The sequence below is a fragment of the Lycium barbarum genome, chromosome 12 (genome assembly GCF_019175385.1).
Source record: "Lycium barbarum isolate Lr01 chromosome 12, ASM1917538v2, whole genome shotgun sequence".
NCBI classification, from domain to species: Eukaryota; Viridiplantae; Streptophyta; class Magnoliopsida; order Solanales; family Solanaceae; genus Lycium; species Lycium barbarum.
Genome location: NC_083348.1, coordinates 68,885,521 through 69,162,105, shown reverse-complemented (window position 1 = coordinate 69,162,105; position 276,585 = coordinate 68,885,521). Strand labels below are relative to the sequence as shown.

The 276,585-nt window shown below is 35.8% G+C and overlaps 19 protein-coding genes, 3 long non-coding RNA genes and 3 other non-coding genes across 45 annotated transcripts; 12 read left to right on the top strand and 13 right to left on the bottom strand.

The window, feature by feature from the left end:
* Positions 1–6,228: 6,228 nt before the first annotated feature.
* LOC132622948 (peroxidase 7) lies at positions 6,229–9,040 on the bottom strand. The gene is made up of 3 exons (XM_060337642.1): positions 8,615–9,040; positions 7,541–7,886; positions 6,229–6,888 (listed from the first exon to the last, which is right to left on the bottom strand). The coding sequence occupies exons 1-3, from the start codon at positions 8,843–8,845 to the stop codon at positions 6,479–6,481; spliced, it is 987 nt and encodes a 328-aa protein (XP_060193625.1). The 5' UTR covers positions 8,846–9,040; the 3' UTR covers positions 6,229–6,478.
* Positions 9,041–26,383: 17,343 nt separating this feature from the next.
* On the top strand, positions 26,384–32,617 carry LOC132622313 (uncharacterized). Its single transcript, XM_060336898.1, has 7 exons — positions 26,384–28,082; positions 28,170–28,285; positions 29,356–30,387; positions 30,870–31,326; positions 31,420–31,573; positions 31,940–32,033; positions 32,132–32,617. Exons 1-7 carry the CDS (start codon positions 26,865–26,867, stop codon positions 32,247–32,249), a joined length of 3,189 nt encoding a protein of 1,062 aa, XP_060192881.1. The 5' UTR covers positions 26,384–26,864; the 3' UTR covers positions 32,250–32,617.
* Positions 32,618–34,088: 1,471 nt separating this feature from the next.
* Positions 34,089–43,192, bottom strand: LOC132621144 (zinc finger CCCH domain-containing protein 1). 12 transcript variants are annotated; one of them, XM_060335298.1, is made up of 8 exons: positions 42,441–42,536; positions 39,631–39,665; positions 39,306–39,398; positions 38,983–39,229; positions 38,245–38,326; positions 36,624–37,462; positions 36,053–36,214; positions 34,089–34,397 (listed from the first exon to the last, which is right to left on the bottom strand). In XM_060335298.1, exons 5-7 carry the CDS (start codon positions 38,324–38,326, stop codon positions 36,110–36,112), a joined length of 1,026 nt encoding a protein of 341 aa, XP_060191281.1. In that variant the 5' UTR covers positions 38,983–39,229; positions 39,306–39,398; positions 39,631–39,665; positions 42,441–42,536; the 3' UTR covers positions 34,089–34,397; positions 36,053–36,109. The 12 variants fall into 12 exon arrangements, with proteins under 12 accessions (XP_060191281.1, XP_060191280.1, XP_060191275.1 ...); XM_060335297.1 differs by lacking the exons at positions 39,631–39,665; positions 42,441–42,536 and adding an exon at positions 43,042–43,192; XM_060335292.1 differs by lacking the exon at positions 39,631–39,665 and having other exon boundaries at positions 42,441–42,598.
* Positions 43,193–59,235: 16,043 nt separating this feature from the next.
* Positions 59,236–61,223, bottom strand: LOC132624391 (uncharacterized). Its single transcript, XM_060339177.1, has 3 exons — positions 60,714–61,223; positions 59,952–60,616; positions 59,236–59,629 (listed from the first exon to the last, which is right to left on the bottom strand). Exons 1-3 carry the CDS (start codon positions 61,221–61,223, stop codon positions 59,236–59,238), a joined length of 1,569 nt encoding a protein of 522 aa, XP_060195160.1.
* Positions 61,224–88,295: 27,072 nt separating this feature from the next.
* LOC132625300 (U6 spliceosomal RNA) lies at positions 88,296–88,398 on the bottom strand. Its single transcript, XR_009576735.1, has one exon. It is a non-coding gene; the product is annotated as a U6 spliceosomal RNA (small nuclear RNA).
* A 3,442-nt stretch (positions 88,399–91,840) lies between these two features.
* Positions 91,841–94,813, top strand: LOC132623227 (uncharacterized). Its single transcript, XM_060337960.1, has 5 exons — positions 91,841–92,586; positions 92,711–92,768; positions 92,940–93,023; positions 93,115–93,250; positions 93,706–94,813. Exons 1-5 carry the CDS (start codon positions 91,935–91,937, stop codon positions 93,985–93,987), a joined length of 1,212 nt encoding a protein of 403 aa, XP_060193943.1. The 5' UTR covers positions 91,841–91,934; the 3' UTR covers positions 93,988–94,813.
* A 1,724-nt stretch (positions 94,814–96,537) lies between these two features.
* Positions 96,538–99,403, bottom strand: LOC132621184 (uncharacterized). Its single transcript, XM_060335352.1, has one exon. It carries the CDS (start codon positions 99,395–99,397, stop codon positions 99,005–99,007), a length of 393 nt encoding a protein of 130 aa, XP_060191335.1. The 5' UTR covers positions 99,398–99,403; the 3' UTR covers positions 96,538–99,004.
* A 329-nt stretch (positions 99,404–99,732) lies between these two features.
* On the bottom strand, positions 99,733–100,979 carry LOC132621183 (ribosomal RNA-processing protein 14-C-like). Its single transcript, XM_060335351.1, has one exon. The coding sequence runs from the start codon at positions 100,890–100,892 to the stop codon at positions 99,867–99,869; it is 1,026 nt and encodes a 341-aa protein (XP_060191334.1). The 5' UTR covers positions 100,893–100,979; the 3' UTR covers positions 99,733–99,866.
* Positions 100,980–110,774: 9,795 nt separating this feature from the next.
* LOC132622907 (galactan beta-1,4-galactosyltransferase GALS3-like) lies at positions 110,775–113,886 on the top strand. The gene is made up of 2 exons (XM_060337588.1): positions 110,775–112,232; positions 113,278–113,886. Exons 1-2 carry the CDS (start codon positions 111,091–111,093, stop codon positions 113,621–113,623), a joined length of 1,488 nt encoding a protein of 495 aa, XP_060193571.1. The 5' UTR covers positions 110,775–111,090; the 3' UTR covers positions 113,624–113,886.
* Positions 113,887–121,033: 7,147 nt separating this feature from the next.
* LOC132622922 (uncharacterized) lies at positions 121,034–123,107 on the bottom strand. The gene has a single exon (XM_060337607.1). The coding sequence runs from the start codon at positions 122,430–122,432 to the stop codon at positions 121,335–121,337; it is 1,098 nt and encodes a 365-aa protein (XP_060193590.1). The 5' UTR covers positions 122,433–123,107; the 3' UTR covers positions 121,034–121,334.
* A 111-nt stretch (positions 123,108–123,218) lies between these two features.
* On the bottom strand, positions 123,219–129,802 carry LOC132623723 (pentatricopeptide repeat-containing protein At1g11290, chloroplastic-like). Of its 7 annotated transcripts, none has more exons than XR_009576358.1 (3): positions 128,763–129,802; positions 124,131–128,438; positions 123,219–123,827 (listed from the first exon to the last, which is right to left on the bottom strand). XR_009576358.1 is itself a non-coding variant. In XM_060338526.1 (2 exons), exons 1-2 carry the CDS (start codon positions 129,763–129,765, stop codon positions 127,333–127,335), a joined length of 2,109 nt encoding a protein of 702 aa, XP_060194509.1. In that variant the 5' UTR covers positions 129,766–129,802; the 3' UTR covers positions 123,834–127,332. The 7 variants fall into 7 exon arrangements, 2 of the variants coding, with proteins under 2 accessions (XP_060194509.1, XP_060194510.1); XR_009576356.1 differs by lacking the exon at positions 123,219–123,827 and having other exon boundaries at positions 123,834–124,450; positions 125,436–128,438; XR_009576357.1 differs by lacking the exon at positions 123,219–123,827 and having other exon boundaries at positions 123,834–125,641; positions 127,156–128,438.
* An 18,045-nt stretch (positions 129,803–147,847) lies between these two features.
* LOC132625316 (small nucleolar RNA R71) lies at positions 147,848–147,954 on the top strand. Its single transcript, XR_009576752.1, has one exon. It is a non-coding gene; the product is annotated as a small nucleolar RNA R71 (small nucleolar RNA).
* A 13,850-nt stretch (positions 147,955–161,804) lies between these two features.
* On the bottom strand, positions 161,805–163,553 carry LOC132624253 (probable purine permease 4). Its single transcript, XM_060339058.1, has one exon. It carries the CDS (start codon positions 163,286–163,288, stop codon positions 162,038–162,040), a length of 1,251 nt encoding a protein of 416 aa, XP_060195041.1. The 5' UTR covers positions 163,289–163,553; the 3' UTR covers positions 161,805–162,037.
* A 10,033-nt stretch (positions 163,554–173,586) lies between these two features.
* LOC132622605 (DNA replication licensing factor MCM6) lies at positions 173,587–179,586 on the top strand. The gene is made up of 18 exons (XM_060337231.1): positions 173,587–173,745; positions 173,844–173,996; positions 174,455–174,580; positions 174,664–174,826; positions 175,159–175,352; positions 175,438–175,633; positions 175,819–175,896; positions 176,181–176,410; positions 176,494–176,608; positions 177,086–177,160; positions 177,255–177,395; positions 177,489–177,692; positions 177,782–177,943; positions 178,024–178,079; positions 178,213–178,352; positions 178,450–178,575; positions 178,872–179,002; positions 179,096–179,586. Exons 1-18 carry the CDS (start codon positions 173,663–173,665, stop codon positions 179,222–179,224), a joined length of 2,502 nt encoding a protein of 833 aa, XP_060193214.1. The 5' UTR covers positions 173,587–173,662; the 3' UTR covers positions 179,225–179,586.
* A 2,098-nt stretch (positions 179,587–181,684) lies between these two features.
* On the top strand, positions 181,685–183,831 carry LOC132622732 (uncharacterized). Its single transcript, XR_009575981.1, has 3 exons — positions 181,685–181,915; positions 182,737–182,793; positions 183,542–183,831. It is a non-coding gene; the product is annotated as an uncharacterized LOC132622732 (long non-coding RNA).
* Positions 183,832–188,300: 4,469 nt separating this feature from the next.
* LOC132623967 (uncharacterized) lies at positions 188,301–189,427 on the bottom strand. Its single transcript, XM_060338781.1, has 2 exons — positions 188,690–189,427; positions 188,301–188,585 (listed from the first exon to the last, which is right to left on the bottom strand). Exon 1 carries the CDS (start codon positions 189,420–189,422, stop codon positions 188,733–188,735), a length of 690 nt encoding a protein of 229 aa, XP_060194764.1. The 5' UTR covers positions 189,423–189,427; the 3' UTR covers positions 188,301–188,585; positions 188,690–188,732.
* Positions 189,428–198,844: 9,417 nt separating this feature from the next.
* LOC132625185 (uncharacterized) lies at positions 198,845–205,183 on the top strand. 3 transcript variants are annotated; one of them, XM_060340003.1, is made up of 22 exons: positions 198,845–198,998; positions 199,102–199,231; positions 200,149–200,228; positions 200,650–200,736; positions 200,859–200,909; positions 200,981–201,098; positions 201,180–201,236; positions 201,355–201,419; positions 201,507–201,590; positions 201,679–201,729; positions 201,829–201,891; positions 201,981–202,027; positions 202,165–202,234; positions 202,328–202,390; positions 202,676–202,765; positions 202,840–202,878; positions 202,994–203,221; positions 203,332–203,417; positions 203,532–203,580; positions 203,724–203,804; positions 203,889–203,982; positions 204,662–205,183. In XM_060340003.1, the coding sequence occupies exons 2-22, from the start codon at positions 199,114–199,116 to the stop codon at positions 204,838–204,840; spliced, it is 1,800 nt and encodes a 599-aa protein (XP_060195986.1). In that variant the 5' UTR covers positions 198,845–198,998; positions 199,102–199,113; the 3' UTR covers positions 204,841–205,183. The 3 variants fall into 3 exon arrangements, 2 of the variants coding, with proteins under 2 accessions (XP_060195986.1, XP_060195985.1); XM_060340002.1 differs by having other exon boundaries at positions 198,846–199,002; XR_009576693.1 differs by lacking the exon at positions 204,662–205,183 and having other exon boundaries at positions 198,846–199,002; positions 203,532–203,646; positions 203,889–203,955.
* Positions 205,184–206,264: 1,081 nt separating this feature from the next.
* LOC132622528 (uncharacterized) lies at positions 206,265–211,612 on the top strand. Its single transcript, XM_060337133.1, has 3 exons — positions 206,265–206,605; positions 207,658–207,927; positions 211,393–211,612. Exons 1-3 carry the CDS (start codon positions 206,416–206,418, stop codon positions 211,446–211,448), a joined length of 516 nt encoding a protein of 171 aa, XP_060193116.1. The 5' UTR covers positions 206,265–206,415; the 3' UTR covers positions 211,449–211,612.
* A 1,213-nt stretch (positions 211,613–212,825) lies between these two features.
* TRNAQ-UUG (transfer RNA glutamine (anticodon UUG)) lies at positions 212,826–212,897 on the top strand. The gene has a single exon. It is a non-coding gene; the product is annotated as a tRNA-Gln (tRNA).
* A 946-nt stretch (positions 212,898–213,843) lies between these two features.
* Positions 213,844–218,688, bottom strand: LOC132622612 (uncharacterized). The gene is made up of 7 exons (XM_060337242.1): positions 218,218–218,688; positions 217,502–217,664; positions 216,873–217,073; positions 216,529–216,774; positions 214,788–214,935; positions 214,415–214,643; positions 213,844–214,324 (listed from the first exon to the last, which is right to left on the bottom strand). Exons 1-7 carry the CDS (start codon positions 218,534–218,536, stop codon positions 213,987–213,989), a joined length of 1,644 nt encoding a protein of 547 aa, XP_060193225.1. The 5' UTR covers positions 218,537–218,688; the 3' UTR covers positions 213,844–213,986.
* A 1,580-nt stretch (positions 218,689–220,268) lies between these two features.
* LOC132623154 (exocyst complex component EXO70C1-like) lies at positions 220,269–223,036 on the top strand. The gene has a single exon (XM_060337861.1). The coding sequence runs from the start codon at positions 220,517–220,519 to the stop codon at positions 222,617–222,619; it is 2,103 nt and encodes a 700-aa protein (XP_060193844.1). The 5' UTR covers positions 220,269–220,516; the 3' UTR covers positions 222,620–223,036.
* Positions 223,037–225,570: 2,534 nt separating this feature from the next.
* LOC132622276 (membrane-anchored ubiquitin-fold protein 3-like) lies at positions 225,571–235,812 on the top strand. Of its 2 annotated transcripts, XM_060336857.1 has the most exons (4): positions 225,571–225,701; positions 225,818–225,970; positions 229,796–229,966; positions 235,500–235,812. In XM_060336857.1, exons 2-4 carry the CDS (start codon positions 225,841–225,843, stop codon positions 235,553–235,555), a joined length of 357 nt encoding a protein of 118 aa, XP_060192840.1. In that variant the 5' UTR covers positions 225,571–225,701; positions 225,818–225,840; the 3' UTR covers positions 235,556–235,812. The 2 variants fall into 2 exon arrangements, with proteins under 2 accessions (XP_060192840.1, XP_060192839.1); XM_060336856.1 differs by having other exon boundaries at positions 225,597–225,970.
* Positions 235,813–238,385: 2,573 nt separating this feature from the next.
* On the bottom strand, positions 238,386–239,923 carry LOC132624390 (UDP-glycosyltransferase 87A2-like). Its single transcript, XM_060339176.1, has 2 exons — positions 239,848–239,923; positions 238,386–239,275 (listed from the first exon to the last, which is right to left on the bottom strand). Exons 1-2 carry the CDS (start codon positions 239,921–239,923, stop codon positions 238,386–238,388), a joined length of 966 nt encoding a protein of 321 aa, XP_060195159.1.
* A 22,897-nt stretch (positions 239,924–262,820) lies between these two features.
* LOC132623417 (uncharacterized) lies at positions 262,821–264,514 on the top strand. The gene is made up of 3 exons (XR_009576232.1): positions 262,821–263,050; positions 263,397–263,443; positions 264,203–264,514. It is a non-coding gene; the product is annotated as an uncharacterized LOC132623417 (long non-coding RNA).
* A 2,121-nt stretch (positions 264,515–266,635) lies between these two features.
* Positions 266,636–268,353, bottom strand: LOC132623607 (uncharacterized). Its single transcript, XR_009576311.1, has 3 exons — positions 268,306–268,353; positions 267,595–267,666; positions 266,636–266,689 (listed from the first exon to the last, which is right to left on the bottom strand). It is a non-coding gene; the product is annotated as an uncharacterized LOC132623607 (long non-coding RNA).
* Positions 268,354–276,585: the final 8,232 nt, after the last annotated feature.

Sequence of the window (276,585 nt, the reverse complement as noted above, 5' to 3'; positions counted from 1 at the left end):
TCTTTTTAATTGAGTTTGTATCTATTAGATTAAAAATTAAAAAAAAAACATAGACAAATATTGTCTATCAAAAGTTAAATTTTTTGATAGGTGTGAATTTTGTGTTAGTAAGCTCGAAGTTTTGTGACTTTTATATTAGATAAATAGTTAAGTGATTTTGATTAAAAAAAAAAAAATGAGAGTTATGTATGATCTATGAAATTTACTCCTAAATCTATCAAGTGCAGTCAAAGAGAAACTTTTTGCAATCAAAGGCATGATGTTGTCCGCTACCTTGGGTTTGAGTTTAATCTACTTTTGTTCCAACTTTTTTTGTTGGAAAATATCAACAAAGACTTACATAGATGACCTGAGAAAACATTAAGCAGTAGATGAGACAACGTTGAAATTGTAAAAAGATGAATGGACTGATTGTCTTCTTTAACCCAAAGTAAAGAACAGGGTCGCTCAACTTTGGTAAAAGTAATTAGTACAGTATATGCATATGCAAGTAACGTTAACAAATATCATCTTCTCTTTCATTTTAACTTCTTATGTTCTTATCTTTTGGTGGGCCGGGGGTTTTGTGCAGATATTGTAACGTTACATGAGATAAGCTACTATATCGGGCAGTGGCGGATTTAAAATTTTCACTTATGGAATTCGAAAAAAACACAAAATCTAAATATAAAATACTATGTTGTCCTTGGAGATCGAACCTAGGATGCTAGAGACAATTTTGAACACCTTGAACCGCTTAAGCTAACATTTTACATTTGTTCAGGGTGTTTAAAAATTAATACTTATATGTACATAAACACAAAAAATTTACCCTATATACACTGTAATTTTACCTAGGGTGTTCACCTCCACGTACATCCACCCCTAATACCGAGTATAAGAATAAGACTAGTGATCTCTTTAGAGTTTAGACATGAATATTTTGGTAGAAGTCTTGAGATTTGATGAAACATCATCGCCCTTTATTGTAAAAGTGATAAATTGATTTTATAGCCTTTTACATTGACAGTGCATATAATTTAAGCTTATGTAGAAATACAATAGTTCTCATTGGTCACCTTTCGGTGATGTCTTAGTCGCTTTTTTGTCATAAAATTTTAAATTTCACAAGTGAAACTTCAGGATGGTGACGATTTTTTAATTAAAGGGGCTGAAAAGTGTTATTTGTGAATTTTAGCTGGTACACATACTCTAGAGAAAATAAATCAGTAGAGCCCTTTAAATTTGTCATATCAGCATTTTGTGTCTAATAGGTACATTGTGAATAACTTAAGTGGTCAATAGGAACATGTTCGAGTTAAGGTGTTTAAGTGAATTCTGTGTACAAATTTAAAGAGTTATCTATGACTTAAGCCATAAGTTTAGTTATACAAAGTCTGCGTTAGGATTTCTTACATATACCATCAGCTCAGGTCACTTTTTGTTGTAGCAAGTTATCTATCTTATTTTTAAACTTACAAATTCTACGATATTTTAAGAAGACTTACATGTTACTATGTTAGTAATAGTCTTCGAATGCACTTGATTGCGTAAAAAAGAAAAATTTACTGTAACAATACGTGTAAGTTAAACTCTTTCAACATAAATTTACTACATGTAAGTTAAACTCTTTCAACATTTATATAACCGCGTCTAGTTCTATCGGCGAAACTATAACCATCAGAGGCGACCTAAATGAAAGGGCATGCACTTCCACCCTTCAGAAAAAATTATGTATATATACCTTGAGAAGTTAGTATATATTTAATTGTGCATTCTAACAAATGAAAGTGTCTTTGGGGCATGTTAGTTGCAACTACTGCTTCCCTTATATGTCACATCGGATCGAACCCGAATGTCACTTTTAATTATTTTTTTGAGCCTATTTTTAGGAAAATAATAAGCGTTAAATGAGCTCGCCTAGATTCGAACCTGCACTATCACCACATGTTGCACAGCCTTAGCCACTGAGTTATCTCTTTCATTTGATTCACTGTGTTAAATTTTATTTATTACACATATTTGACCTACATACTTGAATTTTCGCTACTGCTACGCTATTAGTGACCGGTCCGATATGGTATTATCTCTCAGTCGTCATTAAATTTTTGTTGGCGTTTATGTTAAGATAATAGTACCCCGCCGTCTTAAAATCCTGGGTCTGCCTCTGATAAGCATGCATATGAACCAAGATAAAGGTGCTAATATAAATTTGAAGCTTAAAAAAAACTAGAAAAGGGAATATAATGTCATGTCGTTTGCAATAAAAACAAGCTGGACATGCAAGCCCTTCCATCCAGAAGAAAACAAGAAGATTATACAGGAAGGAGTGAAGATGGTGGCTTTCATGGCGATTAATCAGCTTTGGTAAGAAAGATCCAAGAAGAGCAAGCACATGCATAGCTAGCTGTTTCTCAGAAGGAAACTGAAAACTAAGTCTCATAAAAATCAGCTCAAAAAGGGACCCTTCTTCCCTACGTACTGCTCTCTTGTTATCCCCCAACACCACCCAAAAAGAAAAAAGAAAAAGGCAAACTCCAGCTTTGGATACTATATGGTGAGCGAATAGATTGACAAAATTGTTTTTTGTATAACTAATGGTATTTGGAACTTACTGTCCAACTATTCTAGATTTGCACTACCTAAGATCTTTTTTATTTTTGTTGGTGAATAAACAAATTTATTACTAAAGTGAGCTTTTAAGAACACACTACATAGAATTTATAAAGGAGAAAGAGCTTACTATCAAGAGTTTAATTAATTTCTACGTTCAATTAATTTCTACATTCCTAGGATTATAAACCAAGATTTCTAGTTGAGGGTGGATGACTGTCTTCCATGATCCCACCACATCAATGGCGTGGTAGATATACAAAATTGTGGATTTTATATATACAAAATTAAAGTACTCTAGGCACAAAACAATATTATTCCTCCTCTAGTTTCAATTTATGTGTCCTGATTCAAATTAGGAAGGTTTAATCAACTAATTTTCAGTATGAATGAGGACATAAAATCTTCAATTTTCTTAAAAAATAAAACTTTCACCCTAAAAGGCTACATTAAAAGAATCATAAATCACAATAGTTATAATTCAATATATTTTAAAAGTATTTGAAAAGGTCACGGTAAAAAATGTATCCCTTGACTCTTCAAATAGTAACTAAGACAATAAGAATTGCTTGATTAAATTATCCTTTCATTTCTCCTCAAGATGACTAATATCTGTTGATAGATTTCTCAAATAAAAATCATATAAGTCATTTATTGGAGCAGGAATAGATCTAATAAAAATAATTACTAATACTTTCTTGGTTTCCGACAATGATATTCATTTTGGATAAAATTTAACATTAACATCTAAAATAGACGTAATGTAGTATATTATATGGTCATCCTTCCTTGACTTGTCATAATTACACGCAGTCTCAACTTAACACATACATACAAGACCAATCCCTACTTCCCCTTAATCATTGTGTTCCTCAGAGTACTTGCACTTTTTAGCTCATTTGGAATTATAGCCTTGTCCACCCCTCTTGTTGGTATCCATTTTTAGTTTTCTTATTTGTATAAAGAAATTTAAAAGGCGAACCATGCATCACTTTGAACAGAATATATATAGTTTAACAATATTAGCATGAACCTTCACAGGTACTCTTTCGGTAACCCATGCAAATTAAATATCAGGGACTTTTCTTTTATAGAAAAAGAATATTTTACTTTTTGTAAATGCTCCGAGTTTATTTATCAGCTAAACGTCACTATCATTTTCCACTATAATTACATATATTTGTCTTATCGTGAATATTTTAGGCATAATTGGAATTTTTGTTTCAAGTTTGGTGAACAATCCGTAGTGATCTAGTAGGCACTAACATCATATACTAACACTAATTAAACACGGTTTATTGAATAATATGTGCAGAGAAAGTAATATTTGTCTTATCTTTTTGGGCATGGTGGTGGAAACAGCATACATTTTCAGCTTTATCAAAGTGAAAATTAAAGTGAAAAAAAAAATACTGAGGGACCCTGACATTAAAATGATGAGTCCATGGATGCATGTCTTGAAAAGATAGAAATGATCAAATGTACTACTACTATTACTTACAAACATGAATTTCCTGATCTTTGCATTCTCATTACCAAATGATTAAATACAATCATAACAAAAGTTGTGAAATTCCCATCAATATTACAAGCATTTTACCAAAACCATAATACAAGACAAATATTTAGGCTATGAGAAGTGTATACATATCTTTAGAAACCATAAATTGAAAGGCACGGAGATAGAGAATATTCAAGAAGATAATAAACCTTTTTTCTCTTGATAATTACCTATTTGAAATGGGATTTGGACCACTAGGAACTTCATGGGCACTAGCATCCAATGATTTATCTCTCCATAAATAAGATTTTTGTGATCGATGATGAACTTTAGGGTACTCATGGTGCTTTCCTTTTCTTCCCATTATTTTTGTACTAGAAATTTGATCTTCTTTGCAGTTTCTTCTCTCCATCAAAGGTTTGAAAATGTTCTTCTTGATAGCATGATCTCCCGATAAATTATACTTAACTTGTAAAGAATTCGGTTGTACTTGTACTTGTCTGCCCTCGACCATAAGAGTGACAAGAAGGAAGAAGAGAGTAAGTAGTGAGGCAATGTTGTAGAGAGAAATGAAAGGAGGAGTCATTTTACAAGTGAGAAGCTAGAAAGCCATTCCTAGCCATAAACAAATAAAATATACGTACAGGAAGATGAATTATTCAAAACTAGATATATGTGGGCGAGAATAAGAGGGGCAGTTTACCATGTGAAAACCCTAAAAAGAAAAAAAAACTGAGGTAGCTAGCTGATTTAAACTAGTTTGAACATTAGGGATGTAACTTTAGGAGATGTAGGTCAAAGATAAGATGTAGAGAGAAAGAAAGAGATAAAATAAAAGAGAGAATCTTGAAAGAGATAAAGTGGGAAAGGAGATACATGAATTACTTTATTAATGTCTTGTGACCTTAAAAGATTACCCAAAGAGAGAGACAGAGGAAGACATAGAGTGAAGGATAACTTTTTTGTTTAATTATTGTATCCGAAATTCATAAGCTCGACTAATTTAGACAAATATCGCGTATAGGATTCATTTAAGGGGTTAATTTCATAGACTGATCCAGATTTTTTAATTTATGAGTTTTTGACCATATATAATATCTTTATGCTTACTGAGTTCTGGACAATATTAAATAAAAAAAACACAAATATAGAGTTTAAGTTAAAATTGCTAGGTTCTATTGAATCCATAAATATGATGGCAGCTCGCCCCTAATTAAATTTAAGTTCTACCACAAATTTTTTATTTTTAAAATTTGAACCTAAAAACCCTGATTAAGGATGACAAGATTCCATTCTATCTGACTGTATTCTTAGGTGGCGGGGGTATTTCGTCTAGTAGTAGAAAGACAAAAGGTGTAGGTGGGTGAGATGAGCAAGAGAGACATGAGAAGAGACATGCAAATACTGACAAGTGCGTCCTTTGGAATTTTGGATGATTGGCGCAATTTGTTACGGACTTTGGACACTATGAAAATGGACAAATTCCATAAAGGGGAACAAAAAATCCGGGGGGTCACATAAGCCAGAAAATAAAATGGTCACAGATTTGAAGGCAACAGTTTCTGAGTAGAGATGATACTCCCATCCCATAATTAACTGCCAAAGGGGAAAAAGAAAAAATATATCAAAGGGTTATTACAGTGCATTAATAGCGATGAAATTAATTAATTAGCTTATGAGTGTGAATGTATATTCTCAAAATTAATAAACATCCGCCCGATGATGAGCCATCATTCTTCATCTTATGTTTGGTAAATGGTTTGACAAGACAAAAACGGAAACTCGAAATGTTTGTTTAATTTGATCATTGTGAAAACTTTACTTAAAATGACAACGTTTTAGAGAATACATTTCCCTTTCCTAATTATTTTAATGTGTAAATTGGTGGTCTAATTTACTATTGGAAGTCCTTTTTACATACTCCTACTTTTGCCTTTAATTTAATTATTAAATTACCGTACATAAGATGAGAATTACTTACTATTCAACCCACCTTTTATTTTTCTTTTAGTTAATAAATTAAAGATTACGTAAGGGAGGAATTTATGAGCATTGAATTAAATGTATACCACTTTACAAAGATATCATGCTCGATTAATTATCAGTAAATCATACAGATACAATATCCCGGACAACTCATCTTAATTTCAACCTTTAAAGAAGATGGAATACATATAAATTAATCTTATCAAGTACTACCAATTAAATAGTACTAGCACAATTTTACAATATCCTTTGCAGTTTAATTTGCAACTTTCGAAACTTCAAAGTACAAATTACATTAGCATAGTAAAAACCCGAAAAAGGAACAAACTCATACTGATAGCGTAAAAGAATCTTCACACTACTGGTATATATAACTTAACTTTAAAAAAAGTCAAGATTTTAATAAGCAGGACTATTGACGCGCGCACAATTGAGTCGGACTTCACCATCAATGCTTAGATAATCTTGAATATTGCCCATCTTGACCATAGAAGCTGCAAAAAGATTTTCAAAAGTGTCTGGCTGAGTAGCCAAAGCTGTGACAATTGGTGCAGTTCTTGGATCTGTGTAGAGCAATTGGTCTGTCAACAATAGTCCCATTCCCCTTTGCAGATTCTTGTAATATTGGACATCAAATTTCTTGGGAGTAACAGCATCAAGATCAACATATTCAGATGCCCATCTGCATTTTCTATCTAAGTAATTTAAGTAGTGATTATCGAGTCTTGAATCTGATTTCTTAGTTCCGTTGTAGTGGTATAGCCTGTATTGTAGAGATTCACATGTGGTTCTTCCAATTGTGTGAGCTCCTACATATATAAAACACAAATTAGATCAACGTTGATATTCAATAATTGCAATTCTTATAACAAACGGAAAAAGGGCCCAAATTTATCCATGTGCAATTCGAAATTCCTTAATTTTGAGATTTGTTACACTTTTGGTCTATTCGTATCTCTGCAGTTAGCAAATAGTCTTGTATTTGCTTTTATCATTAACCGAGCTTCAACTTAAAATGTGTGGACTCGTGCCCAATATTTTCCCAAAAAAAAAAAAAACAATTTTACTCGTCAACCATTTACCACATGCATCATTTAAAATTATTCTCTTGTTGGAGCCCCAGTAGGGGTCAATGGCAAAAAAAGAGACGTTTCCTAATGTCGGGAGTAATTTTAGACCGGTGGTTTAACGGTAGACAAAGTTGCATCAATTGAAATAAGGGATAATTGTACTTTTGATCCCTCAATTATTGGTAAATGTTGATTTGGTCCTTATAATATTGGGCTATAACCTTCAATTAACTAATTTGGTCCTTTTAAAGAAATTAAATTTTATCGATATTTGAGGGACTAAAACTGTTAATTTCCCTTGAAATAACATAACGGTGACAATTTCTTCAACCAAAAATAGCTACTAAGATGAGTAATTAATTAATGTTAGCTAGTTAGTTGGAGTACTCACCAGAGAGGACAACCAAGTCGAGAACATTCAAGCCTTTAGACTGGAAAAATTCAAGCAAATCAGTAACTAATTCATGACCCACAGGAATTAATTGATCAGCTTCCTTAGCCATTGAAACTGTACCATCTTTCCTACCATATGGCACCATCCAAAATGGACCACCTACAGCAAGTGTTGCGTCTCTTGCAGCTGCTGTTAGAATATCAGCACACGACACTGTCTTGGGGCAGGCTTTCTCTAATTCAGTTTTGATATCATCAATTACTTCAAATCCCCTTAATGTCTTGCTTGCTTTGGCACTTCTCTCACTTTCATCGTGGTCTAATAATATTGAAGCATCACATCCCTAGGTACCATCCATAACAATACAAACTTAATTAGAGAACACGTATTGTTTTTTTCTTTTCTTTTGGCATCTACTAGCTTGGTACAATGTAATTGTAACTTTGTGTCAAAAATCTTGAAAGAAATATCAAATAAAAATTCCAAAAAGAGAGATATAACTTTACATTAGACTTTTTTTTTGTTGTTAAATTAGCCATAGTTTAACTTACTATTGTTCAACTAAAATTTGCACAGGAATAGAAGTTATATCGAAATGTATATTTATGGTTTACCACCAAATGAATGTGGTAGCTAGGATACAGGGGCGAAGCAAAACTTTTCGTTACATGGTTAGCCGAGCCAATACCTTTTGATCAAAATCCTGCATTTGTCTTAAAAATTCATATGCAAATTGTTAATTTAAAATCTAGTAATTTAAAAAGACTAAAATCTCAAATACATAAATTTTAAATGTTGGTTCCGCTTCTAATGGAATGGATGAGATCCCTCAATCAACCAGAACCCAAATTGAAGCCCCATAAATGGAAGAACTCCTTGTTGGGAGCACTTCCTTTAAATGGGTCATATGCATGTGGCCCGATTCTAAATAGTCAGGGCATGAGTCTCAGATACCGAATGATTAATAAAAATAAAAATAAAAATAAAAGTGTGTTGTTTAACTTTATTAAATAAACATTAACTAAGTAGTGAAAATAAATAAAAGTATATATATGTTTAATATTTACGTACCCTAACGAAGCAGTCATGGAAATGCAACCTCATGAGGGCAGGAGCAAGAGAATAGTCTTTTTTAACCCATTCCTCCATTTTCTTGTGCACTATACTCTCAAGATTTGGACAGCTAAGGCTATAGTAGTCAAATGGAAGGTCGACGTCGTCAAATAATGAAGCAGACACGGCAGCCACAAGAAACAAGGCCGCGAGGGAAACAAAAGTGATTCTACTCGAAAAACTCTTCATTCTGAGAAATTTGAAATGGAAGAAGCTTCAAATGGAAAGTAAATGATGAAGAGGAATGGCTTGATTTGTTAATGTACACTTATTACTTATCTATATATAGTTTTTTGAAGTTGCGATGTGATCGAGCATATATCTACGTGAGAAGCACATCATTTGGTTTCACAAACTCGAGACGTGCGAACATGTAGAAATGTTGAGCTGACAATATAGCTATAAAAAGAATATATGTATATGTTTGGATTTGAGATTCGGGATTCGGTTGGGAGGCAGAAAATATTATAGAAAACAATTAAGCAGATTATTATATTATTAAAAAAAATGTATGAGTTGACTATTAATAGAAAAATATAAAAGGAAGTGCAATGGATTTAGCTAGTACGTATTGTTTGGCTAGAAATATCGTACAGTAGTAATATTAATTTTGGAAAAAATCCTTTTAACATACAATACAAAGTTACAAACAATTAAACATTAATTACTTCTGCCTGAAACACCACCAGAAGGCTCAACCTTCACTTCCCGCTCGACAAGTGTGCGACCAACCAATACTAAAAAGATATAGTAAACAACAATTTTCTTATAATAAAACATTTACCAATTGGCTAAGTTTAAAGTTAGTTACACTTCAAATTAAAGTATTTTTAGGGTCAAAAGGACAAGTATGAGAGGGTTTATTAACAAAAATAGGTATGAATTAGCCCAAAATATAACAAATTACAGTAAAATTAAGATATTTCGCATTTTCACCTCTTTCCCATCGTGGAACCATCAATGAAGACTATATAATTAAACATCTGCCTTTAGTATATTAATTGCCGTGCTCAAGTTTTGAGATAAGTTCTAGATTTTCGCCTATCATTTAAAGCTCATATAAAATGTCGGCGAAAGACGTGACATTAAGTACTTCATATGCAGCTGAAAGTGTCAATAAGAAGCATGATGAGAAGTGTAAACGTATAGAGCTGGCTCTCCTTTAAAAAGGAGGCCACCCTTCAGAAATAAGGGCTAATTGTTAGAACCAAACAAGGATATGGTTGATTTTTCATCTAAAGGCCATGATACATGGCACGGCACAATTTGAGGTTTTCTTTTCTTCTTCATAAGCTGAGGGGAGTCTTGACGTAACTGGTACAATTTTTGCCACGTAATCAGGAGGTCATGGATTCGAGCCGTAGAAATAGCTTATTGCAGAAATGTAGGATGGGATTGCGTAAAATAGACCCTTGTGATTAGGGCTTTAATTTCCCCTAACCCTACTTATAGCGGAAGCTTAGTGCATCGGGAAGGTTTTTTTTTTTTTTTTTTTTTTTTTAAGTTAGCAACTGCATCATTGGGACAAGTGAAATATACAAGCCTGACCTTGTTGAGGTATTGGTCGCTCATGGTCTCCGGCCCTCATCTCATTGGCGGCCCAAATTAGCAGAAAACTGAAACAGAAATGGAATGGAATTACAGAGAAAATGAAATGCCGGCATATAAAGGGCAGCTATACAAGAGGGGCTGAAATTCATTTTCTCCACCAACTTTGCTAAAAATCAAACGCCTGCCACAATTTTGATCTTCAAAGAAAATTGGAGGGGAAAATTATTTTCACCTGATAAGAGGTCATCGAAGTACAACTATGCCACCAAAAAGAAAAGAAAATTACTCCATTATTAATTATACTTCATATTTCATAATGACACATCAGCACTTAAAAGCTAGTTTGGATTAGTTGATTGTCAATAGCTGATAAGTTTTAAGTGTTACAATTGACTTTATAAATAAGCAATTACGTATTTTGATAGGAGTGTTGAAACTAATAATAAGTCATTGACGTGTATGGTGAAAAAATGCCCATAAGCTATTTTTTGTTAGAAGGACAATGATAACCTTGAAATCTTTATAAAATGTTACTCTACTACAAAAAAATTATTTTTAACTGAAAAGGAGAAATGAGGAATATAGAATGAACAAGAAGTTAGGGGTTTTATTTTGGGAAAATATTTTGAGAACTAAAAAAAAATATTAAGGATAAAATAGTTAAAGTTTGGTCAACTAAAGATGTTGAAAAGCCATAAATTAAGGGTAATCAACTTATGACTTTTGATTGATTTTGGGATATAAGCACTTGACTTATAAGCACTTTAATCAATTAGGTCTTTACCAAATGCATAGATAAGCCAAAAAATGTTTATCGTCATAAATAGCCTAACACTCTTTTAAGTGTGGTATTTTGATGCTATATATTCATGCATATGATATATATGCACCAAATTTAACAGGCAATATCTCGAAAGGGAAGAAGTTATAATAACCAGTATTTCACTTTCAATATTTAAAAAGGAAAAGGGTCAATATTTACACGTACTCATGTTTCATGCTATAATATCATGTACTATCGAAAATAATTTAAATATACCCTTGTTATATTTTCGATCTAAATATACCCTTGCCCAAAAAACAATAGGAATTGAGCCAGATGATAATTAACAGGGATTAACAGTGAATATAAAAATGAAATCCACCATGAAAGAACAAGGTTGGAAGCTTTGGATATTGAAAAGAGATGAAGAAAAAGATGAAAAGAAAAAAAATGGGTTGGGTTAAACGGATGATTTCTAAAAGAATCGGGTATTTAAAATTGGGGATGGTCATTTGATTCTAAGCTTGGCACATGTTCCTCCGTCAAAATTAAGGACAAATTTGTGCCAAAGTATAAGAGCGGTTTATATAGACCGAAAGTATAACGGTAGGGTATATCTGGACCGAAGTATAATGAGGAATACATTAAAACTACTAAAATTTACTTGGCATAGCTTACGTTATTACATATTTATGGAACATAACTAAACTTTACAATAATTATATTTAGTAGCTAAAATATAACATATTTACTTCCTATAGCTACCACTTTTTTACCACTCATCTGATAACTTCCCACGCCCCTAAATTTAAGCAAAAAAAAAAAAAAAAACGTCTCTTTCTCATATCCCCCTAAACACACGCCATTATGCCCAATATCCCTTAATTTCCTCCAATTTCAAATCAGATTTACAATAGTTCATCTTCCTTGTTTATCTCTAATTAACTACTCATTAATTTCACTCATAATTCAAATCTAATTCCCAAAAAAGGTAAGATTGTATATTGATTTTTACGTTTCACCATGTATTTAACCTATATATTTATGTTGTATTTTTAGTATATTTAGTTCGTTTGTATTTTTTAGTTTAGTTATTACAGATCTGTGACTTAACCAGATATATTTTATGTGCATTTTAAGTATATTTTGTATTGTTTATTTTTTTCACATGTTTCTTCAGCTAATTCGTGTTTATTGTTCTTCACCATAACTGTAATTTTTTGTAGTATATTTAACCATTTAAATACAGTCGAAATATACAACAAATATAACTTAGATATATTCCATAAATCCACTTTTAATGTACAGTGTGTTACAGAAGTTAAAATTTCATCAGAATACACTCCCAATATATGTAAAATATATATGAAATATAGTTAACAGTAAACCAGAATAAGTAGTATCTAACAGATCAGTCAAAATGCAACTAAATATAGCCAAAATATATACGAAATACAACTATTAAAACATAAATCCAAAACAAAAGGTCAAATCAGTTTATATAGAGTAGACTTTTCAAATCTTATTAAACCACCAATATAACATAACATCTTGTTAGCTGTTTGAATGAGATATGAGATCAGATATGGAATGGGACGATATTTGCGTGAATCAGGGAACATTAAAAACTGATTTTAATTTAAATTGGAATAGATTTTGTTTCCATAAATATAGTACTTTCAGTTTTCTCAGCGTGTGTATGTCCGTTATATTTATCATATATTTAAGTCGACGCGTCTACTAGCTAAATATAGGGTCCTCCAGCTACGAATTGTAAATGTAGAACATGTAGTTATAGGTTGTTAGAATGAGCTAAAAGGTAGTTGTTTGTAAAAATTTTACTTAAAACTATTCTCAATAGTACAGGGGTATATTTGACCCTTTTCCGTATCTAAAAAAAGAGAAAAACAAACAGCAAACTCATAAGAATTTGAACTCCTTTCTAATGTTAGATTACTAAAATACTAACGGGTGAATATTACATGTTAGCTTTCTTTATTTTAAAAAAATTTCTCATCTAAAAAGTCCTTGTCCATCAAGCACAATCTTAAAATGGCTCATCTCCTATAAGACCATACGCTAAAGTAATTTTCATCACAAAGTGCTTATATATGTACTCCTTTACTTTCCATGGGCTCTCACTGTAACATGTACTAAGTGAAGGATGCAAGGAGTCCGGAACCAAAATGCCTCCAAAAAAATCATTTTGAACTAAAATACCCTAACAAAAAAAAAGTTACCAAAATACTTTTAGCGCAGTAAAATACTGCGCTATAGCACTTCACGGAGACGGAGCCGTTAAGTGCTATAGCGCAGTATTTTACTGCGCTATACAAAAGTTTCTCTCACCTATATCGCAGTAAAATACTGCGCTATAGGACTTTTTCTCTCACCTATAGCGCAGTAAAATACTGCGCTATATCACCCCACTAAAACCCCATCGGGTTCCACCACTGGTCCCTTCAGTGGCAAAAAAAAAATTGAAAACGCCATTGGAGGCGAGCCAAGGTGGTCCCCACATCCAAAAAACGTCGTTTCTATTAAATTTCATCCGGAAAGTTTAGATTCTCGGTATATTCAAGACAAGGAGCAAGATTCTAAGTTTGAATTTTGAGAAAAAGTGGCATACAACTCGACTAAAATAACTCTACAAAAAATCTTCGATTAAGGTTTTCTACTATGAACTTTTGTTATTATTTTGTTATATACATTATATTGCATGCATGTTTAACATTTAATCGTCGTTAATTTTCAAAAAAAAAAATCAAATTTCGTTTTTTTTTGTTTGATCGGGCTGGGCAGTGGCTTTTGCCACTGTTCCGTTTTTTTTTTGTTTGTTTAATTAATTATTTGTTAAATGTTTATGAATTGTTAATTTGTTAAATGTTTATGAATTGTTAATTTGTTATATGTTTATGAGTTATTAATTTGTTAATTATTTATGAATTGTTAATGAATTATTATTTTGTTAATTGAGTATTTGTTAAATATTCTTTATGAATTGAAAGAAGTTGATTGGTAATGAATTATTATCTTGTTAACACTTTGTTTGGGTGATTGTTATGTATTGTTTTGACATTTATCGTATTGTGTTGTATTGTATAGGACCAAATCGGTGGTTACATAAAATAGAACCTTTCGTCGTTACATAACAATAAAATTAAAGTAGCAATCAAAGCAAACATTTTATTTAAACTAACAACATAATATAATACAATAGGTAACAACCATCCAAACAAGTTGTAAACGATTATGAAATGTTAATCTATATAATTTTAAAAGCGTGAATATATATGTTAAATAAAAAAAGATTATCTTAAAAAGAATAGTTAAAGTTCTTCTTTTCATAAATACATAATCTAATGAAAAAATGTAAAGTTTGTAGGAAAATATGTGGTCGACGAATATACTCTTTTAGTTTAATTTTATCGTAGTTGTGTTGGCTATTTGGTCAACTAAAAATATATCACATATTCAAAATAGAGTTTCAAACAAATATTACTGTTGAATTTCGATTCCCAAACTAATTAACTTAACAAGTCTTTGCCATCACATAATTCAAAAGTAATTAACTTAAAAATCTTTGCCATCACATATGTGTCCTTACTATCACATATTAAATTTACTGCATATCCCATGTTAATTATCCACAAGATATAATACTACATAATTCACATATTCCCTATAAATTATTAATTAGTTAATATAATTTATCTTTCATTTCAAGAATAATGACTAATTTAGTTTGTACAGACCGGACTCTTTCATGGATCCGAATGTTTCCCCTGGGCCCGATGTTCCCCCGACGCCCAATGCTCACCCGAGGCCCAATGATCACCCGGGGCCTGCTGCTCACCTGGGGCCCGCTGATAGATCAGTATTGTCTTTGCAAGACAATCATAGGTCAGAGTTATTATGGGCTGGTACTATAGATATCTACTAGGCTCCGTCCCCGTAGGCTGCAGAGAGCGTGGACTCTTTTACGCGAGCACCCCCCACACCCTCGCGTGTTGGAGATATTGTTTCGGGGCGGCATCTACCGACTACCGTTACGTGTCCGTTGGTCGGGTACAACATGATTGGGCGCTCATCACGGCCATGGTTGAGCGGTGGAGGCCAGAGACACATACCTTTCATCTTCGTACTGGTGAGGCCACGATTACACTTCAGGATGTGGAGGTCCTCTTTGGATTGCGGGTAGATCGAGAGACACTATACAGTCAGTACGAGCCTCCTCCTAGTCAGACGTGGGTGACAGAGTTGACTAGGCTCACCCACTTCGTGCTTGATGTCGCGGCCCAGATATCGGGACAGAGTCGGGTTCAGATTAGTGCACTCTGCACTTATCTGGAGGGTCTGGATCCGGTTGTGGACGGCACCCCGCAGGACGATGTTGATCGTCATGCCCGTTTGTACCTGCTTATTATATTCGGGGGCATCTTGTTCCTGAATTCATCGGGTGCCTTTGTTAGTTTACGTTACTTGGTTTTCTTGGAGCATCTGGACCGCTTGGGAGACTACAGCTGGGGCGGTGCTGTTTTGGCGTATCTTTACAGATGCCTGTGCCGAGCGTCTATTGGTGCTGTCAGAGATGTGTGTGGATTTTTTGCTCTTCTCCAGGCAATATTTTAAGTGTACGTTCCTTTAATGTCAACAAACCTCTTGAAAGGACGACTAAAAAAATCGTATTTTCTAATATCGCTTACAGTTATAGGCGTGGGAGAGGATGCTGCCTTTTCAGCCCGTACCTAGGCATCACCTCGAGATTGACATGCCTTATGGGAGGAGGTGGACAACGATTTTTGACAGGGATGTGGATACGCACCACAGTATTCTTCCATTCCGGGACCAACTTGATCACATGATGATTTTTTGGCTTTCATGGATGTCCAGCTCCACCGTTGGGAGAACAGGTTGGGCACTTTAGCGGTGGTCGGCCATTTGACTCCCATTGAGCATTACATGCACTGGTATCATCAGATCACACGCCGATTAATTGGCAACCCAGCTTTGCGTCCCCCTAGGGATGTAGGATACTCAGCACTCGCGGAGCAGTACGAGGCACTGGTAATTTTATCGTATTTAGATTTATTTAATTACATTAATTGTTACGTTTTAAAAATAAACTTTTTTGTTTCTGTTAAACACAAATGCAGCTGGTGGCCGTACAACGTTTACGCATCTTAGGTTTAGAGCATATGCCTTACCCTGGGCTTGCGGGGCTTGCCGCGGAGATGGTTAGGATATCCGAGGATGGTATCCGACAGGCAGGCGAGATTAGGCGCATGGCGGAGCCTGTTCTGGAGGCTGAGTATCAGGCAGCACCGGGAGCTCCCAGAGGAGGAGGCCGTGCTGGCAGAGGACGCCGTGCTGCCGAAGGCCGCCGTGCGCGTAGAGGACGCGACCTGCTACTAGAGGACCTGGTGGTGGAGGACACCATCTGGTAGATGAGGCGGATGAGGCCGATCCCATTCCAGAGGGCGTTCACGGTCTAGTCCATCCGCAGCCATTCCAGGCCGGTGGCAGCTCACCTGGGGACTCACCTACGTTTACGCCGGCACTCCTACTTGCTGAGATACCCGGGTCTTCATCACAGCCGAGCCAGAATGCATACATGGAGGAGCGTGATAACGTTGATTGGGCGGCGTTACGTGCTTCATTCGCTGATGAGCGGCCTGTGAGGAATTTAGAGGGTGCCCGGATTCTTGACTTCGATGAGTTTTTGATCCCGATTAGTATTTAAAATACTTATTTGTTCATTTAAATTATTTATTTTAAATATATATATGTTACTCATTATTTAGTACTATTTTATATTTTAGGATTCGGCGCCAGTGGGTCCACTAGAGCCACCCACTCAGGCATTTTCTCATGGGCCTGCCGATTCAGCGATGTCTTCCCATGTGACTGTCGAGCCACATGTAAGCTTTTAATTAAAATTAGTTTTATTCAATATAAGGTCAATATTTAATATACATATTTTGATCATTTAAAGTACTTATTTTAAATATGTATGTTACTTATTATTTCATTTTTTTTCATATTTTAGGATTCGGCGTCAGTGGGTCCACAGGAGCTGCCCATTCCGGAGCATTCTCATCAGCCTGCCGAGGCAGAGGTGTCTTCTCATGAGACTACCGAGGCGCTTGTAAGCTTTTTACTTAAAACTAATTTTATTCAATATAAGGTAAATATTTATTTAATTTTTATAACCTATACTTGGACTTCGAACAACATCTCGTCCAGGAGACTTCCTCATATTCACCACCACACCCATCTCAAGATCCTACAGACCCATCTCAGGAGCCTACTCAGGCGCCCGTTAACACATAGGTTTGATTAAATAAATAACGTTAATGTATTCAATATAAATAAGAAATGGTACTAATATTTATATACTTTTCAGGTTCATCCTTCGGCGCCTGCGGTGGCAACTCCCAACGAGGAAGAGGTCGAGTTTCCAGACCCAGCTCAGCCTGAGGTTCTGAGCGTGCCAGCGGAACTAGATCCCAAGAAGAAGCACGTTCTAGTTAAGGGTGCAAGGGCTAGGGGAAACGGAGATAATCATGACTTGGAGCGCCCGGTTATTAAGAGGAAAAAGGGCGATGGAGACGATAGTGAGGGCGGTGGGGATGGTATGAGCCTTAGGCCTAGGGATAGTCTCCGGCATACTACATGTGGGACTCATCCTCGATAGTGTATACACATTAGTGTTGTACAATTTATCGTAAATATTATCTATTTTTTGCATATTTATAAATATTATCTTAGTCTTTATTATTGTTTATAGTTTCACATCCTAAATTGATAATAAAAAAAAAGTGACACATTCGAAATAAAGTTAAGCATTAATTTAAAACTAAGACGAAACCCTAAAAGATAAATAACTTAAAGCTAATGACTACAAGTCTTCAAATAAAAAAGGACTTCGAGCACTTTTCAACCACTAAAACGGCAATCCAAAGTATTGCGTATTCTTGATGTGTTGAGCCTATTTTATTAATTGTACAAATATAACTAGAGTTCTATATAAAATATTGAAGTTCCGGAATCTCAAAACATGATTAATATACGGCTAAACTACGTAAAAAAGATAAACTACGTAAAGAGGAGTGAAAATGTGATGTTATTGAAAATGACGAACTCCTATAGCGCAGTTTTTTACTGCGTTATAGGTGAGAGAAACTTTTGTATAGCGCAGTATTTTACTGCGCTAAAGGTACTTTGGTAACTTTTTTTTTTGTTGGGGTATTTTGGTTCAAAATAGTTTTTTTGGGACATTTTGGTTCCGGACTCATGATGAAAGCAAGATATTAAGGGGCCCTTAATTAACTTCTGCAGCTTGATGCTTTTGCCTTCCGATTGCAGTTAAGAATGGATAAGTGCAGTCTTTAGCATCCAATAAGCAAAGATTGGAGCAAGCGCATAACTTTAATAATAGTTAATTCATTGCGTTAGCCTTTATAAATTTATCTTTAGTTGTATGTCTTTTTTATAAGAAAATTTTAGTTCTACATATAAGAAAAAAACACAAAAAAAATCTTTGCAGTCTTTTTTTTCTACTCAAAATGTAAAGGCCTATGTTTACCATCTCCCCGTGACACTTAAGGTGACTTGATTTGAATTTGGTGATCCGTTTTATCAATTTCTGACTGCCACTACTTTTCCAAAATTATATGAATATGAAGTAATAGCAAACAGTTACAAATGTATGAATATGAAATAATAGCAAAAATCTACAAATGTAGGATATGACTACTACCCAAAGGCGAATTTATGTACAAAAGTTGTGTCACGTGAACCTATGGTCATTCGACTAAATTCGATATATTATGTGTATAAATTTGAAAATATATCTAATATTAATTGAAGGAACACATAGTCAAATCAGGCCGAATGGAGCACTGATTAGGGGCTGAGTTTAATTCCTGAAGTAGGGGGATTGAATCCGACTTGTTGCATATTTTTTTTCTTCTAAAGTAGCCTTTAACTTTCCCTTTTTAAATTATTGCTAAACCCTTTTACTTCTTTAGATCTAATAGCCAAAAGCACAAACGTTTTCCTTTTTTATATTACATCTAATTGCCTTTTTTTTTCTTCTAATTATCCAAGTCCTATGCAAATAACTATATGCATCTCTTTAATGCCGTTGTGATTATAAAACAACTTATTTCATAAAAATAATGTAATTAATTATCTTTTGCTCGTCAAGTTGATGTCACTATAAAATTTTATATTTTATCTTAAAGCCAATGGTGAACCCATCCTCCGAAATCATTGATTCGCCTCTGCTACTACCAATTTTTATTTTTATTTTTGTTTGAAAGCTATATGTTTGGATAAATCTGGAAAAGATTTTTGGAAGAAGATTTTGTTTTTTCTCCTCGTGTGAGATTTACATATTATAGCAAAAACTGCCTTCTGGTAGCTTTTGTAAAACGTGGAACTTTAACGTTTAAAATTTAATATACCTTTTTTCTGGTACAAACCTTATTATTCTCCAAAAAATTGGATATTCTATGTGTATGCATGGATGTTACAGAATAATTAACTCGTTAACACTTGGTAGCCAAATGTCCAAAGGAGTATCATAGAAAACCTCTATAAATAACTCTATTCTTTGTCCTCCACTTTATCGTCAAATAGCCCCGTGAATTTGAATGGTTAAATCTAAAATCTTGCAATTAAATGATAAGGATGTTGATAATTTGCTTATTCACTTTCCATGTGATTTCATAACTACATCATCACAAATATAAGAAAAAGATTATCTGATTAAATTGAAAAACATACGAAATGAAACAAAGATTTTAATTTCCTCTATCTCAGTTCATGTAGCACTCTTTTCATATTAATTTGTTCTAGAAAGAAATATATCATATATACTATATTACGAAACAATTTTACTTTAAACTTCTTTTCGTTGTACTCTTAGTTAGGCGTGATTTGGTTGTGTAATTGAGAAATTAATCCCAACACAAAATCCAGCATTAAATAATACAGTTGATTGACTGCATGAGAAAAATATAATCACCGCATAATTAGTGTAGCGCTTGGTTGGCGGTATTAAATAATATATGTACTTCCTCGTCTTAAATACTTGTTGTCCTTACTAAAAACATATGTCTCAAAATACTTGTCATTTTATTTAATCAAAGATAAAATGAAGTAGTTTATTTTCATTTTATCCTTGTATTAATTACATTAATGAGCTGATGTTATATGAGTTCACATACAAAAGAAAATTAGTTGTCCTGTGTTTTTTAACCATTTACTAACACTTGGAAATAACAAGTTCAATAATTGCTTCTATATCGTGTTTGGGTAAAGTTAAAAAAGTATTTTTAAGTACTTGTTTTTAAGCTAAAATAACACAAATAGCCAAAAGTCAAAAGGTAGAATTTCTAACTTATGACTTATGCTTAAAAGTCAGTTAAAATAAGCCCATCCAGACCGACTCCTAATCTTTATTCTATTGCATTTTTAATAAAGAGGGTAATATAGTCAAGCATTTTTTTTATTAATGTTATCTTAAAGGGCAAACAAACAAAAAACATGATAAGTATTTTAAGTCCACGGGATTATTAAGTTTTTTTTTTTTTTAATTTTTATTAAAATAAATAAATAGATACAAAGGCAGATAAAACAAAGCAACAAAGACAAAAAGGGAAATGCTAAAAGACACTTTCCTAATCAATACTTCAAATGCATCTACCGACAGTTGCCTTAAATTTTCTCCCCTGCGAAGCTGGAGAGCATAAAGGTTGCGTCGGAGCTCCTCTTCATCGCATTTCAGAAGCAAACCATCTTCAAAGGTAAAAACTTCAGCATCTTTAGACTGATTTCACTTTATTTCACTGATTTCACGGGATTATTAAGTTATGCGAAAATCTTTGTATTTTTTATACGGAATAGAATGTAGACTAAGAACACTTGTACTAATTAACAATGCAACTATTAAATGATTTAAAGATAAAAATATTCTTTTACCACATGGCAATTCCTTCATTACTAATCATGATAATTTTTAATTATTAATCACCACATAAATGGTACCTATATTATAATTAATTTGCGCATAGCTAGTAAGCGAAACCAAATGACCCCCTTAATGACGAGCTTTAATAATAAAAGATATGCATATTTAATATTATAAACTCCAAAAGTCTTTTTTCTTAAATTTAATTTGTGTCTAGTCAGCAAGAATCCCGAACCAAAATGTCCCCCAAAAAAACATTTTGAACCAAAATACCCCAATAAAAAAAAAATTACCAAAGTACCTTTAGCGCAGTATAGCACTTGACGGAGACGGAGCCGTTAAGTGCTATAACGCAGTAAAATACTGCGCTATACAAAAGTTTCTCTCACCTATAACGCAGTAAAATACTGCGCTATACAAAAGTTTCTCTCACCTATAACGCAGTAAAATACTGCGTTATAGGAGGTTGTCTCTCTCCTATAGCGCAGTAAAATACTGCGTATATCACTCCACTAAAACTCGATCGGGTTCCACCACTGGTCCCTCCAGTGGCAAAAAAAAAAAATGAAAACGCCATTGGAGGCGAGCCAAGGTGGTCCCCACATCTAAAAACGTCGTTTTCTATTAAATTTCGTCTGGAAAGTTTAGATTCTCGGTATATTCAAGTCAAGGAGCAAGATTCTAAGTTCGAATTTTGAGAAAAAGCGGCGTACAACTCGATTAAAATAACTCTACAAAAAATCTTCAATTAAAGTTTTCTACTATGAACTTTTGTTATTATTTTGTTATATACATTATATTGCATGCATGTTTAACATTTAATCGTCGTTAATTTCCAAAAAAAAAAAATCGTTTTTTTTTTTTTGTTTGATCGGGCTGGGCAGTGGCTTATGCCACTGTTTTTTTTGTTTTTGTTTTTGTTTAATTCATTATTTGTTAAATGTTTATGAATTGTTAATTTGTTAAATGTTTATGAATTGTTAATTTGTTATATGTTTATGAGTTGTTAATTTGGTTAATTATTTATGAATTGTTAATGAATTATTATTTTGTTAATTGAGTATTTGTTAAATATTCTTTATGAATTGAAAGAAGTTGATTGGTAATGAATTATTACGTTGTTAACACTTTGTTTGGGTGATTGTTATGTATTGTTTTGACATTTATCGTATTGTGTTGTATTGTATAGGACCAAATCAATGGTTACATAAAATAGAACCTTTCGTCGTTACATAACAATAAAATTAAAGTAGCAATCAAAGCAAACATTTTATTTAAACTAACAACATAATATAATACAATAGGTAACAACCATCCAAACAAGTTGTAAACGATTATGAAATGTTAATCTATATAATTTTAAAAGCGTGAATATATATGTTAAATAAAAAAAGATTATCTTAAAAAGAATAGTTAAAGTTCTTCTTTTCATAAATACATAAGCTAACGAAAAAAATGTAAAGTTTATAGGAAAATATGTGGTCGACGAATATACTCTTTTAGTTTAATTTTATCGTAGTTATGTTGGCTATTTGGTCAACTAAAAATATATCACATATTCAAAATAGAGTTCCAAACAAATATCACTGCTGAATTTCCATTAGTTAATATAATTTATCTTTCATTTCAAGAATAATGACTAATTTAGTTTGTACAGACCGGACTCTTTCATGGATCCGAAAGCTCCTCCTGGGCCCGATGATCACCCGGGGCCCGCTGTTCACCCGGGGTCCGCTGATAGATCAGTATTGTCTTTGCAAGACAATCATATTTAGCTCCGACACTACCAGCGGGACGATCGGGCTGCCGTTGATGATGATTTTTTTGGCATTCATTGATGTCCAGCTTCACCGTTGGGAGAACAGGTTGGGCACTTTAGCGGTGGTCGGCCATTTGACACCCATTGAGCATTACATGCGTTGGTATCATCAGATCACACGCCGATTGATCGGCAACCCAGTTTTGCGTCCCCCAAGGGATGTAGGATACTCATCACTCGCGGGGCAGTATGAGGCATTGGTAAGTTTATCGTATTTAGATTTATCTAATTTCATTAATTGTTACGTTTTAAAAATAAACTTTTTTTGTTTCTGTTAAACACAAATGTAGCTGGTGGCCGTACAGCGTTTACGCATCTTGGGGTTAGAACATATGCCTTACCCTGGGCTTGCCGCGGAGATGGTTAGGATTTCCGAGGTTGGTATCCGGCAGGCAAGCGAGATTAGGCGCATGGCGGAGCCTGTTACGGAGGCTGAGTATCAGGCAGCACCGGGTGCTCCCAGGGGAGGAGGCCGTGCTGGCAGAGGACGCCGTGCTGCCGGAGGACGCCGTGCGCGTAGAGGACGCGGCGCTGCTGCTAGAGGACCTGGTGGTGGAGGACACCATCTGATAGATGAGGCGGATGAGGCCGATCCCATTCCATAGGGCATTCACGGTCTAGTCCATCCGCAGCCCTTCCAGGCCGGTGGCAGCTCACCTGGAGACTCACCTATGTTTACGCCGACGCTCTTACTTGCTGAGATACCCGGGTCTTCATCACAGCCGAGCCAGAATGCATACATGGATGAGTGTGATAACGTTGATTGGGCGGCGTTACGCGTTTCATTAGCTGATGAGCGGCCTTTGAGGAATTTAGAGGGAGCCCGGATTCTTGACTTCGATGAGTTTTTTTATCCCGGATAGTATTTAAAATACTTATTTGTTCATTTAAATTATTTATTTTAAATATATATATGTTACTCATTATTTAGTACTATTTTATATTTTAGGATTCGGCGCCAGCGGGTCCACCAGAGCCACTCACTCAGGCATTTTCTCATGGGCCTGCCGAGCCAGCGATGTCTTCCCATGTGACTGTTGAGCCACATGTAAGCTTTTAATTAAAATTAGTTTTATTCAATATAAGGTCAATATTTAATATACATATTTGATTAGTTAAAGTACTTATTATTTCATTTTTATCATATTTTAGGATTCGGCGCCAGTGGGTCCACAGGAGCTGCCCATTCCGGAGCATTCTCATCAGCCTGCCAAGGCAGAGGTGTCTTCTCATGAGACTACCGAGGCGCATGTAAGTTTTTTACTTAAAAATAATTTTATTCAATATAAGGTAAATATTTCTTTAATTTTTATAACCTTTACTTGGACTTCGAACAGCATGTTGTCCAGGAGACTACCTCATATTCACCACCACACCCATCTCAGGAGCCTACTCAGGCGCCCGTTGACACACAGGTTTGATTAAATAAATAACGTTAATTGTATTCAATATAAATAAGAAATGGTACTAATATTTATATACTTTTCAGGTTCATCCTTCGGCGCCTGCGGTGGCGACTCCCGACGAGGAAGAGGTCGAGTTTCCAGACCCAGCTCAGTCTGAGGTTCTGAGCGTGCCAGCGGAACTAGATCCCAAGAAGAAGCACGTTCTAGTTAAGGGCGCAAGGGCTAGGGGAAGAGGAGATGATCATGACTTGGAGCGCCCGGTTATTAAGAGGAAAAAGGGCGATGGAGACGATGGCGAAGGCGGTGGGGATGGTATGAGCCTTAGGCCTAGGGATAGTCTCCAGCATACTACATGTGGAACCCATCCTCGATAGTGTATATACATTAGTGTTGTACAATTTATCGTAAATATTATATATTTTTTGCATATTTATAAATATTATATTAGTCTTTATTATTGTTTATAGTTTCACATCATAAATTGATAATAAAAAAAACGTGACAAATTCGAAATAAAGTTAAGCATTAATTTAAAACTAAGACGAAACCCTAAAAGATAAATAACTTAAAGCTAATGACTACAAGTTTTCAAATAAAAAAGGACTTCGAGCACTTTTCAACCACTAAAATGACAATCCAAAGTATTGCGTATTCTTGATGTGTTGAGCCTGTTTTATTAATTGTACAAATATAACTAGAGTTCTATATAAAATATTGAAGTTCCGGAATCTCAAAGCATGATTAATATACGGCTAAACTACGTAAAAAAAATAAACTACGTAAAGAGGAGTGAAAATGTGATGATATTGAAACTGGCGGACTCCTATAGCGCAATATTTTACTGCGTTATAGGTGAGAGAAACTTTTGTATAGCGCAATATTTTACTGCGTTATAGCACTTAATGACTCCGTTTCCGTCAAGTGCTATAGCGCAGTAAAATATTGCGCTAAAGGTACTTTGGTAACTTTTTTTTTGTTGAGGTATTTTGGTTCAAAATGTTTTTTTTGAGGGCATTTTGGTTCCGGACTCAGTCAGCAACTACAATCATAGTATTAATTTGGAAAATGAGGAAATAACCTTTTTTTTCTTTTTTTTTTTCTCTTTTTTATTTTTTTTTATTTTTAACATTTACTTATAGGAGTATTCATCTATTAATTTGAAGGGACACTCCCAACTCCCAGCGGTGTGTTATGCTTGAAACATTGAATTCTGCCATTGTACCTCTAACCATAGTGAACATTATTGCTCACCATCCTCAACGCTCGTGACATTTAATCCTCTTTATGGCAACTTTTATGTTCCAACTCCTAAAAACTTGGCTTTACCAATCCATGACCTATAACATGCGTACACATTTGGAGGATGGTTTAATTAATCAATTTCCTTTAAGAAATAGAAATGAAAATAAAAGTGTAGAAATGGGTAAAATAGAAATGACTCAATGCACCTAAGGTTGTGGCCCAACGATTACAAATCATATCAATTTATCATAGTTAAGTTAAGTAATTTAATAATGTGAAAATATATATAGATTAATCATATTTAAAGGAGATGAGTTTATGAACAAAAAAACGCCATGCATCTATTGATTTAGTGAAAACATCTGATACGGATAAATGTTTACCGCAATTTAATGATTAATGAAGTGACTGAAAACCTTGAAGATCGGGATTCAAATTCTAATCGAGACACAAAAATACCAGGTGATTTATTTCTATTTGTCTAGATTTTGGTTGATAGAGTTACGCGAAGTGGAGGAGCCATTATTCGAATTATAGATTCGGTTGAATGCAATAATTTTAACTGAAACTATGTATTTGTATTTAAAATTCAATTAATATATATAAAAATAATATATCCGTACTTCACTAAATAAAAATAATTATGATCCAGTATTAATTAATTTTCTTGGCTCCACTTCTAATTACTACGTAGATACTTTTCTTGGTGGAGGATAATAAATACGTATTGTACTTGGTAAAATAGTTGAAGTGAAAAAGAATAGTGTGTAAGAAAAAGGATGACGCTCTCATGAGAAAGATACGAGGCATGTGAGTAAGGAATTGTTTGGCTTTACCGCAAAGTAGGAAAAAGTAACTTAAGAAACGGAGTGATTTTTATAATCCAATCACGACCCCACATTTCTCCCAACGGCTCAAATCCAACGTCTCTCTATTCTCCCTTTTTTGCAAGCTCCCTCATTTTCCTACACCAAACTTTGATACTACACATATGCACTTACAACTGTTCTATTCATGAAACACAACAACCTTAGCAAAAAAAAAATAAAAAAACACAACAACAATAACAACAAGAGCACCGCACCACATGTCCACACCTTTCGTCTTGTTTACGATATTTGTTACACGAAGTTCCCATCTTTGTTTGTTTGCTCCTCACTTCACATCTACTGTCCTCTTCATTCTTGGCCACATAACCCCAATTTTTTCTTTCTCCTTTATTCCTTTTTCCATGTGGAAAATTCTGAGTCTCTGTTTGGAACAATTTTGATAAACTTACAAAATGAATGACGCGAAATAATCGGCGAGACGTGCGTTCTCTGCTTATTGACCTGTTTTGACGTTTTAATTACCCGAAAAAATAACTTCCTCCTTTGTCTTGCATTCAATTTATTGAAAGACAGAGAGAGAGAGAGAGAATGGATTGTTATTGTTGGTGTTATTCTTGAATGTATCTTTGTTTATTTTTCATTGTGTTTCTCCTAATATCTTCTTCTTTTTTGATAGACGAGTCATTTTCAATTAATGGGTTGTTTCCAATTTTCAATCTTTTACTTTGGGGTACGTTGAAATGTTCAAACTTGTCTCATTTTTGTCAACAAAGAATAATACACATAGCATTCTTGATTGAACAAGGGTCTGAAGAAATGGCATCTTCTCAGGTAGAAATTGCTTCTTCTTCTTCTCCCTTTGGTCATGTCCTTAGAGATCGTAATAGACGTGATCGATGTACCCCTAGAGATACCAATACTTTCCAAAAAAATCTCAAAGATTTGGTCCATACACATATACATTCTTCTTGCATTTCATCAAGTCAACCCACCCCTGTTAATTCTTCTGATAGAAATGAAAATTCACATCGTAGACATGGTCATAATAATAGTCATGTTGACTATGCTGATTTATGGGTTCACAAACCACAATGGGACAACAATGAGAATAGTCCAACAGCCACTAATAACAAGTGGGATAAAGCTAGAGAAATGGTTCTTTCTTCTAAGCCAAATAATAAACAGAGAGATATTTCTTCTTCTTGTTCGCCTGAAACTGTTGAAGTTCCTAATTCAGGTGGTGTTTCTACACTTGTTCGTCGATGGAGAGATTTTGAAACGGTGTCAAAAAGCGTCAATTTGGGTAACAATTCAAATTCAAATTCAAATCCAAGCAGTGCTAAAAGCAATTGTGAAAATGCTTCATTTGCTGATACGTGTGATGAAAGTTCGGTTGATGGAAGATTTGAAACTCCGGTTATGAGCGTGAATGGCGAATCGTCTGGTGATTGGGAACAGGCGTATAAAATGGCTATGAATGATCAGGTTAGAAATTCGGATAATAATAAAGAAAGTGAGAAGATCAGAGTTGCTGATATTATTAGGAAATTGGCAAGTGGTGAAGAGAATAATCATGAGAATGAGCCTAATTGTAATAATGTTGCTGTTCTTGCTAGTGGCGAATCATTGCCTCGAATTAAAACATCATTTGATCATTCAGAACAACAACTGCAACAAAGGAATTTTTTCCCGGTTTTGCATTCGCCTCGAATCATTAGAGGTCGACAGGCATTGAGCGATTTGCTCTTGCAAATGGAGCGTGACAGATACCGGGAACTTGAAACTTTTAGGGAGCGTAAAGCTGTTTCTAAGTTCCAACAAAGAGGTCGTATTCAGGTTTGCATTTTGCTCTCTAATCTTTAATTTTACTGATGAATATTGGAACGATCATTTACCATTAGCTGATTATTCACAATCCAACAGGCTTTGCTTAAAGTTAGATTCCTGCGTCGTGTCGCAGACGCCAGAGGTGATCGATCAACCAATGGAACATCGTCCGAATCAAATAGAGTGTCTAATTCTGCAATCATGCATATAAGGTAAAGGTCCTTGTTTAAATCATTTCCATCCATGCCTCTATAGATTCCAAATGTCCATTGCAAAAGAGTAATCTGCATTTACCTTATGGAGAATGTTATTGATCATAAACATGTTTTTCAACTGCTTAAAGTATGAAAATTTTAGAGCAAGGATGCTACCATCTTGCTCAATTGGAAGTACGTTTTGAGTAACATGACGAGAGAATGAAACTTTTAACAGTTCCTATTTGTTTGAAATGTTAAGGCAAAGAAGACTATAGTGGGTTGATGCAGTCGAGTGAAAAACTATGTTACTCGGACTCTTCACTTTCGGTGCCGCACCCGTGTCGACACGACATGGGTGTAGGTGTGGGATCCGTACCCGATCTAGTCAACCAATTTTGGATACTTTGACCAAAATTGACGGAGAAATTGGGGACAGATTCAATGATTTCTTTAATCAAAACAAAAGTTAAAGGTGAAATTGAAGAAAATGGATACCTTGTATCTAGAAATTTCTATGTCACTCCTTTTCCTTTTATCTCCTTCCTAGATTCTCCCCTTGATCAATATTTTTTCCTCAAGTTTTCCATATAATATCTCATAATTTAGGTTTTATAACTCGATTTTTAGATATTTGAATTTGTTTTAGCCGAATCTTCGCACCCATATCCATAACTGGATTCTTATCCCTGAATCTTAAATTTTAGATCATGAAGGATCCGACCTCTGGATCCTCTCCCGTATCGAACACCTGCACCCGAGTCCGAGCAACTTAGGGGAAAAACCAATCAATTGGAATTTTAGCTTCCATTTGTTCAATTTTTGCGTTCTCTGAATATATAGAATGATGGTCAGCGTAGAATACCTTTTGTGGAATGTATAAGAAACTACCAGTTGAAGCTGAAAACCTGTTAATGCGAGTAGTAGGTCCTGGTCCGTAAGAAATTATCGCAAGCCTTGACTTTCCCTTTAAATCAGCTTTTCTTACGAGTTTGTGTGGTTCAAAATTAATCTATTATCCATTTGGTTCTACCTTATGGAATCAAAGTAATGGAATACATCAAAACTTAGACATTAATTCATTTCAGGGAAAGGTTCAATACAGGAAGCCAAAATGGTGTAGCTGACTCAAGAAGCCTTTCAAGAGAAGCGGCAGATAACACCCAGGAAAGCCGGAATTCCACACCTAATCAGCAAAAAGCACAGAACTGTGATAGGGAGAACAAAGGCTGGTTAAGTTTCCATAAACTGGCTGAGAATCATGCTGTAAAAGTTGGAAACGAATTACCATCCCATAAGCAGAGAGAAGGGAATCAGCAACGGGAGATTATCAAGGGGAGCACTAACAGTCCTAAATCAGAATTTCCTTCCACATCTACACGAGAGAATAGTCCTCTAGAGCCTAGTGAACCCGTGACTCTCTGCATAAAGTTGATAGATAACAATTCGCAAGTTGGAAAAGTTTTTGCATCCAATCAATTGCGAGAAGAGAATCACCACGGGGAAGTAAATGAGAAATTAAGTCCCCGAAGGATGAAAACAAATGTAAAAGTTACTAGCTCATCAAATCCCCAGAAAGAAATGCCATTTCATATCCGACATACTGACAATTCTTGTAGTCCGAACCATAATGAGGTAGACCGTAGTCATCAAGCGGTTAGCCCCAGTTCAGATATTTCCCATGACCAAGCTAGCTGGGAAAATACATGCTGTCAAGATAACCATGACAAGCCACTCGAATTTGTAGAGACCCCAAAATATCCCAAGGATAGTGAACAAACTGTCCATAGAGAAGAACAAGATGCAAATAACCTGCAGCATGCAGGAACTAGTAATGAGTGGTCTAGTGGGAGCACCAAACCTCAAAGTGACTGGGAAGAGGAAGCTACCAACCAGAATCTAGTGGACAGTGATTGTGGCTGGGTAAGTGATTATTCTCACACACCAAGTGGATGGGATGAACTACAGTCAAACTACCAGCAGCAATCAGAATCCAACCAAGACTGGGTAACCGATATTTCTCGTCCACGTGAAGAGTGGGAAGGTCTTAGGCAAGCAAGATACCAAGAGATGCTTGATCCTTTTGTAGAGAAGCATGATATTCGCCAACTTCTAAACAGGTAATTACAATTCCTTGCATCTGATCTGATATTAATCATATATATTTATTCTAGTCATTGTTGCACCACTTGGATTTAGGTTTATTTTGGTATTTATGTATGATCCGTACGATCCAAAGACACTTTGCCTGCCCACATTAATGAAGCATAAAACAATCAAGGGGGAATATATAGCAAACCATTAGAATATGATTTTCACCAAGAGTATCAGATAGAATTGAACCATTGTTACAACACGAAGGCTGTCATAGACAGAGCTCACAGAAATGAAAGTGATACTCGAATGAAAGAAGGTCATAGTTTTTTTTTTTTTTTTGATGAAGAAGAAGGTCATCGTTTAGATGTTATAGTACCCCTTATTGCCAATGGAAAGTGATACTCAAATGAAAATATCTCAAGTAGCTGCCTATTAATTACTAAGCCTCTGTAGTATAAGCATAGTCTGTGATTTGCACTTACTTTTGCTCTTTATAAATGTGCAGAAAAAGTGTTTCAATATTTCTTAACAGTGGTTTGAGAGAGAAAATAGATCGACTAATGGCATCTCGCTCACAACAACTACCTAATGCAACGAGCGGCCAGCTTGAGGAAGAAGTACGGGCACATTTGACTAAAGAAGCGAGCAAGGAGGAGGAAGTGATATCACATAACGAAAAACGAGGGGCCGAGGGTGAAAATGATGAGGAAGAAGCAGACTCGGGTTATGAGGATGACTTTGAAGATGACAATACTCCAATTAGACAACAATACCTCGAACCTGTAGAATTAATTGATCAGAACAAAGCTTCACATAATTTACATTCGTGGAGCAATAATCAAGACCGGGGTGTCAGTGATGACTCCCATCACCTTCCATCTAATTCTTTACCACAATCTCAATCATCCAATATTTACTCCCATCACAATCAACAATGCTCCTCCAGTTGTCACCCTTCAATTGTAAGTTATTTTGTTTTCCCTTTTTCTTATTCTTGCAATGGCTTGCGTGATATCCTGAGTTTGAGACTAGTCATAACAACATGGCATTAACAGGAAATGGAACTGATATATGAATTGCGAGGACATATGGAGCAACTCCACCAAGAGATTTTTGAAATACGAAGATCAATAAACAGCTGCATGAACATGCAAATGAAATTACAAAGTTCCATTAAGCAGGAGGTTGCAGCTGCAATAACTCAGTCAGGTGAGTTGGTTGACTGAAATGTGAAAATATAAGATACTTACTATGCTCCATCATCGATCATAAAACTATTTGATAGTTTTTGTGTTTTCTAACTTCATAAAACCCTTCGTAACCTATAAGAAAAAGTTGGTAGCGGAAATAACCAAATCGTGAAGTCGTTTCACTTCTAATGTTCTTTGCCTTATTGAACTTTTTTTTTTTCCCGGGAGATAAGCTTACCTTAATGAACACTTTTGAATAACTACCAAGTAACTTCCAAGATCGGGCTTCACATACGAGCTTCATATCCATGTGATCTTTTTCTTTTCTTTTCTTTTTTCCCTCTATTTTACAGAGAGAGTGGAGAGTAACATTTTTGTAATGCAGGTCCAATGATTGGGAGTAATTCAGATAAGAAGGGAACAAGCAGAGCAAATTGCTGCATTTGCTATGAGCAGCAAGTTGATTCGCTCCTTTACAGGTACTTGGGCGTTAATTGCAGCAGAATTTTTCACTTAGGCAACTTAAAGTATACACTAGAAACAAGTAATATTAATAACATCTGTCCATTCTTTTCAGGTGTGGGCATATGTGCACCTGTTTCAGGTGTGCCCATGAATTGCTTTGGGGCACCGGAAAATGCCCGATATGTGAAACCCCCATAATAGATGTTGTCCGTGCATATATACACTCATGACGTACAGGTTAACCGGATTTTGTTTTGCTGATGCCTAACTTTTTGTCCTATGAGAGATGAGCAAAAGGATGAACTTTTTGTTTCCTTTCTTTTTTTTTTCTTTTTTTTTTTTAAATGAATCTTGTAAGCCATGGAACCGTTTTATGGCTAATTTATTTGTCTATAACAGGTTTAGAGTTAGTGGATGAATGCTCACCCTCCGCTGGTTTACACTAACCATCCTTTGTATACAATAGGAGAAAAGAAAGCAAAGTTCTTTCTACGACATTATATAGTGCCTTTTCAAATTCTTTGTAACAACAATTCAAATGAAAATTGGAGAGTTCCTTACATGCAATGAAGCTACAAGCATCTCAGAATTATCTTCTCATTGGTTTCTTCTTATTATAATCCGAATGAAAGTAGCAAAACTTTTTTGAAAGCAGGGGGATGAGGAAGAAGAGGTTCACTCCTATCAAGCTGGTATCGATGAAAAATAGTACAGAATCAATCTCTATAGCTTGGGGAATGTTATAACTCAATTGGTTGGCTACTTGGCATTCCACCTTCTCGGTGAGGGTGATTCCCACCTTATAATCCCCTCGCAACCTCCCCAGGGTCTCCTTCTCCTACCCTATGTATGAAATCTTTTTTGAACATGTCTCTGTAGCTTATAACTCTTTTGGAGCATTAGATTCAGCGTAAATTTGTTCAGCTAGAGTTTATGATGGTGCTGAATAGAGTCATCAGCACTTAGCGATGAAATTCCAGCATTGAGATTTGGAATAAAGAAGCTCTTGCCTTGGCCCCGGGGCTTTAGTCTATTGTTAAAAGCACGGTGCCTCATGTGCACGTCATGAGTTTGAACCATATACCGAAAATTTCTCGGTTATCAAATAAAATTATAAAGGAGCCTTTGCTTTTCAGGCTTATCTATGTTCAACGTAAAGCATATTGTCAGATAAGGCATGTGTTAAGAGTTGCCCATATTAATGGAAGAAGTTCCTACACTGATACACTGCCTGCTTTCTGTCTAATATATAAGCAGCAAGAGTAGCATGTAAAACTCTCACCGGTGCATTTGTTGTTGCATGGGTTAAATCACCATTGCAGTTTTTGAGTGACCTTCATTACCTTGAACTTCAAGTATATTTTCTTGGGAAGTGCAATGATAGCCATACAGCAGTACTATTCTATTAGCTTGTAGCACTTATTCTACTAGTTTCGCCGCTGCATAATTATTAGCCAACGACTGCAGACTCAACACACACAGAAAATTACATCTTAAGGACAGAAGAAGACATTTTAGTCAAGAAATTCAGATCGAACTTAGCTAAGTTAGACCTATGATCACTACTAGAATAAAAAAGTTTTTTTCCCATTGACATTCAGTGAGAAATTTGTGCTATAAAATATGATTTTACCACCTCATTCCCGCCGAATAATCTCTTTCAGTGGGAAAACGCATGGTGGGAAACAAGTTTCCAATAAAATGCTGGGAAACTTCACAATTTTTCCGTGTGAAAACTCTACATCTAAGATTTTCCCACCAACATTCAATGGGAAATCAATGAGAAAATAGTGATTTTTTGTAGTGGATTTTCGATACCGTGAGATCTTTAATTTCCCAAAGAAGGAGGATTGAGCCTTTGATTTGGTCGTGGTGCAGGTTACCTCAACTAAACCATCAGATCTGAAAAGTTTAATGTCATTTCCATTGAGGCTTTACTCTAGACCATACATAGATAAAGACTTTAACACAAGTTTAAAGGTTAGATTTAATCACCAAGTCTACAATTTCAGTCACCTTATAATAATTCGGCCCAGCCAAAAGGATATGATATCTAGCTGAGATGGATAGACCAGCAACTGAAGTGAACCATTCACTAAATCCATCATGCGGGCTTACAATTCCAAGATGCATGACAAAGGTAACAAAAAAGGAAAAATACATGCTTTATTCAATACGAGTTGTAATCAGCTTAATCAGCTAGAAACTTATATCAAAACATATCTATCTACTCTTCACATTAAAGGAGAGTGGGTGGGGATACTGGGCGTTCAAGTCAATGTGCTATTCATCATCTTCTAGCTTCAGTGCTGTTTCAAACTTCATGATCATACATCAGTCATAATCTGCTTTGAACTTGGAACAATCAAAAGTGCATCCTGCCAAAAAAACAGAAACTAATTCAGGTACTATTGACTGTATCTGCAGTTATACGATTTCAGTTTTTTTCTTTGGGAAGTGGAGCACACGTCACGTATTACATCACCATATTCACAAAAAAAATAGGTAAACAACTGAGCATTGCCACCACTTCCATTTCTGTAAGTTCATCTACACAACAACGCCTTAACACCCATCGAGCAAGTCATAACCGAGAAATCAGAGTCTATTATCTTCAATTAAACACTAAGAGTAGCACCATGCAAAGACAATTAACCATCATGGGATAGCATAGTCAACCTTACAACTTGCAGAGAAGTCAGAGCAGAATCAACTAAATCCTACTTAATATGCTGCAACAGAAAATCATAATTCTCTTTATACTGGAAAAACAGGAAAGTACAAAGACAGGAATCTTGAAGTTGGTTAAGGACAGGATTAGTAAATTCTAGCCTACAGTTAACTTGGGTCCCTTACATATTTCTTAATTAAAGTTGGACTTGACTAGTACACTTGGTTTTCTCTTAGCTCAATTACATCATTCTACATGAGTAATTATATAACTGCGTTTACAGTTCCACCAAACCCCAGAATTACTCAAAGAAAATGATATAATCTTATTTTTCATTCTTCATCAAAACCTGGCATATTACCATTCCTGCTGGTGTTTGAAGCAGAATTCCACGTTTGAGATTTAAAGAAATCATAATCGTTGGTAAGTGGTAACCATGTCATTAGCAGAATTAAAAACCAAAAGTGGTGTACAAGGTAGAAAAACTTGTGAAGTGCATAAGTTAAAAGGCTCAGAATTTCCAACAACCCATCATCATAAGGAGCTGGATCTCCTTGCTTATAAACAGTCACCAAACTTTAATAAAACCTCGGAAAGCTTGATAAAGCAATGAACAAAGGGAACTTTGTGAAACTCAAGACAAACAAGTTCACTGAAAGGAAAGATTAGAAAAGATTCTTTGGCACGCTGCAGATGGCTCTGGGAAGCAGCAAGGAGCCTTGGAGTTGGAAGAGGGCAGCGGCAGAGAAACTGGGGCTAAGGACTACGGATTTCTTTACTCTGTTGATCATGAATGAAATTGAAAGTGAGAGAAAAACCTAACTTAGTACGTACTAATTTTGTATAATATAAAATGTGTAATAGTATGCAGAAATTAAAATAATCATATTAGTTAGGTAATCGGATTACTTAGAAAGTACTAATTTTGTATAATAAAATGTATATTAGTATTTTAAAATTAAAACAATACTAGTTAAGTATTCGGTTTAAACCAGATATTTTAAGAAAATCAAGTGCTGAACCAGGTACACTGATAATTTAAAAGGAAGAACTGAATGACGAACCGATTTTCCAGTTTTTGTTGCTCTCATTTTGGGAAGTTGGTTTAGGTTTGGTTTTGAACAACCCTAATTCCAACCTATAAGAAAGTGTGCTTCTAATACACTTTATTTTTTATACATTAGGCATATGTTTAAACATGTACGTACTTATCAAAACCAAATGCTCTAAGTATGTACGTGGAGTATAGCAGGTCGAGAATTGGTTATGCAAGAGCTCTAGCAAGAAAACAGAGAGGGCTATACTTTACACGTTAGGAAATGCGCACTTTAAATCTAAGGCATCCAATTTGTAGGCACTTACAGTAAAGCAAGATCCACTTCTATGTCATCTTGAAGGAGAGAACTGGCAGAAGATCCATCATTTTCCTTGAGCTGCCATTCTCTTGCGTATTTCGAATGCTGTATTGAATATCCCAAGGGTTGGCTGGTTGCACACATAGCACTTCTTATTCTTTGCATGGTGCTGTTAACCACAACCACCAAAAGGAAAAAAAGATTAACTTGCAATCCGCACATAAGATACAAATAGAAGTGAAACATAGCTGTGTGCACTAGGTGACAGTAGCTCAAACTGATTTCAATAGTCTCTATTGCTTGCCAAAAGTCCAAACCAATACAAGAGGCAGATTTTACTTAAATAAAAAAGGTAAATTAAAATACTTGCTGCAGCAGTAACTCGTGCCTATTTCAATTGGTACTTCCATTATATACTAGTGTCCATAGAAAAAGGCACCAAGAAGTCTTTTACAGCCATCTCAATCTTTCACTCTGTTGCAATTCCTTATTTTAGGTGGCTTTGGGGAAATGGAAAGGTACATAAAAGGGGTTCTTGTTCAGAGACCCCATGAAGAGTAAAAGGTAATTGAAATTACCTTTAATGCGCAATGCTCACAGAAATAATGCTTGCATTTGGTCACAACAGGATCAACAAAAGGCTCTCTGCAGATAAAACAAGCAAATGGTAATGCGTCATCGTCATCGTCATCTTCATCACTCTTCTCTGCATCCTCGTCATCCTCCTCGAGCATCCCCATGGCCAATTTTCTTTTCCTCTCTTTCTCAGCTTCCTCCCACTCCTTTTCCATCTGCCAACCAGACTTATAATCTCCACGGTCATGCATAAATTTGCAGGAGTCCCCGTATCCACAATATCCTGTCTCTTTGTAGTCCTTACAGATATCTGGTTGATAGTCAAACCTTGCTGAAACTCTGATGTGAGCAGAAGCCCTCAGAGGTCCATGCGCTCCACCAGCTTTCTCACTAGAAATCGTATGTTCTCTTCTCAAACCAGCTCTATAATCAGTATATTGATTCATACCCTTGTAAAATTTCTCATCACCGCCTGTCTTGCTTTTTCCCTTTAAAGCCTCCTCTGCCTGCTTCAGAGCCTTTTCCCGAATGGCCCGGGCATCTCTAGAGAAATGAGTCTCGGTTTCTAAAGTTGCTGTTGCTCTACTATCATTTTGAACTTGAATCTCCTTTGAGGACTCAAAATGAAAACGAGAGGATTTTGAATCCACATTGGATTCGGTATCCTTGTTCGACTTTGAAGGTCCGGTTGAAAAGTGTAGCTTATTATTAGCAACCGCTGGCTTCTTCTTGGTATAAATGACTGAACTATCACCTCCTGCATCTTCATTCTCCTCCTCTTCAACCGTAGGACGCTTTCTGATATTTTTACCCTTGGATGGTTTTTTGAAAAAATTGCATACTGCAAATAGAAGAAAGGATACAAAAACATATTGAGCAAAAGTAAAACGCGACAGTAAATTGACAAGAGATGGCAGAAGCCAGCTAGAAGAGAAAAGGAACTTAGGATTAATATTTGCTAGCGTAGAATACATATATATACATGTATCTATACATATACATACACACACACATCATGCGAACACAGGGATACTAACAAAAACGGTACTGATTGGAACATTAGTTACAGTCATCTCCAGTGCAAAACTCGAGAGAATCACTTGTGACAACAAACATATGGACTTGAAAAAAATCGTATCATTGCAACCAGAGAAACAAGTTGGATGAATTATGTTTCCATACTAATTTGCCTGTAGAGCCTTTTATAAATCTAATATTTTGTGCTTGACAACACGTAAAGGTTAAAAGCTTAATCTAAATATTAGAACTTGTATAGCTCAATTTAGTTCTAAACTACCAATCTCGCTATAATATTATACAAAATTATATTTTTTGAAATGGACAAAATTATATTCTGATTTCATTGCACAGGGACAACCACTTATTGTTTCTGGCCTTCAGCTCAGGTCAGAACTTGGTAGATATTTTGTACTTTGTTCAAAAAGTTACTGTTATGACAAAAATTAATAAAACAAAAGTTTAACATTGTCCAAGCAGCTAAAATTCTACTGTTTTTCAATTAACTAACAGTAGAGTGAAAAATCTATGACCAGATGCCAGTAACCACAAATAAATTGGGTGGGATTGTTTCCAATTGAGAAAGAGGAGGTGAGATCCTCTTACCGGGAATGGAAGAAGATGGAGCTGTTACCGCTTCAGCTTCAACAGCATTTGAATCACATGCTGGAGTATCTGAATTCTCCATCTGATAATACAAAGCATTGGAAAAAGGGACAAAGAAAGGGCTTCGGTTAGCAGCAGTGTTTTGGACAGCGCGCGGCGACAAGGGCCTGCCTCGCTTTAAGGCGCGGCGCGCGGCGAGGCGCTCGCCTTTTTGAAGTGCGGCGCCAATAAATACCAAAAAATTAAAATATTTAATTGCATATGTAAATAATCAAAATCTCACTAGCAATAACATATTAGCAAATATTTCAATTCAAAAATTAAAAGTAGATAGTAGATACTAAAAGTCTAGAACTTGAATGAGTCAATGACTCAATAATTCATAAGTGACAAGACAAGCAATACTAAAATTCAAGCAATAGTGCAATACTAAAAGTCCATTCAAATTCAAGATCTTCAAGATTTCCAAATTCTTGATATCCAAGATCCTCACTGGCGCAGTTGAGGAAAAAAAAAACAGAGGAGAAAAAAACAGAGAAAAAAACAGAGGAGAAAAAAAAACAGAGGAGAAAAAACAGAAAAAGAAGAGAATAGAAGAAGGAAAAAAAAATGCAGAGGTGGCCGGAAATAGAGCAGTTGTCGCCGGAAAAAAAGAAGAAGAACAGAAGAAGAAGCAGAGGTCAAAAATACAGGAGGAAGAAAGAAGAACTGAAGAAAAAGGAGGAGAAAGAGACGTACCTGAAAACCTTGAAGGAGAAGAGAGGAGGAGGCAAAAAAAAACCCTAGCTGCTATTTTTCTTTTGTAAATAAGTTTCATTTAAGTCCTCCACTTCTTTTAATTGCTTCTTTTTTTTTTCAAAAGGCATCTCGCCTTGGCGCCATTAGCGCCTTTGGCGCGCTTTTTGAAGGTCTGCTCGCCACAGCCATAAAAGGCGCTACAGCTTCGCCTCGCCACGCCTCTCGCCTTTGGCGAGATGGCGCTCACCTTTCACAACACTGGTTAGCAGAATTTGAGGGGAGGGAAGGGTGATGGAATGAAAATGAGGAAGAAGGGAACTTACAGCTCTGATTTTGCTCTGCAAAAGAGACGGTCGAGTAGTTTACCACAGTCTAACCAAGAGCGGATTCACGATTTGGAGATTCCGGGTACCACACTGCTTTGAACATAAACATGTTATCAATTACATGGTCAAAATAGAGAATACATTTGGTTAATAATCACTTATGTTGGGCTCTGGTTCCGGTTATTCATCTTTTCGGTTTATATAGACAAATCGATTGAGCCAAATAAATTAATAACAGCAAAAACCTAAAACAAATAAACTTCAGTAATATTTCTAATATCACAACTATATATCATCCATTTATGATTTGAGAAAAAATCACCTTAATAAAGTTAGAACCAGTATGATTAGTGAACCCTGCAAATACAATAGATGCATTCACATCAAGACATTGACTAGTTCTCATTTTTCTCATTTTTAGAGGAATAGATGTAAACAGAAGATTATCAAGGACAAACAAATAATATTCTTTCAATCATATTTTAAACTTCTGTTTTTTCTCTTCTATTCCAACTCTTAAAAGCACCTTACATATTTCTTTGTCCAGTTTTGAACAAAAGGTGCAGATGAGCTTCTGCTCAATCATTCTCAGCTTTCAAGCTAATATGTGTTGTCTCCTTCCTCATCCTCTTTTCAGAAGCATTTAAATTAATGAAGTTTAGATGTAGCTTTCTGTTCAAGGAAAATTGTTGTGTCATGTAGTACAACAACAACACACACAGTGTAATCCCACAAATGGGGTCTGGGGAGGGTGGAGTGTACGCAGACCTTACCACTACCGAAAAGCCGTAAAAACATGGAGAAACTACTGCATATACAGATTGCAGAATAAAAAGAAACAAATAAATAGAAGAAGAGAAACTAAAGCAGTTCAAAGGAAAGAGCAACTAAATCACTCTGAAAACGGCAAACTAGCACAAAACCTTGGAAAAAGTGATGCGTGAAAAATTTGATAGACCCTGCCATATAGAGACAAGTTCTGAATTTAGTTCTAGGTGCTTATTCTCTAGCTTTCAAATGCTGCAGGGAAGTGATAGGAAAGATAAATTTTTCTATGATGCTGATGACCAACACTACATACCTCGAGCTTTACTGATGGATCTAGAGCCTAGAGTCATTAATGGTATCCAAAATGGCGAATATAGAATCTTTATAACCATGAGAATATATTCATCGCAGATTGCAGAGGTGGTGCTGGAAATAATGGGCAAGCGGATATCATCAGGTACTTCTTTTAGTATTTAGATAGTTCTCGTTTTGTACACGCACTACGACTATAACTTTATAAAAAAGATATCCACGTAAGCGATAGCTCTTATTTGGTTTGGTGATAAACGGAGTACCTTCCAGATCTAAGACATGGCATGTACAGAAAGAAAAAGAGTTACTTTGGGCAGGAACAAGAATCCAATGTCACTGCATAGTATTCAAAAAATGTTCTTGAGGTGCTTTTTGACTCTTAAAATCTTGTTAACCTGAAAATTGCAATAGAAGTTTCTACTTTGTCTATTGCTATGTGGGTATGAATAGTCAAAATATGCATCTATTGGGAGGTACATAGATTAATGCAATAAATTGGCTCATGCAACTTTAGTCTTTGGATGCAGTACCAAACCTGCAGTAACTTTAGTCTTTGGATAGAGTACCAAACTTGCAGTAACTTTCTGTTACCCTACATCTGAGAGATTTGGATTCTACAGCTACATTTCAAACTTAAATTAGTTAGTTCTGAGATACTTGGGCGAGTTGTTCGCTAAGTATTTCGATAAAATCGTTGTTTAATCAGGGTAAGCAATATGAGGAGGACCTGATGGACATGATTGACCGGGAAGCAGATGGAAGTGGCAGTCTCAAGGAACAGGCTCAGGTTGATTCCTTTTGTAGGGTTGGTGCAGATTGTGATAATGTCAGGAAAATGAGTGGTTGATGGGACCAACTATAAGAGTTTTTGTGAATATCTAATTTTTTCTGTCTAATGACCGTCTTTAGTGCACGTATGTGCTCGTATCTTTTGGAGGCTCTGAACAATCGCTACAGGAAAAAGCTTGTTCAAACCTACAGTGTATTTCCTAACCAAAATGAGACAAGTGATGTGGTTGTGCAGCCTTACAATTCCCTTTTAACACTCAAGCGAATGACACTGAATGCAGATTGTGTAGTTGTCCTTGATAATACTGCACTCAACAGAATTGCTGTAGAAGGTCTGCATGTTACGACTCCCTCCTTTGCTCAAACAAATTCATTAGTTTCCACGGTAATGTCAGCTAGTACAACTACCCTATGTTATCCTAGATACATGAACAATGACTTGGTTGGGTTCCTTGCGTCCTTAATACCAACACCAAGATGCCATTTTCTAGCGACAGGATATACACCGCTCACTGTGGAGCGCCAAGTAAGCTTTCTGTTTCTTGAACTAGTGACCTTTCGTTAGTGTTACATTGAAATCATAACTTGTTGGCGATTATCATACTGTATAAACAATGACTCTGTTAATAACTGAATTTGGTTTATTCTCTAAGGGATCATTTGGTATGCGGGACAAGCATAAATAGTCTGGGATAAAAATTTATTACTGCCTTATTACTTGTTTGGTTACTAATTCTGGGATAAGTTATAACAGGATTAGAAATGAAATAGTACCAGGATAAGTTATCCCTACTAGATGGTGGAATAATAGTACCAAGATTATTTATCCCCGGATAAAACGATGAAAATGACAAATATACCCCTCAAATCCTTTTTCTACAAAGCAAGGTGGAAGGTATTTTTGTAAACAAACAACTTCTTCTTAGAAATTGTCCAATGCATATTATTTGTAATACAACAAATCAAACGGTCAATAAGAAATAATACCAGGATAACTAGTCTTCAAGCCAAACGACCCCTAAAAGAAAAAACAATCAATATAGACTTAAGTAACCAACCGTCAACTGATTATTCGATGCTTTTATTGTCTAAAACTAAGAAATTGAATCTTAGATCCTATAGCTGAGAAGTAGTAAATGCAGTCCATTAAGCTGTTAAACATATTGTAAAACCCCATCTATTACTCTATTGGTTTGCTTTTCTTTTCTAAAGTAGAACATAACACGGAGAAACCGAATTAGAAGAAAGAGTGAGATAGCATACCAATAAAAAGGGCAGGCAGGAAGGAAATTTCAAGGCGACAAGGGATGGGGATTTGCCGGAGGGGTTTTTTTCTTTTCAGGGCAGAGATAATGGGTTTGGGAAAGAAAATAAATTAGGACTATATATTATACACTACTCTGACAGAGAAAAAGAAAGAATATACGGCCTCAATACAATACACTGCACTCAGATAATTAAATTTTAGTTTACGGAAAAGGGTCAAAATTACCCCCTAAACTTTTAGAAATTATTTATTCATATCCTTCGCTATATCATTAGGTCAATTATATCGTTACCGTTATACTATAGTTCAAATTTACTCCTAATCTAAACGGACTGTCACGTGTCCTAATCCTACACGCCCAACCCATTACCCCAAAATAATTTTTTACCCCACCCAAATAAACCCAACCCAACCCCGAGGAAATTATTTCATCCAACCCGTTAACAATGAATATGCCTCATATTTTAAAGTTTTTGCACACTTTATAGAATTGACTTTGATAAATTCCTATACACAATCAGATATGGTTGCAGCAAGTATTCGTGATGCGAATAAGTTCTATCAAGGAACTTTTATGTACTTGTGATCTCAAATTACCTGGAGCTTGTGCCTTGGCTTCAAAATTTTCAGCATCTGACGGAACTAGAAAAACATCAAAACAGAAAAACAGAAACCAAAAGCAGGGATTAATCTTGAAAAGGCATGGATATAACGGGTTGGATGAAATAATTTCATCCGGGTCCAGTTGGATTTATTTGGGTGGGGTAAAAAATTATTAGGGGGAAATGGGTTGGGGGGTCATACGTGCCAGTGCATTTAGATTAAGGGTAAATCTGGCCCATGGTATAACGGTAGGGTATAATTGGCACAATAGTATAACGGTAAAGGCATAATTGGTCCAATAGTATAACGAAGGGTTTGAATAAATTATTTCTCAAAGTTTAGGGGTAATTTTGGTCCTTTTCCGTAATTAAATTTTAGTTTATATACACACATAGCTAACTTTTTTCACACATGATTCATACATACGATATACAATACGAATGGATAGATGTTTTTTAAAGCCACATGGTTTTTTGTAATTAAAAAATAAGGTAAATGATTTAAAAAAAAACGGCCGCGAAAAGGGTGTATTTGCACCGTATGTGTAATTGTTGGGTATATTTGTACTATTTTGTAACAGCAGGGGTATATGTACACTACTTTTTTAACGAGGGGCATATCTGTCTAAATCGTAAAGTTGGGGGGTATATTTGCACTCTGTCCTATAATAATACACACTTACCGTAAATAAGATATCAATATTATATAAAAGTGTATAATAGGGTATAACAGATGTTTATACACATTTTTACACTATTATATAATATTATATTAATGTATAGTACAAAATTGAGTTTTATCTCCTACGAACGTCAACCCATGAAACTTCATCTGAAATGGGTCAAAAACAATATCAAATAGCTCAAACTTTCATTGAGTAACTTTAAATTTTAACCACAACTTCGAAATGACATCCTCAACGAATCTCAGCTATCAATTTATCAAAAAGTAGTAAATTGGTCTGCGCTTTGTGTTGTTATTAAAATCTTATTAAATTATGAAATGATTTTTTTTTTTAATATCTAAAGACAAAGAGAAATACAATAAATAAATCAAAAATTTTGTCAACTGCTTTCTCTTCATATTGTCCGCGCTTCGTTCGATCATAAATTCATCAATAATTTACTAAATATAATACAAATAAAAGATATATATATATATATATATATATATATATATATGCACACACATACTTCAAGCAATATTACATGTTAGAAGTTGTCCGTAAAAGTGTACAAACAACCCGACTTTTATAAATGGACTGTATTTGTGAAGTTTGTATATATTTCTTAATTAATTATCTCTTTGGTCTGTTGAAAGGTAGAAGCATGAAGAAAATTTGTCTTTTTTGTGTAATAAATATTGCGTATCTATGTTAGGGTTTTTAAATATTTTGGGAGTCTCTCTTTACATAAAAATTGTGAAATAAGAAAGTACAAAACAAAAAATGCGGTGCATATTTCTTGGTGATCCAAAACTTAAACAAAGAACGTCAATGAAGGACGTATTTCAATGTTTAAAGTTTATTTCTTTTAAGCAAGTTATTATAAATTCTGAAAATTGGTTAGTAGTTAACAAATTTCCATCAAAGTCATAAGTTACTAACTTAAGGCAAAAAACTTACAAACTTATGACAATCAGAAATTCATTGAAAAATCAAACAAAAGAATAGACTTCGACAAAAATATATAAAACATTTTCAATTCCGTACTTCAAACATTATACGTATTACAAGTTATTCATGAAAGGATAGACTTCTATAAATGGACTAATCGATATATGTAAAGTAGATGGATCCATTTCTTAATAAGTTATCTCCTTGATATTTTAAAAAGACGGAGTGAATCATTTTTGTTCTTTTTATAGAATTAATAAATGTCTTTTTTCTTATATAATTTAATATATGCATATTAAGTTTGATTTTTTAAATATTGTTTGGAAGTTTACATAGAAAATAATATAAAATTAAAATATAAACAAAAAAAAATGCACCCACTTGAACGTTTCTATCTTGAAAAAACGCAAACATTTCATAGAAGAAAAATTCAGACGATTAGGGTTCACTTGTGATAATCTTCTTTACGAGTGAGGAGCTTAAATGGTTTTGCATAACACAAGAAACATCGAAAGAAGGGAGTATCTCAATGTTTAAAATATATTCCTCTTAAGTAAGCAATCAGTTTTAAAATTGCAACCTTTCGTTAGTATTTAGAAGATCTTTGACAAAGTTACAAATAACTAATTTGAGCCCGAATGAAAATACAAACTTGCGATTGACAATAAAAAATTCATGAATTCCAAACTAAAGAGGCACATAGAATGAACACCCGAAAAAAGTGAACAGAAAAGAAAAAAAACACATCACACACATCCTCCTTAGGACCTTAATCATAAGAAAATAGATGGGGGGGGGGGGGGGGGAATACAAAATCAGTGCATAATTACTAAGCTCTCGTTGATACCGTCTTCCGCAAACTGTTCAACATTCAAGAGTTTTCTTCATCGAATCAAACTAAAGCATGACTGTAATATACTAAAATAATAATGTAAGAACATCATAACTTCAAATATGAAATTAAAAGATAATCTTGGGAGGGTTCTCATGAAACAAAAAGATATTGATTTATATAGATAAAAATGGAGGAATTTCAAAAGGTATACTATTAAAATTCTAGTTTTAATATTTGGGGGTTATGCAAATGGTATTTAAGAGTTATACTACATCAGTACGTGGGTCTGTTTTAAGAAACCAATATTTACTTTAGCAGCCTTTATTGGCTACTTGAGCTTTATCAGGGAACAGATCAGGTTTTTTCTTTTTTGGCTTTTTTATTACTCCATTATGTTAAATACATTGAAGTAGAAAATGGGGGGGAAAACGCTAAAAAGGGAGATAAAATATAAATAAGATTTTTGTCCATATAGAGGTGCCATGCATATTATCTTGTCTATGCCTAGCTCATATATATACTGGTGATCTTATCCGTGCTTCACGCGGCATTAAAGAAAATTAAAATGTAAACATAATACTTATTTTAATAATTTTAATTAAAAAATTAATTTATTCATTGACCAATTTTATCTTTTCTCCTCTTTTCAACATAGATCCAAGAAGTATAGAATCTCAGAATGGAATTTCATTTAGGGTGCTCCACGCAGTACAAAAAATCATAATTAAATTTATAAAAGACCAGATAAGTAATAATATATTTAAATAATACCCCCCTTTTCTATGAGAACGAAAACACTTTTAATAAATCACTTCAGAGTTAATTCATAAATTTGATTTATTTACCGTAGATACTTATATATTTCGATGTATCATATAGTTAATTATATATTACTAATAGAGCTTATTTAAACTTTCATCTAACTAAGAAAAATTCAAGGAATATTTAAAAGTAGAAAAATTAAAAAGTAAAAAATACTAAAGGATAACAGGTGCATAAAGCATTCCAAGTAACAAAAAATATTATTGATATTTGAATTTGCGTAACAATTCTTCGGCGATTACCCATAAGTCACATAAGCAAATTAATAGTTTTAACCAAAAGGAAACATAAGTATAGCGGAAAAATGTAAAAGAATTACAAGAGAAAAAAAATTCACCTCGACAGCTTCAAACATAACATCCATATGCTACACTTCAAAGCTAGCCAAAACCTCATCAAACTATATAAATAATGTCATCAAAAATAATAAATAAATAAAATTAGTTACCACTCGTAAATTCGAATATAATCTCCTGAAGAAAAAAAAAGATTTATGTCGTTGACTAAGAACAAACTATTAGCCATATGAATCTACATCTTTCACTTCATCATTCGCATCATTACTATTCATCTGAATCCATAACTTTTGATACATGGTATAAATATATATATATATATATGTAAAAACCTACTATGAGAAATCAAAAAGTAATATCTTAGCTATAATTTTACAATACAACAGATACAATGTTAAAAATCTTAAAAGTTGAACCCATTAAATATGAAACTTGGATCAAACTCTGATATTAAAGGACTCCTGAAAACATTCTACTTTGGTTGGTGAAATGTTCATGGTGCTACTTCCGCTGTGATGAACGACACATTTGGTAGAATAGGTACTTATATCCAATTTGCTTGGTGAATAGTAGCTAGCTATGAATTCTTTATTCTCCATTAAATGGAATGTAAAAACTGAAAGGGTGTGTCCGTTCCATACACAGAGAATGTGAAAAGGTTATAACGGTCGGTAAGAGGCATTAATCTTGGCACCGTTTTTTTTTTTTTTTAATGTACTCATGCTATTATACAAAATTATTATTGATCAGGAAATTGAGCAAAATGCCAAAAACTTGACAAAAAAGATAAATAGCAATGCTGGACATAGAGAGGTGTTACATCACCTTGTCTATGCCTAGCTTTATATATATATATATATAATGATAATGTGAAAATCTTTATATAAATTTGAGAGAGCACAAAGTAAATTTAATTCCTCGAAGGAATTGTTAACCAAAAACCCACTTAAATGATCATTATGATATAAGGAAATACCACATTCATTATATAGTAAATTCATAAGAAATGGAGTGGGAGTAAAGAATAAGAGTAATTAATACATTAAGGGGTCGTTTGGTTCAAAAACAAATTACGTTGGGATAAGTTATGCTGAGATTAATTACGTTGGGATAAGTTATGCTGGGATTAGTTATTCTGGAGTTATTTTTTTTTTCATTTTTTTATGTTGGACTAAAAGTATTATACATTGGATAGTTTCTAAAAAGAAGAGGTTTCTTCCTTATCCCGGGATAACTTATTTCACCCTATGGCAAATATAAGTTATCCCAACAGTATTTTTACTCTTGAAATAATTTATCCCATGATTACTAACCAAACAAGGGATAAGAAATTGCTAAATCCTTATCCTAGGACTATTTATGTTTATCCTTCGTACCAAACGACCCCTAAGAAAGTTACAGCCGGTTGGAATATTAGCATGATCAATTAGAGAGTTAAAAAAGTAATTGTTAAATGTCTTTCTAGTTGTCCATTATTGAGCACATTAATTAAGATACAATTTTTTTATTTTATAATTAGAGAAAAAGCCAAAAAAAAATGAGAAAAAAGATAAATGGGAATGGAGGCCATAAAGAGGTGTCACATCACCTTATCTATGTCTAGCTTTATATTATATATAGATTACAACAAATCACAAAATAAGATAACCGCCAAGTTTGATGAAATTCTTAAGTAATAAAAACTAATAATAATGTATAATTAAGTGTTTATTGGAGAGAGCAATATAATGTATAATTTCAATGATCTATCTCCAGGTTTCGTTTCGTAACTAAGCGCCTTTGTAGTTTATATATTGCTTACTTCGCTTGTTTTGCATTCTTAATAATAATTTTAAACTATTTATTAATAATGTAAAAAGATTATATTGGAATTGGGTTGAACTTTGGGTGGTAAAAATGGGTTGAGTCAATAAAAGAGCGGATTATTAATCCTTTCAAAGGTTATTTGAACTGAAATGGGTTGGTGCTCAAAGTGGCCTAAACAATGGGTCATATATCAAGTGCACAACTCTTAGCAAGTTTTAATTTTTTGTTTGTTTCTTATAATTTGTTTAATCACCTAATAAAATATTTTATTCAGATATTATATAACCTATCAAACAAAAAAATTTTAAAAGTATTTTGACAAGATTTCTCGTGGGTTAATTTGAATTATATCTTTGCCCCAACATGTAAATGTGTTGAATTGAGCTAACAGTAATTGGTGAGTTAATAAATAAGTGAATCATTAACTTGCGCAAACTTAGATGAATTTGGCAGGCCATGTCAATTGTCATAATCTAATTTCACCACCCCTATAAGCAAGCAAAATATCAATATTTTTGTCCAAAATGATGGCCAAGCCAATGAATCCGAAGATGTCATTGGGAAACCAAGTAGTCAGTAGGCTTCCGAGGATTGCAAGTACCGATTCACAAACTTGGACATGCTTGCGGCCCCAAGAATGGGTCAATCTATATGACACCCATATTGATAGAAGGGTCGGGAAGGAGATGTTGTTCACAAAGAGAAGAAGCAAGAAATGGATAAAAGCACAAAAATTGTATGTGGTGGTTTTTACTTCTCTTTTGTGTGATGTTCTTTGGAAAACTGTAGGACAAATATTCCTACGATAATATTGTCACCTGAACCACAATAACATAAAAAAAAAAAAAAAAACTTAGATTTTGGATGTTCATTGTCATTGTTAGTTGAAGACATTAATTAGGGAGTCAAGCAATGACGCCACAAAAAAACGATTACAATCTTTCCACAGTTAGATATATTTGACAAATTAGATTAGTTTGACAAAGAAAAAAAGTAAGATTGATAAAGAAAACAGGAAAACTAACAAAGAAAAGAATGTATAAAGAAAAAGTAAAAAGATGCACGTGAATAGCACGCCACGTGTATCTAGTAATGGCCACATCTAGTAATCTCCCTAAGTAGGCCTTGGGCATCTCCTATATTGGTCTCATGGCATATCATAGGAATTGTCTGCACAAATATGAATTAAGTTGGTACATTGTATTAAAATACTTTAGGACATGAAAATGATTAAATACGTAGGAAGACCAAAAAGGACCAACCTGGTAGAGGAATCCCGCGCCACATCCAGTAATGGTCAAGCTGATGAATCCGAAGATATCATTAGGAAACCAGATAGTCAGTAGGCTTTCGAGAATTGCAAGTACCGATCCACAAACTAGGACATGGCACCAAGAATGGGTCAATCTATATGACACCCATATAGATAGAAGGGCCGGGAAAGGGATGCTGTTCATGAAGAGAAGAAGCAAGAAATGGAGACAAGCACAAAAATTGTATGTGGTGGGTTTTACTTCTCCTTGGTGATGTTCTTTGGGAAACCATAAGACAAACATCCCTACGATAATAATGCCACCTAAACCACAATAACATTAAAAATGTTTAGATTTTAGATGTTCATTGTCATTGTTAGTTGGAGACATTAATCATGGAATCAAGGAATGACGCCACAAAAGAATGATTACAATTTTTTCACAGTTCGATATATTTGACAAATTAGAATAGTTTGACAAAGAAAAAAGGAAAACTGATAAAGAAAACAGAAAAACTAACAAAGAAAAGAATGAATAAAAAAAAGTAAATAGATGCACGTGAATAACACACCACATGCATCTAGTAATCTCCTTACGCAAGCCTCGGGCATCTCCTATATTGGTCTCATTGCATATCATAGGAATTACCTGCATATATGAATTGAGTTGGTACATTATATAAAAATACTTTAGGACACGAAAATGATTAATACGCAGGAAGACCAAAGAAGGACCAAGCTGATAGAGGAATCCCACACCACATCCAGTAATGGCTAAGCCTATGAATCTGAAGATATCATTAGGAAACCAAGCAGTCAGTAGGCTTCCGAGAATTGTAAGTACCGATCTACAGACTAGGACATGCTTGCGGCCCTAAGAATGGGTCAATCTATACGACACCCATATAGATAGAAGAGCCGGGAAAGGGTTGTCGTTTACGAAGAGAAGAAGCAAGAAATGGATATAAGCACAAAAATTGTATGTGGTGGCTTTTACTTCTCTTTTGTGATGTTCTTTGGAGAATTGTAGGACAAATCTCCCTACGATAATAATACCACTTGAACCACAATAACATTAAAAAATGAATAGAATTTAAATGTTCACTGTCATTGTTAGTTGGAGACATTAATCAGGGAATCAAGCAATGATGCCACAAAAGAATGATCACAATTTTTCCATAGTTAGATATATTTGACAGAGAAACAAGGAAAAGAAAATAGGAAAACTAACAAAGAAAAGAATGAATAAAGAAAAAAGTAAAAAGATGCACGTGAATAGCACGTGATATCCCGTTTTGTAAAAAATATTCAAGTCCAATTCACTCAAAAGAGATAATATTGAATTCACTATCATACAGTGATACCCGAACTCATTTGTATACCTTGTGGACAGTAAGTATATTTTTAAAATTAATTCTTTTATTAATTGAAAAAAATTATTTTACCGCAGAAGTTTGAAAAATAAAATACTTGAAATAGGTGGATGACTATAAAAAAAAAAGGATGCTACCACACTCAATGTCCAGGAATTATTCAATTAAGTCGCATAATGCCTATAGATTATGCTTTTCCAAGGTTTAGTTACCTCCCAACCCCCCGGTTTACATTTTTTATTTCCATTGTTTCGTTAATTGTTTTTTCCTGAATTTTTGGAGATTGGATGATATTTCTCAAAATCTTTATTGCATTAACTTGTTTGTCGTGATGCGTAAAATCATGTGCTTTGTCTTAGGGGTGTTAGACTACGTTGTGATAATATAGTGTCATATTCATGCCGGTCGGATCTTCATATTAATTTAATCCAATATTGACGATGTTCACGAACTTAGTACATGGAAATCGTCCTACCAAGAAAAAGATAGTCGTGATAAATTATAACCTTGACTCATTATATATCACACACTGAGTTGGTTGGGTTGAGTTTTCTGTTCAGAGCTTATGTCATTTTTCTGCAGAAAAAAAAGGAGAGTGACTTTTACACCCAGAATTTTTCTCAAAGGAATTTCTTAATAAAGATATTTATAAAAGTAATTAATCCATATCAAATAGTATAATATTGAAAAGGGTAAATTAGGCACATTGTAACTTTTTGCATACTAATAAATTGATTGCATATACTGTTACAAAGAATTCAAAATAAGGAAGATAATCACAATATTATAAGGGAGACTAATGTTACTGTTTGAGTCAAAATTCGTATTTTACCAAATAGTTGAATTTGTTCTAAGGTTAACCACAGTTGGTAGTAATTTGATACAAATGTCAGATTTAACACACGCAAGTTATTAATAATTGATAAAGAATAAGTAAATAAAAGGAAAAACTAGAGTTATGTCAATTGTGATGAACAACAATAATTGATTTTCACGTTCCCAAGAATGAGTAAGAACTTGATAATAAAAGAATAATGTTAATGATAATAAGCAGAGAATAATAATCAATAATCGTATATTTTTTCAGTCAGTATTGGATGCCCAGATATACAACTAAAAGTCCTATTTATAGGTATATGATCCTATTTGGTGCCTTTCCCATTATGTGTATGTAACGGCAATCATTAATTACTGAATTAATGATTGTCATTTAATTCCTTGATTCTGGCCGTTAGGAACGGTTTTTCTGTTGCTGCATTAACTCCATTTAATGCGTAATCAAGAGGGTCTTGTGTGTTGTTTCCATTGATGTTCTCTTTGTTGACCACATCATAGATACTAGCTACCTTTCCGCAAATGTTTTGCTCGACATTACCATCTGATTTCTCTACGTCACTGTATATTGACAAGTGTCGACTACATGTTGGTCCACGTGTTAGGTGCGATTTTTCACCCACACAGATAGTCCATCAATTTTTCGGGTTCATCACAAAGATGTTCCCGAGAAATTGTCTTGCCGATTTTCATCAATCTTCCCTTGATTAGTCATTTGAATCTTCTTATCGTGGAATAGGAAACATTGTAACCGACGTTAGATCGTGGCCCACTGACGTGATGGGTACGTGGCATAACCGCAGAAGTTGAAAAGACTCGTATTAATGACGAAGACGTGGCGCACGTGGCCGTTACCGTTCCCTTCATTTTCTCGTTGTTTCCCAAGGTAATGATTGCGGTTTTACCTTCTTTATAAAAGTTTAAATTTTACTTTTTCATTATTTCATCTCAAATTTTCCGCTTCAAAACTCTCAACTTCAAATTCTTTTTCTTCTTTTCCTTTTTCTTCAACTTCCTCGATTTCTTCAATTTTAATCATGTCTTCTCCTTCATCTTCTCAAAATATTTTATCAGAAAAAATCATTATTGTTGATGCTTTTCCTCCCCATGTGGGCGCTGAAAAATCTAGGAGCACATTGCCTCCTAAGAAATTTATGGGTAACGCTATTGCTGCCGCTGCTGTTCCCGGGCCTTTATCTTTATCAACTTCTGATGTTAGTGATGAGGAAAATGATATGGTTAATGTGAATCTGCCTTCTATTGATAATGTGATTCCGAAGAATCCTTCACATACTACAGATCTAAAGATTGCTCTTCCAAAGGGCGATAACCGTGATATTTCAGAGCTAGACGGGGAAAGAATGGTTTTAGCTTCCTCTATTACTTCTCAGGTTACTGAGGAGTCTCTTGATTCTGTCCGAGAAAGGTGTCATTGGAAAAATCTAAATCTCAATCTCAATATCGTAGTTCCAGGAAAGGATATGCCCGCAACTGCTTATCTTTCCGGGTATTCAGCGGTGTACATCTATGTTATAGCCCGTACTTTGTACGTTTGGATAGTTCAAGGTCGTCGCGAGACCATTTTCAAAACTTATTTTTGGTATACAAGCCGGTTATGAATATTATTTATAAATATTATTGGACAGAAGTATTGAGAAATGTTAAGGGCAAAAAGGAGAAATTGCAAAATGGTAAATGGTAATATTGAGGAAAGTCGGGGGGCTTAAGTGTATATACATAGGTAAATGGTGGACAAAATAAAAAGAAGACATACGGATAAAGCTTATGAGATAAGCTAAGTGGTCATCTTTCATTTAAGAAAATTTCAAGAAAATGGAGGAAAACTCTAGACAAAGAAAGAAAGGGAGGCATGTGGTTATTTCATATTAAGTGGGGACTAAAGTGTAAAAAAAAAAAAGGAAGACACTTGGTCTTCTTTGACCAAGTAAGAGAATTCAAGAAAGAAAGAGAAAAATCAAGGAAAAAGAAGAAAATTCTAGAGAGGGACCTAAGTGCAAATATATAAAGGTGGTGGAGGATGTATATATATATGAAGTCATCTTTAATTCAACAAATTTGGAAGAAGAAAGAACAAAAAAAAAAAAAAAAACGAAGAGAAGAGGAGAGTGGGTTTCGGCCATGGCTTCAAAATTTAGCCATGGAAAATTGATGAAGAAAAACTATTTTCTCCTAGTTTTCCTACCTAATGGAAGGTCCTCTACAACATGGAAGGGTTGTTGGAACAAGAACATCATTCATTTGCACAAATTCATAACTTTAGCCAAGTGAAGAATCAAAGGAGAAAGGTAAGGTTTCATCTTCTTTGTGTATGTTATGGATGGTTTATGAGTATTATAATGTGTGAAAATGGATGAAATTCATGAAATGTATGCATGTTGGTTGTAGCCGTGTGGGTGGTTGACTCATGTAGAAGTGATGAATTAATTTTACTTAGTACTATGATTGTTGTGGTTATAAATGGTTCATGCATATTGTGGTATGTTGAAGTGAATGAAACTCATGAAAATATATAGTGTGTATGTGTGGCCGTGTGGTGCTTAGGTGGAATGGAAGAGAGTGAGTTAATTTTATGTAGTGTGTTGCTTGTTGTTGTAATGTATAGAAAACAAAAATGGAAAATTCATGGAAATATGTATGTAGTGTTGTGGCCGTGAAGTTGTATATGGTATATATGGCCGTGTATATTGATGAATTATGAAGGAATGGTGAGCAAGTTTTATTTAATAGTTTGGTTGTTGTGTTATGGATTTTATGTTGCAAATAGAAGCTTAATGGGTTTAGTGAAGTTGTAGTAGTTGGAGGCTTGTTGTGGAAGTTTATGTAAATGGAATGTGATGTTCTTGCATGAATAGAATATAATGTTGTTAGTATGATTGTTGGCATTGATGTTGATAGTTTGGCCGGGTTGAATTCCCGGGATTATTGTTGATTGAAATTGGCCAAGTTGAACTTGGTGGGATGGAGTATTTACAGGGGAAACGCTGCCGAAATTTCGGTAGACAAGTGTTATCTTAAGATTCAACTTCTAAATGTTCTAACTAAGGTTTGGTAAATGCGACCACTTTGTAGATTTTGGCGGATTTGCAACGTGAAATTAGAGTAGCATAAGGAGCGGAAAAAGGTATGCAAGGCTTCACCCTTCTTTCTATGGCATGTCTTGGACGTAATAAGTGGGATACGAGCCTCGGGGACAACCCTATTCTCCGGGATCCGCACCTAAAGTTTCCCCGTTTTCATTCAGTAGAATTGAATTAAAAATTGTGTAAAATGTTGGAAGAACTTCCTAAACCTCTATAACTCGCATAAATAGGATCCGACTACCCTAAAACCCTCACAAGTAACGCCATGACATGTAACTTACGTAAATTGTGTACGCCGCCTCATTAGACCCGAGGTGGGCCCATTGTCCTCGGATTTCTCTCTATTGTTCCGTCTATCAAACGACAAGTTTTGTAACTATTCTAATGAGAGTAACTCTATGATGACAATGATGAGAATATGTCTATGATGACTATGACAAGAATGGTTCCATGTCTAAAAGTCGTAAGTTAATGATCGAATATGAATATAAGGATAACGAGCTAGTTCATGATTTCAGTTCTATTCCTTATTATGATTCCATGTTCTAAGAGACTCTAAAGCATATGAAGTAATGTTTTAAGAGGCTTATGATCTTATTCTATGTCTTCTCTTAATGCTATCTTCCGTTGATAGTCTCGCCTTATAATTATCGTTCCTTCAAGGTGAGACAAAGTGACCATGATTATTCCATAATGTAATCGGAGGATTTCGACCTTACGTCACTCCGATAGAGTTATAGCTTTTGATTGGGCTCTCTTGCATGCTTAAGATGTGACAGTTACACCGTGCCTAGATGGTCGGGCATGTCACCGCTACGGCGGCAGCTATTGGATTATCACACCGTGCCTAGATGGTCGGGCATGTCACCGCTACGGCGGCAGCTATTGGATGATCACACCGCGCCTAGATGGCCGGGCATGTCACCGCTACGGCGGGCTGCTATGTTTACACCGCGCCTAGAGGGCCGGGCACGACCACCACTAGTGGGCGGCACGAGATGATTACCCCGGACGCGGGCTAATGATGTTATGTGATGCAGACAGATTATGTATGAATATATAAAGGTAAAAGTAAGCATGCATGATTCCACCTTAAGGGGCACTCCCATGTACAGGTCACCGCTTATCATGATACACTTCACATGCATAAGTTACAGCCCTATACATGACATGTTCCATGTGTACGGGATACCCTCTTTTACATGATTTGCTATACTTACCATATTATGTTACTATTTATGCCTTACATACTCAGTACATTGCTCGTACTGACCCCTCTTCTTCGGGGGCTGCGTTCAGGTCGCGCAGGTACACCCAGACGTATTTGAGCCGTTATAGAAGATGTTCCAGCGAAGTTGGCGGACTCCATTTGGCCCTGGAGTGTAGCCGAGTCAGCGTGCTATACCATGATGTCTTGTTCGAAGTTAGAGGCTTTGCAGACAGAGTCGTGGGTATAGAACGTCAGCTTTGTAGACGACTTCGCCAGTCGATATTATTATTTGTCATGTCACAGGTCCCACATGATGATAGTCTTTACTTATGAAAAGAAAAAAAAAATTGGAGAGCTTACTATGTATTTTAATCCTAATTGATTTAAGAGCTTATATGTAATAAGAGTCAGTGGGTTCGCTCGGCTCCAGAGATGGGGTCGGGTGCCCATCACACCCTAGTTAGGTCGGGGTGTTCCCGAGAAGATGGGAGGTATGCCTAGTGAGTTTAGGCTGATTGATGAGAGTACTTATTCTGAGGAAGATCCTCCTTTAGTTTTACATCGTAACAGGCGGGTTGAGTTTCCAACCTTTTCTGATATTGTTGTCATTTCAGATGAATCACCAGTGAAGGAGATAGAGAAATTAACAACTATTACCGAGTGCCACAAGGAAGATGACACCGCGGTTCCTGAGGCAGATACCACTGATAATATTGTTGCCGATAAGACTGAGACCTTTATTCCTAGTACTGTTGATGAAGTTGAAGTTGAAGTTCCTTTTCGCGAAAATACTGTAGCTGATGTTGAGGATTTGGTTGATACTGAAAACATTGATGCTAGTGCTGCTGATATCCCTGTTGGTACTTCTACTTCTCCTTTTCAACGACGAGGAACAAGTACCCCTACTATTCCTTATAATACCGCTCAACCCGATTCCCGCTTTAACGTAGCCGATGAAGGGAAAAACGTTCAGAAAAAAGGCAATACTTTACATTGGGTTGATCCTCGAGCACAACTTCTTCAGGCAGATGATCCTGCCACTATGTGGATGAAGACTTTTGTTCCTCTCACCGTCAATCGTAATTGTTGGTTTGAACTGTCAGATGAGGACAATCTTTTGGCCAATTCTCATGTGATAAGCCCGTTTTGCCCATAACTATATTGACATAAAAAAGAATATGATCTTGAAAGATAAGCCCACTCATCAAATGGACATGGTTGCTCTCGGGCTTATGATTCAGGCTCAAACATATGTATGTGGGAGTCTTGAACGTTCTAAAGGTGAGGCTAAACTTATTCAAAAGCTTCGTGAGGAGAATGTTGTACTTGCTCACGAAGTGGAAATTTTCAAGGCGGAACGCAACTCTTCCGTTGTGGAGTTAGACAGGGCCAAAGACGAGATTGTGGCGCATCGGGCTGAAGAAAGGAATTTTCGAAAACAAATTGATGATCTCGAAAAAGAAAAAGCTAAGGCTTTTCACATAGCGAAGCAGGAAGAGTTGGTTATTGGTGGTCTGAAGCAAAAATTAGTGGAATCGAATCAGTTTCAAATTGATCTCCAAAACAAATTGTGGGATCAAAGTGCCAAATTTAGCAAATTTGAATCTAACGTCCATGCTTTGGAATTGAAGAATGTCAAAGACTCCGGAGAGCTTGCACAAGCTTTGATTACTCTAGATCAAAGTAAACACGATATTCAAGCTCTCCGAAAAGAGTTGACGGATAAAGATCGAGATCTCAGTAAGAAAAGTGTTATGTTCGCAGAAAACCATAAAAGATTCTCGGAGTTTATGGATCGTTCTAAAAAATTGCGTGATTACTCAAAGGAACTCCTGGATCGGAAAGATATGTACAAACAAAAAATTGAAGATATGGAGAAGGATTTTGAGGATGAAAAACAAAAGATTCTTAGTTGGGCTATTATCAAAACTCGTCATGAGTTTTTGAAGACTTTCAACCCTTTTTCTTTTGATCATGCTCAGGCTCCTGCCGTTGTTGAGCGGAACATGAAAGAAGCCAGTGAACTCCTCGAATATGATACAGAGGATGAATCTATAGCTGAAGAAGAAATGACTGAAGAGGAAGATGATATTGGTACCTCAGATGAAGCGGATATGTTACCCGAAGATGCAACTATTCTTGCTTCTGAGGATACCGTAATTGGGGGGGGGGGGGGGGAATCCAAACATTGATTCATTCAAATGTCGGAGATGTTCCTGAGGGTACTCCTACGCAAATTGCCAAAGATGCCATCCTTCCCTCTTCTTCAACATTTTTTTCTTCTCATGTTTGAATGTTTTGTACTTTATGTCAAATTCCATCGTTTTTGGGAAGCTTTTTTTTATTATTTTTTATATATATGTGAATAAAATTTCTTTTATTCATGTTTTGCCTTTATTATAAAAAATCTCTTGGAAGTTTTCTTTAATTAAACCCTTTCGCGGGTGATCAATCCAGTTAAGAATTTTAATATCAGAATCCTTGTAAGTAGACTTGTAATGTTGATTTTTTGGGAAGTTTACTAATGACTTATCGTATTATAAAAAAGTCATATGTCAAATTCCATTATTATTAACTAATGGAATCGGAAATTTCCGGCATTATGAATGCGTTACTATTGTGTATGGATGATCGGAATCATGAATATATATACCATTTGTACAATGTGTGTATGATCAGAATCATGAATACATTATTTGTACAATCAATTGAAAACAGTAATATGTGTGTATGGTCGGAACCATGAATACACCATACAAACTTACAAAGATCATGTAATAATCAACTTTATTACTAACATGATTATAAGTTTCTGTGTCGAGCCCGGAGGCCTTTTCCGTACATTTTTGGAGCGATGGCCTCTATTGTCCTTCCTTGGTGATAGTCCCCCATTGTTTTGTTGTGAAATATCAGGAACTAAGCCCGTAGTCCATTTTCTATCCATTCTATTTATTGCTTCGTTAAAAACCTCCCTGGTACAACCCAGACGAGATAAAACCCGGGTAAGGGAAAAAAGAGTACAGTTTGTCAAATGCAACTAGATGTTAGGAATGGAAGAGCTTTAAATTGCTTATGTTGTAGTTGTTGGAGACAATCTTCCCGTCCAAAGTTTCTAATTGAAATGCTCCTTTCCCTGCATAAGCTATAACCCTATAGGGTCCTTCCCAATTTGCTCCTAGTTTTCCTTCATTCGGTATCTTAGTGGATGGAGTTACCATTCGCATGACCAAATCTCCAAGTTTAATTTGGCGCAATTTGGTCTTATTATTGTATATCTTTCCACCTGCTGTTTCTGCGCAATTAACTTGATCAGCCAATTCTCGGTGTTCTTCTAATAGATCAAGTTCATCCGTCATTGCTTCCATGTTCTCTGTATCTGTAGCATGCGAATATCTTATGCTTGGCTCCATCACTTCAATTGGTACCAGTGCCTCCGCCCTATAGACTAGTGAAAAAGGTGTTTCTCGTGTACTAATTTTATGCGTAACCCGATAAGACCAAAGAACTTCGGGGAGGACATCATGTCAACTTCCTTTTGCTTTGCCAATTTGTCTTTTCAATACTTTGAGTATCGTTTTGTTTGTTGATTCTGACTGTCCATGGTCGGATGGATGATATGGTGAGATGTTATCCGTTTAATCCCTAGATTTTGGAGAAAATTTGTTATCTCTGCCCCAATAAATTGTTTTCCGTTATCACAACTTATTTCCTTTGGAATACCGAATCGACATATGATATCTTTCCGAAGGAAATTAATAACCTGCTCTTGTCAATTTTTGCGTGTGCCCCTGCTTCAACCCACTTAGAAAAATAGTCAGTTGCAACATGTAAGAATTTAACTTTACCTTTGGCTTCTGGGAATGGTCCAATAATGTCAAGTCCCCATTTCATGAACGGCCATGAGGTAATCACCGAATGAAGAGGCTCTGCAGGTTGATGTATTGCAGACGCATATGTTTGACATTCTATGCATCGTCGTACAAAGTTTTGTGAATCTTTTTCCATTGTGTTCCAACAATAACCTGCACGCAGCAAACATCGGGCTAATGATCTCTCACCGGAGTGATTTTCACAATATCCACTATGCACTTGTTTCATAGCGGGTTCTGTGTCCGTTGGTCCTAAACACTTGGTGAGTGGCCCTCCAAAGGTTCTCCGATATAGCTCTCCGTAAACCAAGCAATATCTAGCGGCTTTTACTCGTAATTTTCGTACTTCCTTCTTATCCACGGGTAGAGTTCCTTGTTGTAAATAATTAAATATCTCATTTCTCCAATCATGTGTTGATCCCGTTGCACACACTTCAATTTCGCAACCAATTTGATACAATAAATGGATTACAATTCTGCTTCTTGGTTCTGCGGGATCAGCAGCTAATGCCAATTCTACTAAGTCGTCGGCCTCCGCATTGTTTTCCCGTGAAACCTGCTCTAACCCCCAGTCTTTGAATTTTGCAAAGAGGTCAGATACCTGTGTGATACTTCTGCATTTGCGTTTCTTTTATACTGAAAGTTCCATTCACCTGGTTGACCACCAATTGCAAATCACAATGTACCTTGATGCTTTCTGCTCCATATTCCAAAGCAAGTTTTAAACCTGCAACAACAGCCTCATACTCGGCTTCATTGTTAGTAATTTTTGGGCATTTAATGGCCTGGTAGACAATTTCTCCGCTGAGTACTTTAAGCACTAAGCCTAATCCCGACCCACTTTCATTAGATTCCCCATCCGTGTATAGGGTCCATATCCCGGAGAATGACCTTGAAGTTGCGATGGTTTCTTTTTCTACCTCCAAAGTTAATTTTGAACTAAAGTCTGCTACAAAATCGGCAAGAATTTGCGATTTTATAGCATTTCTAGGTTGATAAGTAATATCAAATTCACTAAGTTCAATCGCCCATTTAGCCAATCTGTCTAATAATTTCGGCCTATGGAGAATACTCCGTAGGGGGAATGTCGTTACCACGGCGATTGGATGGCTTTGAAAATAATGTCGTAATTTTCTAGCACCATGTATTAAAGCTAATGCCATTATTTCTAAGTGTGGATATCTTGTTTCGGCATCTAAAAGTGTTTTACTAACATAATAAATCGGATACTGTTTACCTTCTTCTTTCCAGACTAGAACTGCGCTTACCAATACCTCTGAAACGGCGAGATATCGAAATAGCTTCTTGTCGAGGTTAGGTTTTGACAGCAACGACGGACTTGAAAGATACCTTTGAGCTCTCGCAATGCTTGTTTACATTCTGGTGTCCACTCAAAATCTTGCTGCTTTTTTAGTACAGTGAAGAATTTGTGGCACCTCTCCGATGATCTTGAAATAAATTGAGATAGTGCCGCTACTCGACCAGTCAACCTTTGAAACTCCTTTTTGCTATTGAGATCATCGGGAATATTTTCTATCGCCTTTATCTAGTTTGGATTTATCTCTATTCCTCGCTTTGAAACCATGAATCCCAAAAACTTTCCGGTAGACACACCAAATGCGTATTTTTCGGGGTTTAGCTTCATGTTGAATTGCCTTAATATTGCAAAGGCTTCTTTTAAATGAATCAAGTGGTCTTCAGTTCTTTCCGACTTTACAACCATATCGTCAATGTACACCTCTATCGTTTTTCCCAGTTGATCTTTGAACATTGTTGTCACTAACCGTTGATATGTTGCACCAGTGTTCTTGAGTCCAAACGGCATCACATTATAACAATGTAAACCCCTCGGTGTTATAAATGTTATTTTTGTTTGATCCACAGGATTCATCTTGATTTGATTGTATCCTGAATATGCATCAAGAAAACTCAACAACTCATGATCAACTGTTGCGTCTATCGTTTGATCTATCTGAGGGAGTGGAAACGGATCCTTTGGGCATGCTTTGTTTAGATATATGAAATCGACACACATTCGCATCTTTCCGTTCTTCTTTGGCACCACTACTACATTCGACACCCACTCCGTATGCTCTACCGACCTTATGGATCTGGCGTCTAACAATCTTTGTACTTCTTCCTCTATGAAATTACTTCTATCATCGGGGAATGTTCTTTGGGGTGGTTTTACGGGTCTGTGATAAAGATCAATGTGCAGTTTGTGCGTTGCTACCTCTGGTGCTATACCTGTCATGTCAGCATGGCAAAATACAAAAATATCTATATTGTCACATAAAAATGAAATATACTTACTCGGTTGGTGTAGTTTGCATACAATGAATGTACGTTTTTTCGGAGATGCATCATCAAACGACATTGGGTTGAGATCCTCAACTACTGTCGTTGATTGCTCCTCCATTAAAGGATCTTGTATAGTTTCTCTTTCGGCATTGTTGACGCTTGATTCCATTTGTTGCAGTATTTGGTAGACTTGTTTATCCTTTTTACCTTCGGTTTCCGGTTCGAAATGTTCTACCTTTGGCATGCCTTTCTTTATCGCCACGGCGTAACAATATCTGGAAATTCTTTGCTCTGCACGAACTTCGCCTAATCCCCACGGCGTTGGAAGTTTGACCACTTTGTGATATGTTGATGGTACTGCTTTCATGGCATGAATCCAGGGACGTCCAACTATCATGCTGTATGTAACACCCCGCATTTTAGGACTGAGTTTAAGCTCATATCATTAGAGTTCTAGTGGAAACATGGAAGGTTTGAACGTTTTGCGAAAATGGTTGATAGGCCTATTTCGGGCAGCGATAACTCCTTGATCGGTTTGGAATTTTGGAAGGTACTATCAATGAAGTTGTAGTATGTAGAAATACCTTTCTAACGATATAAGGATCAAGCCAATCAGAGATCGGAGCAAGGAGATATGATCGTCTCAATATGGCTAATAGTAAGGCACTTGAAATCCTATAGAATCGGCTAAGTTTTTGATACGTCTGACTTCCAGTCAAATTTCATGAAACTCCGTTGGGAATTTGAGAAAACTTCCTTGATGAACGTTGTATCCCTTTGAAATATCTTTCCAACGGTATCTTACGGGGGTCAAACGGACATCTGTGCAAAGAGTTATGCCCATTTTACTGAAGCCTGTTCGCTGGAAATTCTGCCAGCGTAACGGCGACGTTACGGGCCGTATTTCGTGTTACGGTCCGTAACAGTGGACCGTAACGTCCCGAAAATTTCCATAAACTCACTGGAAATTTTCACCAAGATACGGTACCAAGTTACGGTCCGTATCTCGTGTTACGGGACCGTAACAGTGACCGTATCTTGGTCCGTATATACGTTTCGGGTCACCTGACTTCGGGAGGCCATAACCCTATCATAACTTGGGAATTTGGGAAAACTCAAAGAACGAAAGTTGTAGATAATTGAAAAACCTTTCCAACCATAGGTTGTGGGTTCACAGGAGACGTCGGGATAAGGAGATATGGATGTTTTAAGACAGCAAGGTCCCAACCCGTTTTCAAGTTGGGTCAACCCATTTTCCCCTTGGTATATAAAGAAAATATTACCCTAACAGCCCATTTTTCCTCCAAAACTCAGATTTTAGAGAGAGGAAGTGAGAGAGAAGGGAAATTAGAGAGAGAAAGTAGAAAATCAACCAAGTTTAAGGCCCCGAATCCCAAAGCTCGTGAAGGAAAAAGTGTAGTACAAGTCGTTGTCGTCATTTTAAGCCCAAGATCGGACTTGGGGGTGTTGATTTCGTGGTGACTACCCAAAAGGTAATATTTCTACTCCCCAATCATTTATAGTTATGAATTGATGAATTCTTGGGTTTGTTGAAGATGATTATATGAACTATGTTAGAATTGTTGGATTGATGACTTGGGATTGTTGTATTCATATGGATTATGAAGAATGATGTTAATTGCATCTAATTGAGACTGTAGAAATTGTTAGAAGTAAAAGAATGGGGATTTGGTGAAGAAAACACCATTAATGGGGGTTATAGAGCTTCATGCCCACTAAGTGTTTGATAAAATGCTTAGATGAACAAAACATGGATATTGTTGCTAATATAGAATCACTATGACTTGTATGCTATAGATTGAAGTTGAAGGGGGTGAAGGACATTGTGATACACCCAAAAGCGGAAGGTTAAGGTATGTAGAACTTCCATCCACATGTGGGAACTTCTATGTTCTTCCCCATGATCCGTTTAGTAAATTCTATGAAGTTCAACTCCTAGGGCATTAAACCCAATGTATTAGTAGCCCGTAATTATGTATGTATGTATGTACATGAATTCCGTATATATGTTCGTTATTGTGTTCCTAAACCTCCATTTCGGACATTAGGAATCCTAGCTTAATCTATGAATCATGAATTCTTCCTCATGTGTTCTCATGATGTTTATATGAAATTGTAAAATGTTATTTTACAAATTACAAGCATGTTTTCAAGTCAGCTACAAACGTATGATTATGCATTATGGTATTTCTCATGATCAAGTTTACAAGTTATTTCATGAAAATATGTTTACAAGTCCTTTCATGAAATCATGATTTCAAGACAAGTACAAGTTAATTCACGAAAGTCATGGGCTTCTTGGCCAACTATATTATTTTCATGTTCGGGAGTTGTAATAATACCGAGAAGGCTCAGATAGCCTGAAACTACGTATGCCAACGTAGGATAGGAATCGCTCCGCCCAGTAGGACGATTCCTTTATATGTTCCCCATTGAGGGATTTGGATCCATTCATGTTATGTTCATGTCTCGTGCCCCGGCAAGGTACGAGATGGCTTAGCTGATCGGGCAGAGATCAGACTCCACGCTCCTCCCCGTGGTGGTTTATGTCGGTATTACAGATTATTACAGATTATTACAGATTACTACAGACTATCTCATGCTTCCAGTACTCAGTTTCAGTTTTAAATTTCATGATTTTGTACTCATGCTCATGCTCATGTTCATGTCCAAGTTTTCAGTTTCAGGTCTTACTATGTTATTCCATGTTCCATGTTGTTTCTTCCGGTTGCTTTACATACCAGTACATTCAATGTGCTGACGTCTCCTTTTTATTGCCCGGGGGCCTGCATTTCACGATGCAGGTACTGATATACAGGACGACACATCTGCTCAGTAGGACAGCATTCGTATCAGCTTATTTGTGAGCCCCATCTCATTCGGGGTTTAGTCAACTTTTATCTTATGATTAGTTATGCATCTAAAGGTATGCTGGGGGCCTTGTCCCAGTAAGTATGTTTTTCAGTCAGACTCATGATAGAGGTTTCATAGACTAGAACAAACAGTTATGTCATGTCAGATAATCGAAGTCGCATAGCCATTTTGGCTCACTCATGTTTAAACAAGTACTTTATTAAGTATTATGACTTATTATGTTTTATAAAGGCTCATCATGCATTCACGTTATATTCCGCTTATGTTATGCATCATGATGATTCAGGAAGTCATGTGGTTCGCTCGGTCACATGTAGTCAGGCACCGAGTGCCGTGTTACGTCCAGGCCATGGTTCGGGGCGTGACACTGTAAGCCATTGCAGAGGACATGATTGAAAAGGTAGTTTGTAGTTCCACTCCACCTGCTACTACTGCTAAAATGATTTCACCCAGAGTTCTTTCTGTTGAATTATTGAACCCAGTGAGCATGATGGATATGTGGATTATTTTGCTCGTCAATTTCATCTCCTCTATGACCCTAATGTTTATGATGTTGGCAGCACTTCCCTGATCAACAAAAACACACTTACTATCAGTATCTAAGATACGCAAAGTAATTACTAACCCATCATTATGCGAAAATTGCATATTATCGGCGTCGGCTTGATAGAAGGTGATACAATCTTCGACGAGAGCCAGCCTATCCCTTTTTTCATTTCTGGTTGTTATTCTTTTGAACTTCACTCCTGAAGTGTAAGTGACTTTGTTGACGTCTAACCCTCCTGTAATGTTGATATTTGCACCACATGTAATAAAATTAACTACTCGTTTTGGCTCGAAAAGTGGTGGCGGCGGTCTTTGCTCCTTGTTCCGATAATATGCTTGCTTGCCTTTCTCCGTAAATAACTTCGTCAAATTCCCTTGTTCTAAGAGATCGACAACTTCCAATCGCAATGCATGGCAATCTTCAGTCTTGTGACCATGTCCTTTGTTAAATTTGCAGAAATGTATTGTGTTTCTTTTACTCGGATCTGGTTTTATTTTCCGAGGCCATTTGACCCTATTGCCCAATTTGAACAATTCTACAACTATTTCGAATGTCGAAACACATCAATTAAAGTCTGTGCGTTTTGGAGCTCTGGTGTTGTAATTTCCTCGAGAAGTCCCTGCTGCTGATGGTGATCTATGCCGATATTGATTATTTCTTCATGTAATGTCGCGGCTTCCTCGTGAATAATATCGGTCATAACGTTCTCTTCTATGCGTTCAATCTCCATTGTTTTTTCTGGAATTGCTTCTACTTGATGTTTCCCTGGTTGATGGTGATGATTTCCTCATGATCGGATTGATGATATCCTGCTCTATTCGAATTTTTGAACAGTATTGAATATACATATCATCCCATGTCTTCGCTGGATACTCAATTAAGTGTTTGGCGAGATCCTTTGTTGTCGATGTTCCATCAGGATGTAATGCATGTCGGAATGCAATCCCAACCCATTTGTCTTCACTTTGCGGCAAGGTGTTGCGGTGTTTCTGGAAGCGATGAACAAATTCTTATAGAGTTTCATCTCTCCTTTGTTTGATGTTGAATATATTTTCCATTCTTTTTTCTGCTTTCCTTGCTCCAGTATATGCCTTCTTGAATTCATCTACCAAATCCGCAAAGGATTCAAGCGAATTTAGGGGCAAACCTGCATACCAATCTAGCGCTCTTCCTGTCAATACTTGACCAAACCGTTTAATTATAATAGACCAAGTCATCTTTGGCCCAAGATCATAGGACCAAATAGCGGATGTATAGGCAGTGATATGATCTTGAGGGTCGGTAGTTCCGTCATATTTTTTGATTTTTGGTAATTTGAAACTTTCTGGAACGTGTTCCAAATCTGCAGAATCTTTCCATGGATGATATGTGTAATTACTATCATCCTTTTTTTTTTATAGCGGGTGGTGCCCCAGGTATTCTACTGATTCTTTCCTCGTGCTCTTTGAATTTTTCATATGCTCCTCGAACCGCTGCAATATTGGAACAGGTATGATTGGATTGATATCAGCATCGCCATGACCTGTTGCCTCTGTTGTTACGTCGAGATCATCGGCATTGGTTGACTCTCCGTTTAAGTTTCTTTGTTCAAGGGGTATTGCCCGACTTGAGCCAGTAATCCCATTCAGTGTATGTGGTCGTGAGGGATTTTGTCGTATTTCGACCATCATTTGTTTCATCACCTCCGCCATCTCCCCTTTCAGGAACTCCCGCAAATCTCCTATTGGGATTGAAGCTTGATTTGGGTCTACCATTGATGTGTTTCCTGTTGTCCCGTTAGTTGGGTCAACCAGTCCCTCTTCATTGACGTTTCTGTTTCCGTCAATGGGTGGTGTAGGTGTGGCTTCTGTCATACCTGAATGCAAAAACAGAAGAAAATACCAAAGTAATAACCCTTGCGTAAACTGAGATTAAACTACAAAGCCAACTGTAGAATTCCCATAGACGGCGTCAAACTGTTTGAGTCAAAATTCGTATTTTACCCAAATAGTTGAATTTGTTCTAACGTTAACCACAATTGGTAGTAATTTGATACAGATGTTAGATTTAACACAAGCAAGTTATTAATAATTGATAAAGAATAAGTAAATAAAAGGAAAAAGTAGACTTAGGCCAATTGTGATGAACAACAGTAATGGATTTCCACGATCCCAAGAATGAGTAAGAACTTGATGATAAAAGAATAATGATAATGATAATAAGCAGAGAATAATAATCAATAATAGTGTATTTTTTTTCCAGTCAGTATTGGATGCCCATATATACAAGTAAAAGTCCTATTTATAGGTATATGATCCTATTTGGTGTCTTTCCCGTTGTGTGTATGTAACGGAAATCATTAATTACTGAATTAATGATTGTCATTTAATTCCTTGATTCTGGCCGTTAGGAACCGTTTTGCCTTTACTGCATTAACTCCATTTAATGCGTAATAAGAGAATCTTATGTGTTGTTTTCATTGATGTTCTCTTCGTTGACCACATCATCGGTATCAGCTACCTTTCCGCAAATGCTTTGCTCAGTATTACCATTTGATTTCTCTACGTCATTGTATAAACTGACACGTGTCAATTACATGTTGGTCCACGTGTTAAGCGCGATTTTTTACCCATACAGTTACAACAGACACAAAGTCCTGAGGGAAGTAATATCAAAAACATTTTCTAAAAACTAAACAGAAATGTCTTCCTCATATATGGAACGTAAATTTTCCTACGGGAGAAAGACAAAATTAATGTTAGAATACAATAATCGATAAGGTTCATTTTATCCTACTACTAGTTATTGATGAAAGTGATGCTACATGATTGGCAGTGTGGACACAATTTTTTCGCTAAGGACAAATTCACTGTGTTTGCACTTGTACACTTGATAGGAGAGGTCCCTTTCGCAATTCTCCCCTTTTCGTAATTTCCCTATATTACTATATAATATAAGAGCAAATGTGAGGACTTTTGTAGTCCTCACAATAATTTCTCAATTTTTAAAAAAAAAATTAATTAATTATTTTTAGGTCCTAATCTTATTTATTTAAGTTAATTTTTTGGTTTTTAAGGTCTACTTTTCAAAAGCAATCGAACCTGAGGACTTTTGTAGTCCTCACAATAATTTCCAAATTTTAAAAAAAAATTAATTAATTACTTTTAGGTCCTAATATTATTTATTTAAGTCAATTTTTTTATTTTTTGTTTTTAAGGTCTACTTTTCTAAAGCTATCGAACCTCCCACCTCATTTTTTATGTTCTTTGGCTTTCTGGTTGGTGCTCGATATCCGCATTTGAGCCCAATTAATCCAGATAATTTGCACTGTATCGCGCCTATTCGGGGGGAGCGCTTCCTCCAAAGATTTTTTCCATATCCATGTTCGAACCCCTAATTCCTAATTAAGAGAGGAGCAGCTCCATCTGCTACACAAGTTAAATTATGTATTTGTCTTAAAAGTTCATTAACTATGTATAGATTATTTATTTAGAACTAAATAATTTCAGAAAATTAGGATACATAAGTTATAAATGTCGAATTCTGGCTCCACATTTGATTTGAAGTAAATAATTTCATCAAAATGGAAGTTAAAATATTAAAGCAGTGGAATGAAAATTTTGCTTTCATAGAACTACCCACTTGTGGAACTACAATGGGTATATGGTTGTTGTTATTGTTGTACACTTGTACTAACACAAATTATATTTCTTTAGTTAAAATATCTACTTTTATATCTTGAGTTTGGGTCCGGGCTTAGCACGGGCCTCACATAACTAGTATAATATATATATATATATATATATATATCTTCTCAACTTTTGGGGTAGACTTGTCATAAATTTTCATGCAGAGTTTTGATCTGAGGCAGTAGCCCAGCATCATGCATTTCTACCCTTGAGATCGAAGACACATTGTCGCATAGCAAGAGCCGGGAGCGAATTTATGTATAAAAAATGAGTCACGTGAACTCATGATTACCCAATTAACCTCGATATATTAGGTGTATAATTTTTAAAATATATCTATTTTATTTGAGAGAACACATGATCAAAACAGACTGAGTGGAGCACTGGTCAAGTATTAAGTTTACTTCCCTAAAGTCTTGGGATTAAACCCTACTTACTGCACTCTTGCTTCTTCTTTTCTTTTTAAATTTCTAAAACAAATTTTCCTTTATTATTATTATTATTTTAATACTATAGCAGGTTTTCCTTTTTTATTTTAGTTCTAATCCTCCTCTTTTGTTACTATGCATCTCCTTGATGCCTTTGTGATTATAAAACAACTTCACAAAAAAATATAATTAATTATCTTTTACTGGCAAAGTTGGTGTCACTATTAAATTTTATATTATCTTAAAAGTAATGGTGAACTCATCCTCTTGAAATTCTGGATTCGCGTCTTGCAAGAGCTAGAAGGTTATGTACGAGTTCAACGAATTCAGTGACTTTAGCCCAAATTCTATTTTATAATTAAAAAAACCCACTAAAATGTGCCACAATATATTAAATCCAGAAGTCATCAATTACTAAAACATCATATCGTTATCCTAGAATTTAGAATTCGTAGGTTCAAAATCTTAGCTGCACCTCTGTAACAACGGAGAGCACGAACAATACTCATTAACGGCGCCCCACAACCTCAATCATATTTACAAGGCTTAATACCCAGATGGACCCTTAAACTTGGCATGTTTTGTAAGATAGGCATATAAACTTACAAGGTGACCAGATAGACACTTAAACTTACTCAAAGTGTATTTTTCAAGTTTTCCAGTTATTTTGAAAACAAAAACTATATTTTTCAAACACTCACAATTTTCATGGCCAAACAAGCCCTAAATATATCACAAAATATTTTTTTTAAAATGCAAAAATAAGGCAAACGCATATACATGAAACTATAAATGTGCACTTAAACCAATAAATACTCGCTAATCGCAATTTTGCAGCTTTCAATTAACTCGGGTTTTTTTTTTTTTTTACACTTGAATAATTAAAAAACAATAACTTTAACCAATAAAAATCCTTAAAAAAAGAAATTTCAAATTAAGAAATTTCTAAGTTCAGTATTTCAAGTGTAAAAGATTTCAAATTAAGAAAACTGTAAAGCCGAGAAGAAAATCCTTAAAAAAAAGAAATTTCTTAATTTGAAATTTCTTTTTTTAAGGATTTTTATTGGTTAAAGTTATTGTTTTTTAATTATTCAAGTGTAAAAAAAAAACCGAGTTAATTGAAAGCTGCAAAATTGCGATTAGCGAGTATTTATTGGTTTAAGTGCACATTTATAGTCTCATGTATATGCGATTGCCTTATTTTTGCATTTTAAAAAAAAAATATTTTGTGATATATTTAGGGCTTGTTTGGCCATGAAAATTGTGAGTGTTTGAAAAATATAGTTTTTGTTTTCAAAATAACTGGAAAACTTGAAAAATACACTTTGAGTAAGTTTAAGTGTCTATCTGGTCACTTTGTAAGTTTATATGCCTATCTTACAAAACATGCCAAGTTTAAGGGTCCATCTAGGTATTAAGCCTATTTACAACTACTTCAATTTTCAAGCTACGTAGCTATGTGTTCTAACCTAGTTTCCCTAGGACCTCAGCCTTCTTCAATTATTATGACGACCTCTATTAAGCTACGTACATTTATCTAATCTTCTCTTCGTCCTTTTAATTTCCTTTATTTTTTGTCTCGAGGGAGGGTGGGGTTGCATAAGTGAGAGTTGGGGCCTTGGGACACTATTTACGTAGCTTTTGAGACAAAAAAAGAGGATTCAATAGCACTTTTTATTAATATACCATTAAGGATTGTGGGGGAGGGGATGGAAATTATATTGGGATATAAGAATTTTCCCTAATATTAGACGATTGTAAATATAAATAATCCAATATAAATTCTATCGTCATTCTAGGATTGTGGAATATGATTTTCATAAAATATGCCTAAACAGTAAGTACTACTTTTAATAACAAAAAAATTAATAATCGAATTCATAGTGTATTTCTTGATGGTATTGATGAGGCTGAGGAGTAGCCTTCTTCTTTATTAATTTGTCATTCTTTGAAATTGCTCCTCTCTTTTTCCTTTAATCTTCTTCTTGGTAAAGGCAGGGAGAAAGGACCATCGACAACGCACTAATATAATCCCGTGCGTCATCAAAGTGGATAATGGAGACTGGAGAGTTATAACCAAAATTAATTTTCCTTATCCAATTATGATTTAGCAAATTATTATGTAATTTTATTAAATAGGAATAAGGGTTACGTGGACGTGGTCCACAACTTACATAAGATTTTTTCACCATTATTCAGAGGCATCAAGGGTTGAGCCTTCTTGAAAATAGAAAAAATTCCAATAGAAGCACTTCCTTTCGTAATAGCGCAAAATAGAATTAGTCAGACCAATGAATTTCACGTATCAGACAATAAAAAAGAAAAATACTTAGTATGAAACGTGAGCTAGTGCGATTGCAATTCACCTTGCATTTGCAACGTGTAGGCTTTCGGTTGCCCAATACTTGGGTCATGCTGCATGTGATATGATTGCTTTAGTGAACTAATTTTATTGCCCATTGGCAGTGTGATTTGTCTCCAAAATATCTACGTTGATCACATGGTAGGGCTATTATTTCTCTTACATACACTTGAACCTCGTCAAGGACCTTACCATATTTGACCGCAACACAAGTGCAGTAATTAAGATCTCTTTTAACTTAATGCAGAGGCCACGATGGCGTGTCTTTTGCAAATTAAATGTTGGGGCAAAACTTTTAGATGAAGTCCATCACTTTAGTCAAGATTTATCATATCATATTATCGAAAACAATAAAGCTAGAAGCGGAAGAGTACTTAAGAAATCATATTAAATATTTGAGAACTAATGAATTCTTCAGGTTTCAGTCTTGCGATCATTGATCTTTCAAATCAAAACGCAAACGACTCTCTCTTTTCTAATATGCGATATCAGAAAAGATATGCGTACTCTGATTTGGGACCATAATTGCACAAAATTTGCATTTTTCTAACTTATTCTCGATATATCAGAGATTACATCATTAAAGATACTGTACATATATTTATGTTGCTTTGCATCTGGATTTTGTACGTATAATATTTGTGATAATAGGATTGTAACAACTAGTTGAAACCCATTTGTGTTGCCGGTGGCGCATAAAATGAGAACATCTGAACCTAGTATTCAATATACGGTGAAAATCTTTAAAATTTCAACAAATATTACAATCCAAATTCATTTATAATTTAAAAATTGCAATTAATTTAATTTCAAATTTTTTAAAGATTGTACGTACAATATTTGTGATAATATGATTGTAACAACTGGTTGAAACTCATTCGTGTAGCCGGTGGCGCATAAAATGAGAACATCTGAACCTAATACTCAATATACGGTGAAAATCTTTAAAATTTCAACAAATATTACAATCCAAATTCATTTATAATTTAAAAATTACAATTAATTTAATTTCAAATTTTTTAAAGATTGTACGTACAATATTTGTGATAATATGATTGTAACAACTGGTTGAAACTCATTCGTGTAGCCGGTGGCGCATAAAATGAGAACATCTAAACCTAGTATTCAATATACGGTGAAAATCTTTAAAATTTTAACAAATATTACAATCCAAATTCATTTATAATTTAAAAATTACAATTAATTTAATTTCAAATTTTTTAAAGATTGTATTCATCAATTTGAAATATATATTCGCCTCTCGACCTTTTGCGTGCAACCAAACGAATTCATCATTCCTGTTGCTTCCACTTTGTAAGAAAAGAATAAAAATTGCATAATTGTACTTTGGATAAATAGATTGATGAAACATCGTATAACGCACCGTCCATTGCTTAAAAGAATAAGAAAATAACATATAATGAAACATTTAGCTGTACATTGAATAATAACGTGTCTAAGCGATCATGCGGGTTAAATATTATACTACTAAAAAAAAAAAAAAGACCGAGCGACAAATCAGAAGTTTCGTTTTAGATCGTACTTTCCATCGTACTTACATGCAAAATGATTAATTCTTCATGAAATTCTTTTTCCCCCCATCTTTTTTTATAGAGAAGAAGAAAATAGGACAAAAATAGAAGAAAAAGCCTACTACTACAGCCCAACATGTGCAAATATATATGACCACTTAACACTTTGACATTTTCCTAATTATTTGACCACTTGTTTTCTGCCAGTTCATGTATTTTAAAATTGTGAGAGTATGTTAATTAATATCAACGACTAAGAAATATATAATAGGAACCTGCGAATAGTATAGGACAGTAATAATCTAACAGAACTTTTTTGGGAAAAAGTACAACTTGAAATGTTGTAAGTCATAAAAGCTCATTGTACCTGTATACGGGTAAAACCGAGGACAAGGTATTCTCGGTTTCCTGACATGAAGGTTAAGTTTATGGTGATCAATGCTGGGATGGACGAGACCCGAACGAGGTCAAAATCAAACGTTGGGTCGTAGCTAGACCGAGTGCACTTGGCCCCGGGTCGTTGGAGTTCGGTTGGGACTAAATACCGAGATATGATGTGAAGGCGGTTAACCACGATAAGGAAGGGTCCGAAATATCCGCCATCGACCGGATATGGCGGCGCCGATCTTGCTCGTCACTAACTGAATATTTTGTACCTTATTTAGACTTGTGCTAGGGTAGGACTCCTCTACTATATAAAGAAGAGGACCCATTTATTTTTGCCCACTTCTTTATACACGCACAACATACTGAGTAATACAATCATTTTATTCTAAGTGTTCATCCATCTTCCCAAGTGTTCAATCATTGTCATTATTTATTCACTGTAGCACGAGCTCGGTTCCCTGGATCCGAGCCCTTAGATCGAACGCTTCAAAGATCCAACGTTGTTTTGCTGTGGTTTGCTTATCTTTACTCGCATTTGCTTTATCATTAATTGTTCAACAATCATTCGTGTTATCCAACTGCATATCCTTCGCACCGCGTACAAATTTAATTGTTATCCATTTTAAGGGTAAGTAGTTTGGCGTCCACCGTGGGGCCTAGGATAATAGTGGTGATTTTATACGAATTTCAATAACGCACGTTATTTTACGCTTGCTCTTTGAGATTTGTTTTCAGGACTATTCAACATGTCAAACTCTTTCCGAGCAATTTCCAAATCGGACTGAAAAGCGGAGGAGTCGGGTAAACTCGAGATAAACTCTTGACTTTGCTCGTAGAGGTTCCGGAGCGATTTCACCTCCCGAGTTTGCTGCCCGAGCTGATCCTTAAGATGATCTACTTCCGGCTTCAGTCGCTGAAAGCTTTCATGGTGCAACACCGAGGCCTGAAACAAAGGAGAAGCGATTTTTAGAATGGGAAAGGGAAATGAAGCTAAGTATAAAACAGAAGAAAGGGATGTACCCGGTTTAAAGCCTGTTTAAAAAGGCAGGGCCAGTTAACCTCACTCGTCTTCCTCCGATCCTCTGCGGTCACTAGAGGATACAGATAACTTACTACCGCGACTGGCCCAGACCACATGTTCATATCGGCCGGTACCAGAAATGAGACACGCCTTTTTTGGTTCAGGTCTATGTTCGGAGCCGGAAAAACTTTCTCCAATTGGGGACAAGAGTTAACCCCAAATCGATCAGCTACAGGGACGGGTAGATGGTCGAACCCTGAGCGGCTCTCGACCGTGATAGCATCTTTATCAGGCGGATGACTAGCCACATCTTTCAACACTACAGGATCCTCAGCCATTTTGCCTGTAGCTTTTGGGCTCTCAGGTCAGGCAAACATTGATCGAGGCAGGGAGTCCTGTATGCAAATAATGATCTCAGCCGAAGCCACAGCTTGTACGGGAAGGACAGAACCTATACCATATAAAGGTGGGATATAAGGTACCTTCAAGCCCGAGGCTGTGGAAGTTGCCCTCAAATCGGCTGTTGTAGCCTTTTTCCCCGTTCTTCGAATGGAAGAAGGCATGGTAGAGGCGTCGTCGAGGACTCCTGCCCCCGACCCGATGGTTTTCAAACCCACCGGTATCAGGACATTACTTTTCGAGCCAGGTGGTTCTTGGTTGGTGTTTTGCACCAATTGTGGAATGGTTTCCTCCAAGCTCTTCAGCTCTTGGTTGGTGTTTTCCTTAGAGGGTCGGTACTTGACTAACAGGAGGTCCTCGTCATTGGAGTGATTCTTGAGTTGTTTTATGGCTTCGGGGTCCAGAATCCGAGCCTTGGGTTCTCCTTTAGAGACCTCCTTAATGGTAAGTCTCTGTCACGACCCAACCCCGTGGGCCGCGACTGGTGCCCTACTTGGACACCCAGACATACAAACATATCAAATCGTAACACACTTATCCAAATCGAATCACATACAGATAGCATATACTGGCACAATTGTCACACGCTACCTTTAATTATATCAAACTGTCTCAAACGCATTTCAACACAACCATATATATATCAAAAAGCCGGCAAGGCTATCAAATGTATCAAAAGCCGACAAGGCTATCAAAAGTATCAAAAGCCGACAAGGCTAACAGATGTATCAAAAGCCGACAAGGCTAACAGATGGCGCAACGGCCCAAAACGTATACAAAGTGCACGCCGACAAGGCTGCCATAACGAACAGGGTCATACAAACACATCTGTACAGAAGTAGGCACACACACCCACAAATACGTCTACAGACCTCTAAACAGACCAAACGAATCATATGGCGGGATAGGGCCCGGCCGTACCCCTGAACAAATGTATACATACACAGCGAACATATGTATACCAAAATATATGCTCTGAAATGAGAAGAGCACTCCAAATAGCAGAAGAGGGTGTCCTAAACTGGTGGATCACCAAACTGTGTGTCTGTACCTGCGGGCATGAAACGCAGCCCCCCGAAGAAAGGGGGTCAGTACGAAATATGTACTGAGTATGCAAAGAAGAAAATACAGAAAACAAATCTGAGACAGAAACGAGTTAGAAGTACCGAACATAAGTACAAATCCAATCATATCAAAATGTTTACTTTAAAAATATGTCATGCATAGGGTACAGAAGAATGTGGCGCCCGCCCGTCGATGGCGCCATAACACAGCATAACACCAGAAAGTTTCAAATCTCCATATCCCCGTCACATATCACAACACAGCATAACACCATACACAACATAACACCAAATATAAGTGGAACCCGACCCTCTTTGGCGAGTAGCTCGGTGAACCATAAACACAGCATAACTCCGGAGTATATCAAAGTGCGCACGACAACAGAACCGGCCCGGGAACCGGCGAAAGATATAACAGAACGCACGAGCAGAGTCATGAGTAACCATATGCATAAAATCATTATCATAGACTCAAATATAAGTAAATGACCATACTTGAAATTCGAAATGATAATCATACCAAATTCTTTCAAAAGTCGTCCGAATTACATAAAGGAAAGTCGCGGGACCCACGGACGGGTATTGACCCGAGCTGGGCCCGCCTATGGAAAACATACTTATCATACGCCATACAAACTTCTACGAACATATCAAAGCAATCCGAGCCTTTATGTGGAAGATACGGCGTTTCGTAGTTACGGAATTTCTTAAAACAACTTTTTGTACAACATATGGAATTCAATTACTTCGAAGACATAATGGTTCATATTTCATCACATCATACATAAGAGTGCCAAGAAATATATAAGGATCATAACGTGCTCGGATTTCGAATTTCGAATTTCCTCGAGGCTCGTGATATAGCCTATTGAAAACTAAGACATGCCAAAAGAAAGAAGGGTTGCGCTTTACATACCGTTTGTCGTCTGTACCAATTCAATAATTTAAACTCGTCTCGATTGGCACTTCAACCTATAACAATGGTAGCATGTCCGTCAAATTGGTGGTTGCTAGTAAACGATAACTCGTTGTTGTATAAAAACAAGTGGGCAGCACTTCCACTACTTGCATACATCCACAACTAACATACGAGGTCAACAACATCAATAACAAGACACAACTCAAGGACATAACAAAATCAGCCCCATATGCACTACATACACCATTGCTATCATTCTTTCTCTTTACATCCATGGAGTACAACAACCACAACAACAAAGTGATTAATACACTAATTCCTTATGTTTATCCATCCCCTTTAACAATGTTAGACCAGCCATCAAGAACAGCCCATACTCCAGCAAATATACTACATATATTGTACATAATCATAACTATAATCCCTGCATTTCGACTCAACAAGAGCAGCCACGAAAATTACAACAAACAGCCCCCAAATTGTCACCACAAAACAGCCACGAAATTTATAACAAGCAACCCCAAAACAGCCACAAAATTCATCACAAAACAGCCATGAAATTCATCACCAAACAGCCACGAAATTCATTACAAAACAGCCCCAAAACAGTCCTTATTTACCACATAACAATGACCGATAATCTCACGAACATCTAAGAATATACCAAGCAGATCGACACACTTCGCATACGATATTTTATACGCTTCTTTCCTCCAAGTTTGATGATTCACATCAGCAACAACACAACAACAACATCAACCTCTATATGCAAGAAAACTATCGTAACATTACAACAAGTTCTAAAACAGCCCCATCCATTATAACGTCACAATACAAATCTTAACTATCCTTAGTTCTCCAATTCCTCAAGAACATCCCCTAACTACAATTTAACCAAAACAATGACAACCTCAAATAGCCATATAATCACATGAGATTTTCCACCAAAAACCTTATCAAAACAGCCCACAACAACAACAACATCAACTATTATATCCAAGGAAACTGCTGTAATTTCACAACAAGTTCTAACATGATTCAAAATTTCCTTTCACCTTTTACACATAATCCATAACATTAATAACAACAACCATCCATGTACAAGAAATTACTTCAATTTCGTTTCAATAGCAAACCCAAAACAGTCCATCAACACTACAACATCGAAATACAATTTTCGACCTTTATTCCACAAAATTACAAACACATGGAATCAAGTGTAATTTTTACCATTGACAACAGCCCCTATACATGTCAATAACCATATTTCCAGCCCTTCAACATAAACAAATTATCTACAAATATCATACCATAATTATGATAACACTAATCAAACTCAACCCAATTAAAACAACTCCAAATCTGCCCACTTTTAATGCCAACTTTAATCAAACAATTTTTCTTACTTCCAACTTCACATAATACAACTTAATAGATCCATTACAACATCATTAACTCCAATCTTATAACAAAAGAAAACGAAATCTTACCTTAACAAGTTGGCTTCTTAATTTGGCTAGAAGTTGTGAAATGAACTAATACTTGTTCTTGTTGCTCCAAATGACTAATCCACGTTATTATAGCCTTCCTAACTGGTTGGAATACTTTGAAAAATCTGATTTTGGATCAACAAATTTGAGCTCCAATTTGCTAGCCATGGCCGAATGCCATGGCTTTTGTTTTTTTTCTCTCTCTCTCTCTAGCTTATTGTGGAAGATGAAAATGAGGGTTTGGGCACAGATTTTTCACTATATTTTCAGCCCCTAGGAGTGACAAGTGTCCCACTCAAGGCTTGATCCAATTAAATTTGGCCACATGTCTTGGTGGGGCCCACTTAGTGCACTAGTGACTTGTTTAATGAATAATTAAATTTTTAATCCCCACTTAATAATCTAATCATGGTAAATTAATCCCAACTTTCCATTAATATTTTTACACTAAGTAAAATTCATAAACAATTCATTTTCTAATAGAGACCGGAAAATAAATTTTTTCTGTTTCGTGCCCGAAAATGATCCCGTCTTTAACTTGAGTCGATTCTCTTGCGAATAACTCGACGTATAAAAATACGGGATATAACATCAGTGTAAGGCTGGCCTTAGGCGAATCCCACATTGGTTTAGGCGAATCCCACATCGGTTGGGGAGGAGAACGAAGAGTGCTTTATAAGTGCTTGGATACCTCTCCCTTGTAGACGCATTTTAAAACCGTGAGGGGCAAAGACTCCAAAGCGGACAATTTCTACAAGCGGTGGCCTGGGCTGTTACAGTTGGTATCAGAGCCGGTGCCGAGCCGATGGTGGGGCAAACCCGGTGGTGGGGCAAACCTCAGCGAGGACGCTGAGTCCCAAGGGGGGTAAGTGTAAGGCTTGCCTTAGGCGAATCCCACATTGGTTTAGGCGAATCCCACATCGGTTGGGGAGGAGAACGAAGAGTGCTTTATAAGTTCTTGGATACCTCTCCCTTGTAGACGCGTTTTAAAACCGTGAGGGGCAAAGACTCCAAAGCGGACAATTTCTACAAGCGGTGGCCTGGGCTGTTACAGTCTCAGCCTTTTTCTGCCCTCGGAAGGAGCACCAGGAAGTTCAGACGACCGTCTTTTCTTCTTCTCGCCTTTCTCTTGCTCGGTGGTCTCGACCCCGAATTGCGAGAGGATTGGAAGCTTAGAGGATTGTTCCCCACTGGTGGCCTCAACATCGGCTCCATCTTCCAAAGTCTCGTCTTCGTCTTGCCCTCGAATCTTAGTGGCCTTTGAAAGGCCTGTAAAGAAGAAAGAATAAGATCATTAAACGAATTATGGCATAATATAAAAGGAAGTGGACCAACATCTCGGTCGGAGACTCACCATGATTCTCAGCCTCCCATCTGCCCCTGGATAGCAAATGCCAGTTACGTTCGGCGTAAGTAAGCTGAGAGCAAATTTTCCTGATCCATTGCTCCAAGTTAGCAATCGGGTTGAGGGTTCGGGGAATTGCTGCAAAAATACGAACCAAACTAAAAATCGTCACGGATAAACCATCAGAGGTGCCACTTAACTGTTTGAAAATATAATCCACTTACGGTTCGGGTTCCACTTCTCGGGGAACGGCATCTTAGCAGCAGGAATCAGATCCACGGTCCTCACCCGAATAAATCTTTCCTGCCAGCCTTGGTCCCTATCCTCATCAAGGCTAGAGAAGGGAGCTTTCCTTGCTCGTCGTGTGAGCTTAATCATGCCTCCTCGAAAAACCCGGAGACTATACAACCGGAGAAGGTGATTGACTGTGAAAGATTCGTTCACGTTAGTCGCGAATTAATGGAGGAGTATAATGATCCTCTAAAATAAGGGGTGGATTTGACTGAGGCAGATCTCGTACCTCCTACAAAAGTCAATGACCACCGAGTCGAGTGGACCAAATGGGAAGGGGTATGTATAAACACTCAGTTACCCCTCTGTATGGGTCGTGATGGCTTCAACATGCTCAGGGACAATGACCTCTTTGTCTTCCCAGCCACAGTCCTTCTTGACCTGCTCGAGTTTATCCGGGAGGATTGTGCACACGTAGTCCGATATCTCAGCACCCCGATCCCTTTGCTGAGAAAGCCTCTCGACCTTGAAATCCTTGGTCATGGCATAATCAGATGGGACATAATCTGACATTGTCGGTTCTGATTTTGAAGCCAACGAAGATTCACCGGTTTTGGCTTTCGAAGATTTAGCCATTGTTCTGAAAATAGCAAGGTTTGAAGGTTTGATATGAAGGTTTAAAGATCTGGGAAAATTAGCTGAAGATACGGAGTTTGGAAGTATGAATATATGAAGGCTTGCTATTCAAAGGCACGAAAATAATTTTGGAGAGTGAGAATTCTGAAGATGAAAAATGAAAGGGAAGGTCTCGCTTTTATAAAGGGTGGCCGAGACGGTTGTGTCACGACCCAGCCCCGTGGGCCGCGACTGGCACCCTACCTGGGTACCCAGACCAAATCGCATATCCATTTCCGAACCCAAACTTATTTCAAGATTTTCCAAAAGTTATATCACACATAATTTATATCGAAAAAAAATGTCTTAAGCGGTCATATCAAATCAAACTCAAACAAAGCGGCGGAATAGACATCGCCGGTCAAAATACAAATATATACAAAAGGGCCATTTGGGGCCATCATATCAAACAGACCGCTTTAAGACCCGAAAGCAAAATCAGACAACATACACATAGGACCCTCGCCCCACATATATGACTACAGGCCTCTACGAACTCAAAACAAAGACGTGTGACGAGACAGGGCCCCGCCGTACCCAAATAGTCAGATATACCAAATATATACAAAGCAAAAGAGTCTGTACCAAAAGTGGACTCCGGATCGGATAAGAGTACTCCGGAATAGCAAGAAGTGAAGCCTACTGCGGAGGATCACCGATATCTGCACCTGCGGGCATAAAACGCAACCCCCGAGGAAAGGGGGTCAGTACGAAATATGTACTGAGTATGTAAAGCACGGAGTACAGAATTATAGATCAAAACCGAAAGCAAATCAAATGTCAAAGTGGGGTACAAACTGGTATGTCAAAATCTGTATCGAAATCATATACATATGTTTTATGCAAATAAAATCATGCAAACGCTTAAGAACGTGGTCGCCACTCCGACGCTGGCGCCACACACAGCATAACACCAGAAGGTTTCAAATCTCCGTACATCTCCGAACATAATCACAATCATCGGTGAGCGTATCGCGTCCCGAGCCATATCACAGCATAACTCCAAACGGAACCGGGCCCTATGGCGAAGCCTCGGGAACCGTAACACAGCATACGGCCGAATTTATCATACAGCGCACGAATCAAAACCGGCCCGGGAACCGGTGAACGAAGTCATAATAAGGCACGAGCGGAGTCGTGAGCAAACAAATGCAAATCGTATTTCAAAATAGTGTTTCAAAACAAAGTAAACTCATAAATCATATCCTATTACAAAATAGTCGAATACTTAGTCGACATAAGGTTTCATTTTGCAAAACGATTCCAAAATGGTCCATATAGTTCAAAACCTGGATTAGTGCATCGAATAGTCCAAACATACCCCGTGGAAGGATGTTCCAAAGATCAGAAGTGGTACGTTCAACTCTATTCTCAAAGATGGCCCGAAGGGCAAATCGGGCATTTTGGGGTAGCGGACCCACCTCGAGTCGAAGTGAGGTGGCGAACATATTTTTACGAGCAGTTATATGCCAAGGGTCATACATAATCATTTCTAGGTTACCCGACCACATTTCGATAGGTTTCGGACGAATAATGGCATTCTAGCCAAAAGGGAGCCTTTAGGCTTCAATCGAATTGAATGAATAGTAACTTTCCTGTGGATCGGGTTTCGAGGAGCAGAAATGCTCCGGAAGGTCTCATATTCAACTAACACACTAAGATATGCCAAATAAAGAATTGGGAAGCTTTACATACCTCTCAGATGTCGTAAGCTCCTCCAAAAGTCCCGTCCCGTTTCGTCAAAAATCTGCAAATGGTCAAAGTTACCAAATGAGATTCTTAGGCTCAAAAATGCCTTTAACTCCATATTTGCCTACCGAAATTTCGGCAGCATTTCCCCTATAAATCTAACATCCCCGAGGCGTAGCTCGGCTCAAATTAACCAACCACAACAGCCCACACATCAACCAAACAATGTAAGCAACAATCAATGCATTCTAGCTTCAAAGTCCTACATGATTTCTTAAGTTGGCAACTTTCCATTCAAACTTTCAAAATTCCAATTCTATATCTACCTATTTGTATTCATTCCCACATTCAAACTTATACAACCACATTCTCATTACAATTCAAACCATACACGAAATTGCACCAAAATTCATTAGTTCCATAATTCTTCAAAACATTAAAATTCACGACGAACATTCTAACTAACGTCGTTTCAATCCGAATTCGTCAACATCGATATAGATTCATATCTAAAGTCTATAGCACCCCAAAATATACATTGATATACATAAGAATACCAAGGATATACACTTTCCGATAATATCCGAATTCGTTTTCCACCGCCAATTTAATTCAACAATCAATCATTTACGATATAAGGATCACAACAACACATTATACCAACTTAACCAGGATCAATTCACACCAATTTTTTCTCTCTATGGCTCACGGCCAAACACACTACAAACACACACCCACGACTTTCTATTTACGCTAAAAATTACGGGATCTCCATCTACTTCCAATGCTTAACACATTCACATCAATTCTATAACATAAAAGGGTAAGAATTCTCACCTTCTCTTGAAAACCCGACTTGTCGAAAACGTCGATTTTTCGCCAAACTAATTATACCCCGTTGAAGAGGGCCTTGAGTACTTCACAAATATGAGAAGAACAAGATTTTTGGATCACAAGAAAGCTTGGAATTTTTCTTTCTTTCTCTTCACTATTCGGCCGAATGCCCCTTTCCTTTGTGTGTTCTTGATTTTTTTTTTATTTGATCTAAATTACTAAGACTTCAAGTGATATATATCCTTTTGGGGTCATGTGCATAGCACATGACCCTTTTAAAATGGGCTTGGCCGGCCCCTCTCTTTCCTTTGGGCTTCAATTGTAATTTTTTTATTTCTTTGGCCCACTTCTTGAAAAGTCCCGATTTGTAATTCCCGAAACTAATTTCCGAAATTCCAAATTTATCCTCGGCCTTCCCCGAGGGATTAGCATTAAAGATTTCACAACCAACATAGTCATATTCACAAAAATTAAATTAGGTCCTTCTAACACCCGAGTCATAATTATTTCACGATTTCCAATTATACGAAAACACGGGATATAACAGGTTGTCATTCCATAATCGTAGGCTTACCCAACTGGGATACGACGCGTGACTAACAACAGAATGACATAACTGATGGGACATGTGATTTTATCAGCTCATACGCACCTTACAGAAGAAGGAACCGGAGCTACTTCTACTTCCTTTCGTTTCGAATTACTCACTGTGTACAGGTGAAATCGGGGTCAAATCTGCCCTCAACTTCCCGATGTGTTACAAGTTGGACCAATGAAGGTGGTCGAGACCTCGACGTGATTGACAGCCAATATCAATTTTGATTCAACCAAGCATCGGTCATGACCGAGCATAGCCCGAGCAAACTACGAATACCGAGACGGAACAAGAAGCAGATAAACGTAAGGGCCGCTGAAAAAAACGTTTTGACATTTTCTGCGTAGCTCCGAAACTTACGGGATAAGACAACCTTGAATTCAACATAGAGGAAAACTTAAAACAAGGACAAAGGCCAAGTGCACTAAATAAAAATTAGTAAAAGGCCAATCCACAAGTTCTACTAATTTTCTTTTTATAACGAATTTTCGACTTCCTTGGTTACATCAGTTCCACTAAACAAAAGGGCCTAACTTATGGTCCTAAGCTAGAACAGAAGGGAATCCCAAGCCGGTACGATGAACCGAAGGTTGAGAACTTCGGTATATACCCTCGGGTACTAATATAATATTAAGCATCGGCTAAATGAGCCAGGGATTATCCTCAGGAGCAGTTGAACCAAGGCTGTTTGGGCCCGGTAGATCCTCTTCATCGAGAACGATCATCGAGGGTGGTCCACCAGGAGTTATTTCCTATCGAGTCTCCATGATATGGCGCGTTCTGACACGAGAGCCTATCTCTAAGGGAATGGTCGAGGCCTTTGTAGAGACTAGTCGACTGGACGTCTTCACCGACGCAGGTGTAGTCTTTTTCCCCCGAACAATACCGTCGGCACTTTCTTCAATAATGTTTTTCCTTTTAAAGACCTTTTTGTCGGGATCCCTAAAAATCGAAGAGTCGAGGTTAGAATATGAAATGGAAAAGTTAAAGAACTCCAGGAACAAATTGAAAATTACCATCGTTTTTGCCTTTCCACCCTTCAGGTGCCATGCTCCTCCAAGAACGGCCCGCGTTACGAGAAGCACCTAAAAGTGCAACTACCCATTCAAAGATAATGATTACACGCTTAGGTTCGATCAGATTCGGGATAGGGTTCCATGCCTCCGGGAAGTCTGAGGATAAAGAGCGGTGAAGCTGAACTGTACGAATCATCACGAACCGATGTAGCCATCCCCGGTCATAGTGATCTTCCGGATCTATGAGACCTCGAGTTCCTCGAGGAAGCAGATGAACTATTCCACCTCGGATTACCCGGGGTACATATATGCGTAGCAAATAGTCGAGGGTAAAAGGAACCCCGGCTATGTTAGCTAATATTTCAAAGCAGTATACAAGCCTCCAAATCTGTGAAGCGATTTGGCCAATACAAACACGATATCGGCGACAGAAGTCCTCGATCACTTGAGGGATGGGAAGAGAAAACCCGATAGCAAAGGGTTAGGTATAGATCAATCGAATAACCAGCAATGTAATGATTGATCCCCACCCCGCTTCCACAGGACGGACATAGACATCCGCACCAAGGTTGCAATCTTTCCAAACTATGGAGATGGTAACGTCATCGATAAAAGATTCGAATTTCTCCACAAAATCGAGGTGAGAAGATATTTTGCAGTCATTCGCGTATTTGAAACCGACAGGAAGACTATCCGCAGAAAGGAATTCTAACTCCTCCTCAGGACCGATCGCCCTCATCATTGACAAGGGGGGTGAATGTGGTGGAGACGCAGAATGGTCCTCACCTTAGGTTAACAACGGTAGAGAATTCATGAACAAGACTAACGCGTAGTGTCAAGCGAAATAAGATAGTGTTCCAAGAAAAAAGATTTAGAATTAGAAGAGAATATAGAACTTGGTAGAAGTAAACAAAGGATTTTTTAAAAGATGAGGTTTAGGGTTTACGGTCAAAGGTGCATGGCAAGAAGGAGATATATGGGTCTTATATAGAGGGGAGTACAAGAGGTTTGTTTTGAAGGATTTGAGATTTCTGACAAGGGGCGGATTCCCGAGATTGATTAGGCAGCTGAAGTAATTATGAACTGACATCGGGCAGAGTGAAAGGATCTGATAGGAACGTCTTTTCCTATGCGGCTACAAAAAAGGTGGTTTTAGCGACGGACGAAATCCGCTGCTAAACCACCCAAATCCGTCGCTAAAGCCGTTTAGCGACAGATTAGCAACGAAATTTTGTTTGTCGCTAAAACGCCCGTAGCTAAGCTTTTAGTGACAAAATTTTGGCATTCGTCACTACATTTAGCAACGGACTAGTGACAAAGAATTTCGTCGCTAACCTTAGCGACAAAAATTTCCGTAGCTAATACATATAAAATCCGTCGCATTTGGTTGTTGATTTCATCGCCGAGATATATTAGCTACAGTATTTCCATCAATATTCCGTCGCAATTTATATAAAATTATTTCTAAAATACTATATTTATTACATATTTAGCTACGGCAAAAACCGTCGCTATTTTTTGCTTATATATTCTTATATATCATATGAAATCCTTGTAGAACATATTAAATGAAAGTAGTAATTCAACAAACATTACAAGAACCCGATTTCATATAAATAATCTGAAGATTAACAATCAGATTCAAAATTACATAAATCCTAAAGCATCAACGACGTTCATAATTGTTGTTTAACTAATAGAATAGAGCCTGAAAGACAAAGCTAACTAATGTGGTGTTGGAGAATGATGTTCATCGGGATCGAAAGTAGGACCCAAGAACATAAACGCTTATCTTCATCTGTCCTCCCACAGTCTCGTAATATATCCAAGTTGCAACGTCCATCTACTCCTATTGAGATCACTGTTACTCTAACAATTCATGAGCTATATCCTGTAAATAAAAGAAAATGAAAACCTTTAAAAAAAATTGGACATTCAATTTATCCAACAAAAAAGATATGAATATGTCATCTATAAGGGTCAATAAGATCACATAATATTTTATTACCCAAAAAAAAAAAAAGATCACAGAATATTTACTTCGTGCACAATCCGAGATCGATCACCATGTACAAAAAGATTTTCCACCATAGCTATGTATATGAATATGCAAATGTATCAGAGTTCGTCGGACCGAACAAAATTTTGTATAAGCAATTAATTTGGTATCATAAAATTTGAGTCTACTACTGATTATTTTTGTCACAGTACTCCTCCATCTATGGCCATGCATTATGTCAAGAAACACACTTTAGAGTTTAGATTGGAAGATTTAAAAAAAAAAGAACAAGCACTGGAAACCCAAAGGACCAAACAAAAAATTTTTTTACTAGTCTTTACCCTTCTTGGCGATGAAGTCTTACAGCGTAAGTACATAACTTAATATATTTAGAGAAAATCACACGCTACTGAGCATGGAAAATGTAATACATTAGTCAAACTTTCGTTTAATGATCTCCAAGCAAATAAAGCTGGTTCAACAAAAATATGAAGAACAAAGCATTAGAATTATTCCCCAAAGTTATAGCAGTGGACTGTGGTAGTTAATTAAACAAGCATTAGAAGTTTGTGAAAAGCAATGTGGACATCGCATTCAGCAAAGTGTCAAAAGTCTAAGTAAGGCTAGAAGCTTTGACCCACCCTTACATTTTCACGCCTACAAGTACATGCTCAAGCAAAATGTACTGCTTCTTTTATTCTCAAATTATAAGAGACTTTGAAATATATGTCATACTTGTCATTTGAAGCACCTAATTACTTCAGATTCCACTTCAATTGATTCTTCAATCAATAATGTGATGCTTCATGAGAATGATCGATCATGGTAAAAAGCTTTTTTAATTTTGCATATTCTTCGATTTTTGTGTGTCATTCTTGTGCGGGATTATGATAATCTTCTCCGCATCATTTCAATTTTATTGCATTTTTTTGAAAGGCCAACTGGTCCAAACATTCTTAGCAACGAATCATTAAAGTCCGGAATCAACTAAACCAATCTCTGGTGGTTTTAAGAGCTGGCTAGATTTGATTTTTCTAAATTTTTATTAACATAAAACAGTGTTAATAATTTTTAGTTATATACCACAACTTTTTAGCAATTAGATTTGAAGGTTATACCCTCTTTCTCTCAGAAGGTGTGTTTAATATAATATAAGTTCTAGTCCCCCTCCATTTTCTAATTATTTGTTTTTCCCCTGTTTTTTTCATCAATAAAATTTCAACTATCTCTTGTTGATTTTAATTAAGAAAAAAGGAAGAATATTTGACTTGTACTGTTGGCTCTAGGCATGAAATGTCCATATATTATTCGTTGGCCGTTTTTCTAATAGGAAAAAGGACAGACAAGAGAATTACGAGGAAGGTAGGGAAGGTATATACAAATAATTATGCTAATTACTTAATAGACATTTGGACAATTACATAATATGTCATCTACCCAATATCATGTGTTAATGTCTAGAACTAGAGTTGCCTCTCATTATTGATGCAATTATGTGGGACTTGCACATGGCCTGTTTCTCTTCTCCCTTGAAATCCAACGTGATTACCATCCACTAATCAGTGTTTTAGGTGATTGACGTTAACTAGTAGCTGCCTTAATCTGATTGTGAAGAGGCAAAGTAATTAACAACGTTAATTACTTGTACTTCTAGTTTTAACCTCTTCAGACATGATTAACTGAGCGGTCTAATCTCAGTAGCTTAAAAGATCCCATTAGAGCCAAATGAAAATAAAACCTTCTTTTTTGCTTTCCTCAGGCTTCAGTCCATACTATTTGTATTTTAGATTTTTTGCTTTATGCACATCAAAAAACGTTATAATTAGTATCATCATTATAAAAATTATTTGTCAAAGTTACCAGCTTAATCTTTTCTTAGACTTTTTAGATCATTAATTAGAGTAAAGATAGACTTGAAAAAGATAATTAATAGTACCAGCTTAGTGTCTGAACCCTAAAGTAACACTTTTTCTAGACCAAAATTGAAAAGCTAAAAAGATACATTTAAAATAGACAGGTGAATTTTCTAATTTGAGTACTCACTTCCAATGAATCGTGAGAGAAATATTCATTGTCAATCCCAAAGATGTCATATTTGATGAGGTTGGATTTGCTTGCAACTTAAGGTTTAGATTATACTCATAGAGAAATGGAAAGCTAGTGATAGGAACAAGGCACCAAAGAACAGATAATTCCTTGCAGCTGAAACATTGCGATCCATTATTTCCTTTATCTTTACTGTTCCTAAAAATTATATGCCTATTGTTTTTATATATTACTATCTACTTTAGACTTGGATACTGAGAGTTTGAAAAGGCACGCAACATTGTTGTGGCCTAATGAATAATGGTCAATGAAATGGCTTCAAATTCTTAAAATCGAGATTCAAATTCTAGCAAAAATAAATGATATTCGGTGAAATATGATATCTTTCTATCTACTTAAATTTTGGTGTATAGAATTATCCGCTACTTATCAATAACCGAAGTGGGAGCAAATTGACATAGTACATTCTCACGAAGGGTAGTGTAAATGCCATAAACGTTGATGGGAACAAAAGGAATCATTATGCTTGGCGTGCCTAGAAGGACAAGAGGAATAAGATTCTTATTCAAAAATAGGAGAATCTTGAACCATAATATCAGAAGGAAATTACTAGGACATGATCAACTTCATGTTCGATACTTTAAAGCTGGCTCTGTTACTTGTTAGGGGAAATGACACTCTGTTCCTTAATCTTTCTCTTAGTTGGCACAACGCGTTTTAAGGATTTCATTCCCTAGTGTGCCACGAAGTAAAGGTTTAAGCCAAAAGATTATAATCAGAATTATTCTTCTTAACTGCTAATCTCAAAGTTATATTATTCTTTAATCAATGCTTTTTAACTTCGGGATTTCATTCCCTGCTTTTTAGTTCTTTTTAAACTAATTTAAGAGGCTCTACAGGAGATATCCTTGTCCTCAGGTGATCTCCTAAAAGCAGCCAAAGGTGTATAGATGAAATAACTACTATTAGTAGAAGACTAAAAAGTGGTTACATCTTGAATTAAAATGTCAACTTTGACAAAAGTGTGGTTAAACAAACTTTTTTGGAGAGTTGTGATAAACTTTTAGCAGAGTAACGTACGTGAGTAGTTCCAACAACCAAGTTACAATATACTAACTGGAATTGGTATATAACAGCAATCTCAACCCCAAACAAGTTAACTTCAGCTATATAAATTCGCATTGGTCATATTTCTTCAGTTAATCTCAATTAATATAGGTTGTCTACATCACATCCATTGGGGTGCAACCCTTCTCCGAACTCTGCTAACACGGTATGCTTTGTACATCTTGTTGTTGTTAATGCCATCATCATATCAAATCAAAAATTGAATATGTGTAAGTAATAAGAATAACAATTCCAAAATGGTATTTTGAGGGAAAAGGTAGATGTTTAGGGAAAGAAAGAAAACGAAAATACAAGCCAGCCATAAAGAAGAGGGCAATGATTGGTCATTTTCTGGCCCCAAACCCTCACGCCCACTCCAGCTCGGGTTTTTATCGAACTTGGTTAGGCTGCCTATGAAAAAGGGAGGTCCCTGACCTGCTGGCACTGGCACCATTTCCATTCCTCCAACTTAATAAACTTTAGTTCATTTATATTCTTGTCGTTAACAAATTATTCCGTATTTACTTGACATTAACAACGCTCCAACATTAAATGTGGACGTATCTAAATTCTTCGGAAAAAAAGAGTTCAAGTTTACCCCTCAACTTTTGACTAGAGTTTTAAGCTCTAGTCGAAGCTCCATTAAGGGCCCACAGCAAAGTTGAAAGCGTTTTCTCCTAACGAAAAATTATTACAATTTCACATAGTACGCGAACAAATTTGATCTGTTCAAAACAAATACTCCCTATGTTTCAAAAAAATTGTCTTACTTTCCTTATTAGTTTGTCTTAAAATATTGGCATATTTCTATATTTAGAAACAATTTAACTTATGAGATGATTTACAATCACACAAATATCTAAGGCTTGTTTTGCACCACATATTTCAAAAGTCTTTCTCTATTTCTTAAATTTCGTGTCAAGTCAAACTAAAACAATCTAAAAAAGAAAACAGTACTCTCGAGGGCCTGGAAATGCAGATACTCTCGAGGGCCTGGAAATGCAGATACAGATGTAAGGATTAGGTCACTGTCACCCCCGTGGTCACTTTAAACAGAAGAAAGTGCCAACCCTCACAAGAAAATAGGTCCTCTGTATGGCAGACCCCAACCTCTCCATGTTCCAAAATTCACAACTTCCCCCTTATACCCCTGTCCCTACCTCCCCCCATAAAGTCCCACAACCCCCCTTGCTTTACTTTTTTCTCTATAAAACCCCCTCACATTCTTCCCTCATTTCTTAATTCTAAGCTTGATCATTACCTCCTCAATACAACAGCAAAAAAAAAAAAAATAGCCTCAACCCCTCTTCCTGAAGAATTAAAGATGTGTTCTTCCAAAGCTAAACTGCAAAGCAGCCCACAAACCCTCTCCCAGATCAATGACCGTCCTGTTCTTCAACCACATAGCAACATAGTTCCTCTTTTTGAACGTCGCAACTCGCTTAAAAAGACAACTAATGCTCCTCCTCCCCCTGTTACTCCAAATGGTGTTAAGAACAAAAACATTGTTGGTGCTAAAGTCAAGACAAGTTCTTTAACAACTCCACCGGTCTCTCCTAAAATAAAGTCGCCAAGGCAACCAGCTATCAAGAGAGGGAATACTATTGATCCTAATGGCTTGAGTTCGAGCGCTGAGAAAGTTGTGACTCCTAAAGGGACTCCTAACAAAATCCCAACTTTGTTAAAGAAACCTAAGAAAAGCAATGGGGGCATAGCATCACCAAATTCGGTGGAAATTTCTTCATTGAAATATTCTTCCTCGTTGATAGTCGAGGCTCCGGGAAGCATAGCAGCAGCAAGAAGGGAACAAGTTGCAAACGCGCAAGTGCAAAGGAAAATGAAAATTGCACATTATGGAAGAACAAAATCTGCTAAGTATGAAGGAAAAGTATCTTCTCTGGACCCTTCCTTCCCCTCGGTTGCTAGCCCCAGTCCCCGAGAAGAAAAAAGATGCAGTTTTATCACGCCTAACTCTGGTAATTAGCACCTCAATTCCTACCTTCAAGTGCAATTCAGAACTATCTTCTAACAGGATGATACACAAATTATATTACTTCAATAAGTAGGACTAAAGCTTTTGGTGCTTTGTTGTGTTTTCAGACCCACTCTATATTGCATACCATGATGAAGAATGGGGAGTTCCTGTCCATGATGATAAGTAAGCATATTTTTTCCCCTGTTTTTTGTGCTTCGTGCATATTTTACATATTTTTCCCCCTGTTTTTTGTGCTTTGTGCATATTTAGCATATTTTGTTCCCCTGTTTTTTCTGCTTTGTGCATATTTATCAACTTCATTCTTGGACTAATTTCCTTGTTTTATATACACAGTCTGCTCTTTGAGTTGCTGGTGTTAACTGGTGCACAAGTTGGATCGGACTGGACTTCAGTTTTAAAGAAAAGGCAAGAATTCAGGTAGGTTTTGCTGGTTTTAAATCAAGTCTTGATGAACACTTTGAAAAAATTCAGAGGCCTCAGCTGTATTTTGGATTCTACTTTCCTCCAGGGATGCCTTTTCAGGATTTGATCCAGAAATTGTTTCCAAGTACAATGAAAAGAAGATAACTTCAACAAGTGTAGAATATGGTATAGAGCTTAGCCAAATCCGAGGAGCTGTCGACAACTCTAACAGAATTTTAGAGGTAATCATCATATAATATGAGCTCTGTAAAGAATTTTAAACACTGATTTAACTTTTCAACTGTCCTTTCTATTTCAATGTCTCCATTGTTTGACAATCCTTCCCAACATTTCTGTTAAGAATGACATTATGAGACCCTAATGGGAAGCATAGATGGGAAAAGTCTTGATATTTAATTAATCAGCTAATCATGCATGTACCTAACAACTGTTAAAGTAACATAACCACATGGGCCATATGGAATAAGTATTGTCTACCTGGCCTTGAAAGTACAACCCTAAGAAAGTAAGATTAGTATAATTAAATACGTGTTTAGGCTTAAAGAATAATAGAGCTGTCATATAGTGTTACATTCTTGTGATTCTTAAATAAAATTTGGGAAGTTACTAGTCTTAAATAAGAAAGTTTTAGATGCGGGGATCATCTAAGTGTGTGATTTCTTGATTTATATTTCAGATAAAGAAGACATTTGGGTCGTTCGACAAATATCTGTGGGGATTTGTGAACAACAAGCCCATTGCAACACAATACAAGGCATGCAACAAAATTCCAGTGAAGACCTCAAAATCAGAAACCATAAGCAAAGACATGGTAAAAAGAGGCTTCCGCTACGTGGGCCCCACCGTTATACACTCCTTCATGCAGGCAGCCGGCCTCACCAACGACCACCTTATAGCCTGCCCACGACATCTCCAATGCGTGGCATTGGCGACTCGACCTGCACCCCTAGCTCTATAATTTACCTAATCATCTCCTAGTTTATCAACTACTCTACTAAGCCATAGTTTTAAGTAGCAAATAGAGTTGTTGAGGAACCTAGTTGATTGTCTAACAATATTCTACCTTCTTTTTTTGGGTGATGAATTTAGGTGTTCCAAGTGATTTGATTTGATAATGTAAGATATTGAGTTGGTTAATGTATAGAAAGAATATTTTAGAGGAGAAAGTAGAAAGGAATAAATGATTATGAGGGGACAGATAGCATGTGCAGGGTGGGCAGGGAAATGCCTATGGCACATGCCATTTGATTTAATTTTGTGGGCACTGACCACCACCATCACTGCACCATTATTTACTTGCGTGCTTTTGAACAGAGGCTTATCTTTCAAGGATAAGATTCATCATCAACATCAGTACAAAGGAGGAGCCTTTGCTTTCCCCCATTATAGGCCCTTGATTCCTGTTGCTGGAGGGAATAAATAGTGGATGATTTATTCCCTACGTCATTTCAACTAAAATGATGCCACGTGCAGCACCTTAACACAAAAGGAAAAAGGAAAAAAAAAAAAGGAGTTCAAGGGGCATCAGTTTGGTTATGTCTGTTGCCCCATCGTGACATGTTTGCTGGAATCTAACATGACAGGAAGCAAGCACAAAGTGCCTTGCAGTTTGTATCATATTTTAGTGTGGAATTTTGAGTGTGTTTCTCTTTGGCCTTTGCCTTTTTCTCCATTTTTTTTTTCTGAATTTTTTTTTTGTTGTTTTTGCTTATGGGGATTGTAATAACTATTATGGATTTTAGTGGTTATCTAGATATGGATACCTTTTTCTGGATTCTGTTCAATTTGGTAAGTTAACCATCTTCTTCTTCTTCTTCCCATGTGCTCTCTCAGCTTTTAAAAGTCACTTTGGTAGACTACAGGGGTAAAGCATATTCCCCACACCTGTGCACATGGATACTGCGATGTATAGCTCAACAGTTCATTGCTTGAGGTTGAAAAATGAATATTTGATGTTTAAGTTAAAAGAGTATTTAGAAGTCGAAATAGTGCACATGAATTTCACTTTAAAAAGGTTGACATTTGTGAGTGAAAACTATTAATCCAATAGTATTTCACTCCACATAACACTTTTAAAGAAGTTTCGAAGCTAAAATACACATATTTGCTAGCAACATGTATGTCCAAACGCCTACTTAATGACTGTTTAAGTTCTGCCATTTATATTTTAGGAATACCAGCCTTTTCTCCTCTTCTATTGAATAGGAAGTATACCCAAGCTTCAAAAAAAACTAGCAAGTAAGGGGGAAAACACCAATCTACCAAGAAAATAGGAACAGATGAAGATAAGAAGTTGGATTGGCACTGAGCTGTGGAGAACGAAGTTTGAACTGTTCTACCCTTAGAAGTTAGAACCGAAAAGGCAACTCAACTCATCTCAAACTAAAGTGCAACTTCATCGATAGAACAAACCTCTTGACATTCTTTCGAGATTCATGGTGATCGTCAACACAGGACAACCTGGATAGAGCTATAGCTCAAGTAACCAATTTTGATGGAGTAGCTTCCAAGGCACATAATAGCCTCACCTCAAAGAAGAACGAATCAACAACACAATAAGCTCCGTATAGCTAGAGCTAGTGTAGCCACCCAGCTACAACTATCGATCAAATATGCAAGTGTAGAAAAGCATATAGAAAAGAGCACCCTCCCCCACCCCCACCCCAACCCCACGCACATATTTGGACCAGCCCTCCCTACCTTCATATATCCGTGACTATACCACTAGTTTATACCTTTAGCACACCCTTTAAGAAAATACTAAACTCCGAGAAAAAAATAGATATTTTAATAAAACTACCCTTATTTATATAATACCTAATTACTATACTTTCTTGATTACATAAATACTCACTTATCTAAATATGGGTAAATTTGGAAGAAAATAATTCATTCCTTCTTGATTATGTAAGTGGACACTTATTTCAGACCAAAATAAAAAGATTAAGTAGACATTTATTATGAACCGGAGGGAGTGCTTTTTAAAAGCAATCATAGGTTTAAGTAGCATCTCTGAACTGTACAGGGATAATGATAGAAGATGAATAGTATGTTGAATCAAACAAATACCCACTTGGAATTTATATTACACTCATTATCCTGATAAAAAAAATTGGCTTAGTTTAACCGATGACACAATACACTATACTAAATATTTGAAACGATAAGAGACCTACCTTGGACAGCCTTAAGCAACTAATTAGATGTTTCGCCAAAGTTGAACCAAAACTGCCCTACTGTTCTCACTAACAACTGGATAGGTCTCTCGGTCTCTCTTCACAACACTTCACTTATTTTACTTTATCCATCAGAAGCAATAACCCTTACTTCGCTTAGCCGCGACGGAGTGATTGCTTTTTAATAACATAGGTCGCTATGGAGCAAACTTACCATGGAACTACCACAACTATCCTTAAGCTTGAGAATAAGATGTGATTAGTAAGAAAGGTAGCTTATCTAGCAAACAATGTGGCTTCAAGAATGCCATCTCAGAAAAAAGAAACAAGGATTCACAATGAGACATGTTACTAAATAAGGTTTAAACTTGAATAGCACAGAATTACTAAAAGATTTCAGAACAATCACAAAACTTTCTCTCCAAATGAAATAGCATCTAAATTCAACATAAGTAAACAAACGAAAAGAGTTCATGACCAGTTTAGCTTTTATCCTGAGTAATGTAGCCTTCCTTTCGTCCCTCAAATCCCAACCTCATAAGCTTCTTCTCCCTTTTAGCAATCTTCCTCATCTTCTTCTCCTTCGCTTTACCAGCAATATTATCCCTTCTCTTCTGTTGTAGTTCGTTCTTCAACTTCTCCGTAGTCTCCATTCTTTCCTTCCACTTTTGCGAACTCTTCTCTTTCCTTTTCTTCTCCGTCTTCTTTGTATGTGTCATAGAAAATTGAAGACTCTTTACTTATAATTTGTAGTTGGTTTGGTTGAAGAAACTTTTAAAGAACACCATCTTGCGTTTGTTGAGCTTGGTTGTTGAAGAAGAGAAACTGGTGTTAATAAAGACCAAAAATACTTGGTCCTGATAAATTTAAAAGATCTACGATGGACAAAGTTTTTAAAGAAGCTCTTCAAAAACTTCTTAAGTACAAGTGCCTAGTAATTCATAAAGCTTGGAACCCCCGTCCTCACCTCACCATTCATATCCTCTCAAGATGTCTTCCATTATTTGACACTTTGCATTCAGCATTTAGCTGTTCTGATTGGGTTAAATTGATCTTGAAGCATCTCAACAAGAGTAACTCTTTCGATGGCAACAAAATTAGTACAACTACCAAGAAGCAAATTCTTGCTGTTATCAAATGATTGGGTTAAAAACAGAAAGCTCCTCAAAGTCTCTTATCCATTTATTTTAACATAATTTTTCCAAGGGTTTGGTTTCAATCCACAAAGCTCCTTAAAATCACTACATTCATTACCTGTAAAATTTAGCAAGACAGACATAAAACCCCTTTTATTGCAGCACTTATAGTCCCAACTTTGGACATCGACTAGATTCCACTGATCTTTTTGGACAGGTAATGCCTTGGGAAATATATGCCCTACCTATGGGCCACCACCATTACTAGGGAAAAAATATAAACATATGCCTGACCTCAGCTGCCTAACAAAGATGAATACCTTGGTTGCATCTCCTTAGGACCCCTTAATAATGATAGTTGATCACTTCCCACATGATAAACATACTTTCAGCTCTCTAAGAACTGCTTTCTCACACATCATTTAGAATAAAAAATAAACACGCACATACACAAACACAGAGATGGACATAGAGTCACACACATTGGCATAGATTATAGCTTGGAAATAAAATGTTACGTCAAAGCAAGCTTTTTTTGGATAAGTAGGTCAAACTTGCTTTTAATATTTCAGAGAACTGGAAGGATTATAAAGATATCAACCTGTTAATCTTGGTCTAGTATTTATTATGCCACTGATATTTACGTTGTTCTTTGAGTCGAGGGTCTATCGGAAATAGCCTCTCTACCTCCCCGGTAGGGGTAAGGTCTGCGTACACTCTACCCTTCCCAGACCCCACTTTGTGGGATTAACCTGGGTAACTTCTTGTTGTTGTACTGATATTAAGGTTGTGTCCTATACAAATAATCAATTAGGTAAACAAATTTCGACTAACTAGTACAGTAGGACATCTTTATTCTGCTCAAGCTTGTACAAAAACGGAAGCACTTTTTAGTTTTAATAGCTCTCTGGTCTGGTTAATTCTCATGGGGTAGTAACAAATGCTAATGAACTAAGAATGGTTTATTAAGCATCAGAAAATAGAAGTTCCAAAACTTGAAAGATACCCCAGCAGATAAGAACAAATACGTGGATTCAAAAACAATCTCAATCAGGGGTCGATTATAGAAAATTGGAATTTCCGTAGAGCTCTCAGAATTAAGCACATTGTTTGCCACTACATAGTAACACAACCATGAATGCAAGTATGCAACACCTCTAATACTACAAAAAGTTTCACTTTTTCATCCTTCTTTGACAAGCCATTAGAGGATCTTATATAAGGTCTGCCTACACTCTACCCTCCCCGGACCCCACTTTGTGGGATTTCACTGGGTATGTTGTATATATAAGGTCTCACATCCTTCAAAAATCATATATGAAACAAAACAACAAATTGTCTAAAAACCATAAAAAGATCAGATTTTTTTACGCGCAAATTAAAAATAAACATAAGCAGAGGTCTAAAAGCAATGCATGGAATCTGTTCAACGAATTGCCTCGACCACAATCATGAATACAACTACAAAAATTCACTTTTTCATCCTTTTTGACAAGCCACTAGAGAATCTTACATATAAACTCACATCCTTCAAAAATCATATATAAAACAAAACAACAATTTCTCTAAAAATCCATAAAAAGATCAGATTTTTTACTCACAAAAATAAACATAAGCAGAGGTCTTTGCAATGCACTCAATCTGTTCGACAATTTGCCTCAAATCACATAGCACTAATGGAAAAGGGAAAAGCTAGCACCTTTATACCAAGAAATGGTTGTTGGAGCTCATCATCAGGAACAATAACGGGCCACTTCTCACCAGCTTCACGGAACATTTGTTCAGTCTCAAGATACTGACCCTTTTCAAGAATCATCTTACGAATGTCCTGTGCAGGTGTAGAAGTGGCATCATAGGTTTGTTCGACTCCGTTTACGAAGGTGACAGTGATTTGAGGTGGTTGGTCATCGGTGCGGCGCTTGACCTGTACTTGACATCTTGGGTTCGATTCTTTGGCTTTAGGGGCATTACACTGAGCCAAAAACTCCATACATGAAGCTGTTCGTGGGTCTAGAGCATTGAACTGGATCTTCACCTTTGACAAGAACTTCAACATCTTCTCTTTTGCTTCTTAGAAAAATTCGATGAAAATCTCAATCTCAACCTGTCGAGATTAATTAAATCCTCCAACGATGACAATAAAAGGTGTAATGGCTTACTCTACCAAACCAATAAATAGATGATATGTACTTGCACATAGAAATTTATCACTTAACCATGATGATTAATGCATATTTTCATCTCAACCATTATTTGCCACATTTTTCCAAATTAAACTTGATGACAGCTTCCTGATGTCAGCATCTCTAACAACTAATGAACCAACATTTTACTACAAATCAACAATGCCTCAATCCCAAAGCAGTTGGGATAGGCTACTTAACCGACATGTTACTAAATAAGGTTTAAACTTGAATAGCACAGAATTACTAAAAGATTTCAGAACAATCACAAAACTTTCTCTCCAAATGAAATAGCATCTAAATTAAACATAAGTAAACAAACGAAAAGAGTTGATGAGCAGTTTAGCTTTTATCCTGAGTAATGTAGCCTTCCTTTCGTCCCTCAAATCCCGGCCTCATAAGCTTCTTCTCCCTTTTAGCAATCTTCCTCATCTTCTTCTCCTTGGCTTTACCAGCAATATTATCGCTTCTCTTCTGTTGTCGTTCGTTCTTCAACTTCTCCGTAGTCTCCATTCTTTCCTTCCACTTTTGCGAACTCTTCTCTTTCCTTTTCTTCTCCTTCTTCATACTCTCCTTCAACAACTTAGGATTATCGTAAACCTTAACTCCCATTGCCTTCTTTTCCGCTGCCTTCCACGCTTCCTTATCCGCCAACGTCCTATCCTCTCTCTTCACTTCTTCCAACCTCTTCAACCTTTCCAATTCTTTCGCTTTCGATACTTTCTTCTTCTTCTTTTTCTTATCATCATCATCGCCAATCTTAACCTTCCCAAACTCTATATTAACTTCCCCATTATCTTCCTCTTCACCTCTCTTTCTCTTCTTACCCTCGGATTTCGCTAAAAATCCATCCTTTTCATTTCTTTCACTCCTTTTGCGCGCTCTATTGCTCTCGGAACTCTCCCCATCACCTCGATTGCCACGGAGCATTTCGATCTTTCTACGTAGCCTTTGCCTCAACTCTTCATACGTAACAGAGGAGCTACCACTGTCATTATTAGGGTTAGGGTTATCGTTTTCGTCCAAATTAATGGGCTTGGATTCAACATGATCCTCCACGTCATCAGTTTTTTGCTTATTCTGAAGGGATTGTTGGAGTTGTCCGAGGGTTGAGGAGTGCTCTTTCTTTTCAGGGTCAAGGCGATTGCGACGGGCTTTTTTGAGGTGTTCTTTGGATTGCTTTTTTAAGGATGCTCTAGCGGCTTTTGGCAGACCACGATACCAGGTGTCGGGTTCATCTTTAGGGAGGTAGAATCTAGGTGGAATTAGGTCAATTAGCTTGTCGAAGAAGATCCTGTGGTCACAAATTAGGGATTTCAAATCTGTTGTGGTGGAGATGGTGGTGGTGGATTTTTGTTCCTTCTTCATTGTTGCGGCTAGGTTGGATTTGCCAATTGAACTGTTGGCAGAGCTGTAAGAGAGGGAAATTTTTGCAGTTATTAGTGGGTCAAAGCATTACTTTTGGGCTCTGTGTTAGAAATACTACTGGGCTGTCCCATTGCTGGGCCGGAACATTATGGTGATGAACCAACGAAGAATTATTATTTTTTTTCTTTTTTTTTTTTTATGACAAAAGGGGTAAAACATAATGAACTAAAAGATAGGCTATACAATTTTCCTTTTTGTTTCATTTCAATTTAGAATTACCAGAAGCCCAAAGAAAGAAAGAAAGAAAGAAAGAAAAAGGAAAAATAAATAGGAACAGAAAAGAAAAGGATGAAGAACAGTAAATTAAAAGGGTTGCTGAGAAAAAATGAATTATGAGACTTACGTTCAAGAAACAGATAAGCACCAAATAATAGCATATAGTTCCTGTTGTTTCTTCCATTTATATCAAATCCAATGTACACAAACTTGAAACGGTGAAAAAAAAAAAAAAAACATGAACATAGAAAGAGAGAAAATCACATACCCAATAAGAGTGGCGAACAAGTGAGTAAACTACCTCAAGAGCTGCCACTGTTGATTTAAAAGCCATAGATTTTGTAGAGGGAAAAAAAAACACATAGCTCACACTTCTTCCATGTCTATTTTACGAACGAAAACTAAATATTCAAATTTTGCATTCAGGTGACTAAACTGGTCTTTAATTTTGTCCTTCAAAGCGCTGGTCTTTAATTTTTGCCCGTACTTCTCATTTAATAACAATTTATGGGCTAAAGTACCTTTATTCGTTGGTCTATGAAATCAGGAATTTTGGGTTCAAGCCCTAGTACAGTCAAAAAAATAATTTCGCAAGACAATATTTCATAAACATCATGATTATTCAGTAAAGTTATGCCTTAAGGTATAATTCTGTAGGATAACTTAATTTCTACAGAACTATGTCGGACAAGGCATACTTTCTAGGTAAACTATGTCTTGTGGCATAGTTCTGTAGGATAACTTAGTTTCTACAAAACTATGTCGAACAAGAGATACTTTCTATGTAACTTTGCCCAAATAGACATAGTTTGCTATGAAACCTTGTCTTGCGAATTTTTTTTACTCTGGTCGGATTCGAACTAGAATGTCAGGAATATTTTCGGCCAGTTTTTATTACTTACAGTGCCTAAGGGAAAAAAATTAAAGACCACTTATTTGAGGGACAAAATTAAAGAGCACCCCAAGATAGGGGCAATCGTGCGAATTGCCCCGCAGAAATTGCAAGGTTTATCCTTCAAATGGGCTGGTCTTTAATCCCTTTAAATGGGTTGGTCTTTAATTTTTGTCCCTAGCAATTGAATTTATGTCTGACTGAGCATAATTTATGAAATATTATGATACGAAATTATGAACTTATGCCCCACAAAAAAATATTTTTCTTAGGGCAAAAATTAATGACCAGCAAAAACTAGGGACAAAGTGCAAATGACCAACTACTTTGACATTATTTTGGGCTTCTTTAATGTTTTCAAACAAAAGATAGGTGGCAAAACAAGAGGACGAACCGGCAAAGTACATATATACCCGATTTTGGGGCAGTTTTTTAACCTGTAATTGAGGTTTAAAAAGAAATTGCAAAATTTGTATCCGAAGTTACAAATTTTATCTGAGTAATTGTTGAAGTTCAATCAATTTTTGCATGTACTATAGGCATGTGTGACTAAAGCTCGGGTATTTATGTCTGATGTTCAACTATTTAAAATTTTCTTCATAAAAATACGTTTTTTAAATTTTAACAATCTAACACACGATTAAATGGCCAAATCTACTAGTACATAACAATCCAGATTTGAAACATAAGTTCCAGAGATCATAAAACAAACTCCAATCATTAACTCATCAACACAACAACAAATTTAATAAACTCATTTTATCATCATAAAATATCTTATTTTTTCTTCACCAGCTAACGTAGATAATGTGATATGAAATAACATAAGACCTATAATATTTTGTATTACTCAATTAGGAAGAGTACAAAAAAATGAGACCAAATACTTTTAGATTACCTGTGAATATACCCACCAAATTTTTGTTAGTACACGCAAGGGGTATTTGCAGAATTGGCTTCTTTTATGACACAATTTAAAGTTTGTCTCCGTTACCTGAAAGAAGCCAATGAACTCATCCTTCAGAAATTTATATATACTATCTAAATCTAATGAATAGTAATTATGGACACTCTTTGATTTATTGAGGGGGAAAAAAAAAAGGAAAACAAAAGGCATGCGTTTCCTAGCATTCTGAAACAGTGGATGCATAATGCAACATTTATTTTGCGACTTTATTACTGAGACGTGGGCGTTAGTTCCACGTTTAATTAGTGAGGCTTTTTTAAGCCATTTAATTAATATATTATGCATGAAAAAATTCAAAAAAATTCAAAAAAAGATAAATCTAAATCATGGCCATATAGAGATGCCACATAAGATTGTTTATGCCTAGCTTTATATTATATATAGATCACAGAAAGTTATTAGAAGAAAATACAACAGACATTTTATATGATGCTTATTGCTCATGCAAAATTGAATGATTTTTTGTTATAAAAAGTTATTTAGTGAATTGTTGTGATACTTAGGCAAAGTGTAATGATTATTTTTGTTACAAAACGTAGCTTAGTAACTTTTTGTGATACATTGAGCAATATTTATGTTTAAAAAGAAAAAATTACTAGTAACTTTGGTGCAATAAAATGAAATTTGATCTAATCATATAAAAGAAACAAATTTTCCGGTATATACTATCTAAGTTTATCTTCATGCATGTAGCATATGGCTCACAAGTCGCAAATCAAGTGAGTTGTAGGCTGATCGAAATGTTAGTATCAATTGGTTTTCACTAATATTAGAGAAAATTTGCCAAATATAATAAATTGAAAATAAAAAAGGCTTAAAATTGAATAATTGAGCGATGTCACGTTCCAACGACATAAAACAAAGGGACTAATATTATATTAATTTTCTCCTCAACATTTTTTTATAAGAGTTAATTATCATTTCTATCCCAGGGGTTCTTAAGCATAAAAAAAAAAAAGTTACATTCTTTGTACCTCACTTTGTGTGGAAGAAAAGCTTTACTTTCCTCACTTCTCCGACTTTATCACCTGATAATATAGATATAAATATATGAATGATTCCTCTATAACTTTTTATTACTAAAATTATACCGTTTATTGTTTTATTGCTTCCCAATGAAGCACTAATAGGTAAATGGTTCTATATTGCCAATTTAGGAGCAAGAATACCACTATGGCTTTATTAGGGATGCATGCTTAAGGATGTTAGTCAATATAACTGCAGTTATGGTGTTTGAGACATCTAGTCAAGTCGCGGTACCAATTAATTAGGATCAAAGGTTATATCGATAAATCTATTTTAGATGAAGTGTTTGTTAAACGTCCATTTTTGTTGGAGCTTTTGTATGTCATTAGAAAATCTAGAGAAACTTCTAGTGTTGGAGAACCTAAATTTTAAATGTTGGTTAAAATGGATCCAAAATAAAGTGGTATGAACAGTAAAAATTCGTATAAATGCGCTGATTTACGTCACAAGGAGGCAGACAACTCATTTATCTGGATTCACTAGTATAATTTTTTATCTACCCGCATTGCAGCCCTAATATATCCAGATTCGCGCCGCGTAAGGTTCCATTCGGGGAGAAGCGTTTCCTACCAAAGATTTTTCCATATCTAAGGCTCGAAACCTCTGATTAAGGGAGGAGCAGCCCTATCCGCTTCATCAAATCCTTAGATGGTTCCGCTTTGTTAGTTCATTGGGCTAAATTTCCTTTTATAAAAATTATATATATATATATATATACACATACACTTATCGTTACGAGAAATCCCACACAAATCCATGGATCCAGGTATCAAAATTTTCTCCTCACTAATATCTTCATCTTTGTAATTAATGAATTTGTTAGCTATGATTTTTTTTTTTGTCCTTTTTCAATTTTAATCTGTTCTTCTATTGTGTAAGTCAGTTCCCTATAACAATCTAGGCAAGGAAGAATAATAACTTTGCTGCTCTTTCCAATCTCTTTGCGCTCAAGAAAATAAAGATCATTGTTAAATTTGGTGTCTCAAAAAAAAATAAAAAATGGGCTGACAGTGTTAAATCATTGATCTCTACAGTGTTATTTCCCTCTCAATTGTATAGATAGTATTGATTCTACGACGGAGGATAGAAAGGCAGAGATGTACGCGGAGAATACATTCTATATTGATGGTGCTTTTCAACGGGACAATATTACTTTTAGGATGATATATTTGACTAATTCTAATTCAACTTCAAGGGAAATTGAATGTGAAAGGACAGTCATTCTGATTTGTACGTTTGAAACTTTAAAAAAAAAATATTAATTGATTCTTTTGGCTCAAGGAATTCAGTAATCATGAGCATATATATGGATATATGTTGTGTTTAAGTAAAACTTGAACTGTTGACATACTGCATTTCTTGTAGCCTTATGAACGCTATGCCTCATGTAATTATTGTATGCTTTCAACGGGCTAAGAATTTTTTTATTGTAAAAGGTGTGGCTCTTAGCTTTGTGGAAAAATGTAGAGACTAGAAAGTTTTGTACTTACTTTTTTTTTTTTGTGTGTGTGTGTGTGTGTGTAAAGTTGGAGAATTTGGAGCGATACACTCCTTTCTTATTTGGCAATCGATTAAATTAATACGATTAAGGAATCGGGTGGATGCGGGATATATAAATTTCATCTCCTTCGTTGAAGAGTCTTCTGCGATACATTCACAAAAATACAAATTAGCCCCGTGAACGAATATCGGGTACCGAGTGATTTTACTAAAGAAAAAAAATACAAATGCAGATTATTATAGTGACCAGTTAATCTACATCTTTTTATATTAATGTAATTCTGAACTTACGCAATATAAAAAATACGATGATAAATTCTATTATTTCTTATTTCCTTTAACATTATTTTCAGTCGTTATATTATTTTCTGAACTTTCAATTTTAAAATTGTTTATTATTTTCCCGAACATAATTTTCATTATGTTGTTATATCAATTTATGGACTTCCAATTTTTCCTTATTGTATATGGGATTTCTATGAAGGTATAATTTTTTTGTGTTTTTATTTAACATTGAAAAGTGATTCTTCTTTTTTGATTTAGATCTTCCTCGAATTGCTACTTTTTATTTTAAAATTGTTTTTTTTCTGTTGGACTAAAATTCTCTATTTCTTTTGAGACCAAATGTATCCATTATTCTGAATAAAAATTACCTCTAGATATATTAACTAAATAGTGGTTATTAATTTTAATAATAAATTATTTGTGGACAAAAAATATAAATAGTAAGGCAAGCTAGAAGACTCGTATTACATATTTTTTTCCGCCTATAATATGAAGCTTAGCTTCTCTTTCCTATGATAAGATTGTTCCTCTAGAACTACGAGACACTTTTATTTCCTTTTATATGTATTTTATCTTATATATTTGATTATTTGATTTATATATTTTGCTTATGTATATTTTATATCTATTTTGTAAATTTTGTTATAAACTTTTAGCTTTTCGATATCAACTAAATATATAAAGACCGCGCGAAGCGCAGGCTATTTCACTAGTTATTAAAAAAAGTTGAGTAACTTTATGTTTACAAATATAATTTTCTAAAATTTGTGATATAATTAGGTAAGATTGAACAAGTATTTTGTAATAAGAATTATTTAACAGTTTAAATATAAAATAAAAATTGTGTCGCTATTTATGAAATCAACTTGAATATGCAAAGTACGATCACATAAGATGACGAGCTAAAATCATACAATAGAAGAGTTACAAGCCAAACTCCAACTGCATTATCTGTTCCTTCCTTTTCTACAACCAAAAAAGGTGTTTTTTCCTTTACCTTTTCCTTCCATTTTGTTTAACCAAAAATAGTTTGTTTGACCTCAAGAAAATAGTGCATTGTATTAATAGAAAATTTGATACTCCGCTTAAAAAGAATCTTATGGCTTGGAGAAGATTGACATTCTAGATTTGTATTTGCTATTGTAGTAATTGTTATACTTGTGCGGACCCCTTTGGCCATGAGAACTTTCATTTTTTTCTGAAAAATTATTTCACTTTATTCGAAATCAGCGTTTGATCATGAAAATTTCAAATACAACGAATACAACTTGAAGTTGTATTTGAAATTTGAAAAACACCTAAAATCTTGTTTTCACTTTCAATACATTCAAACAACCAAATATTCTTTACAAAAATTATAACCAAACACAACTCCATCTTCAACTCCAACTTCTAAATTCCAAATAAAGTGAAAAATACTTGGTTTTCATGACCAAACGCCTACTTAGCTTATGACTCTTCAATTACATTATTTATTTATTTCCGCATAATATACTCGATAGAATAAGACTGTTATAAATTCCAGAAGGGTCCTTCTTTGATACTAGTGGAGACTGTAATAATTTTTTTTAATTTTTGTGATGAACTCTGAAGATTCCAGTCCACCCAGCAAGGCATTGATTTTATTAAGTAGGCGTTTGACCATGAAAATCAAATATTTTTCACTTTATTTGGAGTTTTGAAGTTGGATTTGTGTTTGGTTATAGTTTTTGCAAAGAATATTTAGTTGTTTGAATGTATTGAAAATGAAAAAAAAAATAAGGTTTTAGGTGTTTTTTAAATTTCAAATATGTACAACTTCAAGTTGCATTTGAAGTTTTTATGACAAAACGTTGATTTCGAAATAAAGTGGAAAAAAAATCCGAGAAAAAAGTGGAAAATCTTCGTGGCCAAACGGTACAAAATTTCAGAGCTCTTAGCCTATATATGGTCTGACTTATGAGTTGAAAACTGTATAAACAAACAAAGATAGCTGGAACAGATTAACAGAAAGATGGTCCCCATTAGGGGTGTATATGGATCGAGTCTTTTAAAGACTAAATCAAATCAATTGCATCAGATTTTTAAATCTATAAATCAAATCAAATCAACTAAAGTTGAATTTTTCAACCTCAGGTTTTTTCGGTTTTTTCGGGTGCTCGGATTTTTTCTCGGCAAAGTTTTCATACAAAACATATAACTTGTACTTCAAATATTTTTTTAGTCCTAGTAAGATATGACTATATAACTAAGATATTTATTAATAAAATAACACTAAATGTGAGATGAGAGATGGTATTGTACTAAAATATTCAACAAAAAAAAGTAATAAAATTGCATAAAATAAAATGATCATAATCTAAAAGTACTAAGTCATGCTATAATAAATACGACTAATTTTTAAGGCATATAGAAAAAATGATCTTAATCTAAAAGTACTAAGTCATGCTAAAATAAGTACGGCTAATAAGTATTAATTACATGACTAGATATAAAGAAAATAAAATAAAATTAAGTTATGTATTTTCACTTTCTAAACCAATATAAAACTAAAGAATATATATCCAATATTATTGTCATTCCTAGTGTTAGAATTGAATTTCTTTTGTTAACATTAGTATTGATTTGATTTTTATTGAGTTTTATTTGAGTTACTAATATCTATGGGCTATAAAACTTATTGGACCATTTAAAATTCTAGTTTCAAGCTTGAAATAATATGTTAAAGGACAAAAAACTATGAAAAAGTTTAAGAAACATTTATAATTACATTATAAATGAATATTTTTATGTGTAAAATATTTTTAAAATTTTATAAAGTAATGTCTGGTTGGTTTGACTCAGTTTGACGTTTTTTAGTTAAAACCAAATCAAACCAATAGTGTTTAGGTTTTTCTTTTTAAAACCAAACCAAGTCAAACCAAATCGCTAGTCAGATTTTTTTCTCAATCTGGTTCGAATTATCAATTTGGTGCGATTTGTTAATTTCGTTGTACACCCCTAGTCCCCATTGTGTCTATGAGAACAATATTCTTTCTCACGAGCTCTTCAACACTTAATACTACTATTCCATTACTGTCACTTCACTAGCTGCGTTAGTAGATCTGCGGGAAAATCAGAAATTTCATTAAAGATATTAAAGAGGGTTTGAATATTTTTATTATAAGGCGGATGCAATATGCCGATATTGGGTTCTTTTGAACTCAATGCTTCAGTGGGAGTATAAATTTATCTGTAAATTATAATTACAATAAATAATACTCGTAGATCTTAACTCATAATTTTAGAAATACAATAAGTTCAACGTTAAAAACTTTAAAGATTGAATTCATAGAGTTTAACTATTGGATCCATTTTTGAATTTTTTTTAGGATGGATGACGCAATGATACTGATACATTTCTAACCATCTGTGTTTATTAGACCATTCTTTTCCAAATTAAAAGGCAGAAGAGAAAAAGAGAACTGTAGATACATTAGAAACAATACTAGCCCAGCATTTAATACACATTGTAATATTTCATTTTATTATGCCTAATATTATATCAATAGTAAAATCTATAGTTGTAAAATTCTTGCTTTGGGGGCCCTTTGGTCAGAAATATTAGCAAAACATCATCCTGACATAAAAATACAATGTTTGGGTGGAAGGACTTGAAAAAATAATCACGAATAATTATTATAACAATGCAAGAAAAAATAATTCATGCATAACTTTATGCAAAGTTTGGTAATAATATACTTTAAATTATGCGACAATTATTTTATGCATGACAAAATATAAAACAAATAGACTAACATATTATAATACGAGAATTTAAAAATCTAAAGATAAGATTATTATTAAATAAATAATTTCTATAATAATTCCATTCTTATTTAATACTACTACAACCTAATAATTCCAAGGTAGCCTCCCATTCAAGACTATTCGTATACCTTTTTCCACCTATCACTTTTCCTTTTGGTTTTTCCACCTTGCTTTCGATTCCATCAACTAGCTTCTAAAGATTACTTTCTTTTTTTCTTTTCTTTTTTTGGACAAAAGTTTCTCACTTTTATTTATTCCTCTTACACTTATTTTGAGAAAAGTAAAAAAATTCTGTACTATTCCAAAGAAACAAAAACTGATAAAAGAAGTTACCCTCAGAAGTTAGACGCCTTGGGTCCCTAATTTTGAAGCAATATATAGGGAGAAATCCTGGTGTATAAATTTTGAGTTTATTGTGTTTGTGTGGGGACATACTCATCTTTCTATTTGTTCTAGTTAACCAATTTTTGGTACGTACTTTATATTTGTATCCCAAAATCATGTAGTACAATTACAATGGAACAAAAGCGTATAATAAATAAACAATTTAAGAAATTAGAAATTAGTAAAGTATAATGTGAATGTATAGAGAGTGCAAGGGGAATGAGAAGAGAATGAAGGTAAAATTAGATCCTGAACAATTTAGTTAATATTTTCCATATTGTTTTAGCATATATAAAAATTATACAGCTCGAGCATTGAGCAGATAGGAGGTTTAGTTTTTTTTTTTTTATTAGCTAATGCATCATTAAGAAGTTGACAAATCTATCATTTTTTTTTTTACTATAATAACCCTTTTTGAGTTAAATAACAAAGAATAAGTGACTGTTTTCATACAGAAGAGAGAGAAATAATTTTATTCACCTATTGTTTAATACTTTAGATCGTCTAAATAATAAATCTAGTGTGATAATGTTGTTATTAGAGGGGTCTTAGAAAAGGTAAAAAAATTAAAATTAAAAAAAAATAAAGAGAGAGAATAATTGTTATAGACTACTTTTGTTTACTTTAATCGAATTTTACGGGGAATTAGACCACCACCGTCGGCAATTAGTTAAAAATCACTCTCTCCGTGTTAATTACTGCATGTCAGGTCCCTATTATTTAGTCCCAACTTTATACTTAACCCCAAGATTATAGCAGCCAGCAATCCTTTCCTTTTCACAATTTGTTTTTGGTAACAACTAACAATCCTTTCCTTTTCATAATTAAATTGTAGAAAGCCTTACTCATATCAAATCAACCTCCTTCCCCATTGGTGATTTATAAGAACACAAATCACCCTTTTTCCAAATTTGCAGATTTAAATAGTGCTCTAGACAGAGAGAAAAAGAAAATACTGGAAAGAAGCAGTAGCATTATACAAGCAACATCTAGTCTAGAATACCAAAAACCCTGCTTCTCTTCCTGTTTTTCTTATCTCTCTCTCTCTAACAATAACCAGTCTGTTTTGTTCAGTCAGTATGAATAAAGAAAAAGAAGGAAGGATGTTCGTAGGTGTTGTTTGGAATTGTGCTGGTGAACTCAAACTTATACTCACTGCTCTTCTTTTTCTATGTTCTTTAATCACTCTTCTTCACTCCATTCCTTCTCGTTTTAATTTCTCCCCAAACGTTCTTGACAACTGTATTTCTACTACTCCCTTGGCCCCACTCAACACTACTAATATGATTACTCCACCATCACCATCACCATCACCGTCACCAGAGTCATTGGAGAAAGATAGAGTCCTTAAAAACGGCGTTATTAAACGAGTTTTTAACCCGTTTGGTTCAGCTGCATACAACTTTATTTTAATGTCTGCTTATAGAGGAGGTTACAACACTTTTTCTGTTATGGGTTTAGCTTCAAAACCACTTCACGTATATGGTAAACCAAGTTATTTATGTGAGTGGGTCCCTTTTAATAAAAACCAAACCCCCATCTCCGTTATTGGTAACAAAATACTTCCTGATTGGGGTTATGGTAGAGTTTACACTGTATTAGTCATTAATTGTACTTTCCCTGTAGCCATTAAAACTACCGGAAAACTACTAATTCACGCCGCTACTAACGGCGGTGGTGACAGTAATGTTAACGTTACTGACACTTTCGTGGCGTTAACGGAAACGGAAACCGATTTCATTACCTTTAAATCCATATTTGAAGCTCCACCAAAGTATGATTTCTTGTATTGTGGATCGTCTTTATATGGGAATTTAAGTCCACAAAGAGTAAGAGAATGGTTAGCATTTCATGTTAGGTTGTTTGGTGAGAAATCACATTTTGTAATACATGATGCTGGAGGTGTACATGAAGGAGTAATGGAGGTACTTAAACCATGGATGGATAAAGGATATGTTACATTACAGGATATTAGAGACCAAGAGAGATTTGATGGGTATTATCATAATCAGTTTCTTGTTGTTAATGATTGTTTACATAGGTATAAGTTTCAAGCTAAATGGATGTTCTTCTTTGATGTGGATGAGTTCATTTTTGTACCTAAGAAGAGTACTATTAAGTCTGTTGTCGATTCGTTATCGGGTTATACACAGTTTACTATTGAGCAGATGCCAATGTCGAATAAGCTTTGTCTTGCTGAGGATCGCGGAAAATCTTACAGGTATTTATCAGCATACATTTAAAATACTGTATATCGATTGACCCATGTTGGATTTTCTTAATTGACCATCAAATAGCCAAGTTTAGGAGGGTGATTAAGACTACCGATAGTTTAAGTGTACAACTGATAATTCGTTTAGGGGTCTTTAGTTATTCTTCCTAAAAGAAATCACCCATCCCAAGTTGGAGTTAAGTAAAATTGTCTATTGGATATTAAACAGTACCAATCATGTTAATTCCTCCAGACAGGAGTTCTTTCTCTGTTACCAGAGAATGTGAAGTGTTCTCTGAGTGTTTCTCTAAGTTCTGAAAATGGTTAGATATTATGGTAATATTATATTGTCAGTTTTTTTAAAACTTCATGTGCTGATGTCTTGTAGTGGTGGATAATTGAGATGCTTTGATGGATTATTAGACTGTTCACAATTAAGGAATTCTTATTTGGTACAAAAGGTTTGGTGATGAGTCTTGTGATCTTGGCTTAAAATATGAGTATTCCTTATTCTATTGTCCCCTAGTGGAAGCTAAGCTGTCTTAATTTGTCAATACTCTATTTACCTTAATGAGACCTGTTTAGGCTGGATCATATGTTTCTCCATGGTTTTTGGAATTGGAAACTTGATCATATTAGCTGTCTTGAAGAAATTTAGATACATAATGTTCATTTAGCAATTAATGTCGGATTGTCCTTTAATAGGTGCATTACCTAGTTGAAATTGAGCAAATTTTTAGTAATAAATTGACTTTGATGCTTCCTCTGATATTGATTAAAAGTTGGATGTTTAAATAATCTAGTCCCCTGTTTCTTCTTATGTTCTTCTATGGTAAACTAGATTTTCATAGACTAGAAGGTTATAGAAAAGAAAATGATTTGTGGATTATGACAGGCCGTGTTTTGTCTATAGCCCTGCATTCTTATACTAATCCAACTTAGTCGATTCGAAATGGTCTTTGCTTTAGATATTTTGCATGAAGTCGTCATCTATGTGTTGAATCTTTTGAATTCGGTTACTTAAATTGACAATTGGATGTTAACGTTAATGCAGAAAATGGGGGTTTGAGAAGCTAGTATACAAGGACGTGAAGAGGGGTATTAGGAGGGATCGAAAATATGCAGTGCAACCTCGCAATGTAATCGCCAACGGTGTGCATATGTCTCAGAATTTTGTAGGCAAGACGACACACAAGACAGAGGGGCGTATCAAGTATTTCCACTATCATGGGACCATTGCAGAGCGCCGCGAGCCATGCCGACAGCTGGTCAACGCCACGGCGATCACCGTTGACCGCACCCCTTATGTTGTGGATACAACAATGAGGGATATTGCTGCAACTGTTAAGAGATTCGAACTTAAAATGATTGGCTCTACATTACAAAGAACACGACAATGAGGTCAACTTTGCCGGGGCTTTCTTTTCAACGTGTTATTACTTTTTAAGTTCTTTTGGTTAGAGCGATATATATTCTTCGCTTGATCATTTCTGTATGATATAAATTATCTTTTACTTTTGGAAATAGAAACAGGGGTATAGAAACAATAGAGACAAGCATTAGTATATGATTCGTTATTACAGTATATTGTAGGATTACAGGGTGTTTTGTACTAGTTTGTCTATGTTTATAACATTATTTTATTCGCTCTCATTCACTGGTATGGGTTCCTTCTGTTGAAAAAAATGGCTGGATTTGATTATGATGTCTCTGTCATGGGACCTGACACCCCTTATCACCACACAACTAGCAAGTAGAAAAAGTTAACTGAATGGTATTAGAAAAGTGATAATCTGGGTTTGGTGCTTTTCCAGAGGGACCATGCTTCACTTTTTCATTCTTTCTTTTGGAGTATTTTGATTAGCTCTAATGTTCGAATTAGAGATGGAGGGTGCTTACCATGTGAGCAACTCCTCTTGTTTGAGCTCAGTACTTAGAAATCTTAATAAGTGTTGAGTCCATTCAGTTAAAATTTTGGATCTGAATAAGTTGATGATTCATGGATTGATGTTTGTTTATGGGAAAGGATTTGGCTTTTGCTTTTATTGCCCAAGGCCAAAGGCTTGGTATTTCCTCTAGAACAATCAAAGTTGTAACTTAAATTAAATTTATGATAAAGAGTTGCAACCTTGGCCAGATTAGGCCTCCAGAACAAGTCAAACAAGGCATGTGGATGACAGAAGGGTCTTTGTCGAGGGTTTTCCTTGACCAAATTAACTAAACCTAATAAAGGCAGTGGATACAAGAAAAAAAGAAAGAATAAAAGAGCAACCTTTTATTTTTAGATGAAAGATGGGCATTTTCTTGGATTGTCAGGCAAGTGTGTATCACCCCACCTTTAGCAGTTGTTTTTCTCTTCTTGCCGACCTTGCTTAAATCTTCATGGACCCGTAGTAGCAATTATTGGGGAAAATGCTATTTGTGGAAAGGCTTTGAGTGTACTTCAATCATATGGCTATTTTGAGAGGTATCATGACTTATTGACATTTGTCAATTTATGGCTATTTGTGTGAAACCAAAGGCCTCAAATGCAATACTATAATCCGTGATTAAAACTTAGATGATTAAAGAAACTACAGGGCATGATGAGGATGTGTGATAAATGGAGTACCTTGCATGTGTACAGCTAATTTTTGATTAAGCAAAGCTACGAACATGAAAATTTGGTAGAATGTTAATTCATCTGTTTTTGTTTCTTTCTTATTTTGGGGGCCCTCCTTTCTGTCTTCCAATCGTTTTTTGCCTTTATAGCATATCACTGTTTGCATGGTCGGATTTGAGCTGTGCACTACATATGAGTTGTATTTAGGTGCATTTGGTTTCATTCTTAATAGTCAAGAAGAGAGAGAAACAAATACAGCAAATAACTAAAAATTGAAGATTTGATGAGCTGCGAATGAATTGGAAAGGATTGGTCCCAATTCCCGAACCCAAACGCAAATCCTAATGTTTTTCTTTTTTGCTTTCCCACCCATCCCGTACCCGCTGGGACCTAAATTTGGAGAAGTTCACTTTAGGAGATAAAACACTCTCTACAAAAGCGATTTCATAACTAAGGCTCAAAACTTGATACGTTTAATTAAGGCTTAATGCATATGTAGCCCCCTCCCCCTGAACTTGTCCTTTTTTTTTTCCATCTTGACACCTTAACTAAGTATTGTTCCTATTGAACCCCTGAACTCGTCCTCATGTGTGTCTGTCAAACACAATCTGACTTACATAGTATTCTCTCTTCAATGTAACAACATGCTAATATATATTCTAATTTAATTATGCCATCTTATAGCTAAGATTAGTAGCAATTGAGAGGGAAAAAAAGAGTAAGCTCTTAATTAAGCTGGCAGTGGAAGAGCAGAACTAATAGAAACCGACACATCTATGACCTAAAGAATAGTTACCACACGTCTAAAATATTACTTCACTTTCATTATCACAATTTAATTTTTGCTTCTAATAAAAATTTGATTTAGAGGGTTTGATAGACACACTTGAGAACGAGTTCAGGGGTTCAATAGAAATAACATTTAATTAAGGTGCCAAAATGAAAAAAAAAAAATGACAAGTTTAAGGGGTTACATATGCATTAAGCCTATAATTAAAGATGAAAGTGCAAAAAAGGATGGTAAAATGAAGGGGCATCATGGGGTGAGGACAGTGGGGCCTAATAAACATGGTGATGGACTGATGGGGAGTTCTGTATGGAGGAAATGGATCTGGTCAGTCCAAAAGCTGTGACGAGGTTAACACAACAATAGATTCAATTAAAGATCCAAGTTCAAGAGCTCAAGTAGGCGATGGGACCATTTTAGGCCCCGTTTGTCAATAGATACCAAAATAAAAAATTCACTTTGTTTTGGAATTTTGGAATTGGAATTGGAGTTATGTTTGATCATAATTTTTGAAATTATAGTTTTTGGTGAAATATAGTTGTAAAAAAGTGAAAAAAATGATTTTTTTAAAAAATAAATAAGTTTTTTGAGTTTTTAGTATTCCGGAATACAACTTCAAATTGTATTTGAAATTTTCATGGCTAAACGCTGATTCGGGCAAAAAGTGAAAAAAAATTCCGAAATAAAGTGAAGAGTTCTTATGGCCGAACGGGGGCTTAGTTTGCATTGAGTGCTCTACCATAAACCATAGATTCAACTAAATATTTCTATTTTTGCTTGTTACCTTTTTTTCCTTTTCCTCAGCATCTTCATATTATAAAAATCAACGAGTAGCTCTAAGTCTATATATTGTTAATAAATAAATTTGGATCTAATTCAATCCCAAAAATTAGCTCAAGCCGTGAGGATTACTAAAGGCATATTAAAGAAACCACTCATCCATTAAATGAGCGACGTGGGACTCTTAACATATACGTATCTTTCTTCATGGTGCGTCTGTTACATGGTTGGCTAATAAATAATGATGATTCTCAACAATGTCCATAAGATTTCTATGGTTGCATAAGACTTTTCGATAGTACCATTTAGCAAGACGGCTGCAACAATTGGATATGGGAGGTTTCCATTAATATATACTGTGAGTCGCGTATTTCACTGACTCCCAAACAGAATAGTCGCGTATTCAGAAGAAGAAAAAAGACGATGCGATCAAATTCTCTCTTTAAGAAATTGCTAGATGATTTTGCGGTCTCAAATGTAAGATCTCTAATACTGTCAAATTATTATTGTTGTTAAACATACTTCTCCTCCCCATGGCCTTATGTCTCGTTTAGATAAAATAGGGGGTGGATATTCGGACACGGATTAAATATTAAAATTTAGATTTAGATTTAATAAATAATTATCCAAATCTAATTCAAATAAGATCGAATTGGGTCGGCTTTTTAAGTTTGGTTTCGTTATTTCAAATTTTCGATTATGAGCCTATAAGTCGAGCTTCTTCTTTTTCTTAAAAAAAAATTAACGTCCAACTAAACTCTCCATGTCAAGTTATCTTACTAATTCCTCATTTCCACGAAATCATTTAAATAAAGTATTAATGCTAACAATAAAATCATTGTCGAGGAAATTTCTGACAACACAAGCATTCAGGTCCTGAGAATACAAATCCAAACATAGCAAAATCATGTCAGATAGAAAGTATCCTAACATCAAAACAAAACTAAAAAGTAGTCATCTAAATATATTATTTGTTTGAAGTGTATAAAAATAGTGACCGAAAGAATTTTTGAGTAGACGGATTCATGTCGACGAGAATTTATGGCGAAAGTGATTCCTCAATTTTTTGCTTATTTCCCATTTTATTTGGGTAACGTTTGTCGGCAGAATTATCTCTTAACTCTCATATATTCTTTGTAGAATCAAGTCCTCGAAAAGATTATACTACAAAAAATAAAAATAACGCTGAATTTTCTTTCCCGTCAAGCTATTGTGACAACTTTGGTTAAAGTTTAACTTGCGATATGAGTTTTATTTGATTTTAACATTTGTGGTCCAAAAACTTGTGAGTTATTGTTAAGTTCCATTCAGTTGTAACACTAATAAAACAAAACAGTATTTCTCATATGATTATGAAATATGGATTTGTCATTTTTTTTGGGTGAAGTACTTGTACTTTAATTTGGCATCATACTCATGACCAAGTGAAATCCTCTAAAACCTTTTTGAATAGTGCTACTCAAGATACGTTTCCCTTTACGAAAAAGGTAAAAATAAAATACTAGATTTTTTGGCAAATTTACATTTTCGTTATGCAAATTTCTCAAATGTTTGCAAGTTTTTTGCAACTTTGATGTGTTAGTGAACTTTAACAATTAATATGCGTGAATGCATATTAATCGGAGCCCAAAGCGGGTATTAGACAGATGGGTGAAATTCTCGTCCCGTCGACTACACATGGAATCCATAAGTTGGAGGTCCGCTGAAATCTTATACAGATTGCTTCTTTTATAGTTGTAGCCCAGTTAACATAAGAAAATATATCCATTAGGCTTAACTGCTGTTGGAGCCCAATGTCTTCCGAGTAAGGGTGGTAACCGGTTTGGTCTTACCGGTTTTAACCGGTAACCGGACCGGTTAAACCGGAACCGGAACCGGTAGCACCGGTTAACCGGTTCCGGTTAACCGTTTAATGGTTTACCGGTCCGGTTTCAATATTTTGGAAACCGGAACCGGTTAAACCGGTAAAAAATTAAAAAAAAAAAAAAACTAAAGTATATAAGTAGTATATATAGTATATAGTAGATATGTATATATATATATAGTATATATATTAAGTTATACATATATATAAGTATAGAGAGTATATAGTACATATATATTAAGTATATATAGTATATATAGTAGATATGTATATATATATATAGTATATATATTAAGTTATACATATATATAAGTATATAGAGTATATAATACTATACTTATAGTATATAGTACATATAGTAGATATGTATATATAGTATATATAGTAGATATGTATATATAGTATATAATACATATATATAAGTATGTATAGTACATATATATAGTATATATATTAAGTTATACATATATATAAGTATATAGAGTATATAGTACATATATATATATATAGTATATAGAGTATATAGTACATATATATTAAGTATATATAGTATATATAGTAGATATGTATATATATATATAGTATATATATTAAGTTATACATATATATAAGTATATATAGTATATTAAGTTATACATATATATAAGTATATGTAAGTTATACATATATATGTATACGAAAAGCACTATTCTGTATTGCTGACTTGCTGTTAGGCTGTTAGTCAGTAAATATTTAAACTTTAATTATAAAGTTGTATAACATATGAAAATATAGCTACAATATACAAATAAATACTATAATATATATATATATATATATATATATATATATATATATATATATATATATATATATATATATATATATATATATAATACAAAAAACAAAAAAAAAATAGATTTTAATCACTCCAAACCGGACCGGTTCCGGTTTGAGGTTTAAAACCGGTAAACCGGAACCGGTTAAACCGGAACCGGAACCGGCCGGTTTCCTAACCGGTTCCATAACCGGTTCCGGTTCCAACCGGTTAACACCCTTACTTCCGAGTAAGAGGGCTTATAAGCCTTTTTTAAATTTTTGGAGTGTTTGGCAAAATAAAAAAAAATGCTTAAAATAAGTTAAAAAATGCTTAAAATAAGTCAAAAGCAAAAAGTTGGAGAACCCCAACTTATTATTTTTTAGTTTAAAAAGCTACTTCTTTTTTATAAATTATTTTTATTACATATGGGGTAGGGGAAGGGAAAATGGGGAGAGGATTGCAATGTGGGGATTTGAACCCTCACCAACAAGGTGAAAGTTCAGGTAGCCAATCAACTGAGCTACTAGATCCTTACAAAAAACTACTTCTTTGACCAAATATATTACCTTTTTATCCCTTATATTTTCTTATTACCTTTTTGTGTTAACAAATTTAAGGTCATTTTAGTCATTTTAACAAAGAAAAGTGCTTATTTAATACTTCTATCCAAACATGTAACTACTCATTAATAAAATCAACTCAAGCACTTAAAAACTGCTATTCAAACTTGGTGCTTAAAAGCTACTTATTTTAAGTCAATCCAAACGGGCTCTAAGTATCCTATCAGGAAATTGTGGGGATCGAGATAACAGGACGTCATGCGGAAGCTAATACTTTGCAAACCTTTAACGACGATAAATCAGACGACATAAAACTATAAAAAAAACTTTATTATATGATATGAGTTTGGTCAATTGACCTACACATGATAATACTAATATTAAAGTATTCTAAAACTATTGAAAGAATAAATCTCCCCTTAAGCAAAGCTCTCTAAAAGACTACATTGTGGATACTTTTCCGTGTTTTTTGTGTGAAGAATCCTCAATTTATAGAAATACAAAAAATTTCCTCCAAGAAAGTATTAGTCAAATATGAAAGAGATCTTTTCCACCTAGGAAACCTTTTTCATCAATAAAGGAATTCTAATTATGGTAGAAAATCAAGGCAAAACCTTAAAGAAATTACATCCAATGATCTTGAAAATTGGCGATTTTGAACTTTTGATCCCAGCTTGTACCATGAACAAAACCTTCAAGGTGAAAAATTGTTAAAATTTTGGAATTTTGTCCGTGGAGCAAGCGAGATCAAATACTCAAAATCATCCACCTCCAAGGCCATAATTGTAGTTGTAGAACACTCGACATACCCTATGAGAACTCTGGCCCAAAAGCCTCCTAAGAACTCAAAAGAATATTCTTTGCCCTTAACTAGGCAAAAAATTTCACGGAGTGTCCTGTTTAAAGACTGGTATTTTACTTTTGTCTTCGTTTTAAAAAGTTTAGCAAATATAGATATCCGCCAAGACTTCTATTCCTTCTTCTCCGTCTTCTTTGTATGTGTCATAGAAAATTGAAGACTCTTTACTTATAATTTGTGGTTGGTTTGGTTGAAGAAACTTTTAAAGAACACCATCTTGCGTTTGTTGAGCTTGGTTGTTGAAGAAGAGAAACTGGTGTTAATAAAGACCAAAAATTCTTGGTCCTGATAAATTTAAAAGATCTACGATGGACAAAGATATATCTATAGGATAACTTTAGACCAGCTCTCAAACATAGTACCATTTATGTAATTTTTTAGTATTTTTCACGATTGATTCTGTGAGTGACCTTAATTTTATTGAGTCGTTTCTATAACTTGATGACTGTTCAAAAAATTAACTCTAATCTTACGTGGTAAACCAAATATTGTAATCAGTACTTAGTTGTGCAGACTATTGTAGTCGGGCCAACCAAATGACTCATATATATACATTACGTTACATTTGGAATCACTCATGAGCTCTCGTTCAAACTATATCAAGATCCACATGAACAAAGGTTTCACACTTATTGTTGCTTCCGTTTCATCTCATGGAAGGAACAGAATAAGTGTTGAAACAGAAAAAGAAAAAAAAAGAAAAAAAAAGAGGAGCTATATTAAAGTATAGGGGATTATCATAGAGGGGCGGAAGGGGTTCATCTAAACCGGCATAAATTCACGCTGTATCTACAAAGTTAAAAAAAAAAAAAAATCTTTATGTTATACATAGCAGATGAGGGACCTCTTGATACGTACTGTCATGCACTCTGAGCTTCAAGGAAGGTAGTGAAATCTTCTCTAGCCTTGAGCAGTGTTGGTGTTATACAGGACGTAGGTGATGTCGGGTACGATGTTGGGGACGACGTAGAAAACCGAACATGGCGTGTCGATTCATGTGATTTCCTGGAATCTGTTGTTGTTGTGTTCTTAAGGACACCTTTAACTTCCTTATCGAAAACAAACCCTGTCGTTACAGGGGAAAACGTGTCGTCATTCACATTACTGCATCGGATGAGCTCCAATGGCAGATCGAAAAACATGTTGTTGGAGGCGCCATCTCCTACATCGTTGAAAATAGCTGCCGATGATGTCCATGACCCGCATTCGAATTTCTCCAATGACACTGTCCTTGAAACTACATGTGGTCCTATATCTGTCGATGATACTCCGCTTACTTGCCTTCGCCCTGATCTTACATGTTTGATCCCCTTTCCAAAACCCGGAATGAACAAACACAATGCTCCGCATTTGAACTTTTCCTCGTCCTGATTTTGACCCTCCAACATTTTGTTGTTATAAATTTCACCATTTCTGCTGCTAGTTTCCGGTTCGTCAAATAAGTTACTTTGATTGAATTTATTGCTGTCCTCAGCTGCTGGTACATGTTTAAGGGTACTATTGGGGGTGAACCAAATATCGAATTCTTCAGGTGGGGCGCTAGCTCTGCCTTCACCACACGACTTGCTCCTCCGTAAGTGGATTTCCCTTAACTGTTCCAGGTTAGTGAGAGCCACGGAATGCTGACGAGCCAGATGATTGGTTGATGACAGAGGAGAGGGTAGTTGATTAATCTGGTTCTTGCGGTACTTTTTCTTGGAAAAATCTGGAGATGAGGTGGTTGAGTTGGGAAGGCTGAAGCTCAAGAACTTGTCATCAGGAATGGCGAGAGGTGGGGATTTTGGATAGGGGATGGCAAGTTCATTTGATTCTTTCAGGGAGATTGGATCCACTGAAATCTGCTTCTCACTGCCCAGGCTCTGCTTCTTGAGTAGCTTCATAGAGGGGCCAGTACTGAGGTCAGTTACTTCAATGAAAGCTTCATTATTTGAGTCTTGAGAATCCATAAAGGGAGGCATATTTGAGCTTGATGTGAAGCTGGGGGTTAATTAAACCTGAAGAGAGGTGAGCAGCAAGTTCCAGAAATGGGAGGTATTTAAGGGAGAAATACGACATGGGGTTGAGTTAGAATGTGGATGCCATGCCTGCCAAACCTTGAAGTTATGATTCCCACGTTCTCTCTTTCACTCTCACTCAGAGTATACTTATTACTATATTTTATGACATGGGATGCACTACCTGATTTAGTTTTAGCAATTCTCTCGAACCAACGAGAGGAGTGTGCTGAGATGTTTGGAATTTCTTTACTTTCAATTAGAGCTCTCGGAATGGAGAACTTCGTGGTAGAGAACACTTTACCCTTTTAGCAAACCAATCGAACACAAATTTGGATTAATGGGATCAGTAGATATCAAATACCATATAGTTAAACCAAAAATGAAAAATCTCAAAGCCTAATTTAGTGTAACACATACCCACGTCTACCACTTGCTACAAATATAAAATTCTCAAATTTTCTTTTAATAATACTCCTAGTAATTCACAAAGTCGTCTGATGGGTGATACACCAAAGAGTCTCCCTAACAGGGAAGTGGGCAATTCTATAATTTTTTTAAACAAATCAAGTGGTTCAGATCAACACGAAATAGTCTTACTTGACACTTGACAAACCCTTCCAAAAAGAAAATCACTCCTAGCAAAAACCCAAAAAAAGAAGGCGAAAAGGAAAACAAACATAAGGGTTGGGGGGGGGGGGGGGGGGGGGGGGGGTGCGGGCACTGGTTATTAATCGACCTGATATTTTGACATCAAGATTTTCCCAAATTAAGTCAACTTCACTCATGAGTTTGGACCTCAAACAAGTTAAATAATGAAGTGAACGTGCGGGCACACGGTTGCTTGGAAGTATATAACCAACCAAAGCATGGAGAATAGCAGAATGTAGGCATATAAAACACAAGAAAGAGACAACAATGCTCCAACACTGCCAAGAAAGAGATTTAGCCAATCCAAGTACCCATTCCCAGAGAACATGCAAAATGAAACGCAGACAGTTGTTTTGTTACATGACCATCATAATTTTTAATTTTGATAATGATGGTGTCTGGGTGCTTTCGCAAACCTCGACTAGTCCATTGAGTACTTGTTACTTCCCACTTGTGCAGGTACCGGATAACTATATCCACAAAGATTTAGGCAGATGAAAAAAAAATCCTTCCCACGAGCATCAGAAGATTATAACTAAATTATTGGTATAACACCAAACTCACTAATATTCGAGAAATAGGTTTTAATTGCAATGGATAAAATCATGTATGCAAACTACTTACAAATACAAAAGTGGCAAAACTTTCACTGGAGGGAATTATAAAACAGAATCAGCTCAAAGAGACTAAGTACGGAGCTTCATATCCCTGCGTGAAAATGTCCTTTGTCAGAAGCAGCACCAGAAGAAATTAAACATATCATAGCATTTCGCAAGTAAAATTTGAGTTAAGGCTTTCTCGACTAGATCAATGCTGATTAAATCATTGTCCTGATCGACTAAAATTTACTAAAGAAAAAGTTAATATATTATACTCTATAGGTCTTCCAAGAAACTTAAGTTAACATTGGTGCTCTTAACACTAGACAGACTAGATGGTACTTAGCCGTCAATAGATGCAGCCTTGATAAATATCAAACCACAGATTTGTAACATTATTTCATCCACTAACCAAAGCTGCAGAAACTTCAGGGGTCATCACTCTCATCAGCCTCCTCAATCACTGCAGCTGAATCCCAGTCCATGTTGAGCCGCATGGCATCCACTTTTGGATTGACACCGGTGTCTCTTTGGCTTTTGCATGCGGGGATTTGCTAGGTCTGTTTTACTTCAAGGCTTCAAGCTGAATCCGACATGACTGGTGCATGACCATTAGTTGGTTGATGGTGATACCAGACCCAGTGCCATTACTCAAGCATAGTATATAAGAATATGAAGCCACTAAATCAAAGATCTGATATAGATCCGGGGATGGAAAAGAATAAGTATGATCTGTAAATATAGCCAATGTGAAAGGTCAAATGAAAGCTTATAACATAGAAAAAGCTAGTAATGGGATCCAAAAGGTTTGATCTGAACACTACTTAGAATGTCTTTCAAAAAGACTTAAAACCACCCTGAAATAAAGGTAGAAAACTAAGCCATCATTTTACTGTTGTAGACAAAAATTCATTTAACAGAATTTCGCTTTTAGATTGGCATATTTGACTTTGAGCACCATTGAGTTGGTCAGTTCAAAAGTTTGCTTTCGGATAGTATATTGTGAAACCTTTACATTACTAATCCAAAAACACTTTTAAGAACTTGGGATGCCGATGTTTGATTAATTGAAATCTCAAATCTTAGGCCGAATTGAGATTTTTTTTGAGAAGGGAAAAAAAAAAAAAAAAAACTCCTTGTCCTTCTTATCCATGTCATTTTATTTTAACTGAAACATATGGAAAGAAACTTTATAACAACCTACAAACGGTGTTTCAATCCAAATAACGAATTTACAATCCTAACCGATGCAAAGACTGGCTTGAACATCTATATTCCTCTCTATTTGAAACAAATCTCTGACTGTGGCCGGTATACAGTCATTTATGTTTGGCTGATTAACAGTTGCAATGAGTGTTACTCAAAAGAAGATAGAAAATAAAAAGCCGCATAACATGTCTCATGAGGCAGTGGTTGTAAACCCTGCTTATGTTTGACTACCTTCTATTTTCCTTTTCCTTTTCTGCATACACCACGCATATATCCAGTCTAATGAAAATGATCTTCAAGTCTTAACAAAATATCGTCTTGTCTTTGTTGGTCTAGTCAAGCTACAAATGGAAGTCTGACAGGAGAAAATTATGAAGTTTTTCTATGTCTGATATGAACATATATATTTCAAAAGGCAAAAAGAAAAGGAAAAATATATGTTTGCTAAGCCCACTGTAGTGGAACCTTAGTACTATCACAGAATGGAAGCTGAAACTTGAACATTTACCATCAGTTATGAAGTGTCAAATCTTGTCTCGCAGTGCTCAAAGCTACAGTAGTACCTCCAAATTAGGCTAAGAAGTCATCTCTTATGCCAGCATCCGCAAAGCAATACGATCTTTAGGTACTTTTCCTTCATTAATCTTCAACAAGGAGAATGAATGGATTTAGCTACGCCTTGCAAATAGCCAAACACTTACTCGAACATTGCTTCTACATCAAAAGAACACTTCAAAAACTGCCCAAAACCTTTCTCCTTGAACTGGTTACCGGCTAGTAATTAAGGACCTTTTAGAAGTTAACTAGATTGTACTATTTAAGAACTTGGGAATCTACCCTCAAACTCTCAAAGAGAAATAACTAACCAGGTTTACCCTGTAACGGCGAATGACTACATACTGTCAAGCATATAACAGCCATTCAGAACTATGGCAGCCACCAAGATAAGACAAAGGAAAAGAAATCCATTGCCGCTCCTTCTATCACTTTTTTCATGAGATATAGCTTATGTTCAAGATATCTCAATATAACAGATTTTATTGTACCCATCACGCATTCAGAATTCAAATTCAGCTGACACCTTTAGATCTTGTTGAGCCTTAGCTGACATCTTTAGAAGGTTCTTTTTTTAAATCAGTAAATCTTTAGCAGGTCCATTATATGCAACTTGAAAACGCATAAAGACTTTAGATTCATTTCAAGCAGTTTTATCCATTCATCACGTCTGAGAGGAAGTACCTTGCATTAGCGCAAACTGTCTACCCTAAATGTTGTCAAATTGTCATTTATTTTCATGCAATGAGTATTTCACCACTAACTTGTTTTCTACTATAATCTTCTCTTGTGTCAATTACCATACAACCCCATAGAGTGTCAGTGTTTTATTAAAACAACCTCATACAATTTCAATTCGGCGCTATGATTTTCATCAAACTTTCCTAATGAAAACATCACCTCTGTAAGTCATAGGTTGCTCCACATCACAAGCACACAATATCACCAAAAACTATGTCTCTCTCTGGTATCTAGTCTTCTAATACATAAAAAAGAATCTTCTAAATTTAAGTAGTTATCTCAGAGAGAAGTCAATAAGAACTCCCAAACATTTCAAAGCATCTTTGAGCATCATCTCTCCTCCTTGAGGACTTGATAAGTATTGTCCCATTAAATAATAAGTTGCGTAATTCCATATTGTCCTTGTTTCAACTAGTAGGTATACAACCATCTTGTCGATATCAATAACTGAAAATACTTTATAGGTAGTCAAATGTTTCAGCGTGTTTACTAACTATAACGAGTAAAAGGAATTAGATGAATTGTCCATTTTCAAGGTCTTACATGCTACAGGTAGAAGCAGAATATAAAAGGGCTCCTGTTGCAACATGTTATGTCCTTATGGTGTATTACCTTCTCAGTCATATTCCTAATTAGCACAGTAAATGCCTCTTAACAATTATACATCTACATAGGGAAGCTCTTTGTGGTCTTTCTTATGTGTGCCTATTATACTACATGTGTCCTTTCCAACTTATACGACATTCTTTTTTATATGACGTGACGGCCATTCCTTCAAAAATTACTTTTCCACTATAATTCATATATACACAAGTCAAACTAATATCTTAAAATCTGTAACCAATCAAATGGTGTCCCATAAAAGCAGATAGTCGGAGTAGTTCTCTTCCAATAAGTGGATTTCAGAGAGTTTTTCTGAAAGATTTTGCTACCTGGTCAGAATCATTTGAGGATAAGTTGATGCTGTTTGATGTCATGGTCCATTTGAAATTCTCCACCATTCGGTTTGCATGCAAACGTCAAAACTGAGTAGTATAAATTACTCTTAAAGATTTTTAGATGAGGTGGCTTCGTGGTATAAGTTAATGTTGATTAATCAGAGTACAGTGTCACCAATAGTCGCCACATGAGCAGTTCCCACCATGGAAAACATGAAAGCGATTTTTGTCCTTGATGACAAGCGTTCTTCCGAAAACTTTGGAGATATACTTACTTGAAGAGTGGCAATCATTGCATGCTCGGAGATTTTTTGTCACCCGTATGATTGTTCCTGGTTTTGTTCTCATCAATCCAAAAGCAATGGCCAACTTCTCACTATGGTGATAAAGAATATTCTTTTTCAGATCATCTGCCACATCCTGATAAACAGACTTTAAATCAGGCACATATCCTTCTTCTTGTATTCTGAAGATTAAGTCCTTCAGAAACCTAGAGATTTCAGGATATAGTGGATGATCCTTTTCGCTTGCCATAAATGTGTAAACTGCTCCGTTTATCTCGATTGAGCTCAGGCCTGGATCTTTCTTCAAAGTTTTTGATCTGAGCAACAATCTGGTTGACTTTACACCCTCCGAATTTCCAGACATAGCATAAATATTTGAGAGAAGTATATAATATCCTGCATCACGTGGCTTCAACTCGAGAAGCCTCTGTGATACCTCAACACCTAGCTCAATATTCCCATGAGCTTTACAAGCACCAAGCAAGGCACCATAAACATCCAGACCTGGTTGCAAATGCATGTACCTAATTACTGAGTAAGCATCATTTAATCTCCCTGCACGTCCAAGAAGGTCAACAACACATGCATAGTGCTTTTGATTGGGAAAAAGGTTCCATCTTGCTACCATATTGTCAAAAATATACAATCCTTGATCAACCAACCCAGCATGACCGCAAGCGCTCAAGACAGAAACCAAAGTTGACTCATTTGGATCTATACCTAAATCCTTCATCTTCAGGAAAAGGTCTATTGCATTATTACCGTACCCATGCATCCCGTTACCAGCAATCAGTGCATTCCAGCATGCAGCATCTTTCTCAGCCATCCCTTCAAAAAATCTTCTTGCATCACCCAACTTAGCACAATTTGCATACATGTCTATTATAGATGATCCCAAAAAAGTATCGCCTTCAAAACCAAATTTTATTACCAATGCATGCACCCTCCGGCCTTGCTGCAAAGCTCCTGAACTGCTGCATCCTGAAAGGATACCTGTTGGTTTTTAACAAAGAAACTTAGGGAAATAACACAGAAAGGCTAAGAGAAAAGTACTGGCAATGCAGTGAAAGGGAACTATTTTATTTAGCTTTATTGAGCTCTGCATTTATAGGGAACTTGCAGTAACAAGAACCGTAAAAAGATAATCATTATCCTAGCCTAGAATATCCCCACAGAATCAAATTGTCAACTAACTAATTTCTTGGAGTACTATAAATAGGAATAGCTAACAAACTATTAAATAGGATTTATTCAAAAAAAAAAACTAAAGCAGCAAAATAAAGTTACTGCAGTCCGAAAGCATAATTCTAACAATACCTATCAGAGCAACAGAATCAAGTTCCAACTCTTCTGTGGCCATCATCCGATTGAAATGTTCCACGGCCATACTCCAGTTTCCACTCTTTACAAACCCTGTTAACATCGATGTCCAAACAACTACATCTTTTACAGGCATATCACAAAATATATAGTAAGCATCGTCAACACAATTTACATCAATATACATCTCTATTAGACGAGTTTCAACACGTTGGCCGTTAACATGACCTAATCTAACTACTAAACCATGGATTTGAGTAACTATTTGTAAATCCCCAACGCCAAAATCAGCAGAAACCAAACTCATTATTGTAAATGTATCCACTGACAACCTCCTTCTCATTAAATTGAATACTTCAATTGCTTCCTCAACCAAACCATTACTGGAATAAGCAAAAATAATCGCGTTCCACGACACAACATTGCTTTCAGACATACTATCAAACACGTATCGGGCATCAATCGGACACCCCAATTTCGAGTACATATGGACTAATGCACTTTGAACAAACACATTATATTGATACATTTGCTTAACACAATAACAATGAAGTGATTTTCCTATCAAAGTCAATCTTAATTTACCAATAGCAGGTAAAATACTTGAAATTGTTATTGCATTAGGCATTAACCCACAATTAACCATTTGTCTAAACGTCTCAATAGCTTCAAGAAAAAGGCCATTCTTTGTAAACCCATTTATTAATATTGTCCAAGAAACCAAGCTTTTGTGCTCTATTAAAGAAAATATTTTGTGGGATTCTGTTATGATTTGACATGATGCATATGAATTCATTAATCTGTTACAAAGACGTGTATTATGAGAAAGACCAGATATTATAATGTGTGCATGTAATTGTTGTATAGGTTTTGGTTGTTTGAGCTTTTGGAGGATTGAAGCATGCCATGGTTCAGTGGCATTGAAGTTGGGTTTGAGATTAAGGTGAGTTCCATTTTGCCACCAAGTGTAATTGCTCGCTAGAGTTGAAAATCTAATCATTTCATCTCGGTTTGTGAGAGAATATAGGTTGTATCTATATACTAAAGTACATCTTATAATTTGAATCTATATTAATATATTTATATTTATATTATATTAAAAGCATGAATTTCTAAACTTAAAAGTTAAATTATTAAAATATTTTTAAATTGATTTATTTACTAATAATATATTAACATTAAAAATAATATTTAAAAAGAAGAGGAAGCCAACGGGTGCATTTTATAGAAAGTTGCTATTCCTAAAAGTAGTGTCCTTTAGATTTATTAACTAACTTCTTAAATATATGGTTCAATGTTAACTCATTGATTGAATAGAAGAAGTTACATTGCATTAGCAAATTCGGAAAGTTGTTGAAAATACCAGACAATCAATAGGGTAAATTGGTAAGACATAAATATGAACATTTCAACAAATGTAAGGACGTATATAGATCTCTATCAATTTACATTCCTTGTCCCAACTGTAAATTGTTTGACAATTTTAATTTATTTAAAAATATTTGACATTTTAAAGAAATACAAAATCATTGATTACTTTTCTGTTCAATCTACCCTTATACTATTCTAATTGTTGGAGTGTTAATAAAATAAGATATTTAAGGAGATTCAAAGTGTATTTTAGACATATACTTCTATCAAAGAAAAGTTTAGACCTATACTTTTACCAAAAAAAACAATTTAGACATATACTGTTATAATTATTACTATTAAATGTATTTTTAAAGAGGTGCAAGGACCATAAATGACATATAATATGGACGGGATGGAGTAATAGTTATTTGATAGAATCTTTGGTTTTGACTCCACCTATTTAATTAATGTGAATACTTAATTTTAGGCTTAATACCTAGATGGACCCTTAAACTTGGCATGTTTTGTAAGATAGACATATAAACTTATAAGGTGACCAGATAGACACTTAAACTTACTCAAAGTGTATTTTTCAAGTTTTTCAGTTGTTTTGAAAACAAAAACTATATTTTTCAAACACTCACAATTTTCATGGCCAAACAAGCCCTAAATATATCACAAAATATTTTTTTTAAAATGCAAAAATAAGGCAAACGCATATACATGAGACTATAAATGTGCACTTAAACCAATAAATACTCGCTAATCGCAATTTTGCAGCTTTCAATTAACTCGGATTTTTTTTTTACACTTGAATAATTAAAAAACAATAACTTTAACCAATAAAAATCCTTAAAAAAAGAAATTTCAAATTAAGAAATTTCTAAGTTCAGTATTTCAAGTGTAAAAGAAATTTCAAATTAAGAAAACTGTAAAGTTATTGTTATTGTTTCTAAGTCTTAATTTGAAATTTCTTTTTTTAAGGATTTTTATTGGTTAAAGTTATTGTTTTTTAATTATTCAAGTGTAAAAAAAAACCGAGTTAATTGAAAGCTGCAAAATTGCGATTAGCGAGTATTTATTGGTTTAAGTGCACATTTATAGTCTCATGTATATGCGTTTGCCTTATTTTTGCATTTTAAAAAAAATATTTTGTGATATATTTAGGGCTTGTTTGGCCATGAAAATTGTGAGTGTTTGAAAAATATAGTTTTTGTTTTCAAAACAACTGAAAAACTTGAAAAATACACTTTGAGTAAGTTTAAGTATCTATCTGGTCACCTTATAAATTTATATGTCTATCTTACAAAACATGTCAAATTTTAGACATATACTTCTATCAAAGAAAAGTTTAGACCTATACTTTTACCAAAAAAAACAATTTAGACATATACTGTTATAATTATTACTATTAAATGTATTTTTAAAGAGGTGCAAGGACCATAAATGACATATAATATGGACGGGATGGAGTAATAGTTATTTGATAGAATCCTTGGTTTTGACTCCACCTATTTAATTAATGTGAATACTTAATTTTATCTCGAGAGTACTTGAATCACAGACACATCTATATCTATTTATATTATTCTAAAAGTGTGAAACTCCACAGAAGACAGTCGAGTTTCAAAAAACTCATCAAAACTTGATGGACGTTTTTACTCTTTCAAAAATCGTACTTATTAACTACTCTACATTATTATAATACAAGCTTTCTTTCACTCTTCCGATACAAAAAATCTACAATATCAATTTTATTTTGTTCATATGAAATTTTTCTTTTTCGTTGAGATCTAATGCATAAATGTAAGTGATACTCATTAAGATTTCGGTAAGTTACAAGGTATTCGTTGGATGTCGATTTTACATTAAAGAGTCCAGAATGGTCTGCTTTTTCATTTACCAAGTGAAAAAATACCCAACGTGTTTATTATGCTTTTTATGTATCTCATAATTAATATTCTTTTGTAATTTCGGGGGAAAAATCTATTATATTAATCAAGAAAATGTCTTTATATACATGATTGATCTTTGAGAGACCATTTGTATCGGCCCCATTTTAGTTATTAACTTAAAAAACAAATGATCTTTTTTGTGTGTTTATAAAGGTCCATGCAATACAATTTTAAACATATCAAAATCTTCCATGTTTTAATAATCTGGGTATCAAAAGTAGTAAAAGATATTAAAGATAGGTATAAATATGTTATTTTCTCTATATAAAATCATGCATGACACTTTCATCTCACACAGATCCAAAGTGATAAAAGAAAGAAGAATCCTTTTTTTTTATTACCTTTCTCGCATATGTATAAGGCCGAATCCATTACGAATCAATTCATAACCATAAGGGAGTCATTGGAAGAATGAGTCACAATACATATTTTGGTCGAAAACCGATAACAATGGGATTTCAATATGTGCATATGCATGAAAGAAAAGAAAACATCTTACTTGGCTTTATGATTAAACAATGAGCCAACACAGGAAAGGTCGTGAGAAGTACAATTCACTTTAATACTTCATATTTTATATTTCCGGCCTTTATCCTAATAATTTATGCATTAAATTTTCTTTTTTAAATAAAAAAAAAACTATAGTCTGAATATGATAATAACATAAAAATACACTTATGAAGCACGTGGAGTTATATTAACAATGGGAAGCCCTTAAGCTTACAAATTAAATTATTTAAATATCCTTCTCATTTAAATAAATCTTTAATTTAATTAAAATATCCTTTTTATCTATTTAAATATCCCATTTATTAATTAAATTTAAACAGACCCTTCGAATTGATATAAAGCTTATCCTACTTTGAAGAGAATTGTTGCTCTGCGAAAAGGTGAGTTGCCACCCCTTTTTTAGTTTCCTTTAAAATAAAATTCTTCAATGCAACTTTATTCTCATTCTATCGTTGCTTTGCGAAATGTTGGTGGAGATCAGAAGAAAAATGTTTATGAATTTTGACTTGTAGAAGATGTAGTATTACTCTTGTAGTTTCTTGTCCTTTGATTTATGTTATTATCGTATGATTTTGCGGCAGTTATGGTATTGTTCCTCCTTTTTTTTTTCTTTTTCAGAATGATTTTTGTTATTATCTGTTGTTTCTGCACTTTTGTTGTTTCTTTTCTCAGAGCCGAGGGTCTATTAGAAACAACCTCTCTATCTCTCAAGGTAAGGTCTGTGTACACTCCACCCTCCCCAGACCCAACTTGTGTGACTACACTGGGTATGTTGTTGTTGTTGTTGTTGTGGTTGACTTAATTTAATTTGCAGAAGATCATACGATGACCAATTACTATCAAGAAAAATACATAGTTATTTTAAAACCAAATGATCTTCACTCGCATAGTTACATCGTCAAATCATTATATCATTTACGTTTTTCTATTCTCTTACTTAATGTATACTATATTAATATGTATGCATATATTTAGGTTTTTACATATACGAACAAAAAATTTACATATTTTATCTTCCCTTAAACAGGTTATTTTTAATAGAAAATGCACCAATCATGCTACTTAAAAATTTAGATCCCTTCCAATGGATTATGCAAAATGATAAAGGGATGATTTGTCGTGGATTTAACAACAACGTCATACATGCAGAAATTAGAACGAGTAAATTCACTAACAAGCATATGTTCATTCCTAAAATTTAACTTTCTCCCCCTAAAACTGAAGGATATGCTTTCAAATTCGTTTAAAAATACTATTCATTACATTTATGTTTTGCAATAACAATAAATAAAGCACAAGCTCGTACAATCCTCAACGTTAGATTGTATCAACCACAACACGTTTTCTCACATGGGAAACTGTACATTACACTTTCAAGAGGAGTTTCACCATCGGTAACAAGAGTTTTGGTTATGACATACTAATCGAAATGAATGAAACAAACATGCACTCGGACTATCGACTTTAAGGAAGTACTAGGTGTGATACAGTTAATTACATGATTGCACATCATAAAAGAAAAATAAGTAAAAACAATTGCATATTCTAACTAAACTTTGATTGTTCATCTTAATAGGTTCAGACGATATGCATCTCGACAAGACAAACAGTAACCATTCAACAATCAACATTAATCATTCAGAAAACAATTACTATATTCATTCGTGTATAGTTTTTAAGTCATTTTTTTCTTAAATATTGATATCACTTAACAACTCCAATGCCAAGCGATATGATCATCTTGACTACGTGACTTGACAATCACGTGCAACGTATGTGTCGAGAGACTAGTAATATAATATAAAGCTAGGCATAGACACCTCTCCACGACCTTCATTGCTATTTCTCCTTTTTTCTTTGGCTTTTTACCTATTTTTTTCCATTTATGTGTTATGTAAAAAAACTTAATAAATCACTCAATATATTACTAGTAGATATGGACCAAAAACTTTAAAAATATAATGGTAAGAATCTTAAAATTAAACCCATAGAACTTAAATCTTGAATCTGCCTCTGATTATACATATTATGTTTAATAACTACAAAGGCAATATATTACCAATCCATACATCATAATTTGAAGGCACAGCATATGATCAATCTGGCAGTAATGAGCAAAACTGCAAATACATCAAATGAAGGATCTTGTAACAAGTAAAGCTTTAGAAATTGCCAGTTAATTTTTTTTCCTGTAGAAATCTTTTTGTTGCGAACTCATTTTCATAGTACTATGATAGTAAGGTGAAAAGTTATTCAGAGACAAAATAGTATTTCTCATGCCAGGTTTGAAATATTATCCCTTTATCTTTTTGTAACTTTTTGGCTAGGAATATCATTACTTTGATGTAATCTTATTTGCTCTAATGTACTTTTTGGGTAATTCAAATATATGATATTTTTTCCGACAATAATTACCTTCAGACATAGTTTGTTTTTTCTATATCTGATCTTATTTGTTGGATGTAATAATTTTATTTACCCTGTTTTGATTTTTGTTGATTCATTAAAATGTAATTATGATTATCGATTGATCTTATTCTCTTTTGTTTTAGGACGGAAGTGGAACTTTTTATTTTGATCTCTAATAGGAATGGATTCTCTTAAAGCGAAAGTAAATTTATCAAGGTATTATAGCCTCTAATATCAACTAGTGAATTCATCCACGCTTCGCGCGGTCACAATAAATAAATAAAATATAAGAAAAAAATAATGCCTTGAATTTTTTAAACGAAAATCAATCTTTACTAATGAAATATTTATCTACGATTCTACTACTGAGTTATTACAATGTAAATAACCTATTATAATTGGTAAGCCTATATTAACACTGAATGTTTTATATAATGTCAATGTATCATCTTATCCCTTCTTTCTTAAGCACTTAAAAGTGAAAGTACTGCAAATTTATTACATCTACCTTCATCCAAATAAAACGAAATCTCCATCTCACCATTCAAAAGGTTATATTGTCATTGTTTTTCACAACACGACCAATACAAGCATCTAAGAAAAAAAGACCATCTAGCCCTTTAAAATTGAGGTTTTGACGGTATACTCTTAATTATTGACACTTTTTACAAAGAAAATACTTATTGAAAGGTGGGGTGATATATCCATTTTATTTTATGTGAATTATTTTTATTAATCTGTTAAGAAAATAACCCTTTATTCATATCTTAAACAATTTACTTTAAGTTTCTTATTTTATCTTATATTCGAAATCCACTGGCTCGACTAATGCAAATTTGTATTATGTTAGACCCATTAATGGGGGAAGGGAAAGACGCCACATACTTAAGATTTTTCTAAAAAAACTTATTGCATATTTAAGACCACATATTTTTTTTTAAAATTCTCTTTTCGTGAACTCTCTACACAACTAAAAGGTTTTATATAAAAAATAAAATCAAGAGAGTACGTATTATGCAACAAAAATGATGTAAATATTTTTTTTTCTTTCTTAAACTATATGCTAGAATAGGTTCATAAGGAATAAAATTGAGGGAATACATATTATACATACGGACTTTAGAAAATAACCTGTTTATACAAATGTCAAAGAAAACACAGCTTGAAAAAATTGTACAAACTTACCATGGATAGGAGAATAAGAAATATGGCATGTCTTCTAATAACAATATTAAAAACTGAAACAGGAAAAAAACAAATAAAGATTAAAACACTCTTGAAATAAAAGTGAAAATTTCCCAACTACTTCAATTTTAATCTTCTCAATTGCTATCTCTTACGTAAGAGCACCACTTGAGTTGTGCCGCCTATTTAGCCTTAGTTCAACAGCCACCACAAAAAACTCTCTCTCTCTCTCACTCTAAAGTTTTAAGTCTTAGAAAAACATTACTCCCCACGAAAAAGTAAAATTTGCACTATTAATTTAACCAAACTTCTCTATGAAATTCCACCAGTATTTTTACTAAAGGAAAGCGTAACTATACAAAACTATTGTTTTCCTCATTAACTAATGAACATGTAAAACATTTCTTGTTCCCACTATTAGCACAATTGATTCGAAATATGATGCATGAATTATATCAAATACATACCTGCTGTTATCCATAATTTATAATCATATGACAGATGATCAGCATATCCAGTCAAAGGTTACATATAGGAATTGAGATTGGATCTTCCAAAATCATTTTTTAACCTTGTTGAAGTATGATAGTAGCAAAACCCTTTGACCTATTAGCTATGTTTACCACGAATTTGGGTAATCAATTGAATTTGTAAATGAGGTATAGGATATGTGGTTGAGCCTTAATCTATTTTGATTGAGAGAAAATGGATTAAGGTCAGCTATGAATAATCTGAATAGTAATCGATGGTTTGCACTAAATGCGTATATTAAGTGATGTATGGTATCGTTTGATTGAATAAATCTAAAGAAGAAGACACTAAATCCGGACCAAAATCAGATAATAAGAGGGAGAGATTTTATATATTTTTGCTATTACAAATATTCTAAATCTGAAGAAACTAACCCTTAAAAGTAGGGTAATGACCCCTATTTATAGTTTTGCCTTGTGGGCCTCATACAACATAAAGCCCTTTTGAGTAAAGAAGAAAATTAAAAGGATAAGGTTGGTCGTACGGTCTGACACCCGTACGATTGGCAGCACAATGTGGCAGAACGATCTTGACGCGTGGCAATTGTGTAACGGATCACCCGGACCAACGGCCACGATCAACCGGGCCAACGGCCACGATCAACTCGGCTATGGATAAACCGGACCAAACGATTTCCTTCTCTTTCTTCGGATCAAGCACTCCTCTGGTTCGAATGGAAGTCTTCCTGCTCGTGCTTGTCTTTTTCTTCCCTCGATCTCTGATCTCATCGGTCTATCACATGTCCGATTTTTACCATATACAAGCTAATCTTTCTACTTCGTGCTGCCATGCCTCCAGCCTACAATTGTTAGACCATAAAATCTCAAAATTAATTTTCACTAAAGCAAACAAAAAGAAAGGAAGAGGAGTGAAAAATATGATAAAAACTTACTGAAATTGATGGCAAAAGGCACAGACGAAAGATTTCTTCAATGAGAATGTTGTTTATATAGTATATATTTGGTATGTGATGAGAATGATTAATGTAAATTAAATGGGTTTAATTGTAGGTGGTAAACGGGTTTAGGGTATGCATGTTACATTTGAGAGAGTGATTAATGAGAATTAAATGGGTTTAATTTTCTGAAAAAATGTTAAGGTAAAATATAAGGCCAAAGGCACAATATTTTTCTAAAAATGACACTAATAGAAATCCTGGCAGTTTGCTGAAGTTTTTTATTCACATCTTGCATTGGCAATTTGTTTATATTTCTTCTAATTGTTTGAGACGTTTCAAATTCTTTTTCCTCCATAATTAAGGAATTTGAGAGGTTGGAAATAAATTACGTACTCCATGAATAAGAAGAGTGGAGTATTAATTATTGAGTCATTTATTGTTGTTACAATAAAATACTTAAAAGATGGGATAAAAAAATAAAAAAATAAGCAAAAGCTCAAAAAAAGGAGAAAAAAGATAATTGTGTTTCTAGGCCATAGAGAGGTGCCACATCATCTTGTCTATGCCTAACTTTATATTATATATAGATAGATTGTCTTCTTGAATTTCTGTAATATATATTTTTTTTTTGGGAATTTGACATACTGCCTTAAGATACCCTGCTTTTGACTGCATTATTTGATGATAAGAAATTTATTATCTACATTGAGTTTTCAATTAATGTACATATTATTTTTTAATAAAGGTTATTCACAAATTTAAACTCTCCCATCATTTTAATTTTCTCAATACATGCATAATTAACAAACTTTTTTTATAATAACAAATTTCACAACTGGATTTATGTTTTGTAGATATTAGAAAATCATTGAAATACTACTTAGTAATTAAAGTTTTAAACTAGAAGTTGTGTCTTAAAATAAAAGGGGGTGTCCTTTCATTCCTTTTTAACCATCCATTTTGCATATAGCTGCTAAAGGTGTTGTACTTTGATAGACTTCTATTTTTTGTTTCAAATATGCCGTTTTTTAGTCATTCTAAAATTCTAATTTGTCAATGAACAAAGTGTCGAAATTCTATAGGGGTAAGTGTAACAAAGTGGTCTAACCTTCTTACTTGTTCAATTATCGAACGAAGCGTCACTTGAAATTTATCTAAAATAGAATATTATGAGGTTGCGATTATTCTATTTCTTTGGATAATGTATCTCAAACGTGCTAAAGAAAAAAATCGCACACAAGTGAAATCACTATATCACTTGGATGACAGTAAGAAATTGTTAATTTTATTCCAGGGGATTACAATAAAATTCTATTTTATTCCGGGGGATTACAATAAAATTCTTTCTCTTCCTGATGCATAGAGACAATAATTTTACTGTCGAGGTTTGATCTCTTTAAAAATCAAACTGCATAGTTTATGATCAAATCTAGAAACTTTCATGATTATTGTCGCGGTTAGCTTTGCAAATAAGTAGTTGTCAACAGTTTTTTATTTTTTTTAGTGTAAAAATTATTACTGTGATATATGGTTTTTGGTATGGATTGTCAAAGAAAAACAAAACGAAAATAGTTGCACAAATTTTTAATTTTTTTTCTTAATTTGACGTTTAGTGCATAGATTATTATTCTGATATAATTTCTAATTTATTTTCATTTGGATGATTTAACGCACAAATTGAAAAAGCATTTGGATGATTTAAAAACAAAAGTGAAAAAAGGTTAGTAAGAATTTATATAATGTTATTCACATGCTTGGTTGCTTTAGCATATTCTTATACATTTGCCTTGGTCTTACAATATTTTTTATACGTATGTTTATTTTTAAAATTTTCAGTTACAATTTTTAATCCCTTTATATCAAGACAATTTACAAAAGAATGTATTCAAACGCGCGAAGTGCGGACATGTTAACTAGTATATCATATACTCTCTCCATCCCAACTAATGTGTCACTTTTCGGATTTCGATATTTGACGAGGCCCAAGTGTATAGGAAATTTCGCTCGTACTCTGTCAAATTCTAATATAGTATAAGATATCGTCCCACAGAGATTGAAAAATCTATGCTACAGACTTGTAGTATTTTTGCTGCTATTTGAGAGAATCAGATTGATGAAAGGAGAGTAGTGACTTAAATTTGTAAATTACTTTAACAAAAGAAACAACTTTCAAAAGATTATCTTAAAAGAAAGAGTTGGGAGTCGTTGAATCTACTTAGTGTACATATGATAATAAAACCTTTTTTTAGTAAATTCCACAAACAGTAGAAATAGTTCCTAGACTTGATTTGTGTTATGAGGAATAAAGACCTCTTGCAATTAATCCTTAAATCAATAAACTTATTTGAAACAATCCCTCCGCGAGAATTAGAATTGAAAGAAATAAGATAGAGATCCCTCAAATCAATAAACTTATTTGAGACTGTCCCTCCGTAAGAATTAGGACGGAAAGAAATAAGATAAAGATTTAAACCTAAGAACTAACTTTAAATAACCCCTCCGTGAGAATTAGGATTAAAAGAAGCAAGTTCAAAGATTTGGAATAATAGATGACTAACAATTATTATTACATATATATTTTATGTGATTATTATAGTATATTAATTTCCCTCCTTGTCAGAAGTACAAATTAATATAACTATAATCATAACACAAAATATACTAAGTAATGATAATGATTAGTAGAACATATCATTCCAACACAAAGTATGACACTTAAATAATACCAAGACGAGGAATAACTAAAATAAGATAATATAACATTACACCAAGTTTCTTCAACTATCCAACAAAAAGAGATTACTCCATTATGGAGTTAGAAAAGAAAAAATATAAATTTAAGAAGCTAGAAATATTGAAAGACTTGGAGAAATATTTTTACTACAAAGGAAAGAAAAGAGAATAGAACAAGATTAACACTTTGTCGTCTCAATTATTGGATGATTTGTAAGCAAAGTTATGCTTCTATTTATAGGAAAATGTAGTGTCTCCCCCCTACGAATGCATTCCTTGAAGTAGTGCTCACATCCGTGACCTTACTTGACGGGTGAGAGTATAACAGTGGTAGTCGCACCCGTGAATTTTGCAACTTCTTTCTTGATGCCCATAGTTGACGGGTGTGAGTATGAAAGTGGCGGTGACACTAGTGAATTTCAACACTTGACGGGTGTGGGATTATGCAACTTCTTTCTTGATGCCCATAGTTGACGGGTGTGAGTATGAAAGTGGCAGTGACACCCGTGGATTTCAACACTTGACGAGTGTGAGATTATCCAACTTCTCCCAATGTTGTCTTTTGTAATTCCCACATGTAAAACTCTACGGTTATGACTTATGAATTCATGGTTGCACCTATTGAATTCTTTGCTTACTTCTTTGACAATTTATTTCTTCTCTATTCTTCTGCAGTACTCTTCTTCCTGTAGAATTTGTTAGAAAATATGCGAGAATAGGATATATTTATTCATGTTTTATTTTAAAACTTGTTTTTATATACAAAATATCATGAATAATTTATATCCATCAAACTCCCCCATACTTGAATTTTTGCCCGTCCTCAAGGAAAAAGATAATTTTCAAACATTTAAAAATCAATGATCTTTATAGGATAGAAAAATTATTCAGAAATAAATTTCTTTCATAATTCTCAATATAAACTAACTTTTTTAAGTTCACCAAATATTTTTCCTGATTTCTGAATTCCCTTTTGATCAGAAAGAACTTGCACTCTTTTTTTTTCCCTGAATCTTTTAGAATTGATAAATTTATGATCACTTATTCGTTGAGGATCACAGTCTTGTCCATAGGCTTGCTCCTTATATTTATCTCCACTAACATAGATTCGACACTATTTTCTGAAATCATCTTAGGACTTTTATTGGCTTATAATGTCAGGCTTCAGGCTAGTAAGGTAAGGATATTTTAATAGTGACTTTTCTTCTCCCAGCATGGAGTAGATATATAAAGCTCTTCTTTTTTTCTTTTCTCTTTTTATTTCTCCATTTGATAAGTTTTTCTTGATTTTCATTTCTCCTCTTTTGCAACGTCTCAAAGACTTGTATATTCACAATTTTCTTTTTCTCAACCCCCATTTTTTTTCCTTTCACTTTCTTCCCTTTTTGGTTTCTGCTCATTTATTTATAGCTGGAAGAATTAGGAGATCTCTGTGTGTTTATGCATATATATGTATATACACACATATATGTAGAATATTATGGTGTTCAAAAAAAAAATATGGCTCAAAGAAGGGTCTAAAAGGAAAAATGTGTATGCATGGGTAAAAATGAAAAGGTTAAAATAGGCTATGAAAGAAGGCCTAATATCATTTTTCAAAAATAAGTGTCATCCATTATTTCGCCTTGAAAAACATTAAGAGCAAGTTCTAGCTAATAGAGTGATTCTTCCTGTTTGGTGATCATAACTTTTCTCAATTCCAATGATTTCTTGAGTTGAAGACGATTGCTCTTTCTTTCACAAAGTCAAAATCATAGACATGAAAATCATTTGGTGAAGGTAAAAAGAAAATAATCTTGAACATAATGTAAAGAACTTTGTTTTAAAACTAAAATACCTACAACAAGATCAAGTTTAAAGAAATACATATATAATATTTATAAATAAAGTAAAAATATTTTTGGCTTTCAAATTTACAACTGCAGAAGAAAGCTTGAAAGAAACTACAGTCCCACACCTTATGTATGTCATAACATAGTTTTATATAAAGAAAAATCTTTTTTTTTTTTAGTTCTTGGTCCCATCAAAAAGTTACCCATTACTAGTTCCTAATCATTGTTAGAGAGGAATACAATATTACCCACTTTGAGGTATTAAAGTATTTCCCAGATTCCATCTTCTTTTTCAACTACTGCAAAATATATAGACACACACACACACACACACACATATATATATATATATATATATAGCCTAAACAGAAGTAGCATATGCATATATACACAAAAACAGGTGGATTAGATCCAAAAAGTCTCCCCACACTTGAGTTTTTCATTCTTCTAGATGAAAATCAGCTTAAACGAGTCCTCCAACTCCACCTCCGTTTTTTTTTTAAGATAAAATAAAACTTATGTTCTAACTAATATGTATATATATATATATATACACACACACATGCACACAAAAACATACTTTAAAAAGAAATACATCTATATTATAGGCTTAAAATAACTGTGAACTCACATGTCCATATTAGACTGACTAATTCAAGACGTTATTAGTTATTTGATCTTGGTTTATTATAAACCAAAAAATTACCTGAGCTAGTAATTAACTTGTACAGCAAATTGGTTAACCAACTAGTTACTTAGGCATACTGATCACTATGGAATTATTCCTTTGTAGGTGACTCTGTTTTGGTAGAGGCCTTCATGAGATGCTCCGGTTGTACACTAACCTGGATATTAACCAGATTAATTGGTTAAGCAATTTAATGATGCAAATTTATATTGGACTTATGAGGTTCCATTGCTTCACCCTCAATGGCTACGGGTTGGAAATAGGAGTTCTGAGTTTAATGTCGCCAGTTCGATTTATTGACTTCTTGATTCATCATTTAATCAGAGTCACCGATGGTTGTTCCTCAAATTTTCTTCCAAAATATAATTTCAGCCTGTGACCATTTACCTTAAACTTGTTTCCGCCACTGATCTGTTGAATTTCAATAGCTCCATATGAAGCGACATTTGTAACATTGTAGGGACCTGTCCACCGGGATTTTAGTTTTCCTAGAAATAGCCTAAGCCTGCTATTATAAAGAAGTACCAAGTCTCCAATTTTAAAACTCTTTGGTCGGATCAAATTGTCATGCCATTTTTTTGTTTTTTCTTTAAAAATTCTCGTATTTTCATAGGATCCCAACCTCATTTCTTCTTATTCATTAATTTGGAGAAATCTATTTTTTCCAGCCGATGTTAATTCATAATTTAGTGCTCTTAACGCCCAAAAAGTTTTGTGTTCTAATTCAATAGGTAAATGACAAGCTTTTCCAAAGACTAATCTATACGGAGATGTTCGATTGGCGTTTTGAAAGCCGTTCGGTATGCCCATAGAGCATCATCTAATTTTATAGCCCAGTCTTTTCTTGAGATTCCAACCGTCTTTTCAAGTATTCTTTTTAATTCGTGGTTGGATACCTCAACTTGCCCTTGAGTTTGAGCATGATATGGTGTTCCTGTTTTATGAGTCACACCATATTTTGACAGCAACGAAGAAAATTGTTTATTGATGAAATGAGTCCCTTGATCGCTAATGATGACTCGTGGTGTGCCGAATCTGGTAAGAATATTTTTTCTAATAAAATCACACACAGTACGAGCATCATTTTTTTTTTGTGGGAATTGCTTCAACCCACCTTGATACATAATCCACAGCTACAAGGATATATGTATAAGAGTGAGAAGAAGGAAAAGGACCCATAAAATCTATTCCCCAAACATCAAATATTTCACATACCTATATTGATTGTAATGGCATTTCATCTCTCTTAGTGATATTACCTGTTCTCTGACATTTATCACATTGTGCAACATATGCCCGAGCATCTTTAAATATTGTCGGCCAGAAGAATCCAGCTTCCAAAACTTTAAAGGCAGTTCGGTTGGCTGCATAATGTCCACCAATTTCTCCCCCATGACAGTGGTAAAGTATGTTCTTCATATCCTCCTCGGGTACGCAACGTCTAATGATATTATCTGCACAATTTTTAAACAAGTAAGGTTCATCCCACAGGTAATATTTAGCATCAGACATAAGCTTTTTTCTTTGCTGATAAGTGAGATTTTGAGGTGTCCACTTTCCAACCAAGTAATTTGCGATATCTGCAAACCAGGGTGGTTGAGTTACAACAAAAAATATATGCTCATCGGGAAATTCTTCTTTTATCTCAGTAAACTCAAGAGGAGGGTTCTCTAATCTAGACAAATGGTCAGCTACTTGATTTTCAGTTCCTTTCTTGTCTTTTATTTCAAGGTCAAATTCTTGCAGAAGTAAAATCCATCTTAACAATCTAGGTCGAGCGTCTTTCTTTGCTAAGAGGTATTTTAAAGCTACATGGTCAGTAAAAACAGTAACCTTGGTCCCTATTAAATAGGAACAAAACTTGTCAAATGCAAATACTACTGCCAGTAATTCTTTTTCTGTAGTTGCATAATTCAACTGAGCCTCATTCAATGTTCTACTAGCATAGTAAATGGGACGAAAAATCTTATCTCTTCTCTGGCCTAAAACAGCTCCTACGGTTGTATCACTAGCATCACACATGATCTCAAAAGGCTGGCTCCAATCAGGGGACACAACTATAGGGGTTGTTGACAATCTTTCCTTAAGGGTTTTAAATGCCTTCAAACAGTCACCTGAAAATTCAAACTTAACATCTTTCATCAAAAGGTTAGTCAGCAATTTTGAAATCTTTGAAAAGTCTTTTATGAACCATCTGTAAAAACCTGCATGTCCTAAAAAACTTCTAATGCTTTTAACTGTTGTGGGAGGGGGTAATCTTGCTATAACATCAATTTTAGCCTTATCAACTTTTATCCCTTTAACAGTGATTTTATGTCCTAGAACAATTCCTTCTGTAACCATAAAATGACATTTCTCCCAATTAAGAATCAAGTTTGTCTCTTCACATCTCTTAAGAACTAAGGTCAAATGGTAAAGACAATCTTCAGATGATTTTCCAAAAAGAGTGAAATCATCCATAAAAATCTCTAGAAATTTTTCGGTCATGTTTGAGAAAATTGCTGACATACAACGTTGAAATGTGGCATGTGCATTACATAAACCAAATGGCATTCTCCTATAGGCATATGTTCCATGGGGACATGTGAAAGTTGTCTTATCCTGGTCTTCTGGTGCTATTGGTATCTGTTTATAACCTGAATATCCATCAAGAAAACAGTAAAAACCATATCCTGCTACCCTTTCCAACATTTGATAGATAAATGGTAAAGGTAAATGATCTTTTTTGGTAGCATCATTGAGGCGTCTATAATCAATACAAACTCTCCATCCAGTAATTGTTCGAGTAGGTATGAGTTCATTATTTTCATTTTTTATGATCGTCATACCTCCCTTTTTTGGTACTACTTGAACAGGACTTATCCAAGGGCTATCTGAAATGGGGTAGATGATACAAGCCGCAAGAAGTTTAATTATTTCATTTTTCACCACTTCTTGCATTGTAGGATTCAATCTCCTTTGGGGCTGGACTATTGGTTTGTAGCTATCTTCCATGAGGATTCTGTGCACACAAATAGCTGGACTAATCCCTTTGATATCTGCCACTGTCCACCCTAAGGCTCCTTTGTGTGCTCGTAGTATTTCAATTAAACTGTCTTCCTGTTCAGCAGATAGAGAAGATGAAATAATTACTAGAAATAATTTATGCTCAAGATAAACATATTTCAAATGAGAAGGAAGAATTTTGAGTTCAATTTTGGTTGAACTTCTTCCGATTGTATCTCCTCATCCTTATAATGTTTTTCCAATATTTCAGCTTCGCTCCTGATGGGGATCATCATCTTGTGAGGTGCCAGATTTGGACAAGCATCTTTCCATAGAATATAGAATCAATTTATTATCTTTGAATTCATCTGCAAAATCACTAATCATGTCAATTGAAAAAACATGGGGATGATATCTCATCTCCTGAAAATCTTAGCATTTTTTGCATATCAAAAATGACTATTTCTTCATCTACTCTTAAAATTAATTGTCCTTGATGCACATCGATGATTGCTTTTCCTGTAGCAAGAAATGGTCTACCCAAAATTATCGGTTCATCAGGACATTCCTGCATTTCAAGTACTATAAAATCCACAGGAAAAACGAACTTATCAACTCTTACAAGAATATTTTTAATTATTCCCTTAGGTTTTTTAGTACTTTGATATGCAAACTGAAGAGAAACACTTGTGTTTTTTTATTTCACCAAGATCCAATTTTCTAAAAATAGAAAACGGCATTAGATTTATTGAAGCTCCAGAGTCACAAAGTGCTTTTTCAAAATATACTCCTCCCAAAGTGCATGGAATTGTAAAACTACCTGGATCCCTGAGCTTTTGTGGTAGTTTGTTTTGAAGTATAGCACTACATTTTTCAGTAAGTACTACCACAAAAGCTTCTTCCAGTTTTCTTTTGCTTGACAAAATTTCTTTGAGAAACTTGGCATATGAAGGCATTTGTAATAAAGCATCAGTAAAAGGAATATTAATGTGAATTTGTTTTAAGATATCCAAAAACTTGGAAAATTGACTATCAAGCTTTTCTCTCTTCATTTTTTGTGGAAAAGGAATTTTCACAGGGAGAATATTTTCCTCTTCCATTTTCTTTTCTTTTTCTTCTGATTGTTCAGAGGGTGTTTCAACATTCTTACCTTTGTCTACCTGCTGTGATGATTGATTCTTTTCTTGGGTGTCCTTGTAAGGTTCATCAAGGTTCTTACCTGACCGTAAAGCGATGGCTTTAAGGTGCTCCTTTGGATTTTTCTGTGTATTGCTTGGTAAGGGACCTTGAATTTTTTCGGACACAAGAGTTGCCAACTGGCTTAACTGAATTTCCAAATTTTTAGGGCTGAATTTTGACTCTCCATTTTTTCATCAGTGGATTTGATGTACTTATATAATAGGTCATCAAGATTCATATGTGCTTGTTGCGGCCTCTGCTGATATACAGTTATTTGTTGATATGGTCTGAAATCTGATGGCCCGCGATTTTGATTCTGGTATCCAGGTGGACCCTGTACCTGTTGCTTTTGAAAGCTTTGGGAGTTTTCAGCCTCATTTGGATTGCTCCATTGAAAGCCTGGATGTTTTTGTGCCGATGGACTACCAAAAGAGTATGGCTTTTATCCGACAGTATTAACCTGCTCATCATTTTGGTTGCTTGCTTGACATTCATGGTTTAGATGGTTTCCTCCACATATGTCAGAGGCCTTAACTTGGCTTGACTGTTGTTTATTCTCCTGAAAAGATTCAAACTTTTGTGCCAAAGAAGCAATTTGTTGAGTTAGTGTATTTAAAGCATCTTCTTGAATTACAGTAGCAGCTTTCTTATTGATTACACGATGAGATGGCCATTGAATGGCATTTTTAGATATTTCATTCATCATTTGCAAAGCTTCTTCTGTGATTTTTCCCATAATGGAACCTCCTGCAGCTGCATTTATCACATTTCGAGAAGAATGTTTTAGCCCATGATAAAAAATATACAATTGCATATGTTCAGCAATGTCATGATGTGGACATTTTCTTAGCATTGCTTTTAATCTCTCTCAAGCCTGATAAACTGACTCCGTGCCAATCTGCAAGAAATTAGTAATATCTTGTCTTAACTTTGTGGTTTTAGCAGGGGAAAAATATTTATTTAAAAAATTTTGAGTCATTTGATCCCATGTGGTGATAGACCCTTGAGGCAAACTTCGCAACCAAGTCTTGGCATCTCCTTTTAAAGAAAAAGGAAATAGCCTTAGCTTGATTGCTTCAGGGGATACTCCATTATATTTAGCAGTTTCAACTAATTCTAAGAAATCAATCAGATGACTATGTGGATCTTCACTAAGATCACTGGTAAATGTACATGATTGTTGAATTGTTTGAATTAATCCAGTCCTGATTTAGAAGTTGTTAGCTGCAACTGGAGGGTTCCTCATACTAGATTCACAGTTGAAGTGATCTGGTCTAGCATAATTCGTTAGAATTTTGCTTGCTAGTCTTGGAACCACTTCGTCAAACTGATCTTCTGGAACAAGTGGTGGTGGAATTCCTGGTGGTTGATTTTCAACTCCTGGTTGATGTCCATTTCTTCACGAGTTACGCTTTGAGAAGCGGATGTTTGTTTCTTCCTGCGCAAACGAGTAGATCTTTCAATTTCTGGATCGTAATATGCCAACTCTTTTGAAGAAGAGCGGGTCATAAACTACAGTAATATTGCAATAATAATAATAATAATAATAATAATAATAATAATAATAATAATGATAATAATAATAATGGTAATAATAATGATAATGATAATGATGATGATAATGATGATGATAATAATAATGGTAATCATAATGATAATGATAATGATAATAATAATCATAATCATAATCATAATCATAATCATAATCATAATCATATAATAATGATAATCATAATCATAATAATAATAATGATAATCATAATCATAATCATAATAATAATGATAATCAGAATAATAATGATAATAATAATAATAATCATGATAATGATAATGATAATGATAATGATAATGATGATGATGATAATAATGATGATAGTAATAATAATAATAATAATAATAATAATAATAATAATAATAATAACAACAACAACAACTATCTTTTAATACCAATAATAAAAAATCACTTTTATATAGACAAAAGTGATGAGAATAACAAATGGTAGTACTAGTAATGAAATATTATAGCACTTTTATATAAAGGAGGTATATATAATGTTAATAGAAAAAGTTATAATGATGGTAAGAATAGAGATGATGAAACTGTAGGAAGACTAATTTTTTTTTTAATTTTTTTTTAAAGAAAATTTATATGATTACAAATAAAAACACTAGTATTAATAAATAAAATAATTATAATAGTACTTAGTTGGTAATGATAATATTAATGAATAAATAGATAATATAAACATAAATGTAAGTTCTCAAATTAGTAACAAAACACTTAGTCTGAAGTAGATGTATGTCAATCCCCGGCAACGGCGCCAAAAATTTGACGAGGCCCAAGTGTATAGGAAATTTCGCTCGTACTCTGTCAAATTCTAATATCGTTTAAGATATCGTCCCACAGAGATTGGAAAATCTATGCTACAGACTTGTAGTATTTTTGCTGCTATTTGAGAGAATCAGATTGATGAAAGGAGAATAGTGACTTAAATTTGTAAATTACTTTAACAAAAGAAACAACTTTCAAAAGATTATCTTAAAAGAAAGAGTTGGGAGTCGTTGAATCTACTTAGTGTAGATATGATAATAAAACCTTTTTTTAGTAAATTCCACAAAACAGTAGAAATAGTTCCTAGACTTGATTTGTGTTATGAGGAATAAAGACCTCTTGTGATTAAGGATTTGTGTTATGAGGAATAAGGACCTCTTGCGATTAATCCTTAAATCAATAAACTTATTTGAAACAATTCCTCCGCGAGAATTAGAATTGAAAGAAATAAGATAGAGATCCCTCAAATCAATAAACTTATTTGAGACTGTCCCTCCGTAAGAATTAGGACGAAAAGAAATAAGATAAAGATTTAAACCTAAGAACTAACTTTAAATAACCCCTCCGTGAGAATTAGGATTAAAAGAAGCAAGTTCAAAGATTTGGAATAATAGATGACTAAAAATTATTATTACATATATATTTTATGTGATTATTATAGTCTATTAATTTCCCTCCTTGTTAGAAGTACAAATTAATATAACTATAATCATAACACAAAATATACTAAGTAACGGTAATGACTAGTAGAACATATCATTCCAACACAAAGTATGAAACTTAAATATTACCAAGACGAGGAATAACTAAAATAAGATAATATAACATTACACCAAGTTTCTTCAACTATCCAACAAAAAGAGATTACTCCATTATGGAGTTAGAAAAGAGAAAATATGAATTTAAGAAGCTAGAAATATTGAAAGACTTGGAGAAATATTTTTACTACAAAGGAAAGAAAAGAGAATAGAACAAGATTAACACTTTGTCTTCTCAATTATTGGATGATTTGTAAGCAAAGTGATGCTTCTATTTATAGGAAAATGTAGCGTCTCCCCCCTACGAATGCATTCCTTGAAGTAGTGCTCACATCCGTGACCTTACTTGACGGGTGAGAGTATAACAATAGTAGTCGCACCCGTGAATTTTGCAACTTCTTTCTTGATGCCCATAGTTGACGGGTGTGAGTATGAAAGTGGCGGTGACACCCGTGAATTCAACACTTGACGGGTGTGGGATTATGCAACTTCTTTCTTGATGCCCATAGTTGACGGGTGTGAGTATGAAAGTGGCGGTGACACCCGTGGATTTCAACACTTGACGGGTGTGGGATTATCCAACTTCTCCCAATGTTGTCTTTTGTAATTCCCACATGTAAAACTCCACGGTTATGACTTATGAATTCGTGGTTGCACCTAGTGAATTCTTTGCTTAGTTCTTTGACAATTTGTTTCTTCTCTATTCTTCTGCAGTACTCTTCTTCCTGTAGAATTTGTCAGAAAATATGCGAGAATAGGATATATTTATTCATGTTTTATTTAAAAGCTTATTTTTATATACAAAATATCATGAATAATTTATATCCATCAATATTTAAACAAGTTTTTCCAAATATCTTTTAAATATTTTTAATTGTCAATTATTGTGACTTATGCTTTTTATGTAGTTTTCAAATATATAAATGTTATATCAAATTTTTAAAGATTCTTTGTCCGAATAAATGATCAAAATTAACATGTTTGACTCTCGAAATTCAAATTGTGTCACATAAACTGGGACAAACTATTTTAGCCCCTTAATCCTTTGATACCACACTATAACACATACAAGTACGTGATATATCATTTTTCGTTCAGCAACATACATTTTCCTATTGTTGATGAATTTACTTATATTAATATCATTAGATATACCATTAATTAAAAATTAAAAAAAATATAATAAAATATTAATATTCCAACAGATTCAATCATGATATCATACAGTATAGTATATTATTGAGATATATAAGCACGTAATATACCATTTCTGGTCCAGCAATATACAATTTTTATCAATATAAATGAATTTTAATGTGGAGTATTGATTTAATGGAAAAAAAAAAAAAAGATAACTTTTTGAAAATCTTGTGTTCGTTTACTGTGGATTTTCCGATTAGTATGTGGAGAGATTAAGATGAAAGAGAATAATTTTATAGGTAGAAATAGGTTGAATACATAAATGAGTAAAAAAATCAAGGAGTTAATACTCTTATTTGCACGGATTGTCCTGCTGGTCTTTAATATTTGTCCCTCAAATTGCTGGACTTTAATATTTGTCCCTCAAATTACTGGACTTTAATTTTTATCCTTCGCTTAAAAAGGTGACTGAAAATACTCCGAGGTTTTGGGTTCGGACTCTCACTCAGTAAAAAAAAAATGCAAGGCAAGGTTTCGGGAGAATTTTGTCTTATAAGGCAAAAATTAAAAATCACCCGCCAATCGTGCTAATTGCCCGCAAAATGAGTCAAATGTTCATTTTCAGCCCAGTCAAAAGTTCTCCTAAAGCCCATTAGTCAAAGACAGGACTCATCTGCAGGGACTCTACAAAAGTAAGTCGTCCATGACGTGACATGTATGGAATCGAATAACTGTGGAGGTGAAATTCTGAGGAAGGAGATGCTGTGCGCCTATGCAAAGATGCGTACGAAAAGAGAAACCATCAAAGGTTGAAAATGGTCCCCTAGCTATACCTTTTCTTTCACAAAATTTGGCCCTGCTTAATATTTATGTACTTAATTGTACTGTACGTTCTTCAAAAGTTTCATATTCCTTGCAAGATCAACAGCTCGGAGTCCAAGAGAAAACAGAAATGGAATAAAGATTTTGAGTTTATGAAAGCATCTTATTGAGTACTTTTAGATAAATTATGGTCAAATCCATCGATAAACACAGGTGATCGTCCACTTCTTTCACTTGAACATCTAAAGTGGCCCTTGTTCCATTTAGACACTTCAGGTGGACCATTTCTATTCTACTTAGACACTTTTTGCACTGTTATCGGAGCAAAACCAACACCAGTCGTCTCCTACGTGGATTAAGTGGCCAATTAAATTGTACCAGCTCATTTAAATTGTACCAGCTCATTTAAATTGTGCCAACTCAATTAAATTGTGTCAAGTCATTTTAATTGTAAATTCACTGATTTGTAAATTCATGGAGTTTTGACCATTAAAAATTGGGGCTTTTGAGCTGGTTGGATGTGCAATGAGGTGGTGCCCCCTTTGGTGTTGGTTTTGCTCCGATAACAGTGCAAAAAGTGTCTAAGTGGAATAGGAATGACCCACCTGAAGTGTCCAAATAGAACAAGGGTCACTTTAGGTACTTAAGTGAAAGAAATGAACGACCACAGGTGTGTGTCGATGAGTTTGGCCATAAATTATTTATACTTAACATAAATAATTCCTCTGTTTCAATTATGTGAACCTATTTCTTTTTTAGACCGTGCCAAAGATAATGACTCATTTTCATATTTGAAAACAATTTACCTTGCAATGATTTATAGCCATACAAATATGTGTACTTCATTTTACGCCACAGGTTCAAAAGTTTCTCTTTTTTCTTAAACTCTGTGTCCAGTCAAATGAGTTCATGCAACTTGAAATGAGGGAATATAAGATTTGGATTAAAATTGTTAGGTTCTACAGAACTTATGGGTAAAACTAGAGGTGTACATGGACCGGATTGGTTCAAATATTTTTAAATACCAAACCAAACCAATTGCGTCGAGTTTTTAAATTTATACACCAAACCAAACCAATAAAATTCGGGTTTTTGGGGATTTTTTCAGGAAAGGTCTTCATACAAAACATTTAACTTTTACTTCGAATATTTCTTTAGTACTAGTAAGATACAACTATATAATTAAGGTGTTTCTTAAGAAAATAAAGTCTTCATACAAAACATATAACTTTTACTTCGAATATATTCTTTAATACTAGTAAGATACAACTATATAATTAAGGTATTTCTTAAGAAAATAACACAAAATGTGAGATGCGTGATGACATTGTATTAAAATATTCAACAAAAAAGATAATAAAATCAGTTAAAATAAATATTGCTAAGTATAAGCCATAAAAAAAATGACCATAATCTAAGGGGTCGTTTGGTAGATAGTCGAAATTATCCCGGGATTATAATCCCGGGACTAATTTATCCCATCTATTGGGATTATTTTATACCATCTTTTAGATGGTATAAAATAATCCCAGTATAAGTGGGATAAGAAGGTATAAGCTAGGATATCCCAGCACTAATTTTTGTACCATGTTTGGTACAAGGTATAAATTTATCCCGGGACTAATATATACCTTCTACCAAACATGGTATAAAAATTAGTGTTGGGATATCCCAGCTTATACCTTCTACCAAACGACCCCTAAAAGTACTAAGTCATGCTAAAATAAGTATGGCTAATAAGTATTCATTACATGACAAAGAAAAAAATTAAGTTATGTATTTTCACTCTCTAAACCAATTATGCAAAACTAAAGAACAGATATCCAACATCATTGTCATTCATAGTGGTAGAATTGAATTTCTTTTGTTAGCATTAGTATTGAGTTAGTTTCGGTTTGAACTTTATTTGAGTTACTAACATCCGTGGGATATAAAACTTATTGACATTCAAAATTCTAAGTTCAAGCTTCAAATATAATATAACAAAAGACAAAAAACTACTAAAAAATTTAAGAAATATTTATAAATTATATTACAAATAAATATTTTTAGAGAAAAGACATCATTTCACCCTAGAACTTGACACGAAAACTCACTTTAACAACTAAACTTAAGTTGTATTTATATACCCCCCCTTAACAACTTTCATTTCAATTATTTTCTACCTTAAAAAAATAATATCATTCTCACAATGTGAGGTGTATTACACTCGCACCACATCATTGCCACGTCGTTGCCACGTCATTGTCACGTCATAGCCATGTCAAAAATTGCCAGCCCTTCATTTTTTATTTTTATTTTATTATTTTTTCTCTTTCTTCTTCTTTCTCCCTTTTCTCTTTCTTCTTCTTTTTCCTCATCCTCACCACACTTGTTGCAACCACTGCCGCCGCCACTACCATAACCACCCATAAGAACAACACCCAGAAGCAACACCAAATTGAAATACATTTATTTCTTCCATGAAGATGACCCATATACACCCAGAAGCACCTCTATGTGTATTCACATTTCCTACTGCAAAAATCACTGAAAAAACAGAAGATGACCAGAATTTCAGTAGTTGTTGATCGAATTGTCATCTTTAACCCACACCCACCACCATCATCTCCCCACCAAATTTCATCCCATTCCTTCTCAAATTAGCTCCACTTACACTCAAATTCGTCCAAATTGGTTGTTTTGGTTGTTATAGTTGGCTATTATTATTATTATTAACAACCCCATTTCTTCCATAACCGTTATTCCATAACTTTATTTTTGAAAGGAAACAAAAATCAAAATCAAGAAACCAAAAAATGGTGAAAATGGTAAGAAAAGAATGATGACAATCTAGAGAGAAAGAGGAATTTGTGAAGAAGAATAAGGAGGAGGAAGGTGGTGGTGGGGGGGGGGGGGGGGCTGTGGCGTGTGGTGGGGGGTTGTGAAGAAGACGAAGGTGGTGGGGGCGGGGCTGTGGGGTGGGATGGGGATTGTGAAGAATAAAATGGTATTTTAATTGTATATTATTCTTATTTTATTTTTTAATTGTATATATATATAAGCGGGTCCACCTTTTTATGCTCTTTACTCTCTTAATTTTTTTTTTGTTATTTTTTTTGCCACGTCAGCATCTGAGGTTGTATTTAATTAAGATGAAAGTTGTTAAGGGGGTATATAAATACAACTTAAGTTTAGTTATTAAAGTGAGTTTTCGTGCCAAGTTCAGGGGTTAAATGATGTCTTTTCTCATATTTTTATGTATAAAATATTTTATAAAATGAATACATGTGGTGTCGGATTGGTTTGGTTCAGTTTGATTTTTTTTAGCTAAAACCAAACCAAACTAATTATGGGCGATTTTTTTTTTTCAACATCAAACCACTAGTTGGAATTTTTTCTCGGTTTGATTCGGTTTTTCGATTTGGTGCGGTTTAGTGGTTTACTCTGTACGAAAAACTATAGCTCCGCCCAGGAGACAAAGCGTCACATCAACGAAGCTGCAGAGAATCTATTAAGCAGAGCATGGTAACTGGTTCCATTACCCAGCCGCACATTTTGGCATATAACAAACTGGCGTGCATGTCCTTTTATCTAGCGGCAATACACACTCTCCCCCTACGGCGCATCGTGAATTCGTGATGGAACATATTCTGTTCATACTCCAAAATTGATAAGAAAATGAAGTTCTAATTTAACTCAATTTCCTCAAAAGTTAAATCAAAAGGTGATATGATGATTGTTTAAAACTATTGTCATATTATCAGCCGATGTGGGATTACTAACGCCCCACCTCCCTTCCGGCAATTAGAGCATGATCAAGATAGTATAGCGGTCCAACATCGGGGGAAACAAGAATGAAGGAGCTAGGTTCTGAAATCATGTTAATAAGACGGACATTGGCAGAAATCAGTCGCAAACGCTAGCTCAAGATATGAGGATTAATTAGGAGACAAATTGAAATCCTACCCACCCACCAGTAGGGGATGCCCACATAAGCAAGATGGAACTAGGGGCTACTTCGCTAGAAAATTATATTACACTGAACATATAAGATTAAAATTATTTTTCACGCTTTGATATTTGAATTTCTGTGAAAATTTTGATTTTGTCACTGCTCCTAACTCATCTCCACTTTTGAACTTGCTTAAAACTAATTGAATAAAAAGTAAATTGATAAGCATTTAAATGTTGAAGTTAATTAAGTTAAAAAATATTAATGAAACTATTGCTAAGGACCTTCTTGCTGATGAACTTTGTCTGGTTTTATTTAGTTTTTGTGGTTGCTGAGATGAGAATGTTGAGATGGATGTGTGGGCACACTAGGAGCGACATGATTAGAAATGAGGCTATTCGGGATAAGGTGGGAGTGGCCTCGGTGGAAGACAAGATGCGGGAAATGCGACTGAGATGGTTTGGGCATGTGAAGAGGAGAGACATAGATGCCCCAGTGCGGAGGTGTGAGAGGTTAGCCATGAATGGTTTCAGAAGAGGTAGGGGTAGGCCAAAGAAATATTGGGGAGAGGTGATTAGACAGGACATGACGCAGTTATAGCTTACCGAGGACATGACCTTAGATAGGAAGGTGTGGAGGACCCACATTAGGGTAGAAGGCTAGTATATAAGTCTCGTTATCTTTCCTTATTAGTAGGCGCATTAGCGCATTATAATTTCTTGTGCTTTGATTTATGTTATTATTTGCTACTTTCTGTACTTTGACTACTCTATTTTATCTGTGCCGCTTTCGTGATTTGCATTTCCATATCGCTTTGAATTCCTTGATTATCCTGTTTTACTGTGTCGCTTGCATTATTTCATTGCAATATCGTTTTAAATCTTTTAACCTTATCTGACCCCCTTTTTATGCTTCTATTGAGCCGAGGGTCTCTCGGAAACAGCCATCCTACTTTGGTAGGAGTAAGGTCTGCGTACATTATAGCCTCCTCAGACCCCAAGATGTGGGATTTCACTGGGCTGTTGTTGTTGTTGTTGTTGTTGTTGTTGTTGGTTGCTGTGTTATGTTGTGTAATAACACCTTTGGACAATAATGTACCTGATTCAACTGTACACACGAAAAATGACATGGATCTTCTGATCTTCATACAGTATCCAGAAATTTGCGATTTTACACTGGCAAGGGCACTAAGTTTTCTTCTTCTTTTTTCAAAGCTTTGGGAGATTATTGGTGTAGACTCAACTCATCACTCGATAACTAAACATAAAGATTATGTTGTGAGATACGTCAATTCCACTCTACCATTTGTTTATTACTAAATCCAATTTCATTCTAGCAATAAGACGCAAAAGAAAATTAAAATACTTACAAATATGAAGTGATGAGAGCATAATGTATCGTTTAGCAATCAAATCCTATATATTAAATTAATACCCTAAGATCAAAATGCTTCAAAACTAAGATATCTTCCGCAAGTGGAAGGCATTCCAATTCTATCATATTATGCATGCGGTAAATATCCGTCACTACATATTGAGATTTTAGATTTCAAGCTTTTACGTCTTTTGGATAAGGTTAAGAATAAATTGTAGAAAATAATCTTCATTGGACAATAAAATATTATTTTACCATATGCTTTTGAGGCACACGAATAAGCTCATATATACTAAAATCATCACTGGCTGCTACACCATGAAACTCTTTTCTTATCCGAGATAGTATCAAAATAAATAAAGGCTAATCCAAAGCGCGCATATGGAAGATTTGTTTCTGTAGTCGTTTATAATTGTTATTAGAGTTACTTGATCCTTTTCGCATAAGATCAATAAAAATAATGTGGGAGATTCGCAAATGATATATAAAAAAATAATTGTAGAGACATTTTTTTTAATTTAAATTGTAAGTGAACATAATAGATCATTCCCTCTTGATTTTAACTAAATGATAATATATCGTCAAGCTTCGTAAAGTTAGTTACTAAATGTCACTGTAATTATGCGGTTGTCCAAGGGCAAAGTTTCATCTAAAAAAATAAAAATATCTAAATAGACAATCCTAACTAATGAGAGAATTATAATCAATATTGAATTTCACATATTAAAAAATGTTACTCCATTAAGAAATGGAGTGAAAAAAGAGAACAGAAGTGCATCCCCCATAATTGCTGGTTGCTGTCACACTTTTTAATTGTGTGTACCACCTTCTTTAAAAAGTTTTCGAAACCTTAATTATGAGAAGAAAGTTTAGCCAGTGGAGCAATAAAGAGTTAATTAGGTCGGCATATAGGTTGTGTTTGGTATATGACGGAAAATGTTTTTTGAAAAATGTGTTTCTATTTTCCCTTGTTTTGATTGCATTAAATATCTTGAAAGATGCTTTTCTTTGGAAAATATTTTCCTCTAAATAGAAGAAAATAGTTTCCCTTCAAAATTTGAGGAAAAATATTTTCTGGATCAATAAAAACAAACTAGCACATCTCCAACCTACCGCGCACTATCCATACCTACCCCCGCTCACTCTCACCCCAGCTACACAACCCGTCCCCCCACCCCTACCTCCCTATCACCCACCCCACCACCTTTTTCCTACCCCACCCCATGCCTCTCACCCCTACCCCACCCTGCCTATCCGCATCATCAGAAGTTGCACTCTGAATTCAAAACCTCATGCTATTTTGATTTAAATACATATAATTAGAAAAATCACTTAATTATTTTCCGTCCTACCAAACACACTGATAATGAAAAAGTTTATGCATCACCCGAGACAAGACAAATGCAATCATGTCATCATACACCATCTTAACAGCCAAACCTCAATTAATCTTATTCTCACTGGCTAACAAATTAAAGGACGTTTTGATTGAGAAGTTTCTGCATAATGAAAAGGGGAAATGGCATAATCCTATTCGCAAAATGAGAAACACCTTTTACCATGAATAAACGACAAATCCATATAATTTTTCTTACCTGTCCAAAAGAGGTGATTTCTCATAGGGTCACTCAATTATCGCAATTGTAACATAAAAGTCACTTAATTTTGTTTTGTAACTGAAAAGTCACTCAACTTTCATCTTTGTAACACAAGAGTCACTTAACTTTTTTTTGTAACTGAAAAGTCACTCAACTTTCATCTTTGTAACACAAAAGTCATTCAACTCATTTAGTTAACTTTTGCTGACGTGGCATTTTTTTAAAAGTTAAATCCTTATTTAATATAAATTCGCCTGTTTTTACCATTTGGAGACTCGCCCCACTAACTTGACACGCTATCCAATGAATTTAGCGTACAACTTGATGAGGATGTCTAAGAACGGATCAGTAGTGTAAATTTTGTAGAAGAGAGGATTAATATAGTAATTTTGAACAAAATCGCTACTTCATGGCTCCTGCATTAACTAGGTGAATTGAAACGTTGATCATCGATGTGGCATTTACTTTCCCCACAATCACTATCAACTTCTTATGGTATTCTTTGAAAAATTCAAGTTGCTTGCTCAAGGGAATTGTATTCTGAATACATCATAGATGATGAAAAGAAGAACAAATGTACAACTAGACTCAGTTGATTTACGTAATATTTTGTGAGTAGAATGTATAAATTTCCTTGAAGAACTATTATTACTTGCATATAGCTTAGCAACAATGTCATAGTAACCAGATGAACTTGAGATAAAATTTTAAGGCTTGATTAGGGAGGAGAATCTAGCCACGTTACCAGTAAAAAAAAAATTATTAGTAAAATTTCAGTCCTTAATGTTTTGTTATAAAAATTAGGAAAGCGGGTCGGATTACTAAATGGTAAAAATGGGTGGGTTTATATGAAATAAGGATTTAATTTTTTAAATGCCACGTCAGCAAAAGTTTACTAAAATGAATTGAATGACTTTTGTGTTACAAAGATGAAAGTTGAGTAACTTTCCAATTACAAAACAAAGTTAAGTGACTTTTGCATTACAAAGATGAAATTTGAGTGACTTTCCGGTTACAAAACAAAGTTAAGTGACTTTTGTGTTACAATTGCGATAGTTGAGTGACCTTATGAGAAACCAACTATCCAAAATAGTGACCAAAGCGCACTTCATTTCATTATAACTTACAAATATTAATGTTCCTCTCTCTCGATTTGTGTGATAATATTTGATTGGTGAAGTGTGAATCTTTCGTTAAGAAGTTTATGGTCTAAATAAGTCACAAATATTTATATAATTATAAACATTTTATTAAAAGTAAAATGAAAACTTTAAAAATAAATTATTTTTAACTAAGAAAGTATAATTTTTCTAAGAATAAAGTAAAATGGAACACACCACATATAATTTGGGAGTTAGGGGTTAATTTATTTATGATGGTTGTGTTTGAGACTTGGTTAAATAAAAAATACTTATAAGCTGTAGAATCATAAGTTAATTATGGGAGAACGGATTTTGCCTTCTATGCACTTGACTTTATAAGCACTTAATTTTAACGTTATCAAACGTCAAAGGGCCAAATATATAATATATAAAAACTAATTTAAGTAACTTATGAGTTTAGCTAAAATAACCCACTACCTATCTCAATAAACATTAGTTGTCAAAGTGGGGAAATGATTGTTTCCCGAAATTCATACTGAGGCAAATCAGTATGTATCTTCCAAATCTATAAAAGAACACGCCACTGCCGGTTTCTAGAATTTGCTATATACTGCTCTAAGAAAAATAATCTTTCTATGTCGTCTTAAGTTTTAAAGTTTTATTACATACGCAATGCATGTTTTGATAGTGCATTTGGCTTTTTTGGGTTATTGTAGGATTATTAATATACTCCATTTATTCAAGTAGAATATCCAACTTCGTCTTAAATGCGAGTATAGACAAAATAGAGCAAGCATATCAGATGATTCTTTTCTTTCTCAAAGTGATTCTTTTCTATTATCTTAACCAATTAACCAAAGGCTGGCTTGTACGATTGTTAAAACTTAAAACTACTTTGCTTTTTTCAGTTATTTTTCTCGAAATGTTTCATTTCTCAGGGAGAAAAAAACAAGTAGCACGAAGTAACTCTTTTATAAATGTCTAAATATATTATATATGTATATAGAAAGATGGCATATCTTTCACTCTGAGGAAATATCTCTGAATGATTCTCATATATACTCTCCTTGAATTTACACTGTAAAGGGGAAAAAGAAGTTGCCCCCAAGTTTAAACTTAATTGTCGTATAAAACTTACACATTAAAGATCAATCATTTTTGTCCCCTTCTTTAACTCATGGAAGTGGATGAGAAGTCATTTATGTTGGTGATAAGATCAATAATTTAAAAAATAATTTAAGTCATACGCATCAGTATTAATTTTTTTTATATTATCAGGTTAAACAAAAAATATATTTATAGACAACTTTTCTTAAAATGTGATACTTGTAATTCTAAAAATATAATAAATTAACTAATCAAAACAGGTTAACGTGATCATCAGATGGTACAAAAAATCTTTATAAAGACACTATATATAACTTAAACTTATTAAATAAAGATAAGAACAAACATTTCCATTTTATTTTTTGGTCAAAAGCATAATTAAACAATTACTCCCTCCATCCCAATTCGTGTGTGACACCTTTCGAATTTCCAGAGTTAAACGAGTTTTTCTTTAATCGCTATTTTTTCATATGCCATTTGAATATTGCAAAAAAAAAATTATGTGACTTATAGTATTTTTTACATAATTTTCAAATATGTAAACTTTATTTATTTTTAAATCCTAAATTATATACTCAAATTCATAGTCAAAACTAAGATATTTAAATCTCGAAATTTGAATTGCTCCATATAAACTAGGACATAGAGAGTAGTAATTTACTCTTTAGTCCTTACTTTTCCATTAATTAACATTGAATACAAACACTTGTTACTGATGCCCCCTACTAATAGCATGGCTACAGAGATAAACCAGCCACAGAACACCCCTAGTTATCGAATAAAACAAAACAAAACAAAAACAAAAACAAAATAGAGAGATACTATTTCACGTGATAAGCATCAGCCTTAGGCGTTATGCGTTACAATCTCTGCAAGTTCCATGAACTGATTCGGTTGATGATCACTCTTCTGTAAGGAATTTTCAAGAGAATTTTCTTTACTATGGTTCTCTTCTTCTTCGCTCTTCATTTTAATATAAATGCCATAAACATATGAACAAAATCCCCATAAACACAACAAAGTTGACACAGCTTTAAGTCCACCAAAATGATCCCTATACACCAATACCCCTCCCAATACATTTATCCCCATTATCGCCGTCATGCAAACACCTCCCGTTAATGACGTTGTCAAGAACACCATCCCAGCCGTACCCATAAAGCACAACTGCCACGTCACCACGTTGAACCCCACCATTAACCAGTAAGCCTTTGGGCCTAAATCAAACACTTTTATGCTCTCCGTCTTCATCTCCGTGAAACCGCCGTCTATCGCCATCCCTACGGTGGCTAAAGTTGTCGCCGCCATCTCCATAACCAGTTGCATTTCAACAACCATAGCGTAACAGTAAACTTTACGGTATATTTTTTCCATGATAGGTAGGTAAAGAGCGAATAGTAAACCTGCACCTACAGTTGAGAAAAATCCTATGAAGTACTTAGCTTTTGTTAACCCTATTGGTTTGTCGTGGCGTGAACCTAAGGCTAATAGGACTGAGCTGAGTGTGAGAAGGATGACACAGTTCAGGTTTTCGAATGTTACTTTTTGCTTTACTATTAAGACTGAAGATATGAGAGTAAAGACTAGCTGAGTAGACAAAACTAATGAGTTTGTTGAAACAGGAAGATAAGAGTTACCCCAAGAGTAGAGAAGGTTGTTTAGACCTAATAAAAAGCCGATGAGGATTGAGAGGCATAAAATTTTAGGGGTGAAACCAGTGAAGGGCTTTCTATCGGTGCAAATCTTGAAAAGGTAAATAGGGAAGAAAAGAAGAGGAAAACCAGCACATTGTACCCAAGTGGAAACCCATCTACTGCCACCTTTGTGATTGAAGTAGAATTTGGAAAGAAGACTAGACGAGACAGAACCAACGAAGAGACACATGTAATTGATTCCTAGTAGAATCATGTAGTAACGTTTGCCTCTTTCTTGGTCTTCATGCATTTGGGGTTGTCTGGTTACTCTGCCACCTTTGTTGGCGCACATGATGATTTTTGCCAGTGTTCTGCTAAAACATGATGGGAACTTATCATCTGGCTGTTGCTGTTGCTGTCGGTGTTGGATAAGCGTTGGTGGTTGTCGAGTTGACAACTCCATTAATTTAACTGACGAAAAAGAGGAAAGCTAATTGGTTTATGGAAATGGAGATTTGGAAGCGGCGGAGAAAAGATGAAGAATTTGTGTTGTGTTGTGTTGTGTGACAGATGAGAGGAATGCCTTTTTACACTGAGCGTCTAGAGAGTAGTGAGCGACCACTGAGTTTAGCTATACCAAAAGACATGATAAGTTTAAATTCTAAGGGTCGTTTTGTACATAGGATATATGAGGATAATAATCTACGGATAAAGTTTGAGATTAATCTTATCTCATGTTTAATTTGAAATAATAATTGATTTTAGAATTACTTGTACTCTAAAATAATGAGATTAGTTATCTCGTGCACAAGGTGGGATATCCCACCACATGGAAATCCACCATTGTACTAAACGACCCCTAAGTTAATAATGACTAATTGTATAAGTAATAATTAGATAAATAAAGTTTAATTTCTGGACATGATAATATAAAAATATTTATATAAGAAAATTACTTAGACGATTTCTTTATTCTCATTAAAGGACTTCGAGATGCTAATCAACGACGGGAATTGAACCCGCGTATGGTGAATTCACAATCCACTGCCTTGATCTACTTGGGTACATCCGCCCCTCGCTCCGACAAACATTACATAGAAAGAAATTTTCAGTCATTTCTTGATGTTCGGTCTCCATCAAATGGGGGGAAAATGATCTGTACATTTATGAGCTTTGTTTATCGAGCAGCGATTTGGCTAGGTAAAGCCTTGTTATCGAGGAATGTTCCTACGTAATTCACATTGATAAAAGAGGATTTCTTTTAGTAGTGAAATGTTGGTATCAATGTCAATTTTAGTGGGATGACTTTCTCTTACTTGGAGCCAAATGATACTTGGAGCTAAAGGATGCATTGCTTGGAGTCAAAGATGCTAAGATGTGAAGGATAATTGAAATGCCCATGTAGTACATTTGGAGCCCAAGTCATTGCTTGCCTATAAAAGAAAAGGCAATTCTTCTTTATTCATCATCCCAAAAATTCATAAATTCGTTGTAGTGAGTACAGAATCGAGAGAGTAATTCTCTTAGATGTAATTGGGATCTCTCCCATTTCTTTATTAATAATATAAAAGCAACTGTTTTCTGGACATAGGATCATTTTGATCATAACCACCTTAAATCTTGTGTTCTTTCTTTTACTTTCCGCTAACAATACCAAACGACGTATTCAGGGCATAAGACAGAGACCTTTTGGCTTATCATCGGGATAGGGAGAGTGATCGACTGTGCTGTAAGTTAAATCCAATGGTTGTAAATCATTCGAGCAAAGGGAGATGCATTTTTACCAGTATAAAATGAAGTATCAGAACTTTACGGGTCTTAACTTCTATCCTCATCAGAACTTTGAGGGCTTGGTTGTACAAAACAAAAACAATAAAGCATGCCCTGACAAGAAACCAGCGTTATGAGATTTTCGATTTTGCCTGCTTGGCATTACATTATGTGAATTAAGTTCATCCAGTTTAATACTCTATCCGTTTGAAAAAGAATGGCACTATTTTCTTATTAATTTGTTTTCAAAAAAAAAATCATTTCTCTCTTCAAAAAATTTGTGTTCAGCTCGGACTGAGCGACCTTAGACCAAGCGGTCTCCGGTGAGTGGGACGTGCCTTGGTCACAAAATTTTATAATATATAAATAAAATGTAAGAATAACATTTTTTTTTTTCATGTCTTAGTTAGGAAAGTAGTTTTAAGAAGTTATATTTCTAATGATGTCATAGCAAATACATCTTTTAGAAATGAAAATTCGTTCAAAAGTATTGTGTAGTAATATACACTTGAAAGGAATTTCATCTTTGATTTGTTTATTGAATTTCATCTTTGATTTGTTTATTTGTTCTTTTTTAATGTCTATATCGCTTACAAAAAATGTTATGTGCTCTCTTCTAGTCAATCAAACTATGTTACTATATAAATTGAAACTGATATAAAAGTATTAATTTCTTAACAAATTTGGTGATATTAAACACTTATGTTTCAATTCTATTTGTTTTTCTTCCTTAGCTTCTCGTTGTATAGAGAGGGGAGGGGATGTGGCAACGTGGGGGGTAAGTGTTAGTATTTGTAATCAGTGGCGGAGTCAGAAATTTTACTAAGGGGGTTAAAAAATATAAAGAAGCGAAGGGAGATCAACATCTACTATATATACATAAAAAAAAAAAACTTATTTATATAGTATAATTTTTCGCCGAAGGGGTAGCTCTGCCTCTATTTGTAATCCAACAGCCCTAGAAGCATGCATGAAGTTAGGAGGGAAGAGACAAATTAATTAAGGGAAAGGGGTCAAAAATATTCCTCTACTTTGGAAAAAGGAGTAAAAATATCCTCCGAACTAATTTCGGGTAAAAAATACTCCTTCTGTTATTAAACTTGTCAAACATACCCCTCTTTTAACAGAAATATCCAATCCCCCCAAATAACCATTTTTTTGACCCAACCCAATAAAATTTTAACCCCTAATCCACCAAACAATACCCAAACGTTCCCCATCCCCGTTGTTAAAAAACTGAATCCCAGGGGGTTAAATATGAAGTATGGTTGTTAAAATCGTGAATCAACAACATGGTTGTTAAAATCGTGAATCAACAACTCCCAATATAATGAATGTCAAGTGAGAATTAAAAGTCTTTAGAGTCAATTTTTTATTCCAAACAATTTTCTATACTCTCAACTTTCCTATTGATACGTTTATCTCCACTTTGGGTCCACTTAGCTTTGAATATAGTAGAATTCCATTCTTATTACAATCGTGTTCAAATTGAAGGAGAGGTAAGAACTAATTGAAGAATAGACTGTGGAGAAAGTTGATAAATTGATAGTTCACCCAGATTCAGTTTTTTTGGCTTATCATAAATAAATTGTAGTAGCACAAGAACTAAGCATTTAAGAAATCATATTGTTGTTACAGGGCAGAGCCAATAAGCTCCATCTTTTACTAGCAATCACAGTAGAATTGCTTTACATTATTTAAACAAACTTCAAATTACAGGAGAGAGAACACTTGTTTTTTGGCAACAAATGCACTCTTCAGTGGAAATTAAGTTATTACAAACACTAAATTTGTAAAACATCCAAAGAAACAAGCCAAATCCTCTTGCTTCCTCCCCCACCCACCCCCTAACCACCAAAAATGAATCCAGCAGCATACAAACTATGGATATTTAGAACTTCGCAAAAGACTATTGCCAGTCAAACATTTCCAAAAATTAATATAAAATGTGGAATCTTTCTTCTTGAAATGCTTTGAAGCCGTTTTCAGTACCTTAATATCACTGTTTTCAGTACCTTAATATCACCTGGGGAACGTTGGGCATTGTTTGGTAGATTAGGGGTTAATATTTTATTGGATCGGGTAAAAAAATGGTTATTTTGGAGGATTGGAAATTTCTGTTAAAAGAGGGGTATGTTTGAAAAGTTTAATAATAGAAGGGACATTTTTTATTCAAAATTAGTTCGGAGGATATTTTTAACTTTTTTTTCAAAATAGGGGAATATTTTTAATCCTTTTCCCATTAATTAAAAATAGCGTCAGTGTGTGAAAGCCAAAAAGTTTACAAAACAGAAAGAAAAAAGAGGGCAAATCCTTTTAGTCCAAATGGAAACGGCTGCATCTGGTAGTTTTGTGGATTAGCATTGATTAGTTCGTTGGTCTTCTCCTTCTGCCATTTTTAAGCTGTTTTTTCTCCTGATCAATTTTAAAGCCCACATTTTTCAGCAGTTGTCAGTTTTATCCATCTGAACATGTATGATGTCTCTCTTCCCCTCGTGACCTTTTTCTTTATTGGATGTTTGATATTTGTGTTGGACTTCAAATTAAGTAAGCGTTTGGTCATGAAAATCAAATATTTTTCATTTTATTTGAAATTTTGAAGTTGAAGTTGAAGATGGAGTTATGTTTGGTTATAGTTTTTGCAAAAAATATTTGATTGTTTGAATGTACTGCAAGTGAAAAAAGTGAAAATATGTTTTTAGGTGTTTTTCAAATTCCAAATACAATTTATTTAAAATTTTCATGGCCAAACATTGATTTTCAAATAAAGTGAAAATGTTTTCTGGAAAAAAGTGAAAAATTCTTATGGCCAATCGGGTCCTTAAGTTAAATTGGTATTGTATAATAAGGCTCATTTAAAAAACTTCCCACCAAATAAAATTTTATATTCAAAGTTCAAATTCGATAACTCTGAGTAAAGATGAATTAATCATATTCATTCCACAATAATTCTTGACTGTTTAATTTTTTTTTTTTCCCGTAGTGTTCAATTTTCTTTTTGACCAACCTATATCTCACTCAATGCATAGTCCTCTTTCTATGCATCCTTAATTCTATACAACTACAAGCACATCCTCAGATATGTCTCTTTAAAAGAAGAGGAATAATTAGGATAATGGGTCGAATTTGTTCATGTACAATCCGAAATATCTTAGTTTTCTCATTAAATATTTAATAGAGCTCTAACATAAGGTTAATTTTAAATTATAATTCAAAACTAAAGAGTATATTCATATACTTTTCTCCATTATTTTAGACATGTCGAGTTGCTCAGTTAATTGCAAGGGCAAATACAAGACGTTTTAATCAAGCCTGAAGAGTGACTTTGCCAAAAAACAATTGGAGCTATTGCCATTGATAAGATATTATTTGCACCCGTAGCTCATTTTCACCTTGTCGTTTAAGCTAAATCTAATATTTACAAAGCATTTAACCGAAAGTCAATATTAACAAACGGCAAAAAGCATTTTGCCTTTGTGGACCGAGGAGAAAGGGGGCTCGGCGGGAAGAGGAGTGTACCATGAGAGAATCAAGGAGGTCAACCTCTTTCAAATATACAACATGGATTCTGGCAATGTAGTTGGACTCTCATGTCGATCCGAATGAATCATCCTTTCCACGGAGATAAATCTTTGCCTGCTAAGCAAGAGGATAGCAAGTTCCAAATTTTGTCTCGGTAGGACATGTATTTCTATTACTATGAAATTCATAAATGAAGTAGTTAATGGTAGGGTTACCATTATCCTTTTTGTAGTGACGAATCTTGTATGTGTTCCTAAGAAAAGAAATTTGTCCATTTTTCGGGGTCTCAAGGGGGCGTGGAAACGCATAAGAACGGGGGTTCAAACCCGAAAGCAAGAGATTTTTAGCGAAGGACAAAAGTTAAAGATCACCAATTTGAGGGACAAAAATTAAAGGCCACCCCCAGCGAAGGGCAATACAGCAAATTGCCCCTATTTTTACGTTGTTTTTCTCCTGATCAATTTTAAAGCCCACATTTTTCAGCAGTTGTCAGTTTTATCCCTCTGAACATGTCTGATGTCTCTCTTCCCCTCATGACCTTCTTTTTCTAATTAGATGTTTGATATTTGTATTGGACTTCAGATTAAGTAGGCGTTTGGCCATGAAAATCAAATATTTTTCACTTTATTTGGAATTTTGAAGTTGGAGTTGTGTTTGGTTATAGTTTTTGCAAAGAATATTTGGTTGTTTGAATCTACTGCAAGTGAAAAAAGTTAAAACATATTTTTAGGTGTTTTTCAAATTTCAAATATAACTTCATGGCCAAACATTAATTTTCAAATAAAGTGAACGTTTTTTGGGAAAAAGTGAAAAATTCTTATGCCAAACGGGTCCTTAAGTTAAATCGGTATTGAAAATAAGACTCATTTAAAGAACTTCCCGCCAAATAAAATTTCATATTCAAAGTTCAAATCCAGTAAACATGGCTAAAGATGAATTAATCATATTCATCCCACGATAATTCTTGATGGTTTAGATTTCTTTGTGGCCTACCAATATTTCACTCAATGCATAATCCACTTTCTATGCATTAATTCTATACAACTACTAGCACAGATTACATCCCCAGACATGTCTCTTTAAAAGAAGAGGAGTAATTAGAAAAATAGGTCGAATTTGTTCATGTACAATCCGAAATATCTTAGTTTTTTCATTAAATCTTTAATAGAGCTCTAACATAAGGTTAATTTTAAATTATAACTAATAAATTGTCCCAGTTAAAACAATCAAATATAATTAGTCGAGACATCTACATATATTATGGGATGCTTCTTATTAATCTAAAACTCCTTTGAAATTCCATAAAATGAGTATATAAAAACAAATATATTAGACAAAACGAAAAAATAATATAAGCGAAAAATATGCATGAATGAACAAACTAAAACAGAAAAAGAAAATGCAAAAGAAGAATCAATGGTATAAAATAGTTGCCGACTTGCAAATAATTACTTAGTTGGCCAATTCAAATGATTTTCACACGTATTAGCATTTCTTTTGCTTCATATTGTTAACGAAATTGTTATTAAATCTTAATTTCTCGTGTTTATTCTTTGACATCCCTTCCCATCCCCGTCCCTCTCTCTTTCTTTGCCCCCGATGGACCCTCTCATTTTGTGCAATTCTCTTGTGGTTCTATAAATATTCATGAGATTTTTCGAAAAAGTGAACAATACTTATTAGGCTATGCACGAAGTATTGCATTTTTTAATTTAGTATTAGTCATCGTTCTCATGCTTTAGCTGAAGGAGGAGAAGTGCGTCGAAATTGTTTCAAAGGTTTTACAAAGCGCGCAAACATTAGTATATATATTAATTAAAAATATAAACAAATAGTTAGTAATAGAAAAAGAAAAAATTGAAAAATCTTTATGTGGTATCCATCTTACATTAGTTGAAAATTAGTTGTTGAAGGAAAAGTCTTTATGTGGTATCCATCATAGTACATTAGTTGTTGAGGGAAAAAGATGAAAGCAAAAGATAATCTATTTTTTTTTTCTTTTATCTTTTGGTAACATGATTTTAATGTTGTGCATCAAATAAAATGGGAAAATAGTGGGTAAAAGTCTAAAAAGTTCATCAGTCTTTATGTGGTATCCATCATAGTACATTAGTTGTTGAGGGAAAAAGATGAAAGCAAAAGATAATCTATTTTTTTTTTCTTTTATCTTTTGGTAGCATGATTTTAATGTTGTGCATCAAAAAAATGGGAAAATAGTGGGTAAAAGTCTAAAAAGTTCATCAAGCCAAATTTGACAAACTATCATTTACCAAAAAAAATCTCATTTCTATTTTACTTTGATATTGCTACTCCACTAACATTACAAAAAGGAAACATATTTAAGCAAAAATATTTTTCTAAATGATTAGTCCCGCTGATCATAACAAAATTGGGGTAGATCATAAAGAAATATGTACTCAAATAGATAGATAACAATTAAAGAAATTTAAACAAAGCTACTTGAGTCTTTCAACTCCTTGAATAATGTTATTAGTTGTCAATATAAATATTGATTTAGACCAACCCGATAGAAATGATGGAGAAAACAATCATACAATGTTTTTTCGACTGTAAGATGGAATACATACACTTGATAGAATAGAAAAAATGCTGATTTTGCTGGGAATCCAAGAGACTTTAGAACCTGTGAGGCAAAATAGTAGAAATTGGCATTGCTCAGTCACATTTGCTAATTCTAATCATACTTTAACCTAAAAAAAAAAAAACTTAAATTTGTACTCAGAAGAAAACATACTCATGTATAACTACATAGATTGGACAAAAGAGGTGCTTGCCAAGCAATGCACTAATCAACTTATGTTCGTTGGATTTATAGTAATGGGTTTAAAAGTTACATTCGAGGAAGTGAATAGTGGGAATTTAATAGGCAAGTAAATACTGCAAGTGAGAGAGAGAAAAAAAATTACATAATGGTAGTTTAAGATGCAGGTAAATACTACAAAATGGCTCATACGTTAGAGAAAAATGTTAATTAGGAAGAAATTAATAAGTGACTTTTGAACTTGTTAATACATTATTATTTATACCACATAAATGGAAAAATAGAGAAAATTTCAAAAAAAAAAAGAGAAAAAAAGATAAATAGGAAAGGAAGCTATAAATAGGTGTCACATCACCTTATCTATGCCTAACTTTATATTATATATAAATTCAAAACTAAAGAGTAAATTCATATACATTTGTCTAATATTTTAGACATGTTGAGTTGCTAAGTTAATTGCAAGGGCAAATCAAAGACGTTTTAATCCAGTCTAAAGAGTGACTTTCCCAGTCTTTTTTTGGAGATATTGCCATTGATAAGATATTATTTGCACTCATAACTCATTATCACCTTGCCGTTTAAGCTAAATCTAATATTTACAAAGTATTTAACCGGAAGCCAATATTAACAAACGGCAAAAAGCATGTTTCCTCCTCTTCTTTCGTTAAAGAAGTGAATTGCTGTTCTTAGGAATCAAATATTATTTCTATTGATTTCTTCCATTGGTGAGAGTTTTTGTCTCAATTAATGGTGTTGGCATGACGTCAAAATCAAAATATCTACAAGTCCAAGATGGTACAATTTCTTATTCTAGTGCAAATTTTGTGCAATAAATAAAAAGATTCTTGAATACAACAATATGCTCAGTGTAATCTCGCTAGTGGAGTTTGGGTTAAAAAATATTTTGAATCAAAACTCTTATTTAACCTAGTACAATACCGATTTACTTTTTGGCAACCCTTGAAGAAATTTTCCTCGCATATGTTACTAGTAACATCGGAATTGGATCCTTTGACGACATAAGGAGAAGTGGATTTGGCTGAAGTTTAATTATATATGCCTAAATACATAAATGTATGTCTCCTGGATTGTCTTTGTTCCCCAATTTTTCCCAATAATTCCACAATATTAAACCAAAAAGCCTAAAGTTTCTGTCACATATATCTAAAGTTGTTACGAAAAGGGAAAAGGACATATATGACCACTCTGCCATAAATAATTCCATCCTCTAGTTCAATTTTTTCCAAACCCAAAATGTAGCAATTAAACAAATCCCATCTATTAGCCAAAACTTAAATAAGACATTTTTCAAATAAAAACCCAAACACAAAAATGTTTGAGGCGATTTTTATATATAATATGTGTCATTTGTATACAAAATATGTATCAGTACCTATTTGTAATGTATAGAAACTATATAAAATATGAATCGCTAAGGTATGTATCATTTGTGTATATAATGTGTATCGGCACAGTGCAACTGCCCTGTATAGAATAAAAAATTGTATCATTTTTGTATATAATATGTATCATTTTTGTATACAAAGTGTATATATAATTCCATCATGTGTATATAAACTGTATCAGTCTTGTATAGAAAGTGTATCATACGTAACAAAAATGCATTATAGAAATTGTATCATTGTGGTATATAACATGTATCACTATTGTATACGTAAAAAAATAAATCATATCATTATTGTATAATATGTGTATAATTAACGTATAATTTATGTATAATAAATGTATGATTAATTCCAGCATATATATATATAAACTGTATCATTCCTGTATATAAAGTGTATATGTAATTCCAACATATGTATATATGCTGTAGCAAGCGCCCTTTAGTAGTCGCCACAAAAAGTCATTTTTTTTAAAGCGCCTGGGCTGTTGGGCTGACCAACCTTGGCATTATTTTGGGCCGGCCGGCCATTTTTTGGCATTAATTTGGGCCGACCGGACTCCTGGTGGAATTAAGCCCAAACAATGATTAAATATGGGATTAGTTTAGCTGAGTGGACACACAGTGTCCTTTTTTCCCTTACAAAAATGACTAGAATTTTTTTCTAACTAGTCATGACTTAAATAGTAGTCCTAAAACTGACCATATGTGCACTACCATTGATAAGAGAGTGCGGTTACGGTAAAATTGCATTTTTTGTGTGGATTGTCCTTCAAAGGCACTGGTATTTAATTTTTGTCCCTCGAATTAGTGGTCTTTAATTTTTTTCCCTAATACCCCAAGATTCTGGATTCGAACCCGAGCTCAGTAACAAAAAAAAAAAAAAAAATTTCGCAAGGCAGAGACTTGGATTCGCAAGACAGAGTTTTGCATGTACCTTGAAACTCTGCCTGCAAAATTCTGTCTGAGGCCTAACTTTGGCCCGAATAGGCCTAACTTTGCTACGGAACTCTACCTTGAGATTTTTGTTTTTGACTGAGCCAGTATTCGAACCCCAAATCTCGTGGTATTAGCTGAAGGACAAAAATTAAAGATCACCAATTTGAGGGACAAAAATTAAAGACCAGTGCCTCCGAAGGATAATCGTGCAAATGACCCGTTAAATTGGACTTCAGAAACCTAAAAGGGCCCAAAAGCCCATGTGATACGTAGGATTAATTTGGCGGGAACCCGAGAGCAGCCGCTATATCATTTTCCCGCCTAAACCCCTCATCATCTCCATATCTATTTTGTCTCTCTCTCAAACTTTCATTTTGTTTCTTGATCACTTCTTCAGATATCAGAAAATTAAAAAAAAAATGGACAGCTACGGTGGTGGTGGTTACTTTGTGGACGAAAAAGCAGTCCGTGTCGAGAACATCTTCTTGGAATTCCTCAAAAGGTAAAGGGGAAAATATTTGTTTTGAGAATTTACTCTTTTTTTTTTTTTCTCTTATCTTTATTTCTGGATCTGACTTTTTTTTTTTGTTTTTAAATCAGTTTTCGAGTGGATCCTAACTCGCGTGAGCCATTTTACGAGTCGGAAATTGAAGCCATGAGACCTAATGAGTCCAACACTATGTTCATTGATTTCTCTCATGTTATGCGGTTCAATGATATTCTCCAAAAGGCCATCTCTGATGAGTTTCTCAGGTATTTTTCTTTGGGAAAATTACGCTTTATGTCTATTTTTGAAACTATTTAAGCCATGTAGCGGATACTTTTGAGTTTGTTACCCGATTTAGTTCATATTTGTGCATAAACACCTTTTATACACTTTATACATGGTTGATACATTATGTATAATGCTTTCCCCCCAGGTATAATTGTTACCCAACTTAGCTCATATTTGTGTATTAACCTTTTATACACTATTATACTAGGTTGATACATTATGTGTAATGCTTTCCCCCAAGTGTAATGTTGTATAGTATTGTATATTGAGCTGTGTGGCGCAATAATTTTCAAAAGCTGTATATTTTTGAAAATTTCCCGTGTTTCTTTTATCACTGTGTATCGTAAAGATGAATATTTCCCGTATTTCTTTTGATTTTTCTTTTTCACCGTGTATTGTAAAGAAGAAAAGCTCAAACTTTGAATTTCCTTTGTAGATTCGAATCCTATCTGAAAAATGCTTGCAAGAGATTCGTGATGGAACTGAAGCCAACTTTCATCACAGATGATAATCCTAACAAGGACATCAATGTCGCCTTTTACAATCTCCCCTTGATTAAGAGGTTCACTTCATTATCAACCCTTCCCTTTTTATGTGCTTATAATTAGTCGTCGTGTGTTATCTAATTTGGGAAATTGGGATCAGATTAAGAGAATTGACTACCGCAGAGATAGGGAAATTGGTGTCGGTAACTGGAGTGGTAACTCGTACCAGTGAGGTTCGACCAGAGCTTCTGCAAGGAACCTTCAAATGCTTGGACTGTGGAACTGTGATCAAGAATGTTGAACAACAATTCAAATATACCGAGGTTTGGTTTCCTATTCATTTATCTGTCAATAAGGTGTCAGTTTTGTTGTTGTTGGTTCATGGTTACTTAGTATTTTACTTTGTTAGTTGTGAATGCTCTCAATGATGTTGAATTTATCTTCTTTTTCCCTAATGCAAAGCATAATGGAAACAAATCTCATACTGTGCTAAAGAAAAGAAACTATTGTGTCATAATCCTATAATTTCAATTTAGAAGCTCACAATTAACAACACCACAAAGCTATACATAATGTCTACTACTTTTACTACTCGTTAACGTTTCTTGAATGTTTATCACCTTTTCTTTAATATTATTTTTGTGTGTCTTTGTAGCCCATAATTTGCATGAATGCAACATGTCAAAACAAAGCAAGGTGGGCCTTACTTAGACAAGAGAGCAAATTTGCAGACTGGCAGAGGGTCCGAATGCAGGAGACCTCCAAGGAGATACCAGCGGGGTCCCTTCCAAGATCACTTGATGTCATTCTACGCCATGACATCGTGGAACAAGCCAGGGCAGGTGACACGTAAGTACAATCACTTTATACCAGTAGAGTGACCTAGTACTGTACTTGGATATGTTTCATTCTCATTGGTGTGCCTCTGTTGCAGGGTCATATTTACTGGTACCGTTGTGGTGATACCTGACATACTTGCACTTGCCTCTCCCGGGGAGAGAGCTGAATGTCGCCGAGATGCATCTCAGCGAAAGAATGCTACTGGCGGTCAAGAAGGTGTGAAGGGTCTTCGGGCCTTGGGCGTGAGGGACCTCTCGTATCGATTAGCCTTTATTGCCAACTCGGTTCAGGTTAGTGACACTATGGAATGAGTTAACTTCCATTTCTGACTGGGACCTGATAAAGGGGCATCTCCTGTTGATTCCTTAATTTGAACCTATTTGAAGTTGGAAGAATACATTTGAAATGCAGTACCTCCTTCTACTCTCTACTCTACATCTAACATACTGATATTGGATGCATCTCGTTTACCCAGATATGTGATGGCCGAAGGGACAATGACATCAGAAATAGGAGGAGAGATGTTGATGACGATGAGAATCCACAGTTCATGGTTGGTCTTTCTTTTGTCTTTTTCATTTTTCATCTATCAAGAAACATAACTAGAGTATCTGGCATATATTTTAGTGTACATAGCTCAGCAGTTTTTGTATGGTTCATGTAAGCAATCACAATTGGGAAGCTTATCCTTGTACCAATAAGAGGCTATTTCCCATAATCCATTGATATGTAACAATTGCATCACAGTATGCAAGCTGCTTATCTTTTTAGTAATGTGCTTGTCAAAGTCTTGATATATTCAGCTGACTCAGTTTTGGTCAATCACTCTATTGGCAGGCGGAAGAGCTAGATGACATCCAACAGATGAGGAGAGCTCCTGATTTTTTCAATAAGCTTGTTGAGAGTGTTGCTCCAACTGTTTTTGGTCACCCGGATATCAAGAGGGCAATACTGCTCATGCTTTTGGGTGGTGTTCACAAGATTACTCACGAAGGCATTAATTTAAGAGGGGACATAAATGTTTGCATTGTTGGGGATCCTAGCTGTGCAAAATCTCAGTTCCTCAAGTGTGCTTTCTTCTCTTCTTTCTAAATTCTTCAACTCGTCTCCTAGCAAATGACTAACTTCTGCTACTTCATCTATTGCCTAGATACACAGCAGGTCTGGTTCCTCGATCTGTCTATACATCAGGGAAATCCTCGTCTGCTGCTGGGTTGACAGCAACAGTGGCCAAAGAACCAGAAACTGGAGAATTCTGTATTGAGGTAGTATGCATCTTTTTCTTTACTATTGTCACAAAATCAGGATAAACTTATTGAACAGAGTATAAAATAAGTTAGATGCATTGGGAAGTTTAAAAAGATGTCAGCTGTGATGACATGGAATCAATGGTATGTAACTATGTTATCTGCAGTCCCAAGTCCATGAAGCTCATCTAGATTGTGATGTTGGCATGATGAGACTTTGATTTCCTAGAATCCAAGATGTTAATTTATTGAATTTATTTCACTCTGCAGTTGATCAATGTGAATATCTTTTCTTTTTTGCGCCGGGGTGGGGTTTAAGAAGTTTTTGCAAATTAATCTGTAAATGAGTTATCCTTCTCAAAAAAAAAAAAAATCCGTAAAAATGAGTTAGTCTCTCTAGACAACTCTGTTGAGTTAATTCTTCTTCCATTTTTCTTGTCAGTTCTTTTTATAATCTTATCCCATATCCTAATAAGTCTGCTTGATGCTTTTTAGGCTGGTGCACTAATGCTTGCAGACAATGGTATCTGCTGTATTGATGAATTTGACAAGATGGATGTTAGGGATCAGGTATTTACTCATCGTGCCATCTCATTTCTTCAGCACTTCTGTTTACTTTTCAGCAAGTTTGGCTCTGATACTGGAGATGTCTGCCATCTTTAAGGTTGCCATTCATGAAGCAATGGAACAGCAGACAATAAGCATAACTAAAGCTGGTATACAAGCAACATTGAATGCCCGGACTTCAATTTTAGCTGCAGCCAATCCCACTGGCGGGCGCTATGATAAGACCAAACCTCTGAAGGTGACTTACTATTGTGCTTGCCACTAACACTTCCTGATGCTGGGTTTTGTTTCGTCACATCTATTTGTCTGATAATGGTGTTTGATTCTACAGTATAATGTTGCTCTACCTCCTGCCATCCTTTCAAGGTTTGATCTGGTATATGTTATGATTGACGAGCCTGACGATACAACAGACTACAATATTGCTCATCACATTGTGAGAGTTCACCAAAAGCGGGAAAATCCAGTTGACCCTCCTTTTAGCACTGCACAAGTGAAGAGATACATAATGTATGCGAAAACACTGAAACCTAAGGTCTGTGATGCGCACCTTTGTCTGTCAAGGTTGTAGTAGATCCTGCTATCTTCTTGCTGTTGTATTGAAAAGAATTTGGTATTGTCCAGCTATCTGCAGAAGCTAGAGAGTTGTTGGTTGATTCATATGTTGCTTTACGTCGAGGTGACACTGCTCCGGGGAGTAGAGTTGCCTACCGCATGACTGTAAGACAGCTGGAGGCATTGATCAGACTTTCGGAGGCTATTGCTCGAAGTCATTTAGATCTTCAGGTGCGAGAAGTGCTGAATTTTCATGTTGGTTATTTAGTAAATCATTATATATGTGCACTCAACTGTGGTTTTTGGGATAGGTGGAACCACGTCATGTACGAATTGCAAAGAGATTGTTAAAGACATCAATAATCAGGTATGAATAAATGCATAGTACCTTGCAATGAAATGTAAAATGGACGTAAAACTGGATGTATGCACTAAATGTCTGTGAACCAAAATATACATGCGATTAATGTAGATAACTGGACAAGTCATTTTTTATGCAGTGTGGAGTCGAGTGAAATTGATCTATCTGAGTTCCAAGATGAGAATCGCGAAGACAGTGTTGGTGATACTGAAAATGGTACTGGTCAAGGGGAAAATCAACCAACTGGAGCTCCGGCTGAGTCAGTGTCTGGGAATGCAGGTATGCAATATTTGATTGTTATGTGAATTTAGTTTTTAGGATCTTCTTTTCATAATGCAGAGAATTCTTATATCTTGATTTGGTTATCCATGTGTAGAAAATGATGCTGGAACTACAAGCAAGCAAGGAAAGAAACTAGTCATCACCGACGAATATTTCCAGAGAGTCACCCGTGCTCTTATTCTGAGATTGAGGCAGCATGAAGAGACTGTAACACAAGAAGGTAAAACAGTGTGCACCCAATTTACAGAATGTTTTGTTTGGAGTTGCTAGCAAAACTTGAATTGAAGTAAAATACTTGTTGTTTGAAGTGTTCGATGGTACTTAAATTTTCTCTGTGACATGATATGAGGGGAAAACGTTGAAAGGGAAACAACAAATAAGACCAGTAGGATCAAGTAATAAAAGCTTGAAAAGCATCGATTTGCTAGGGGAGAATTCAGTTATAATCTGAGTCATAAGACATTTTTCTTTTGTTGAATGTGGAATGCATGCTCATAACCATTTGAACATCTGCAGGGACTGGGTTAGCTGGAATGAGGCAGAAAGATCTTATACAGTGGTACGTGAGTCAGCAGAACGAGAAGAACAGCTACAGCTCCATGGAAGAGGCAGCAGCTGAAGTCACAAAAGTGAAAGCTATTATAGAGGTAACACTTTAGATATTTATGCATTACAAATGGTCTTGAGTAGTATTTTTATTCTGCTCAACTGAGTTTTGGACCATATGTATGTTGTGACAGAGCTTGGTACGAAGAGAAGGCCATTTGATAGTTGTGGATGATGGTAGACAAGCAGGCGAGGACAGTGGAAGGCAATCATCCAGAAATGACAGGATCTTGGTAGTTGCTCCCAATTATGTTGTAGATTGATTTGGAATTCTTGTCAACAGGTCGGAAAATCTGGGACTTTATGAGCTCAAAGGCCTAAAGTCGCTCAAATCATTTACTCTACTAGGATGGTGGGTGTCTTTATTGTGAAAGCTGAGATCTTACACCCTTTGTGGAAATGTGCCACTATAGGAGGCTAACTGGTTCAAGCTAAATTGATTGTTGTACTGGTTCAAGTTAAATTGATTGTTGTACTTGAGCTTGGGAATGTGAAGTTATCAAGCATATCTGTACTATTAATTGGATTTGTTTATGATGTATGCCAAGTATCAACTGACGTGCATAAGGCAACCATAGACTCAAAGTGATCAATGTGCTTCAAAGTTATGCTTAGTTATTGCCTACTCTTTTGCCTTTTGTTCTCAAAACCATAACATGTTTGACATGAAGCACTCTAAAACAAGTACAACTCTCGCTTTACGAAGGTACTCCCCTTGATTTGCATAAACTTTTAGTGCAGCTGTATTACAGTATAGATTTGCGGAATTACTCTTCTGGATTCATGTAGCTGAAACGATGCATTTTTTTGTTTTAGATATTTCAAATTCTAAACCAACTCATGAGTCATGAAATTGTTGCCTTGAAATAAGAAATTGGTTAGTGTATATTGTTGTATTTCTAACACATACACAGAGCCAAACACATCGGAAAACTAAATAAGAACTTACCTTATGACTTGTATCCTTGAAAGAACTAGTGAAAAAACCTTAGAGCCTTCTAGCCTATGCCTATCACACTTTTATAATACTGGACTGATGGAGTCACGTGCCTATTTATAGGTAGGCTAGGGACTCTTAGGCAATAACTTTAACCCTAAGGACTTTTCCATAAAATATGGTCACCCTAGGGACACCTAATAAATGTTTCCTCCCATCAAGGAAACTTTCGAATATGCATAATTAAAATTATTATCTGTTATATTCATTATTTACTTGGAAGAGAAGGTAAATAATTTGTTACCATAATTGTGGGCCACATTAAATGTCTTATTAAAAAGACAATATTCTTACATTCTCCCACTTGACCCACATATTATAATCAGATAATTGTTTGAGTGATAATCATGGCCATAAACTTGATTCACTCATCTAAATTGTTATGCAACAATCACTTCAACTAGAACACATTACTACACGAATCATGGCGGTCATGCTTTTAAACAAACACTTCCTTCCATGTATTATGATGTATAATATATTCTAACAAAGTGTCCAACATCTTTATGAATAAACTTAATATAAGTCATTCAGAGTCCAACTTTATTGATCCAATGATTACAACATAATACATGAAAACCAAAATGTGCACTGTCATGTATAACAAAAAAATGATAGTGTCTAGACAAAGTGTTAGAGAACAAAGCAAGACTAAACTGAGTTACTAAGACCTATACGGGTTACATGATCCTTGAAAACATTAGCTGGTAAACCTTTAGTCATAGGATCAGCAATCATCAAAGTAGTACTAACATGTTCAAAACTCACATCTTGCTTCTTGACATAGTCTCTAACCATCAAATACTTTATGTCGATGTGCTTGCCACTTTTATTATTCTTTGAAAAGAATATTGCAGCTGAATTATCACAAAAAATTCTCAATGGCCTTGCTATAGAATCGACAACTCTAAGGCCCGAAATGAAATTCTTCAACCATAACGCCTGTGATGTAGCAACAATGGTTTGCTTAACACTTATAACACCCCGTATCTTAGAACAAATGTTAGACTTATATCATTAGAGTTTAGCAGAGAATTTGAAAGTTTGTGAGTTTTGCGAAAATGGTCAACAGGCCTACTTCGAGCACCCATAAACCCTTGATTTATTGATAATTTGAGAAAACTTAAAACATGAAAGTTGTAGCCCTTTGGAATAGCTTTCCAACGGTATCTTACGGAACTCAAACGGAGCCCTGTGCTAAGAGTTGTGCCTGTTTTACTATCACTGGTTGGAGCAGAATTTTCAGATTTTAGGTTACGTTTTTAGCCTTTTCCTACTCGAATTGGGACTCCTTATTTTATTATTGTTGTTATATCCCGTATTTTCGTACGATTAATTATTCATAAGCTGAGGTGGGGTCCACATGTCGAGATTTTCTTTTTAGAACATATGACAAGTTATATGAATAATATATGCGAAGTTAAACACAACCCAAGAAGGACCCTTGAGCCAAATCAAAGTGAAAGCCCTCCAAAACAATATTTTTAAGATACGTTTTCAGGTGATTTGATTTCGGGAGGTCATAACCTTATCGTCCTTTGGGAATTTGGGAAAACTCCCAGAATGAAAGTTGTAGATAATTGAAATAGCTTTCCAACCATAGGTCGTGGGTCTTCATGTGACATCGGGATAAGGAGATATGAACATTTTAAGGCAGAAAGGTCAAGCTGGGCAATGAATTCGGCCCAACCCGATTCCAAGTCGGGTCAGCCCATTTTCTTTGCCATTTAATGAAAAAATTCGGCCTTCTCTTTCATTTTCAGACCTCAAAAAACCCAGAAATTTCAGAGGTAGAGAGAGAGAGGAGAGATAGAGAAAGAAACCAAATTTTGACCACAATCTAAGCCCCGAATCGCGAAGCTCCTGAAGAGAAAAGTGTTGTACGTCGCGTTGCCTTCAATTTGAGCTAAAAATCAGCCAAGAAAGAGAGGGTGGAAGTGGTTGCTGCATAATTAAGGTAAGATTAAGGTCCATTTTTCATTGTTAACAAGTTTATTTAGAGTTTTAACGGATTAGAACGGAGAAAATAGCATTATAAACTCGTTTGTTGTTTTGTTGGGATTTATGGATTAAGGGGCTGTTTTAGGTGGATTAAATGGATGGAATTAGCTGAGTTATGATGTATAATAATTGTTGACATTGTTGTTGAAGTTGTTGATAAGTTGTTGTTCTTGAATTTGGGAGAATAAAGCGTATAAAGATATTGTATACAAAGCGTATACCGGGCTGTTTTGTGCCGATATTTGGGGCTGTTTTATGTAATTTTCGTGACTGTTTATTGACAATATTTTGGGGCTATTTTATATAATTTTCGTGGCTGTTTTATGACAAAATTTTGGGGCTGTTTTATGTAATTTTTGTGGCTGTTTTGTGACTATATTTTGGAGCTGTTTGGTATAATATTTGTGGCTGTTTTGCGATGATATTTTGGGGACTGTTTTATGGTCGTTATGGACTGTTTTGTAGGCTGGAATATCGGGGGATTGGCTGTAGTTGTTGTTGTTATATTATGGATATACGGAAATAAAGAAGTGTATACAAGCATTGGCATCCGAATGTATATTGGGCTGTTTTGGGAGTAATTTAAGAATGGATTTAAGTCTAGTTTGATATGAAATTGTTGGTATTGTTGTTGTTGGTATTTTGATTGATGTTTGGCTAAGTTGGAATTTCGAGGATTGTTAAGTTTACAGGGGAAATGCTGCCCAATTTTCTCTAGAATTTACGACGCGTCCTTATAATCTATTAACTAATGTTAATATGAATTCTCCCGTGAAGGTAACGACGTGACATTGGAGGAGAGCAAGTGAACGATAACATAGCTAAACGACAAAGGTATGTGAGGCTAGTCCTTTCTTTCAAATGGCATGAATCCTATAGCATAAGTTCTTTTCCTCTTCATGAGTTCCTATTTTCCGGAAAGCTAGAAGCCTAAGTCCATAAATGTCTATATAAGATAAGAGATATGATATGATGATGCCATATTGATAATGATGCTATTTATTGCTTACACTCACCTTGTGTACTAATTCCTTCAAGGTGAGGCAGAATGTCAATAATTGCTCCATAATGAAATCGGGGGATCACGACCTTACGTCACCCCGATAGAGTATAGTTGATCTTGAGTCTTATGCATGTACTATGATAAGCATATTATTACAAGTGTTTTTTTATGAGCATGTCATGATCATATTACACCGCGCCTAGTTGGCCGGGCAGTCACCGCCAAGGCGGGCAGCTATACGGATACACCATGACCTTTTGGCATGGGCAGACACCACTAGTGGGCGGCATGAGATGGTACCCCGGACGCGGGAGGCCTGGACGCGGGCTAATGTTATTGATTATTACACCGTTCCGATATGGACGGGCAGCTTGCATATTATGCATATATGAGATTATGATGAGTATGAGTAAGACAGCATGCATTACTTCTTTTATGATTGTCATTCAGATTCAGATGTTTCATATTGATGTTCACATTATATTATCACTGTCTTTCTTCATTGTTTATGCCTCTCATACTCAGTACAAGGTTCGTACTGACGTCCGTTTTCTTTGGACGCTGTGTTCATGCCCACAGGTAGACAGGAAGGTGAGCTTGGTCCAGACCCTTAGTAGCTGTCAACTGATCGAGAGCACTCCATTGTCCGGAGGTGCTTATGGTTCTTCTTTTGGTATATATGCATATTTTGGGCATGACGGAGTCTTGTTCCGTCTATATGTTTAGTATGTCAGTAGAGGCTCGTAGATACGCAGTGTGGGTCAGATGGTCTCGCAAGATGTTATTATTATGTATATGTTATTTTGATGGCCGAGAGGCAAATGTATATAAGTATTTATGTTTTTATATAAAATATGATTTTCCTACAATTCGTGTATAAAATTGGTAAAAAGGCATTAAATGAGTAAGATGAGTATTAGAACGAGTGGTGCTCGGTGGCTAGTCCTGGGTACCCGTCACGGCCCCTAGCTGGGTCATGACAATTGTATAAAGTAAAAACGTCCCTAACACTATTCTAAACCCTAAGAGACTATTCTTTTTCTCTCTACCTCCATATCTAAAGAACCTATGCACTCCAATCCTTCAAGAACCGCAAGAAAATCATTCTTGCTATCAAGAAACCTTCAAGAGTTGGTTTGACAATCTTGTTTCTTGAGGTTTCCTCTAAGGTAAATCATTCAATCAAGAACCTCTGAATTATACAAGGTTACATAGTTTCTAAACACTAGAATAAATCCATCCACCCCGGTACCTATAAAATCAAGAGTTGTAAAGAGTTAGAGAAACCCCTAGTATTTTTCTGTTGACTTTCACTCCGGCCAACCATATTTAATTGGTATTTTCCGGTAATATAACCGTTGGATCAAGCCCAAATTTTAACCGAGTGTTCATAACACATAAGTATAAAATACGAACGGTGGAGATTGGATTTGGAGGTCTGGAGAAGTACTCTTTGAGCCGCGAACAGTAGCTACGAAAATCAGTGAAAATCCTCTCAAGGTTTCCAAATTCAAAGCTTTTGGAATTCTTCTTCAATGATTCAGACTTTTCTTCAAGTTTTGGAGCGATTAAGGTATGTAGAGTTACTATCTACGTGTGGGAACATCATTGTTCTTCCCCACGCCTCATAATTTATAAATTATGATTCTTTACGAAAACTAGGGTTTCTATATCATGTTCATGATAACCCTAGGTCCATGTCCATGATTGTATTATGTATGAATTGTTATAATTCCATCATTGAGTTCTTAATATTTCTTTATGATTATTAAGAATCTGTCTGTAATCTATGAAAAACCCATATATCTCATTCCATGGGTTCATGCATGCTAGTTTATAATATATTATGCTGTTTTCAAGAAAATACTATACATGTTTTACAAGTTCATGCAAGCAAGCTATAATTCATGATATCCATGTACAAGCAAGTTATATTCATGAAAACCATGGGCAGCAAGTGCCACTTATTTTACATGTTCATGTTTTTGGGAGTTGCTTTAATTACCGAGGAGGGCTTCAGATAGCCTGAAACTACGTAGCCACCGTAGGATGAGGATCGCTCCACCCATGTCCCGGACGATCTCTCATAATGACTGGATCCTTTCATATTTTATTAAATCTCATGTTCCCTGGCAAGGACTGAGTGTTCTTCTGGCGGGATGCAAGCACCAGACCATGGATCGGTTATAAGTTATTGCTCTGCCTACTTATGATATTTTTACCATGTTATATATAAATATATGTATTCATGTTCATGTCCAGGTTTTCAGTTTCAGTTCTTATCATGTTATTTCATGTCCCATGTTATTTCTTTCAGTTGCTTTATGTACCAGTACATTCAATGTGCTGACGTCCCCTTTTATTGCCCGGGGGCCTGCATTTCACGATGCAGGTACTGATATACAGGACGACACATCTGCTCAGTAGGACAACATTCGTATCAGCTTATTGGTGAGTCCCATCTCATTCGGGGTTTAGTCAACTTTTGTTTTATGATTAGTTATGCATCTAAGGTATGCTAGGGGCCTTTTCCCAGTAAGTATGTTTTCCAGTTAGACTCATGATAGAGGTTTCATAGACTAGACAAGTCAGTTATGTTATGTCAGACATTCGGAGTCGTATAGCCATTTTGGCTCATTCATGTTATTTCCGCACTCATGTTTAAACAAGTATTTTTATTAAGTATTATGACTTACTACGTTTTATAAAGGCTCATCATGCATTCACGTTATATTCTGCTCATGTTATGCCTCATGATGATTCAACAAGCCATGTGGTTCGCTCGGTCACATGCAGTAAGACACCGAGTGCCGTGTTTCACCCAGGCCATTGTTTGGGGCGTGACAACACTCCTCCAAGATACAGCGCCTCTAGCAAGAAGGAAAATGTATCCAAAAGTAGATTTACCAGAGTCTTTGCATCCACCCATATCAGAGTCTGAATATCCAATGACATCCAATGAGTCAGAATATTTGTATGTGAGCTTAACATCCTTGGTTCCTTGCAAATATCTCAAAACCCTTTTACCAGCTTTCCAATGATCAAGACCAGGGTTACTTTGATATCTGCCGAGCATTCCTACTGCAAAGGCAATATCAGGTCTAGTACAGTCCTGTGCATACATAAGACTCCCAACAAGCAAAGCATAGGGAATGCCTTTCATTTGCTCTTGTTCCAATGCATTTTGTGGACATTGATTCAATGAGAATTTGTCACCTTTAATGATGGGTGTTGCAATAGGTGAACAGCTCTTCATTCCAAATCTTTCCAGAACTCTTTCAATGTAGGCCTTTTGAGATAGTCCAAGTAATCTTTGAGATCTATCTCTGTGAATCTCTATGCCAATGACATAGGAGGCTTCACCCATATCCTTCATTTCAAAATTCTGAATAAGAAACTGTTTCGTCTCATACAACAATCCCAAATCACTACTAGCAAGTAAAATATCATCCACATATAGGACTAGGAAAATATATTTGCTCCCACTTATCTTAAGGTATATACACTGATCAATGATGTTCTCCGTAAATTCAAATGAAGAAACAACATTATGAATTTTAATATACCATTGGCGGGAAGCCTGTTTTAGTCCATAAATGGATTTATTCAACTTGCAAACAAGGTGACTATTATCCTTATTACAAAAACCTTCAGGCTGACGCATGTATACCTCCTCTTCAAGATCTCCATTCAAGAAAGCCATTTTCACATCCATTTGATGTAGCTCTAAATCAAAATGAGCTACTAATGCCATGATTATTCTTAACGAATCCTTCTTTGAAACTGGAGAGAAGGTTTCATGGTAATCAATACCTTCCTTTTGAGTGAAACCCTTGGCTACAAGTCTGGCTTTATATCGTTCAATATTACCAGATGAATCTCTTTTGGTTTTATAAACCCATTTGGATCCTATAGTAGAGACTCCTTCTGGTAATTCAACGATATTCCAGACTTTATTCTTGGCCATAGATTCCAACTCTTCTTTCATGGCATCATACCAAAGTGTGGAGTTCTCCCCACTCATGGCTTGTGAAAAAAAGCATGGATCATCTTTAAGTCCAATATCATGATCAGACTCTTGAAGGTATACAACATAGTCACTAGAAATTGCTAGCTTGCGAACTCTTGAGGATTTTCTTACTCTCACTGGTTCAGACACTCCTTCAATGGGTTCAGGTAAAATGGGTTGATCTTCATGTGGCTCCTCATGTGGTGGTAGCTCTTGAACTTGTTGCTCTTCAGACAGTTCATGAGAATTTGTCTGAACTACATTCAAGTTCCCAATATATAAAGGTACCACAGGTGGTTCCCTTATCTCTTGCAATTCCACCACTTGAGTCGAACCACTCCCACTTACTTCATGTTCCTCAAGAAATTTAGCATTTCTAGCCTCAACAATTTTAGGAGAATGAGAAGGACAATAGAACCTAAATCCTTTAGAGTTAACTGCATAGCCTATAAAGAAACCACTTATTGTTCTTTTATCCAACTTTTTCAAATGAGGGTTATAAGCCCTTACCTCAGTTTGACATCCCCAAATGTGTAAATGGCTTAAACTAGGTTTCCATCCTTTCCATAATTCAAAAGGCGTCTTGGGAACAACCTTGGATGGAACCCTATTTAAAATATACACAGCGGTTTTTAAGGCTTCACTCCATAAGGATAAAGGCAAACTTGATCTGCTAATCATGCTTCTTACCATGTCCATTAATGTCCGGTTCCTTCTTTCTGCCACACCATTTTGTTGTGGTGTTCCTGGCATGGTATATTGGGCAATTATACCTTCACTTTCAAGGAACTCAGCAAATGGACTCTTAACTTGTCCCTTATTTGTGTACCTACCATAATATTCTCCACCCATGTCAGACCTTACAATTTTGATCTTAGCTCCTGTCTGTTTCTCTACTTCTGTTTTGTAAACTTTAAAAGCATCAAGTGCTTCTGATTTGTTAAACAGAAAATAAAGATACATGTACCTTGAATAGTCATCAATAAACGAGATAAAATATCTTTCACCATTCAAGCAAGGGGTAGGAAAAGGTCCACAAATATCTGTATGTATGATCTCAAGCAATTGAGAACTCCTTTTAGCACCTTTAGTGGATTTGTTGGCCTGCTTACCCTTTATGCAGTCCACACAAGTCCCAAAGTCAGAAAAATCAAGAGCTTCTAGAACTCCATCATTAACTAACCTTTTGATTCTGTCAATTGAGATATATCCTAATCTTTTGTGCCAAAGACTTGATGAGTTCTCATTGATAATACATCTCTTAGTGCCAATTTCTTTATCATGCAGAGTTAAAACATTACATTCAATCATGGGATCTAGCTCAAATTTAAATAATCTTCCATCCAAATTTCCAAAACCAATAACCTTATTATCTTTCAAAAATTTAACTAAAGAATAATGAAAATTGAAATCATAGCCAGCAACTGATAGTCTTGAAAGAGAAATTAAATTTCTAGAATACGATGGAACATAAAAGGTTTTTTCTAAATCTAATTGAAAACCATCTTTTAAAATAAGCCTACAAGTCCCCACGCCTTCCACAGTTGATGGCATCCCATTTCCAGAATAAACCTTTTTTTCACTTCCCATCGGCTTCCTTACAGTTAGAAAACCCTGCATGGTTTTGGCAATATGAGTCGTGGAACCAGAATCGATCCACCATGTATTATCAGAAACTTCAGTAAAATTAGATTCATAACATACAAAGGTAAAATTACCTTTCTTCTAGAGCCATTTCTTGTATTTCAAGCAATCTTTCTTCTAGTGTCCCTTCTTTCTGCAGAAATGGCAAGAATCTTTATCAACAATGCCTTTTTTCTTCATAGGAATACTTTTGCCCTTCTTCGCATTTCTCTTATCATGAGTTACCAAATTAACACTTTCAGGTATCTCATGCTTCAACTTCTCCTCTTCTTGAACACACATGGTCAGGAGTTCATTAATTGACCATTTATCTTTATGTGTGTTGTAAGATATCTTAAACGGACCATATTCCGAAGGAAGAGAGTTGAGGATAAAATGCACAAGAAATGGTGCAGACATATCAACCTCAAGGGACTTGAGTTTAGCAGCAATGTCTCTCATCTCCATAATGTGCTCGCGCACTGTATGACTTCTATCAAAGGTCATACTTGAGAGCCTCTTCATAAAGGTGCTGGCCAGCGCCTTGTCAGAGCTTACAAATTGTTCTTCAATTGCCTTCATATAAGCTTTGACCTTATCACTATTAGGGATGGAACCCCTAATGCTTTGGCTTATATGAGCCTTTATGAGCATCAAGCTCAAGCGATTAGATCGTTCCCACCGCTCATAATAAGCCTTAGCATCTGGCGTACTTGATTCCGAGGGTTTAGGTGGTTCTTCCACACGGATTGCCAAATCCAAATCCGAGCACCCTAAAGTGAGAAGGACTTTCTCCTTCCATTCAGTAAAGTTGTCACCAGACAGCATTGGAATTCGAGCATTCTCATTAAAGATAGTGTCACACCCCATTTTAACCGGGTCGATTTAGGGAGTATGACGTATTGGTGATTCCTATTTTATTTTATTTTAAGGAGTCGCCACCTAATTAATTTTAGGGTGAATTAGGACACCTAAATATTAATTAAGGCAAAGTTAAAACTAAACCTCAATTAGTAGTCTGCTTAACCAATGTGATTCTAGGTAAGGGCTCTATATTATCCTAAAGGGAAGGGATTAAGCATCCTTTAGAATCCGTTAACTTACGGTTATCCGACCAAACTTAGGTTAATTAATTCAGATTAAATATAATGCCTAAATCTTAGGAAAATAGGTTGTAAATGTTGTTGAGGTTTTAAAGGAAAAACATAATGATGCTATTTAAACCAACTTGAAGAAATACATAGTAGTCCACTTAAAAAATAAAACTTATAAATGTTGTTAAGCTTAAAATAATAATTTTATTGTAAAAATGAGACTCGGAAAATGTAATGATTCATACATAAATAGAAGCTTTTAAGAAAAGAACTAACCAATTTAAACCTAGAATTATATCATATGAGTGCAATGGCGTAGAAAATCATAGACTTGTTTCATAAATAGAATGCAAAAGATGATGAGTTATCTTTTTAAAACTTTATTTAATTATGCTTGGTTAAAATATATATGATTGATTCAAACTTGAAGAATTATTTATAAAACAATACTTGAATTTATATTTACATATTAATGACGTTTTGAAATGTTTAGATAATAAGAATAAAATATAATTCCTTTTAACTTAAAATATATAGTCATGGCATTTTGTGAATTAATTATTCAAAATAAATACTAGGCCTTATAAATAGTTTTAATATGAAAATAAGAGAATAATTTATGGAATTAATTATTAGTCTTCCTAACAACTCATCACTAAAACTAAACCTACTAATTCATCTAAGGTTCATCTAAATTAAGAAGATAAAATCAAAATAAAGAGTTAGTCATGCAATACAAATTAAATGCACAACAGCAAAATAGAGGAGTAGATGTAATTTAAATGGGCTCAGCCCATTCTAAAACAAAAAAACGCTGCAATTGGGAATGGGCTCAGCAACAGGAAATTAAATGGATTGGTCCATTTTGACTGGCCACTGCAAATCTGTTGCTGCTATTGGGCTTAGCCCAGAAATTCCTTTTATTTTGCTGTGGATGGGTTGACACGGGAGAGAGATTGCGTCGGGATTTTAGCCCAAACACCGAGTGCGGAGGAGGAACGAGTTTCTCGGACTCGTATGCGATTGTCATGCATAAAAATGAAAAGAAAAGGGAATTAATATATAATCAACAAATGAGGTTAAGCATGTAAAAATTAACAGATTCATGAAACATGGTATGCCTACAGAACTGAAATTTATTTCCAAATCTGCTGGTACAAATTAAACCAACCAACTAATGGTCATACATCTAATGACGATATCCGAAATGAGGAGCTTAAACACTGCCTAGAAATAGGGAATTCTAAGTAGGGGAAAGCAGTGACACCAAGCGTCCACATTAATCATACCGAACTTAATTAACAGAGGAACAAGAAAACTTGAAATATAACAATCAAACATGAGGAAACCATACAGAGGGCAGCTGTGTTAAGCAATTCTTTAAAACTTAGATAACTTAGAACTTCAACCAAACGCATATTCAGAACTTAGGCGAATTATTTGATCGTGCTCTATCGGTGGTGACATATCAGTGCCAAATTTCAACTTGTTGACAACTTAAGATATTATTTCAAGACATACAAAAGACACCCCAAAAGGGAACACAACATTCAACGAATATCATCCCGATATACATACTAGATCATCATTTCTTTCTTAAATAGAATAGTATAGCAAACTGAAAATTCATTCCTAATATTAAGTTTTGAAGAGAATTCAAAATGTCTTTTAAAAGAAATGCATCTTGAGGAAAGTAAACAAATTTATCTTAAAAAAAAAGGGGAAAAGACTGGAAACAGAACTGATTAAATGATTGCATAAAGCATTGGAGAGAAGAATGCATTCTTAAGAAAAAGAGTTTAAGGAAAATTTCCAAGTGTTTAAGCAAGTTTCAAAATGACCTCTCGAGCTTATAGCCTTGCCAAAACTAGTTTGTCGAACATACAGAGGTGAAATCATATAAATACACTACTCATTTTTAAGCAACATGTACAAGTTAAAACCTGCTAATTGAATGCAGAGAGGGTTTGTTCCCATTATTCTCATTCTCAAAATAATGACCACATATGGTTTCTAGGACTTTGTCATTTTATCTCGACAAACACTTAGCTTAGTTGAAGCCAAAATCTATCATTTCGTTGTAACAACATTCGAATCCTTAATGCTAATGACAATATCCAGACTCTCCTTATCAATTCTTATTTAAAAATGACTATTGTTTACCGTATTCGCCCAAGAACTCTGAAAAGATCAGTTTGCTCCAAAATAAAATATTTTAAAAGAAACAGAGGCAAACTTAAGAAGGTAATTTGATAAACTGATATTCGATTCATATAAACGACACGGATAGCTCAATCTAATTACAAAGAGACAATAATACTCATGACCAGAGATAATAATACGCTTGACCTCACAGAAAACAGAAGGCCATTGTAGGCGTTTCCCTTAAACAAATCTAATTTATTAATTCAAATACTAAAATAGAGGGAAGGGATAACCAGATTCTAATATTTGCAGACATGTTGAAGCTCAAAAGAAAACTAATTATCTGGGCTAAATCATGCCAAAATAATAACGAACTTTAATCAACAAATTCATCTCTTCGAACTAACCATCTTAACAGCTAAAGATCCTAACAGATTCACGAAATCACTTTTGAACACATAAATTTGTGATCACATTAAAGAAGAAAACGAAGACCAACCTTTTACTTCCATAACTCAACTAAAAGCTAACTATTTGAAAATATATGTCATCTCATTACTCAAAATCTACATTGAAAGGGTATAAGGATAACTTAGTCCTTCTACTAACTAAATCTTTAAAGCGACAAAAACTCTTAACACTAGTCACATAATCTTACTGATTTTAATTAAGCAGAAACAAGGGCTACAACACTTAATGCAACAGAACCAAACCAAATCAAGCGGAAACAGAACCACAACACTAACGCAACAAAACTAGGGAAATATAGACTAAGACGAGGAAAATTACCTTCTTCGGGTGCAGCGAAGTGAGACGGAGGGTTCGATATGACCTCGAACACTTCAAAATTCAGTTCCCAGAAATAAGAGAGATTGATGAAAATCGAAATTTTGGCTTAGAGTATGTTTAGCAACAAAACGAATACCTTCAGTTTCTATGGAATTTTAGGCTAAAAGACTCAAATTTTCAAAGGGTTATTGTGCGGCTGAGAGCTTAATTCTTAGGGGGGGGTTTCCTGAATTCAAAAATCCCCCCTCAAATGACTTGGAAAATGATTATATATAGGGCGAAATTTAGGGTTTCTTGTGACGAAGAGAGAGAGGAGCGGGGGGACAAGACGAAGTGGGGGTGACAGTGGCGTGGGGGGACAGGGCGTGGTGGAGTGGCAGTGGTAACGTGGGGGGAGCGATGAGGTATTGGAGGTGTCAGAGCAGTGGAGGCGTGCGGTATAACGTGGTGGGGAAAATCAGTGGGGGGGGGGGGGGGTGTGCGGCGGCTAGGGTTTAGGGTAAAAGGGAGGAGGGGAACGATGATGAAGAGAGAGAGGGAAGAGAGGGGTGGCGATGAGAGAGGAGGGAGAAAGAGAGAGAAGGGAACGGCGGGTTGAAGGAAAATGAAGGGGAACCCTTTTAGGGTTTCCCTTATTTCGCATGAAAAATGGGTCGGACCCGGTCCATTTATGGACTGGGTCGATTTTTAGACCGGGTATTAAAAGAATGGGCTAGCGAATTAAAACACGGACTGTTCTAAAAAATTGAGATCAAAATATGGGCTGGTAAAAAATATTTATGAGTTGACTGGACTTTGATTTTGAATCCGATAAATCAAAATACGGACTGAGTGCAAGTAATAGTTTGGCTTCTAAATTTAAATAAAAGACCCATTTTAATTAACGATATACCGAGGGTGACAAAATATTGTTTGACATGAAATATGCAATCATTAATGCTCAGATAAAAAATGGTGTTGTAATTATGCAAAGATGAATGCGATGCGTGTGCGTAAGCTGGTAAAATGCCGAAATGATAAAAATTGTGAATTATAATAATAGTAATAAATAATAATGATAATAATAATAATAATAATAAAATGCGGTAATAGTAATAAGAATAATTGATAGAATAATGCAATAGCAGTATTGATAAGAGGCTAATAATTATAGTAAACATAATATATATTTTTTATTTTTTTCAAAAATATTAGAAGCACAAATAGGTATTTCGAAGGAGAGACGGGACAAAATTGGGTGTCAACAGATAGCAGTAGGAAAAGCTGTGAAAACTACAAAACAAGGATGCACACATAAGCTATGAAGTACAAACCATCAAAGTGAATCGCGTAAATACCGATTCTAAGTAAATTCAAGACCTTCCTGTGGGTAGAGGTTGCAACACATGCACAGAATTTACTTAACTTTATTAGACTAGTAAACCAAAATAAAACTAGAAAACAATCCGTACCTGTGGGCATAGGATAATTTTCAAACTGAAAGGTTTACTATCTTGTTCCAATTAATCTCACCAAAATAATTACCTCCCTGTGGGGCCGGGTTACCATTTTAATGAGATAACTGAACTATATAGATGTCATTGTAATTTTAACCACTAAACTTTATGTGGTTAAACAACTTTATTTCCTTTACATCAAGTACGCAAGATGCTGTGGCTAGTCCTAAGCACAAGATACAAAGGAAACTCAAAAATGACATCTCACAGTAATTAAACTTTATAATCAACTTAAACATATGTTGATTAGTTTCAAGAATGGGCACACAAACATTATAAGCATAATGAGTATAAAGCTCCCTTAACATAAAGTAATACTTATAATTCGATTAGAATATTATAAGAATGCCATAAATTTGGTAAATATAATTTTCCAGATTTTGTTTAAAAGGTTTAACCATTCCCTTTCTCATAACTTAAGGAAACAACCAAAACAGATTTCGTAAAATATGAAAAAGAGAAACTGAAAAACATTAAGTTCAGAACCATGACTTAATTAAATATCATAAGCAAAACCGCAATAACCATAAGTACATCTTTTCTGATCAACACACTCGTTAGTGCAAACAGAAACTAGTATGTAATGAATATCAATTTGAATCACATCTGTTAATATAAGCACAATCCAAGTCATAACTATTTCGGTTACCAATCAGTTAAATATTCTAACAAACACGATAACATCTAATTAAGAACTCAACTTTGATTTAAAACCAACTTGAAACAAAGACTTAAAAATAAATTAATCAAGTTGGCATATTAGTCCAGATGTGGTTTAACCACCGAGGCAGTCAAACATAGTCTTACTAGATAATCGATTATGAGGAGAAGATTCGAAGAGGTAATCCATTACAGTAAAAACCTCTAACAAATACTTTTATACCGACAGGATCTTCATATAAATTCATATTATAAGTATTGTTAGACAATACGGACACCTCAACTAAATAGCGATGGCGATGATTATCGTCAGTATAGTAACGTTTTAGAAGAGGACAGAACTTGATACAAAATTAATTCCATCCACGAACATAATTAAACACTGAAACAACACAGCTAAAGGCAGGCTCTGATACCACATGTTGTATTTCTAACACATACACAGAGCCAAACGCAACGGAAAACTAAATAAGAACTTACCTTTAGCCATAGTTGTTCAAGTGTGAGAATCGCCTTTTTTGTTTTACTACCGAATTGTATCCCTGAAAGAACTAGTGAAAAAACCCTAGAGCCTTCTAGCCTATGCCTATCACACTTTCAGAATACTGGACTGATGGAGTCACAGGCGTATTTATAGGTAGGCTAGGGATTCTTAGGCAATAACTTTAACCCTAGGGACTTCTCCATAAAATATGGTTACCCTAGGGACACCTAATAAATGTTTCCTCCCATCAAAGAAACTTTCGGATATGCATAATCAAAATTATTATCTGCTATATTTATTATTTACTTGGAAGAGAAGGTAAATAATTTGTTACCATAATTGTGGGCCACATTAAATGTCTCATTAAAAAGACAATATTCTTACATATTTTTCTTTTTCACCTGAAGAATGTGAAGCGAATGTCCTTTTATTTGTTTGATCTTAAAAAATGACTAGTACAGGTACATTCGTTTTCAAGATAACTTGACAGATTTTCCGGTATGTCTCTTATTCTTAAAAAAGGCTTACCTATACGTCTTTCTAGCATATACGTGGTTCCTTACAATTGGAGAAATTAGCTTATTCTAGTTCGCTTTGTTTTATCTGATTTTTGGGAATACTACTTCAAAAGAATATTGCTTTCTATATTGAGTAATTGGTTAATTTAAAAAATTGACATGAAACAATGACATAGTAACTTTAGGAGCGTGATTATAGCAGCAATAGATTTATCAGTTCAAATTCTCCACTAAACAAGAGACAAAAATATTGTCAATTCCAATTTGCTAAGTTGGAGCTAAGGAACATCCCTGAAAAGTTTGGATAACACGAGGATATTCTTGAACTATTTTTAACAAATATTATCCTTTTCGTTTTTTCTTATTAGTTCCTCATATTAATTTTTTTTTTCATTTTATCTATTTATTTTAGCAAATCAAGCATTTTTCTCCAATATTGCTCTTAATATTAATTCCCCATACTTTTCAAATTTATTGAAATTACAACTATTAACAACGATAATAATATCATAAAACAAATGGTCTGACCCTTCTCTGGACCCTGTTCATAAAAGGAGTTTAGTGCACCGGACTGTCCGTTTGAATGAGGGTCTTGATATAACTAGTAAAGTTGTTGTCACGTAACTAGGAGGTCACGAGTTCAAACAATGGAAACAACCTATTGCAGAATGCAGACCGCATATAATAGACCCTTGTGGTACGACCCTTTCTCGAACCCCGCGCGTAGTTGCAGCTTAGCGCACTAGCTGCCCTTTTCTTTTAATTTTTTAACGACGTGCCTAGTACAAAATGACTAATCAAACAAACGTTGATTGTATTTTTAGATCAAAAGGTGGAAAGAGGGTTTATTTTGAACCAAAAACAATGATAAAGGATATTTTTAGATTAAAAGGTGGAAGGAGGTTATTTGCGAGCCATTTTTCACATTTAAAAATATTTTTGACCCATTTCCGATAATTATTTTCTGAAAGCTAAGAAATACTCCCTCCGAATAAAAAAGAGTGTTCACTTAGCCATTTGCACATTCTTTACGAAAATACTAACTTCTAGACAAAAATAGGTAATTTGACTAAAATGTCCTTAAGTAAACAGGCATTGGAATTTGATTATATAATACTTATAGCCTGTTTGACCAAACTTTTAAAATTTGCTTATTTTAAAAAGTATTTTTTTTTAGAAGTACTTTTCAAAAAAACACTTTTAGCGAAAATCAGTTTGTGTTTGGCCAAGCTTTTAAAAAGTGCTTCTATTTGTATTTTTCTCAAAAGTACTTTTTAAAAAAGTGCTTTTGGGCAAAAGCCGTTTTTTTTAGCTTCTGAAAAACTGCTTCTGCTACTCCCCAAAAGTACTTATTTTCTCCCAAAAGCTTGGCCAAACACCTTATTTTTTTCAAATAAGCACTTATTGAAAAAATAAGTACTTTTGGGAGAAAAATAAGTTTGGCCAAACTATAATAAAATTTGAAAAAATAATTTTTTTTTTTCTTGATTTGATAAGTGAACATTTGAGTCAAAAAAAAAAAAAAAGGCTAAGTGGGAGAGAGTAACATTTTAATTTCGGAAAAGGGCCAAAATTACCCTAAACTTTGGGAAATAGTTCATTCATACCCTTCGTTATACTTTAGGGCCAATTATACCCTTACCGTTATATTATGGGATCAATTATACCCTTATGTCTAATGGCTGCCACGTGGCATCATCCCAGCCCTTCAAAATTATTTTACCCACTAAAATAACTCAACCCGACCCGAATTATTTTTTTTTCCAGAAAAAAAAAAAAATCCGTATTAGTTTGGCTGAAAAAAAAAATGGGGACGGGTTGGGTTATTTTAGTGGGTAAAAAATTATTTGAGGGTAAAATAATTTTGAAGGGTCGGGATGATGTCATGTGGCAGCCATTAGACATAAAGGTATAATTGACTCCATAGTATAACAGTAAAGATATAATTGACCCTAAAGTATAACGAAGGGTATAAATAAATTATTTCCCAAAGTTCAAGGTTAATTTTGGCCCTTTTCCGTTTTAATTTTAGGAGTATTTTTGAAAGAAAATATGGGGGATAGGGGAAGTTGAGTCTCCGTCTTTGGCCCTTATATAAATTTAACGGAAAAGGTCCAAAAATACCCTTAAACTATTGAAAAAGGCTCATAAATACCCTCCTTCCATCTTTTGGTCTAAAAATACCCTTCCATCCACCTTTTAGGTCTAAATATACCCTTAAGGTTTGTTTTTGGCTCAAATATACCCTTTAAACTAACAGAATATGTTTTTTTGTTTTTTTTTTATCGGAAAAGGTCCAAAAATACCCTTAATCTATTGAAAAAAGCTCATAAATACCCTCCTTCCACCTTTTGGTCTAAAAAAATATGAACGAAATAAGTTTTTTTTTTTTGGTTTTTTTTGCATTTCATGAATAAAAAAACGAAATAGGAAATTATAATTTTTTTTTTGCATTTCGTGTATTAAAAAACAAAATAGGAAATTATATTTTTTTTTTTTTGCATTTCGTGTATTAAAAAACGAATAGGATAAAAAAAATTAATTTCGTTCATATAAAAACGAACTTGGAAAATATATATACCAACGAAATAAAAAATAAATAAATATATATATATATTTTCCAATTTCGTTTTTATATGAACAAATTTTTTTTTATCCTATTTTTTTTTAATACACGAAATGCAAAAAAAATAAAATATAATTTCCTATTTTGTTTTTTAATACACGAAATGCAAAAAAAAAATTATAATTTCCTATTTCGTTTTTTTATTCATGAAATGCAAAAAAAACCCAAAAAAAAAAACTTATTTCGTTCATATTTCTTTAGACCAAAAGGTGGAAGGAGGGTATTTATGAGCCTTTTTCAATAGATTAAGGGTATTTTTGGACCTTTTCCGATAAAAAAAAACAAAAAAACATATTCTGTTAGTTTAAAGGGTATATTTGAGCCAAAAACAAACCTTAAGGGTATATTTAGACCTAAAAGGTGGATGGAAGGGTATTTTTAGACCAAAAGATGGAAGAAGGGTATTTATGAGCCTTTTTCAATAGTTTAAGGGTATTTTTGGACCTTTTCCGTAAATTTAATAAAGCCGCCATCGCTTCATGTATTTCATACCTAATAACAAGTTTCCGCCAGCATCCCTTCTCCTCCCATTCTTTCTTCCCTCATTCTCTTTTTATTAATCTCTCCTAAGTTTTGGACCCAAAGTTGCTAAGTAAGTAAGTAAGCCAATTACTATCTACTTATTATATTGTCTGGTTCTGCATTTTGTTAGCGAGAACAGTTACTAAATAGTGTTTATTGATTCATACTGATAGGCTTGAGGAGAGATGAAGTATGTATTGGTGACTGGTGGAGTGGTTAGTGGGCTTGGAAAAGGAGTAACTGCTAGCAGTATTGGTTTTATTCTTAAGTCATGTGGTCTTCGTGTTACTTCCATTAAGATTGGTTCGTCTCTCCTCATTCTCTGTACTATCTTTTTCCTGTAACTCAGTTTTTTTCTCTCGTCATTTGACCAACATTTTACCATGTTTTTTTTTACCATATTGATATGAGAATCAATTGCAATTTATACTCCCTCCATTTCAATTTGTTTGTGTGGTTTTGACTTGATACGAAGTTTAAAAAAGTAAATAATACTTTTGATGATAAATTAAAGATATGCGTAATGTACCAAAATGCCCTTTAATCTCGAACATGCCATGTGGAAAGTTGGAATTAAAGAATTGCCAAAAAAGGAAAGAGACATGCTTTTTTAAACGAACTAAAAAGGAAAGTAACACAAACAAATTGAAACAGAATGACTAGTATTTTTTGTATGATTTTTGAATATCCATTTAAAAAAAAATATTAAATAAGTCTAATTCAATTTAGCTCCAAAGATTAGTCCAATTGACTTTCAATTTGAGTCTTTTGTATGTAATGGGAATTCACTTTCATCACCGTGTACATTTTTGGAGGGAAGAGTTTATTTTCTTTTCTTTTACTTTTCGGGTTAAAACTTGAACTACTGTTTGTGCAAAGGAGAAGCTAAGAAACTTTACAAAGTTTTCGTTGTATTAGGGGACATTGCCTTTCTGTATTTTATTTTCTGGTACCGATGCTACGTTAGTTGAATTTCCAAGCATTGAAACCCCCCAACTCCCAAGTGTATTGATTATTTTGTACTATAATGGTGGTACAAGTGTATGCATTTCTTGTTGAACCATTGGTTCATAGCAGTTATGAAATGCAATATTTTCCTTTCTTTTGCTATTTATAATTTTTAACAAGCATGTGCCTTTTTTCGTTTGTTTGATATGAAGTTATATTAACTATCCGCCTATGTAGCTGTCCTCCTTTTTCACTCGATTGCCTTCGTTCAGATCCATACTTAAACACCGATGCTGGAACAATGTCCCCATTCGAACACGGAGAAGTATTCGTCTTGGATGATGGTGGAGAGGTTAGCCACGAATCGTTCATATAGCAATTCATTAATACTTGTTTGTGTGCAAATAAGATTTTGTTTCATCTTCCCTCTAGATGTCTGTAGAGGTGAGATGAGATGTTCAGACCTGGAACAAGTTCTTCAAACTTTGAACTTATTAATGTAATTTCTTGCAGTATGGACTTTGTAAACTTGAGCTAAACATGTTACTTAATTTTCTGATGGCTGTGTTGCCCTTAGCTCTTGTTCTTTGTTCAGGGCAAAACTTCACTAGTTCACAAATTTGGTGGGAAGTTGCTCCGTTTATTACTATCATTGTGTCACTTCTGTATATATAGAGACAAAGCATTATCGATTTAAAATGCAGGAACGATAAAGTGGAATTTTTTGTGTTGATTCCAATAAGATCATATCTTTATTTTCTTTGCTTTTGCAGGTGGACCTAGACCTTGGTAACTATGAGCGTTTTCTGGATATTAAGTTGACACGTGACAACAATATAACTACTGGAAAAATATACCAGGTACGTTGTCAACAATCAGAAATGTTTTCCTATGAGATTATCAATTCATGTTTCATCAAATTTATAAATCCCATGAACGGAAAATGTTAAGCTTGAGAAACTGCTTGAATTTTTGTTTTCAGTCTGTTCTTGATAAGGAGAGAAAAGGAGATTACTTGGGGAAGACTGTTCAGGTTTGTCGCTCTTCCAGAGTATATTTTCATCTACCTTTAGTCACGCTCTTACTATCTGCCCACTTGTTTAGGTTGTCCCTCACATTACAGATGCCATTCAAGAGTGGATTGAACGTGTGGCTGTTATACCAGTTGATGGAGAGGATAGTCCAGCTGATGTTTGTGTCATAGAACTGGGTGGAACTATAGGTATGCTCAAATGATGTTTTATAGCGGGCACAATAAGTTGTTTGTGGATCCGTTTTCTCAAAGTAACTGACCCTTGAGCAGGAGATATTGAGTCTATGCCATTTATTGAAGCTTTAGGACAATTCTCATATCGTGTAGGTAAGGTTGCAAGACCGACTTAAAATTCTTGACATCACATACAATTAATTTTGTGCCCTAGGAAATGCAAATACTAAGCTTATTACGTTTCAACGTCTTTCAATTTTTTGCTTTTTAGGTGATGGAAATTTTTGCTTGATACATGTCAGCCTTGTGCCCGTCTTGAATGTAGTTGGTGAGCAGGTAGCGTCTAATCAAAGTGTATTTACATTAATCTTTCCTATTAAAGTAACTAGTAAGTTGAGTACTTAAGCTCTTTTTAATATTCAGAAAACAAAGCCAACTCAACACAGCGTAAGGGGTTTGAGAAGCCTGGGACTGACTCCAAATATTTTAGCCTGCCGTAGCACAGTGGTCTCTCTCTCCCTCATATATATATGTGTGTGTGTCTGTGTGTGTTAAGGTTTGTCAAGTTCAGCTTTTGAAGCATTTTCTTATTCAGGGACTTGAGGATAGTGTGAAGGAGAAACTTTCCCGTTTCTGCCATGTTCCGGTATTGTTTCTTTTTTAGCAATCTGTATCTTTCATGCACCTTAATCTTATATTTGCCACCAAATTCTTATGATGAAGTTATGTGTACCTCGGTTTCCAGTTAGATAGCATCATCAGTCTTTACGATGCCTCGAACATTTGGCGAGTTCCTTTGATTTTAAGAGTGAGTAGTGTTGGTACTCTTATTTTGATGTATTTGCATAAATTTTCACTGTGAGTTTTAAGTAAAATTACTTTTCTTTGTTGGACCAGGATCAGAAGGCCCATGAAGCAATTCTGAAAGTCTTGAACCTTAAAGGGTTAGCCTGATAAACTCCACTCCAAATGTCTTTCATTTCTGTCATGTACATTGATTGCCTGTAGTCTTCAATCTTCAGTTTTCTTTTTCATCATTTTGTGACATTTAGTGTATGGTAAAATATTTGTTTTTTCATAGAGTTGCTCGGGAGCCTGTCTTTGGAGAATGGACATCTCGGACTGAACTTTGTGACAGGCTACATGAGCCAGTAGGTCCCAGGACATATATATTGATTTTCTTTTCCTTTTGGAGTTTATCTTTCTTATTTATAAAAACTTTCATAATTTTGCCATCCATACAGGTTAGAGTTGCCATGGTGGGGAAGTACACAGGACTTTCAGATTCGTATCTATCGGTATTGAAGGTGATATATCTCATCTAGACTTCTCTCAGGTCGAATATAGATCAACTGGCACTTTTTTACTTGCACTTATCTACTCATGTGATTGTTGTTGGGTTATATGGTTAGCCCCTCAAGCACTTTCCAGCACAGAATAATCAACGTATATCCTCTGCTCTAATGCCCTTCTCATTTTGATCTCGTTACTCCTATTAGGCGATTGCTGTAGCCTTTGACTTATTTTAAAAACATATTTTTTCTCTCCTAGAGTTAATAACCATCTGTTTGATATATTATTTGTCCTATCAGGCTCTTTTGCATTCCTCTGTAGCTTGCCGCAGGAAACTCTTTGTAGATTGGGTTCCAGCCAGTGACCTTGAAGATGAAACTGCCAGAGAGGTATTCTATGTCCATCTTTGTTTCGTATCTTTGTATCTTGTATGTCGAAAGCTGACTGTTATTTCCAATTGCAGAATCCTGAAAATTATAGAAGTGCTTGGAATTTGCTTAAGGTTCGTATAGTCTGATTTCTCAACATTATATGACAGCCAAACTTACTCTTTAGCACCCCTACTTAATCTTCCATGCATGCTTGTGATTTAGTCTGACAAAGTCATCTGTTAATAGGGGGCGGATGCTGTACTAGTTCCTGGAGGATTTGGTGATAGAGGTGTGGAGGGTAAAATACTTGCTGCCAAATATGCCCGTGAAAACAGGATTCCTTTCCTTGGCATATGTCTAGGCATGCAAATTGCTGTTATCGAGTATGCTAGATCCATTCTTGGGTTGCAAAATGCGAACAGTACAGAGTTTGATCCCAACACTCAGAATCCTTGTGTAATTTTTATGCCGGAGGTTAAGTTTTGATACTTCCATTTCACCATGAATTTGCCTCTATGAATTTCCTGTCTTTTAGGTCTCATTTTAGTAGCCAGCTGTATTAATCTGTAACCACATGTTCACAGGGCTCAAAAACACATATGGGTGGTACCATGCGTCTTGGATCAAGAAGAACGTACTTTCAAGTCATAGATTCTAAATCTGCAAAACTGTAAGTACTTAATTTCCTCCAACCTCACTGCATTGGCTGTATCTTGATCTGACACCATTCTGGAGGACTTCTCCTATTTATATTACCTAGTGGCTAAACTATATCTTTTCTCAGATATGGCAACCGGAGCTTTGTAGATGAGAGGCACCGTCATAGATATGAGGTTCAACACTTCTTTTTTCTAAAACATTGGAATTAGGGGGTAGCTATTGCACATCTAGTTGGACTGGTATATTTATATGTGGACCATAAGATGTGATATCTTTAGTAGGGACGCATGCTAAAAACTGGTCTTGTGCTATGTAGGTGAATCCTGATATGGTGCAGCAATTTGAAGATGCTGGTCTTTCTTTCACTGGCAAAGATGAAAGTGATCGCCGCATGGAGGTGAACGTTTATATAATTGAATTATCAAATCATCATAGATACTCGTAGTGTTGTTATTGGCTTAATTTTCTATTTCCCCTACAGATTGTTGAGTTGCCCAATCACCCTTACTTTATTGGCGTTCAATTTCATCCTGAATTTAAATCAAGGCCAGGAAAACCGTCTGCGGTGTTCTTAGGTATTCCTTCCTGCTTTAAACTTCTGTCATAGCCAGCTGAACATTCATGATTGCATTGGAAGTAGCAGTAGCATTTTAACATGTGGACTTGCATTTTCACATTTTATGTGGCTGGCTTCTAGTTGATCCGAAAAATCAACGAGCACATCTTAGATAATTTAATTTGTAGACATAAAACTAAGAGATAATGGTTAAAAACACATGAACTGCCACTTTTTCGCGAGTTCCCTTTTCCTACCTGAAATATCACCTATGTATACACATTTTGAAGCTGACTAGGCCAACTATCAGATGTTTCCATTTCCTACCTGAACTATCACCATTTACTCAACTAGTTTTTTTTTTTTAAAATATATAGATGGTGATAGTTCAGGTAGGGAAAAGGGGATCTTAGTAGCTCAGTTGGTTGGCTAGCTGAACTTTCACCTCATTGGTGAGGGTTCGATTCCCCATCTCGTGATCCCCATTCCCATTTCCCCTGCCCCCTATGTAATAAAATCAGTTTTTCTTTAAAAGGTAGGAAAAACGAACAACTGATAGTTGGGGTGTGAAACTTGGGAAAAAGTGACAGTTAAGGTGTATTTTTTACTTGTAACTTCAAAACTAAAGATTGGTATTTCATTTGAAGAAATTATGTGAATGAAGATCTTTCTGATCTGATTCTTATTTCTCTGAACAGGGCTTATAGCAGCAGCGTGTGGGCAGCTTGAATCTCTTTTGAAGAAGGGTGGAGCACAGACTCATGGATTTAGCAATGGTACATCAGGTGAAAAATTGCATCGAAATGGAAATGCAGCACATCTTGCCAATGGATCTTTAGATGGGGTTTATTGCAACGGGAATGGTGTACATGTCTAAGGAAACAGTAAAAAACTATTCGGGTTGATGGCCTTGTGATCTTTTATGATCAAATTTTGCTAGTGCCTTTCTTCCAGGCGATATGTATAGGTTTTACAGCTTCTCTCGTTAAACGTTATCTAGGTATAGAGCTGGAGTCCGGTCTTTCCAACAGAGTTGTAGCGGCAGCAAGTTAATTTAGGCATTTCTTTTGAAAGATAAAAAAGCTCTTTGATCATAGCTTTCATATGATTACTACGTCCAACATGAAACTTGTGGTTGCTAGTAAAACTCGAATTTGCTTGACCTAAATCGATCTCTATAGAGTTTGCAAGAGAGTTTCTTATGAAGTTTTGTTATGACATCTATGATCGCAGTTTTTTTTTTTACGTATATTGTTTCTTTAAAACTGCACAACAAAGTGTACTGTGAACTGTACACCATCTATGTATGCAAATTCTTGACGATATTTTGCGTGTATTGTTTCTTTAAAACTGCATTAAAAAGTGTACTATGAAATACGTTTATGTAGGCAATTCGTAACAATATTTTGAAGACAGTTGTTTAATTTCCCATATAAGAGTTGATGCGGACTAATTATGTTGTTACCCGTAAGCATAAGTAAGATCTATTCATAGTTGGTCAGTACCCCACGGCAGGGCTTCTCACTTTTAATGAATGTGTCTCCGCTTCTGCTTATGTGAGTCTCACATAAGTTTGCACAAATAGACCTTTAAATTATAGGCTTAATATCTCGATAGTCTCTTAAATATATCACTAAATTTCATTTAAATACTCGAACTATGACTTGTTACGTATTTGAATATATGATTAGATACTTCCAACTAAAATTTTAAAAAATATTGGTGTCTTTATTAGCTACTAGATAAGTTAGCTACTTAAAATATGTTAAATCTTTAAATTATATATATTAGTCTTAATAAGTAGGTGTATACTCCCTCCATTTCATAAGTGGTGGTTTTTATCTTTCATTTTATTTTAAAATAAATGATGTTTTAAAAAATTAAGAAGATGTTAATTTTTTTCTTTCAAATTTATCCTTTTTAAATGAGTGGAATTTTACATAATCTGAATCCATTAAAGAGTTACCTTAGAATAAATTAGTAAAAGTATTTCTTACCTTTTAGGAGAGAGTAGTGTTTTTTTTAATGATTATGCCTTATGTCTAAGCTAAGGAGCCGTTTTTTGAAAACCATGGTTTGAAACTATGAGATGAAATCATGCTTGGATATGCAATTTTGATTTCTTAAGTTGTATTTTATTTTATAGAAATAAAAATCTCACAAATTGTGAAAACTATCAAAATATTCTCAATTCTTATATATAATCTTACCAAATGAACAAGTCACAGTTCATAACAAAATTAATGCACTACTAGAAAGTCTTTCTACAATATAAAACATCAATTGATCACAAACACATCCAAACACTAATTTCATCTCATTTCAAACCAGGTGTCCAAACGCTACTAAAAATACTCGTCCCCCCTCCTGTGGAGATAAATCTGCCTGAGTGTTTGATTAGATATTAGCAGTGGGTTGGTGTCAAACAGACGACTTCACAGGACAGTTGACCATGTCGCTGGGAATTACCCTTCCATCCGTTTACAGCACCTCACCCTCCACTAGACCTCACTCACGTACAACCCTTGTCTCTCTGTCGCTCCCTAAATGTGCTCATTTTGGTCCGTGCTCCACAATTCCCAATAGCTCAATTGCTACCGGCAACCGAGCTGGACGGTTAACATCCATTCGTTGCCAATCTGGTAAACAGATTCTTTAATTTCCTAGCATCATATACCTTATAGAGTTTTAAATCTCTGGGTAGTCTCACTATTGAATTTGGAGGACTTGGACTTGAATTGTACTGTATTAGTTTGTGTAGTTGGGTGAATTTGTTAAATTAAGGACAACTACAAGCTGGAAGTACATGGTAATGGCAGATAATTGAGAATTATCTGGCTTAACAAGGGTGTTCGTTGGATGGCTGGTGTGTATTAGATTTTATGCCCAAGTTGCTTTTTGTTACTTGCATATAGGTTGAAGTATCAGTTTATTGGCGTATCTAAATCATGATTCTTAAACAGAATTTGGGGTTGTTTTGTTTTTCTAAACAACGATTCTTTAGATTCAAATAGCTGTTATTGATGTACTTAATTCTTATCCTTAATGCAAACAAAGTAAATAGCTTAGATTTTTATAAGCATCTAATCTCATAGACCGAGATCCCAAGTACACATACTTGGCAAATTATTCTTACCAGTCCTGCAAGGTGAGAAAGATTAGAAGTTTTGTTAGTATTCTCTTCGTTGGTAGAAGCTCACTTAGTATGGAAGACCTTTAGTTGCTAGAAGAGGCAATTCGGAAGGCAAGATCACATTGGAGGATATTTGTAACTCCTCCCTGTTGGCATAGTTATTTACTTGTTTAGAACAGCTTTCATGGCAAGGATGGATTTCTATAAAAAGAAAACTTTGGTGAATAACATCCTGTCAATCTGGCTTCGGAGGAATGGATACTTAGCACAGATAAATTTACAATCTTTCAATTTATGCCTGAAAATAGGTGTCAAAGAGAAATCTGTTATCCTTCCAACCTTTTTGGCCGCTCCAGGTTGTGTGCATCTATGTTCCTGTGAAGTTCTGATATACAAGGGAGTCCTTTTGCTCATTTTGCGTTTATCTATCATTATATATTTATATATTTCTCATTATTATGCTTGGAATGTGTCAACTCATTCTCTATATTCTTCTATTTGTTAGCTTCAAAGAATTAAGAATTGCTGACATGTGTTTGATTCACCTTCATCCTCATGTAGCTCTGGATCCTAACCTGAAGGCTACGCTGGATAAGGTTGTCACATCACAAAAAATCGTGCTGTTCATGAAGGGAACCAAGGATTTTCCACAATGCGGATTCTCAAATACAGTGGTTTCGATATTAAAATCCCTAAATGCACCCTTCGAGACAATAAATATCCTTGAAAATGAAGCACTTCGTCAAGGATTAAAGGAATATTCCAGTTGGCCAACGTTTCCACAACTCTACATTGATGGGGAGTTCTTTGGTGGCTGTGACATCACTGTAGGTAGGTATACAAATTGATACTTTTGTGTTTCTACGTGCACTCACCTCAATTATTCTACGTGTACTTGCTACCTCCCGCCAACATAGGTTCCAGGTAACTTTGCCCAACGAAGCTGAGGCAGATGGGAAGAAATCACCTAGTGTTTTTTGTGTTTGCCAGGATTCTAATCCTGGTCCCCAAGAAGGAATCTTTGTGTTTCGTTTTAGGTTATATTAACAAACTTGTAGGTGTAGTAAATAGTTCTTACTTTCCTGATTGTTTACTTTTTTGATGAACTGCTGTCAAGTTGGAATTTTGTTGGTGAATTATCATAACTCTTGAAACTTGGGATTGAGCACTTTGTTGCTGAGAAGATCCGGCATAACTACCATAAAAAGTTTGGAGAGAATGTAAGAACTCTCTGCTCTCAATTCAACCTCCTCCACCAAATAGTTCACCTTGTTGATCATGTCTTCTCTTCCCCAACACTCAATTGCTAAGCTTGTCTTCTCTTCCCCAACACTCAATTGCTAAGCTGATCATTTTTCTAGTCATTCACATCCCTTGAAGTCCTTAACTGGAGGTTTTTAATACCAAGAAATCTGTCTGGAGCCAACCCTTAGGACCACTGCAGCCTTTGAAATTCGGGGATGATGGGCCCGCCTTAAACTGGTTTCTCTTTTCAATGCTTTTAAAAATGTGGTTTAATATGGGTAAGAATATCTTTGCTACCTCTTGAGTCTTGAATCTAGATTATTAACCCTATCGTACTTTTATCGTATTGCTTTCTTATGGTCAAGTCCCTCAATGTAAGTTCCCAACTAGTAATCTGTCTAAATTAACTCTAAGTGAGGACACAATAAAGAGATTGTATCCCAAAAGTTCCCAATTTGTTAACTGTCTTTCCAACTGGGAAGGTTTTCCATATGGATGGGCGTTCAAGAATTGTCTAGACATGACCCAATTCATTGCAGATATCTAAAGAAAACATATTCTCGATATCTTTGGCTACCTCACAGTGTAGAAAAAGGTGTTGATTGATTTTACTCAGGGCATGCACATGTAGTAGCTGCTGCTCCACAGATTCTCCCTTTTCCATTTGATAATCTTGAGTTATTACAACTTCCATGCTATTGTCCACCCAAAGAGGGCTATTTTAATGGCAGATTTTCGTCTTCTAGATGAACTTCCATGGATGTTGATTATCTTCCATCCTGCCTCTATAAGTTACATCAAGTAAATGTAAAAGGATTTCACTGGGAAGACTAGTTTTTCCTTCTGTCAAGATCAGTGAGGTAGAAGGCTAGTAGGTAGTCGCGTATATCCTTTCTTACGAGTAGTTATATTGCTCTATAGTTTCTTGTCTCTTGATTTCTGCGAGTATCTGTTGGTTTATAATGGCTTATTTACTTTCATTGTTTTCATTTTCATAATTGCTTTGATTTGTTTGCCCGTATCTGACTTTTCATATGCCTTTTCTTGAGCCGAGGGTCTTCCGGAAACAGCCTCCCTACCTAAGGTAGGGGTAAGGTCTGCGTACACTCTACCCTCCCCAGACCCCACGTTGTGGGATTCACTGGGTATGTTGTTGTTGTTGTTGTTGTCAAGATCAGTGAGTTTAGTTCCAAGCTTATGACTTAGATCAGTAAGCTTATGACTTAGATCAGTGTAGGAAGTTCGAAGACTATTAATTAGAAAACCTGCAACCTGAACATGAATTGTTTGACCATTTTGATCCCTAGTCACTGCAATCTCTGAGGAATCTCAAGCACTCAACAGCAGTTCTGATTTATGATAGCGATGCTTGAGCAATCATAGAATTTGGATTTGGGCAAATCTGAACAAATCAGGGAATTTTTTCCTTTGGTGAATAAGATTGGTTAATATTGTTGTATTAGTAATGGTTAGTTTTATCAGTATACAATTGCTAACATTATGAAGTTACATATTTAATCACTCCTGGAGTTCCCCTTCTTTCTCTAGTTCTCGACCATCAATATATATAATTTCAATTGTATCGTTTCTTGCATGTGTATTGACCATTCTATTAGAAAAACATGTATTACTATCTCCTTTTTTCATCACCTCCTCGTATTTTTAGCCTGCATCATACCTTCTGTACTACTAGTGATTTTTTCAACTTTTCCTTTAATTCCTTCTTTTGAGCAACTCCTCCTCCAATAGTATCCCTCCCATCTCTTTCCCTTCAAGAACTAGTAGTTCCTAACGCGAGGTTGCCATGTTGATCTCCATTCTACTGAAGGCCTCTCTGTTCCATCTTTTTAATTACCCTTCAATGTAAATATTTTTGGCCATCTTATAATTCGACCTGCCTATATCAAGATAGTTATCTGATCAGGCTTTGACTATCTCCTTAAAATTAGTTACCTGCATCATGCTTCGACTATTGCAATCACATATTCTCAAGTGCAAAGAGGTTGGCCATACTAGTGACCCTACACTCCTACTAGAAAATATTCCATTGTGCAATTGGTCTATTTCCTTGATTGGGACAATTTTACCATCTGGATAGTGATCCTGTAAGCATTACTTAGTCTAAGGCCTGGGCTTGGACGTCAAATACAAGAATTTTACTTTTTTACAATGGCCAGTTGGCCACACAGATTGGTCTAGTAGGAGGTTTGGTGCATGAAGTTAGGATAGTTGTGACCTTGACCCCAATATTGCTGTCCATCAGCAAGGTTGGCAAGCATTTACACATGAGTTGAATGTCTGCTTTATGGTGGCTATTAATTCTTAGGTCACAAGATAAATGCCAATGAGCTATAGCACCTTAGATTGGGTTAATACCTTCCAATTATCTTTTATAACCATCCTCATTGAAAATGTTAATGACTTCGCTTGGCACTTATTGCTTGATAGTAGATTGTTACTCCCTAGATCAAATGATCAGTTCACCAGGGTTTAATCTACTCTTAGCAAACGTTAATGGAGAATATATGTATCACGAACAAGACTTTATATTCTACTCCATCCGTTTCAATTTATATGACACTCTTTCCCTTTTGGGGACATTCTAAAATGTTTGACACTATTCCACTAATATTATTACTATACAACTTTTATATAACTAAATTCATTTAGGCTAGCCATTCATTTAACTATTCAAATCTTAAACTTTGATGTGATGTCCTCTGTACAAAAAACTTCAAACACTTTTTTAATATTTTCTTTTTATTTCACAATTGCTGATATTATACCCAAGTTAAATCGACATCCTAACTCCCACATTTAGTACCATGAATGTAGGCTTGCAAGACGATGCTATACAAGCTGTACATTTCACACCACTAGCTTATTGTAACTAACTAGTGGCTTGGTATTTTACTCTCAGTTTTCGTAATTTATTGTTCATCTCTTCATCCCGAAGACAATTTGAGCACTCAATGCTGCTGCCATCATCATGGTTTGCTTCAAGTTCTGAGTTATACTGATTGGCGCCTAATGCATTTTTTGTTATTACAGAGGCTTACAAGAGCGGCGAATTGCAAGAATTGCTGGAAAGGACGATATGCTCCTGATGGATTCAGATGTAATAATCCCGTTCTGATAGTTATGGACTATCAGGTGTCTCTTATTCTTTCTGCAGATGATAAGAATATACTCTTATGTTTATTTCCTCTTCAAGGACTGGACTTTAAGACATGAATACATCTTGGAAAATACAGTTTTTCAATTGCCTCTATTAAGATATCGTTGCAGGGTGCATGAGAGGCGAAGGCGTATGATCTTTTATTGCATTAATTGACAGGATCAAACATTGCATGACAACATGCATTTTACAATGAGTAGAATGCTTGTCCTATGATGATATACTCTAGAAGTGGAAAGAGGAAGGAGGTGCATTATTTTAGAACTTCAAGCCATAATGTTTTTGGATTTGATTGAGTAGACCTGTTGCTTTTACACATTTCTTAGCCAGCCTAATACACAGCAAGGCTGTTCAAACAGACATAGGCCAACTAAACGGCATTTCGCTCAAAGGGTTAAGGGGAGATAGTGCATCAAGTTGTTCACCTTGAATTACACCTTCATCAGAAAAGGGAATAATACAACAATTTGAAATTACAAACTCTTTGACTTCTAATCCTCACTGCATATCAACTTTTTTTTTTTTTTTTAATAAAAGTCCACTAGGCTTTTAAGAAAGGGGAAAAAATTACTAATCCTCACTGCAAAGTCATATAATTGTAGGCAAAAGAAGCTCCTAAAAGTTGAACTCTTAATCCATTGGCATCGCTCAAAGAGAAAACATAAACAAGATACTTGAAATGGCAGGGAATGCAATTGCCAAAACCATAATAGATAAACCGAGGTTATCTGAAAAATAACCCATCAGCTTTCTTTTAACAAAGATGCAAAAAACTGATACAGAGGCCACTATGAGGATTGAATATAGTCAGTGGTACTGATATTATAAGTCGCCCAAATATGAACTTTGCTCCAAGGAAAAATATCTGCAGGTGAAAGGAGCCTAAAAAAAAAAAACTAGAATATGTTATCTATTTACAGATATCCGTGCCAAGTGTAAAATTCCAAGTGGTGAGACATCTCAACCCTTTGAATACTTGAAGTTCAAATCAGAAGCCATGGATATAAATAATGTTGATTAGTTTAAAAAAAATAAAAAATGGGAAGCATCACTACAGTCTACAAGTACAAAAGTCGTAACTCGTAACCAATATTGGAGAAACACATTACTATTTTAAAAAAATGATATGACCACGATGGTGGTACACATGACTTTTTTATTTTAAAAAGAATGATATGACCATGATGGTGTTACACACGACTTTTTTGTTTGAACTTGGATTAAAAGTGAAAAAAAAAAAAGGTCACATAAATTTACTTAAAGTATGAAGGCTTTAACTTAAATTAGGTTAATCACACCATCATCTGGTTCTATGGTGTAGTGGTTAGCACTCTGGACTTTGAATCCAGCGACCTGGGTTCGACTCCCGGTAGGACCTGATTAATTCTGCATCTGTTTTTTTCGGCTTTTCTCTTTTTATTTCGGGGATAATTCTTATTCTAAGTAGTTGTTTGGCCATATAAATTATTCACTTTTTTTACTTTTGGGCGTTTGGCCATAAATATTCGGAATACAACTTGAAGTTGTATTCCGGAATACCAAAAACAAGAAAAACTTGTTTTTTAATTTTTTTTCCCACTTTTTTACAACTACATTTCACCAAAAACTATAATTTCAAAAACTATGGCCAAACCAACTCCAACTTCAAAAATTAAAAAAAAAAGTGAATTTGTTTTTGGTATTTATGGCCAAACGGCACCTAAGTCTTCTAGTGTTATTCAATATTCCAATGGCCCGTTTACTGCTTTGCTGTGATAAAGTTTCGTTGTGAACTATTTTTTCATGCAAGGGTTTCATTGAATATGTTTAAAAATATAGTCAAATGCACACTTGTTATTTTGGATTTTGATGTAATGTACTTTTGCACCTTTTCGAACAAGTAGGATTTGATACAAATCAAAGACTCTGTGTCTTCACTAACTGGCTAAAGTAATTCTGATGGATCAGATTTTCATGCACCAATAAAGTCACAAGGAAGGAAGTTGTTTTCGAAAACCTATAAATCTCTCATAATACATACGGACAGCAAAAAAACAAAACATAATGCAAGATATATCTACAAACTATTCAATTAGTCAAAGCTCCTTAGTCATGACATAATCTTACATTAGAGTCAGTGAGAGGTAGGAGTTCTTTTCAGCTTGTTTATAGACGCGTATATCAACAGAAATCGCAAAGAAGATCTGGTATTAAGAGAAAACCTCAAGTTATTGAATATTAAAATGAAATAGGTCGGAATTAAGCAATATTGATAATGAGGATTCATATAGTGGGCGCCAACTACAGTTTCCCATATTGTTGGTAGTTTAAGTTCAGTAACTCAGTTTTTAAAATCACAGCATTCACCATACATTCCACAAATCATCAGCTCAATTAGCGCAGAATCCATTCGAAACAATAGCTGAATGCCAAAATAAAATCAGCTTAACGAGGAGAAATCTCCCAATGAATGTAGCTAGCAAGATATCTAAATTAATGGAATAGTAATCACAGGTTTTTTCCTCGAACTACAGAAAGAACGTAGCTGATTGTCATCAAAGGTCCCAAAACCAGAGAGGCGAATGCCATATGCTTCCATTCTGTGCACATCCCGTGGAATAGGCGACTGCCAAAGTCCATCCCACCATGCAGGCGGAAGAATTGGAGTATGAGCACATTGCTTAGATTGGTTGTAGCAGCTTAACGTACCAGCAAATCGGTTCCACACGTGCCCCCAACCAATCTGATTCTTTAGACCTGCTGCAAGCAAGTTACTCTGGAAGCTACTGAGGAAGGTGAAGTTTGATCCAGCAGATAATCTATCTTCTGAGAAAGATATATTTGAGTGAGAAACTTAAAAAGAGGCACATTCATCTATAGCAGGAAACTAAACCACTGTGAAGTTACAAAAGTTACCGAGGCTGTTAGCTGCAGCCAACGCTGCAACCAGCTGAGCAAACGTAGTCCCAACACGCCGGTGAGCCCCAGAGACAACTGCATGTTTTGCACGTGAAGCAAGAAAGAAATCGACAAATGCCACCCATCTTGGCGCTGTACCCCAATCCTTTGTTCTAAAATCTAGAGTATGAAAATGTGAGCTGCCAGACATATTTCCTTTGAAGTGTTTGAAATCAAAGTGAAGAACCTAGCAAAACCAAATAAAAGCATGTCAATAACCCAGTTTCATCAGATTGTTGAAGTCAAGCACTACAGGCTGAATCACTGATAACTAGTGATTCCTGTTATGTTAAAAGTATGAAGCAACACGGAATTGGCAAAAGCAGCTTACTTCTGCAAACTGATTCAAGTCTGGAGCAATATCTTTGATCAGAGAAGGACTATCTGAAACTAAAACTACTTTTGGTTTGGACGTCAGCTTTAGATTTTCCACAGATTTTCTGATGCAAGAGAGAGCTGCTTGAACTGCTCTAATGGACCTGAGAAAATAAAGGATGAAAATTGATAATTAATTATGGAGTATGGGCTCATGTTAATTCTCCCTTACAGCCTACTGGAAATTGTATACTGCACAAACTGCAAATATACAGATTCATTGGCAAGGAACAGCATTAAATCTTTTTCTACAACCTCTGCTATAGAAAGGTATCACTATAATAAATTTCAAGCACTCTTAAGGGAGGATAAACTAATTTCATGTAGAAATTCTCTCTTTATTTTACTTGCTTTCTGATAGGAAAAACAAGAAACAGGAAGAACCACATACAAGTCAGTGAACTATCAACTATTGACATCATCCGACCAAAGTGAGGTCATATTACTTATATCCTGAGGTCTTGAAAAGTCACACATAGCATAAGGTTTGGATAGATAAAGGCATTAAAATGCACTATTTTTTCCTTCAAGCATCACCATTCAAAAATGAAGAGATAATTTGGAACAATTAAACAAGTAAAAGTAACAAGAAAATCAACAATCCTACCTTGAGCTCCAATTGTTGCTGAAGGAGAAACTAATACTTTGTTTAAGGAGCGAGAGAAATTATCACAAAGAAACAAAAGAAATGAAAGAAAGTTATTTTCTTTTCTTTGTTCGGTCAGGAAAATAATTGACCTCTCATTTTCTTGCCCTCCTTCATCCAAACCAAACAATGGGAACTTTTTTCAAACTCTCCTTCCATTCTCTTCTTTTCTCTTCACTAGTACCCAAACATTGCGTAAAAGATTATCTACTGTAAATCACACTCTAATATCAGAAACAAAGCACAGGAGGTCAAATAATGTCTGTTCATTCATGCATTGGGAAAGATAAGGGAAGAAGATGTAGAACTACGTTCTATAATTGTCTGCTGGTCCATATGAACTTCATGGATAGAACTAAACATGAATTTCCAGGATTAAAAGAACCAGCTTCGAATTTGGAGCTTAAATGTCTTAGGCAACTACTTTTCTGGTATAGAGAATAGTATGATCAAGAGCTTGTGCACTTATTGACTCATGTATTTTCTAGATTTAAATAGATCCAACAAAATTTGCTTTATATCGTCATAAAAGGTGAGATAGTCTATCTCAGATTAAAGATGAAGGCTTCAAATATCAAATGCACATTCATTTGTAGAACTCAAAAAGAAAAATTCACCGACAAAAGAAAATGATGGAGAGGGAGAAAGCAATAGCAGTTGAAAAAAAAAAAGACGAAAAGAAATAAAGGCATGTAAGTGGCAAGAGAGGACTGCAGAATTTAATAACAAGGTACGGCTAAATCTCTTTTTCCTCCAATTCTGTTTTCCTGTGTTATTTGACTATGACACGCGGTCTCCACATAAACACAAAGGGGGGGGGGGGGGGGGTTGTGTGTGGAAATTACTCTACTACAGAACTCTGGTGAGAGACCAAGCAAACTATTCAACTTCTTCACATTGTCAACATCAAACTGAAGACTTTGTTACTTCAGTTACTACTTACCAGACACCTTCAAACTTTTGAGTGTTCTGCTTTTTTTTTTTTTAAGGAAACCCAGAATAATAATTTATTATATGTAGAAGGCAAGAATAAACTTTCCAGTTACACTACCTATTCATAAGCATCCGCATGTGTAGAGAAATATCAGGGTCAGCACCACCTCCTAATGCCCAGTTCACAGCATGTTGAATATTCTCTGATGGAGCTATGAGAAGTCTCATTAGCTCCCCAAATACGTTAGGCCTATGGTGAAGGTCATCTGGTTTCCCAAATAAATTAGAAGCAGCTACCCTCATCTGATCATGTACATTCTTCAAGAAAAATTGAGCAGCCACAGCATCTGTTGTATTCTGGAACCTGTCCAACGAAGTCAGTCATCGAAATGATTACTCTTTTTTTGTCAAATTTTACGAAGAGTGGAGAGAACAAGGGTCATGAATGATATTCTCATTTACCAGATAATAGGTTGTTCCCAAGCCCTCCAATTGCTACACAGAACATTCGTTCGTGCTGGCTTCTGGAAATCATCAGTTCTGATAACGAGATGTCTCCCATATTTGGTCAGACAACCATTCTGTCTCCAAAGGTGCTTGATTTCTTTCAATGTGAAGGAAAGATTGGAGTAAGAGATGAAATCCTCAAAAGGATATCTACCCCTGCAGTTTTGGAAATTCAAAAATTAGACAATAATGAAGATATTTCTGGAGTACTAGGCAGTACAGCTATGCATGATCAGTACTTATTTATTACTATGACAAAAGAAGACCGTCACTTAATATAAATGCATACATATATGTTCATAATGTCTGTGTGTGGTTAATAGTTTCTCACTAATGAAGCAAAACTGCATTTCTACTAAGACATGTTATTTTACTGGAAGGAAATAATAGAGATTTCTGAACGCGTGGCTGAAAAAGGAACTAGTTATTTCCTGCAAAATGGCAGCTCTATAGAGGGCTGCTTCCAAGTCGACCTAAATAGTTCGGTATCAATACTACGAGGAAAAGAAATAGCACTAAGAAATATGGAACCCGAAACTAAACATGTACAAATAGAAAAGGCTTGAGAGAGAACCAATATATGCCTGGTTTGCCCAATTATCAACGACCGGTTCAACATCACGCTCAGTGCTCCCGCAGTTAAGATTTTGTACATCTCATTACCAAAACCTGCTTCTGATGCTTTCCCCAACACAAAACCATGCCTGCAGAACTCCTCTGGCGGAAGCATTCGGACTCTCGAAGCACCTAAACAGAGGCAATAATCAAATTTTCAGCAATCAATTATTAATGATTCCTTAACTTTCCAACAACATAACAGTTACTCCAAAAATTTGAAGGGAAAATAAGTACAACTTTGGCTCACAAAACCAATAGATAATACTCCCTCTGTTCACTTTTCCTTCCACGTTTCGCTTTTTGAGAGTCAAACTACCTGGACTTTAAGCAACATTTTAAGATGTATTTTTCATCATATTAATATGAGACGAATTAGTTCTTATAGTACGTTTCATATATTTTGGAGCATCTAATTTTAATTTTAAAATATTAAATTAATCTAATTCAATTTAACTTAAAAACTAGTCAAATTGACTCTCTAGAAGCGAAAGGTGACAAGTAAAAATGAAAGGACGGAGTAGTACTCTAGGTGGCAGGTATACAGTGTAATTAGTTGAGGTGACTGATTTTTAACTTTTCAAAATATAACAGTTGTTCCAGAAATTTGAGGGGAAAATAAGTAGTACAACTTTGGTTCACAAATCCAATAGATAATACAGACAGTAGTAAAATGAAATAGTACCATTAATAGCAAAGTGATTCTGAATAATTTTCCTCACTCTATAACTTTCCTCTTCAAACCCACGACTAAACAGCTCACCCATCTCCTCAACCGTAGCGCATGTTTTCAGTGGCTTAGCATCCGCTTGCAGATTCATATCAGCTGCCTTAGCATTATCATCATCATCTACTTTTTTAACGGTGGTGATTGGGAGTTGAGTTGATGGATCAACGGACCTTAAAGTTAAGATCAATAATCCGACGACTGTGAAGGTTGCTATGGCGATGAGTGCGTGGTGGAGAGAGAATCGCCTCCGACGAGATCCCACCTGGAACCTCATTACTTTCTTCACCCGTGTGTGAATACTGAATACTGAATACTACTCCCGTGGCCAGCTTTTTAGCCTTCAATTTTTTTTTTTTTTTACCCCGAATCTTGGATCCAATCTTTCCTTTTTTTTTCTTTTTCTTTTTTTATATAATTCACAACCTCCCACACGGTAGAATCTAGTGTACTATCTATATGATGTCATTGTATATGAAATCTGTTTGACATTTACGGAGGTCAGGAAAAAAAAATCAAATTTATAATTTTAAATATGTCATAATATTATGTGAGGGAGGAAATAAGATCTCTTACCCTCTTATAGTTTGAATAAAGAAAAATATTTTTTTCAGATCTTTTATGCGTAAAAAATGAAGACTTGTAAAAGTGTCATAAAACTAAATTTTTTTTGTAAATGGCTAAAAAAGTTTGTGTGATTATAAATTGTGTCATTAAAAATAAAATAAAAAATTAAAATTAATTTACTTTTTGATGTAAAAAATCGTCATTACTATGAAATTTACCTAGAAAAAATAGTGTCATATAAATTGACCGTGAATTAGAAAGTGGGTCGGAAAAAAGAAAGTGTGTTTGCTAACTTTTTCTGCTAAAATTAGTGCTAGTTCTCTCCGAATGATTGTAATATATCCTTTAATTAAAGGTTTCGTCTTCGAGATTTGGAAATGGAAATGGAAAAACCTCAAGTAGTATAAAACATGTTTTCTTTTAATGTGATTGATTTGGATTAGTCGATAAATGAGTTTTAAATACCACGCGGTTAATTATTTAATGATAAAAATGAGAGTAAATCAATAATAAGTGAAGTTACATCATTTACAATATTAGTCTACAAATATATCTTGAAATTTCTAAGCAGCCTTGTCACCCATACTATGTGCTCCTATATTCTTTATCAACGAAAACATTTGAAATCTAAATCGCTTAGATGATTTCTAGATTATATAGGCTTACTTTCCAATAGACATTTTTGTTCTAAAAAAATATTTAAGTGTACACAAAATGCTCTAGTAAAAAAGTTGCTAATTCGCATCGTATAGGGATGGCAATGGGATAGTGCGGGTAGGGCGAGTTTGAGCGTATGCGGGGCAAAACAGGTCAAGAGAAATCAAGATGGAGAACTACACATAATTGTTTCCCATTATAACTATGTGTTCATTGATTGGCTTGACTTCATCATTAGAATCAAGATGGAGAATTACTCATACGTTTAAGCTGTAATCTAATCAAGACTTGTACCTTGGATCATGCACTTTTGTCTCTTTCTATGATAAGTTATGAGGCTGCCATCTTTTGTTTTGTATATTTTTAACTTTTATGTTCTGCCATACAATTTTTATTGGTTTAAATGAAACAACACAACCCTTTTTTCCTACTCAATGAATGAGTGTTTGTAAAGTAGTGAGAAAAGTTTATTGGAAAATCCAGGGAGTGCAAATATGAATACTTTATTTAATTAATGTATCAGTAACAAACTAGTGTTGAAATAGTATTACGTATCATGATTTGATATGGACCTGGTCAATATAGATGACAGCCATGACGTGATCAGTTGCATGTTTATAGGCCCTCAATGCTAAGCAAAGTTTTCGGAACAAACAGAAATTAGAAAGAGATGATGAGATAGTAAGGTCGTAAACATCGCCTATCTGTAAATTCACACAACGACCATTTCAACTATCCAGTCTGACAGATTATAGTAATCACCATGAACAACACAAGAAAAGTAATCACTTTCGTGAAAAGGAAAACGGCTATTCCCCTTTTACTTTGCATAAAAAGAAAAGTAATTACTTTTGTGAAAAGGATAAAAAGGGAAAGGTGTGTTCCCCTTTCACTTTGCACATACGATTTATGCCGAAGATTAATTACCTTAATCTTACAATCATTCCTATCACCTTTTCACTCTCTTGTATTTGTTCTTTCATGCCAGTTTTCCGAGTATACAAATTAAGATTGAAAACGTAATCAAGCTTTCATGGAAAATGAACTAGAACACCTAACTTTTGAAACATCATCAAATAACATTAATCCAGACTCCTCAGTACGTCGCAAATTAGATCAACCTAAAAATCCTTATTTGCCTGATGATCGTGATCAATATTCATCGACCACAGAGATCACTAAAGAACAATCAGAACAAGATGATGCAGGCAAGGCTGGTATCAATATCCAATTAAAAGATGATCTCAACGAGACGAAAATTGAAGAATCAGCTTCTTCTCTCTTGCCTCCTGATCTTCGCAGTGTCTCTGAAGAGATTGATCAATACCTCACCAAGTTATCCAACGAATACCAGCCCCCCGATCACGTTCCTATTTGTGTGCAACAATTTGCTGATCTTGTCGAAGCCAAAATTGCAAATTATGACGATAGCCACGCGCCTATCAAATGGACCGAAGAAAGCGCCACTTCTTTTTTAGAGGCCGTGTTTCGAATTTCCAAGCTATATACCTCTCTCTGTAAATTCTCTTCTGAAACAGAATATGCATACTATATCAATCGTGTTGGTGGTGTTCTCCAACATGCAATGTCGTACATAGAGGAAGAATTCAAGTCCCTTCTCGACGATTCCAAGCTCATTAACCCTGGTTCAGATCACTTCATCAATGCGAAGCCTGAGCAATCTCCAGTACCGTCAACTAACAATCAAGATCATACTGAACAGAGTTCCCTGCTTCCAGGGACGCCTGATATGGAAGAATATAAATTTCCAGGCTACTCTGAGGAAATCATAAAAAACCTGAATGGATTATCCAAAGCAATGATGGCTGGAAGCTATGAATCAGAATGTTGTCAAGCGTATCTCATAGCACGGAGGAAAATTTTGGAGGAAAGCTTGTATAAGCTCGGGTTTGAAAAATATAGCATCGACGCTGTGCAAAAGATGCCGTGGGATTCATTGGAGACAGAGATCGTTGCTTGGATTAGAGCATTTAGACAATGCACTAATGTGCTCTTCTCCAGAGAACGTGAGCTCTCACACGCCGTATTTGGCAATCAGCAACACCAATCAATTTCCGAGACCATCTTTGTTACCTTGTCTCGAGGTATGTTGTACCAGCTCCTTAATTTTTCAGAAGCTGTGTCCATGACAAAGCGCGCTGCAGAAAAACTCTTCAAGTTTCTCGATATATATGAAACCTTGCGAGATCGCCTTCTTCCACTCGTAGACAGTATAACATTTCCTGATGATTATGCAAACGAGCTTAAGGCTAAAGCTTCCTTGATCCGGACCAGCCTTGGCGAGTCAATGGTTTGTATATTTTCGGAGCTTGAAAATTCAATCAACGCGGATGCGAACAAGAGTACTCCAGTTCCAGGTGGTGCTGTTCATCCATTAACTCGCTACATCATGAATTATCTAAAATACGCTTGCGAGTATATAGCCACATTAGAGCAAGTGTTCAGAGAACATCAAAAAATAGACACAGCAAATTCACATAATGCTGATAATCAGACTAATTGCAACAACAATAACACTGAGCTATCGCCTTTCGCGAAGCAGATAATGAAGGTCATGGATCTATTGGATTCACATCTAGAGTCAAAATCAAGGCTATACAAAGATCCTGCATTAAGCTCAATTTTCATGATGAATAATGGTCGATACGTTTTGCAGAAAATTAAAGGATCACCGGAGATAAACGGTTTGATGGGTGATCAATGGTACAGAAAGCGATCTACGGATCTAAGACAATACCACAAGACGTACCAAAGAGAAACATGGGGCAAACTGTTGCACTGTTTGAACCAAGAAGGACTAAACGTAAACGGGAAGGTGAATAAACCGAATTTAAAAGAGAGGTTCAAGAGCTTTAACGCTGTGTTTGATGAGATATATAAAGCGCAAAGCAATTGGGTAATTAGCGATGAACAACTGCAATCGGAGCTGAGGGTTTCCATATCAAACATGGTTGTACCAGCGTACAGGTCATTTTTGGGCAGGTATAGTCAAACCTTTTACCCTGGAAGGCAGACAGAAAAATATGTAAAGTACCAGCCTGAAGATATAGAAACGTCTATTGATGAGCTATTTGATGGAAATGCACCATCCATGGGGAGGAATAAGAAGTTGTAAGAAATTAGAGAGAAAGACAACCTTTGTCTGTTTTGGACAGTTGTGACAGCAAGTTTACATGAGCAGATCATAAGTTTAGTGTAAAATTGCGATAAATAGTAAATCTAAATCTAAAACTTTAAAATTACCATATTTTCAATACTAAAAATCTTATAGGTTGAAGTTATAAATCTTAACTCCTAAATCGGCAGATGATTTTGGATTGAGGAGTAGTGGAAGCTGAATCTTTTCAATAAATTATTCATCATTTTCTGGTGGTAGAGTTCCAAGTTGTGGTGATATTACCTAGATACGTATAAACGTATATCCAATTGTTGTACTATTATAGACTGACAACTTATTTTGTTGACAGATGTTTCCTAGCAGTGGACTAGTGGTACAGCCTACAAAACAAACCTTTCTTTTGTATTTCCAATTGAGAAGCCCCTTGTCCTTTTTCATTTCATTTTTGAGGTATACAATCATCAGCTAACGTTGTGTTGCGATAGGACAGAAATTGTTTTTCACCGAAAGTGTGTTTAAAAAAAAAAAAAAAAAAAATTTAAAGTGATTTTTTACTTGTGTTCTTAAAAAGTTTGGTAAGTAATTAGAAATATTGTCTCAAGAGCATTTATATATAATTTAAATATAAACAAATACTATGAGGTGAGGATGGGTGATGGGGTGAAGGCGGAAGCGGTAGTGGCAGGCAAGGGTGGGCATGGAGGTGGTGGGGGTGTGGGGAGGCAATGAGACAATAAGTGTGGAGTGCAGTTCAAGAACTTCTTTTTCCAGCTCCCTCCAAAAAATCGTTTTCTAATTTGGAGGAACTTACTAGTCAAAATATTTTTCCAAACATGAGAAAATTGCAAAATATCTTTTCTAAATATTTTCTTTCTTACCAATCATGCCCTAAAATTTTGCTTTTCCTTGCTAGCCATACTTTAATTGGTGCATGTATCTCGTGCATGTATAAATGTACACTGGATGTTGAAGGAGTGAAATGATATTCCCCAACTCTCATAAAAATTACTACTAAATTGGAAGTTTTTTTTTTAGAACTGGTACTGTGCTAGTAAATTGGCAATAATTAATAATGTAACGATTTAAGTTATATACACAAACAATATAAGGATCTTGGAGCGAAATGAAACTCCCCAACTCTCAAATTTATTCCCATGTTTCTTTTTTCATATCCTGTTTTGCTACTCTTGTATCTTTGCTATTCCTAAATACATTCACTTCCAATTTTTATCTTTTATAAAAAAGGAAAATGTGTCAAATTTGTCCCCGAACTATGTGAACTGGAACAAATTTGCTTTCCGTTAATAGTTGGGGTCAAATATGCCGCAACATAGAAATAAAAAGTGAATGTATTTTATGAGTAACAAAGAGACAAAGTAGCAAAATTGGAGTGGGTTTGGGAAGAACTTATACGAAGACATTATGTTGTAATTAATTTATGAAAGACAAATAGATTTTAAATTCACAATGTTATGCCATTACTTGTATCTCTAAATTTATAATACAGTATCTACTAATCTTATAAATTCTAAGTAATTAATAGTCTTATATTTTTTAGGGACTGACATAAATGGCCATCCAGTGAAACTATTGAGAGTCATATGGCCCAAGAAGCTTAATAAATAGTTTTTAGCTTTTTAAAAATAATTTCATTTCGTAGTTTTTTTAAAACTAATTCCAGCATATGTATACAGTTGTATCATTATTGTATAGCATATGTATAACTAAATTTATTATGCACTTAATATATACACTTTTTGTATAATATATATACACAATATATATATATATATATATATATATATATATATATATTTCTGTATAATTTGTGTATAATAAATGTATACTTAGTGTGTAATGTGTATACACATATTATATAGTTATTAGACACTATTTACATACAGGCACGGATTATCGGAGAAAAAATGAAGACCGCTGGAAAAGTTTATTTTGCCAGATATGACGATTTCACGGCGTTTATATCAACTCCAACGAAAGCACATTCTTCGATGAAGCAGCAAAACCCAAGCGACACAGATTTGGCCGGAGGAATTCAAAGATCCTGTTCTCTAGTGATTCACCTTGTACGCGAACTAGGGTTTCGGAGGACTGTCTGTGGCCGATCATACAGAGTCGTCATTTGATTCCATCATAACTGTCTCTTCCTAAACTTTCCTCCTCCTCCTCCATACCCCCCCCCCCCCCCAAGCCACTGTGTCATCACCTGTCGTCGACATTTTACTAAAAGCTTCGAGCAAACAAAGAAGAGAGACAACAACGCAACAAGTACCAAAATGGGAAAGAGAAAGTGAAATGGCTAGATAATGACATTAATTTGCTTCTATAGTTCAATTCAGGTGTTTATGACTATTGGGGCTAAAGTTTATGTAATGTATAAAAGTCGTGTCCTTTTTCCTATATTTTAAGCCTAATAATTATTTAGTAGTATCTCAAGTCTCAACTAAAGGAAAAAGCCACTCGAGAGTGATATTTTCTTTTTTGATATTTACATGACACAATTTTTTGAGTATATTTCAGAAAAAATATCAATTTTATTTAGAAATGTTTTAAATTTATAATTTTCATTTTACTATAACTATATAAATATTTAAAACTTATTTTAAATTATAATTTTAAAAAAATGTTTCTCAACTTCATACGCAATTATTTAATGCAACTCTAACAAGGACCGTTTATAAATAAACCCACAGAAGGTAACTCTGAAAGTCACTGACAAGATTCTCAACGGGCAATCTCACTTTCCCAACTCCCATTTTTTTTTTCCACCCACTTTCCCAACTTGGAAATCAGAAAATTGATTGAACACCACGTCCAAAAAAGGAAAAATAAAAATAAAAATAAAAAATCACGCAGAACATACGGTTACCATGTACATACATAGTCCTAGATACGTTACTGTCACATACATATAAAGATATATATCCTCGATACACTCGAGTTCAGTCACGTACTTTTTCTTTCTATTCTTAGGGTTCCCCTTTCCCTATTTTATCTGTATAATTAATTTGGTCCAAGCTGAGATTCAATGCAATCAACCATAATAATTTTCCAGATTTCTGTAATCCTTGCTCTTTAGACCACTGGCACACATACACACACACACCTGTCATCTCTTTGTTCATATCTTTTTTTACAGTGTTTTTAGCGTTAAATTTCGGTGCCTCTGCGATTTAGGGTGAAAAGGCTTGGGATTGCAAATGCCGGAGGAGGATTTGGTTGAAGTTAAGTTTCGTTTGTTCGATGGATCAGATGTTGGTCCATTTCGATGCTCACCGGCTTCAACTGTAGCTATGCTTAAAGAGCGAATTGTTGCTGAGTGGCCCAAAGGTTTGTTCAATTTACTTCTTTCATGCTTTTGGAGGTTGCCATAGTATAATTAAGACCTTTTTCGTTGAGTTTTCTGATTGTTTGTTGAAGCTAGAAAACAGGGTTCCAAAGAGAAACGCTAGAATACGCATAAATGATTAATCTAATGACACCCAACACCGTAGCAATCAGTATTCAGTACCATCTCGGCCTCCATCCCGCCCTTGTGAACTATTGTTTGTCCCAAAAAACCCAAATAAGTGGGAGGTGACAGGTATTCCGTGGAATTAGTCAAGCTTCGCGCAAGCTTGCCCGACACCATGGTTATAAACAAGAAACCCAAATAACTGATGAAAGATATATTTTTTTTTTTTTTTGCGTTTCTGGCATTTTTTTTATAACTGTGGTGTCGGGGCTAGTTTGCGCACATCTCGAATAATTCCGCGGGATAACTCCCACCAGCAGCAGGTACTAGGTAAATCTGTCCACCAAGACTAGGACAGATGGAAAGAAATCACCTTGTGTTTTGTCTTTGCTGGGATTTGAACCTGAGACTTCATTGTTCTCAACCCACTTTATTGACTTTCTGGCGTTTTTAATTGTTGCTTTAGGTGATTTTGGTTCTTTTATGCAATTAAACAATGTTTTTTTTTTTTTTATATATATATATATGAGATTTTGATTGATAAGGCTAATATGAAAATAGCCTAAAGTTCACTTCAATTAGCTGCAATCTCGTAGCCATGTTAACTTTCTGATACCAAACCACAAGTGGAATGTAAAGAATGAGAACTATACCATGAAACGACAATAAATTTATTAATCTGTGCTTTAATTCTTGTTTGAATGAACATCAGTTGATCGTTGTGGAGACTCTGAAGTTAGACATAAAAAGCATTATGTGGAAGACCTTTTAGACAATTGTAGGTTTCTGCTGAGCACCATTGCTCTTGAATCAGTTTTCTTTTCTATTTTGGTTTCACATTATGATGCATGCTTAATTCATCTAGTTCACTGTTCCTATAGTGGCAGTATGTCCCAGGGCATGAACAATACCCCAATAGTACTGTAGCTTCATCTTCAGGAAAAGAAAAGGAGAGAGTTGAAGAGAGAATATTCTTCTCTAGTTTAGGATCCTAAGAGAAAGTTCTTGTATTTATTTAGTCACAGACCTTTTCAATTTCTCAATTTTTGTGAAGTCTCTCCAACAAAGATGAGACTTTCACGGAAAAAGACTCTCCTACCGCTCTATATTTTCATATCTTCCGGTCGTCTACTAGCAGATTAATCTGAATTAACCCGTGCGAAAAGGCATGTTAAGGAGCTCGTGCCTGCATTGAGATGCTATTGTACTATATAAAACGAATTGAGTTGGGTCAACAAATGTGTCGAGATGCTAACTAATATGGGGAATGAGTTGCATGCTTTATAAGAACTGTTGAGAATATTGCTAATTAACCTTGTAGGATCATCATGATTGGAAGATGAATAAATCATTTTGCTAGTATAATTTTTCATCTTTCTTTATAAACCAATGTTCAATTTCATGCAACTTTACAAATTACTACTAACACTATAATGATTTATACACATGATATGTTACGTAAGTCAAGGTTTAAATGTTCTACTTCTGATGATATTTAATCCATCACGTCCCTAGCCACACATATCCTCATCTACCTTAAAGGACAATAACAACATACTAGTGACTGCATTATCCGGATTTCCTTTTACTAGTAGTATTGTGTGGATAAACTAGAAAGGACTGCCAACTCATTGTCTTTTCTCAGCGAAAATGTCAATGTAAAACATGTTTACTTGAATTTAGGTTGAGTACATGTGATGTAAGGTTGAGGACCCTGATTATTCAATCGACAATATGCTTTTGCGTTCAATGTGAATAGAAGATTCTCTAAACTCATGATTTCAGAATCAAATTATTCGCTCAGGTTTCATTTATTTGGGGATTCCAGACCCCACGTTGTGGGATTCCACTGGGTGGTTGTTGTTGTTTCATTTATTTGGGGCTCATAGTTGTCAAATTAAGATAGTAGAATGTGTAGGTGGCATGAATCAAGCCTTTGGTTTTATCAAAGGAAAAAAATAAGGAGAGCAAAAATTTGAGCTCATTAACATATGATTTGAGAATCCAAGTCAATAAGGAAATCAGTCAATGTACTTCAACTATGCTTTTTAGAACAATTGTGAGACTAATAGGGTTGCATGAGATTGAATGCTGTGCCTATTTCCAGGATGAACGCCGTAGAAATACAAATATTAAGATGGATGTGGGGTATACAAGGTTTTATAAGATTAAAGTAATCACATCTGAAGTGCAACACGTCAACATTGATATTAAGATGACTGTACGGGTATGCAGGACTAGAAAAGAACAAAATAATCATATCAGGCCCACCATATCCCCAAGATGAATCCATGCAAACATTTAAGTTGAGTGTGTGGTCATACAAAATTAGACACTATTATTGATGATCTTATCTAACAGTAGGTGCAAGCAGCATAGATAGTAAAATAAGAGAAAATTGCTTGAGATGATTTCACCTAGTGTTAGAGTGTTCTCGTGAGGCACACTTAAGTCCTGAAGCTAGGTGAAGCTTAGGTTGTGCACTTTGCCTCACTTAAGTGGCACTTTAATGCAGGCACCCATGAGCTTTGTCTTTAACAGGGTAACACTAGCCTATGCCCCCGTTTGGCCATAATAATTATTCACTTTATTCCGGAATTTTTTTTCACTTTTTTCCGAAATCAGCGTTTGGCCATGAGAATTCCGAATACAACTTGAAGTTGTATTCCGGAATACTAAAAACTCAATTTTTTTTTTTCATTTTTTTTTTTTCACTTTTTTCACTTTTTTACAACTACATTTCACCAAAAACTACAATTTCAAAAACTATGGCCAAACACAACTCCAACTCCAACTCCAAAATTCCAAAAAAAAAAGTGATTTTTTTTTTGGTATCTATGGACAAACGGGGCCTATATATATAGTTGTCAAAGTGAATATTAATTTGACAATGTTATAGAAGGATCTTTTAGTGATTTACAACAACTTAGATTAGTAAACTAGTCTGTGAACATTTAAAACTGCATCTACATCTAATAAATCAGAAATCTAGAGTGAGTTTTGAATTACCACTAAGGGATGTGGTGGAATGGATGCGAATTGATTGAGCCCCGGGAATGGAAAAATCTCTGGTAGGGAGTGGATTCCCCTTAATGGACCTTATGTGGCGCGAATCTGGATTAGTCAGACAGTTGGATTCCAAATAGCGAATAACACATGGTTAACCCCCAAAAAATGATTTTTGCGTTTGATTGACATGATTTACTTTGTATATTTCATTTAATTTTAATTTCATTAGTTTCTTTGTCCTGATAATCATTTGAGTTTTTAGATGACCCCAATTGACTTTGAGTTTGAAGCATAGCTGATATTTTAATTTTTTTTTAAGAAGAGCTTTAGTTCAGTATTCAAGTCCCCACAAAAATAGGACCAAAATTCAAGCCCAGTTTATGAAAACCCAACCCTCACTGGATGACTGAATAATTGATCAGTAAAAAAATTTCTGTTGAGGTTATTATTACCTATCCTCCCCAAAAAAAGAATTTTGATTGAGGTGAATTGGTTATGACCTGCAATTTGGTTAACCCTATTCGCTTCATGCCATGCACGTAAGTGTATTGATATCTCAATTCTTTACATCCTTCAATGTTTGGCAAATTTCATTCTATAAACTTTCTATGATATATTCAGGAGAATGGCAAAAGGTGTTTTCGTTTTCTGTCTGACCTCTGTTTTGCTGAGATTTCATGCTCTCTTGGCAGATAAAAAAATTGCACCCAAGGCGGCAAATGATGTAAAGTTGATAAGTGCTGGGAAAATTTTGGAAAACAACAAGACTGTTGGTCAATGTAAAACGCCTTTCGGTGAGCTACCTAATGGTGTGATTACCATGCATGCTGTTGTACAGCCATCAGTAGGTAAATCAAAATCAGGTGGGTTCCTCTTTGCTTGATTTGTGGACAATATGCACTGGTTTTCCCCTTTTTATAATGTATTTGTTTTTGAGGATATTGGTGATTCTGTTATGTAACCTAATCACATTTTTGTGTTCAGAAGAAAACAAGGAAAAACATCTTCTTCCTCTCCTTTTTAGTATCTTAGTTGGCATGCAATATAGTTAGTTGTACGTACCTTATAAAATGTCTATGGTACTTGCCAAATGTTCCAGATGATAGCAATTGTTCCTGCTTGGATAGAAACATTTTCAAAGATATATGGTCTTAGTTGCAGTCTTCACATGGTATACTGAATATTTAGCTTTTGGAACGGCTAATATGAAGTTAGAACGTTGTCTCAACCATCACAAATAAGATAGTAATTAACTCGTTAAGTGATGGAGACTCAATTACTGTACTTTAACGTGTAAGCTTGCATGACATCTCTTCATTTTAGAGAAGAGATCAAATGGGATTACTACAAATTCAACTGCATAGTTATAAGTGATGCAGGTTGCTTGACCTGAAGATCTAGTTGAAAACCTAAACGTAGCTTAGTCATACAGTATAGGGTTTTATATGCCTTCAAATTTGACTGATCCATAATCCACATATGCAAGAGTTGCTGCAAACCAAATTACGAAACCTATTTTAAGTTAAACACAACTAGGCCAATTTCCTACTGAATATTAAGTATGGTTACTTATCATGACACAGTTGTAATTAATATGTGCTTAATTAGGTCTAATTTCACCTAATTTAATAAAGACTGCATTTATAACACATTACTCCGTCCTTTCAATTTAAGTGTCTTAGTTTGATTAGATGCTGACGCGGGGTTCAAGAAGTGAAGGGCACACTTCTTTGAAATGTAGCGCTCACTTCTTTGAAATGAAGCGCACAATTTAAGTATTTTATGAATTTATTACTATAATAATCAAATACATTTAAAATAACTAATTTAAGTATCAAATATACAATAATGTCAAAATAAAATCCAACTCCTCAATGTTGAATTTAAAGAACCAATCGCTTCTCGTTGGGATCACTTTGCATGTCATTATTTGAAATTCACACTTCTCTAACGTGCATGGCTTCAACTATGAAGCGATGACCTCATACTTCGCATCGCTTCGTCACTTTAAGCGACCAAGCGATGGCTTTAATAAACACGTATGGCTTTAATAAACATGTAGTTGTTATCCCTAATAGCGGCAATCGGGATAGTTAGGTATGTTGAGCCAAGCACAAATTTCTTTCCTGAGCTAACTTAAGCTTAATTCTTGACGAAGCTGATTATTGATCTTTGGTGAGTAAAAACTTTTCAGTTATTGTTAACTCCTTAAAATTTAGGGAATGAAGGATGGAATTTTCCAATATTTTTCTGATTAAATTAGCTCAATTCTTGCTCTTTTTCGAGGAGTTACAGAAACTCATGGCAGTAATTTTCTTTTTGAAAATCTCTATAAGCAAAAAGAATTGCTAGATCTTGAAGAAAAACAATAACTCATCAGTTGCTTTTGGACAGTATTACCTCAAAAACCCCCTAAAATGACATTTTAAGGTCTTTCCATTTTAGGATTGCAAGAATCTACTTCTCCCAAATTTATGTAACAGTTTTCATTTTGGAACTCTCATAAATGCTTGCGAGCCTCGAGATAAAATTGAACTGTATGCTTTTGTTTTATTGATGATGTTAGTTGGAACATGTTAATGATGCTGAATAAGTTCTGGAGATGTTAGAAGCCCTTCAGAATTAGATGGAATATATTCTTCATATCTTTTGATTTCTAGAAACAGTGTAAAGATGTAACAACACATCCTCTGTGCTAGTTATTAATAAATTTACTTCACTTCCAAAAAAAAAATAAAAAAAATCTCTTCAATGTTGCTTACACTTATTGCACAGGAGCAGACCTTGCACGCACCCGAAGGGTAGCGGCTGCGGGTTCCCTTGTCATAAACAAAAGTTGGTTACACTTCTATAAACAATAATATTCTACATGCTTATTTTAAAAGAAACACTCTATTCTATACACTCTTCATGTTGGTGATATGTTGTATACTCATTTATTATCGTAAATACCATCATTAGACATTTTCATTATGGAATTAACTTTTGAATAATGACTTTGATGTTTTTTCTCTCTTAGATACATAGGTATAGTTGATTTGTTAAATTCTAAGCCTAGTTTTCACATGAAATGGGGCATTGTGTGAAACATGTTTGGCATTGTTAACTCTTCTAGTTTGGGACAACAACTATTCAAGTTTTAGTATCAATGCCAAATGCTTTTTGATGGATAGTGAAATAGGGGGATAAATCCTTTTTCTCTCCTTTATATTGAATGTAGTCAATCACCTTGAGGTCATGAGAACAATGAGTCATAGAGATGTGAGAAGTTTTGCTTTTGCTGTAGACTGACCGTCCTGCTATCCAATTTTTGTGAAGACATATCGTAAATTTCTGAGTATTCTTTTCTTGCTTTTGTTCCAACTTCCAAGTTATTGGCTGGTTTATAACTAGTCTGGCGAATTCCAAATTTCTTGTGGGGGTTCTCTCCATTTGTTTGGCTGCTTGGGAGGGGCGTGAAGGAGTAGTGAGTGCAGAGTTCTAGCCAGTACTTGACTGCTAAGTCGTGCTAGACGTGAGAGTTGGGATTTATTGGCATGGTAAACGAGACTTCTAGCATGTTTGGGTGAGCTGTCGAAATCAACTTATTTTAAGTACATATCAAAAGCGCCTTTTTAAAAAGTGCTTTTGGCTAAATCTTTTGAGAAGTGCTTTTGTTAGTCATTTGTAGTTGGCCAATTTTTCAAGAAGTTTTTTGAAGTGTCAAATGAAGAGAGAGAAAGTTAATACTACTACTATTGATTTGGTAAATATGAACTTTTGAAAGAGTAAATGAGAGTAGTGAGTTTGGCTAAATCATTTAAGAAGCCAAAAGTCTTGACCTAAAAAAAGTCAAAAGCATTTATTTTGAATGGAGCTACTTTTTTCAGCTTCTGCGTAAAAGCTTAAGAGTGGTGGAGCTACTTTTTTCAGCTTCCCTGTAAAAGCTTAAGAGTGGCTTCTGCTACTACTCAAAAACACTTATTTCTTCACCAAAAGCTTGACCAAACACCTTCATTCTCTAGAATAAATATTTAAAAAGAACATTTTTGGCCTTTCAAAAGATTGACCAAACAGGCTAATCGTCCTGTTTATTCCCCTTCATCTCATAAGCAGTTTCAATTTCTTCTTCTCCCTCCATTTTCCATCCTTCTATTTTTGAGGCTTCTTACTGTTTCATAATGGGTGAGGATATTCTGCCTTAGTAGACACATGCAATAGATAAGAGAATACTAAAGCAGTTTCAATTTTTTCATCTCTTTCTTCTTCATTTTCCATCCTTTCTTCTGTTGTTTGAGGCTTCTTTCTGTTTCATAGTAATAATGAGCGAGGATATTCTGCCTTAGTAGACACATGCAATAGATAAGAGACTACTAAAACACCGAGCTTTAAAATTGAGGAAAGTTAACCTTTTTAGAGAGAGAGAGAAGAATGCCCTTGACAAAGAGTTGCGGGAGTACATCGGCTGTGAACTGAAGCCAGCAAACATGTAGATTCCAGAGAGGAACATAGACAAGAATGATGTAATAACAACAGGGAATGCCTAATTAGTGAGTGATGACTATTGAATAGTTTGTTTGTATTTTACTTAACAAAAGATTAGGAAGCCTAGTGATGAATTAGTGTATTTTATTTCTCAGATTACCATTTACCACCATCATGTGGGCAATGGTATTAAAGAGAGTGAAGTTAAAGGTGTATTAAGGGATCAACATGAATGTACACTACGCTGGAGCTAACTACTACTACGAGTGAAGCACATAGATAAATGACCTTCGTTATACATGGTTTATGGTGTCAAAGGATCTTTATGTTTCTCGTTCTTGTTACTTCCAACGAGGCAAGTCTGTTGGTTGTTTGTGGTCGGCCTGTTTGCTGAATTTTCTGAAGATCTAAATGTGCTTTGACCTTTCTTGTTGAAGTGCGCATGCTTATATGTACATGTCAAGGTGCTTAATGTGAATCTTATGTCAGTGAGATTTTTGTATTTGAAGATACTCTTGAGTTCAGTGTTCAGGAAAGCGGGCCCAAGCGGCGAAGCGAAGCGTGGGTCTAGCTCTTCAGATAACTGAAGCGAGAGAGGTGAACAGAAGCGGGCCCTTCAACCCCTGAAGCTGAAGCGAAGGAAGCGGATGAAGCGAGCGAAGCGTACGCTTCGACTCTTTTTAGAAGGAAAAGACGCAGATTAAGGTTATTTGGTGCGACTTCTTCAGCAACACAGACTAGGGCTCTTCTCTTCTTCAAATATGTCTTCTCATCTTCTTCTTCTTCTTATGCTTCTTTTCTTCTCCTCTTCTCTTCGTGATTGCTCACTGGTGGGGAGGTGCTGGCCATTTTTTTTTCCCCATTCTTGATCGCAGATGCCGGAGTCGCTGGTAGGGGCTCTGTTTTTTTTTTTTTTCCAGTTGGAGAATGGAGACAGTAACTGGATTGTTCCTCTTTTTTTTTTTTTTCACCATTATTTCTTTCTTTGCTTGCTTTTAGTTTTTCCATTTTATTAATTTAACTGTATTAGTATCAGTAACTGGCAGTTCATTAGTTAGACAGTGCAGTTTTTAGTCTGTCTTTCTTTCTGGATTTTAGACAGTGCATTAGTTACATTTTTCCCGATTTTTATTTATTAAGCAATTCATTAGGTAGTTTTTCTGATTTTTATTTATTAAGTTCATTAGGTAGTTTTGCTATTTGCTTACATATAAATTCTTTGTGCAAGTTTTTTTTTTTTTTTTTTTTTTTTTTTTTTTTTTATAATGGATCTTCACTTCAATGAAGTGGTCGCTTCGCTTAAAGCATGAAGCGGGGCCTTGTCGCTTTTTTCTGCTTCGCGCTTTCCTGAACACTGATTGAGTTAGCCATTTCATTAATCCTCCAGTAATGTTTGGCGGATGTCTATTTTCGTCTATTGCTGAAGTTGTGGTATTCAGGAAAAAACTTGTCTCATGTAAATGTGAGCTTTCATTAAATGTACTTAAATAAGATTCGCTTTCCCGTCACCAAAAAAAAAAAAAAAAAAAAAGATTCACACCTTTTGATCGTGATATTACCCCACTTTGTTCTAATGCTGATTTGAGGATTAGATACGCAGGACCAGGCCTGGCCTGTCACACCCTCAACCCCTAGCCGTGCGTCTTGTAGAATTTATTTATTTGCAGATATGTATAATCCAATCCTGTGCCTGTTTTGATATCCTCTACGAGTATCTTCAGTCAGGGTTGTGGTGTTAAAGAGTTCATTTTGTGGTGGAGTTTGTAGAGAATCATCTTCTTGTAGATTCTTTACCTTTTGGTATACCCCTTTATGCAGCCAGCTTTTTGGCCATGTTTATGAATGAAAATATATTTACTTGATTAGAAAAAAAAAAAAGAATTCACTGTGTGCCCCTTTTTTTAGCTGCTGAAACTTGGCTTTATGTTGCAGAAAAGAAGATTGACGAGACTCAAAAGAAAAGCGTCTGCGCATGTGCCATATTGTGAGATTGTAAGTGATTCAGTTTAACCTTGTGGATTCTTCAATTCACGCCACCGCTGTGAAGTTCAGTTAAGAGAGCCAATAATTGGCGAACAGTATGATAGCTCATTATTACCTTGTTTGTTGAATGACATTTCAGTGCAACAGGTTCTATTTATTTTCATGAATTTGGTAGGTGTACATTTGTAATTGCAGATTTCTTATACAAAAACACTGAGCTGGGTTGCACTCAGAAGGATTTTATAGAGCTCTTGTTATTCTACTTTGGATCATTATTATTTTACTTAGATCGTGATGTCAAAAAGGTGCATAAATCAAGAAGTCTGCTGGAGTCACCGTTAGAAATGGGTGTGTTGCAGCTACATGCAATATTCCTTACTTTTAAATGGGAAGCTGCCCCTTTCTAACTGAAAATTCTTAATAGAAGCGTCTGCCGATTCTTGTCTGGTCACCAAAGCACAAAGCAGTAAATGTAAGGGCAGCCGACAAAATTTTTAGGGATAGGTTTGTGGGTATATCATTTTGCTCATTGTCTATCCACCCAAATGTTTGGAACTGAAGCGTTAAGCGTAGTTATTATTGTCTATCCACCCAAGTAGAAGCCGAAATAAGATGTGAACGATGCCAAGCCACTTTAATGAGAGATTTTTTTCTAATACTACTTAGTAAATGCATCCTTCCATTCATCAGGAAAGATGATCTACAAGTTTGCTGCTCGATGGAGGTGAATTGGATCAGGCGAAAGTGGTTATTGGAACTCGACATCATTTATTGGGAATGAACCCGATTGCTCAGGATAGCTTTTTTTAGCTTCTAAGTCTAGTTCTTAATTCAAGATACCTCTTACTAACTGGAAGTAAGTAGTAGATGTTTTGTGTACCGGCTGCCTTTTTACTACTCAGTGAATGAGGATAGAGTGATGATTAGGTAGCTGTAATATAAGCACTCACCAAATCCAACCACCACAAAAACAAGCAATCCAAAATGAAAACGAAACAAAAGGGAACTGTTTCCTTGTGTAACCATAACCTTTTGAACCTGAAGGGTACAGTTTCAGTGACTAGGTATTGGTGGGTTAAGAGAAGAGTCCGGAGCAAAAATGGGTTATTTTTGCAGTCATTACACAAAAATGTTATGCTTTTTTTTTTAGACCAAAATGGGCAGTTCGTGATCCATGCAACGAAATAGGTGTTTTGTTTTATTTTGTGAATGAAAAAGAAAGTGATTTGTAATTTTTTTTTTTGCATTTCGTGACACTATTCACGAAATAGATGTTTTTTTTTTTTTTTTTATTTCCTGAATAAAAAAGAAAGTGATTTGTATATTTTTTTTTTTGCATTTCGTGAATCAATTCACGAAATACCCTTTTTTTTTTGCAATTCTTGAAATAATGAAAGAAACTGTTTTTTTTTTTGCATTTCGTTACCCAATTCACAAAATAGCCTTTTTTTTTTTGCATTTCGTTGCCCAATTCACGAAATAGTCTTTTTTTTTTTTTTTGCATTTCGTTGCCCAATTCACGAAATAGCTTTTTTTTTTTCGTGAATATTAACTTAACTGTTTTTTTTTTTGTATTTCTTGAATAAAAAAAGAAATAGGAAATTATATATTTTTTTTTTTGCATTTTCGTGTATTAAAAAACGAAATAGGATAATTTTTTTTTTATTTCGTTCATATAAAAAGGAAATTGGAATATATATATATATATATATATATATATATATATATATTTGCATTTCGTGTATTAATGAACGAAATAGGTTTTTTTTTTTTTTTTTTTGTATTTCGTGTATTAATGAAGGAAACTGATTTTTTTTTTTTTTTTGCATTTCGTAATCTAATGAACGAAATAGGTTTTTTTTTGTATTTCGTGAATAAAAAAATGAAATAGGAAATTATATATATATATATAATTTCCTATTTCTATTCACGAAATACAAAAAAAAAAAAACCTATTTCGTTCATTAGATTACGAAATGTAAAAAAAAAAAATATCAGTTTCCTTCATTAATACACGAAATACAAAAAAAAAAAACCTATTTCGTTCATTAATACACGAAATGCAAATATATATATATATTTTCCAATTTCCTTTTTATATGAATGAAATAAAAAAAAAATTATCCTATTTCGTTTTTAATACACGAAAATGCAAAAAAAAAAATTATAATTTCCTATTTCTTTTTTTATTCAAGAAATACAAAAAAAAAAAAAAACAGTTAAGTTAATATTCACGAAAAAAAAACAAAAAAGGCTATTTCGTGAATTGGGCAACGAAATGCAAAAAAAAAAAAAAAAAAAAACAGTTAATTAATTTCACGAATTGCAAAAAAAAAAAAGGCTATTTCGTGAATTGGACAACGAAATGCAAAAAAAAAAAAAACAGTTAATTAATTTCACGAATTGCAAAAAAAAAAAAAAAAGCTATTTCGTGAATTGGGTAACGAAATGCAAAAAAAAAAAAAAAAACAATTTCTTTCATTATTTCAAGAATTGCAAAAAAAAAAAAAAAGGGTATTTCATGAATTGATTCACGAAATGCAAAAAATAAATAAATATATATATATATACAAATCACTTTCTTTTTTATTCACGAAATGAAAAAAAAAATAAAAAAACATCTATTTCGTGAATAGTGTCACGAAATGCAAAAAAATAAAATAAAAATAAATTACAAATCACTTTCTTTTTTATTCACGAAATAAAAAAAAAAAAAAACAAAAAACCACCTATTTCGTTGCATGGATCACGAACTGCCCATTTTGGTCTAAAAAAAAAAACATACCATTAACCCATTTTGGCTCCGGACTCGTGAGAAACTATAAAAGCCCGTGACTATCTCCTTGGGCTCTGAGAAATATCCCGAATAAACCTGTCAATATTTCCTTGGATGGCTCCACCTTCAATTGCTTGTTGACAACTTTTCCTTATTTCCATTGCTCTTCTCCTCATTTCTCTTCCTTGGTAGCTGTCGAGGTCCAAAAACCTCTGAACAATTAGAGCAATTTCATCTCTCTTAACCAGGTTCTCGCTTTCGTTATTGACCCTCCAGCCAATCTTCCAGTCCTCCACTATTAGCTTACTGTTCGTAATTTGATCAGCGGCAATTGGGAATGTAAGAAATGGAACACCGGCAAATGCACCTTCCTTGGTTGAATTCCATCCACAATGCGACCAAAATGCACCTACACTAGGATGGCACAAAACTCTCAATTGGTTGCACCAAGGCAGCACAATTCCCCTGTTCCCGTTTTCACCTCCATCTGTGAGTAGGGAAGCATTCTCACGTGCCACCCCAAACGTCCGGATACTGCTGCTTTGCACGCCAGCTTTAATTTCATCTAACTGTTGGTTTGATACTGACATGAAACTTCCTTGGGATATGTATAGAACAGAGTCCTTAGGTTGATCATTAAGCCACGCCATATAGTTTGGGCTAGGCTGGTTATGGCTGTTAGTTTTGAATTCGGTATCAAAGTAAGGGATTGTTGGACCAACTGTGAAAATGGGGACTGGAAATTTAGCTTGTAAAGCCTCAATCACTTGCGGCTCCAATGCTTCGATGGTGATTAACAAGGTGTATTGTGCTTTATTGACCAATAGTGATATAGCGTCGAGAACGAAGGGCAACTTTTCGATGCCTTTGCCATAGAATACAGATGGGAGATCCTTCACGCAAATTGGTTTAATCCCAGGAATGTAGTGTACTAGCTCTTCTCCTTGCTCTGTACATTATGAAATCAAGAAATAGATTCCTGTTGCCAGCTTTTAATTAGTTAGCTAGACAAGTCAAGATGAATATATCTACTAACGACGAATATAAACGAATTTCATCAAATTTAAGGCAGGTAAATAGTATACACCTTCTACTTACAGTAATTTTGGGAAGAATTTCAGGGACCTTGTCAAAGTGATAAGGCTTAAAAATTTCTAGCAGTTAGTAAAAGCTGGTGGCCGGAAATCCTGCTTGCTCCCTAGTGCTTCGAAGAAAGTTCAAAATGATGGCAATTTTGCTTAGACAACAACCTTGAAAGCGATTTCGTAAATTTCAGGTGATTGTTTTTGTTGAAATCGAACTGGCAATTTGGATGCAAGGGTGGAGTACGATTCTGCTCCAAACTATTTAACATGTACTAATATTTATTCAGAATCCAATTAGCTACTCCATTCGTCTCAAAATAAGTGTCACTTAAATCACATAAGTGAGCCCGGTATTTTTATAACCCAATTTTTTTTTTTTGGAGCCAAACTAACCCATTAGAAAAAAGAAAAAAAAAAAAACCAAAGTAGGCTTCACGCATAGATTCTGTGCGTGAAACCCTAACAAAAACCCCTTCCATTTCCAGCATACTCTTCTCTTTCATTTCCTCCATTTTCACCCTTTCAACACACTTTTGCACTCCCAAAAACATGTCTCAAAGTTTTGAAACTTCAAAGTTTGCTATACAACCCGATATTTGTGAATGCAGTTATTACTGTAAACTAAAAAATCAAAGACCCAAGATAATTCGGGTCACCGTTTTTAGCGCTGTAAAGTGCCCGAAGTAAGTGTTTTTACATTTTTTAGTGTTTTTTTTTTCACGTTATTCATATATTTTACTTTAAAAAACTGATTTTCTTGTAATGTTTATAAGATATGGGCGGTTGCAAACACTTTCGGTGGGAAGATAGCATTCACGTAAATAAAACGGTGGCGACGAAGTTTAAAAATTCACTTTTTGATAGAGATACCGCGACTTCACGTATATCTAGAGATACCGCTAAGTAGGACTCGCAATTTAAGCTTGTGGAAGCTGAAAAAAAATTGAACTTTTGGAGGTCTTGCTCACCAATTCCGAAAAAAAATGAATTTTGCTGAAGACTAAACTTAGATACGCTCAACACGAGAAAATAGCTTTGAAAGAAAAACTTAAATTGTGGAATATTATTTGTGCTATCTTGTTGTTGTGTATTTTGTTTATTAAGTTTAATATTTCTATGGATTATGTTTTTTACTAGTTGTACCTTTTTCCCTATAATGTAATCCGCACCCTTTATATATTAATTTATTTGTGTTTGTTTGTTAAATTGTCAATTAATAATAGACTTTAACAATAAACTTTGATATTAAAAACATGCCAAACTAAATCAAATTTATGACTTCATCATAAAATAAAAATACAAATTAACAGCCTTAGTTTGAAACTTAAATGACCTATAATCTAAGACAGTGAGCCTAAATAGACCCTAATCGTCATCATAATAGAAGTCCTCAATATCGTCCTCAGAACGATATTGGCAGTCTCTTAACACACATTTTGTTTAGGAGATGTTAGTTCTCTACCGGTTGATGATGCTTGTTCTTCGGCCAACTTTAACATGTAAAATTTACAATGTCTTGCTAGCATTCTGTTGTTTTCTTTTCTAATCCTTTGTACGGCCATCTCGCAAGTTGCTGGACCTACTGGAGTCATAGTTATTGAGTACCTTGTTGGGATTGGAGCGTTGAGATTTTCCAAGTCACGAACAAGATGTTCTGATTCGGCAATCTTATGTGACCATCCTCGGCGTAAACCGCAATAATATTCTCGCGGATCTGAATATTTCACACTGCAGAAATCATCATTACACTCTATGAGTAGGTGAAGACCCCCCCCCCCCCCCAAGGGTACTTGGGGGTTTGCAACTGTATAAGTAGCCATTTTTTTTGTTATTAGACTACAACGTATTCAATGTCGAGTAGGTGGGGATTTAGCTCGTCTAGTTTAAAATCACTGGTATCACTCAAAAAACTGCTATGATTTGAACTCTCATCATCATTGCTATTTGGTTCTTTTGGAAGGAGTAAAGACCAAGCTGAGTTTCTACTACTCGACATTGAATACGTTGTAGTCTAATAACAAAAAAAAAAAGGGCTACTTATATAGTTGCAAACCCCCAAGTACCCTTGGGGGCCGGGGGGGGGGGGGGTCTTTATGACCCTACCTACTTACCTTATTATAAGAAAAATATTAATCTTCATCGGACATTTCACAGTCTGAATCCCACTTGGATCTAAATCTTGTGCTACCATGTATACCATATTCTACCCCATGGTAAGGTATTTGCATCCGATTGTTCTCTTCGCGAAAATGATTAAGAGAAAAATTAAACTCTTGTGGAGTTCCATGAGGCATTGACATAGCACGTTTTTTTGGGCGTTTAAGCCCTACTGAAGCTAACTTTTGCTTCAGTGCTTCAGCCTCACTAACACGCCAATTCCACTCCTCTCTCATTGTTTTATTGTATTCTCGACTGAATCTTTTGTTAGGGTTATTTGAGTAATGAAAATCATTATCATCTAGTTCCCATGTCCTACCCATTGCTTCAAATATGTTTGCTGGGGTAAAACATGTAATAGAATCAAGATTACTAAATTGGGTGTAGAATGTCATGATAACTCGTTCTAAAGTGAATACTAGTTGTTTGTCAATCATGTTATATATAGTACTGCATTTTTTGACCGTTTATTTGAATTTAATTTATATTACGCAACGTTTCAATGCTCAATAGAACATGATTTGACAACATATCATGCATGTCAATTTAAGCTTTTTTATGACACGTAAAGGACCGATTTGACAATACAATGCTGCATTTTTTGACCGTTTATTTGAATTTAATTCATATTACGCAATGTTTCAATGCACAATAGAACATGATTTGACAACACATCATGCATGCCAATTTTAGTTTTTTTATGACACGTAAAGGACCGATTTGATAATACAATTCTGCATTTTTTGACCATTTATTTGAATTTAATTCATATTACGCAACGTTTCAATGCGCAGTAGAACATGATTTGACAACACATCATGCATGCCAATTTCAGTTTTTTTATGACACGTAAAGAACCGATTTGACAATACAATGCTGCATTTTTTGATCATTTATTTGAATTTAATTCATATTACGCAAACGATGCCCAATAGGGGTCAATATGAATCTATTTAAGAAGAATGTTGGACAAGCTAAAAACTCATCCATTTCATAAGTTTAAGTCTCTTAAGTCATTCAAAAAAACCTCTCTTAAGTCATTCAAAAAAATAAAAATAAATCAAACTTCCTACAAAAAATGTCTTAAGATATTCCACCAGTTAAGGTTTCAATACATTGGGATGGTATTATCTTTGATGACAATAGTACAGTTCGTTACAATAAAAGACCAAACGTTCATGTTAAATGTCCACTTGAAATATCCTATGAATCACTAGTCACTTACATATATGAAAAAATGAAGGTTAGTCCAGATGAGTATGAAATCTCTATAACAGGCAGATATCTACAATCAATTTCCCATGGTATAGTGCTTTATGGTAGACATTGTATCAATGATGATGATTCTTTGAGGGATTATTTGAATGCGCCAGAAGAATTAAAACATTTAGTCGCTCTTAATGTTCTTGAGATGTATGTTGAAAAGATACCCGGAGAGGTCCCGCAAGAACAGCCCAGTCAAGCTAACACGTATGGAGATTTTAGTTCTTATAGGGCATTTTGAGTGGCCAGGTGCCGTTGGAAAATCTTACCCAACAATTAAATCAAACTTGGTAAATATGCATTCTTATATTATTATTTTGTGCAGTAGCACGTGATTATTATATGTATTGGTAAATAACCATTTTTAAATCTTTGTAGGGGTTATAGACTTGATACGAGTAATATTGGGAAATCATCTCAATTTAGTGGAGCAACTCATTATTATCAAAACTCTCAGTTCAATGGAGCTGATTATTATAATAATTCTCAATTCAGTGGAGCTGATTATTCTAATAATTCTCAGTTCGGTGCAGCTGATTATTATCAAAACTCGCTAGTGGTACCAACTATGGATGAAAGGTAGTCCTCTCAGTTTGGTGGAGTTGATCATTCTCCACACCATTCTCATTCTCTATATGTGTAGGTTCATCACCTTGATGTTAAATAATCAATATATATATATATATATATATATATATATATATATATTTGAATTTGGAATTTAACATATCCTTTTTATCGTGTAGGAGGAGGCCTTTCTTAGATGGCGCTGATTGTCCAAGTTATGTGGATACATCAAAGAGTTATGGCGATGAACCAACTAATAATGCAGAGGTAACCGATGATGAAGATAGTGAAGGGAATGAAGAAGATACGCATTTTAGTCCCCAGAACCAACCAGAACCAACTCAACACCACGTACCACCTCTGATGGCAGAAAACTCAATTCCTGATAGCCCAATGCAGTGGCATTCTGATTATATTTCATATCTTGATAGTCTACAAGGTCGTGAGGATGTATTTGTCTTCATAAGAGATGATGATTGATGTGCCGTGAATTTCAGCACAATTTATGCCTTTCTAACTAGAAGTGTTGCTTGTTTTTAAGTGTTTTTACATCTTTTCTTATGTTATTTTTGTGTTTTATAGAGTTGGTTGAATAAGGATCGGAAATGATATGAAATGCAAAAAAACGGACAACTTGGAGCTAAATGACGGTCCGTAACTCATGTTACGGACCGTAACGTGATCCGTACCAGAGAGGATACGTGCCGCTATGACGTACGGTCCGTAACTCATGTTATAGGCCGTAACGTGTACCGTAAGCTGAGGAAAATTTCCAGAAAGTTGCCAAGTAGTGTCACAGGTTACCCCCCAGAAGGACGGTCCGTAACTTAAGTTACGGGTCGTAACGTCGTGGCGTAACGCATTGGCCATTGAAGATTGAGGCCATGATCCGCTGGGAGATACGGACCGTAACCTGTGTTACGGTCCGTCGCATGGTGGCCGTGACAGCAAGCTGACAAAGGACGAACTGAAGGACGGACCGTAACCTGTGTTACGGTCCGTAACGATGCCGCGTAAGGGTGTTTTTGTCCAGAAACTTGGCGCGATTTTTGTCCTTATAAATACTTAAAGTAGGGTTTTAATTCATTCATTCAGATTTTTCTTTGGAGCATTAACTTTAGGTCTTGAATATTAGAAGTGGTTGGAGCATTTAAATCAACAACTTCACTTTCATTCCATATTGTATTCGCATCGTAAGTATATTATGTTAACTTTTAAGCTTTCTTTGTTAACCAAAATGATGAGTAGCGAATTTTAAATACTAAGGTTGTGTATCTCATGATGGGTATTATGTGAATGGGTTTCTACTATTGATATATGCATAATGGTTATTAGTATTTATTCTATCTTTGTGCGTTAGCGACAGGTAATGATTGCAAGCATTAGCCTAAGCCATTATACTAACTTTTCTTGGAAAAGAGAGTTAGTATTGGTAAGATTGAATAACAATGACTCGGGGCGTTAACCCTCGTTTAATAGACTAACTTAGGGATAAGAACAAGTCTAAATTGACATTATTGGTCGTTCTTCGATTTCAACTCTTTTATATTTGGAAAAATTATAAAGAGGAAATACGGCCTAACTGTTGGGAAACATTAGGAAGTCCTTAAGAGATCAAGTGCATATTCTTAGAACAACCATTAGAAATATATCACATTGAAACCTGAAGCATAATATCTAATCAAAATGGGGAACACAACCTTGGTCTTTCTCTCGCATTAAATACAATTCAAGTCAACGTATTCATTTACATTACTCAGCAATTATTTCAAACTGTCCGGAATAGGATTAAAGCCTTTAAAGAATAGTATCACATACAATTAGTATCCTTTTATCTCCATATTCCCTGTGGGATTCGAACCCAACCTTGTTTGGGTTACTATATTTGACCACGTCCGCTTTACGCCTTTAATAGGTGTAATTTGAGCGTATCAATTATCAAAGTCGCCAAAAAATGTGGATTGAACCAAAAAATCCCATAACTGATGAATGCATCCTTGCAAAGGAAATGCAGTTCAAACATCAAAAAAGATGTTGCAACGGGCTGTAAGAATGTATTGTATAAAGGATATGAGGGAGTTTAATGTTGATGACTAAAAAAAAAATAGGTATAGAGGCTGATTTGTAAGCGACATACTCAAGGCTGTCGGTGGTTGCTTCGGGGAATTGTTAAGCCTGATGGTCTGTGGGAAATCACAAAATTCCACCCAAAGCACACTTATGATATAGGACAAAGTCAAGCAGATCATTTTAATTTAGACATAAACGTGATTGCTCATGTGTTATTTAAACACATTGAGGAAACTCCATGGTAACTTATCTGACCGTTTACATTATATATCTTATAGTAATTAAAATGTCATTGCTAAATGTCGTTTGTTTAAACTTATGCAGGATGCTCATCAAAACTTGCATTAGCATGGTCCACTCCAAATATGGTAAAATCATAAGCAAGAGAAAGGGATTTCTCGGGCGTAGACGTGCTTTTGAGATGATCTTTGGAACTTGGGAATCCTCTTTTCAGGAGTTGCCGGGGTATATGGCGGCTCCATAACATGCTAATCCTGGCACTGTTGTACAATGGCGGCTTTTAGAGGGCAGAATTTTTGACTTCGTCTTTTGGGCATTCAAACCAAGTATTGATGGTTTTGCTCACTGTCGGAATGTGATATCGATAGATGGGACGCATGTATATGGCCAATATGACATTAAGCTCCTAATTGTAGTAGGTATGGATGCCAATGGGTCAATATTCCCTCTTGCTTTCGCAATTGCCGCCAACGAGAGCAACGCGACATGGGGGATGTTCTTGACTCATTTACAAACTCATGTTATTAAGGGTCGTCAGGGCATATGTGTCCTATCGGATCGTCATAAAGGCATATTGCACAATATGCGTACTCTGGAAGGGTGGCAGCCTTCACTTGCTTACCATCGATATTGTTTAAGGCACTTAAAGGCTAATTTGCAAACAAAGTTTGAAAATGGCACTGTAAACAAATTGATATGGAGGGCTGTGATGCAGCATCAACAAAGAAAATGGGCTGCAAAAATGGAGCTGCTAAGGGAAGTGAGTGAAGAGGCATATGTTTGGTTGATGAAATTAGAAGTTGAAAAATGGACTCTTTATGCTAATGGAGGAAGGAGATGGGGCATGCTCACAACGAACAGCTCGGAGTCTTTCAATGGACTCCTCAAATCTACTCGAGGACTACCTGTCACCGCAATGGTAAGACTAACTTTCAGGAAGGTCGTGGAGCGATTTGCGGATAGGACAAGGCAGGCCAGAGCCATATTAGCTGAGGATGGAACATGGATGCCAAAGCCTTACAAAAAGATGGAGCACCATAGAAGAAAGGCAGAGGATCACCAAATGACTGAGGATGACGTCGCTCAACGAGTGTATGAAGTTAAAACGGGTTATTGTAATGGCAAAGGAGGAAACAAACATATCGTTACTGAGCGTACAAAATCACGCACTTGTGGTAAGTGGCAAACGTACCACATGCCATGTTGTCATGCTGTCAGGTGCTTTCAGAGAATGGCCAGAAATGTAACTGATTATGTGGCAGAGGAATATAAGGTCGTAAAATACCTTAAACCATATTCCGGCCACTTCCGTCCCCTTGGTGATCAAGCTTATTGGCCAGCCGCGCTGTTTTCTATGATTGCGAACAGGAACCATATCCGTAAATTGGGAAAAAACAAGCCAACCCGTTATCACAATCAAATGGATGTTAGAGAAAAGACTTGCTCTCGTAAGTGCTCGACATGTAAGCAATTTGGGCATGATAAGCGTTCATGTAGGCAAAACTCCCCTGGTGGCAGCACATCTGGAAGTAGAAGAGCGCCTAGAACTTGATTTATTTTAAGTCTATTGTAATTTAATGATGTATTTCATTGCTAATGGAATGAAATATTTTTCAATTATTATGAACCTCTCGTATTGGATGAATTATTTTTAAATATTTATTTATTTTTGCACATTCAAAAGGTGCGGATTACACAATACAATAACAAAATAAAAAAGACATATAAGAAAAAAAAACCTAATACAAAGCAGAGTAATTTTTTCTTTTCTATCTTTCTTGAACCAAAAAAGTACTTTCATAGATTTGGGAGTAAAAAAAAAGAGATTAATCAAAACCCTATAAAATATGACACTTAAACCTAAATATAACAAGTTTTCAAACGTACTTCGGAGCACTTTACAACCCATAAAACGACGATCCAAATGTACATGTATGCTTGATGTAATGAGCCGATATTATTGTACACTAAAAATATATTAAGTTCTATATAAAATATTTATATTTCGGTGTTTTGAAGCATGACTAATCTTCGATCAAAGTACGAAAAAAACCTTAATTTTGAGTTTGATTTCCAAAGAATAAAGGTTGGGGTCGGAAGGGGTTTCACGCACAGAATCTGTGGATGAAAGGACCAAAGTGTAAATGTGCACTTTGGCCCTTTCACGCACAGATTTTGTGCGTGAAGCCTACTTTGGTTCCTTTTTTTTAATGGGTTCGTTTGGTTCCAATTTTTTTTTTGGGTTACAAAAATGCCTGGTCCCACATAAGTTCACCAACTGGACCAAACTCGTAGGTCTCACGTAGATACAACTATTAGGATAAAGTCATAGGTCCTTCTCAAATAAAATTACATGACCGCTCTCATTGGCCTCCATAAATTGGATAATTAGACCAAATTCGTGGGCCCTCTCCAGTAGGACGGTTAGACTGATATCATGATAGGAGTATCAATTTTACTCAACAAAATAAATACAATATTTAGTATAATCATATAACACCAATTGATGAATATTTTACGATCCAATTCATTAACACGGACCCGACACTTTTATAACCCAAAAAAATAAAAATAAAATTTTGGAACCAAACTAACCCATTAAAAAAAAGAACTAAACTAGGCTTCACGCACAGATTCTGTGCGTGAAAGGGCCAAAGTGTACATTTACACTTTAGTCCTTTCACTCACAGAATCTATGCGTTAAACCCATACCAAAAACCCCCGACCCCAACCTTTATTCTTTGGAATTCAAACTCAAAGTTAAGGTTTTTTTCGTACTTTGACCGAAAATTAGTCACATTTCAAAACACCGGAATATAAATATTTTATATAGAACTTAATATTTTTTTAGTGTACAATAATATCGACTCATTACATCAAGTATACATATACATTTGGATCGTCGTTTTAGGGGTTGTAAAGTGCTCCGAAGTACGTTTGAAAACTTGTTATATTTAGGTTTAAGTGTCATAGTTTATAGGGTTTTTGATTAATCTCCTTTGTTTTACTGCCAAGGCTATGAAAGTACTTTTTTGGTTCAAGAAAGATAGAAAAGAAAAAATTACTCTGCTTTGTATTAGTTTTTTTTTTCTTTTATGTCTTTTTTATTTTGTTATTGTATTGTGTAATCCGCACCATTTGAATGTGCAAAAATAAATATAGTATTTAAAAATAATTCCAATACGAGAGGTTCATAATAATTGAAAAATATTTCATTCCATTAGTACAAAATACATCATTAAATTACAATAGACTAAAAAAAAAATCAAGTTCTAGACGCTCTTCTACTTCCAGATATGCTGCAACCACGGGCGTTTTGCCTACATGAACGCTTATCATGCCCAAATTGCTACATGTCGAGCACTTGTGAGAATAAGAATTTTCTCTAACATCCATTTGATTGTGATAACGAGTTAGCTTGTTTTTTCCCAATTTACGGATATGGTTCCTGTTCGCAATCATAGAAAATGGCGCGGCTGGCCAATAAGCTTGATCACCAAGGGGACGGAAGTGGCCGGAATATGGTTTAAGGTATTTTACGACCTTGTATTCCTCCGCCATATAATCAGTTATATTTCTGGCCATTCTCTGAAAGCACCTGACTGCATGACAACATGGCATGTGGTACGTTTGCCACTTACCACAAGTGCGTGATTTTGTACGCTCAGTAACGATATGTTTGTTTCCTCCTTTGCCATTGCAATAACCCGTTGTAATTTTATACACTCGTTGAGCGACGTATTCCTCGGTCATTTGGTGATCCTCTGCCTTTCTTCTATGGTGCTCCATCTTTTTGTAGGGCTTTGGCATCCATGTTCCATCCTTGGCTAATATGGCTCTGGCCTGCCTTGTCCTATCCGCAAATCGCTCCACGACCTGCCTGAAAGTTAGTCTTACCATTGCGGTGACAAGTAGTTCTCGAGTAGATTTGAGGAGTCCATTGAAAGACTCTGAGCTGTTTGTTGTGAGCATGCCCCATCTCCTTTCTCCATCAGCATAAAACGTCCATTTTTCAACTTCTAATTTCATCATCAAATATATGCCTCTTCATTCACTTCCCTTAGCAGCTCCATTTTTGTAGCCCATTTTCTTTGTTGATGCTGCATCGCATCCCTCCACATCAATTTGTTTACAGTGCCATTTCCAAACTTTGTTTGCAAATTAGCCTCTAAGTGCCTTAAACAATATCGATGGTAAGCATGTGGAGGCTGCCACCCTTCCAGAGTACGTATATTGTGCAATATGCCTTTATGACGATCCGATAGGACACATATGCCCTGACGACCCTTAATAACATGAGTTTGTAGATGAGTCAAGAACATCCCCCATGTCTCGTTGCTCTCATTGGCGGCAATTGCGAAAGCAAGAGGGAATATTGACCCATTGGCATCCATACCTACTGCAATTAGGAGCTTAATGTCATATTGGCCATATACATGCGTCTCATCTATCGATATCACATTCCGGAAGTGAGTAAAACCATCAATACTTGGTTTGAATGCCCAAAAGACGAAGTCAAAAATTCTGCCCTCTAAAAGCCGCCACTGTACAACAGTGCCAGGATTAGCATGTTGTGGAGCCGTCATATACCCCGACAACGCCTGAAAAGAGGATTCTCAAGTTCCAAAGATCATCTCAAAAGCACGTCTATGCCCGAGAAATCCCTTTCTCTTGCGTATGATTTTACCATATTTTGAGTGGACCATGCTAATACAAGTTTTGATAGGCATCCTGCATTAGTTTAAACAAACGACATTTAGCAATGATATTTTAATTGCTATAAGATATATAATAATGTAAACGGTCAGATAAGTTACCTTGGAGCTTCCTCAAAGTGTTTAAGTAACACGTGAGCAATCATGTTTATATCTAGATTTAAATGATCTGCTCGACTTTTTCCCATATCACAAGTGTGCTTAGGATGGAATTTTGTGATTTCCCACAAACCATCAGGCTTAACAATTCCCCGAAGCAACCACCGACAACCTTGAGTATGTTGCTTACAAATCAGCCTCCATACCGATTTTTTTGAGTCATAAACCTTAAACTCCCTCATATCCCTTATACAATACATTCTGACATCTCGTTGCAACATCTCTTTTTATGTGAACTGCATTCCCTTTTCAAGGACGCATTCATCAGTCATGGGATTTTTTGGTTTAATCCACGTTTTTGGCGACTTTGATTATCATCTCTTGTGAAGACAAAGGCATCCTCACGACTTTGGAGACTGTCAAGATATGGAATATAGTCAGAATTCCACTGCAGTGGGCTGTCAGGAATTGGTTTTTCCGCCATCAGAGGTGATACGTGGTGGTGATTTGGTTCTGGTTGCCTCTGGGGACTAAAATGCGTATCTTCTTCATCCCCTTCACTATCTTCATCATCGGTTACCTCTGCATTATTAACTGGTTCATCACCATCACTCTCTGATGTATCCACATAACTTGGACAATCAGCGCCTTCAGGCCTCCTCCTACACGATAAAAAGCATATGTTAAATTCCAAATTCATATATATATATATATATATATATATATATATATATATAACATCAAGGTGATGAACCTACACATATTGATAATGAGCATGGTGTGGAGAATGATCAACTCCATCAAACTGAGAGGACTGCCTTTCATCCACAATTGGTACCACTGGCAGAGACGGAGCCAGGATTCGAAGTTTGTGGGTTCGGGTTCTAATTCTTTAAAGTTACTGGGTTCTTAATTAATAATTTATACATATTTGACAAAAAATTTATACAAATATATAGTTTGGACAAAAGCTACTGGATTAGGCTGAACCCACGCCCGAAGGGCTAGCTCCGCCCCTGACCACTGGTGAGTTTTGATTATTACAATAATCAGCTCCACTGAACTGAGAATTATTATAATAATCAGCTCCACTGAACTGAGAGTTCTAATAATATTGAGTTGCTCCACTAAATTGAGATGATTGCCCAATATTACTCATATCAGGTCTATAGCCCCTACAAAGATTTAAAAATGGTTATTTACCAATACATCTTGAGCCATTTTTGTAGGACTTAAGAGAGGTTTTTTTGAATGACTTAAGAGACTCAAACTTATGAAATGGATGAGTTTTTACCTCGTCCAACATTCTTCTTAAATATATTCATATTGACCCCTATTGCGTATTGAAACATTGCGTAATATGAATTAAATTTAAATAAAGGGTCAAAAAATGCAGCATTGTATTGTCAAATCGGTCCTTTACGTGTCATACAAAAGCTGAAATTGGCATGCATGATGTGCTGTCAAATCATGTTCTATTGTGCATTGAAACATTGCGTAATATGAATTAAATTCAAATAAACGGTAAAAAATGCAGCATTGTATTGCCAAATCGGTCCTTTACGTGTCATAAAAAAGCTGAAATTGGTGTGCATGATGTTTTGTCAAATCATGTTCTATTGCCCATTGAAACATTACGTAATATGAATTAAATTCAAATAAACGATCAAAAACTCAGCATTGTATTGTCAAATCGGTCCTTTACGTGTCATAAAAAAGCTGAAATTGGCATGCATGATGTGTTGTCAAATCATGTTCTATTGCGCATTGAAACATTGCGTAATATGAATTAAATTCAAATAAACGGTCAAAAAATGCAGTACTATCTATAACATGAATGACAAACACTAGTATTCACTTTAAAACGAGTTATCATGACATTCTACACCCAATTTGGTAATCTTGATTCTATTACATGTTTTACCCCAAAAAACATATTTAATGCGATGGGTAGGACATGGGAACTAGATGATGATGATTTTCATTACTCAAATAACCCTAACAAAAGATTGAATCAAGAATACAATAAAATAATGAGAGAGGAGTGGAATTGGCGTGTTAGGGAGGCTGAAGCACTGGAGCAAAAGTTAGCTTCAATAGGGCTTAAACGCCCAAAAAAAGGTGCTATGTCAATGCCTCGCGGAACTCCACGAGAGTTTAATTTTGCTCTTAATCATTTTCGCGAAGAGAACAATTGGATGCAAATACGTTACCATAGGGTAGAATATGGTATACATGGTAGCACAAGATTTAGATCCAAGTGGGATTCGGACTGTGAAATGTCCGATGAAGAGTAATAATTTTCTTATAAAGGTAAGTAGGTAGGGTCATAAAGACCCCCCCCCCCCCCCCCCCCCCCCGAGGGTACTTGGGGGGTTTCAACTATATAAGTAGCCATTTTTTTGTTATTAGACTACAACGTATTCAATGTCGAGTAGTAGAAACTCAGCTTGGTCTTTACTCCTTCCAAAAGAACCAAATAGTAGTGATGATGAGAGTTCAAATCATAGCAGTTTTTCAAGTGATACCAGTGATTTCAAACTAGACGAGCTAAATCCGCACCTTCTTATAGAGCGTAATGATGATTTCTGCAGTGTGAAATATTCTGATCCGCGAGAATATTATTGCGGTTTACGCCGAGAATGGTCACATCGGATTGCCGAATCAGAACGTCTCGTTCGTGACTTGAAAAATCTCAACGCTCCAATCCCAACAAGGTACTCAATAACCATGCCTCGAGTAGGTCCAGCAACTTGCGAGATGGTCGTACGAAGGATTAGAAAATAAAACAACAGAATGCTGACAAGACGTTGTAGATTTTACATGCTAAAGTTGGCCGAAGAACAAGCATCATCAACCGGTAGAGAACTAACATCTCCTGAAAAAAGATGTGTGTTAAGAGAGCACCAATATCATTCTGAGGACGATATTGAGGACTTCTATTCTGATGACGATTAGGGCTATTTAGGCTCACTGTCTTAGATTATGTGTCATTTAAGTTTCGGACTAAGGCTGTTAATTTGTATTTTTATTTTATGATGAAGTCATAAATTTTAATTAGTTTGGCATGTTTTTAATTCTTCAGAGTTTATTGTTAAAGTCTATTATTAATTGACAATTTCACGAAGAAACACAAATAAATTAGTACATAAAGGATGCAGATTACATTATAGGAAAAGGTACAACTAGCAAAAAACATAATCCATAAAAATATTAAACTTAATAAACAAAATACATATAAATAATGAACGACAACAAGATAGCACAAATAATCTTCCACCATTTAAGTTTTTCTTTCAAAGCTATTTTCTCGTTTTGAGCCTCTCTAAGTTTAGCCTTCACCAAAATACATTTTTTTCGGAATCGGTGAGCAAGACCTCCAAACGTTCAATTTTTTCTTCAGCTTCCACAAGCTTAAATTGCGAGTGCAACTTAGCGGTATCTCTAGAGATACGTGAAGTCGCGGTATCTATATCAAAAAGTAGATTTTTAAACTTCGCAGCCACCGTTTTATCCATGTGAATGCTATCTTCCCATTGAAAGTGTTTTCAACCGCCCATATCCTATAAACATTACAAGAAGATCAATTTTTTAAAGTAAAATATATGGATAACGTGAAAAAATACACTAAAAAATGTAAAAACACTTACTTCGGGCACTTTACAACTCCAAAAACGGCAACCCAGATTATCTTGGGTCTTTGATGTTTTTAGTTTACAGTAATAACTGCATTCACAAATATCGGGTTGTATAGCAAACATTGAAGTTTCAAAACTTTGAGACATATTTTTGGAAGTGCAAAAGTGTGTTGAAAGGGTAAAGATGGAGGAAATGAAAGAGAAGAGCATGAATAAAGGTTGGGGTCAGGGGTTTTTGGTATGGGTTTCACGCACTGAATCTGTGCGTGAAGCCTCGTTTAGTTCCCTTTTTTTATTGGATTAGTTTGGTTCCAATTTTTTTTTGGGTTACGAAAGTGCCGGACTCTATTAACACGTATAACAATATCATACAATACCCGAACGTACATCATATAAATGATATACTTGGTTGACATGTTCAATTTATCATGGAACATATTCAAATCATGCTTTCATAATTTCATATATCATGTTATAGCTGTGAGAGAGTATAACACACCAAGTAATAGTTCAAAATAGTATATATGTCCTAATACGCACTCTCCACACAACATACTAGCTAGTTGAAAGTAATTATGCAAGTTCCAAGTCATGTTTTTTAAATGTAGACAGTTGAGTGTTAAAGTCCTACTTACTTTGAAATCGACAATCTTCCTAAACTTGAAATTACTAATTCACCTCTAACAACCTTGTATACGGTAAAAACCGAATATGAGTCAAACCGGTGAAACGATGAACCGGAGGAAGAAGGGAGCAAGAGCATACATGAAGACTTTCACGCTGAACCGGAGGAACGCTTGTCCGGAACTGATCGGGATGACCGTTGTTCCGGGTCCTCCATCGCCGAGTTGCTCAAGGCCGTTACCCCGAGTATCTGGGCCGTTGGTCCGGTGCAGCCATTGCACACGAGCCATATGTCAGTGGCGTCCTGCAGTGGTTAATCACCAACCATACGTGTGTCAGACTGTACGGTCAACCTAATCCCACCAAATCCGTTCAGAGCTGTCCTTATTATTATTATTTTAATGGCTTGAATTGTATAAGGCCCTTGGAGGCAACACTATAAATAGAACCCATTCCCCTCCTTTGGGGGGGGGGGGGGTTGGTTCATTCATTTTCAAGAACACTTGTAACATTAAAGCATATATACAATCTCTCTCTCTCTCTCTCTAAGATCTGATCCGGTCCATAGTGACCATTTGCATCTCCATTGTGTTTCCTTAAATAAATATGGCATGTCATTCAATTAGTAGCACTATTCTACATCAATTGCGTTCCTACATAACGTCCATACATTCTACCCCTACGATATTTATTGAGATCCAAACACATATCCTTTACCCATTTATAAATTCAATTGTTTTCCCGAATCTGAGGTGAACAGTTTGGCGCCCACCGTGGGGCTAGGATAATAGTGGTCTTTGGTCTTAACCTCTACCATATTCATCAAAATAAAAAACATCCCTGCCCGTCTCTGCAAAAACGGACTAAATGGCCGACATCGAACAATTCGGTCATGTCAACACCACCGAGATTGTGGCGGAAAATGAAGGCAGCGGACTACGGGGATTGCCAAATCCCGCTGACCCGAACCTCATCGATTCGAGGAGGGGTTCAACCGACCAAATACCGTGGATCAAGAGAATGCAGCCCTCCCGGCCACTGATCCTCTAAATACTCACAATTCTGTTACATTGTCTCGGACCCAGGGCCGGAGAGAACAGGATGCACCAAATGACAATGTTAACTTACGTTTAATTTTTGAAATGCTGCAGGAACAAAGAGCAGCAATCGCCGAGCAAGGAATCGTAATTGCTCGGTTGCAGAGTGGAAAAGGTGAAGCAGAGCCGGGAAAGGCGAAGGGTACTGCCGAAACCGGAAGAAACGAGGCACGCATGGTTGAAAGCGACGGCTCCAGAATCGGTTCTTCTATCGAGGTTCGAAAGATGCTCGAAACTTTGGCGAAACAGGTAGACTCAACCGAAAAGAGGGTCGAGACATACAATTCTCGGGTAGATCATATCCCGGGGGCTCCGCCTTTACTAAAGGGGCCAAATTCTAAAAGGTACATCCAAAGGCCCTTCCCTCTGAGTGCGGCCCCGAAACTAATCCCAAAAAGGTTCAAAATGCCCGATATACAGAAATATGACGGCACAACGGACTCGCACGAGCACGTGACCTTATACACCTGTGCCATAAAGGGCAATGATGTGGAGGAAGATGAGATCGAGTCAGTATTGTTGAAAATATTTGGGGAGACTCTGTCAAAGGGAGCGTTGACATGGTATGACCACCTACCCGAGCATTCGATCACTTCTTTCGAAATGCTCGCTGATGCCTTCGTAAAGGCTCATGCCAGTGCCAGAAAGGTGCAGGCCCACAAGGTCGATATCTTCTGAATAACCCAGAGGGACGATGAGTTACTGCGTAAGTTCGTCGACCGGTTCCAGAGGGAATGGATGGAACTCCCCCCAGTCCAGAAGAATGGGCCGCGCAATCTTTCACAAAGAGGCTCAATGTGCTAAGTTCAACTGCTTCGTTCAAATTAAAAGAAAATTTGCTGGAATACGAGGGCGTGACATGGGACGATGTCCATAATCGGTATGAATCGAAGATTCGGGTGCAGGATGATCAGTTTGAGCTCCCCTCGGTCCAGTTAAAGATGGATAGAAGTTTTGAAAAACCTTATGAAACAAAGGCCGAATCATAAAGGGAAAGGTTTCGGCCATACTCCCATTCGGAGAGACAAAATTTCAGGTCAGAAAAGTCAAGGGAGAGCCCGAGCCATTTCTCAGGTCGGGGTAGCAAGTGGGTCGAGCGCCCGTCAAACAGCCGGGGGCTCTCGTTCAGGAGTGATGCCGGAAGTTCTGCCGGTAATAAGGGTCCTCCAAAGATTTCGGAGTACAACTTCAACGTTAGTACTTCGGGTCGTCTCGGCCACCGGCCGCGTCCCGGATGTAAGATGGCCAAAACCACTAAGGTCAGATCCGGGCCAACGGGATCCGAACATGGTGTGTGAATATCACGGAACCCATGGCCATAGAACTGAGGATTGTCGCCAGTTGAGAGAAGAGGTAGCTCAGTTATTGAGGAACAGTCATCTCCGAGATCTGTTGAGCGAGCGAGCCAAAAATCATTACAAGGAAAGAGAAGCTCATCGAAGGGCCGAGCCGGTCGAACCCCAACATACAATCAACATGATAGTTGGGGGTATTGACGCCCCTCGGGGGCCGGTAATGAAACGGACAAAGGTTTCTATTGTTCGTGAAAAGCGCGTCCGAGATCACTCAACCGGGGGCTCTATTTTCTTCAACGACGAAGACGCAGAGGGCATCATTCAACCGCATAATGATGCATTGGTAATCTCTGTACTTGTCTTTAAAACTAAGGTTAAACGTATTTTGGTTGACCCAGGTAGCTCGGCCAACATCATCCGATGGAGAGTGGTCGAACAGCTAGGACTGCTCTACCGGATCGCACCGGTGGCCCGGGTACTCAGCGGGTTCAATATGGCAAGCGAAACAACGAAGGGGGAGATCTCACTGCCCGTGAACGTGGATGGCGCCATTCAACAAACGGTGTTCTATGTGATCGAAGGGGACATGAAATATAATGCACTATTGGGCAGACCTTGGATACATAGCATGAGGGCGGTACCCTCAACACTGCATCAGTTGCTGAAGTTCCCCACCCCGGAAGGGGTGAAAATCATCCGAGGTGAGCAGCCCACAACAAGAAAATGTTCGCAGTAGAGGAAGCGGCGCCTCGGCCAAAGGAGCCGACTCAGGGCGAAAAAGATATGACCGGAGGAGAGGCCCCCCAATAGCAATCAAAGTATACCGGGTCGGATCCAGTGTATGGAGAGGATGATTTCGGGGTACCCAGATCATTTGTTATGCCAGATGACTCGGATGCAACCAAGTCAACTGTAGAGGAGCTGGAGCAGATCATCCTGTTCGAGTACCTACCAGGCAGAAAGGTATACCTGGGCACGGGGCTTACCCCGGAGCTCAGGCGCAAATTAATTGAGTTTCTTCGAGCTAACGCCAATTGCTTTGCATGGTCGCATATAGATATGATAGGTATATCACCAGAAATAGCAGTTCACAAGCTCAGCTCTGACGGGAAGTTTTCGCCGGTGAAGCAAAAAAGAAGGCCCATGGCGGAGGCAAAACACGCCTTCGTGAAAGATGAGGTAACAAAGCTTTTAAAAATAGGCTCTATCCGGGAAGTGAAGTACCCGGATTGTCTTGCTAATGTGGTGGTAGTGCCCAAAAAAGGTAATAAATTTCGCATGTGAGTCGATTATAAAGATTTAAACAAGGCATGCCCGAAGGACTCATTTCCGTTTCCTCACATCGATAGAATGATCGATGCGACGGCCGGACATAAAATGTTAAGTTTTCTCGATGCTTACTCCGGGTATAACCAAATTCGGATGCACCCGGAGGATCAAGAGAAAACATCCTTCATCACTCGATATGGGACTTACTGTTATAACGTCATGCCTTTCGGACTAAAAAATGCCGGTGCAACTTACCAACGTCTAGTTAATGGAATGTTCGAAGAACAAATAGGGAAAACGGTGAAGTTTATGTTGACGATATGGTTGTTAAGTCCTTGGAAACAGAGGACCATTTAAAACATTTACAGGAAACCTTTGATGTGCTCCGTAAATACAACATGAAACTCAACCCGAAAAAGTGTGCCTTCGGAGTAAGGTCTGATAAATTTCTGGGTTTCATGGTCTCAGACCGGGGGATTTAAATCAATCCGGATAAGATCAAGGCCATCGAGGATATCGAGGTTGTGAACAACATAAAAGGGCTACAGAGGTTCACCGAAAGAATAGCAGCGCTGAGTCGCTTTATATCGAGGTCTTCAGACAAGAGTCACCATTTCTTCTCTTTGTTTAGGAAGAAGAACGATTTTGTTTGGACACCGGAGTGCCAAGAAGCTCTACGAGAGTTGAAGTAGTACCTGTCTAGCCCCCCGTTGCTGCACACACCGAAGGTAGACGAGCCACTTTTCCTCTACCTAGCTGTCTCCAAAGTGGCGGTAAGTAGCGTCCTATCTATTATGTAAGTAGAACTTTGGGGGATGCGGAGACCCGTTACCCCCATTTGGAAAAATTGGCATTGGCTCTAGTAAGCACTTCCAGAAAGCTCAAGCCTTATTTTCAGTGCCACCCCATATGTGTAGTAACTACTTACCCTCTGAAAAACATCATGCATAAATCGGAGCTGTCAGGTAGATTAACGAAATGGGATGTAGAAATTAGCGGTTACGACATCGAGTATAGACCTCGAACGACCATCAAATCCCAAATCTTGGCCGATTTTGTGGCAGACTTTGCCCCGGCTATGGTCCCCGAGTTCGAGAGAGAACTTCTGCTAACCTCGGGAAAGGCCACGGGCATTTGGTCTCTATACACGGATGGGGCCTCGAACCTTAAAGGTTCCGGACTAGGGATTGTCCTTAGAACCCCGGCCGGAGATGTCATTCGACAATCCGTTAGAACTGCTAAGTTGACTAACAATGAAGCCGAGTATGAGGATGTGATTGCAGGTTTGGAACTGGCTCAAAGCATGGGAGCCGAAATAATAGAGGCAAAGTACGACTCGCTTTTGGTCACAAACCAGGTAAACGGCGTATTCGAAGTCAAGGATGAACGGATGCAGAGGTACCTCGAAAAAACCCAGGTGGTGCTTCATCAATTTAAAGAATGGACCATGCAGCACATACCGAGGGAGCAGAACAGCGAAGCCGATGCATTAACAAATTTGGGATCCTCGGTCGAGGGGGAAGAAATCAACCTCGGGGCAACGGTGCACTTATCAAACACGGCTATAGAAAGCGGACACGCCGAAATATACACAATGGGCCTAACTTGGGATTGGCGCAATAAGTACATTGACTACTTGCATGATGATAAGCTCCCAAATGACCCAAAGGAATCACGGTCACTACGGACCAAGGCCGTCCGTTTTTGCTTAGTGGACGGCCAATTGTATCTACGCTCTTTCCTCGGTCCCCTGGCTAAGTGTTTGGGCCCCGGTAAAACGGAATACGTGATAAGAGAGGTACACGAAGGAACCTGTGGCAACCACTCCGGTGCAGAAGCTCTGGTTCGAAAGATTATCAGGGCCGGTTATTACTGGAACTGGATTGACGAAGACTTGAAAAGTTTTGTCTGAAAATGTGACGGGTGTCAGAAGCATGCCCCGATGATTCACCAGCCCGGGGAGTTGCTGAATTCGGTGGTCTCACCTTGGCCTTTCATGAAGTGGGGAATGGACATTGTGGGTCTGTTGCCTTGGGCACCAGGTAAGGCCCGTTTCATTTTGTTTATGACTGACTATTTTTCTAAGTGGGTTGAAGCACAGGCCTTTGAAAAAATCAAAGAAAAGGAAGTCATCGACTTCATATGGGATCACATCATCTGCCGTTTCGGCATCCCCGCCGAGATAACTTGTGATAATGGTCCTCAATTCGTGGGTGTCAAAGTCAACAATTTTATCGAGGGATTGAAGATCAAGAAAATCGTGTCAACCCCGTATCACCCGTGTGCAAACGGACAGGCGAAATCCACGAACAAAATGATAATCCAAAATCTGAGGAAAAGACTTGAAGCATCGAAGCACCATTGGAAAGAAATATTGCCGGAGGTGTTGTGGGCTTACAGAACCACATCCAAATCGAGCACGGGGGAAACCCTATTCTCATTGGTTTACGGGGCCGAAGCCCTTATCCCCGTGGAGGTTGGCGAGCGAACCGACCCTCCGGTTCAGATATACTACCGAGGAATCAAACGAGGAGGCCATGGCCGTGAAACTCGACCTCACAGATGAAATACGTGAAAACGAATTGGTCCGTATAGCGGCCCAAAAACAGAGAGTGGAGAGGTACTACAATCGAAGAGCCAACTTTCGACATTTCCAAGTCGGAGACTTGGTGTTTCGAAAAGTTACCTTCCACACCAAGAACCCAAACGAGGGAAAGTTGGGTCTGAACTGGGAAGGCCCGTACAAGGTAACCGGTATAACGGGCAAAGGATCGTACCAATTGGAGTCCATGGACGGACAACGCCTGCGTAACAACTGGAACGTGGCTCATCTGAAAAGATACTACTGCTAAGGTATGGCCTCCCCGTATCCTCTTATTAACCTTTCTTTTTTGCAGGGAGTCAAGAGCGGGATAAAATTAGAATTTAGGCCTGAAAACACGTGTTGCACTCTTTTCCTTAGTACGGTTTTGTCCCAAAACGGGTTTTCCGACAAGGTTTTTAATGAGGCAACAAGTACAACGTGTTACTCGAGAAAGATGAAAAATGAACGCCCGGAAATCTGAGGTCACATCCTCCGATTGGGGACTTAGTATCACTCACCCGACTTCGAAGCTCGGGTAAGTGCTAGGGGAGTACTATGCCCGCATCGAAGATGACCCCGGTCAAAACAGACGGTGAGGCTCAACACTTACTACGGCAAAACTAAGGCCCAGCCACCGGCCATAGCCTTCGATGTAAGGACCAAACGATCATAACGAATCGTGTCCCATTTAGCATTTGCTACGGCAATGTTATATCCCGTATTTTGGTATGTTGGGTTATCCGTAAACTAATCGACATAAGTTCAAGGACAAGATTATTTTTGAGATATGAGACAAGATTTTTTTTTTATTTTTGTTTTTAATAGTGCACGGTTTGCATATTAATTACAATTAGTGTAGAAACATTAGTGAAGATTAGGGATTGATTAACTATGATCAGATTATTAGGTGGGGATTTTATTGGTGATCAGGAATTAACTAATTAGATAAGTTTAATTACGTGTGAGACAAAAGGAATATAGCTGGTCAATAGGAGGTGAGTGTTCACATATGACATTTCCACGTGGAACATGGAAGATGAAAGTGTAGTGACTATGTTCTAGGAATGAGGAGGTGGCATCTTTGTTTATGTAGTAAACGGCTAGTTGAAATGGCTTAAAGGCATGTGGACCCCACGGTCCACTTAATGGGAAAGTACATAGCCTCCCTTATCTTATTATTTACGTACACAATGTGATAAAAGTTGCAAAAATATTGATAATGCTATGTGCCAACCATTCTACGTGGAAGTCAGCATATGACTATGTAAATTTATATAATGGGTGACATATTTTGGTATAGTGTGATCATTGTCATTATGATCTAAGTGGACCCCAAAACCTATTATAAAAGGATTTATATAGAGATCATTTTAGTGAGAAACAATTCAAATAAAATATGGGGGCAGTAACGATTTTTCCATGAAAAAGTTTACAAACTTAGCAATCTTGTTTTGGAAAGTAAAAACACTTAGGTAATGTTTAGGGGACAATATGTCCACGTGGGTCCCATGTGGGGAAAGATCATTTTTTATGTGTAATTATAAGTATAGATAAATGTGGCTTTTGGGGAGTGACCTTGTTAAATTATAATAGTGACTAATTAATCAAATGAGTAGCTAATAAAGTGGTAGGAGTCCACGTGTATTATTTTTATTCACATGGAAAGCTTCTAATAAATCCACATGGTATGCTAACGTGTCCCTATAGGATACAATGAGCCAAAAGTTAGGCCAGTAATTTGTTTACATAGTGGAAGGTTAACATTGAAAGGACCAAACATTTTAGCAACTTTCCACTTCATTTTCTATTTCAAGAATCAATGTTCATCTTTGGAAGAGTGCAAAACGTTGCTATCAATTCTTATGCACTTTGAATAAGCAAATTGATAGAAGTTGCTTACGGTTGTAGCTCATCTGGAGCCCTCGGCTAAGCGCCATTTTTTTTGAAAGAAAGATTATAATTTACAGCAAGAATTTTAAGAGGTCAAGCTTGCTAGTAAGGTTTTTCTTCCAGTTGTTGAGGTAAGGTTTATTCCCTCCTACATGTTCTAGAGATGGTTTTGGTCTTTATACAATTAGATGGATGTTGAATTTGTGAAAGGAAAACTTAAGTCATGCTAGAACTTGTATTGATTTTATGGGCTGTTTTGGAAGTGATTTAAGAATGGATTTAATTCTAGTTTGATATGAAATTGTTGGTATTGTTGTTGTTAGTATTTTTATTGATGTTTGGCTAAGTTGGAATTTCGAGGATTGTTAAGTTTACAGGGGAAATGCTGCCCGAATTTTGTTAAGTTTTATTCGTGCTTGGATTGGCTAGTAAGTGATGTGGATAATCTAACTGTGGCATATGTTGTCTTAATTTTAGACCTGCGAGCTCGAGAAGTAGACGTTGGACATTAGATAGAGTTCAAGGTATGTGAGGCTAGTCCTTTCTTTCTATGGCATGAAGCTTATAGCTTGACTCTCTTTTTATCCATGAGTTTCCTTAAGTTCTGGAAAATATGAGTTTATGTCCATAATTAGCCACACAAGGTAATGAGTAAAGTATAGAAATCCTAATACTCATGTTGTGATGATCCTATAATGTTAATGATGCTATTTATTGCTTACACTCACCTTATATGCTAATTCCTTCAAGGTGAGGCAGGATATCAATGAATGGTCCATAATGACGTCGGAAGCCACCGACCTTACGTCGCTCCGATATAATTATGACTTTTGATTGGGCTCTTGTGCATGCTTTATATATATATATATATGTATGTATTTTCTCACACCGCGCCGCGCTATAGTCGGCCGGGCAGGCACGTAGATGTGCACACCACTATAGTGGGCAGCTTATACCCCGGACGCGGGAGGCCTGGACGCAGGCTATGATTATCACACCGCTCCTACATGGACGGACAACTTATACATTATCACACCGTACCTGCATGGACGGGCAGCTTATATATGTATAGATACATGACATGATAAAGATTATGAGTAAGTCAGCATGAATTATTTCAGTTATATTCGATAGCCAGTACAAATTGCTCTTTCTTGATGCCTCCTTATCTCATTGATGCCTTCATATTTCATTGATATATTGTTACTGTTTATGCCTTTCATACTCAGTACAACATTCGTACTGACGTCCGTTTTCTTCGGACGCTGTGTTCATGCCCACAGGTAGACAGGGAGGTGAGCTTGATTCAGATTCTTAGTAGCTGTCAGCTGATTGAGAGCACTCCATTGTTCGGTGGTGCTTATGTTTATTCCTTTGGTTCCTTTATGTATTTCGCGCACGACAGAGTCTTGTTCCGTCTATATGTATAATATGTCAGTAGAGGCTCGTAGACGCGCAGTGTGGGTTAGATGGTCTCACAAGATTACTATGTTATATTTGTATATGTTATTTTGATAGCCTAAGGGGCACGTGCATATAAAATTATTTGTGTTTTCAAACGAAAAATGGTTGTCTTATGATTATGAGATTATGAATGATAAAGAAATGTAAAATGGTTATAACGAGTGAGGAAATGAGCGGTGCTTGGTGGTTAGCCCGGGTGCCCGTCGCGGCCCTAGTCGGGTCGTGACAGGCAAAACTAAGGCCCGGCCACCGGCCATAGCCTTCGATGTAAGGACCAAACGATCATAATGAATCGTGTCCCATTGTATATTTGCTACAACAAAGGTAGAAGGAATTAAAATTCTCATATGTACAAACATTTTGCAAACATGAAGTTATCAAAAGATTAGATAGCAAAATCTCGGGTGTCTTTCTGTTAAAAGGACTTTGCCCCGATGATAACTGTCGTATCCCGACACTGCCTCATTCACATAATCTATACCGAAGTACTGTGCCCGAAATACGACAAACGCAATGAGGTCACAATGATCCGAGCCAGAATTTGATGAACTCCCCCAAACGGGGACTGCTACGTCAAAAATTTAGCCAAGGCTGAAAAATACCGACCCTAAAAGAAATGCCTATCGTAATTCGGAGACGTCTCAACTTATGAAGCATCGGATAAGTCTTACGGGCACGGCGAATTAGCGACTATGAGTCGAGTTGTCCTAAAACGGACCAACGATCATGGCAAAATGTCACGACCCAACCCCGTAGGCCGTGACTAGTGCCCGATCTAGGCACTCAAACGCATTCTAGTATATGGCAGAAGCCAACAAGGCTTTATTCTAAATTTAGATAATTTCCAGAAAAATTTCGGCAGAGTTTCCTTTGTTTTACGGACTATCCCATATACCCTGCACGCAGAAAATACCAACGAAGGCCACACAGGGCCAACAAAACAACATTTAAATATATGCGGACCGGCCGCCGCGGCGAATGGGATCGCCCAAACAAAACATATACACATATCTGTATAGAAAGACCCCAACCCACAAACATGTCTACAGACCTCTAAATGGACCAACAGAATCATATGGCGGGACAGGGCCCCGCCGTACCCATGAACGAGAATATACACATATAGAAGTAACAGACTGTACCAAAAGATGGCTCTGAATAAAAGAGCGCTCCAAAAACAGCATAATGAGATCCTAAGCGGATGGATCAGCAAACCTGTCGTCGGTACCTGCGCGGCATGAAAACGCAGCCCCCGAAGAAAGGGGGTCAGTACGAAATATGTACTGAATATGTAAAGCCCGAATTACGGAGACAAAATCATAACTGGTACAGGACATACAGAAAGTAAACAGAAAATTCCAAAGTATCAGATGCATGATTTCAAAACATGCAGAGTGTGTACAGAAGCATATGTCATATCCAATCCGGCCCCTGCCAAGGGACTCGGCAGACAGAACGTGGCCACTCTCCCGACGTTGGTGCCACAACACAGAGGAATCAGAATAAGGGCATAACCCCGTAGCATAATATGTCATATCAAATGGCCATAGCAAATCATATCAGAACAAGCGGACATGGCACATCATACTCCACAAACCCATGTACGCGTATACCTGCCCCCTCACATCGAGGCACGGCGAACAATGCAGAGGATCACGCTTGACAACATATCCTGGCCCGGGATCAGTGTGGGAAACATTGGGGCATCCACGAATGGAGTAGTGAGAGACTAATGCAAGTAAAATATCATGAATGTTTCCATAGACTCGATGAGGCATATCAAAGACAAACCGATCCAATGAAGTCGGAAGGAATCATAGTAAATGAGTTTCGAGTATCAAAACAATTTATCAGACTTAATGGAATATTTAAAACCATATTCGTTAGGTAATTAAAAAGGGTAGTCGAAACGTTTCTTTCAAAAATCGTTCGAAAAGGAGACTTTAGTACATTAAGGGCAAAACCGGGAATAGCGGGCCCACCTCGGAACAAGCAAGGCGGTGGGCTCAAATTACGCCCTTTAAGCTTATGGGGTCACCTATAAAGGTTCTACGGACATTCTATAGCTTTTCAAGGAGTTTAGAGAAAATTTATATAATTTCAGGAAAAGCATATCAAAATGGTTTAATTCTACTGAAGGATAAACTGAGATTTTCTCTTGCGGATTCCGATGGCCAAGAAGGTCTTTTGAGGCCCGAATCCGATCCGAAAACACTTAGACATGCCAAAAGAAGGACCGGGGTAGCTTTACATACCTTTCAAGCTCCTTACGCCTTTCCAAACTCACTTCCCGTTTCGTCAAAAATCTGCAAATGGTCAAGTTTACCAATTGTAAGTTATAGATGCTACAAATTCAATTCAACTCTTATTTGTCTACCGAACTTTTGGCAGCACTTCCCCTATACATATAGCACCCCCGAGAATTCAACTCGGCTCACAATCATCAACAACAACCCAAACAACAGCATCAACATCAACAACAAACACTAGAAACACAATATGGCACAACTAGTTCTACTTGCCGACAATTGCCATAACCTTCTCTCCAACCCAACTTTCAAACTAATATCAATGATTTCACACTCATTATCAATCAAGGTTATCACAGTATAGATTTAGAAACATTTCATATCCTTTCCTCAAGTTATACACACGATATACACAATATACAACTTTCCGCCAAAGTCATAACTTGTTCAAAACATCAAATCTTTGGCATACATTTTAATAACATGTTTCCAACTTCCAAATTCATTAATGATCAACACAACTAACAACCAAATAACTTCATTTTCCTAATGTCGGAAAATCATACTAAAACGACATAAGTTTCTACATTCCATTTCAAAGCAAACTCACATTGTTTTACTTTCATTTACATTGCAAACATCACAATAACACACTAACACACTAAGCAAACTTAATTCATTTCCATTCCAACCCCAACACACCACACGGCCATGTGCTCTTTTTATCACTCCAACTCAATTCATTCCACTTTCATTTCCAATATGCATTTCACCACAATCACAACTAGAATATAACACAAATTCAACACATTATGGCTATACAACATATACATTCACACGGCCATACACTAATAACACACACCCACTTTGCAAACTTCCATTTCTCCATACAATCAACACATTTCTACATACTACAACACAAACAAGACTCCAAAACACAATAATAAGGGATGAATTCTTACCTTCTTACTCAATCTTCTTCACTTGACTATATGATCAAGATGATGAACCAAGGGCTCTTTCTTCCAAACCAACTACACCAAGTTGAAAAGGGACCTTGAATTAGTAGGAATTCAACAAGAAATTAATTTTTAGAGGGAGATTTTTTATGGTGATTTTTCAAGGCCAAACCCGAAACCCCTTTTTTTCTTGTTCTCTCTTTGCTTGTTCTTTCTCTTCTAATTTTTCTTGAACTTTCTAATGTATATAATGGTCCCTTAATTAAATTGTCACATGGTTACCATGTGACTTGGGTTTGGGCCAAGTATGTTGGCCGGCCACCCCTTTTGTGTTGGGCCCAAATTTCCTTCATTCATTTTGGGCCCAATGACGTATGGCTCACCTTTTGTAATTCCCGAAACTAATTTTCAAAATTTCAAATTTGCCCTTAGCCTTAGTCAACACTTCCACATTAATATTCTTTCATACACACCTCCTATGACAAATAAAATTTAGTTATGACCTTATTTCTTACAAGTTAAGAATATTTCCAAATTTTTCCAACGTGTTAAAACACGGGATATAACATCCTCCCCCCCTTTAGAACATTCGTCCTCGAATGTTAAATTAATCTTATAGGGTCTGAGAATACTTTGGGGGAGTTTATGTTTATAGTCAGCACACATGACGCACATTCATTATTGAAACAGAATTAAACAAGGATTCGAGATTACCTGAGGGCATAGGGAACAAATGAGGGTATTTCTTCTTCATCTCCTCTTAGGCCTCCCAGGTCATTTCTTCCCTATTGTTGTTCCGCCACAACACCTTAACAGAGGCTACATCTTTGTTCCGGAGCTTTCTTACCTGGCGGTCTAGAATGGCTACGGGCTGCTCCTCATAAGATAACTGCTCCGTCACCTGAATGTCATCCGCAGGGAATATTCTGGAAGGATCACCAATGCATTTGCGGAGCATAGATACATGGAATACCGGATGTACCGCTTCCAAATCAGATGGCAGATCTAACTCATAGGCGACATTTCCAATTTTCCGCACAATCAGATAAGGCCCAATATAACGCAGACTGAGCTTCCCCTTTCTGTCAAACCGCATCACGCCTTTCATAGGCGATACCTTCAGGAATACCCAATCACCAACCTGGAATTCCAAAGGACGACGCCGTTTATCCGCGTATGATTTCTGTCGACTCTGGGCTGCCAATAGTCGTTCCCGGATAAGTTTCACCTTATCAACTGCCTGCTGGATCATATCTGGGCCAATTAACTCTGTCTCGCCAATATCAAACCAGCCGATAGGTGACCTGCATTTCCTACCATATAAAGCCTCGTACGGAGCCATCTGGATGCTGGAATGGTAGCTGTTATTATAAGAAAATTCAATCAATGTCAAGTGATCCTCCCAGCTACCTCTGAAATCAATAACGCAGGCCCGCAACATATCTTCAAGTGTCTGGATAGTGCGTTCGGCCTGTCCGTCACTCTGAGGATGGAAAGCTGTACTCAGGCTCAGCTGAGTCCCTAATCCTTCCTGAAAAGATCTCCAGAAGTTCTCTGTGAACTGAGCACCTCTGTCAGTGATAATAGATATAGGAACTCCATGAAGTCGCACAATTTCTTTAATATAAAGCCTGGCATAATCCTCAGCGGAGTAAGTAGTTCTGACGGGGAGAAAATGGGCTGATTTTGTCAGCCTATCAACAATAACCCAGATGGAATCATACTTCCGTGGAGTGCGAGGCAACCCTGTAATGAAGTCCATATTAATGATCTCCCACTTCCACGTCAGAATTTCCATTTCCTGCAACAGTCCACCCGGTTTCTGATGTTCAATTTTGACCTGTTGACAATTGGGACACTGGGCGACGAACTCTGCGATATCCCGTTTCATGCCATCCCACCAGTATAAGCATCGGAGGTCATGGTACATCTTCGTAGACCCAGGATGGACCGAATAGCGAGCATAATGTGCCTCGCTCATAACCTGCTGCCGAAGACCTGCAATATCAGGTACACACAACCTGCCCCTGAATAATAAAGTCCCGTCCGGGGTGAACTCGAACGGAGTCTTCTCCTTATCATAGGCTGTGTCTCTGTATCGTGCCAAAACAGGATCTTCATATTGATGCCGTTTGATATCTTCCTTAATAGATGATTCAGAAACCCCTCGGACAGAAATCCGTGTACCTCCAGATTCGGCCAGACGAACCCCAAGATTAGCCAACTGATGAAGGTCACGCACTATCTCTCTCCTGTCTGGCTGCAAATCTGCCAAGCTGCCCATAGATTTCCGGCTAAGCGCATCTGCCACAACATTAGCCTTTCCCGGATGATACAGAATATCCATATCATAGTCTTTCAGGAGCTCCAGCCACCTCCGCTGCCGCAAATTAAGCTCTTTCTGCCTGAAAATATACTGGAGACTCTTATGATCTGTATAGATATCAACATGAACGCCATATAAATAATGTGTCCATATCTTCAGGGCATGGATCACTGCTGCAAGCTCCAGATCGTGAGTAGGATAATTCTTTTCATGCTTTTCAATTGCCGAGAAGCATAAGCTATAACTCTGCCGTGCTGCATCAATACACAGCCCAATCCCACACCAGAAGCGTCACAATAAATAACATATCCATCGGGTCCCTCTGGAAGAGTCAGAACTGGGGCTGTAGTCAGCTTCTCTTTCAGCAACTGGAAGCTTCGTTCACAAGCATCAGTCCACTGGAACTTGGCTCCCTTCTGAGTTAGCCTTGTCAAAGGCGCTGAAATCGAAGCAAACTTTTCCACAAATCTTCTGTAATAGCCAGCTAACCCCAGGAAACTACGTACCTCTGTGGGCGTCGTGGGTCTGGGATAATTTTTCACGGCCTCAATCTTCTGTGTATCCACCCGGACACCATCAGCTGCAATAATATGCCCCAGAAATGCCACTGAAGCCAGCCAGAATTCACATTTAGAAAATTTTGCATATAATTCCTGATGCCGAAGTACCCCCAATACCGCTCTCAGATGATCTGCGTGCTCTGCCTCGGACCGAGAATAAACCAGGATATCATCGATAAATACAATTACGAACATGTTTAAGAATGGCCTGAATACCCGGTTCATTAAATCCATGAATACCGCAGGAGCATTAGTCAGCCCAAAAGACATAACTCTGAATTCATAATGCCCATATCTGGTCCGGAATGCTGTCTTAGGAATATCAGCCTCTCGTACCCGTACCTGATGATAGCCTGACCGAAGATCTATCTTCGAAAAATATCTGGCGCCCTGCAACTGATCAAACAAATCGTCAATTCTGGGGAGGGGGTATTTATTCTTTATGGTTACCTTATTCAGCTGCCGATAATCAATACACATACGCAGCGACCCGTCTTTCTTACACACAAATAATACCGGGGCTCCCCAAGGCGAAGTACTGGGTCTAATAAAGCCTTTTTCTAACAGATCCTTCAACTGCTCTTTCAGTTCTTTCAATTCTGCCGGTGCCATTCTGTACGGGGGAATAGATATCGGCTGAGTATCTGGAAGCAAATCAATAGTAAAATCTATCTCCCGCTCTGGAGGAAGGCCTGGAAGCTCTTCTGGGAACACATCTGGAAATTCATTAACCACGGGAACTGACTGAAGAGTCGGTGTTTCTGCTGTCAAGTCTTGTACCCTAACCAGATGATAAAAATAACCCTTTCTGATCATTTTCTTTGCCTTAAGGTATGAAATAAACTTACCTTTCGGCGATGTTGTATTACCGGCCCATTCTATAACTGGCTCCCCGGGAAACTGGAAACGAACTACCTTATTTTGGCAGTCAACATTAGCATAACAGGAGGCTAGCCAGTCCATTCCCATAATAACATCGAACTCGACCATATCTAACTCCACCAGATCTGCCTTAGTGTCACGGCCACATACAATTACATAACAATTTTTATATACCTGTTTTGCTACAATAAAATCTCCAATCGGTGTGGCTACCTCAAACGGCTCTATAGGTTCAGATGTTATACCAATTTTACTAGCAACCAGAGGCGAAATATATGACAAAGTCGAACCTGGATCAATCAATGCATACACAGACCGAGAGAAAACCAATAATGTACTTGTGACGACATTAGGCGATACCTCCTGATCCTGGCGGCTGGACAGAGCATAGATGCGGTTCGAAGGACCGCTAGTACCCGAAGCTCCACCACGGCCTCTGCCGCGACCCGCTGGTGCTGAAGTACATGGCCCCGTAGGGCGCATAGCCACTGATGAAGATGAAGACCCGGCGGCTGATCCGGTAGGCTGCGCTGCACCACCCGAACTACCCTTATACGGGCAATCTCTCACAGAATGGCCCTGACGGCCACAAGAAAAACATGCACCGGTGGCTCTGTAGCACTCCCCAGGATGGTATCTGCCACAGTAAGAACACTGAGGCCTAGGTGGCCTCGTCTGACCAGAACCCCTGTCTGTCCGCGAACCTGAAGCCTTGGAGCTCTGACCTGCTCCTGAATAACCTGGGCTATCAAATCTGCGACCTGTAGGCTGTGGAGGTGCGCTCTGTGCCGGCTGGGATAGATGTCTGCTAGGCTGCTGCGGCTGCTGAGGCTGCTGAGGCTGCCTGCCCCGAAAATCTCCCGAATACCCAGATGATCTGGCCCTCTTGGGCTGTCTCCGATCCTGGCTCCTATCAGGCTGACGCTCCCTATACCGGTCCTCCATGCCCTGGGCGTGGGCCTGAATCCGGGCAATATCCATGCCGGGCTGAGCAGCCAATACCAAACAGCTGTCGACAAAATAACGGTCCAGCCCCAAAATATACCTGTGCATCCTGTCAGCCATAGTAGCTACCACAGCAGGTGCGTATCGGGCCAATGAGTCGAACTCCATACTGTACTCTCGAACATTGCGACCCCTCTGTCTCAGCAATAAGAATCTGTCAGCCTTGGCCCGCCGTAACTCCGGAGGCAGAAAATGACTAAGAAAAGCCTGAGAAAAATCATCCCAAACTGCTGGGGGAGCGCCGTCGCCTCTGGATAACGCCCATGACTCGTACCAATTTGCCGCTACATCATACAACCGGTACGAAGCCAATGCAACTGACTCTGTCTCGGAAGCATTAATCAGCTGTAAAGTGCGCCGCATCTTCCTGATAGACTCCTCAGGATCCTCCTCGGGCTTAGTCCCGAAGAACTCTGGAGGACCACAAGTCAAGAACTCACGGGCTCTCGAACTGTCACGCCTGTAAGCCCGGTCACCTCCCAGTCCGTGCCCCTGAACCTGTCCTGCCACAAGTTTGGTCAATAGCTGGACTGCCTCTCTCATGGACTTATCCTCAGTGCCTGGCCGTGGAGCTGGGGGCTCAGGTACTGGAATCTCGGGAGCTGGCGGTGGAGCCGCCCCTCGACCTGCAGCTGCTGCTGCTCCAATCTCCTCTACATGTGGCGGTGTGGAAGAGCCCTCTGCCGGGGGCATAACAACAGGAGCAATATGAGTATGGGCCCTGGTAACCCTCTGGGCCCGACTAGTCTCTCCCACAGCTACTGCCTTGGCCTTTTGGGCCGCTATCGCCTTTTTTGGAGGCATAACTGCAAATGTAACAATTCGTTAGTGAGGAATCATCCTGATAACACAGCTCTATCGCACGATCTAAGACAGAAAGAAGGGTAGTATCCTAAATGCCCTGTAGCCTCCTGTTTATAGGTGTGGTGCACAACACACCGATAAACAAGACTCTACTAGACACGGTCTGTAGACATTCCGAGGACGAACCGCTCTGATACCACTTTTGTCACGACCCAACCCCGTAGGCCGTGACTAGTGCCCGATCTGGGCACTCAAACGCATTCTAGTATATGGCAGAAGCCAACAAGGCTTTATTCTAAATTTAGATAATTTCCAGAAAAAATTCGGCAGAGTTTCCTTTGTTTTACGGACTATCCCATATACCCTGCACGCAGAAAATACCAACGAAGGCCACACAGGGCCAACAAAACAACATTTAAATATATGCGGACCGGCCGCCGCGGCGAATGGGATTGCCCAAACACAACATATACACATATCTATACAAAAAGACCCCAACCCACAAACATGTCTACAGACCTCTAAATGGACCAACAGAATCATATGGCGGGACAGGGCCCCGCCGTACCCATGAACGAGAATATACACATATAGAAGTAAAACACTGTACCAAAAGATGGCTCTGAATAAAAGAGCGCTCCAAAAACAGCAGAATGAGATCCTAAGCGGACGGATCAGCAAACCTGTCGTCGGTACCTGCGCGGCATGAAAACGCAGCCCCCGAAGAAAGGGGGTCAGTACGAAATATGTACTGAATATGTAAAGCCCGAATTACAGAGACAAAATCATAACTGGTACAGGACATACAGAAAGTAAACAGAAAATTCCAAAGTATCAGATACATGATTTCAAAACATGCAGAGTGTGTACAGAAGCATATGTCATATCCAATCCGGCCCCTGCCAAGGGACTCGGCAGACAGAACGTGGCCACCCTCCCGACGTTGGTGCCACAACACAGAGGAATCAGAATAAGGGCATAACCCCGTAGCATAATATGTCATATCAAATGGCCATAGCAAATCATATCAGAACAAGCGGACATGGCACATCATACTCCACAAACCCATGTACGCGTATACCTGCCCCCTCACATCGAGGCACGACGAACAATGCAGAGGATCACGCTTGACAACATATCCTGGCCCGGGCTCAGTGTGGGAAACATTGGGGCATCCACGAATGGAGTAGTGAGAGACTAATGCAAGTAAAATATCATGAATGTTTCCATAGACTCGATGAGGCATATCAAAGACAAACCGATCCAATGAAGTCGGAAGGAATCATAGTAAATGAGTTTCGAGTATCAAAACAATTTATCAGACTTAATGGAATATTTAAAACCATATTCGTTAGGTAATTAAAAAGGGTAGTCGAAACGTTTCTTTCAAAAATCGTTCGAAAAGGAGACTTTAGTACATTAAGGGCAAAACCGGGAATAGCGGGCTCACCTCGGAACAAGCAAGGCGGTGGGCTCAAATTACGCCCTTTAAGCTTATGGGGTCACCTATAAAGGTTCTACGGACATTCTATAGCTTTTCAAGGAGTTTAGAGAAAATTTATATAATTTCAGGAAAAGCATATCAAAATGGTTCAATTCTACTGAAGGAAAAACTGAGATTTTCTCTTGCGGATTCCGATGGCCAAGAAGGTCTTTTGAGGCCCGAATCCGATCCTAAAACACTTAGACATGCCAAAAGAAGGATCGGGGTAGCTTTACATACCTTTCAAGCTCCTTACGCCTTTCCAAACTCACTTCCCGTTTCGTCAAAAATCTGCAAATGGTCAAGTTTACCAATTGTAAGTTATAGATGCTACAAATTCAATTCAACTCTTATTTGTCTACCGAAATTTCGGCAGCACTTCCCCTATACATATAGCACCCCCGAGAATTCAACTCGGCTCACAATCATCAACAATAACCCAAACAACAGCATCAACATCAACAACAAACACTAGAAACACAATATGGCACAACTAGTTCTACTTGCCGACAATTGCCATAACCTTCTCTCCAACCCAACTTTCAAACTAATATCAATGATTTCACACTCATTATCAATCAAGGTTATCACAGTATAGATTTAGAAACATTTCATATCCTTTCCTCAAGTTATACACACGATATACACAATATACAACTTTCCGCCAAAGTCATAACTTGTTCAAAACATTAAATCTTTGGCATACATTTTAATAACATGTTTCCAACTTTCAAATTCATTAATGATCAACACAACTAACAACCAAATAACTTCATTTTCCTAATGTCGGAAAATCATACTAAAACGACATAAGTTTCTACATTCCATTTCAAAGCAAACTCACATTGTTTTACTTTCATTTACATTGCAAACATCACAATAACACACTAACACACTAAGCAAACTTAATTCATTTCCATTCCAACCCCAACACACCACACGGCCATGTGCTCTTTTTATCACTCCAACTCAATTCATTCTACTTTCATTTCCAATATGCATTTCACCACAATCACAACTAGAATATAACACAAATTCAACACATTATGGCTATACAACATATACATTCACACGGCCATACACTAATAACACACACCCACTTTGCAAACTTTCATTTCTCCATACAATCAGCACATTTCTACATACTACAACACAAACAAGACTCCAAAACACAATAATAAGGGATGAATTCTTACCTTCTTACTCAATCTTCTTCACTTGACTATATGATCAAGATGATGAACCAAGGGCTCTTTCTTCCAAACCAACTACACCAAGTTGAAAAGGGACCTTGAATTAGTAGGAATTCAACAAGAAATTAATTTTTAGAGGGAGATTTTTTATGGTGATTTTCCAAGGCCAAACCCGAAACCCCTTTTTTTCTTGCTCTCTCTTTGCATGTTCTTTCTCTTCTAATTTTTCTTGAACTTTCTAATGTATATAATGGTCCCTTAATTAAATTGTCACATGGTTACCATGTGACTTGGGTTTGGGCCAAGTATGTTGGCCGGCCACCCCTTTTGTGTTGGGCCCAAATTTCCTTCATTCATTTTGGGCCCAATGACGTATGGCTCACCTTTTGTAATTCCCGAAACTAATTTCCAAAATTTCAAATTTGCCCTTAGCCTTAGTCAACACTTCCACATTAATATTCTTTCATACACACCTCCTATGACAAATAAAATTTAGTTATGACCTTATTTCTTACAAGTCAAGAATATTTCCAAATTTTTCCAACGTGTTAAAACACGGGATATAACACAATAATAATAGAAACATTAAAAACGAAGAAACAAGAAAGATGCACTTTTCATTTATACAAGGAATATTTTTACATAAAAAACAAGAGTCCTACAAAGGCAAAAAATGAAGAGATAAAAGCCAAACACCGGCCCTAAACTACCCGGAATGGCTGGAGCCGGAATGCTCGGACA

Coding starts and splice junctions, on each gene's coding strand:
- LOC132623967 (XM_060338781.1), bottom strand. CDS start 189,422: ATGCTGTCTGGTGACAACTTTACTGAATGGAAGGAGAAAGTCCTTCTC.
- LOC132622922 (XM_060337607.1), bottom strand. CDS start 122,432: ATGCCTCCCTTTATGGATTCTCAAGACTCAAATAATGAAGCTTTCATT.
- LOC132622605 (XM_060337231.1), top strand. CDS start 173,663: ATGGACAGCTACGGTGGTGGTGGTTACTTTGTGGACGAAAAAGCAGTC. Junction 177,161..177,254: donor AGATGGATGTTAGGGATCAG/GTATTTACTCAT, acceptor GCCATCTTTAAG/GTTGCCATTCATGAAGCAAT. Junction 178,576..178,871: donor AGAGACTGTAACACAAGAAG/GTAAAACAGTGT, acceptor GAACATCTGCAG/GGACTGGGTTAGCTGGAATG.
- LOC132622528 (XM_060337133.1), top strand. CDS start 206,416: ATGTCGCTGGGAATTACCCTTCCATCCGTTTACAGCACCTCACCCTCC. Junction 206,606..207,657: donor ATCCATTCGTTGCCAATCTG/GTAAACAGATTC, acceptor ATCCTCATGTAG/CTCTGGATCCTAACCTGAAG. Junction 207,928..211,392: donor TGGCTGTGACATCACTGTAG/GTAGGTATACAA, acceptor TTGTTATTACAG/AGGCTTACAAGAGCGGCGAA.
- LOC132624253 (XM_060339058.1), bottom strand. CDS start 163,288: ATGGAGTTGTCAACTCGACAACCACCAACGCTTATCCAACACCGACAG.
- LOC132622612 (XM_060337242.1), bottom strand. CDS start 218,536: ATGAGGTTCCAGGTGGGATCTCGTCGGAGGCGATTCTCTCTCCACCAC. Junction 217,074..217,501: donor TTGATAATTGGGCAAACCAG/GCATATATTGGT, acceptor CCAAAACTGCAG/GGGTAGATATCCTTTTGAGG. Junction 216,775..216,872: donor TGGGAACAACCTATTATCTG/GTAAATGAGAAT, acceptor TTCGTTGGACAG/GTTCCAGAATACAACAGATG.
- LOC132623227 (XM_060337960.1), top strand. CDS start 91,935: ATGTGTTCTTCCAAAGCTAAACTGCAAAGCAGCCCACAAACCCTCTCC. Junction 93,024..93,114: donor AAGAAAAGGCAAGAATTCAG/GTAGGTTTTGCT, acceptor ACTTTCCTCCAG/GGATGCCTTTTCAGGATTTG. Junction 93,251..93,705: donor ACTCTAACAGAATTTTAGAG/GTAATCATCATA, acceptor TTTATATTTCAG/ATAAAGAAGACATTTGGGTC.
- LOC132625185 (XM_060340003.1), top strand. CDS start 199,114: ATGAAGTATGTATTGGTGACTGGTGGAGTGGTTAGTGGGCTTGGAAAA. Junction 200,737..200,858: donor CTACTGGAAAAATATACCAG/GTACGTTGTCAA, acceptor TTTTGTTTTCAG/TCTGTTCTTGATAAGGAGAG. Junction 201,591..201,678: donor TAGCCTGCCGTAGCACAGTG/GTCTCTCTCTCC, acceptor TTTCTTATTCAG/GGACTTGAGGATAGTGTGAA.
- LOC132624391 (XM_060339177.1), bottom strand. CDS start 61,223: ATGGCATTAGCTTTAATACATGGTGCTAGAAAATTACGACATTATTTT. Junction 60,617..60,713: donor TGCAATTGGTGGTCAACCAG/GTGAATGGAACT, acceptor GGGTTAGAGCAG/GTTTCACGGGAAAACAATGC. Junction 59,630..59,951: donor GCAAAAATTGACAAGAGCAG/GTTATTAATTTC, acceptor ACTAGTCTATAG/GGCGGAGGCACTGGTACCAA.
- LOC132621144 (XM_060335294.1), bottom strand. CDS start 38,326: ATGGAGAATTCAGATACTCCAGCATGTGATTCAAATGCTGTTGAAGCT. Junction 37,463..38,244: donor TCCATCTTCTTCCATTCCCG/GTAAGAGGATCT, acceptor TTCTATTTGCAG/TATGCAATTTTTTCAAAAAA. Junction 36,215..36,623: donor GTGAGCATTGCGCATTAAAG/GTAATTTCAATT, acceptor TGTGGTTAACAG/CACCATGCAAAGAATAAGAA.
- LOC132623723 (XM_060338526.1), bottom strand. CDS start 129,765: ATGATTAGATTTTCAACTCTAGCGAGCAATTACACTTGGTGGCAAAAT. Junction 128,439..128,762: donor TGATTCTGTTGCTCTGATAG/GTATTGTTAGAA, acceptor AAAAACCAACAG/GTATCCTTTCAGGATGCAGC.
- LOC132621183 (XM_060335351.1), bottom strand. CDS start 100,892: ATGAAGAAGGAACAAAAATCCACCACCACCATCTCCACCACAACAGAT.
- LOC132622948 (XM_060337642.1), bottom strand. CDS start 8,845: ATGAAGAGTTTTTCGAGTAGAATCACTTTTGTTTCCCTCGCGGCCTTG. Junction 7,887..8,614: donor TCCATGACTGCTTCGTTAGG/GTACGTAAATAT, acceptor GATGGTACCTAG/GGATGTGATGCTTCAATATT. Junction 6,889..7,540: donor CGACTTGGTTGTCCTCTCTG/GTGAGTACTCCA, acceptor TTATATATGTAG/GAGCTCACACAATTGGAAGA.
- LOC132622907 (XM_060337588.1), top strand. CDS start 111,091: ATGAATAAAGAAAAAGAAGGAAGGATGTTCGTAGGTGTTGTTTGGAAT. Junction 112,233..113,277: donor GATCGCGGAAAATCTTACAG/GTATTTATCAGC, acceptor ACGTTAATGCAG/AAAATGGGGGTTTGAGAAGC.
- LOC132623154 (XM_060337861.1), top strand. CDS start 220,517: ATGGAAAATGAACTAGAACACCTAACTTTTGAAACATCATCAAATAAC.
- LOC132622313 (XM_060336898.1), top strand. CDS start 26,865: ATGTATCTTTGTTTATTTTTCATTGTGTTTCTCCTAATATCTTCTTCT. Junction 31,327..31,419: donor CCAGTTGTCACCCTTCAATT/GTAAGTTATTTT, acceptor TGGCATTAACAG/GAAATGGAACTGATATATGA. Junction 32,034..32,131: donor GTTGATTCGCTCCTTTACAG/GTACTTGGGCGT, acceptor CATTCTTTTCAG/GTGTGGGCATATGTGCACCT.
- LOC132621184 (XM_060335352.1), bottom strand. CDS start 99,397: ATGTTGAAGTTCTTGTCAAAGGTGAAGATCCAGTTCAATGCTCTAGAC.
- LOC132622276 (XM_060336857.1), top strand. CDS start 225,841: ATGCCGGAGGAGGATTTGGTTGAAGTTAAGTTTCGTTTGTTCGATGGA. Junction 225,971..229,795: donor TGTTGCTGAGTGGCCCAAAG/GTTTGTTCAATT, acceptor CTCTCTTGGCAG/ATAAAAAAATTGCACCCAAG. Junction 229,967..235,499: donor AGTAGGTAAATCAAAATCAG/GTGGGTTCCTCT, acceptor TTTATGTTGCAG/AAAAGAAGATTGACGAGACT.
- LOC132624390 (XM_060339176.1), bottom strand. CDS start 239,923: ATGGAGGAAATGAAAGAGAAGAGTATGCTGGAAATGGAAGGGGTTTTT. Junction 239,276..239,847: donor TTCACGCACAGAATCTATGC/GTGAAGCCTACT, acceptor CATAATGTACAG/AGCAAGGAGAAGAGCTAGTA.